Source organism: Macaca thibetana, chromosome 10 (assembly GCF_024542745.1).
Source record: "Macaca thibetana thibetana isolate TM-01 chromosome 10, ASM2454274v1, whole genome shotgun sequence".
NCBI classification, from domain to species: domain Eukaryota; kingdom Metazoa; phylum Chordata; class Mammalia; order Primates; family Cercopithecidae; genus Macaca; species Macaca thibetana.
Window position 1 is genome coordinate 52,592,928 of NC_065587.1, and position 287,710 is coordinate 52,880,637.

Below are 287,710 nucleotides of genomic sequence, written 5' to 3' on the forward strand. Positions count from 1 at the left end.
AACAAGATATTTAAAACACGTCTCTGCCTCAATCCTGTCCATTTCGTGTAACGGTCAGAGAGGCCTGCTGTAGCTGGAGGCTGATAACTGCAAGTGTGCTTATTTTCGGAGACAGCCGAACAGGCTATCTCGGGATGCAGCTTGTGGGGCCACTCCTGCCGCTGCTCGCCTGGCTGGAGGCCAGCGGAACGGGCGAGCCATTTCAGGGAGGCCAGGCCTCAGCTCATAAGGTGCTGGGGGAAGGGAGCTGGGGCCAGCCCTTCCTCTCCCTCGAGACCAGCATTGTTACCGTGACACTCTGCCTGGCTCCCTACAGCCTGATTCTGTACCCCGATCCTCTCTGTACCCTGGGAACATTAAGAGAGACATGTTTTAATCTATTTTTATTAGCTCATTGCTTATTAATATCACCAAGGAACCTGCTTGTTTAGGCCTGTGCTGGCTTTTCTAGCCAGAGGCAGAATGATTGGACTTTTGTCTTCACTTTCCTTAAAGGGCTGAAAGCCAGGGTTTCCCAACCTTGGACATTTTGGATCAGATACTTCCTTGTTGTGGGGGGCTGGTCCTGTGTACCATAGATGTTTTGCATCATCCCCGGCCTCTACCCACTAGATACCAGCAATACAACCTCCCTAGCTGTGACAACCCACATGTCTCCAGGCACTGCCAAATGTCCCCTGGAGGGCAAAACCCCCCATGGTTGAGAACCACTGGTTTCATGGAATATAAAAGCCTAATTTTAGAGATGGCAAAGTGTTCTCCCTTGACATCTTGCATCTTGCTGGAGGTTGGGAGGGCGAGGGTCGCTTCCTCTGGGCCTCAGTCTGTAATGAGGGGCATTTGAATAAGTCTAATCTAAAAGTTCCCTTCAGCGCCATCATTCAGTACTGAAAACCCACCTCAATAGGGTTGGTCTTCTTCAGGTTGCAGCACTGAGTTGTGATCACGCCACTGCACTCCAGCCTGGGCAACAGAGCGAGACACTGTATCGAAAAACAAACAAAACTGGTCTACCTCCTAAAATAAAACACAGATTATGCAGTTGCTGTTGGTAGGTTTTAGCCTCATTGTTTCTGCTGTGCTCGGTTCAGCTTTGCTTTTGCTTCTTTCTTTAGAGGCAGGTGAAAGTACAGAGTTTAGGGATGTGAAGTGCTAACGGGGATGGACGTCTGATCTCTGGCACTTCCCAGCTGTGTGACCTTGGGCAGCTCACTTCACCTCTCTGGGCTTAGTTCCAGGTTTCTAACAATGTCATCTACTTCAGGAATCAGTCTATGTAAAGCACTAATTTAGAAGTAGCTGCTGGGATACTCACTGCAGTGGGGCTTTAAGAGGAGCTGCTGAATGGATTTCTAGATTGAGACCTGCAACATTTGGTTTTATTTCCTGCTTATCAGCCACATTCCATCAAGCCCAGGACCAGCCCTTCGTAGGCCTCTGCCCCAGGCTTTCTTTTCAATCTGTGTTCCTCCCAGGATTCCATCTGCCACCATACTTTTGTGTCTGTCCCCAGTCGAATTGCTGTTTTCCAGATAACCTCAGACCTACCCGAATGCCAACAGCATTCCTCAAACAGAGCAGAGCTGCCAGAATAAGCCAGCAGCTTCCTGCTCTTTGCCCCAGAAAACATTTCAAGTGATCAAGTGATCAGAGAGAGGGAGGGAGGCGGGGAGGATGCTGTAGCTGCTTATGCAACAAGCTTTAATCCCAGGTTAAAATCCACCACGCACACCAGCGGCATATTTTATTTCCTCATTGGTTCGTGGAATTAGCCGCATGCCAGATCTGCCACCAACCCCACAGTCCTGTTTGTTCCCCTCAAAGCAGCACCCGCAGAAACAAACAGCATTCCATATGGGATGGTGGTGGAGGGCCGCTGCCCACACAGCTAGGAGGGCGAGCACCGAGCACGCACTGCTTCACTGTGGCCTCCACCTCTCGCCTCCTCCCATTTGGTCTCCCCATGCAGCTTTCTACCTCCAGGAAGAGCAGGCCCCTCCCTTCTGGTGAGGCCCAGGCCTGCTGTCCTGAGCGCTGGAGCTTTGTCAGGTTGGGTGGCCATGGAACTGTCCCTCCCTGCAGCTTGGCCTCAGCAGTCTAAAACAGTAACAACAGCAACATCCTGTCCGTTTTCATAAAGCCTGGGTCCTGCCCTGCAGCACAGCGAGTTTCAATTCCCAGCTCGTTCCTGAGCCTGTTTGATAGGAGATTCCCGGCCAGGAAGAATTTATGTACAAGCAGTGGGCATCTGTTGTCCATGTGGGGGTTGGAAGGGCAGGGAAAGCAAGCCATCAGCTCTTCGTTTTCTTTGTGGGAACCGTGTGGGACAAGAAAGCCCACAAGTCCTAATTTTAGGAGGAGAGGGGAGACTTTATTGCTCCAGAGTTATGCCTCCTGGCATATGGCTGCGTTAACTCTGGAAGCTTTCTCCAGCCTCTAAAGAATGGTGTTTATTTAGCTTCTGTGGTTCCAGCTTGCTGTTTTAAAAAATCCTGTTAATTAAGCACCTTGTCATTTAAAATGCTGAAGAAGGAAAGCAAGCAAGAAAACTTGGACATTTTAAGGTCCTTTTCGATCTGTGGGTACGGACCAACTGCAGAGGCAGCTTTAGGGAGGAGACCGGCAAAGACCTCCTAACGCAATTGAAGTGGGTAGAATGATAAGCAGCTCTGAACAACCAGTTAATATTTTACTGGGGAGTGGTGCCAGAGATGGGGGTGGGGGGGCTGCCAAATGGAGGGCTGTGTGTGAAATCGCTGCTCCATCTGCCTTGGGGGACGAAAAGAAGCCGTTCTCTGTGCAAATAAATGGAAGCAAGAATCCTTAGGAAGCCCAGGGGATTTGTCTGCCCACCGAGGAGGGCCCAACTCCCCCAGGCACACACATACAGGGATGATTGTGGCAGGAAGGGCTGACCTACGGGGGTAGGCCTGACGCATAATGGGGGCTCTTGTTTCCGGGCTGAGCGTGCCATCTTTCTGTCTCCCTCTGGATTGAAATGGCTTCTCAGCCCGAGAGGCACTGCCTGTGCCCTGGATTCACAAGGTACACGCCTCCCTGGGAAGCAAAGGCTGAGAGACAGCGGCTCTCTCTCTCTCTCTCTCTGCATCTGCCGGGAGAGCTGCAGCTGGTATTTTTCCACAGGCCTTTGCTGCGATCTCAAGGCCTAGTTTTTCCCAGCCAGGCCCGGAGTCCGAGAGAGGGTTAACAGGCAGGAAGCCGAAGGCATCGCAGGCTAATACGGAAGTCAGATTTGTGTTTAACTGACAGGTTTAGCAGGCCTCGGCCGTGGGGGAGGGGCCGGGAGGCAAGGGAAGTTTGTAGATCCAGGCATGTGGCCTGCGAGGAGGGCTTTGGGTTTTTCTTAGGGTAAGGACGGAGAGGGGTCCCCCTTGGCATCGTGGCAGGGAGGCAGGAACCCACGTTGATTTTGCACGCAGGACTGGCTAAGCAGGGCGAGAGGCCCACGGCTCTCTGGCCTGCCTTGCAAGAAGGCATGGGGACAATGACTATGCAAACTTGACCACTCTGCTCCCCTCCTCCCCTCAGCAGCTACTCCTCGCTCCTCTGAGAAGCCAGGGCTGCTCTCTGCTGATTTTTCGTGGCTCCCCCGGTCTGCCTGCTTCCCCAGCTCCTCAGAGGCCTGCCTCAAGCCCCTTTTTCTGGCCCCCTTGGCTGTTTCCGTGGGACTCCCCACTCCCCAGCTTCCCCTTCCCCTTGGAGAGCCACCCTGCTGGACTGTTCTAGAAAACGGCTGGCCTTCCTCCCTGGACAAGGGCCGTTTCTCTGGGGGCAGGTGAGGGTGAGCCGTTCCAGCCCACTCCAAGAAACTCCCTTCCCAGGGGCCTCCAGTCCTCAGGCTTCCCTGGAGCAGGTCAGGCTGGCTGCCCTGGCCGGCCCGTGCCGGGAAATCTAGCCAGGGTGCAGGAGAAGTGCGTGTGGGGGCCCCTTTCCCAAGTTTTTCTTGCTGCAAAAGGCCTAGCTTAGCCTGTCTTTTTCTATGCACAGGATGGCTCTTGCTCACCCGAGCCTCACAAAGATAATCGCTCAGGAAGTGTTTCAGCCAATCCGGGGCGGCTTTACACTCCGATTTGCCAGGGCAGCCAATCGGGGATGAGCTTTTATTAGGCGGCCAGATCATCAGCCGAAGTGCCAAACCCTTTTTCTGTGAGAACTAGGAGCCTGTCCTCCATGTTTTATAAGTATTGACATTACACAGTGTTAACAATGCATCCACAGAGGTAAGCTCGACTTTTTAACCATCTTTTTTCCCCCTCCCTCTGAGACATCCGAATTGTGGGCGAGCAGTGTGATTTCTCTGTGGCTGGCCGTGCCACACTCACCCCCAGAGCACTTATGTTAACTTGGAACTGTTTAGAGAGAATTTTTTTGCTTTCTTGGGTCACATGGCTCAGTAGCCATTAGCCATAGCTTGATTTTGCAAACTGGCAAGGGCCTGGCACACCTTTCCTTCCACCAGGGCATGGTGTTTCTGGAAGAGTTTGAAGCTAGATCCTGGTATGCCAAAAAAGAAGCTTTTTTTTTTTTTTTTTCTTCTTCTTCTTCTTCTTTTTTCTTTCCCTCTTCCCTCTCTCTTCCCCCCTCTCTCTCTCTGAGCAGTTCCCCCCCCCCCCTGCACTATTGTCTTCTCTTTTGCCACATGCCCTGCTGGGGGAAGAAAATGGAAGGTAAGCAAACAGGCTCCTCTCCAAGGAGAGCTCATGGCAGACAGCAGAGCAGGCAAGTTTGCCTCTCCAAAGAGGTTCTGGGAAGGCTGGATAAGTTTTGACAAGAGAGGAGCGTGTTTGCAAAAGAATTGAACCCTCAGCAGAGCAGTGCTAAGGAGAGTCTAGCTCCTGGGGCCTAGGTGGGTGGTGGTGTCTGTACACGGTCTTCTCTTATTCTACAGAGCTTCTGCACTTGAAACTACATTGTTCAGCCTGTTTTCCTGACTTAGGTTGCTACAGAGTGTTCTGCAAGCCAGCCTACAGCCAGCAAATGTTTCTGAAAGTGTTTTCTAGGTTTTGGAGGAAGTTTTTGGAGTAGGGATGGGGACTGGGGGGTGTGGGGAGAGAGATCTTGGACAACATCCTGCAAAAAAAAAAAAAAAAAAAAAAAAAAAATCTGCAAGGATTCTGAATCCCTTAGTTTTCTACTCTTGCATGATTTTCAAGGAACTAATGTTACCTTTTATCCTTGTTTTCATTTTCCTGTCCCTTTTATACATTGTATCCTCCTCTCTTCTCCTGTGTGATGGAGTGTAGAGGAAATAAAATCATGTCTGTGGCTCATGACAGCATTCCATATTCAGTTGTTGGGTTGTGTTGTTGTTGTTGTTGTGTGTTTTTAATAATACCATGTAACTGTTTAAAAAAATTTCCTTTTTGATCAAGTCCCAAATCTGCCAGCCTGTTCTCTCTTCCTAACTGTGGAAAAATGAGACGGTTGCTTGAACATTTGTTGGGTAAGTAAAGCAATCCATTTCCTCTGTGACCATGTTTGAAGAGTTTTGCGAACATTTGGGGTCTGTTTGTAATAGGGGGTCTTGGCTGCAGGAGTTGGGGGCTTCATTAGCAGGAACAAAATAAGGGCTTTTTAAAGAGTGTCTTGATTTTAGGTGACTGTTTGAATCCACTGTTTTTCCTGATAACCTGCAGCTAGGATTGAAGATTATACTTCCTGTTTACCCTGAGTCAGGGGAGAAGTGTTTAGTTCATTGTGACTTGACTCTAGACCTTTAATGGGGTTTGTTTGGATATTCAAACTGTGAGTAGGTGATGTGCTTGTGAAATGTAATGAAACTGCTTGTTCTTAGAGTTGCAGAGCCCTAAAAACATTGGTGGGGCAGAAGCTGGTGGTGGTGGTGGTGGTGGTGGTATGTGTGTGCTGGGGGGTGGTGGTGTCAGTGTGCTCATGCTTTAGGACTTATGTATAGTGCAAAATCTCATCTGCCACCAGACTGGGGTTTGATTCAGGACTCACTGACCAACACATTTTGGCCTTTTTTCAGGTCTCATCCACACATCTGTATGCATGCTGACCCCACATAAGATTTGTCACTTTTTACATTTCCCTTGACCTCTTAAGGCTGCAGCTAGAAGTTAAGTGGGAAAAGTAGAGTCTTGTTTAGCATTACCTTTAGAATTTCCCTAGAAGTTCAGTACGTAAATTTTCAGCTTGGAGACCAATCTGACATGACTGTAAATGCAGGAAATATATTCAATTGCTGTGTTATGTCAACTTTATGGAGTCAGTAATCTTTTTTCTTTCAAATGAGTGTCCAGTAGCCCACTTTCTGACACCAAATTGGAAAAAGGCTCATTTAATCAGGAGAAACGTTTCGTACCACATTCTAAGTTGAAAAAAGTCTGTGCAAGGCAGGCCAGCTTAGCTTCTTAAGAGTAAAACTGCAGGCAGTTAATGATGTTACATACTTAAAACTGAACAGTGCCACTGCCCCAAACAAGTAAGTTTAGACACTCAGCTATTTTCTTTGTTCTTATCTCCTTGCTGTAAATGGAAATTACATATTGAGGTTCTTGTGGCCTCCCTAGAAGCAGTGTCTAATCATAAGACTCCTGGTTTGGTGCCTTCAACGTTTGCATAATACTGTGTTTGTTGGGCTGGAAGGGAACTTAAGGGCAAGGCGTTTGTCCTCTAAAAGCTTGCATTAAAATGGCTCCCACAGGTTTGGAGAGCCAAGATCTGTTCTCAGATGTACAGCCCCCAGCAAGTTGCCAACACTGGACCAAGCTAGCCACTTTTCCTCTGGTACTGTGACCCCTACCAAGCATGAGTCTGTAAAAAGTTAATTGCTTTCAAAGTAGCATTATTTTCCAGTTTCAGGAAAGGGGAAAAAAATGTCTGCATTGCAGCAGGACTAGGTAGGGACGGCAGTACTGGCTCCCAGAGCAGCCCAATGGGGTTCTTCTCCTCTAGCTTTTAAACCAATAGACTTGGAGGAAAGGTTAAAGATTGACAATTACAGTGGCCGAACTAAGAACAGGCCCTCTGGAAATTTCTACCATCTTTGTTCCTTTTAGGAAAAGCGGATCTGCCAAACAGAAGAGTCTCCTACCTTCCATTCCTAGGTCATCTCCCTTCCCTTCTTCCCCCCCAACCCCCCTTCTTTTTCTCATCAAGGTATAATGTTCTCTCTGCCACATTTGTAAATTGCAGAGGGAGGAACAGAATGTTGGGCTGTTTTCCTTTTTCCTTCTGCCTCCTCAGTCCCCAAAGAGGATACACAGCTGCAAGGAGCAAACACAGACACACTGAAGCTTTTGATTCCTCTTTTTTTTTTTCCTTCAAGACCCTCCAGGATGGATTCACTTTCTGCTTTGGGAAATTAAGTGGCATTCACGTGGGGGAGGGGGAGTAACTGCTTTTATTAGCTCCAGAAAATGGTCAGTGTTCAGTCTGTAACTAGGAATTAATTATATATAATCACTCAGTAAACTTTCTACAGAGTTTTTCTAATTGCTGAGCCTGATCATAGTTAGCCCGTTGGCGCCAAGTCCAGTTACTTTTATAATTAACAGCTCAAAGATTTGAGTCAGAAAGAAACAATTGGGGGCCTCTTGGATTATAAATTAGGGATGAAAACAATAGCTTTTTTTCCTTTCTTTCTTGTAACCTCTTTTATTTTAAACAAAACATTCCCCCTTTTCTTTCCCTGGGAGAACCAGTGGGGAGACTGCATCAGGTCTTAAATATAAGGACGGGAGACACTTTTTAGGAAGTGGGGTGACAGTAACCTAGAAAACCCTGAGGCAAAGCTAGGTTTTTAAAAGTCCAGCCACTTCCAATGTGTGATGTCTTTGTTTCTTTTGCCCTCTTTCCCCTTCTCTCTCCTGTGGCAGAGGCAGCAGACATTTGTCAGCCTGGGAACCCTCAATCTGGCTTTGCCTCTGGTTGACTCTGGAAAGAAAGATACATTCAAAGGGGCCTTCGCTACTGAACAGCAGAGATTTAAAAAGGGAATATGTTTCGAAGCCCTTTGGTTACTCTTAAAATGCAAAATCTGAGCAAGGGTTCACCCTTGGCTCAGGTTGCTAAGATTATGGTTGCCCTCCCCCCTACTTCCCACTCTCCTTGCAGACAAACAAGCAGGCAGTGGCCATGCCAGCTCTGCAGCCAGTGTGCTGCCAGCCTGCCCCCCCCATCCAGATTACCTACCTACCGGCCGACGGGGGCCAATGGCCTGTCCTTGCCCTGGCATGGCCTTGGGCACTGTGCCCTCCTTTCTCCCCTGTAGCTAAAAAGCAGTCACCTTGAAACTCCTCACTCCCAGCACCAGAGGAGTTCTGAGGCCAATGCTCAGACCTGTAACAGTAAATGACGTTATCCACTCAGGCTGTTAGTTCGGCCTCTGAAAGCGGGTTTTGCAAAACCCATTGTTAATTCTCAGGCTCTGTTGGGGGTGGTCAGAAATCTAATTTGTGAGTATCCTGTGCATTGGATAAGGGAGTGTTTTCCTTGTGTTTCTCCTCTGCAGACTCGGATTGTCTTTCCTTGATGTTGACTGTCTTAGGACTGGCTGCTTCAGAGGGCTGGGTATTTGGTGGCTGTTTGCAAGCTTATAAACAGCCTTTTTATTTTACCTTGGCTGTAGACTGAGGTGCAGCCCTTTAGCTTGGCTTTTCAGATGCCTGCTGTCCTTGAAGCACTTTCATTTTACCTAGCACCTTTTTGGTATGGATGCAAAGCTGGTTTCTAATAGACTGAGAAGAGAAGGGGGACCGGGCTTCCTCCTCGCCTCCCCCCAGCCTGCTCCCTGGGAACATTTTTGTGTTTGCACAGACACCTGTCCGTCTGCAGTCTGTGCCACGGGGCTGCACAATTCCTAACCTTCTACCCACCTAATTCGAGGGCATGGGGGCCTCATCACAGAGCCTCATGTTGAAAGCTCAGGATCTACAAGAGAAGGCTTTTCCTTAGGAACCTGTGACTTCACAAACTCTCCCTGTCATTGCAGAGTTTTTTTTAAGCTTCTAAACGTTGGGTTGTTGGTGTCCTTTGGTTCAGCTTTTCCTAGTTCTGGTATTTAGGAAGGTGGCTTTGAAACTAGCAGGGCTGCTTAAACAAGAGCTACAGCTATTGAACAAACTGCTACCATTTTAGCTTCAACACAGGAATGAGGCAGTGTTGCCAGACGCCATTTTAAGAATCCTGCATAAATAGCTTAGCTACCGATGACTCTGCCTGTTTTAGGTGAGTGCTTATATAAAGCTGCTCTGCTAACCATTCCCCCCCACCCCAATTTCTTAAAAAATTAATTGCAGATTTAGGGAAGCATGGTTTTTAATTTTGATGTTCACTATTTTATAATCTAGAAGAGGAAGATGTTATGCCTTGGGGATTAAATATTTCTTACAGCCTGGACCATTTTGGTATTTTGAATGAAAGTAAAAACCTGGAAAAGTCCTTTCGAATGATGCATGATTCTTGAATTGCTGTGCGATGATCCTCATCTGTAGAACCAGAGTCTTGTGCATGTTGGTTATATATTCTAGATGGCTTAGATATTCTTCTTTAAAAGTCAAATAGTAGGGGCACTTGGGGAAAAGAAATATGTGGGCATTGTGTATCCAGGCATTTTTCTGTCAAAACTAGATGCTTGCTTTTTTCTCTCTCTTGGAAGTGTTGAGGAGATGAGATTCCTGGGAATTACGGACCATCCCTGAGTCCTCAGAATTAATAATCAGAAGGCTTAAAGCATCCTGGAGGTGCAGTAGTTCATCTGCAACTTTTAATTGCTCTTTTTTCAGTGCATGCAGGTTAAGAAGTAAGCATAGGTTTTCTTGCTCAGGCATTGGGAAAGAAATCTTTTATTCTTTTTGGGATGGGATGGGGTGGTCTTGGTTATCTTTGCAGGTACTGTTATTTCTTTGAATTGCCTGAAATGTATCAGTTTGTGAAATCTACAGGCAAATGACTTGGGTAAATGTGAGTGTAAGAGGTGGTAGTGTATACAATGTATCTAACTAGTTGATGGTGTGTTTTCCTATTGGAGTGAGAAATTGTTTGTTTTTCAGCTAATTTTACCCTTTTTCTTTAGCGGGCCCCCAGTTTCCTCAACAGACCTTTAAAGGGAGAAAAGTAATGTCAGTTTGAAACAAGAGCTTGTTGTCCCATTGTTTTTGATTTAAATCATCAGGGTTGCTGGAAGCTAGCAGATATGGAAGGAAATAAGCTGTCTATGTTCTAAGACTTTAATGTATTAATGACAGAAGTTCAAAGTATTTTCTCCAGATGCAGCTGCCTTTTCTTTTTAACAATTATTTGACTGTTTTTCTTCCCCCAAATGACTGAACAGTTCTTAACCGAAATTGACCAACATCAGTGGGGCAATTCAGACAGGTACAGATCTTTTCTTGCCACTACTTTTGATGTAATATTCATGTTTTTTTTTTTTTCCTAATAACATACTAGTTCTTAACACTAAACCAAAAAAAAAAAACAAAAAACAAAAAACAAAAAACAAAAAACACACACACAAAAACCGAAATCAGTGGCATAGGAAAAAGGAAGTCCCTTTAGATGTGGCTATTCAAAATGACTAATTTTGCATTCTGGTCTTTGCTTTTGTAAATGAAGTTTTTTTTTTTTTTTTTTTTTTTTTTCCTCCCTCCTTTTAATGCATAGACACTGCAGTTTCCTTTAGCCAAATACAGGTTATTGTGTGCGTGCATGTGTGTGCATGGGTTCCTTTTGAAAGGATGGTTTGCTGATCTGTGAAAAAGATGGTTTTCTTAAATTGTTGTGCTTGAAATCTTGTGCTAAAGCTGGTGGTGCTATTGCTAAAGTTGGGTGATTATGGTGCCCACTTGTAATGCTTGGAAAGATAAAACAACTTAACTTTTTTTTCCCTCTCTCTTCTGCTCCAGCATTGATTATCTTAAAACTCAGAAGCAAATACCCACCACATAACTAGTTTGCATTTTCCTCGTCTCTCAGCAGCATTCCTGCCTGAAGTATTCAGCTCCTCTAGGCTGTTACAAGCCAAATAATTGTTCCCTTGAATGCAGCCTTCCTCCATGATCAATACACCTTTGAATGTTTTCATCGCTGCAGAAATCCTTCGAGTGGGTTTTTTGGGCTCAGTTCTGCATAATTGTTTCCCTCACCACTGTAGATTTCAGTTGGATCACAGATTAGCGTTTTCTCTATTACTCAAAATATGGGATCGGTTTCAAGAAGTTTAGAATTTCACGTACTTCATGCTAGAGAGGGAAACAGAATTCTAGTTGCTAGAAAAGATCAAGGTTGCTATTTGTTCCTTTGAAGTGAACTGTCTACCCATCTCCGAGGGCTGCATGGGGCTTTTTGTTAAGATGTATTTCCAGTCACCCCAAGCCAGAACCCATCAACAGCATCCAGTTGGACAACCTGTGTATGTTTCAGGCGGAGTGTGTTTCTGAGTTGAGAATGTTTTCTCCTTAAGTTGGGATAGAAAGCATTAGTGCTGAAATCACCTTCAATAAATCACCGTTGTATTATTGCATATAAGTGATGTGTTTAAATTTAGCAGGCTGCTTTCTCCTGATGAAAACCATTTGTGGCAACATGTCGGTTGTTTCTTTGGTGATTTGTGTCGCAGGCTTTCTTTACAGATGCTGTGTAAATGAAATTGTTAACGGGGCTCAGCATCAGAGTGCTAAATGTGTGAATATTCTCATTTAAAACCAACTACCTTTCTTCATCTCCAAGCTCCTATAATTTAACTCTGAACTATAATCGTTTCCTTTCTATCTAGCTCCCATCCCAAATCCTCTCCTCCTAACATGGAACTCTCCTAAAATCTTCCCCTTATACTAGGGTTCGAGACATGAGGCTGTCTTTTTGGGCCTTTTGCGTTGTCACAGTCCCAGACCACGGAACACAAGCAGGACATTCTCTCTTCCCCAGCCTCCTTCCTGTCCTGGCTTTGAGTCTTCCAAATGGAAAATTCCAGCCATATCAATTGGTGATGCACCCATTTCTTCCTGTGGAACCACAGTCTGATGGAATTGCTTCTGGAGTAAATCCCTGGCTTCAGTGTCAGCCTGAATGTTCGGAAAGTTCTAGCACCTCAAACCATTTGCATCTATGAAAAGCATAACTCTATTTTTTTTCCTTTGGTTTAGCTTGTGAGTTCTCTGTAGGAGGAAGATCTCATATGGCCGGCTCTCTTTCAACTCCAGTTCCAGCAGAGAGAGAGAGAATGTTCTGGGTGACAGACCCTCCCAGCAAAGGGGCTTGCTTTATTTGCTTCTCTCCCCAACCCTCCACTCTTAGCCTTTGTCTTTTGAATAATCCTTCCTCATTCCACTTTTGTGGTGGGGGATAATTAGTCACAACTCAGTAGTAAGCCGTGCCTGCTGTAGAGAGGAAGCATTCAGGGTGTTGGAAGTGTGGAGACCCCGGTCTGATTCCTGGAATCAGTGCTCCTCGGTTCAGTGTTTTGAGACCAGGTCTTTAGCTTCTAGCTGGGCATATTCTTCTGCTTTGTAATTTAACCTATATTTTTTTTTTTTTTTTTTTTTCATGTTCCTGCCTCATCAGGGAATTGTAAGATTTAGGGGGAGGTGTGGGAAATCTTAATCTTTGCCCTAAAGTATTCAGAGATCAGAATTCTGGATACCCTGCAGAACACCTCCAACCTCCCTGCCTTTGAACCCTGTGTTAACAATGAGAAGCTTGTTTATTTGAAGGCTGGGTTCTCATTGGCCCACAGGGGTAGGTTGTAATTGTGTGTCTAAAAAATTGCCTTTTGCATTCCCCAATAGCATGACAACTGGAATAGTAATTTGACTTAAAAAAAAAACACAAACAACCAACCTAGTGTCTTAAAAAACTCCTTTAGGACTCTTCACACTTTGTTGAAATCAGGTGTGGGTTTCCTTCCCCGAGCCCTGGATAAGGATGAGGGAATGTCTTTAAGGTGGGTTTGTCGCTAGAACTTCCCAATAGCTGCCCCCATGGGGCCAGTTCTCAGCCTTCCTAAACATGAACATAATTTGCTCTGTTTCAGCTTGGCTGAAGAGGAAATAAAAACAGAACAGGAGGTGGTAGAGGGCATGGATATCTCTACTCGCTCCAAAGGTGAGTAAAAATCTTGGTTTATCTATTCTAGAGCTAAGGAGGAAATTGGAATTTCTTTTTGTTGTTGTAGAGCAGTGAAGTGTGGCTCTCTGAGCCGACGTTGTAACTCTTCTTGGATTTTCAGATATAAGATTTTTTGATGGATGAACCTAATTTATGGAGAACTCTCCTTCTTTTGGTTTTCTTTCCCTGGTGTCTGTGTCAGTGTCCTGACAGTGAATTTTACCTGTGTGTCATGACGGAGGGTGGCTGGCTACCTCTTCGCAGGGTGACTTTCAGAAGCCACGGTTTAAATAAAGCATGTTCTGGAAGCCACCAGAGCCTCTAGCTGCCGCTTGTTTTCTGATTTTAACAACAGGCCTCTTTGGAGTCCCAGAAGTGGGATGAAGTCAGCCTGCTTCATTGGAAAGTGGTGGTCTTGGGTTAGAGATAAAAAGCAAATGTAGAGATGCTGGGGCCAGTGTTTGCATTTAGTTCAAAATTTAGCAAATTAGGGCAAACACAATTTATGCGTTTATTCACAAGCCTAGAGTAGACTCCTGAATACCTTTTTTTTTTTTTTTTGAGACGGAGTCTTGCTCTGTAGCCCGGGCTGGAGTGCAGTGGCCAGATCTCAGCTCACTGCAAGCTCCGCCTCCCGGGTTTACGCCATTCTCCTGCCTCAGCCTCCGGAGTAGCTGGGACTACAGGCGCCCGCCACCTCGCCTGGCTAGTTTTTTGTATTTTTAGTAGAGACGGGGTTTCACCGTGTTAGCCAGGATGGTCTCGATCTCCTGACCTCGTGATCCGCCCGTCTCGGCCTCCCAAAGTGCTGGGATTACAGGCTTGAGCCACCGCGCCCGGCCTGACTCCTGAATATCTTCTAATTGAGGGATTGGTACTTTTCATTTGGTCTGTGTGAAAGAGGTTTTATGAGGCTTCCCAAAAGGAAGCAGTTATTCACTTTTACCTTCAGGGTGCTTTTACAAATGAGCTACTGGAGTGTTTTTTGTATCTTTGGTTGATGAAAAGGCTCATCTCCAAACTTAATGGTTGTACCAAGGTGTTTTCATTCCTTCAACAAGTCACTGTGTGCTTGCTTGGAACACACAGCCTTGCACTGGGGGTTATGGGGAGGGAGGAAGAGGCTGGACAGGGTTATTGCAGACTACCGGAAGGAGGTTCTCAAATGGCTGCAGAGTGTTGCACAAAGGGACTCCCTAAAGGCGTCTGAAACCAAAAGCATTTTGAGGATTGTTTTAAGACAGCGTGTCGCCGGGCATGGTGGCTCATGCCTGTAATCCCAGCACTTTGGGAGGCCAAGGCGGGCGATCACGAGGTCACGCGTTTGAGACCAGCCTGGCCAACATGGTGAAACCCCCGTCTCTACTAAAATACAAAAATTAGCCGGGCATGGTGGCACACACCTGTAATCCTAGCTACTTAGGAGGTTGAGGCAGGAGAATCACTTGAGCCCGGGAGGCAGAGGTTGCAGTGAGCTGAGATCGTGCCACTGTGCTCCAGCCTGGGCGACAGAGCAAGATGCCATCTCAAAAAAAAAAAAAAAAAAAAAAAGACAGCATGTCATTTTGGGGCAAAGTTGGGGGTCCAGTAGTCAAGGCTGGGACCCGGGAAGTGGGAGCTGGCTGCTGGTCTCTGGCAGTGGTCACAGGAGGGGAGGCACCCCAGGTGGGAAGGCCTGGCTTACTGGGTGGGTGCTTTATGCTGGGGAGCAGCAGGAGGAGGCTGGGTGGAGGCAGAGAGCTGCTGCCCCCTCATCACAGCGCGACCCAGCCTGTGTGGGGTGGCAGGAGGTTTCAGATCCATTGATGGTGAAGAGAGCTGAGCCACCAGGGACTTCAGAGCAAGGAAGGTACCTTCTCGCAGAGGTGTTTTTGATGTTGCAGGAGCACGTGCCTCTTAGCCACTTCTCAGCCCCCTTGTTGTGGTCAGAATCAAATGTGGTCCAGCAGGAGACAGGGACTGAAGAGAGGGGGCCAGGAGGTGGAGGTCTTGTCCCTGTTCTGCTGCTTACCTTCCCCAGGGGGCTTGGACACTGTCTCTGTCCCTTCATTTTTGTACTTGTGATGTGGGGTGTTGGATTAGATTCTGTCCAAGCATGACCAAGCTGAATGACCATTGTCTCTTTCTCTCTTCTCTCCTACTCCTATCCTCTCCCCTCAGCAGCCAGAACACGCTTCAAAAACGTGAATTGGGGTCAGGCACAGTGGCGCATGCCAATCATCCCAGCTACTTCAGAGACTGAGGTGGGAGGATCAGTTGAGGCCAGGAGTTCCAAACCAGCCTGGGCAACTTAATGAGACCCCTCCCCAACCCCATCTCTGTTAAAAAAAAAAAAAAAGTGGGCTGAGTGCGGTGGCTCACACCTGTAATCCTAGCACTTTGGGAGGCTGAGGCGGGTGGATTGCCGGATCTCAGGAGTTCGAGACCAGCCTGGGCAACACAGTGAAACCCTATCTCTACTAAAATACGAAAAAATTAGCTGGGCATGGTGGCATGTGCCTATAATCCCAGTTACTTGGGAGGCTGAAGCAGGAGAATTGCTTGAACCTAGGAGGCGGAGGTTGCAGTGAGCCAAGATCACGCCTTTGCATTCCAGCCTGGGGGACAGAGCGAGACTCCGGCTCAAAAAAAAAAAAGTGGATCGGGTTCTGTCTCGTTTTGCTAACTCCTTCCAATGACTTTCTAGTACCCTTCCACTCAGGTCTGAAGTCACCGTGACCTGCCTGGTCTGGGCCAGCCCTGTTTACCTTTGTTTCCTTTGTGACGTTCTGTTCTCTTTGTGCCATTTCTTCACTTGAGCTCCTTGGCCTCCTTCCTCTTGGTTCCTTCCTTGGGGCCCCTGTGTGTCTTTTGCCGGGAGCAGGCTGCCCATTTCTCATTGTGATCTCAGACTTATCTCAGATGGTGGCTCCTCAAGGAGGCTTTTGGTGGCCACCTAGTCTGAAGGAGTCATTTTGTCATTTTCTGTTTTATATATATATATATGTATATATATGTACATGTATATTTTTTTCTCTTTAAAGACAACGTCTTATTCCATTGTCCTGGCTAGAGTGCAGTGGTATGATCATAGCTTACTGTATCCTTGATCTCCTGGGCTCAAAGCTCACTGTAGCCTCAATCTCCTGGGCTCAAGCTTTCTTCCCACCTCAGCCTCCTGAGTAGCTGGGACTACAGGTGCACGCCACCTCACCTGGCTAATTAAAAGTTTTTTTTTTGTAGGGATGAGGTCGCGGTGGGTTGCCCAAGCTGGTCTGCAACTCTTGGCCTCAAGTGATCCTCTCTCTTTGACTTCCCAAAGTGCTGGGATTATAGGCATGTGCCACCATGTCTGGCCAATTTTCTATGTTTTTAAAATGAACTTTTAATGTGAGAGTAGTATTAGATTTCCAGAGAAATTTTGAGGATAGTGCCAAGAGTTCCCATGTTAGCCCCTGGCTCCACACACACAATTTCTTCTATTATTAACATCATACACTAGTGTGGTGTAATTGTCACAAATAATGTATCAATTTTGATATGTTATTACCAACTAAAGGCTATCCCTTATTCAGATTTCCTTCGGTTTTCCACGAAAGTCCGTTTTCTGTTCTAGAATCCCACTCAGGATTCCTTGTTACATTTAGTTGTCTGCCTAGGCTCCTGTTGGCTGTGACAGTTTCTTAGACTTTTCTTGTTTTTGTTGAACTTACCGGTTTTCAGGAATACTGGTCAGGCATTTTGCAGATGTCCTCTCAGTTGGGATTTTTATGATGTGCTTCTCGTGATTAGACTGGTAAACTGTGATTATGGGTTTTGGGGAGGAAGAAGACTACATAGGGTAAAATGCCATTTTCATCATATCACATCAAGGGTATGTGTTATTAATAAGAGCTATCGCTGTTGGCCCAGCGCAGTGGCTCACACCTGTAATCCCAGGACTTTGGGAGGCCAAGGCAGGAGGATCATCTGAGGTCAAGAGTTTGAGACCAGCCTGGCCAACATGGTGAAACCCCGCCTCTACTAAAAAATGTAAAAATTAGCTGGGTGTGGTGGCAGGCACCTCTCGTCCTAACTACTTGGGAGGCGGAGGCAGGATAATCACTTGAACCCAGGGTGGAGGGTGTGGAGGCGGAGGTTGAAGTGAGCCAAGACCGTGCCACTGCACTCCAGTCTGGGAAATAGGATGAGACTGTCTCAAAAAGAAAGAAAGAAAAAAAAGATTTATCACTGTTGATGTTGACCATGACCATCTGGCTGTGGTAGAGCTTTCTTCTCTTTCCGTCCTTTGCTCTTTGGAAGGAAGTCACACGGTGTCACCCACACTTAAAGAGTGAAGAGCTATGCTCCACCTCCTCGAAAGTAGAGGCTTGACATAAATTATTTCGGGGCCGGGCGTGGTGGCTCATGCCTGTAATCCCAGCACTTTGGGAGGCCGAGGTGGGCAGATCACTTGAGGCCAGGAGTTGGAGACCAGCCTGGCCAACATGGCAAAATTCCATCTCTACTAAAAATACAAACATCGTATGCCTATAATCCCAGCTACTTGGGAGACTGATGCAGAAAAATCACTTGAACCCAAGAGGCGGAGGTTGCAGTGAGCCAAGATTCCACTACTACACTCCAGCCTGGGTGACAGTGAGACTCTGTCTCAAAAAAAAAAAAATAAATAAATTAAAAAAAAAAAAAAAAAAAAAAAAGTAGAATTCTTCTGTATGGGGTATTGGTCTCTTCTCCCTTATGTATTTATTCAGTCATTTATCTCTATCAGTGTGGACTCTGGGATGGTTACTTTATACTGTGGATTGTAATCCAGTACTACTTATTTATTTTATTGCTCAAATAATTCCAGCTTTGGCAGTTGGGAGCTCTTTCTGTTGGCTCTTGTGTCCCCTTGACAGACTCCATCGTTGTGGGGTTTATTTGTTCGTTTGAGACAGCCTCGTTCTGCTGCCCAGGCTGGAGTGCAGTGGTGCAATCACAGCTTATTGTAGCCTTGACCTGCTGGGCTTAAGCAGTCATCTCGCCTCAGCCTCCCCAGTAGCTGGAACCACAGGCATGCATCACCACAGTTGGCTATTTTTTGTTCTTTTTATTTGTAGAGATGGAGTCTCTCTGTGTTGCCCAGGCTGGTTTTGAATTTCCCAGGCTCAAGTGATCCTATCACTTTGGCCTCCCATAGGGTTACAGGTGTGAACCACCATGCCAGGCCAGCCTATTTATTTATTGAGCACTTGCTTTTTTCTTTTCTTTTTTTTTTTTGAGACGGAGTCTTGCTCTGTCACCCAGGCTGGAGTGCAATGGCACAATCTCAGCTCACTGCAAGCTCCGCCTCCCAGGTTCACGCCATTCTCCTGCCTCGGCCTCTCGAGTAGCTGAGACTACAGGCGCCCGCCACCACGCCCGGCTAATTTTTTGTATTTGTAGTAGAGACGGAGTTTCACCGTGTTAGCCAGGATGGTCTTAATCGCCTGACGTTGTAATCCGCCAGCCTCGGCCCCCCAAAGTGCTGGGATTACAGGCTTGAGCCACCGAGCCCAGCCATTATTGAGCACTTTCTTGCCTTCTGGCACTGTAAGATGCTCCAGGCTGGTTTTGTATGTCTTTGCCTCAGCCCTAAAATCATCCATTTCTCTATGGATCCTGCTTTCTTTCTTTCTCTTTACTTTCTCTCTTTCTTTCTTGCTTGCTTGCTTGCTTTCTTTCCTTTTTTTTTTTTTTTTTTTGAGATGTAGTCTTGCTCTGTCGCGGAGGCTGGAGTGCAGTGGTATGATCTCAGCTCACTGGAACCTCCACATCCCAGGTTCAAGCAATTCCTCTGCCCCAGCCTCCCGAGTACCTGAGATTACAGGCGCGTGCCACCATGCCTGGCTAATTTTTTTGTATTTTTAGCACAGAAGGGGTTTCACCATGTTGGCTAGACTGGTCTCGAACTCCTGACCTCAGGCAATCCACCTGCCTCGGCTTCCCAGAGTGTTGGGATTACAGGTGTGAGCCACCGCACCCGGTGGATCCTGGTTTCTTTTATTGGAGAATAATATTAGAAGCCAAGATCTGGGCACTAAGTGTGCTCATTTTTTTTTTTTTTTTTTGTTTGTTTTTGAGATGGAGTTTCCCTCTGTTGCCCAGGCTGGAGTGCAGTGGCACACGATCTCGGCTCATTGCAACCTCTGCCTCCTGGTTTCAAATGATTCTCCTGCCTCAGCCTCCTGAGTAGCTGGGACTACAGGTGTGCACCACCACACCTGGCTAATTTTTGTATTTTTAGTAGAGATGGGGTTTCACTCTGTTGGCCAGGCTGGTCTCGAACTCCTGACCTTCTGATTCTCCTGCCTTGGCCTCCCAAAGTGCTGGGATTACAGGCATGAACCACTGCACCTGGCCAATTGTGCTCATTGCTACTGGAATGTCTTTGTTCTAGATTCTCTCTCTCTCTTTTTTTTTTTTTGAGATGGAGTCTCACTCTGTCACCCAGGCTGGAGTGCAGTGGCACACTCTCAGCTCACTGCAACCCCTGCCTCCCAGGTTCAAGCAATTCTCCTGCCCCAGCCTTCCAAGTAGCTGGGACTATAGGTGTGTACCACCATGCCTGGTTAATTTTTAAATTTTTAGTAGAGATGGGGTTTTGCCATGTTAGCCAGGCTGGTCTCGAACTCCTGACCTCAAGTGATCTGCCTGCCTCGGCCTCCTCCCAAAGTGTTGGGATTATAGGTGTGAGCCACCTTGCTTCTAGATTCTCTCAGTGGACAACAAAGAAGGATATATACACATACTGTGTAAACATTTTTACATGTGTCCATCTGTGTCTATATCAGCTAAACATGAGTTCATTCTCTAGTTCGACCTTTTCCCATTACCGCATGGATCATTCTAGCCTTCTTCCCTGGTTCTCTGTAACGTCCTAATCCAACAGTGAGAAGGCTGGCTTCTACTGTCCACCGTTCGTTTACTATTTTGTGGTACATTTTAACCTGATCTACAGTGTACAGTCTGATGAACTTTAACACACGTTCACGCTCGTGGGACCATGACCCAGATCAAGATAATTAAACATTTCCAGCATCCAGAGGGTTCCTCCGTCACTCTGATTTTGTTTATAGCCTTTGTCCTCACTTTGTATTTTCTTATTTGTTACTCTGCTAGAATGCAGGCCGCTGTATTTTTTTTTTTAAATTAAAAAAAATATTTTTTGAGACAGAGTCTTGCTCTGTTGCCCAGGCTGGGGTGCAGTGGCTCGACCTTGGCTCGCTGCAACCTTCATTTCCCGGGTTCAAGTGATTCTCCTGCCTCAGCCTCCTGAGTAACTGGGGCATGTGCTACCACGCCCGGCTAATTTTTGTATTTTTAGTAGCGATGGGGTTTCACCATGTTGGCTAGACCGGTCTCAAACTCCTGATCTCAGGTGATCCACTCGCCTCAGCCTCCCAAAGTGCTGGGATTACAGATGTGAGCCACCGTGCCCCTGGCCTTTTTTTTTTTTTTTTTTTTTTTTCCCCAAAATACGTGCAATCTCATTGAGTTGCCCCGGCTGCAGTGCAGTGCTCTTGCCATCATAGTACACTACAGCCTCTAAATCCTGGGCTTGAGCGATTCTGCTGCCTCAGCCTCCCGAGTAGCTGGGACTGTAAGTGCGCACCATGGTTTCAAGTTCCCTCTTTAAGCACACCTGGACCACCTGGACCACCATGCCTTTGATTTGAGAGGCCGGTGCCATTGACATTTAAAACACCTGTCTTCTGACTGGGTGACTTACGCCTGTAATCCCAGCACTTTGGGAGGCCAATGCGGGCGGATCATGAGGTCAGGAATTTGAGACCAGCCTGGCTGATGTGGTGAAACCCCATCTCCACAAAAAATAGAAAATTAGCCGGGCGTAGTGGTGGGCACCTGTAATCTCAGCCACTCAGGACGCTGAGGCAGGGGAATCGCTGGAAACCAGGAGGCAGAAGTTGCAGTGAGCTGAGATCATGCCACTGCACTCCAGCCTAGGTGACAGAGTGAGACTCCATCTCACAAAAAAAACAACAAAAAACATCTGGCTTCTAGAGCCAGATTTCCTGGTTCTGTCTTGCCCCCTTTCTAGCTGAGTTATTACTTGTGGCTAAGTTTCCTTTTGTAAATGGAGATGATAAAGATAGAAAGTTATGGCTAAGATGAACTTTTCTTACAGAGTACTCAGAATGGTTCCTGGGACAGGGTGGCCGTTCAAAAATGTTAGCTGGTTTGCATCAACTTAGAGACAATGAATTTTTATTGCTACGTCTGTCAGGTGGTGAGAATGACTGTGTTCTGCCGTTTCCCCCACTTGCAGCCTCTAGGAAGAAGGTCTGGAGGCAGATGAGGAAACCATGCCCGGAAGACCCCCTGCTCAGAGGGGGCACAGTGAAGAATTGTGGGCTGGGCGCGGTGGCTCACGCCTGTAATCCCAGCACTTTGGGAGGCCGAGGCGGGCGGATCATGAGGTCAGGAGATCGAGACCATCTTGGCCAACATGGTGAAACCCCGTCTCTACTAAAAATACAAAAAAATTAGCCGGGCGTGGTGATGGGCACCTGTAGTCCCAGCTACCCAGAAGGCTGAGGCAGGAGAATAACGTGAACCCGGGAGATGGAACTTGCAGTGAGCCGAGATCGCACCACTGCACTCCAGCCTGGGTGACAGAGCGAGACTCTGTCTCAGAAAAAAAAAAAAAAGGGAAAGAATTGTGTAGGGTTGCCCAGCAGGCAGGCTCGGGACCAGATAGGAATTAGCTTCTTTCCATCTAGTCTGGTGCTTTGCACTTCCCTGCAAGCTTCCTGTCCTGTTGGCCTCTGCAACATTTGAAGAAGCTGTTCTGCAGGTATTTGGAAGAATTTTCTCAGGTGCTTGGGAATTCTTGCTTTGGTAGGGAATCATTGAGGGGTCACCCTGTTTTGAGGGAGAACTTCCCCAAGGAATCCCTGGGGTGATTGTCATTATGTGAAACCGAGCTCTTGTGGCATTTGGTGGTGGTAGCTTCTGTTTCTGGCGCACCTTTGTGTGGAGCCACTTGGCTTAATATGCAAAGGCCTGGGGTTAAGATCGGGGTTGCTGAGGTTCCCAGAGCTGAAGTCTACATGGTGAAAATACGATTCTGTGAAGCTGACCGAGATGAAGCCTTATCTCTTGTTCAGTCCCAGTGATCTCAGCGTCCACAGTGGGATGATCTCCAGGCTCAGTGAACATGTTTTTTTTCCCCTCCAGCCTGCTTTTCTTGGGAAGTTGAGGGACTCTGTTCCCCCGTGACATAGCCCAGGTCAGGGTCCTTCGGTTCTGAGCAGGAAAGGGATGAACTACAGGTGGTCTGTTGGTGTGAAGCTGCTCCCACGGCATTGGTGGGAAGGCTGGAGGTCCAGGCCGCTCTTGGGAGTAGAGCCAGCCCGGAGCCTCCTCAGGGACAATAGCGCAAAGTCCACGTGCACGTCTCTGCCCTCTGGCCAGGGAAGGGCTAATATCCTGGACCCCTGGACCCACCAACGCTGTCCCCACTGGGAAAGAGTTGGTTCCTCAAAAGGAGATAAGGTGACCCCTCTACCATCTTATGAACCTGGCAACGTGTTTTTCTTTACTTGCAGTTAGAAAACAGGCGCTGAGCCGTCCTCTCCTTGGGAAACTTAGAAACTGACAATAATTGGTGCGCAATTCCTCAGTCCTATTCCTACATCTAGTCCCTGTGACCTTTCAGTTTCTCTAACTGAATTTCAATTTTTACGCCCCTCTCCCCTTGACATGTACTCACTTATTAACTGAGTAATTCCCAAGCCAGTCATTGCCATTATGCCAGCCTTGGCATTTAGTAGAGCGTTTAGCTCTCAGGAGACGAAGTTTTGAAGCTTTCAGGATGTCAGGTTGACATTTGTGTCCGAGGGTAATGATCCTGCTGAAAGATGCTCCTACATGAATGGGAAGTGCCATCTCGATGCCAGGTGTGTTTGTGTGGCTGATATTTTCTGAGTACTTCATGGCATGATTTGCTAATTACTTCATTTAATTCTCATACTAATTCCATGATGTGGGTGTGTCATTCCCATTTTACAGTTAAGGAAACTGAGGCTCAGATGAATTAAGGAAGTGTCAAAGTAGGGATGGAACTAGGGTCAGGTTTTATCTTTATTTATTAATTATATAGATGGGTTATTGCTGTGTTGCCCAGGCTGGTCTTGAACTCATGGGCTTGAGGGATCCACCTACCTCGGCCTTCCAAAATGCTAGGGTTACAAGTGTGAGCCACCACACCCTGCCCTTTGGTTTTTAAACCTTTTTTTTTTTTGATAAGAGTGTTTACGGTCCCTAGATTTTAAACCTTTTTTTTTTTTGGTAAGAGTGTTTAAGGTCCCTAGATTTCAAACCTTTGTACTTAACCATGACCTGTATTCCAAGGGTTGCAAGTCAAATGCCTGAAGGGGCCCAACAGGTAGATCAGTGATTGTGGCTGGCATCTGGGGATGCAGGGGGAAGGGGAGCTTTGGTGAATGGGAGAGTGTGCCAAAGTGGGGAGGGTGCCTCCATCTGATTGCTGACCAGCAGGAATATCACCTGCTGTGGCTAGCTGGGATTTTCTTTTCCCCTGTAAAACTGCCTGATTTAGAAATGTGGTGTATGTAGACTGGCTTCTCTAAAGATCATGCGTGAACCCAACAAAACACATTTCTGGGTCAGAAGAAGCCGAGGGCTGTCATTTTGCATTCCCTGTGCGACACTGGCCATGGCACAATTCATTGCAGAATTTGGCCTCACCATGTGTGAGTCAGAACAAGCGCCTTGAAGACCAGGGATTTGCAGCCTGAGAAATGATGTACTCTGCGGGTTGAATTCACGTCTCCATACAAAGGCTCCCCTGTTTGGGCTGCTTGCGTCTTGATCCTGCCATGTGTGCGTTTTGTGGTAATGCTTGTGGTGTGTGGATGCCAGCCTGCCAAAGCTGAAACCATTTTTAAAAATGTCTGTGTAATGTCACCGGCACAAGGGAATGAAAGACTTGGAAACACGCACAGATGCAGCGGAAGGAAGCCCAAGATATTAAAATCTTGAACAGTATCATTCTTGCTGAGATTTGCCGGGGTATGGATGTGTTTTCAGAGACAGGATGCTAGAGAATATACAATTATAGCAATTTGCTAACCAGCCCCAGACCTTAATTAGCACAGGATCCTTGTTCTCACTGTTGTATGTAAATTAAGATTTTCACAAAGGGATTGTTTATGAGGACGGCTGTGAGATAGAGACCTTCTGTCATTTTTCAAGGAAACTCTTTCAGAAAATATAACCACAAACACTTTTAAATCACAGCGCGATGCAGAAGTGCTGAGAATTTTTCTTTCAAAAAATGAGCATCAGTATTTTTAACCGTATTTTGGCTCCTCTCTATCTCCGACAGCCCAAGAAGTGCCATCCATGTACTGTGCAGTGGAAAGAATTTATTTGTGAGTTAGATGACTACCAGATTGTTCCTCTCCTAACAAGGTCTAAAATATCCCAGAACTCTGAAGATGTCTGATTATGGTTTTGCAAATGAGAAATCATCTACCTTCTCTTGGCCAGCATCGTCTCTACTGTGCATCTGTTCAAGGAATCCTGTCGGCAGTGTCTGTGCAATTTAGCTTTGTGGTTCACTCATGCAAACCTTGTGTTTGCCCCATTTTTGAAGCATGACCCACGTTATATGTTTATGTGGCTATTATTATTCTAGAAGACTGTGATCTAAAATCGACTGTTTCAAGCTTAGTTTAAAAAGAACCATCTCTTCTTTTTCCTCTCTAAATGCCTGTAGAGTAAGAGTATCAGGGCTGAGGCCTTTTAGAGATCTGGGTACTTTTTATTGCCTGAGAGTTTAAAATAGTCATTCCTTCATTGTTCTCCATTGGTAATGGATCCTTTACCAATGACTTGAGGTTATCAGTTTGGAAAGACCAGGTGTCATGGCGGTGGGGCGGGTGAGTGGAATGATAATAAGCCCCCTTCAGCTTCCTGTGACTTCCCTCACCTATCCTGGGCTTTCCTGGGAACCTAAAGATCCAGCACTTTACAGACTTAAAAAAAAAAACCAAAACCTTTATTGACATATAATTCACATACCATACAATTCTCCTTTATTTTTGTTTGTTTGTTTGAGACAGGGCCTCTCTCTGTCGCCCAAGCTGGAGTGCAGTGGGGTGATCTCGGCTCACTGCAGCTTTGATTTCCTGGGCTTAAGCGATTCTCCCACTGCAGTCTCCCGAGTAGCTGGGACTACAGGCGTGTACTACCACCCCTGGGTAATTTTTATGTTTTTTTGTAGAGATGAGGTTTCACCATGTTGCCCACGCTGGTCTTGAACTCCTGGGCTCAAGCGATCCTCCTGTCTTGGCCTCCCAAAGTGCTGGGATTGCCATTGTGAGCCACCACCCCTGGCCTAGTTATCCATTTAAAGTGAATAGTTTTATGGTTTTTAATATATTTTCACGGAGGCTGGGTGTGGTGGCTGACGCCTGTAATCCCAGCACTTTTGGAGGCCGAGGCGGGTGGATCACCTGAGGTCAGGACTTCGGATCAGCCTGGCCGACATCATGAAACCCTGTCTCTACTAAAAATACAAAAAATTAGCTGGGTGTGGTGGCGCGCCTGTAATCCCAGCTACTCAGGAGGCTGAGGCGGGAGAATTGCTTGAACGCGAACGCGGGAGGTGGAGGTTGCAGTGAGCCAAGATTGCGCCACGGCACTCCAGCCTGGATGACAGAGCAAGACTGTGTCTAAAATATATATATATATGTATTTTTTTTTTTTGGTTGTTTTTTTCACAGAGTTGTGCAGCCAACATCACAATCAGTTGTAGATTTTCATCACCCCCAGTAAGAAACTTCATACTCATTAGCAGTCACTTCCCATTTCCCGCTTACCCCAGTGCCTGGCAAGTACCAGTCTACTTTCTGTGCCTATGGATTTGCTTATGCTAGACATTTCATATAAATGGAATCATACAGTATGTGACCTTTTGGTCTGAGTTCTTTCACTTTGAATAATGTTGTCAAGGCTCATCCACATTCTTGTAGCATAGATCATCAGTACAGACTGTCCCTGACTTACAATGGTGCGGAAGTGATACTTTCAGTACAAACAGTACTTGGCATTTTGGATTTTTGATCTTTTCTCTGGCTAGCATCAGTATGAGACTCTCTTGGGGTACCAGGCACCTCCCAGTCAGCCACATGATCACAAGGATAAACAAACAATCTATACGACTATTCTGTTTTCACTTTCATTATGGTATTCCATAAATTACATGAGAGAGTCAATACTATTATAGAGTAGGCTTTGCATTAGATGATTTTGCCCAACTCTTTTTTTTTTTTTTTTTTTTTTTTTTTTGAGACAGAGTCTCGCTTAGTCGCCCAGGCTGGAGTGCAATGGCGCAATCTCGGCTCACTGCAAGCTCCGCCTCCCGGGTTCACGCCATTCTCCTGCCTCAGCCTCCCGAGTAGCTGGGACTACAGGCGCCCGCCGCCTCGCCCGGCTAATTTTTTGCATTTTTAGTAGAGACGGGGTTTCACCGTGTTAGCCAGGATGGTCTCGATCTCCTGACCTCGTGATCCGTCCGCCTCAGCCTCCCAAAGTGCTGGGATTACAGGCGTGAGCCACCGCGCCCGGCCGATTTTGCCCAACTCTTAACTGTTCTGAGCACATTTAAAGTAGGCTAGGCTAAGCTATGGTGTTCCCTAGGTTAGGTATATTAGATGCCTATTTATTTATTTATTCATTCCTCCCTCCCTCCTTCCCATCCTTAATTTCCTTTTTTTTCTCTCTTTTTTTTTTTGAGATGGGGGTCCCACTTTTACACCCACACTGGAGTGCAGTGGTGCAATCTCAGCTCACTGCACCCCTCTGCCTCCTGGTTCAAGCGATTCTCCTGCCTCAGCCTCCCGAGTAGCTGGGACTACAGGTGAGCACCATCACGCCCAGCTAATTTTTGTATTTTTCTTTTTTTTTGAAACGCAGTCTCACTCTGTCACCAGGCTGGAGTGCAGTGGCACTATCTCGGGTCACTGCGACCTTTGCCTCCCAGGTTCAAGCGATTCTCAGTCTCCCGAGGAGCTGGGACTACAGGCACGTGCCACCATGCCCAGCTAATTTTTATATTTTTTTAGTAGAGACGAGGTTTCACCATGTTGGCCAGGATGGTCTCAATCTCTTGATGTGATCCACCCGCCTCGGCCTCCCAAAGTGTTGGGGTTACTGGCACAAGCCACCGTGCCCTGCTGTGTATTTTTAATAGAGACGGAGTTTCACCATGTTGGCCAGGCTGGTCTCAAACTCCTGACCTCAAATGATCTGCCTCCCTCAGCCTCCCAAAGTGCTGCCCGCCTTACTTTCTGATGGGATCTCACAATGTTGCCCAGGCTGGAGTGCAATGGTGGGCTCAAGGGATCCTCTGGTGTAGCTGGGACTACAGGAGTGTACCACACTATGTCTGACTTAAATGCATTTGTCTTTTTTATCTCTCTCTCTCTCTCATATATATATAAAATACATGTTTTGTAGACACAGAGGTCTCACTGTGTTGCCCAGGCTGGTCTGGAACTCTTGGGCTCAAGTGATCCTCTGGCCTTAGCCTCCTGAAGTGTTTGGATTACAGGCATGAGCCACTGTGCGTGGCCTCGTTTTTGACTTCCGGTACTTTGATTTTATGGGTTTATCATCTGTAACTCCATCATGAGTTGAGGAGCGTCTGTAGTTCATTTCCTTTTATGACTGAATAATGCTGCATTGGATGGATATGCTATACTTTGTTTATCTATGTATGTGTTGATGGATGTTTGAGTTGTGTCCACTTTCTGGCTAGTAGGGATAATGCTGCAGAGAGTGTTTGTGTCTGAGTTTTTGTGCAGACACCACACATTTTCATTTCTCTTGGGTATAGATTTAGGAGTGAAATTGTGGGGTCATAGGGTAACTCTTAACCTTTTGAAGAATATACACATTTAAATTTTTTGTGTTGTCTTTATTTGTTTTTTTTTTTTTGAGATGGGAGCTTACTCTATTGCCCAGACTGGAGTGACTGGGGTGCAGTGGCATGATCCCAGCTCACTGCAGCCATGAACTCCTGGGCTCAAGTATCCTCCCATCTCAGCCTCTTGAGTAGCTGGGACCACCTGTACATGCCACCATGTCTGACTAATTCTTTAATTTTTTGTAGCGACAGAGTCTTGCTATGTCGCCCAGGCTGGTCTCCAATTCATGGGCTCAAGTGATCCTCCTGCCTTGGCCTGCCAGCGTACTGGGATTATAGGTGTGAGCCACCATCTTTGGACTCACAGACTTTTAAAGGCACTTGTCTCCCCTCTCTGCCGTCTTGACCCCCACATCTTTCCTACTATGGCAACTGCCGTATTTCTGTACTCTTTCTTCAAAACCAAACTTTTTTTTTTGAGATGGAGTCTCACTCTGTTGCCCAGGCTGGAGTGCAGTGGTGCAATCTCAGTTCACTGCAACCTCTGCCTCCCGGGTTCAAGCGATTCTCCTGCCTCAGCCTCCTGAGTAGCTGGGATTATAGGTGCGCGTCACCATGCCCGGCTAGTTTTTGTATTTTTAATAGAGACGGGGTTTCACCATGTTGATCAGGCTGGTCTTGAACTCCTGACCTCGTGATCTGCCTGCCTCAGCCTCCCAAAGTGCTGGGATTATAGGGGTGAGCCACTGTGTCCAGCAAGCCAAACTTCTTAGAAGCGTCTGTATTTATGTCTTTGTTCTGCCGGCTCCAATGTGGCTTCCACCCTGACCTTCCACATTCACATCCCCACTGTTCCTGGAGACTCTGTGTTGCCTTTTCCAGGGGAGGTTTTCCATCCTCATCTGCTGCACTGTCTCTGCAGTACTGGAGATGCTGATTATTCTTGTGGACACTCTCTTCCTTTGCCTTCTTTGCCACCACAGTTCTGATTTTCCTTCTATTTCCTTGGCACCTTCTCCTCCTCTCTCCGGCCATTAAATGCTGGAGTCGCTGAAAGCTTGGCACTGTCCTTGTCTCCCCTAGCATATTCCTTCTCTGGGTGATCTTGCCCACATCTGGAGTTTTATGACTCAGACATTTATGTTTCCAACCTAGATTGCTTCTGAGTCATGGTGCAGAGGGCCAGCTGCCTACCTGACCGCCTTGCCTGTTCATGGGCGTCTCTAACTCAAGATGTCCACGAGAGATTTCACATCTTCACCCCCAGAGATACGGACTCATTCCCCATTTTTCTGTTCTTTGCCCTTTTGTGTCATTTTCTAAGAATATCTTATACTAAATGTCACTCCACTTCAACCAACCTATCACCATTGAACTACAGGGGCCTTGTAGTTGTTCTCAGTATCTCCATCTGTCCCGCCCTCCCAGTCTTTTGAAAAGAACATCTTCCTGGCTATCCCTTCCTACTTTAAACTCTTAAGTGTTTTCTCCTTGGCTTTTAGATTCACAATCCCAAAACCCTCCTATGCTGGCCTCTGCCCATCTTGCTAGTCTGCGTTCTCTCCGTGTTCCATTCTCTCGGTGTTCCCCTTCTCTCTTCTCCAACCACACTGTGCAGATCCATCAGAGAGTCATTTATGGCCTCAGGGCCTTTGCTCATACTTTGAAGGTCCCCTCCTTGCCTTCCTCTCCTTACTCCCCATCAGTTCTAAGGCTCAAAATGAGGATGAGTTCTGCCTTTCGTTTTTGTTCATCCTGTTTTACTACCACCTTGCCTGCTGCTGGTGAGCGTATAATAAATATTTTTTTAAATGAACGAATGACTTGGCTCTGTCTATCAGATGGGTGGAACTTCTGTCCTAGAGACTGAAGTAAAAGCAGCCTTTCGGCTAGAGAGGATGGCTTTGTTTTCAGCATTAATCCAGTGCCTGGAAATAATTACCCAGCTCAAGTGTCTGTTCTCTGCAAAGCCACTGGTGGCCTTTCTATTCCCTCTAGGGATATAGTACTCTTTGAAATGGCCTCTTCCCCCGGTTTCTTTCCTTTCTGAAATATTAGTGTAACTTCTAATGGGCGCCTTCTAAAACACAAGTCAGATTGTCCCACTCTCCTTTACATTTGCAGTGGCTCCTTAAGAACACAGCCTTAGGGGCATGGTGTCTCACGCCTGTAATCCCAGCACTTTGGGAGGCCGAGGCAGGAGGATAGCTTAAGCCCAGGAGTTCGAGACCAACCTGGGCAAAGTGGCAAGACCCTGTTCCTAAAAAAAAAAAAAAAAAAAAAAAAAAAAAAAAAGCCAGGCACGGTGGCTTGTCTCTGCAGACCCAGCTCCTTGGGAGGCTGAGATGGGAGGATAGCTTGAGCCCAGAAGGTGGAGGCTGCAGTGAGCTATGATCTTGCCACTGCACTGCAGGGGCCCTGCAGCATCTGTCTCTCCTGGACAGCCTGCCCGGCCCTGTGAGAGTCCTGTGATGTGCACCTTGCTGAGACACACTTGGCACTGCCTTCCAGACTGACCTTCATGAGGACCATCCTCACTGTGTCCATGGACAGCCAGGCCCTCTCTTGGCCTGAACCCTTTATTTACAGTCTCCCACAGAGAAGTTCTTTTAGGTTACAAAGTCAAAAATCACTCTTCAAAGTACCTTGAATTGCCCGTGAAAGTATTCAGCTTTGATCAGAAATTTGTATGCATACTAAAGGGTTAACAACTGCCAAGCTAGACTAAAGGAGGAATGAAAGGCAAATCCATAGTCACATTTCTGTGCATCAGGTGCCTTGAATTCAGCTGCTCAGTCCCTAGAGGCAAATTGGGATGAGTGGATGATTCCGCAGTGTCCTGCTCGCCTGCCAGGCGTGCTTCTTTGTCTTAATATTAAGCTTCTGCAGCTGTGCCAGCCAACACAGTAGCCACTAGCTGTACGTGGCTCTTTAAATTTACGTTAACAAGCCAGGCACGGTGGCTCGTACCTGTAAACCCCAGCACTTTGGGAGGGCAAGGCGGGTGGATCACCTGAGGTCAGAGTTTGAGACCAGCCTGACCAACATGGAGAAACCCTGTCTCTACTAAAAATACAAAATTAGTTAGGCATGGTGGTGCATGCCTGTAATCCCAGCTACTACTCAGGAGGATGAGGCTGGAGAATCTCTTGAACTCGGGAGGAGGAGGTTTTGGTGAGCCGAGATCATGCCGTTGCACTCCAGCCTGGGCATAAGAGTGAAACTCCGTCTCCAAAAAAAAAAAAAAAAAAAATTACATTAACAAAATACAGTTCATTCCTCAGCTGCCCTGGCCACGTGTCAAGTGCCTGACAGCCACAGGTGGTTAGAGGCTGCTGTTATTAGACAGCACTGATAGAGAACAGATCGAGAACATTGCCATCATTTGAGCAAGCTTGATTGGATCACACTGTTCCATAGCCTTAGTAGATTAATGGATTTGTTGTGCGTGCTGTGCTGAATGCTGCAGGTGAAGCTACGTCGCCAGGGGACACAGCACTGAACATGTTCCACGCATGATTATTGAGTTTAAGTTTTGCTTGGTCATTACCTCCTGAGCTTGCGTATTCTTTGAAAAGTTTTGCAGAGAACGCAGTCCTCTTTCTATCTTTGCAAGTTAGTGTTTTTTATCCAGGCCCTGCTGAACTCCCTTTTTGCCAGGCCCCCTTGGCACCTCTACCTGACTGGGGTAAAGTTCCACAGGATGTGTCAGGGAGCTGGGCAGTCCTCCCTCCACCCTTCAACATGCTTTACCGTAATTCTTCATTTACCTGTGTGTCTCTTCTAGACTGATAGACCAAATAACTCTCACCTCTTTAGACTAACAAGGGACTGGCATTTCATGGTAGTGCCCATTAAATGCTTTGTGAATGAAGGATCTCTTCCAGTAACTGGAAACAAACTTGTCTAGGCGCGGTGGCTCACGCCTGGAATCCCAGCACTTTGGGAGGCCGAGGTGGGTGCATTACCTGAGGTCAGGAGTTCAAGACCAGCCTGGCCAACATGGTGAAAATACAAAAATTAGCTGGGTGTGGTGGCACGCGCCTGTAATCCCAGCTACTTGGGAGGCTGAGGCAGGAGAATCGCTTGCACCTGGGAGACAGAGATCCCAGAGAACCTGGGAGACATTGAGCTGAGATCATGCCACTGCACTCCAGCTTGGGCAACAGAGTGAGACTCTGTCTCAAAAAAAAGAAACGAATTAACTTTTTGCGGGGTGGCAGGGGGCGGGTGGGGGTTAAGGTTTATTGGATTTTCCTTTCAAATGATAAAAATCAGTGTATCTCCTTGACAACAAGCCAAAGTGTACAAAGAAAAAGCTAAAAGTCTTCTCCTGCCCAGGTAACCAGTGATAACAGTTTGATATGTTTTTGTCTATACTACCCTCCCCATGCTTATAAAAATGTCAAAAAACTTATGCAATACCTGTATAACAGGGTTGAACTTTCTAGAACCTGGCCATCCTAGCAAAACATCCCTTGTCTCTGACCCTTCTCTTTACCTTATTATTTTTCTCTGCTTCCCCTGTCCTGTTAGACCCTTCAAGGGCCTTTCAAGGTTAGATTTATTGATCTGGGGTAGGCATGGTAGCTCACGCCTGTAGTCGCAGCATTTTGGGAGGCCAAGGCAGGAGAATCACTTGAGCCCAGGAGTTCAAGACCAGCCTGGGCAACATAGTGAGACCCCATCTCTAAAATAAAAAAAAAAATTGCTGAGCTTGGTGGCACCCACTTGTAGCCTCAGCTACGTGGGAGGCTGAGGCTGGAGCATCACTTGAGCCCAGGAGGTCAAGGGTACAGTGAGCCGTGATTGCATCACTGCACTCCAGCCTGGGCGACAGAGCAAGACCTTGTTTCCGGAAAAACAAACAAACAAAAAATCAATAAGTTATAGATTTAATTATCTGAAAGGTAAGAATAATGGAGACCTTGGGAAACAGGGATTCTAGAGTTCTACCCAAAGTGGGCAGGCAGGAGGATTGTTCCATGTGGAAACAGGGGGTCCTATGTGGAGGGATCTTGTGATTTTTCTTTTCTTTCTTTTTTGAGTCTTACTCTGCTACCCAGGCTGGAGTGCAGTGGCACAATCTCTGCTCAATGCAACCTCTGCCTCCTGGATTCTAGCAATTCTCCTGCCTCAGCCGCCCGAGTAGCTGGGACTACAGCTGTGTGCTACCACACCTGGCTAATATTTTTGTATTTTTAGTAGAGACAGGGTTTCCCCATGCTGACCAGGCTGGTCTCAAACCCCTGACTTCAAATGATCTGCCTGCCTTGGCCTCCCAAAGTACTGGGATTACAGGTATGAGCCACCGTGCCCGGCTTATTTTTTCTGTAACCCCTTGTTTCATCTGTGAATGACCTTATTCTAAAAGAGAAGCTAGAGCTTCTCTTTAAAGGCAGTGGCTTACGTCTGTAATCCCAGCATTTTGGGAGGCTGAGGCGGGTGGTCAGGAGTTCGAGACCAGCCTGGCCAACATGGTGAAACCCCATCTGTACTAAAAATACAAAATTAGCCAGGCGTGGTGGTACACGCCTGTAATTCCAGCTACTAGGGAGACTGACTGGTTTCCTGGCCACTGATTGCTTCTTTTCCAGATCACTGGTTCATTGCATCAGCTATAAGTAGTGCTGTCTTCTAATAAGGCTGACCTGGGTTTGTGCCCTACCTCCTTAATGACCCTCCCATAACTCCCCATCCTCAGACTTCAAGTTTGGGTACGGTCATTTCAAACCAGGTTGCTGTTTCTTGACTTGGGACCAGATACAGTAGCAGTTGGTAAGAGCCGAGGGACTGTATTGTAAGACAAATATGTATCCTTGAAAATCTAGACCCATCTTATGCCTGGTGAGATGCTGACACTCCAAGAAGCCCGAGGGAACTAGATGGAGACAGGAAGGAGCAGATTGAATTTCTCTTGACTCATGTCCATGGGATGCAGGGAAGATGAACTTGAAAAATAATTTTTTGCTTTTCCCAGTCGAGGCTAAGCCTGTCTGCACATAGATTAGTACCTGTATCTGATCCTTGCTTCTCGGAGCAGGGGCAGGCTTGGAGAACCCAGAGGGAGACTGAGGATCTGTGGAGGTTTTGGAAAAAGAGATCCTCAGACTCAGACGTATAAGAAAAAAGGCCCAGAACCAAGACTGAAGATTTGGTTAAATGGCCAGCTCAGTGGTGGGTCTCCTAGAAGGGAATATGTTTTCCCTGGAGAAAGTCATGCCTCTTTTATTTTTATTTTTTGAACTGTTAAATAATTCTGAAACAATAGCCCTCCTCAAGAGTAACTGGGAGGCTGGGCATGGTGGCTCATGCCTGTAATCCCAGCTGTTTGGGAGGCCAAGGCAGGCGGATCACCTGAGGTGCGGAGTTCGAGACCAGCCTGGGCAACGTGGCGAAACCCCATCTCTACTGAAAAATAGAAAAATTAGCCAGGCATGGTAGCGGGCACCTGTAATCCCAGCTACTCAAGAGGCTGAGGCAGGAGAATCGCTTGAACTTGGGAGGCAGAGGTTTCAGTGAGCCGAGACTGCGCCATTACACTCTAGCCTGGGCCACATGCAAGACTTCGTCTCAAATAAATAAATAAATAAATAAATAAATAAATAAAATAAAATACAATTAGCTGGGTGTGGTGGCATGTGCCTGTAATCCCAGTTACTCAGGAGGCTGAGGCAGGAGAATTGCTTGAAGCAGGAGGTGGAGATTGTGCCATTGCACTCCAGCCTGAGCAACAAGAACGAAACTCCGTCTCAGAAAAAAAGCAAAACATAATGAAAAAAGAATTATTGGGAGAACGAGGAAACTGGTTGTCTTAGAAAACCTCCTGAGATATCCCCCTTTGATTTTTTCAGTAATTGCATTTAGCTGAATGGCCCCATCCCATTCAAGTTATACATATTTACTTGCTCCCCTACTTTTCGGGGAAATGGGTTCTTTAGGCAAGAGAATGACTGAGTACCTGTTGAAAGGGGAATGTCCTGTTCTGGGGTCCCTTTCAGAGGCTGACATGACCAGGCTCCCATTTGTGTAATCTTCCCTGTTGACTTTGCCACCCTGCTGCCTTCCTGATTTGCTGGAAGAAATTCTGAGACTGGGGAAGAAAAACTGGAATTTGCTGTGAGTCAGGTTGACTGGCCCACCTTAGGGCTTTGTTAACCCTGTACAGTCACTCAGTTAGTCGGTCCAGTATGTACTTTGGGGCACTTCTGAGCCAGGCCATGGGCCTGGCGCTGGGATACAGCAAAGAAGGATGGATAAGCTGAGATTGAGTTTGTCAAGCTGAGACTGGGTTCACACTCTGGAGGAGAGACACAACAGAGCAGTGAACCAGCAAAAGAGGAAAATAATTTTTGATAATTTTCAGCTATGGGCCAGGTGTGGTGGTGGCTCATGCTTTAATCCCAGTACTTTGGGAGGCCGAGGTGGGTGAATCACCTGAGGTCAGGAGTTTGAGACCAGCCTGGCAAACACGGTGAAACCCCATCTCTACCAAAAATACAAAAATTAGCTGGGTGTGGTGGCGCACGCCTGTAGTCCTAGCTACTTGAGACGCTGAGGCAGGAGAATGGCTTGAACCCGGGAGGCAGAGGTTGCAGTGAGCCAAGAACGCACCATTGTACTCCAGCCTGGGCAACAGAGCGAGACTCCTTCTCAAAAAAAAAAAAAAAAAAAAAAAGGTAATTTTCAGCTATGTATGAGTGTAATAAAGAGAAAAAAAACAACTTCAGGATTACATAATAAGGAGCCTGGAGGCTGGAGGCTGGGGTGGTCAGAGAAGGCCTCTCTAGGGCAGTGAGCCAAAAGATGAAGTGGCAACTATGGAGAAGACTGGGCACAGAACATTATAGATGAAGGGACCAGCCACATGCGAAGGAGCTTGGCTTGTCTGAGGAGCGGAAAGGAGGCCATTGGGGTTGGAGCTGAGTGAATGAAGGAGAGAAGGTGGGCAGCACCAGGTCATCAGGGGCACTGTAGGTCTTCATAAGACATTAGGTGCCTACAGTAAGCTCCTTGGAGGGTTTTAAGCAGGGAGTGCACTGTCTTACTTAGGTTTTATTTATTTTTGTATTTTTTGAGACAGAGTTTTGCTCTTGTTGCCCAGGCTGGAGTGCAGTGGCTCAATTTTGGCTCACTGCAGCCTCCGCCTTCCAGGTTCAAGCGATTCTCCTGCCTCAGCCTCCTGAGTAGCTGGGATTACAGGCACCCACCACCATGCCTGGCTAATTTTTTGTATTTTTTAGTAGAGACGGGGGTTTCACCACGTTGGCCTGTCTGGTCTCGAACTCCTGACTTCAGGTGATCCGCCTGTCTTGGCCTCCCAAAGTGCTGGGATTACAGACGTGAGACACTGCGCCTGGTCAAGGTTTGGCATTCTTTTTTTTTTTTTTTGAGATGGAGTCTTGCTCTGGCGCCCAGGTTGGAGTCCAATGGCTCCATCTCGGCTCATGTCAACCTCCGCCTCCTGGGTTCAAGTGATTCTCTTGCCTCAGCCTCCCGAGTAGCTGGGATTACAGGCGTCCACCACCACGCCCAGCTAATTTTTATATTTTTAATAGAGACGGGGTTTCACCATGTTGGCCAAGGATGGTCTCGATCTCTTGACTTCGTGATCCACCAGCCTCAGTCCCCCAAAGTGTCGGTATTACAGGTGTGAGCCACCATGCCTGGCCAGGTTTGGCATTCTTTTTTATTTTTTATTTTTTTGAGACGGAGTCTTGCCGTGCCCCAGGCTGGAGTGCAGTGGCGCGCGATCTCGGCTCACTGCAAGCTCCGCCCCGCCGGTTTCACGCCATTCTCCTGCCTCAGCCTCCCAAGTAGCTGGGACTACAGGCGCCCGCCACCTCACCCGGCTAATTTTCTTGTATTTTTTTTAGTAGAGACGGGGTTTCACCGGGTTAGCCAGGATGGTCTCGATCTCCTGACCTCGTGATCCGCCCATCTCGGCCTCCCAAAGTGCTGGGATTACAGGCTTGAGCCACTGCGCCCGAGGTTTGGCATTCTTAATAACACTTGTCAGATGACTAGGAATCTGAGGCTCAGAGAGGTGAAGTAACCTGTTGAAGGACACACAGCCATGTGAGTCCAGACCAGCTCTCTCCCTGGCTTGATGAGCCTCATTTGAGTGGAGAGGGGAGTGCAGTTGGAGGAGCCCTGGGGGAAGGTCAGTGGGGGTGGGGTGGGGCTGGGATTGTGGGCCACCTGGAGAATTCTGCTTTGATTTTTAAGGAAGTTCTAAGCCCTGGAGGGATTTTGAGCCTGGCTTCCTTGAATTCCTGACAGCCTGAGGGGGTTTATTGTAAATGTTTGTGTTTCTTATCTGCGAACCCTTTTTAAAAACAGGCTTGGAAGAGGTAGTCTGAAGGTACAGAAAGATTTGGGGGCCAGGTGCAATGGCTCATGCCTGTAATGCTAGCACTTTGAGAGGCTGAGGTGGAAGGATCACTGGAGCCCAGAAGTTTGAGACTAGGAGATCCCATCTCTACAAAAAAAAAAAAAAAAAAAAAAAAAAAAGAAAAAGAAAAACAAATAGCTGGGTGTGGTATTGCATACCTGTGGTCTTAGCTACTTGGAGGCTGAGTTGGGAGGATCACTGGAATCTGGGAGGTCGAGGCTGCAGTGAGCCATGATTGTGCCACTGTACTCCAGCCTGGCTGACAGATTGAGACCCTGCCTCCCCCCCCAAAAAAAAGAAAAATTGGGGGAAATGAGTTTGAAATTTCTTGGTTATTGCCTTTTTCTGTGCCCTAGCCTCTCCTTTCCCCCAGGAGAATAATGGTAATAAAGTATGGTGCTTTGATGTGCCAGATGCCTTTCACTTTGTATGCATTATCTCATTTAATCCTCACAATCCTTTTGGGAAGAGCCTAATAGTTCCAACTGAATGACTGAGTCACAGAGAGGCTAAGAAACTTGCCCAAAGTCACACAGCTGGCAGGTGCCAGCACTTGGATTCAGACCTAGTAGTCTGTCTCCAGAGCCCACACACTGAACGACAATGCTGTGTTGAAATTGGCCAATGCCAAGCATGCCCTTTATGATGGAGAATTACCAGGTGGCACTTACAAGCCTAGGAGAGACAGTTGACCTGTATAGTGAAAGGCTTTGGAGTGATGGCGGTGGGGTGTGCTGCATCAATCTACTTGCCTTGGAGCACATAAATGACTTTGCCTCTCTGAGCCTCACCGATAAAATGGGTATAGAAATGCCATCCTGGTTGGGTGTGGTGGCTCACGCCTGTAATCCCAGCACTTTGGAAGTCCGAGGCAGGGGAATCATGAGGTCAGGAGATAGAGACCATCCTGGCCGACATGGTGAAACAGGTATGGTGGCGTGCACCTGTAGTCCCAGCTACTTGGGAGACTGAGGCAGGGGAATCGTTTGAACCCGGGAGGTAGAGGTCACAGTGAGCCAAGATCGCTCCACTGCACTCCAGCCTGGAGACAGAGCGAGACTCTGCCAAAAAAAAGAAAAAAAAGAAAAAAAAAAAAAAGAAATGCCATCCCAACCTCTTGGGATTCTTGGGACAGTTCGTAGCTTCTCCATAAACAATAGCTGTGAACTACATGAAACCCTTCTGCAAAGGAAATAGAGGAATATTTCCCTGTCTACCCTCACACCTGCTAGGTGTATTCACAAACTCCTGATATTTTTCCTGTTCAGCGGTTTGTCCATCTGTAATCAGTTTCTCAATCATTCTGTACTTAATAGCTGCTTTACCATGAGCCTGTTTTTCTCTGGGATTTAGTTACCTTATCAATGAAATGGGGAGGCTGGGCGAGGTGGGTTGGTCACACCTGTAATCCCAGCACTTTGGGACGCTGAGGCAGAAGGATTGCTTGAGCCCTGGAGTTTGAGACCAGTCTGGGCAACATGGCGAGACCCTGTCTCTACAAAAAATACAAAAATTGGCCGGGCATGGTGACCTGTGCCTGTAGTCCTAGCTACTTGGGAGGCTGAGACAGGAGGATCTCCTGAGCCTGGGAGGCTGAGGTTGCAAATGAGCCGAGATTGTGCCGCTGCCAGCCTGGGTGACAGAGTGAGACTCTGTTTCAAAAAAAAAAAAGAAAGTGTGGCAAGTTTTAAATAAATTGATATTTGTATTTATAACAATGCCTCCCAGATAATAAGTGCTCAATAAAAGGTAGCTGTCACAACTGTATTTCTAGCTTTCCTTCCATCAGAGCAGAGGCCTTCCTGGAACAGTTTTGCTGGTAGCCCAGATGTCTAGTTGTTGCCTAGTGACTATTTGTTAACTGGCTGGTCCCATTGTTTTCTTCTCTTTGAAATCTGAAGTCAGGGCCACCAGGTTAGGAATCATTTTCCTTCTTAAAGAATACATGCGCCTCTGTGGGTGGTGTGTTTACATAAGGTGAGACCTGCCTGGTAGCTCACTGAAGTTTCTTTCTTTTTTTTTTTTTTTTTTTTTTACCAGGAGTTTCTCAGCCTTGGCATCTCAGCTCACTGCAAGCTCCGCCTCCCGGGTTCACGCCATTCTCCTGCCTCAGCCTCCCGAGTAGCTGGGACTACAGGCGCCCGCCATCGCCGGCTAGTTTCCTTTGTCTTGGAGCTGTCCTGTGCATTGTAGGATGTTCGGCAGTATCCCTCACCTCTACCCACTAGATGCACTGTCGACTTTGGGCCTGATCATCCTTTGTCTTGGAGCTGTCCTGTGCAGTAGGATGTTGACACCTCTAACCAGAAATGTCCCCAGACATTGCCAGATGTCCCCTGGGTGTGCTGATTACTGCTTCCCACTCTTCTAAACACCTGAGCCCTGTAAAAGTGTTTGTTTGATAATGGGAGCGTGTACTGAGCTCCTGCTGTATGCTGGGTACAAGGGATACAGACGTGATCCCTGGCTGGGCAGTGCCTAGAATGCAGTGAATGTTCCATAAATATTGTCATTATCACCCAGTTTCCCCAAAGCCATTAATAAATACTTTCGTTAAATACGTAAACATGATCAGAAATAATTCAGAGGAGTCCAGTGTTTACTGGGTTTCCTGGTTGTTCCTCCATCTCTCTGCAAACCCAGAAGCCTCAGAGACCAAACTTTTACCCTGGTCCTATTTCTGGTCTCCTTTCACTTGGATTTTGGACCATGCCCGTCTACGCAGACGGGATTCCGTCTTCATTCCATTTTATGGCTGCATCACGATGTTTCGCATATGGGCACCAATGTTGCTTCCTGTCTGGTTTTTCTACAAAACCCTGTTGCAGTGGCTACCCCTGTCTGTCCTTCTGTGCACCCAAGAGCCCTGCAGACAATAGGACATGTTCTTAGAATCATCCCACTACTATCTGAGTGATGTTAAGCATCTGTCTTTATTTATTTATTTATTTTTGAGATGGCATCTCGCTCTGTCGCCTAGGCTGGAGTACAGTGGCGCAATCTCAGCTCACTGCACTTCAGCCTCCTAGGGTCAAGCGATTTTCCTGCCTCAGCCTCCCCAGTAGGAGTAGCTGGTACCAAAGGTGTGCACCACCACACCCAGCTAATTTTTGTATTTTTAATAGAGACAGGATTTCGTCATGTTGGCTAGGCTAGTCTCGAACTCTTGACCTCAGGTGATCCGCCCGCCTTGGCCTCCCAACGTGTTGGGATTCCAGGTGTAAGCCACCATGCACAGCCACAGCATCTTTACGTGATGGTTGGCCAGGGTAATTTGGGTGACATATTGGGTCTGAACTCTTTGCTTCCTCAAAGGAATGTGACAAGGTGACTGTGGAGGGCCTGTTCCTTTATCCCTGGCGTTTCAGTAGAGAATTTTGCCTTCTTTTTTTTTTTTTTTTTTTTTTTTTTGAGATGGAGTTTCGCTCTGTCGCCCAGGCTGGAGTGCAGTGGTGCAATCTCGGCTCACTGCAAGCTCTGCCTCCCGGGTTCCCGCCTTTCTCCTGCCTCAGCCTCCCAAGTAGCTGGGACTACAGGCACCCGCCACCACGCCCGGCTAATTTTTGTATATGTAGTAGAGATGGGGTTTCACCGTGTTGGCCAGGATGGTCTCGATCTCTGACCTTGTGATCTGCCCACCTCGGCATCCCAAAGTGCTGGGATTACAGGCATGAGCCACCGCGCCTGGCCGAATTTTCCCCCTTCTTTAGGTGACTTTTAGAGATAGCACCCAGGGCAGGTGGGGACCTTGGTTGGTTTGCAGTGGCGTCTCTTCCTTCATCTGCCCCCTTTCTGAAGCTAATTTCCCTTTGCTTCTCCCAACCCACTTCTGTGGTTCAACTGCTGCCAGCACAGAACTGTCTTTTTGTTTCTGAATTGCCCTCTGATGCCGTGATTCCCCATTGCAGTTTGGAAGCCACCATCACTGGAGATTTCTAGAACCCAAGCCAGGCAGGGGCTGGATAAATAGTGCCAACGGGTGCCAGCCACCAGAACCAGCTCCTCAGCCAGCCACAATGTAAAGGCCAAAGGCAACCGGTTTCTCCACATTCTTTGTGGTGTTCTGGTCGAGTTTGAAGGGCCTCATGTACACATGTTGGAGGGAGCCTTTGGGGCCTGGGCCTGCTGAGGGGGTGGGTGGTGGGCAGTGCGTTCTCATAGGGAGTCGGGCCCTGCCTCAGTAAAATTGGAAAGAACTTGGCATTCTTGATCCAGGAAATTCCTGTTGCGATGTTGTCGTTTTTCCAGAGGGCCTCATCCCAGCTGGGGAGGAGAAAGGGCCGCGGTTGCAATTGCCTCTAGTTGTTGAGGGCTAAACACTGAATTCATTTGTAAATCAGCCTCTTTTCTGTAGATTGAAGCAATTTCTGTCCTGCCAGGCGAGTTTGGAAGTTCGCCTTTTACATATGAATGTGCCCTTTAATCACCACTTCTGCATTATTGAGAGAGGGTGGAGGAGGCTGTGTCTAGTGGGAAAGGATTATACCTCGAGTATAAAAGATGGGTTTTCTCATTTCTAGGAGAGGGGCATCAGAACTAAAGATAATCTGAAACAATTACTAAAAATATTAAAAACACCTTCAAAATGCAAACCACAGCTGTTTCCCTCCCCCCAGGCTCCCTTCTGATATTGTCACTTCGGCCAGCAGAACAACTCCAGTTCCTCGTATTTATTCACAATCCCAGGAAATAAATGGCTCTTCGGTGCCCTGCACCGAAGACTTTCAGCTCAGCCGAGCTGCTGTCGAGGGTGATAAATTATAGGTGAAAGCCCGGGGACATGAAGGCAAGTCGCTGGGCTTCAGACTGCCTGATTGCAAAGAGGTGACAGTGTCCTTGCCCCGCCGGGCGACCTAATGTGTACAAGACCGGGGCTGGCCTGGTAAGTGGTGACTCTTAGCCTGTTCTCTTTGCTTCTTCCTCCTCCCCCTGGGAGAGGCCGCTGAGGATCCGGAAGCAGGAATGTCTGCTGTGGGTGAGCCTCTGTTCTCTTTTGAACAAGAGAGGCTAGGCCCTCTGAGCAGCCACACTTTCTCAATGGCAGGTAAGTGCCTCCTCTCGGCGTTCCCTGCCCCTCGCATGTTCTGTCTCCGAGGTGAAATGCCATTTTCCCCAAGTTGAGAGTGACCTTTCATTCCACGGCCTCATTTCCATTCCAGCCCTCCCTGTCCCGGCTCTGGATAAGAAGTTCCTGTTGATTTGCAGAGATTCTTTAGAAGCACAGTTCAGGCCAGTGCAGTCCTCCGGAGAAGCAGGCTCAGCCCGGCAGCTCTGGCAGGGCCAAGTCAGCCAGGGTGCATACCGGTCCTCAAGTTTCTGTGGGTCTAAGAGATGGTCAGCGTTGGAGGAAATAATCATTTGCTTATGCGAGCAGTTTTCATTTACAAGTTCCTCCTGGCTTAGGCATTATCTGCTGCGAGGACAATTTTGCCTCCTCCCCACCCTCCAACCTTTGCTCCTGATTTTTTACTTCTGTTCTCTGCCAGGAGGAAATTCCAGACTTTTGTCTCTTTATGATGTAATTACTGGTTGGGGAGGGCCCCAAAGATTCCTGGGGGAAGGGAGGCCTGTTTGGGTACCTGCTCTGTGTCTTTGGGAAACGCTTTGAAGTGATTAACCGTGCTCTGCTTTGCTGCTTCTGGGAGAGCAGCAGTGTGTGGTCATGTTTGAAGTAGGCCAAGGGGAGAGGACTGGTGATTACGAAAAGTGTTGCAGAGCAGGCCTCTGCTTCTGACCCTGCCTTCACAGTTCCTGGAGGAAACCTGGAATTTTCAGTCTGATTGAAATGCAGAAATCATGTCCTGGGCTGATTCTGGTCTCCAGTCTACACAGGCCGGCATTTTCCATAGCTTTGAACTTGTGGAATTGATTTAACATGCTTCTTCCAGAAAGCAAGCTGTGTTTTTGGAGTGGGGGTGGTAGTCTGGGAGGAGGTGGAAGAGAAGCAAGAAAAGGAGGAAGAGTGATTGGTTAAAAAATAGAGTTACCTATTAGTTACCATTGAATGGGTGCTTACTATTTGCCAGGTATTATACTAAGAGCTTTACATGAATTAACTCATTGACTTATTCGATAACTTTACAAGGTACCATTATCTCCATCTCAAAGAACAGAGCACAGAGAGGTTAAGTCGCCTTTTTAAGGTCACACTGCAGGGGAGAGCACAGCCAGGTTCTGCATGCATTTTGACACCAGAGAGCTGATTCCCCACCACTGTGGCATCCTGCCTCTCTGTCGTTTGCAACCTGGCCCATCAGAGCATATGCCCTTGACCTATGGGTCCTGGTCTGCCCGGGACACAGCTAAGCACATGGTTGGTTGCCCTACTCCTGTGGCCGGTCATGCCTGTCTGGGCCTGTGGACCAAGCTTCTCTTTCTGTTCAGGCCCCAGCAGGCTTGCTGTCGACATCATTAAGGAAATTAAACACCCACAAAAACACAAGAAGCTCCCGGCCTTTCAGCTGTGGCCCTTTCCCTTGAGGGAGGAGACAATTCCTTGTAATGGTGTGTCATTTCCTAGCCCCTGGAGAACAGCATGTGCTGTGACTCAGGCGCCGGATGTGGGGGCAGGAGTGGGGTGGGGGGCGGGTACCTGACCTGGCCTGCTGGGGAGGCCTAGCCTTGATGGAGGCTGGAAAAGGGGAGGTAAGATGGCCCTGGAGCCTCCAGACTATTTCAGGGACTGATGCCACCATAGGGAGGTGAATATGCTTTCTGGGGACTGCCTTTGAGAGAACGGTGTCATCAGTGAATGACATGATTTTCCACCTTCTCCCAGTTCCTGGAACTCTTTGTTGGACCTTCCCCACCCCCATACCTCCATCTGCAGTTCAGGGGAAAAAAGGCAAAATGAGAGTGTACTCTTAAATCATAGACCCTAAATTAGGGAGTCCTCTTGCTACAGAGCTGAGGATGAGGCCCTCCTGGTGCGAGGCCTTGTGGTGCAGAGGTTAGAAGCTGGCCCTTGGAGTCCCATTGCCTGGGTTCAAATCCCAGCACTGTTCCTTGGTAGTTTTGTGATCTCAGTCTAGTGACTTAGTGGGAACTACAGGAAGTGCATTTTGAACAGTTCCTAGAATATCGCATATAATCAAAGAAACTCTTAGCCCTCTTTGTTTTTTTTTTTTTTTTTTTGAGACCGAGTCTTGCTCTGTCGCCCAGGCTGGAGTGCAGTGGTGTGATCTCGGCTCACTGCAACCTTTATCTCCCTGGTTCAAGCAATTTTCCTGCCTCAGCCTCCTGAGTAGCTGGGATTACAGGTGCATGCCACCATGCCCGGCTAATTTTTTTTGTATTTTTAGTAGAAATGGGATTTCACCACGTTGGCCAGACTGGTCTTGAACTCCTGAACTCAGGCAGTCTCCCGGCCTCCCAAAGTGTGGGATTGCAGGTGTGAGCCACCACGCCCGGCCAAAACTCTTAGCTCATTATACTCTTGGCTCAGAAAAGCTATAAGCCTGAGTTATCTTGAAGGAAGATGCCCCTTAAATCAAAGACATCCAGGAAATGCTGAGCTCCGGGATGATTTCTGGTGGATCACAAGACATAGGCCTGGGAAGGATCTCCTCACATGCTTGGTTCCTTTTTTTTTTTTTTTTTGAGACAAAGTCTCGTTCTGTTGTTCAGGGTGGAGTGCAATGGCATGATCTTGACTCACTGCAACCTCCGCCTCCTGGGTTCAAGCAATTTTCCTGCCTCAGCCTCCTGAGTAGCTGGGATTATAGGCTCCCACCATCACACTCAGTTAATTTTTGTATTTTTAGTAGAGATGGGGTTTCACCATGTTGGTCAGGCTGGTTTTGAACTCCTGACGTCGTGATCTGCCCACCTTGGCCTCCCAAAGTGCTGGAATTAGAGGCGTGAGCCACCGTGCCCGGCCTCGTGCCTGGTTCTTAATACCCAGTAGACCTTCCCATATTGTTACAATTTCAGCAAAATGTCACAAGGAGGGGAAAATTCTGCTGCTTTCTGCTCCATGCCAAGCTGTTTTCCTGAGTCACTGCTCTGTCCTCTCCACAAGGCTGCACTCCTCCCTCACCCACATTAACTCATTCAGAACCACTCATTTTTGTTAGAGGATAGGTGGGAGGCAGAGGGTTGTGAGTGAGCCAGCCCAGTGGGGTCGCAGGTCCTATTCCCTCAGAAAGCAGCAGAAAAGTCTTTCAGATCCAGGGTGAACCAGTGATTCAGTCGACAGTGGCTGTTTGTCATTGTTCCAAGTTTATAGATGAAATGCGCTGAGCAATACATCTTGTCAGAATTAAATCATTAAAGAAGAAAAAATTGACTCAGCTTTCTGGAAAGGGTCCTTATAGAGCCTGGTTACCATGGCTACAGTCGGGCGTACACCCACCAGTCCATCACCACCAGAGGCCCAGCCCCCACTGGAGTGGGGGGCAGTTAAGTCATAATGCCACCCTGCTGTCTCATCCCTCCGAAGGATACTGAATCCAGCAGTCATTTCCTAATTCTTCTCCCTATGAGCCTTCATTGAAATCCCCTGCTGTTGACTGATGTGTCTGTTGTTTGGAACCTATCAAATTTCGACCCCTTGGATACAGCCACTGAACTCTCATCAACTCCAGGGGGAATTGGTGTGTTTGTAACAGCGAATAGAATTGGGGTTTTTATGTTTTGCTGAAGCTAGAAGGTTTGGAATACTCTCAGATGTGGGCATCCTTGGGCTAGGACCCACCTCCCCCTACCTCTTGCTGAGCAGAACCTCAGTTTCCCCCTTTGTTTCCTGGTGGGCTTGGGTGATATTCCCTTGCCAACTCTAAATCGCTTACAAGTATATTAATTTCTAGTGATTTTTTTCCTCTTTCTCATTAAATTAAATAATTTTAATGTTCAAGAGGGACTTTTACATCTTATGGGGGCCCTGAAGTTTTTATTCATTGGAGCTGAGGACACCTTTGCAAAGGTGAAGTAAGCTATGGCTCCATGTACCTAGAAGCTGCACTCCTGTATACAATGATGGCCTTGTTCAAGGGTCCCTGGAGCACTGTCTGGCCGTTAAATGAGAACTTCCAGTCTAGTCCCTTTCTCCCCCTCTCTTCCCATTTTGCAGGTGAGGCCCTGAGGCCCTGAGAGGTGGAGACTTGCCTGGGGTTGTTTGCTGTTTAGCCTTATTCTCCAGCCTGGCCCCCTTGCTTGACCTCTATTCCCTGAGTCCTGGACCAACCCCTCACATAGTGTCTGGAAGGTAGAGGCCATTGGCTCTGGCTTGCCAGTGTGGAACAGGATTGTGTAGAGTTGAGAACTCAGACCCAGTCTCCTAAACACATACACATACTCTAGCATTTCTCAAACTAGTGTACCTCCCAGTCTTTGGGAGGACTTGTTAAAACACAGATTGCTGGGCCCTACCCCAGAGTTTCTGATTCTGTAGATCTGGTGTGGGGCCTGAGAATTTGCATTCTTTTTGTTTTGTTTTGTTTTTAAAGATAGTCTCTCTCTTTCGCCCAGCTGGAGTGCAGTGGTGCACTCTCGGCTCACTGCAATCTCTGCCTCTTGGCTTCAAGTGATTCTCCCACTTCAGCCTCCCCAGTAGTTGGGACTATAGGCGTGCACCACCACACCTGGCTGATTTTTGTATTTTTAGTAGAGACAGGGTTTCACCATCTTGGCCAGTCTGATCTCGAACTCCTGACCTCAAGTGATCTGCCTGCCTGAGCCTCCCAAGGTGCTGGGATTACAGGCGTGAGCCACACCGCCTGACCAATTTTCTTTATTTTCCTAACGTCATCCAGGCACATGATAAATACAGTACAAAAGGGTATAGAGTGAAAAATCATCCTTCCCTGGACTCCCTGCTGGCAGTCCTCCCAAGGCAACTAGTAGTCCCCAAGTCGAGCTTTGTTGTAGTTTTGTGTTCATCCGGGAATATTCTAGGTTTGTGCAAACATTGATGTGTATATTAAATCTTTTTTGGGGAGGAATATTGGTCCGTTAATGGTGCTAGATACAGTTTATTTATTATTTATTTTTTTGAGACGGAGTCTTGCTCTGTCACCCAGACTGGAGTGCAGTCATGCAGTCTCGGCTCACTGAAACATCTGCCTCCTGGGCTCAGTCGATTCTCCTGCCTCAGCCTCCCAAGTAACTGGGACTACAGGCAAGTGCCACCACACTCAGCTAGTTTTTTGTATTTTTAATAGAGATGGGATGTCACCATGTTGGCCAGTCTGGTTTCGAACTCCTGACCTCAGGTGATTCGCTTGCCTCAGCCTTCCAAAGTGCTGGGATTATAGGTGTGAGTCACCACCCCCAGCCTAATTTTTATATTTTTTGTAGATACAGGGTTTCACCATGTTGCCCAGGTGTTTTTTAATCTTTTTAAATAAGTTTTACATTTTTTTAATTAAAAAATTTTTTTTCAGAGACAGTGTCTCTCTTTTTCACCCAGGCTGGAGTGCTCCGACATGATCATAGTTCACAATACCCTCGAACTCCTGGGCTCAAGCAGTCCTTCCTCCTCGGCCTCCCAAAGTGCTGGGATTACAGGTGTGAGCGCCGTGTCCGACCATGTAACTGTAATCTATTCTTAGAGCAGTCCTCTGTTTGCAGACATTTGTTTCAAGCGCTTTGGGTACAGCCCGCAGTGCTGCAGTGCAGTCATCTTGCCTTTGCTCCTTTTCTACTATTTTGTAGAATGTGTTTCTAGAGGAGATTGTTGGGTCAAAGGCCAAGTGGAGAAAAAGTTTTCAGGAACAGTGGTGGAAGTCGGGTGAGGACCCATGTGGGAGGTTTCTCTGGGGGAATGTGCCCACCCCGGGCTGCACCTCTCTCTCTCTCTTTTTTTTTTTTGAGAGGGAGACTCGCTCTGTTGCCCAGACTGGAGTGCAGTGACGTGATCTTGGCTCACAGCAACCTCTGACTCCGGGTTCAAGTGATTATCCTGCCCCGGCCTCCCAAGTAGCTGGGATTATGGGCATGCGCTACCACGCCTTGCTAATTTTTGTATTTTCAGTACAAAAGTACGGGGTTTCGCCATGTTGGCTAGGCTGACCTCTGTGTCTCTTTTTGTGAGTTTTCCCACTAACTAGCTGCTGTGTGCCTTTGGTCCAGTGCTTTGGGCTCTCTGGGCCTCCCTTTTGATGTCTGTGGTTTGATCTCTGGACTCTCAGGTCTGTTCACTCTCAAGGTACCTGTTGTTAGCATTTAATTTCTACTCATGACTGGGTCTCCACACAGCACCCTGAATATTTGTTCAGGATTGTCCAGAAGCTTTCACGGTGAGGCTGGAGAGTTCCATCCCGTGGATTGGGTTTTGGGAAAGAGTTCTCTGTCTTCCTTTGTGAATCTGCTGGAAGATGCTTTGCCTTTTCACCAAAATCAACCACTAGGAGGCCTTGCGTGAAGCACATTGGGTGCTGTCAGTCTGCCGTCCGCGACTGCTGCAGGCAGGGAGACAGGTGCACCACGCAGCCTACATGCTGAGTGATAAAACTGGGGCAGGAGCATCTTTGGTAATTGACATCTTTCCGGATTTCACATCCCATCCCACCCCATCCTCCTGTGGTCTTGGCACAGCTCACCCCTCTTGTGGTATTCGTAGCTTTCGTTCCTCAGGATGTCAGTTGCACCAGGCTGTGTCATTACGTCGTCCCTAAGTTACCAAGACCACCATGTGGCATGGTGGATTCAAGTCCTTGGAGGTGAAGATTGAGTGGATGGTAGTAGAAGTGTACATGTGTTTTTTTTATTATCATTTTTGAGACAGAGTCTCACTTTTGTCGCCCAGGCTTGAGTTGCAATGGCATGATCTCAGCTCATTGCAACCTCTGCCTCCCTAGTTCAAGGGATTCTCCTGCCTCAATCTCCCAAGTAGCTGGGATTACATGCGTTTGCCACCACACCCAGCTAATTTTTTTTGTATTTTTAGTAGAGACGGGGTTTTACCATGTTGGCCAGGCTGGTCTTGATCTCGTGACCTCCCGCCATTGTTCGTGAAAACTTTTTCTCCACTTGGCCTTTGATCCAACAGTCTCCTCTAGAAACACTTTCTACAAATACAGTGGAAAAGGAGCAAAGGCAAGATGACTGCACTGTGGGCTGTACCCAAAGCACTTGAAACAAACATCTGCAAACAGAGGACTGGTTTTACTATGTTGGCCCAGCTGGTCTTGATCTTGTTACCATGGTTTTACCATGTTGGCCAGGCCGGTCTTGATCTTGTGACCTCAGATGATCCGCCTGCCTCGGCCTCAAAGGTGCTGGGGTTTACAGGTGTGAGCCAGTGTGCTTGACTGAAGTGTACATGAGTTTAAATGAAATGCTGAAAGATGAAAACAAGGGGTGCATGAACAAGAGTGGGGCTGGCATTTTCCAGGTGAGAATCCACAAGGATGTAATTTGTATTGATCTTTTTGGAGGAGGGTCTCAAACACAAGGCCCAGTGGCGGTGGGGCCACGGAAACCTCCCAGTGGGTGGGGTGTGTTCTTTTCACACAGTTACAGTACATAGCCTATTAAACACGAATAAATGATGTTGTTTTCCACAAAGGAGAATGTGTGCCTTCATTTCCTTGAAGTATGTAGCCTTCCTGATCTATCTTCTTTGGTTTCCTGTTTTTGCAATCAGGCGTGGGCATGGAGAAGTCATGTTTATCTGGGGTAAGAACAACACTGGTGCCTGTGTGACTCTTGGCAGGTTGGCGTCGGTCTCATCAGCAGGGACATAGTGGGGAAGAGTGGTGATTGCGCATGTTTCCATCTAAAAGTGGGGTACTCAGCTCTATCTGGTGCTTTGGGGCCCTGCAGGTCCTAATTTGTGTTTTTTTTTTTTTTCCGAGTCGGAGGCTTGCCCTGTTGCCCAGGCTGGAGTGCAGTGGTGTAATCTCGGCGCACTGAAACCTCAGCCTCCCGGGTTCAAGCAGTTCTCCTGCCTCAGCCTCTTCAGTAGCTGGGATTAAAGGCATGTGCCACTACACCCGGCTAATTTTTGTACTCTTGGTAGAGATGGGGTTTCACCATGTTTGGCCAGGCTGGTCTTGAACTCTTGACCTTGTGATCTGCCCACTTTGGCCTCCCAAAGTGCTGTGATTACAGGTGTGAGCCACTGTGCCCAGCCCTCCTAATCTGTTTTTTTAAGAAAAGCGAAAAATCTAGGTTATTACACGAAGTTTCCTGATTTTTGCATCTTGGCAACAAATTAAGATTTTTACAAACATGTTATATAGGTCGAAGAAATGCTTGTCTGACTGTTGAGGCAGACAGCCAAGAAGGGGGCACGTATATTCTGGGAGGAGGAACACTGAAGTGGCTTCGGGTTTGGGGGACAGAATGCACTCTGTTCCCACACTCTGTTCCTCCACACCTCCTCGCTGTGGGGCCCAGGCCTCCCTGACTGCTTTAAAACGTGTGGTCCTGTGTCTCTTTCAGATCCTGGCTCTGCAGAGAGAACAGCCCAGAAAAGAAAGTTCCCCAGCCCTCCACATTCTTCCAATGGCCACTCGCCGCAGGACACATCAACAAGCCCCATTAAAAAGAAAAAGAAACCTGGCTTACTGAACAGTAACAATAAGGAGCAGGTAAAGCAGCTGCCTGGAACAGAGTCCTCACTGCCGGGACAGAGGCCAGCCAGTAGCGCTGAACCTCTCTGGGTCCTTGTAAACGCCAGCTTTCTTGGCATTGAGCTAGCTGCCTTGCACTGGCTGTCATTTGCCTTGGAGAAAAAAAGGTGGCTCAAAATGGGCCTGTGTAGAAATTTCCAGTGGGTTTTCAGATCTGTTTTGGGGACGGAGCAGGGACCCAGATGTGATGAGGGTATATAATTCTTTAGGGTTTGGGGCATTTCCTTGTATTAGTTTTTTTTTTTTTTTTTTTTTCATGCTTTTAGGACTGTTTCTCCCATGTGGCCTGAGGAGTTTTCCCCTCCTGGGCCATGTCCATAGGACTAGTTCTCAGCTCTATCTGGAAGTGGTTGCTTGGCTGAGGCAAGTTCCCTTCTGGCCTCAGTTTTCTCATCTGTAAAATGAAGGGTTTAGAGGCCGGGCGTGGTGACTCACGCCTGTAACCCCAGCACTTTGGGAGGCTGAGGTGGGTGGATCACGAGGTCAAGAGATGGAGACCATCCTAGTCAACATGGTGAAACCCCGTCTGTACTAAAAATACAAAAAAATTAGCTGGGTGTGGTTGCACGTGCCTGTAGTCCCAGCTACTCAGGAGGCTGAGGCAGGAGAATCGCTTGAACCTGAGAGACGGAGGTTGCAGTGAGCCAAGATCGCGCTACTGCACTCCAGCCTGGTGACAGAGCGAGACTCCATCTCAGAAAAAAAAAAAAAAAAAAAAAAAAAAAAGAAGGGTTTAGGTCTCCGTTAAGAGGCATTGCCGGGGCAGACTTAGGTAATTGGTCACAGTTCCTTTTCATGGAAGCACACGGGATTCTTTCCAGAACCCACCCTCCCTTGGCAGCTAGCACCAGTCAGCTAGATAGGAAAAATCCGTTCACTGTTTGGATCTTTTCTAAGGGACCTTCCGGCTTTAGAATTCTCTGGGGCAGGCTAGATACTCTTCCGATTACAAAAATGGAGAGGCATTTTAGTGGACTTACTGGTGGATTGTATCTATCCCCCTGGACTATGAAGTCAGATCTCATAGCACTGAAGGAAACAGTGTCCCACTGGTTCTGATGCCACTTGTTCTTCAGCAGTGATTCCTAGGGATGCATTCATCCATTTTGTGCATTATTGAGTAGAGGAGTGGGCCCTGGGGATGGAAAGTTGAATTAAACAAGATTGTTGCTTCCATGGAAGGAGACGTAGCAATGGTTAAATACCCAGGCCTGTGAGAGGTGTGTGTTTCTGAGCATGAATCTATTTTCACTCTCAAAATTACATAGTGAAATGCCAGCCCTGCTTTTGCTGTGTGGCTGTGGGCAAGTTAACCTGTTTTGTGCCTAGTTTTCTCATCTACTGAAATGGGGATAATGATACTACTACCATGAATTTCACAGGGTTGTGAATATTGAGCTAAATGCCATAAATAGCAATATTAAAAATGAAACATAAAGTCAGTTTCTCTGCTAAGTAGAATAATCATACAATCTATATATGAAATAAACAATTCCTGTAAAAATGCTCATGTCCGGCCGGGCGCGGTGGCTCATGCCTGTAATCCCAGCACTTTGGGAGGCCGAGGCGAATGGATCGCCTGAGGTCAGGAGTTTGAGACGAGCCTGGCCAATGTGGCAAGAACCCCGTCCCTACTAAAAATACAAAAAATTAGCCAGGCGTGGTAGCGTGCGCCTGTAAATTGCTTGAACCTGGGAGGTGGAGCTTGCAGTGAGCTGAGATGGCGCCACTGCACTCCAGCCTGGGTGACAGCGAGACTCCATCTCAAACAAACAAACAAACAAACAAAAAAAACCTCATGTCGAAGATGGTAGCCACAGGTCACATGTGGCTCTTCAGTACTTGAAAATGGCAAGTGACTGAGAAACTGAGTTTTCCAATATTTTTTTTTGAAAATTGTTCTGTCACCCAGGCTGGAGTGCAGTGGTATGATCTTGGCTCACTGCAACCTCCACCTCCCAGGTTCAAGCAATTCTCCTCCCTCAACCTCCTGAATAGCTGGGATTATAGGCATCTGCCACTGCACCCAGTTAAATTTTTTATTTTTAGTAGAGATGGGGTTTCTCCATCTTGGCCAGGCTGCTCTCGAACTCCTGACCTTGTGATCCACCTGCCTTAGCCTCCCAAAGTGATGGAATTACAGGCGTGAGCCACCGCGCCTGGCCTTATTTTTTTTTTTGAGACGGAGTTTCACTCTTGTTGCTGAGGTTGGAGTGCAATGGCGCGATCTTGGCTTTCTGCAACCTCTGCCTCCCAGGTTCAAGCGATTCTTGTGTCTCAGCCTCTGCGTAGCTGGGATTACAGGCGCCTGCCACCATGCCCAGCTAATTTTTGTATTTTCAGTAGAGATGGGGATTCACCATGCTGGCCAGGCTGGTCTTGAATTCCTGACCTTAGGCATAAGCCACTGTGCCTGGCCTACCCTCTTTTAAGAGATGGGGTCTTGCTATATTGCTCAAGTTAGACACTCAAGTTATTCTCCTGCCTCAGCCTCCTGAGTACCTGGGCTCTCCGGAGTCCCTTTATTTATTTGTTTATTTTTTGAGACGGAGTTTCTCTCTCATTGCCCAGGCTGGAGTACAATGGTGCAATCTCAGCTCACTGCAACCTGCGCCTCCTGGGTTCAAGCGATTCTCCTGCCTCAGCCTCCTGAGTAGCTGGGATTACAGGCATGCGCCACCACACCTGGCTAATTTTTTTTTTTTTTTGTATGTTTAGTAGAGACGGGGTTTCGCCATGTTGGCCAGGCTGGTCTCGAACTCCTGACCCTAGGTAATCCACCCTCCTCGGCCTCCCAAAGTGCTAGGATTACAGGCGTGAGCTACTGCGCCTGACCAAGTTCCGGGGTCCCTTTTTATAAGGGCACTAATCCCATTCATGAGGGCAGGGCCCTGATCACCTCTCAAGGCCCCACTTCTCTAATGCCATCACCTTGGGGTTAGAATGTCAACACAGAAATTTGGGAGGCACACAAGCATTCAGACCATAGCACTCAGCAAAATCTAGCAACAGCTGGAGCTAAGTCAAGCCTGCCCTTTTAGACACAGGCCTGTGGTTGATTGTTTGCCACACTCCCCACCCTTCCCTGTCGTCTCTGAATTTCTTGCCATGTCCACGTTCTTTTGACTTTGGCATATGTGAAGATTCTCCACTGTCTTCCTCTCTTTCTTCACTTTAGTTTCTCTTCTTTGTTCCATTGTTCTAGAAAGAAAGCCATTCGCACCTTATAAAGAGCAAATAGGCTGGGCGTGGTGGCTCAGGACTATAATCCCAGCTACTTGGGAGGCTGAGGCAGGAGAATCCCTTGAACCTGGAAGGCAGAGGTTGCAGTGAGCTGAGACTGTGTCACTGCACTGCAGCCTGGGCGACAGAGTGAGACTCTGTCTCAAAAAAAAAGAAAAAAAAAAGACAAATAATTCATATTCCATTTGGATAGAGATGTTTTATTACCATGTGGAAATATGGGATGAGTTTTAAGTTTGGTCCCTATTCCACCCATTTATCATATATTAGGAATTCATTTTAGGGAAGTTTATTTTTATTTTTTGAGACAGGTTCTCACTCTGCTGCCCAGGCTGGAGTGCAGTGACATGATCATGGCTCGCTGCAACCTCAACCTCCCCGGCTCTGCAGCCTCGACCTCCCCGGCTCAAGCAGTTCTCTCTTCCCTCAGCCTCCCAAGTAGCTGGGACTTTCAGCCCCTTTTGGCACACCGGGTTGGTTTTTTGATTTTGTTATAGAGATGGGGTCTCACTTTCTTGCCCAGGCTGGTCTCGAACTCCTGGGCTGAAGTGATTCTCCTGCTTCAACTTCCCAAAGTGTTGGGATTACAGGCATGAACCACTGCACCGGGCCAGAAGTTTAAAGAAGAGCTTTAAAACACATTTTATTTTCAGGGTTTAAAAGCATCCTAAGGTTTACCATGCATTTTCTGAAGACCTTTGGTCCAGTGTTTTCACCCTTTGGAGGGTTTGAGAATGTATGGGAAGATGCTCCCGGCGTTTTGTGAAGGAGGGTCAGGTTGCTAAATGGATGTCCTGTAGTATATGGGGCAAGAAATACCTTGCCCAAAATGACGTCAGGGTCTTTACAGATAAATACCACTCTGCTCTTTAGTTCTGACACATTTGAGTTCAAACGTCCTTTTGGGAGGTGTTTTGGTTTTTTCCCCTTGCATTAAAGGATTGAGAAATAACGTGCCAGCAGATTTGTACAGAATGGCCTTAGGTGTGTCTTTGATCAAATACAGCAAAGAAATGATGGGGCCCCTCTTCACCTTCTCTGAGTATAGGGTGTCTACATATCATGAATGAGTGGCTAGTACTTATTTTCTTGGGCCCACACATTGTCCTAAAAACTAGGACATTTCACAGAAGTCTTTCTTTGTTTCTTTCTTTCTTTTTTTTTTTTTTTAAAGAGACAAGGCTTTGCAGGGCCAGGCTTGGTGGCTCATGCCTGTAATCCCAGCACTTTGGGAGGCTAAGGTAGGCGGATCACCTGAGGCCAGGAGTTCGAGACCAGCCTGAATAACATGGTGAAACCTTGTCTCTACTAAAAATACAAAAATTAGCCAAGCGTGGTGGTGCACACCTGTAATCCCGGCTGCTCGGGAGGCTGAGACACGAGAATCACTTGAACCTCGGAGGTTGTAGTGAACCAATATCACACCACTGCACTCCAGCCTGGCTGACAGAGTGAGACTCTGTATCAGGGGAAAAAAAAAAAAAAAAAGAGACAGGGCTTTGCTCTATTGCCGAGGCTGCTGGAGTACAGTGGTGTCATTGTGGCTCACTGCAGCCTTGACCTCCTGGGCTCAAGCAGTCCTGCCACCTCCGCCTCCCAAGTAGCTGGGTCTACAGGTGTGCCCCACCATGCCTGGCTAATTTTTTTTTTTTTTTTAACTTTTTGTAGATACAAGGTCTTGTTGCCCAGGCTGGTCTCAAACTCCTGGGCTCAAGCTATTCTCCCACTTCATTCTCCCAGATTGGTGGGATTCCAGGCGTGAACCACTGCACCAGGCCCACAGAAGTCTTTTGTTTGGCTGAGACAGTGTATTAACAGTTGAGACAGTTCAGGGGAGTGCAGGGATTGCCAGTTTCTCCCCAAGGTCAGGCAACACTAGGAGTGTGTGTGTTTGCCCAACTCGCTGGATCACTGGAGCTGAGTGGGTGGCCTCTGTAAGTTGGGTCTGAGCTCTGCCCAGTCCTGCTGTCTTCCCCACTTTGAGGTTGAATGCCAGTGCATCCTCACACTCCAGGGCTAGGTGGTTTTTTCTTACATACTTCACAGTATTCATGCTTTTACCAGATGTAGGAGAATGAGAGGTGAAGCTATGGTTTTTTTCACTCAGGTATGGCCTCTGTGTGGCCTCTGTAGGAACTGGAGTCTATGGTCCTCATACTCCACACATGGACCTTGTGTTCACACACAGCCAGAGAACCCATACTCTGGTTTATGTAGACCAGGTGTCTGCAACTACAGACTGTGGGCCAGATGCTGCCTGAAGCCTGTGTTTGTAAAGTTTTATTGGCACACAGCTACAGTCATTCACTTATGTACTATCTGTGCGTGCTTTTGCGCTACAGTGGCCAAATTGAGTATTCGCAATAGAGACCTAATGGCCTGCAAAGCCTCAAGTATTTACTATCCTTATAGAAGCCTTTATAGGAAAAGTTTGCCGTTTCCTGGTATCATTGAAGGTATTCCAGAAGCAAATAGACAGGGCCTTTTCTATTTTCTTGTTAGCCAGCCTGTGGAAGGAGTAGGGAAATAAGAAGATTTTCTCTTCTGCAGTATCCCATAATAACCTGCAAATATTCCATGATAACACAGGTTGCAACCTGTTTCCCTAGTTATCAGACTGGTAACACATACTATACATGTAGGGGAAAAAAATAATAACTCAGAAATGATTTGCTTTCCCTTTATAAAATGTTCCATATTTGTTATCAGATTATTTTTATGGAACAGGAAACACTTACAAGCAGCAGATAAGGAAAATATCTGATTGATAAGGAGATTAACCAGGCATCTAGCTCTCAGCAACTGCTGCTGCTTCAGGAAAGGAGAAAATCTTCTGAAAAGAGTATGGAGCAGCCAGGCTGTCCTCAGGATCCTCCTAGGGGCACCCAGCCCCAGCCAGAGGGTAGTGGGGTTGGGAGGGGAGCACCAGGAGAAACTTAATTCTGAAGGATCAGTACCTCGGCTAATATCAGACAGAGAGGACTTGAGTTGCTGGTTAGGGAGATGAGCAGTCATATTTGATTCTTCCAGCTTCTCTTTTTTTGTGACAGAGTCTCGCTCTGTTGCCCAGGCTGGAGTGCGATGGTGCGATCTTGGCTCACCACAACCTCTGCCTCCCGGGTTCAAGCACTTCTTCCTGCCTCAGCCTCCTGAGTAGCTGGGACCACAGGCACCCACCTGTAGTTTTAGTAGAGACGGGGTTTCACCATGTTGGCCAGGCTGGTCTCGAGCTCCTGACCTCAGGTGATCCACCCGCCTTGGCTTCCCAAAGTGCTGGGATTACAGGCGTAAGCCACTGCGCCTGGCCGATTCTTCTAGCTTCTTAACAACTCTTCCTATCCTATTATTAACTTACTGAAAAGAAGTCAGATACTGAAAATACAGCTTAGTGTTATTTTACAAAAACCACAGTAGCATCCTTGAAGACCCCACTGAGGTTAGAAATAGTTCTGAAAAAAAGAAAAAGAAAAAAAAAGAAAGAAAAAAGGGAAATAATTCTGCATGCTTGGTATGTATAGTTTATCTTTCAACAGGAATTCCCCGCCCTCTCTTCCCCTTCCTGCTGCTCCTCCCCCATCTCCTCTTCAGCATCCGCATACCCCTACAATAAATTCAAAGCAACCGTTTTCCTAGGCAGATAGCAGACCCTCTACATTAGTGGTTCTCAACTAGGGACAGTTTTGCCCTCCAAGGGACATTGGGCAAAGTCTGGAGACATTTTTGGTTGTCCTAATTTTATGTGTGTGACAATGTTAGAGTGTTACTGGAATCTAGCCAGGTATGCTATCTGCCCTGCAATGCATAGGACGTCTCCCACAACAAAGACTTTTCTGCCGTCCAGTGTCACCAGTACCAAGGTTGAGAGCCCGTGCTCTGGATGCTGTTCATGTCCCCTTCTGTCAGGTTTTTAGTAGTCATCTTATATTTCAGATGTTTTTTCCCTCTAGGTTTGTGCATTAAGCTGAACTTAGTTTGCATTACAGATAATGTTCTCTGAGGGGGTCTCTAAGTCAACACAGGCTCTCCTGGATTCAGCATTGTCTTGTGAGGGCTATAGGGAAGAGAGGGTGTGCTGGGAGACCCAGGTTTGAGTCTTTGCTCTGGGCTCCAAGGTCAGATAAATCTCTTTAACCAAGTAACCAAGTTTTTCTACATGTCAAGTAAGACTAGTACGGGCTGGGTATCCCTTATTCATGCTTGGGACCAGAAGTGTTTTTTAGTTTTTATTTGTTTATTTTTTAATTTGGAATATTTGCATATACATAGTGAGATATCTCAAGATGGGACCCAAGCCTAAACACGTAGATATATATTTTTTTGAGATGATGATGTCTTGCCCTGTCACCCAGGCTGGAGTGCAGTGGCCTAATCTTGACTCACTGCAACCTCTGCCTCCTGGGTTGAAGCGATTCTCCTGCCTCAGCCTCCTGAGTAGCTGGGATTACAGGCATGTGCCACCATGCCTTAATGCACAGGTTTGTGCATTAATTTTTATATTTTTTGTAGAGATAGAGTTTCACCATGTTGCCTAGGCTGTTCTGGAACTCCTGACCTCAGGTGATCCACCCGTCTCGGCCTCCCAAAGTGCTGATGTTACAGGCGTGAGCCACTGTGCCTGGTCTAAACTTAAAATTCATTTATGTTTCATACATACTATATTAGTTTGTTCTCATGCTGCTAATAAAGACATACCCGAGACTGGGTAATGTGTATAAAGGAAGGCAGTTTGACTCACAGTTCAGCATGGCTGGGGAGGCCTCAAGAAACTTAAAATCAAGGTGGGGAAGGGAAGCAAACACGTCCTTTGCTTGAAGCACATGGCTGCTTCAAGGAGAAATGCAGAGAGAAGAGGGGGAAAAGCTCCTTATAAAACCATCAGATCCTGTGAGAACCATCACCAGAACATCATGGAGGTAACCACTTCCATGATTCAATTACTTCCCACCGGCTCCCTCCCATGACATGTGGGGATTATGGGAATTACAATTCAAGATAAGATTTGGGTGGGGATGCAGCCAAACCATATCACATACCTTATACATATAGCCTGAAGGTAAATTTATACAATATTTTAAATAATATATGTGACTCATCACAAGAGGTCAGATGTGGAATTTTCCACTTGTGGCTTCATGTTAGTGCTCAAAAACTTAAGGATTTTGGAGCATTTTTGATTTCTGATTTTCTCATTAGGGAGTGCTCTTAGTACCTTTTTGGGTGATTGTCAGGATAAAATGAAGATGGTGTGCAACAGCATGCTGAAAATGTAACATGAAAAAATATTGTAGCAGTGATATTGGTATTCCCTGGAAACCAAGTAGAGCTCTATCTTAAAAGTTGATATGACACAGGGAAATAACTGGGCTAAAGAATTATGCGATCGGGAGCAGCGGCTAACGCCTATAATCCCAGCACTCTGGGAGGTAGAGGTGGGCAGATCACCTGAGGCCAGGAGTTGGAGACCATCCTGGCCAACATGGTGAAACCCTGTCTCTACTAAAAATACAAAAAATTACCTGGGCGTGGTGGTGGGTGCCTGTTATCCCAGCTACTCAGGAGGCTGAGGCGGGAGAATCACTTGAACCTGGGAGGCAGAGGTTGCAGTGAGCTGAGATTGCGCCATTGCACTCCAGCCTGGGCAACAAGAGCGAAACACCATCTCAAAAAAAAAAAAAGGGCCGGGCGCGGTGGCTCAAGCCTGTAATCCCAGCACTTTGGGAGGCCGAGACGGGCAGATCACGAGGTCAGGAGATCGAGACCATCCTGACTAACACGGTGAAACCCCGTCTCTACTAAAAAATACGAAAAACTAGCCTGGCGAGGTGGTGGGCACCTATAGTCCCAGCTACTCGGGAGGCTGAGGCAGGAGAATGGTGTGAACCCGGGAGGCAGAGCTTGCAGTGAGCCGAGATCGCACCACTGCACTCCAGCCTGGGCGACAGAGCGAGACTCTGTCTCAAAAAAAAAAAAAAAAAAAAAAAAAAAAAAAAAAAAAAAAAGTAACGTTCTAGTTTTAGACAGGAAAAGACAAAACCGGTGTTACTTAGAGTTATATGATTTTCAGTCAATAAACTATTGGAACTGTCTATATATGAGGTCGGTATTAGAAATCTGACAACATTTCTATGTATCAATGATAACCGTTTAGTAAATCCCCATTCATAGTATCATCAAAAAGTATGCAGTATCTCAACAACATAGAAGATATTTATGGAGGACACCATCATGTTTTACTGAAGGACAGAAAAGAAACGTGTTATACAGTGAGAGTTATTTGAGGGTGGGGAATATGGTTGTGGCTAAACTGTTCTCCATGGTTTTATTGCCAGGGAATTGAGGCTCAAAGTGGGTTGAGTCGCTTTCCTAAGACCACACAGCTAGTTACCATGTCGTTTTGACCCTTCCCACTGGACTTACACATATACTTCCTAAATAGGATTTCGTATTCATTTCTGATAGACATTTTCATTATGAGTTTCTCCTGAGTGACTTTTTGTGTTCAAGTGTGGCTTTGCTGGATTCCATAATATAACATAATATTCCATAATATACCATAATATACCAGGAAGAGGTCGAGCTCCCATGAGTTGGCCACCCATCTCATCTTTCTGCCATTGCTGATGTCAAATAAGAGATATGGCTCCCTGGCAAAAACAAGGACCTACCATGTTCAAGAATTATGGCTTTAGGAAGCCTCTTGTTGGCTCATAAACACTTTATGTATTGGGGGTAAACTTAAAAATTAGATAACTGGCCGGATGCAGTGACTCACGCCTGTGATCCCAGCACTTTGGGAGGCTGAGGCGGGTGGATCATGAGGTCAGGAGATGGAGACCAGCCTAGCTAACATGGTGAAACCCCATCTCTACTAAAATTACGAAAATGTAGCCGGGCGTGGTAGCATACACCTGTAGTCCCAGCTACTCGGGAGGCTGAGACAGGAGAATGGCTTGAATCCGGGAGGTGGAGGTTGCAGTGAGCTGAGATCACTCCACTGCACTCCAGCCTGGGCGACAGAGCGAGACTCCATCTCTGAAGAAAGAAAAAAAAAAAGATAACCATTTTTTGGTGACTCAAACCCTATTGATCTGTTCTCTAAATGTCTGCCATTTAAAGAATCCCGGGGCAAACTACTGCGCTTTTATTGGCTTTGTAAACTGGGACTTCCGTAAGCTGGGCTTCCAACCACATTAGCACTGTTAGTATGGTGGCATTTTGATCAGTAGGCATAGATTATATCACCCCATTTAACAGCAACACAGTACCATGAAGTAAGTGTTAGGTATTATCATCTCCATTTTACAGATGAGAAAATTGAAGCTGAGAGGTTAAGAGACTTGTCCAAGGTCATGCACCTGGTTAATGGTAGAGTTAAAATCTGAACCTAGGTAGATCTGGGTTGTAGGCAGTGTGCCGTTCTGCTAGGGCTGCCTTGTGACTCTTAGATACCAGCTTTTAATCGTGGCCTCTTAAAATAGAAAAAAGAAAAATCTTCATAATTTTAACAACTTGCTAATGCAGTATTTAGTAACGTAAGATAGTTTGGCTTTTTAATGAATTTGTGAAATACTGTAATTTTCTTTTGTTGTTATTGATGTACTTGTTCAAATTCCTTTTGAGAATGCACATTTGTTTTGAAACCAAACCTGTCTTTCTTGCCTACATTTCAGTCAGAACTAAGACATGGTCCGTTTTACTATATGAAGCAGCCACTCACCACAGACCCTGTTGATGTTGTACCGCAGGATGGACGAAATGATTTCTACTGCTGGGTTTGTCACCGGGAAGGCCAAGTCCTTTGCTGTGAGCTCTGTCCCCGGGTTTATCACGCTAAGTGTCTGAGACTGACATCGGAACCAGAGGGGGACTGGTTTTGTCCTGAATGTGAGGTTAGTTCCTGATGAATGAATGCATTACCTGCCTCGTTTCCTCTCCTTTCTCTTTCTTCCTTTTATTTTTAAATTTACAAATAATCCAGATAGATGGAAAAGAGAAATTTCTTGCTTTCCACCTGTTCTATCCGGGTCACCCGCTTCTCGACCACCACCGGCAGTGGCTGCAGTACTGCAGCTCTTGGAAAGACAATTGCACGGAATATTATTTCTGGTTTCTCATGAGTCCTTGGATTCCTTGGAGATCTGTAGTCATCATCTCTGCATCTTCTGTGAGGAACTTTTTGAACATTAACTCCTAAATCATGAATGGCTCACACATTTTGAAAAGATCTCGTGCTGTTCTTCTCTATCTTGGATTTTGTTGCCTGCCTCATCATCGAATCATCAGCAGTAACTAAGCTGAGAAGACCACGTTTGGTTGCATGTTCCCTGTGGTGGCCATCTGATGCTTTCTTTTGTGCAACAAGTATTTCTTGAGTGCCTGTTAGGTGCTGGGGATTCGACAGTGCACAAAAACAGGCATGCATCTTTTTTTTTTTTTTTTCCCCCAGCAGAAAAGGACAAAAACCAAAATAAATAATGTTTCATATAATGAGTTAAAAGAAAAGTGCTGTGAAGAAAACAAATTCAGGATGGGAATAGGAAGTCCAAAGGGGTGCGAAGTGTTTTCATTTTGAATGTGGTGGTCTGGGAAAGTCTCACTAAAGTTTGAGAAAGACTTGATGAAGGAGAGGAGTGAGCCATGCAGCCATTTGGGGGACACCTTCTAGGCAGATGGCCGGAGGCAGCAGTGCACGGGTGTAGTCGGGCACTGTGTACGCCTCCTATGTAGCAAAGCCCAGGCACCCTTTATTAAGCCAACTATTAGGGTTTCCACCGTTCTGAGGTGGCTCCTGTTCTTGGAGACCCCCAACTCTGATGTTTGTTTTGAATTGCTGAAAATAAAAATGTCGTCTCCACAATTATTTAATGTGGAATGTCTCTTGGATTCAAAGATGCATCGGAGGCTGAGTGTGGTGGCTCATGACTGTAATCCCAGCACTTTGGGAGGCCGAGGCAAGAAGATTGTTTGATCCCAGGAGTTGAAGACCTGTGTGGGCAACATAGGGAGACCCCCGTCTCTACAGAAAGTTTTAAAAAATTAGCCAGGCATGGTGGTATGTGTCTGTAGTCCTGGCTACTTGGGAGGGTGAACTTGGAGGATCACTTGAGCCCAGATGGTTGAGGCTGCAGTGAGCTGTAATCATGCCACTGCATTCTAGCCTGGGCAATAAAGCAAGACCATGTCTCAAAAAAAAAGAAAAAAAAAAAGGTCATTGGAGTTTGATCTCAAATGAGGAAGCTTTCTTTTTTTTTTTTTTGAGACGGAGTCTCGCTCTGTCGCCCAGGCTGGAGTGCAGTGGCCGGATCTCAGCTCACTGCAAGCTCCGCCTCCTGGGTTTACGCCATTCTCCTGCCTCAGCCTCCCGAGTAGCTGGGACTACAGGCGCCCGCCACCTCGCCCGGCTAGTTTTTTGTATTTTTTAGTAGAGCTGGGGTTTCACCGTGTTAGCCACTAGGATGGTCTCGATCTCCTGACCTCGTGATCCGCCCGTCTCGGCCTCCCAAAGTGCTGGGATTACAGGCTTGAGCCACTGCGCCCGGCCATGAGGAAGCTTTCTATGTGTGAAATGGAAAGATCATCCAGATGCCTTTAGTAGGGAAAAAAGCAAGCTATAGGACAGTGTCTGTCATGCTTTTGTGTAGGGAGAGGAGAAAAATAAGAAATATACAAAAAAGGCCGGGCGCGGTGGCTCACGCCTGTAATCCCAGCACTTTGGGAGGCCGAGGCAGGCGGATCACGAGGTCAGGAGATCGAGACCATCCTGGCTAACACTGTGAAACCCCGTCTCTACTAAAAATGCAAAAAATTAGCCGGGCGAGGCGGCGGGCGCCTGTAGTCCCAGCTACTCGGGAGGCTGAGGCAGGAGAATGGCGTGAACCCGGGAGGCGGAGCTTGCAGTGAGCCGAGATCGCGCCACTGCACTCCAGCCTGGGCGACTAAGCGAGACTCTGTCTCAAAAAAAAAAAAAAAAAAAAAAAAAAAAAAAGAAATATACAAAAAAAAAAGTAGACATCAAATCAATATGATGACGATGATGCTGTAATGGTGTCCTCTCTAATATGGCAAAAGGTGGCTGCTATTCTCTTTGGGTTACTCTAGATGGAGAAATATGTAGGGTTTGCATCGTACAGCGGCGTTGTCCTCTGCACTCAGAGGCTGACTCCATTCTACTACATTGTCATGGGATCTGGAACCTTCACCGATTTTCTTTGGTCTTGGCCAGCTTTTTCCAGTTGTTTAATGATATTGCAAAGATGACAGCAGCTCTGATAGGATGCTTTTGCTGCAAATAATAGTTCTTTTATTTTTATTTGAGACACGGTCTTCTTCTGTTGCCCAGGCTGGAGTGCAGTAATTAGATCATGCTCACTGCAGCCCTGACCACCTGGGCTCAAGTGATCCTCCCACCTGAGCCTCCTGAGTACCTGGGACCATAGGTACACACCACCACACCTAGCTACTTACTAAGTCTTTTGTAGAGACAGAGTCTTGCTATGTTACCTAGGCTGGTCTTGAACTCCTAGGCTTAAGCGATCCTCCCACCTCGACCTCCCAAATTGTTGGGATTACAGGTGTGAGCCACTGTGCCCCGCCAACAAAAAATAGTTATTAATGCAAGCACTAGTTCCTGATGGAAGGGGGCTGAAACAATATGGATTTATTATCATCAGAACCCAGAGGCAGGGCCAGGCCAGAGTTTATTTAGAGCCAGACGCTTTCCATCTCATTGTTGAGGTGACACGTTCTCCAAGCCATAAGTTGGCTGCTGGGGTTCAGGTATTATGTGTGGATAGACAGAAATTCTCCCAAAAGGAGGGTGTCTCTCCTTACATCTCTTTTTATCCAGCAGAAAGATTTGTCCATCATCCCCCAGCTGATTTGCCCCTGGGCTCATTGGTCAGTATTGCATCACGAGTCCTTGCACAAAAAAGCCTTGAAGATTGCTTATGTGGTGCTTTTTGTGTTGTGGGAACCAGGCACTGCCAGCCAGGAAGAAGGAGTGCGGGGTGAGAGGGAATGAATGATAGTTCGGCAGGCAGCCCAAGTGTTTGCCATGGATAGGTTACCTGGAAACAAACCAGATTCAAACAAACAGGTGCTCTGTGTTTGAGATTCAGGGCCCTGAATTTCTTCCAGGGAAGAGTTGTTATGGCAGTCAACTGGGAAGACGGAATGTTGCAGGCTCTGGTAGCTAAGCAAATAGATGCGTGCGTCATGCACTGTTTTCAGCTTCCGAGTGACTCTTGTGTTGGCCTTTTCCTCGACAACCAACGAGACACATCTGAGAGTTCCTTTTGGAGGCCCCAGAGATGTGAAAAATGGAAACTGAATCCAAATTAATTGGAGAAAACTTTTCTCAGCTCTCCCTACACAGATGGTTAAAGAGTGTTTCCTGACATGATCAGAATTTGCTATTTTTGTTGTTGCTGCTACATAAGGATTCTGAAGCCTTAAGATATAGTACCAGATTTACATAGCAGAATCTGGTTTCAGACGTTCCTCTAGGTCTCTTCTTTGATGGGAGTTTCCCTTATGAGCTGATATCTATTGCCCATGGAGATAGACGGTTAGGTTAGGTTGTGCTTCTTTTGTAGTTTGACACAGCGCCTTAGGTGGGTTCAAAGTAAGGGAGATGGACAATGAAGTCATAGGTATTATTAGTCCACTGCTTTCCCTTGTAATCTTTCCGCAGGGAAGTCTGTCCCTTTCCATCAGTGATGCCATTGAATTAATGCCTTGTCAGTTTCCTGAATGACAGCCCAGAACCTTAAGAGGATCAGGATAAATGGTTGATAAGTGTTAATCCTGTGAAGTAATCACCCTGAAATCATCCATGGCCTTTACTTTCTTTTTTTACGCATATATATTTTTGAGACAGGATCTCACTCTGTCACCCAGGCTAGAATGCAGTGGTGCAATCATGGCTCACTGCAGCCTCTGCCTCCCAGGCTCAAGCCATCCTCCCACCTCAGCATCCCAAGTAGTTGGGACTATGGACGTGTGCCACCATGCCTGGCTAATTTTTGTACTTTTTGTAGAGATGGAGTTTCACCATGTTGCCAGGCTGGTCTCCAACACCTGGGCTCCAGCAATCCACCCACCTCAGCCTCCCCAAGTGCTGGGATTACAGGTGTGAGCCACCATGCCCACCTGGCCTTTCCTTTCATATCCCATTCCTGAAACCTAAAGGTTATAATAATGATGATTTTTCAGGCCCCTGTCTACCCCACATCTTTTCTCAGATCATGTCATCTTCCTGAGCTAAAAATGCTTCCTGATAAGGAAAGAGATTGATAGGTTTTTTCATAGTTACCCACTGATACGGTACATTTTGTTCCAGTAGATCTGTTACATTTTGTTCCAGTAGATCTGTTACATTTTGTTCCAGGAGTCTTTGCTAAGTGAAACAACAAGTCTCATTTGGATGAGAATTGCTTTTTGTCCGTGAGTTGGCTGAAAAAATAGAAATCAGTACATGGATGGTAATTTCTTTTTTCTAACCGGACATTTGTGTATGACTTTGACTTGTAGAAAATTACAGTAGCAGAATGCATCGAGACCCAGAGTAAAGCCATGACAATGCTCACCATTGAACAGTTATCCTACCTGCTCAAGTTTGCCATTCAGAAAATGAAACAGCCAGGGGTAAGAAGAAAGTTCCTCTTGGTATAAGCGTAAATGAATGTAATGACATATGTTTTGTTCTGTTAATAGCTTAGCTTTTTAGGCACCTGACGTATTCTTTGGGCCTCCTTGTGTCCCCAAATTCAAGTATGTGTAAATCACACATGAGGTATGATGCCATTCAGTTAATTCTCTGTAGTAGTAAGCACTGTATGTCTCAAAGGAGTTTAATTGGTACATTAGTCTCTTTCCACACTATTGTAAAGATATTACCTGAGACTGAGTAATTTATGAAGAAAAAAGGTTTTTTGTTTTTTTGTTGTTTCTGAGACAGAGACTTGCTCTGTCACCCAGGCTGGAGTGCAGTGGTGTGATTGATCTCAGCTCACTGCAACCTCCACCTCCCAGGTTCAAGTGATTCTCATGCCTCTGCCTCCCCAGGAGCTGGGATTACAGGCTCCCGCCACCACGTGGGCTAATTTTTTTTTGTATTTTTAGTAGAAACGGGGTTTTATCATGTTGGCCAGGCTGGTCTCAAACTCCTGACCTCAAGAGATCCTCCAGCCTCGGCCTCCCAAAGTGCTGGGATTACAGGCATGAGCCCCTGCGCCTGGCCAGAAAAGAGGTTTATTTGACTCACAGTTCTGCATGGCTAGGGAGGCCTTAGCAAACTTACAGTGATGGTGGAAGGTGAAGGGGAAGCAAGGCACATCTTACATGGCAGCAAGAGAAGTGGGGTGGGAAGTGCCAGACACTTTTAAACTACAAGATGTTGTGAGAACTCACTCACTATCACGAGAACAGAATGGGAGAAACCACCCCCGTGATCCAGTCACCTCCCACCAGGTTCCTCCCTTGACATGTAGGGATTAAAATTCGAGATGAGGTTGGGTGGGGACACAGAACCAAACTGCATCATTTGGGCAATGACGTAGTAAAACATTGAGGGGGATTGAAAATTCTGATTGGTTGCAAAGTGAAACCTTGTACAGCACCCAGCAAGGGGAGCTTTGTGCTCCTTCCCATGGGAGTTAGGAAAATCCATTTCAGTGAGGAAGCTGAGCACAACACAGTTTATGTATGTCCCAGATCTGATGATGGAACTTTCAAGGAAAACTCAATCAGTGACTTTTCCATAGAGGGTGAGATTTTGGTTAGTTCCTTCAATTTTGAGATGGGATTTGATATACAGCCTTTGCCCCTTGAGGAAAATCTGCATGTGGGGCAGGGCTGGCCAGTTGTGTACCTCACATAGGTGCCCCACCTGTTTTGAATCCCAGGTTATACCATAGCCACTGTGGTTTGTATATGTATCATAATACTTTTCAGGAAAATGGCAGAAAAATAACTTGTTTTTGAAAGTAATATTATTTTGACAATATAATAAGCATATTATGACATTTTTTCTATAGATGAATATTTTCCCTCCCTCCCTCCCTCCCTTCTTCCTTCTTTTCTTTTTTTGGAGGCAGACTGTTGCTTTGTTGCCTAGGCTGGAGCTCAATCATAGCTTACTGCAGCATCAACCTCCTGGGCTCAGGCAATGCTCCCACCTCAGCCTCTCAAGTAGCTGGAACTATAGATGCACACACCGCCACACCCAGCTAACTTTTTTATTATTGGTTTTTTGTAATGACAGGGTCTCGCTATGTTGCCAGGCTAGTCTTAAACTTCTGGCCTTAAATGATCCTCCTGCCTCAGCCTCCCAAAGTGCTGGGATCACAGGCGTGAGTCACTGCGCCTGGCCCCTACAGACGAATCTAGAGAAACTTGCGGATGTGGCGCCCCGTACCTGATTTGCACAAAGGCACCATAGGGGCTAGTGGTGACCCTTTGTAGAACTCCTGAGAATTTGCTGTCTAAATCCATTACTGTACAAAAGTGTAGATTCTTGGGGCTAAATTTAGATTCTTGGGGCTAGTCACTGTGGTTTTATTTCTTTAATAAAAAAGAAGCTTTTGCTTTGAGATTATATTCTGAAATTTTGATGAGATGATAAAAAAAAATTTAGAGCATGCCAATTGGATACCCTTCAATTGAGAACCTTTAACAAATTAGGCTCTTTTAAATACAATCTCAATCAGTGGAAGCACTAGTTTGCTTAGTTTGGTTTGCACAATTTTTTTTTTTTTGCTATGGTATAATTTTTATGTTGAGTGTGGCAAGGAATTACTTTCGATTTTTCATAGGCTAAATTATATGTGCTAATGACTGTTTACAAAAAGAATGAGTCATGTAGACTTGTCAATCCATAGAATTAAAGACCAAGAAGAAAAATTGAAGAAGGCATTAATTTCTCAAATAAATTGTTGAACGTCAAATCAGTCAGGAGAAAGTTGCTGATTTCGTTAAAGCATCTTTTTAACTTACAGCGCATATTGTAATTGTCAATCTTAATGTAAGAAGACAGGATCTGTTTCTTGAGTGTGTATTGAAAACCAAGAATAAAATCGGATCACAGTTGGGCTCATTATTATCAATAACCAGGCAGAATTAGAAGGTAGACAATTTGGAGCTCCCTAAGGTCATCCTTTATGGAAACCTTCAGAACTTTATTATCTGAAAAGTTGTCTCTGTTTTTCAAGCCGTTTGTTAGCATTAATGCTTGGTTCTCCATAGTAATGATGGGTGTGCATATCTTCTCTTTTGTAGACAGATGCATTCCAGAAGCCCGTTCCATTGGAACAGCACCCTGACTATGCGGAATACATCTTCCATCCAATGGACCTTTGTACATTGGAAAAGGTTGGCCTCCATCAAAGAACCTCACCATTGTAGCCCACAGCTGAGACGCCTAAGGCTCTTCCCTCATTGCCCATGCTGTATCTCAAGTTGGACATAACAATCTTAAATTGTTTCTCTGCATTTTCATTGCTCCTTTATTTGGATAGAAGAACTCTTGATTCTCTGATGTCTTTCTTTTGTAACATTCTTCCAAGATTGCAGTGGAATGTTGAAATTCTTTGGTAATACTTTCACGAGTGATTCTAGCTTTTTACCTGCAAAAGCTATAGCTTCTAAGAGTTAGTGATTTGATTGAGTTGAACGTTACCTCCTCTTTCTTTCGGAGGTGCTAATGAGAGCAGCAGGAAGGAAGAAGAGAAAATTAAGTGTCTGGGAAGCCTCCAGATTAGCAATAAAGATGTGGCTTCTTAGAATTTGACTTATTCTACTGATTAGGATATTTCTTGAATGCCTGAAGGTTTTTTTTTTTTTTTTTTTTTTTTTTTTTGAGACGAAGTCTCTCTGTCGCCCAGGCTGGAGTGCAGTGGCCAGATCTCAGCTCACTGCAAGCTCCACCTCCTGGGTTTACGCCATTCTCCTGCCTCAGCCTCCGGAGTAGCTGGGACTACAGGCGCCTGCCACCTCGCCTGGCTAGTTTTTTGTATTTTTTTGAGTAGGGACAGGGTTTCACCGTGTTAGTCAGGATGGTCTCGATCTCCTGACCTCGTGATCCGCCCATCTCGGCCTCCCAAAATGCTGGGATTACAGGCTTGAGCCACCGCGCCCGGCCAAATGCCTGAAGGTTTTAAAAGTTGATGCTGAAATTCCACGCTGAAAATTATACTTGGAACACTTTAGATTGTCCACATCAAACTGATGCTGATTTTCAAACTGTTTGCAGCAAAATATGGGCAGTGAAATGCATCCATGAGGAAGAAACATTACTTCATACTGTCTTCCCTGATAACTCCCAAACCATAAATCTAGTCTGTTTTTAGGAAATTGCACATACCTTCATGGTGTGGTGGAAAAAGGAGGCATTCAAAAGAGATGGAGTTGGAAACCTAACTTTATAAGTTAAGAGCTGTGGAATTTTAGATAACGTTCCTTAACATTACTGTACCTCAGTTTGCCTTTCTGTAAAATGGGTATGATAATAAGTACTTCATTAAATTATTGTGAGGTTTGTGTGAGACCATAAGACTAATAATAAATAATGTAAAAATATATGAAATGTCCTGTTTGGCCGGGCGCGGTGGCTCACGCCTGTAATCCCAGCAGTTTGGGAGGCCAAGGTGGGCGGATCACCTGAGGTCAGGAGTTCAAGACCAGCCTGACCGACGTGGAGAAACCCTGTCTCTACTTAAAATTAGCTGGGCATAGTGGCACATGCCTCTAATCCCAGCTACTCGGGAGGCTGAGGCAAGGGAATCGCCTGAACCCAGAAGGCAGAGGTTGCAGTGAGCCGAGATTGCGCCACTGCACTCCAGCCTGGGCGATAAGAGCAAAACTCCACCTCCAAAAAAAAAAAAGTAAATAAATAAACTACCCTGTTTATTGGAAGATGCTACATGATAAATGACAGCTACTATAAGATGAGAAAATTCCAGTTATTGTGATAAATTCAAAGAGTGCATTTTTATAGGGTTATAGATCTAAAAATTAAAAGCATTCTTTAGTTGGTGTGTGGTAGGTTAAAAAGAAGCATCTTGGGAAATGAGTGGAAGAACACTAATTGATTTGGCAAATGACTGCTACAAAAATTATGTGGGGACACAAGAGTCACTGACTGTGGCTTGTCTAGACTCACTGATTATGCTCTATCACTTTTCTTCCCAGAATGCGAAAAAGAAAATGTATGGCTGCACAGAAGCCTTCCTGGCTGATGCAAAGTGGATTTTGCACAACTGCATCATTTATAATGGGGGTGAGTGGCTTAGATGACTCCTAAGAAAGAGAGTATGCTGTATATGTGTTGCACAAATTCCTGCCCTTCATCAAAAATCAGGCTCGTAATTCATACTGAGAATACTTGTGTATCGATTGTGCTAATATGTGTGAATAGGAGGCAGTGACCAAGTTCATTTTAAGGTATGAGCTGACATCTAAAGTGGCTCGTGGCTGCATGGTGCTGCTACCTTTTAGTGTTGTTTCTACAAACCCTGTTTTAATGGAAGTATAATTGCATAAAATAAAACACAGATTTTATGTTTACGTTCGTTGAATATGACAAATGTGTAACCACAAGATCCAGAACATTCCTATCAGCCTGTTGGATTCTCCTACATGCCCTTTTCTAGGAAACCCACTCTCAAGAGGAACCCCTCTCAACAGTTCTGCTTTGTGTTAGGGTAGATTAGCTTTGCTTCTTGTAGAATTTCATATAATTGGAGTCCAAGGTAGTGCTCTTGTGTGTCTGGCTGCTGTCGTACAGTGTAATATTTTGAGGAGTCATCTGTGTTATGTGTTATTAGTGGTTCCTTTTTTTTTTGTTGCTGACTGATTTTTCTTTTCATTCGATCAATATGCCGCCATTCATCCATTTACCTGGTTGATGCTGATGGATATTTGGGTTGTTTTCAGCTTTGGGCTGTTAGGAATAAGCTGCTGTGAATCTGCTTGTGCAAGTCTTTGCATGGACATAGGTTTTTCTTTCTCTTGGGTAAATACCTAGGAGTGGTGTTGCCATCTCAGGGAGTAGGTTTTTATTTAACTTAGTACGTTTCACCAAACTGTTTTTGCAAAGTGGTTCTATCATTTTACATTCTGCCAGCAGGGTACATTAGATTTTTCTTTAGCTCCACACAATATAAGGCGAACACTTGATATTGTCTGCCTTTTAAATTTTACCTGTTCTTGAAGGTGTAAAGTATTATGTCATGATGGTTTTAGTTTGCCTTTTCCTAATGATCAGTGTCTTTTCCTGTGCTTACTGGTAACTTGTATGTCTTTGTAAACATCTATTCAGATATTTTGTTCATTGCAAAAAGAGGATTATTTATTTATTTATTTATTTTGAGACAGAGTCTCACTTAGTCGCCCAGGCTGGAGTGCCGTGGTGTGATCTTGGCTCGCTGAAACCTCCATCTCCTGGGTTGAAGTGATTCTCGTTCCTCAGCCTCCTGAGTAGCTGGGATTACAGGCATGTGCCACCACACCCGGCTAATTTTTTGTATTTTTAGTAGAGATGGGGTTTCGCCATGTTGGCCAGGCTGGTGTCGAACTCCTGACCTCAAGTGATTTGCCTGCCTTGGCCTCCCAAAGTGTTGGGATTACAGGTGTGAGAGACCATGCCAGCCTGTTTGCTAGTGTTTAAGGAAAGATATATGTATATCTGCTTTACGCACACATACTGCATTATTAACTATAGCAGGGCTGAGAGTGAAAGGAGGGGAAAAAGGTGAGGCACTAGGCATTAAGAATGTGTGGGCCGGGGCAGTGGCTCACGCCTATAATCACAGCACTTTGGGAGTCTGAGGCGGGCGGATCACTTGAGTCGGGTTCAAGACCAGCTTGGTCAACATGGTGAAACCCTGTCTCTACTAAAAATACCAAAATTAGTTGAGTGTGGTGGTGCATGCCTATAATCCCAGCTACTTTGGAGGCTGAGGCACAAGAATCACTTCAACCCAGGAGGCAGAGGTTGCAGTGAGCTGAGATCTGCGCCCCTGCACTCCAACCTGGGTGACAGAACGAGACTCCATCTCAAGAAAAAAAAAAAAAGAATTTATGTAAAGATTATATACTCAAATATATAGAAAGGCCCAGCCTATCAGATTATATAAACAAGTGGATGAGGTCAGGTAGAAGAACAAAAACATTAGCACAAGCCAAGAAGGCTGCAGGTCAAGTGATGTGCTGTGGATCATGGAGAACAGAGAACTCCTACCTGGACTGGAAAGGTTGCTGTTGGCAGCTCCAGTGCTCCATTGATTATAGTTATCGGATCTTCTGAGTTTTCAAGGCAAACCAGAAATGTAGGTATATTGTGTGTTTGTGTGTGTGAAATCTTGATGTCAACAAATTTACAACTTCTAAAAATACCATAACGTTGAAAGAAGACATGACTTTTGGACCATCTTGTCCTCTGTTTTAGTGTAGAGTTAGACCTGGGGCTAGATGGTTACTCTTTTAGCTAAGTAATGTAAATTATGACTCCTGAACCTTGGCTTACTCATTCATTAAATGGGCACATTTTATTCCTGCTTCCTAATATGGCTTCTTGAGGAGCTGAGAAGAAAATGTGTGTGTGTGTGTGTGTGTGTGTGTGTGTGTGTGTGTGTGTGTGTGTGTGTGGCTTTTTTCTAGAGATGGGGTCTTGCTAAAAAGTTGCCCAGGCTGGTCTTCCACTCCTGGGCTCAAGTGATCTCTCTGCCTTGGCCTCCCAAGGTGTTGGGATTACAGGCATGAGCCACCACATCTGGCCCAAGAAGAAAATGTGTTTTGAAGCACTAGCCACACCAGAGCTATTCAAGAAATGTCTCTTCTTCTTTCTCTTGGATTCTTCTTGGACTGGCGTCTGGGACAATGGGTAGAATAAGGCCTTTTTTCATTAATTCGAACCTTTGGAGTGTCAAAGCATTTGAAAAGTATTAATCTATGATCTCTAGAGAAACCCACATAAATTGCTCGGTTGCAGAGAAGATGACATCGAGGCGCCAAAGAGTCATCGACATTGATGGGAAGAATCACATAATGTGAATCACTATTAGAAGCCAGGAACTTCTGGTTTTAGCCTTTAAAAGCTTAATCCTGGGGGAAAAGCAAGTAAACACGTTGTTAGTGCAAGTAAAATCCCCAGGCCTGGTGTTGCAGCATTTCCATTAGAATTAATCCTATTTTCTTATTCCCTTAGGAAATCACAAATTGACGCAAATAGCGAAAGTAGTCATCAAAATCTGTGAACATGAGGTATGTGTTTCCCACTGTCCTGTTTTAGATGCACCCAGAGGGAGGGGATGGGGCAGTGAGGTTTCCATTTGCAGAATCTCCTATTAGGTAGCCAAGGTGATTTTGGAATTTGTTGAGGCCGTACCCCTACTCTTCAAGGAAAGTAAAAAGAACAAAGAGCGGCCCCAATGTATTATAAAACACCCTTACTGTAGCAGTGATCTAAGGGAGATGGAAAGGATTTTTTGTTTTTTACCCTTGAGTCACCAGGAAGCACTGGGCCTCCTGTCTTTTCCTGATTGCCTAGATAGAACTCGTAATTTCTGACCTTGGCCTCACAGCCTGGTATTGTGTCAGGTGCCTTTTGGTCCTCTTGCAGAAGAGGATTTGATATCTGAGGGCATGGCCTTGACTGCTTCTGGGAGAGTGGCCTAGGTGTCCAGGAGAACCTGTTTTCTTACAAATGCCCATAATTGTGATAGTGTGAATGGAACAGACATCTCAGGCATGTGAGCCATGAGGCGCTCTGGTGGTTGTGGGACAGGCTCACAGCCAAAATGGTATGAGGGAGGCTTTCTTTATCAGATCTCATTGTGAGAATAAAAAACTGAGATGGGATGACCTTCAACGTGTCAGTGTGCTCTCATTCATTCATAAAGAAAAACTGTTCAGATAGCATTGGGACCCATCCATATCTTTTTATATAAGGATATATAGATCTAGATCTAGATATATCCAGATAGATAGATATATCCAGATAGATAGATACCTGGCCAGGTGCAGTGGCTCACACCTGTAATCCCAGCACTTTGGGAGGCTGAGGCAGGCAGATCACTTGAGTCCAGGAGTTCGAGACCAGCCTGGCCAACATGGCAAAACCCCGTCTCCACTAAAAATACAAAAATTGGCTGGGTGTGGTGGAACACGCCTGTAATCCTAGCTAAACCGGGAGGCTGAGGCAGAAGAATCACTTGAACCTGGGAGGCAGAGGTTGCAGTGAGCTAAGATAGCACCACTACACTCCAGACTGGGTGACAGAGTGAGACTCTGTCTTCGAGAAAAAAAGAAAACAAGTTATCTATCCATATAAATTTATATATAGATATAGTTATCTATGTATTTTTTGAGGCAGGGTCTCAAATTGTACTGGGTACACCATCACACTCAGCTAATTAAAGCCTGGGTAATTTTTTTAAATTTTTAATAATTTTTTTTTTTTTTTTTTTTTTTTTTGTAGAAATGGGGTTTTGCCATGTTGCCCAGGCTGGTCTCAAACTCCTGGGCTCAAGCAATCCTTCTGCCTCAGCTGCCGAAGACTCTGGGAATATAGGCCTCAGCCACCAAGCCCAGCTTATGTCTGTGTATTTATATAGAGAGAGTTTTATAAACTGCTTTTTCACTTAGTTTATTTTATGTATTTTCTCTGTTTCCTAGGTAATTAAACTCGTAGGAAGAACAGAATTTTTCATGGCTGTATAGTATTACGTACAACTCATGGACATTCATTTAATTACTCCTCTTGTCATTAAGTAGTACCCAGTTTTATCAGCATTTTAAGTAACAAGGTGATGAATATCATTGTGCGTTTGATGATTTCCTTAGTTTAATTTTTAGAAATAAAATTACTATGAGGCTGTGAACATGTCAGATGTTCCAATTACAGTGAGGGTATGTCCTTTCCAATATTGGGAGTTGTAATTACAAAACTGTATGTATATTTGTGCCCCCTTGCCCCAACGATGTAATTTGTAAAAACAGTAGGCATCTGGCTGGGTGTGGTGGCTCATGCCTGTAATCCCAGCACTTTGGGAGGCCGAGGTGGGCGGATCACAAGGTCAGGAGATCGAGACCATCCTGGCTAACACGGTGAAACCCTGTCTCTACTAAAAATACAAAAAATTAGCCAGGCGTGGTAGCAGGTGCCTGTAGTCCCAGCTACTCGGGAGGCTGAGGCAGGAGAATGGCATGAACCTGGGAGGTGGAGGTTGCAGTGAGCCGAGATTGTGCCACTGCACTCCAGCCTCGGCGACAGAGTGAGACTCTATCTCCAAAAAAAAAAAAAAAAACAGGAAACAAACAAACAAAAATAGTAGGCATCTTACTGTGATTTTAGTTTTCATTTCCTTGACGACAAGTCATACGGGCTATTTTGGATATGTTCCTTTGGAACAGCCCAGAAGTAAAGTAGGCTAGAAGCAGGAGGTGTACTTTGCCATCCATGCATTTGTTCACACATTCATTCACTTACTTATTCACTGACCTGTGAAGTCTGTTATTCTTATAATTATTGAGCACCTATTACATATATGGCACCTTGCATGATGATAAGAGTTAAAGAGAAGAATAAGGCTGATAATGGTAGAAAGGAATAACAAATATCAGTGCAGTGGTGACCTGCATGGATTTTGGAGCCCGACTGCCTGGGTTCAAATCTTGACCGTGCCACTTTGTTGCTGTAAGACCTTGGGCAGGTTACTTAACTTTTTGGGGTCTCATTTTTTTTTTTATCTCATGGGGTGTATGGGATAAATGAGTTAATACTTACAGAATTCTTAGAATGCTACCAGCACACTCTTAAGTCTTCAATAAATGTTAATGGGCGAAATTGATTACTCTGTCACTTGAAGCACTTTACATTTATCTCATTTAATTTCTTATAACAGCCCTTTGTGGTGGGTGCTGCTTTTTTTTTCTCTTCAATATATCAACAAGTTGGGGCTCCGAGAAGAGAAGCAGCTTGCCCTAAAGTCACAGAGCTAGTAAATGGTGGAGTCTGACTTGAGATCCAAGAAGGGAGCTTCTGGGGTCTTTGGCTCTAAGCCACAATGTTACTCTAGGGGAATGTACTTTCTTATGAGAGAAAAGGACAATAAGTTAATTGAATTTTCAGATTGTTGTCAGTGAAGATGAAATAGGGCAACGTGGTATTAATTAGCTACTGTGGACATAGAATTGAGCTTGGCAAGCAGAGCAGGCCACAGTGGCTGGAAGGGGTTGGGGAACGGAGCTGCTGCAAGGTGAGCCCAGACAGGTGGGCTAAGGCCCGATCACATGTGGCTTTGAAGGAACCTGTCAGGTCATTAGACTTCACTGTTAGTTTCTCAGCTTGGTACTGCTGACACTTAGGGCTAGAGAATTCTTAGTTGCAGGGACTATCGTGTACCTCTTAGATTCCAGTAGTCCCCCCTCCCTCCTTTGGCCCACTTGTGACAATCAAAAATGTCTCCAGACATTGCTGTGTGATCCCTGTGGGTGGGGGGAATGGTTCAAGTGCTCTGACAGAGAACTACTGGGTATAATGGGAAGTCACTGGGGGCTTTTAAGCAGGGGAAGGACAGGATCAGTTTTATTCTATAAAAGGTGGCTCTGGGTTGGGCCCGGTGGCTCACACCTGTAATCCCAGCACTTTGGGAGGCTGAGGTGGGTGGATCACTTGAGGCCAGGCGTTTGAGACTAGCCTGGCCAACATAGTGAAACCCTGTCTCTACTAAAAAATACAAAAATTAGCTGGGCGTGGTGGTGTACACCTGTAATCTCTGCTACTTGGGAGGCTGAGGCATGAGAATCACTTGGACCCGGGAGGCGAAAGTTGCAGTGTGCCCAGATTGGGCCACTGCACTCCAGCCTGGGCAACAGAGTGAAACTCAGGAGGAGAAAAAAAAAGATGGCTGTGGCTGCTCTGCAGAGAATGTCTATAATGGGGGTAAAAGTGGAAGCAGGTGACATGGGGAGTTAGCTGTTGCACTGGTCCAGAGAGAAAGGACTATGGCTTGGAGTGGGTGGAAGCACTGGGAGTGATGCATAGCGGTTGGATTCATCTCCAAGGTGTTCCCTCTGTGGAACTTTAAAACATCGTAACCTTCAAAATCATCAAGCATGGATTGAGGTCCACAAGGTATCCACCTCTGGGGTGACACATTCTAATGTATTTTTGCTTTACAGATGAATGAAATCGAAGTATGTCCAGAATGTTATCTAGCTGCTTGCCAAAAACGAGATAACTGGTTTTGTGAGCCTTGTGTAAGTTGGATTTACTTTGCTTGTTTCATTTACGGAACCCTGTGCCTTGGATGACTACCCCGAGACAGCTTTTTCCAGGTGGCTTATTAGATGAAACTTTGGATGGAGTTTTAAGATAATTTTTTGCTGATGAAGTTATGGCAGAGGGAAAGCAATCCAGGTAGGATAAACCTCTTAGGCTGAAAGTTCATGTGCCAGAGATAGCATCATGGTTTCCTGGGTTGATTAGCCTGGGCAGACTGCAAGATGCAGCATAAAAGGGAGCTCATCAGAGATGTGGGATGCAGCAAAGCTGTTCAGATAATAAGATGAGCTTAAATCAGTGTGTGATTTACAAATCATGTTGGTTCTATTTTAAGAGGTTTGAAAATACTTCCCTGGATTAACTCCATAGTTCCTCCAAAACATGGTTCCTTGGGGAAATAAAGTCACCCTAGTTTCCCCATGTATCTGCCTTTTCCAGACTGGGGTACTGCAGAGAGAAGTACGTTGTTGGGATGCACTGGTGTGTGTGTTAGTGGGGGTGGCGGGTTGGTATGGGTTCGGAGGCAAGATTAGGCAAGGAAAGTTGAGAAAATACACTTTCATCTCTTCGTGTCTTTGGAGATTAACATGGGAATAGCGAAGGCTCTGCATAGCCTTCAATAAAGAATAAAGGTAGCAAAATACTGCCCCCTTATCAGACGCTAGGTATGATGCACATTTAATCCAAATGTGACAGAAGGTACTGGCATCATTGTCTCTGTGTGTTTGTTGCACAGAAAGGTGAAATGTCTTGCTCGTGCCTGCCCAGGTAATAATGGTACAGCTAGGACCCAACCCTGGTTTAGTCATTGTTCTTTTTTTTTTTTTTTTGAAGTGGAGTCTTGATCTGTTGCCCTGGCTGGAGTGCAGTGGCGTGATCTTGGCTCACTGCAACCTCCACCTCCTGGGTTCAAGTGATTCTCTTGCCTCAGCCTTTTGAGTAACTGGAACTAACAGTGCTACCACATCCGGCTAATGTTTCTGTTTTTAGTAGAGATGGGATTTCACCATGTTGGCCAGGCTGGTCTCGAACTCCTGACCTCAGTGATCCACCGCCTTGGCCTTCCAGAGTGCTGGGATTACAGGTGTGAGCCACTGTGCCTGGACTTCATTCAGCTTTTGATTTCACCATTTAACTCCGTTTGCAGTTTTGTCCAGGTGTCTTGGCCACACACCTTTTAGGGAATACCACACGGGCCGACCCTGCTCGAAACTCTTTTTCCACTCATGGCCTATGTCCCACCATCCTGCTTCATCCTCACATACCAAACTTTGGTGGGCATCTTGCTGTCAGATATGTACAAACTCTGGATCTTGTTTTTCTTTTCCTAGAGCAATCCACATCCTTTGGTCTGGGCCAAACTGAAGGGGTTTCCATTCTGGCCTGCAAAAGCTCTGAGGGATAAAGATGGGCAGGTCGATGCCCGATTCTTTGGACAACATGACAGGTGGGAGTTAATAACAGGCTTGGAACATGTAGCTTTCACTGAACTTTGATACTGTTATTAGGTAAGAAAAGAATTGGAGGCTGTAGCTACTATTCTGATTATTGTCATGATACCAACCATTGATCTTGTTGTAGAAATAAATTTCCTGTGGTATGTTAAGCTTGGTAATGGTGTGGACTAGTTTTCTCAGGTGTGTTAGAAAGTCATCTTACTTTACTGGGTCTGTTGATGAAACCAAAATTGGAATGGGTTCTGTGGCTGTTTGAAGTGCTGCTCTTCTTTTTTGTTTTGTTTTGGTTTTTGGGAGGGGTGTCTGAAGTAAATTAAACCTCCATGGAAACTGCTTTCCAAATCATTTTTTCAAAGATTAGAAGTAGTTTCCTAGATTGCCAGTAAATGAATCTCTTATGATCATGCTGAGTAGTTCTCTCCTGTTCCCTTTTCTCTGAAGCTACAATGGGAAATTATAAGGGGTTGCTGTTTTGACAGGTGTGAGCCCTCCCTCCCAGCCTTCCTGCCCTCCCCTTCCCCTCGGCACGCCGCAGAGTGAATTATTCCAGCTAATAGCAGTTCCCTGTAGAGCAGAGCCCTCTGTGTGCTTGAGAACAATAGGTAGGCAGAGATGAGCAGTGGTTAATATCTTAGTTCTTTTTTATCAAGTTATGATTAAGTAAGGCAAAGACCCTTTTGAAGCCCTACCGATTGGTTTGAGAAAGCGTGTTAGTGTGTAGGGGAGACTACTTAAGATACATATACTACAAATTATGTACACACACAGAGTGTCCAGAAGCTGAAATTTGTTTCCCCTGCTAAATTTTGCTAGTCGTCTTGCAGACCAAAAGAGTGAATTCCCAAAGCAAACTCATGTACTAGGAATCCCAACAGTCTGCTGTCAGAAGACAAAATGGAAGTTATTGAGATAGTGCTGGATTTGGTAGGAAGTATTGCACCTTGACTTTAATTCCTTTATTCCTTCATTCAAAGAAATACATATTTGATGCCTGCTGCATGCCAGGCTGTGTAGTGGAGGCTGGTGATTCAATGTTGCTGCCCATGTGAAGGCTGACATCCTAGCGGGGAAGAAGGATGATACACAAGTGAACTAATAGGCAAGATAATCTCAGATCAGGAGGTAGTGGTGGGGGCCTGGTACGAAGATCTGGGATGAGGGACCAGGAAGAGCAGAGGCTTGGGAGGGGAAGGGCTGAGGCTGAGAGGGTTCAGGAAATGCTGGGAGGATAGTGGGATTTAAACAGGGTCAGGGGAGGAGAGGATGCTTGGAGCTGCAGTTAGAGGGCTAGGCAGGAGTTTCTTTTTTATTTGAAGAGCAGGAGGAATTGGTGACAGGCTGTACATCCCTCCTCTTCATCAGAGCATAACAAATGTGACCATCTTGATGATGTGGGATTCTTACTCTATAGGTTGATACAGTATGAGTAGATATACTTAGGACACAGGCAGGATCGGAGAAAATAATACCTACCCCCTTGTACCCAGTATTCCCAGACTCTTAGGGTTGATGGCTCTAGTCTCTCAGCTGTGACTGCTCTGCAGGGACCTCTCTCTCTCACCCGTCAGACAGCCACTGAAGGTGGCTTACAGAGCATGAAGAACGGTGTGTGAGTTGGTCAGCTCTGTGTGCAGAAGCTGTTTCCCAAAAGCTTTTGTGTGTTTAGGTCTCGGTTCTGGATGAGAGCTGTCGTGGAAGCTGACCCCCTTCTGTTTGTGAAAAAGAAAGCAGCATGGGTCTGATGGTCACCAGTTTCCTAGCCCCTCTTAGCACCTGCTTTAAGGGAGTATACCGCATTGTTCGGCTTGTTTTGGGTGAGGGGATCCCTTGTAGGGAGTTGTTCAGGACCTTCCACAGTGGTAGAGAAACAACTTTGGAGGTCTTGGGATGTTTTAGTAGGCTTTGGGCAGGGAGTCTCTGACCACCATTCTTTTTTTTTTTGGAACAGAGTCTTGGTTTGTCACCTAGGCTGGTGTGTGCAGTGGTGAGATCTCGGCTCACTGCAGTCTCCCCCTCCTGGGTTCAAGCCATTCTCCTGCCTCAGCCTCCCAAGTAGCTGGGTCTACAGGCATGTGCCACTATGCCCGGCTAATTTTTTGTGTTTTCAGTAGAGACAGGGTCGCCATGTTGCCCAGGCTGGTCTTGAACTCCTGGATTCAACCGATCCATTCTGCCTTGGCCTCCCAGAGTGCTGGGATTACAGGCGTAAGCCACTGTGCCTGGCCTAGTTTCGTATTATAGGTGCACAGTTATATAAAAATATAGGAAATATTTTATTAAATGCCTACAGAGTAAAAAAAAAAAAAAAAAAAAAAAAAAAAGTGGACACCAACCAATTGCCTACTATGTACTGGGCAGTGTTTTAAGAGCTTTTTTGTGGAAGCTGCTTTTATGTCTGTTTTATCAATAAGAAAACTTAAGGTCAGAGAGTGCCTAGGGTCACATAGCTAGGGAGAAGCCATCATGGGGTTAGAACTGAGATAATGTGAAGCTGGATATTGTCCCTTGCAGAGACTCATTTTGTCAAGCAAATCTAATTTCCCTTGAAATACTTCCTGGGCTTGTTTTTATTTATCTATTTATTTGAGAAGGGGGTCTTGCTCTGTCACCAGGCTTGTTTTATTTATTTATTTATTTATTTATTTGAGGTGGGGGCTCGCTTTGTCGCCCAGCATGGAGTGCAGTGACTTGTTCAAGCAATTCTTCCAGCTCAGCCTCCAGAGTAGTTGGGATTATAGGGGCGTGCCGACACATCCGGCTAATTTTTCCATTTTTAGTAGAGACGGGGTTTCACTGTGTTGGCCAGGCTGGTCTTGAACTCCTGACTTCCACCTCTGCTTCCCAAAGTGCTGGGATTACAGGTGTGAGCCACCATGCCCAGCCCTGGGCTTGTTTTAAAGAAAAGAGACTCTTTTTTTCTTCCCTGCCAAGCAATTTCATGGAAAATACTTGCAGGGAGGGGACAGTGAGGGCCTTGGATAGTGGGCAGAAGTGTGTGGGTGAGGTGGGTGTGGAGCAGGTGGGGGGTTCGAGGTTATGATACCAGGACCATCTGGTGATAAGCTCCTGGTGGCCCTGCCTCTTGATTCTCCAGTTAAGGACTTACTCTCCTTTTTCTCAGTGACAGAGCTGAGACTAGCTCAGGAAGGGGGAGTCATTTGCCCTGGGACAGCCCTGGAGACCCCGATGCCTTCTCAGATCTGTCCTGTCTAGTAGTCCTGATCTGTGCCCACTCACTTTGAACGCAGAATCTCACCGTGAGGCAAACTCTTACCTTGAGGGCATCTGGCTTCTGTTCTGCTCTGCCCCTCTTGCTGGAGGTATGGTTTTTCAGGTTTCAGCAGAAAGACAGCAGTCAGAATGGATGAGAAGCTGGTGATTTCCAGCACTCTGATAGAGCAGATCGATATTTTTGGGGTGTTTAGTTTTAGTTTGTGTTGTGATCTGGTATCCCCAAACCTTGCGAACAATCCGCCTGTATTCTGAATTCTGTCCCAGGGATATGCTTTATTTCTCCTGGGTTGTTTTCTCTTAGATGCCAACTGTTGAAATGGGGGTAAAATGTAACATAAGAAGTCTCTTTTTCCTTCTTCTCTTTAAAATGTTGGAGGACGTGACAGTGTTGGGTCCAGATTCCTATATGGTTGCTTTGGACAGCAGCTGAGTAGTTACCACTTTCTCCCTTTCCACCAGACGTGAGTTTTCTGCTTCTGCAAAGTCCCCTTTGTTCCCTACTGCTTTCTACCGGGCTTGAGTTCGTGGTCTGTGAAATCTAAAAGGCCACCTTGGAGGTTGGGTGCGGTGGCTCACACCTATGATCCCAGCTCTTGGGGGGGCGAAGGTGGGAGGATTGCTTGAGTTCAGGAGTTCAAGACAATCCTGGGTAATGTAGCGAGACCCCATCTCTACAAAAGTATACAAAAATTAAAAATGATCTGGGTGTGTTGTGGTGTGTGCCTGTACCCCAGGCTACTTGAGAGGCTGATCTGGGAGGATTCCTTGAGTCCAGGAGTTTGAGGCTGTAGTGAGCCTTGATCATGTTTCTGCTTTACAGCTTGGGTGACAGAGGGAAACATAGTCTCTTAAAAAAACAAGCCAAAAAGGCCAGGTGCGGTGGCTCACACCTGTAATCCCAGCACTTTGGGAGGCTGAGGTGGGTGGATCACGAGGTCAGGAGTTCAAGACCAGCCTGGCTAACATATAGTGAAACACCATCTCTACTAAAAATACAAAAATTAGCTGGGCATGGTGGCACACACCTGTAGTTCCAGCTACTTGGGAAGCTGAGGCAGGAGAATTGCTTGAACCCCAGGAGGCAGAGGTTGTGGTGAGCTGAGATAGTGCCACTGCACTCCAGCCTGGGCGACAGAGCGGGTCTCCGTCTCAAATAAATAAATAAATAAATTATAAACCAAAAAATCCCCCACGAAAGCCCTCCTTGGAAAGCTTATTCTCACCAGTTTTCCCAGCCAGGAACTGTGTTGAGGCCAGTGGGGTATGGACGTTAGGAAGATGGAACTGGCCTGGGATTGGGGGTGGAAAGTATACGCTTGGAGGCTAATGGGCTCCTTTTTCAGTGATTTTCTATGTGAATTATCTCACATTCAAAAACATGTGCCTTCTTTTAGGAACGCAGTATTCCAAAGTTTCCTTCTGGTCCTATTTAGAATGGCAGTGGGAAGAGGAAACTCTTTATGTCTGAGTGCGACCTGAGGAATAAGTCTCTTTTCAGAAGTGTTGTCGGATGCAGTGGCTGATTTATTTTTCTCTACCAAGAGAAAACCAAAGAGGATTGTTTCTTTAATGGCTCACAATGACTAAGTCTATTGCACCTTTAAATGTTTTAGCTGAAGTTTTGTTGTTCATGTTCTGTTATGGTAGAACTTGCTTGTTAAATGGATCAGTAATTAATCCTTCAAACCAAGTTTTTTTTTTTTTTTTTTTTTTTTTTTTTTTTTTTTAAATAGAGTAAGAATCTTGGCAAACATGCTTGGCTAATTTGGTTCACATCAAGAAAAAAGCAGTCTTCGAAATTACTGAAGTTGACTTAAACTCTCTCTATCTTTTGCCCTCCTAGGGCCTGGGTTCCAATAAATAATTGCTACCTCATGTCTAAAGAAATTCCTTTTTCTGTGAAAAAGACTAAGAGCATCTTCAACAGTGCCATGCAAGAGATGGAGGTTTACGTGGAGAACATCCGCAGGAAGTTTGGGGTTTTTAATTACTCTCCATTCAGGACACCCTACACACCCAACAGCCAGTACCAAATGCTGCTCGATCCCACCAACCCCAGTGCCGGCACTGCCAAGATAGACAAGCAGGAGAAGGTCAAGCTCAACTTTGACATGACGGCGTCCCCCAAGATCCTGATGAGCAAGCCCGTGCTGAGTGGGGGCACAGGCCGCCGGATTTCCTTGTCGGATATGCCGCGCTCCCCCATGAGCACAAACTCTTCCGTGCACACAGGCTCTGATGTGGAGCAGGATGCCGAGAAGAAGGCCACATCCAGCCACTTCAGCGCGAGTGAGGAGTCCATGGACTTCCTGGATAAGAGCACAGGTCAGCTCCGTGCGGGGAAGTGGGGAGGAGGCCCCTTGGACACGGGGGTTTCCCATGGGTACACACCTGGTGGGCCCAAGCAGGTAAGCATCGAGCAATCGTGGGGAACTGTAGGGGACCACAGAGCAGATTTTCAAGAAGTCACCAGATGGAATTCTTCCTGCTAGGGACCCAGAAATGAGAAAAGTGTCTCCAAAAGGCCACCTGGAGGTTATACCTAGAAGTAGATGGAGATGGCCAGAAATCTTTTGGCGTTCTGTTCAAATGTCACTGCATTTTGGATTATTGACTTTCCATAACACAAATAATTTTTAGTTGAAATTGCATTTTTCTATCAAAACCCTACAGTCACACTAAATGGCACAAATGTGAGAGAAACACATATTATAAAAAATAATACTTGACTAGGCGCTGTGACTCATGCCTTGTAGTCCCAGCACTTTGGGAGGGCAAGGCAGTCAGATTGCTTTAGCTCGGGAGTTCCAGACCATGCAACAACATGGGCAACATGGCAAAAACCTTGTCTCTACCAAAAATACAAAAATTAGCTGGTCGTGGTGGCATGTGTCTGTAGTCCTAGCTACTCTGGGACTATAGTTGAGGTGGGAGGATTGCCTGAGCCCGGGAGGTTGAGGCTGCAGTGAGCCATGATTGCGCTACTATATTCCAGCCTGAAGGTGAAGTGTGACCCCTTGTGAGACCCTGTCTCAAAAAACAAACAAACAAAAAAAGGTAAAAAATAATAGTGCTCTGTCTTCCTAGCGTGATCCCATTCCCTTAAAGGTCATATCCTTTAGTAGTTGTGTCATTGTTCTGTTGGTTTTTTTTTTTTGAGATATAGTCTCGCTCTATTACCCAGACTGGAGTGCAGTGGCACCATGTCAGGTCACTGCAACCTCCACCTCCTGAGTTCAAGTGATTATTGTTCCTCAGCCTCCCGAGTAGCTGGGATTACAGGTGCGCACCATTGAGTCCAGCTAATTTTTGTATTTTTAGTGGAGATGGGGTTTCACCATGTTGGCCTGGCTGGTCTCGAATTCTTGACTTCGAGTAATCCACCCGCCTTGGGCTTCCAAAGTGCTGGGATTACAGGTGTGAGCCACTGGGCTTGGCCCAAAGTCTGAGTTTTTAAGTAAAACCTCTAATTCTTAAATGTCAGGTTTTTAAGTAGAATCTCCAATTATTAAATGTCAGGCTAAAATGTCTTAGAAGATTTTCTAGAATGAATAAAGCAGGTTGGAGTACCAGGTTTAGGCTTCTGGCCAAAGACTTAACCTTGGACAGCCTTTCACACTCAACTTCCTTCCTTAGTCTCTCTCTCTCCCTCCCTTTCTCCCTCCCTTCCTTCACACAGGAATTCTTTAAGGAGCAAACATCAGTTCTTTAAGATACCATGAATGTCCCCAAAAGTTAAAATAATAAGAACTTAGTCAGTTGTGAACTCAAATAATTCTTCTGACTTTGCTTGTGTTGTTTCTTGGGACATTTTTTTTCTTTTTTCTTTTCCTTGGTTTATTTTCAAGAACTGCTTCTAGCTGCTCCCCAGATGGTAGTAGGAGGGGTAGAGAGAGCCTGTGGCTTTTGGTTCTGTAAAATAAAGGCTGCAGTCTGTCTTTCTGTCGTTCTGATTCATAGCCATGTGGTCCTAGATACTCATGGTTGAGTCGTAGAGTTTTGTTTTGGAATTGACATAATTTGTGTTGACACAGTTTCAGAAAAGTCTTCCTTTTTACCCCCTTGTTTCTGACCAAAGTCCTTAAAAGCTTACTTTGTTCCATGACACAGTTCCATTTAAGCCAAGTTCACAAAACATGGTAGTTAATTACACAAACCCTTGGGCACATTAGTTCCCATAAAGAGCATGCTTTTCAGGAAATGTTTTAAATTTTAACCTTGGCAGCGACTTTGTGAATTAGTGTTGCCTAAACTTTCATTGCCATGGTTTTCTGCCATATTTTATTACATACTTAAATATTAAAATTGTAATGCAGCTTTGTCCTAAGCTAAACACAATGTATAGGCTCATGTGTTTAAATTGCTTGTTGTGGTTTTTCCTAATGTATGTGAAATTAATACATAACTAGTAAAATGAAATGTGGCATATATACGACTATTGGTTCTCCTGCACCACATTTCAAAAAATTCAGTTTTATAGGAATATAAGAACAGGGATAATGTGTTTAATTTAGCTTTTCTCTTCGCTTGGGAGGTACCAAAGGAGAAAGATAATGACATCAGACTTCCTGGAAAAATACCTCATTCTTTGAGTGGCTTTTTAGGTGAGAAGTTAGTGGAATCCCCCATTTGAGTAGACTTTAAAGTCCCTTTCCTAAAATATAATCTCCTTGCTGGTATGTGCTTAGGTCATTTTAGTAATCATGAATTAGCCAATGTGTAGTGTAGGAAGAGACAGTGATACTGAAAATTATTTTACTCTTACAAATTGCCCCCTTTTCTGTCAGGGGCCAGATAGTATGTATTTTAGGCTATTTGGGTCTTTTTTCCAACTCTGCAACTATTCAGTCATTGTTGCACTAAAGTAGTCACAAGCTGCTGTAGTCCCAGCTACTGAGGAAGCTGAGCTGGGAGGATCAGTTGAGCCTAGGAGCTTGAGGCCACAATGACCTATGATTGTGCCACTGCACTCCAGCCTGGACAATAGAGTGAGACCCCAGCTCAATAAACAGATAGCTAGCTAGATAGAAGAAAATAGAGCAGCCATAGACAGTGTGTGGCTGAGTTCCATTAAAACTTTTTTAATGGATACTGGAATTTATTTATTTATTTAAATTTTTGTATTTTTTGAGATGAAGTCTTGCTCTGTTGCCCAGGCTGGAGTGCAGTACCATGATCTCGGCTCACTGCAGCCTCCACCTCCTGGGTTCAAGTAATCCTCCCACCTACCTCAGCCTCCCGAGTAGCTGGAATTACAGGCGTGTGCTACCATGCCCAGCTGTTCTTTGTATTTTTAGTAGAGACAGGGTTTCACCATGTTGGCCAGGCTGGTCTCAAATTCCTGACCTCAGGTAATCCGCCCCCCTCGGTCTCCCAAGGTGTCCAGACACTGGAATTTAAATTTCATATAAGTTGCATGTTTCATGAGCTATTAATTCTTTTCCCCCCAACCATTAAAAAAATGTTAAAATACCTTTCTTCGCTTGCAGGCCAGGCAGGAACAGGTGGTATGCCCAGTTTCACCCTTGAGCTGTAGTTTGCCAACCACTATTACAGACTAAGAGGATTGGAAGAAACTGAGTCAGTCTCCCCATTTTACAGAAGGCAAATTGAGAGCCATGCGAGTGTAAGGGAGGTGTGAAAGTCCCCACAGCCAGATTCTGTATCCAGACTGGTTTCCTTTCTCTGCACCCTACTGCCCTCTGCTGTTAGCAGTGATAATAGTATTTAGTGGAGGGAGACGGGAAATTTGTATTTAAATGCTTCCACAGTCAGGATAATATAATTGAGATAAGGCAGTAGTTCATCCAAAATCGTGTAAAAAAATTGCAGTGTCGTAGAATAGAAAATAATAGAAGTAGCCTCACTAGTGAAAGTTTTGTAACCAGCAACATAAAACTACAGATTGAAATGTTATTACGTAAAACTTTTACAACAGTGTAGAAATCTTGTTTTTGTTTAGAAGATTGGAGAACTCAGAGCTGTGTGCCTATAATCCTTAGAACTGGATATTTAGCTTTCTAAGGAGCACTTTGCTCAGCCAGAAGCCTTTAACTCACAGTGTCCTATAATCTTGCTAGCTAGATGACCTAAGTGGTTAATATTTTCAGTGATTTTTGTAGTTCCCCCTTTATGTAGACCTCCTGGCCAGAATGGTTACCTTCAGTGGTATTTGCTTGCACGATCTCAGTGTAAGTTATTAATATCTATTACAGTCAGAGTCGGGGGGCCTGACATTCACCACCCTCTGGGCTAATGGTCCTTTGGTCTTGTAGCTACACTGCGGGTTACCATTTAAGAAAGGAAAGAGGGTCTGGGTGTGGTGGCTCACACCTGTAATCCCAGCACTTTGGGAGGCCGAGGCAGGGCGGATCACTTGAGGTCAGGAGATCAAGACCATCCTGGCTAACACATCTCTGCTAAACCCCATCTCTACTAAAAATACAGAAAATTAGCTAGGCATGGTGGCATGCGCCTGTAATCCCAGCTACTCGGGAGGCTGAGGCAGGAGAATTGCTTGAATCCGGGAGGCAGAGCTTGCAGTGAGCTGAGATTGCACCACTGTACTCCAGCCTGGGCAACAGAGTAAAACTGTCTCAAAAAAAAAAAAGAAAGGAAAAGTTTCATAAACTCCCTTTTTAAAATAATTATGAAATCAATATGTTTTTCTCGTAAAATAGTTCTTAATTACAGAATTTAAAGTCACTGATGGCCGGGTGCAGTGGCTCATGCCTGTAATTCCAGCACTTTGGGAGGCCAAGGTGGGCGGATCACTTGAGGTCAGGAGTTTGAGACCAGCCTGGCCAACATGGTGAAACCCCATCTCTACTAAAAATACAAAAAATTGGCCAGGTGTGGTGGCACACACCTTTAGTCCCAACTATATACAACACTGAGGCAGGAGAATCACTTGAACCCGGGAGGCGGAGGTTGCAGTGAGCTTGACATGGCGCCACTGCACTCCAGCCTGGGTGACAGAGCAAGACTCCATCTCAATCAATCAATCAGTCAATAAAATAAAGTCACTGATAATCCCACCTCCCACAGCCAGCCCTTAGATTGTGTTTCCAGAGCTTTTTCTATGTTGGTTTATAAGTCCTACTGTTAAACTGAAAGCTCAAATACAGGGATCAGGCAGATACGGCAGTGAGTGAGGTTGGGGAGTGCTAGGTAGAGACTGGGATGAATGAAAGCAGACATACATTTCTCACCATACCTGGTACACATCCTGTGCTTGTGTGTGCACATGGGTGTATAACACTTAACTCAAGGGGTAGGGACTCTTCTGATACATAGTGCATGCTAGAGGTACTACAGCAGCTTGTGGCTACTTTAGTGGTACAATGAGCTCTTTCATAAGGAAATACAGTAGTGCAAATGCTAGCACGCACCATGCATCAGAAGAGTCATTAGCTCTTGGGTAAGTTTTACACACCCATGTTACCCGTAAGTGTTATACACGGCTAATAGGTCACGAGCTCCCAAGACGTTGAGCTAGAGAGTTGTGCCTTTCTGAAAGGGACCAGAGACCTTTTCCTCCTGCTGGTTCTTGCCACATAGGAGTATGGGCTCCGTATTGAGAGATTTCTGGTTTTTCTTTTTTCTTTTCTTTTTTTTTTTTTTTTTAGATAGAGTCTCACTCTGTTGCCCAGATCTCGACTCACTACAAGCTCCACCTCCCAGGTTCATGCCATTCTCCTACCTCAGCCTCCTGAGTAGCTGAGACTAAAGGCGCCCGCCACCATGCCCGGCTAATTTTTTGTATTTTTAATAGAGACAGGGTTTCACCATGTTAGCCTGGATGGTTTCGATCTCCTGACCTCGTGATCCTCCCACCTCCGCCTCCCAAAGTGCTGGGATTACAGGCGTGAGCCACTGTGCCCGGCCGATTTCTGGTTTTTCAAGAGAAGCTTCAAATTAAAAAAAATGGGAACTACTCCAGCTTTTTTTTTTTTTTTTTTTTTTTTTTTTTAAAAGAGACAGGGTCCTCACTATGTTGCCCAGGCTGGCCTCAGACTCTTGGGGTTTAAGCAATCCTCCTGCCTTAGCCTCCTGAGTAGCTGGGGCTACAGGCACATACCACCACACCCAGCTATCAACTTTTATGTACTGGCTCACATTTTTAAATAAATAAAAGCTACGTCACATTAAATGCACCTGTGAACTGCTTGGTTCATGGATCACCTGTTTGCAATGTCTGGTGTAGACTGTAGAATTTATTTTTTTAAAGCTTAACCTTGTATTCTTTTTTATTTTTTATTTTTATACATTAAAAAAAGCTTTTTTTTTTTTTTTTTTTTTTTTTTTGAGATCGAGTTTCACTCTTGTCTTCCAGGCTGGAGAAAATGGCACTATCTCGACTCACTGTAACCCTCCACCACCTGGATTCAAGCGATTCTCTTGCCTCAGCCTCCCAAGTAACTGGGATTTTTTTTTTTAAGAGACAGGATCACAGTCTCACTCAGGCTGGAGTTCAGTTGTGTGATCATGGCTCACTGTAGCCTTCAACTCTTGGGTTCAAGCAGTTCCCGCTGCCTCAGCCTCCTACGTAGCTAGGAGTACAAGTGTGCACCACCACACCTTGAGGTCTCCATTTCTCTTCTCACTACTATGGTTATGATAAGCAATAAACAATGACGAGGCTGGTCGCGGTGAGTCACTACTGGTCCAGCATTTTGGGAGGCGGAGGCAGACGCATCACTTGGGGTCAGGAGTTTGAGACCAGCCTGGCCAACATGGTGAAACCCCATCTCTATTAAAAGTACAAAAATTAGTCGGGCGTGGTGGTGCCCATTTATTTAAAAATCTGGCCAGCGCAGATCCTGCTTTTTCAGGGCAGGGGAAAGGCGAAAAAAAATTTTTTTTCCCCTGTAGAGATGATGTCTTGCTGTGTTACCCAGGCTAGTCTCAAACTCCTGGGCTTAAATGATGTGCCTGCCTCAGCCTCCCAAAATGTTGGGATAATAGGCATGAGGCACCATGTCTGGTCCATATCCTTGTATTCTGAATATGTTTCTGTGTTAGTGAATAACCCTTCAAAACAGCATTTTTACCAACACCTCCTGACCCATCCTAGACCATCTGGCCATGCTCTGCTCATCTGTGCATGGCACCATAGGAGTTGCGCAAGGTGCGGCACTTTGAACGTACAGGTTGTTTCTGAGGTTTTATAAGTGGGGGACGTTTAGCATGAATCATTCACTCCACCTCTCCACCCTGCCCAGAGTGCTGGGGTACATGGGAGGGAATGGACATTTTTTTCCTAATTTAATTTCAAGGCTCATGTTTCCTACTGTAGTCAGAAAAGCCCTTCACGCAGGCTAGGATTTTATAAATGTAGATAATAAATGATGTGTTTTAGCCCACACTTGTGAATTGTACATCAAAGTATGAAATCTGGTTAAATTATTTGTGACTTCAAAGGCAATTAGTTCTTCCTTTGGGCAAGATGTATGGCTTTATAAAAGGATTGGCATCTGTTTCAAAGTTTAATTGAAAGAAGCATTTCCAAGTCTTTTTGCTTTTGAAATGTCTGGAGTGATTCGAATCAGGTTTTTCTCAACCTCAGGACCATCGACATTTAGGGCCAGGTAATTCTCAATTGTGAGGCTGTTCTGTGCACCTAGGATGCTGAGCACCATCTCTGACCTCCATGCCAGTACCACCCACACCCTCATGTATATTGACTTGGATTTTTTTGTGATCTGCTTAGTCATACCTGTTTCCCCCCCCCCCCCCCCGCGAGATGGAATCTCGCTCTGTTGCCCAGGCTGGAGTGCAGTGGCGTGATCTTGGCTCACTGCAACCTCCACCTCCTAGGTTTAAGCAGTCTCTTGCCTCTGCCACCCAAGTAGCTGGGATTACAGGCATGTGCCACCACACCTGGCTGATTTTTGTATATTTAGTAGAGATGGGGTTTTGCCATGTTGGCCAGGCTGGTCTCGAACTCCTGACCTCAGGTGATCTGTCCTCCTTGGCCTCCCAAAGTGCTGGGATTACAGGTGTGAGCCACTGCACCAGCCCTTGTCATATCTCTTCTTCGGATTGTTAATCACTCTCTTAGCAAGCATTTTGTTTTTAGTTGATGTATAACATTGGGGAGCTTGTTTAATTTGATATTTTTGTATGAAAAAGGTTTTATCTGGTTGTCATTGTTTCTGGTTTTTTTTTTTTTTTTTTTTTTTTTTTTTTGAGACGGAGTCTCTGTCACTCAGGCTGGAGTGCAGTGGTGCAGTCTCGGCTCACTGCCACCTCCGCATCCCAGGTTCAGGCGATTCTCCTGTCTCAGCCTCTTGAACAGCTGGGGTTACAGCTGTGCACCACCACGCCCGACTAGTTTTTGTATTTTTAATAGAGATGGGGCTTCACCATGTTGGCCAGGCTGGTCTCAAACTCCTGACCCCAAGTGATGCGTCTGCCTCCACCTCCCAAAGTGCTGGACCAGTAGTGACTCACCGCGACCGGCCTCGTCATTGTTTATTGCTTATCATGACCATAGTAGTGAAAAGAGAAATGGACACCTCCTTTTTCAACTATTTTATGCACTGCTCATTCAATAAATATATTAGGCACCTGATAAGCATCCAGAGGTATCCTGGACGCCTGCTGGCCAGCGCAGATCCTGCTCTTTCAGGGCCATTTTATTCTGGGGAATGAGGTGCTTCTGGATGGTTTTAGGTGATGGAGCAATATGCCGTCATTTCAGGGGTTCTGCCCTGGCTGCTGTGTGGAGAGTGCCCTGGGAGAAGGGCGCCGTGCACGTGGTGGGGAGACCTGTGGGAAGTGCTTACGGGGTCTCTGTGGGAAATGATGGGCAGGGCAGTGTTGCCTAGTGTTTAAATTGCCGCGCCGGCCCCCCCTCCCCCGCCCCACACCATTTTAGACATTTTCTTCGTAATTACTCCTCTTGAGATCTTTTAAAAAATTGAGGTCAAATTCACATAACATAAAATTTACCATTTTAAACAGATCAGTGGCATTTAGTGCATTCACAGTGCTGTGCAGCCATCACCTCTATCTAGTTCTAAAACATTTCTGACACTCCAAAATAAAACCCTGTACCCACTAAACAGCCACTCCCCGTCCCCCACAAAATTCCACCGCTACCTCTCACCCCACAGCCTGCCCCTGACAACCACCAATTTTTGTTCTGTTTGAATTAACTTACCTATTCTGGGTATTTTGTTTCAGTGAAATGAAAGAACACGGGCCTTTTGTGTCTGGTTCCCTTGACTCAGCATCATGTTTTTAAGTCAGCCACACTGCAGCACATATCAGAACTTCGTTCCTTTTGTGACTCAGTAACATTCGATTGTGTGGCTACCTCAGTTTGTCCATTGATGGACAGTCGGTTGTTTCTGCCTCTTGCCTATTGTGAATAGTGCTGCTGTGCACATTCGTATCCAAGGATTTGTTTGGGTACCTATTTTCAATTTTGGGCAGATACTTACCTAAGAATGGACTCTCATGAAATTTGAAAATATTGTAGATCTGTTTATGTACTGTCTATGCACACATACACACACACACACACACACACACACACACACACACACACGTGCTTTGTACATAAACGGAATAGTAAGATTTTTTCACCGCCCCAAGAATTATTTTTGCCCCATTGGGGGCCACACAGTCCCTGTTGAGACTGCATGGACTAGGGTGATAGCAGTGGAAGTGGAGATGAGCGCAGAGATGTAGGATATGTTTAGGAAGAGGAGTGCAGAGACCTTGCTGAAGAGTTGGGTAGTTCAGGCATGAGAGCAAAGGAGGAATTAAGAATGGGCTGGATGTAGTGGCTGACACCAAGCACTTTGGGAGGCCGAAGTGGGTAGATCACCTGAGGTTACCAGTTCGAGATCAGCCTGGCCAACATGGTGAAACCCCCATCTCTACTAAAAATACAAAAATTAGCTGGGCATGGTGGCGGGCGCCTGTAATCCCAGCTACTTGTGAGGTTGAGGCAGGAGAATCGTTTGAACCCGGGAGGTGGAGGTTGCTGTGAGCTGAGATCTCAGCATTGCACTGCAGCTTGGGCAACAAGAGTGAAACTCCATCTCTCCCCCCGCCACCCTTCCCGTCCCCCAAAAAAAGAATGATCCAGGTATGCTTGGCCTTGAGCCACTGGGTGGGTGGCCATGGCATTCATGATATTGGGAGGACAAGGAAGGTGCAGGGTGTTTCACAGATGAGGGAGGTAGGATTGGTGGCACTAGGAGGTAGACATAGGAGACCTGTTTCTCAGGGAGATGCAGAGGAGGGTTTTGCGGTGTGAGGCTTGTGGGTTGCTAGTGATTGTCATCTATGTCCTTTTCCTGACTCCATGAAGCTTTGCAGTCCCAGATGCCTTAGGAGAATAGGCCCTGCTCTTTACTGGCTAGGGAGCATGAACCAGACCCATCTCCATGGGAAGCCAGTGTTTTCCCGCCACGCTTGTTCTTGCCATATCCAAGTGCTATGCTTAAAACCATTTTTTAATATTTAGAACATACCTCTTAAATCTCAACACTTGTTTATTAACAAAGGAAATATATCTCAAACTAAAGGCTTGTTCTAGTTGTTATTTTTTTAGCACACATGAATGTATATACAGAATTATAAAAATAGGCTGGGTATGGTGGCTCACACCTGTAATCCTAGCACTTTGGGAGGTCGAGGCAGGTGGATCACCTGAGGTCAGGAGTTCGAGATCAGCTTGGCCAACGTGGCAAAACCCCGTCTCTACTAAAAATACAAAAAGATTAGCTGGGCATGGTGGCGCACACACCTGTAGCCTCAGCTACTTGGGAGGCTGAGGCAGGAGAATTGCTTGAACCTGGCAGGCGGAGGTTGCAGTGAGCTGAGATCGCCCCACTGCATTCCAGCCTTGGCAACAGAGCAAGACTTGTCTCAAAACAAACAAACAAACAATCAAACTTGACCTGTCGAGCAGGAAAATGTGGGTTCACTTGGCTGTGTTCTATGCCCAACGGCATCTTTGCTTGCTTTTGTTTGTTTGTTTGTTCCTGCTACCCTTTAGGGTTTGGCGTCCTTGTCAAAGTTCTCTGCAGTCCCAAGCAGGGTACTCGATAGTATAGGAAGGCCCTTCCTGTTAGACCTTGCTAGCTTGCTTACAGGAATACAATTAGGAATACAATTAGAGAAGCCACGATCTTGAATCCTCAAGGGAAATGTATTACACAGATATTTGAGCAGCTGCAAATTGCTTTTGGAATGAGGTAGAACATAAATGAATTGATAATGTTAAAAATTCGAATGCTAAAGATTTTATTGGTAATACTTCTCTTAAAATGCCTTTATTTTCATATATTCTCTTTTTTTTTTGAGACAGGATCTCCCTCTCTGTCCCAGGCTGGAGTGCAGTGGCATGATCACGGCTCACTGCGGTCTTGACCTCCCAGGCTCAATGGATCCTCCCATCTCAGTCTCCCAAGTAGCTGGGTCTCCCAAGTAGCTGGGACTACAGGCATGTGCCACCATGCCCGGCTAAATTTTTTGTATTTTTAGTAGAGACGAGGTTTCGCCATGTTTCCCAGGCTGGTTTCGAACTTCCGAGCTCAAGTGATCCTTCCACCTCAGCCTCCCAAGGTGCTGGGATTACAGGGGTGAACCACCACAGCTGGCCTTTTCTTGTTTCTTTGTGTAACAAACACTTCAGTTCTACTTCTTACAGTACCAGTGATAGGACTAGTAATAATAGCAACCCCCCAGTGAAGGAATGTGGCATGCCATGTGCTAGGCCAATTCTATTAATTCTTGCAGTAAAACAGAAATTTATTGTTTTAAAAACTTAATTCTAGGCTGGGCACAGTGGCTCATGCCTGTAATCCCTGCACTTTGGGAGGCTGAGGTGGGCGCATGGTTTGAGGCCAGGAATTCCAGACCAGCCTGGCCAACATGGTGAAACCCTGTCACTACTAAAAATACAAAAAATAGCTGGGTGTGGTAGCAGGAGCCTGAAATTCTAGCTATTCAGGAGGCTGAGGCAGAAGAATCACTTGAATCTAGGAGGCAGAGGTTTCAGTGAGCCGAGATGGCACAACTGCACTCCAGTCTGGGTGACAGAGTGAGACTCCATCTCAAAAAAAACGAAAACAAAGAAAACTTATTTCTTAAAACAATTTCTCATATTTATTGAGCACTTGCTGGGCACCAATTGACATAGATCAAAGACATTGATCCTCACTCCCTTCTCATTTCCGGATGAGGAAGAGGATTCCCAGCTGCATGCCTACTTCATCCCTATGTGGTGTGTCAGTTTCAGCACTGTTGATGTTCGGGGCCAGATAACTCTTTCTTGTTGGGGGCCGCTGTGTGCATTGTAGAAGATTTAGCACCTTTTTAGTCTCTGGCTCCTAGATGCCAGTAGCAACCCCCCACTCTCTTAAAATGTCTGGATGCAATGCCCAGTGTGCCCTGGAGAGAAGAACTGCTCATAGCTGAGAATCAGTGGTTCAGAGGATAACCCCAAAGCCCTGGAGGTTAATGGGAAAATAGAAAATAAAACCACTTTAATAGCAAGTAACAGAGTACTTACTGGATGCCAGGCACTGTTCAGATGATTGATTTAATCCTCACAGCAGCCTGATGAGATGTAGCTACTGTTATTGTCCCTTTGTATCATATTATTAGTGTTTCTCTTTGCTGTTGCCAGGAAGAGAGAGGCAGAGGTGCCAGTAACTGGCCCAGGGTTACACAGCAGGGCAGCAGCTGAGCCAGAGCTTGAATCCACGGTGTCTGGCTTCTGATCCGTGCTTGAATCCAGGCCTCTTTACGTCTGGAGTCTTTCCCACTATATTACATTAACAGTAATGCAGGCAGGTCCTGGCATCAGAGTTGCCTAGCTCACTTGGATTCACCAGCCGAGTGATGTGTGAGTTTTAACACACTGAAGCCTTGTTCTGAGTTTTCTAATTTGTCAGGTGAGGAAACTGAGGCAAGTGCCCACACAAGTGTCCCAGCATTTTCGAAGACCCTGGGAAGTCTCAGTTCCTAGCTCCAATTTGCCATCCAGAAATTTCTTTCAAGCACCAGATCACCTCAGAATGTTTCTTGCTCTTCTTGGAAGAGTTGGCTGTCATTGTTGTCAGCGATGCCTTTAGTCCCAGCTGTTTTTAAATGGACCTAAGAGGCATTAACAGGACAGTCCCACTACCATGGAGGGGCAAGGGCAAAGGGGCAGGATTTGAAGGATCTTTGGGACGCTCGTTGGCCCCTATGAATGCTTGCTTTTTTTAAACGTAAGTGGTTTCTTGTCCTAGCCCTGTGACATAAGGCAGAGGAGAAGCAGGTTGTAGGTCATTTTAAGGTATTTTTAAAAGCCTTAGGCATAGGTACAGTTCTCTCTCCTCCCGTAAAAGTTTGAAATACGGTAAAGAAGGACATAATTTACCAACGTCTCCCTCACTGCATCTGGTACTGGGTTTGGCTTTACACAGCCTCAAGAACTTTTGAAATGGGAGCTGGAGATTTCCCAAGGGACCAAGTTGGTCCCTGGCAGGTGCAGCGGCTGCATGCGAGCTGGCCATGGTGTCTTTCCACAAATGAATGACAAGCATTTGTAAGGCTGGCTCCCGTTTTCTGCATCTGGACCATGTGGGGGTTGGTTTAATCGCTATTTATGTTGAGATTTATACCCGTGAATGGGCCAAACCAATTTCAGTGGCAGCTTAGCCGATTTGTCTTAGAGCTTTGTGCTTAATAGAGTAACTGGGGAGACCGTCTTCATTTGTGGCTTTAACGGTTTCATGTCGGGTTAAAGCCCTTTGCTGAAAATGAATGGCCAACCTGCCACGCCCCACCCCACCCCATCCGTGATGCTGTAGCGGCCTTGTTGAAATCAAACACAATTTCATAATCTCTCCATTCTCTCCCTACGCCACACCTACGCATTTTACTTATTTGTAAACCTGTCTTTTAACACTGCCATACTTTTTCAGCTTCACCAGCCTCCACCAAGACGGGACAAGCAGGGAGTTTATCCGGCAGCCCAAAGCCCTTCTCTCCTCAACTGTCAACTCCTATCATGACGAAAACGGACAAAACCTCCACCACTGGCAGCATCCTGAATCTGAACCTGGGTCAGTTGGAATTTTTGCCAGTATCTTTCTGTGGATATTTTTGCAAATGACGTATCCTCTTTTGTATGTGGTTCTTGAACCTTCAACTCTTTTCTGTATGCAAAAAATGCAAAAGTTTCAGTGGATGAAGGTGATAAAAGATCTGTGAAAAGAACAAGGACGGACTTTCCTGGGGCTTATTGACATACAAATTACTTCTGTTTTTTGAGAAGGAGTTTCGCTCTTGTTAGCCAGGCTAGAGTGCAATGGTGCTGCGATCTCTGCTCCCTGCAATGTATGCCTCCTGGGTTGAAGCAATTCTCCTGCCTCAGCCTCCTGAGTAGCTAAGATTACAGGAATGTGCCACCCCACCTGGCTAAGTTTTGTATTTTTAGCGGAGACAGAGTTTCACCATGTTGGCCAGGCTGGTCTCAAACCCCTGACCTCAGGTGATCCACCCACCTCTGCCTCCAAAAGTAATGGGATGACGGGCATAAACCACCATGCCCGGCCCAAAGTGCTTTTATCCAGGCCAGTGTTTCCACCTCATTTGCCCTTGACCACATTAACCCTGTTCTATTTGTAAATTATACCCATGGCACAGAAGCAAGTAGGAGGAATCAGTACTTACCTTTCCTACGTGCAGCATACTCTGATATTCCTTAATTCTCTTCTTCTAATTCTTACACTCTGGTCTTTATTCCCTGGATGATGATGATGATGATGATGATGATGATGATGATGGTGATAATAATAATAACTCTTTTTTTAGAGATGGAATCTCACTGTGTCACCCAGGCTGGAGTGCAGTGGTGTAATCATAGTTCAGTGCAACCTTGAACTCCTGGGCTCAAGCTATTTCCTGCCTCACCCTCCCTGAGTAGCTAGGACTACAGGCCTAGCTAGTTTTTAGCTACATACTCAGCTAATGGTTTGTAGTGGTTGGGTCTTGCTGTGTTGCCTAGGCTGGTCTTGAACTCTTGGCCTCAAGCAGCCCTCCCACCTTAGCCTCCCAAAGTGCTGAGATGACAGGCATGAGTCACGGCACCTGGCCCATTATTGATTCCTCCTTCTTCTTCTTATTTTTTTGGAGATGGAGTTTCGCTCTTGTTGCCCAGGCTGGAGTGCAATGGTGTGATCTCAGCTCACCACAGCTTCCACCTCCCAGGTTTAAGCGATTCTCCTGCCTGAGCCTTCTGAGTAGCTGGGATTACAGGCATGCGCCACCATGCCAGGCTAATTTTGTATTTTTAGTAGAGACGGGGTTTCTCCATGTTGGTCAGGCTGGCCTCGAACTCCTGACCTCAGGTGATCCACATGCCTCAGCCTCCCAAAGTGCTGGGATTACAGGCATGAGCCACTGTACCCAGCTGCTATTGATTTGTTATTGATTGATTCATTGCATCCTCAGTGCTGATTTTTCTTGAACATCTATTATGTGCTGTGCACTATTCTAGGCATGGAGATAGAGTGGAAAGCAAGTCAGCTAAGGACCTGCTCTTGTAGAGGTTGGGTTTTTAGAAAGATAGAGAAAATAATAAAGACAAATAACAAGGCAGTTCACAGCATGAGAGACAGTTCACACCAAGATAGACAGTTCACACCATGATGGATGTCTGGAAGGTAATGTGGTGAGGTGAGAGATGGGCAAGTTGCGAGGCAGATGTCACAGTTCCTTAGGTGGAGGGGTTAAACAGGGCCTCTTTGAGAGGTGATATTTGAGCTGAAGTTTACATGACAAGAAAAATCAGCCATGCCAGTATCAGTAGGAAAAAGATTGTAGAAGGCATAAGAGATTTTAAAGACTCTAGGGTAAGGATTAAGTTGGTGTGCTTATAGGAGTAACTGGGTGTGTTGTAGGATTAGCAAGGAGGCCAGGGTGGCTGCATCCCAGTGAGTGAGGGTGAGGCCAGTCCATGGAGTCAGAGACAGTACAGACCTTACAGACCTTGGTGTGGAGGGTTCAGCACAGGAGGGATGTGAATGGACTTCACATCTCAGAGGAAGCCGTCGGAGCTGTGTTTCAAATAGTCCACATCAGTCAGCCATTCTCATCTGGGGATAATTCTGTAATACTTCCCCACCCCCTGGCAATGTTTGGAGACATTTTTGGTTGTCACATCTGGGGTTGGGGTGCTCCTGGCACCTAATGGAGAGAGGCCAGGGATACCACCAAACATCCTACAACATGTAGAACAGGCCCCACAACAGAGAATTTCTAGATTGTGTCAGTAATTGTGCTGACAGATCTGTCCATGGCAGGATAAGTCAAGGATCCAGTTTAGATTCTGTAAATTTGAGATGCTGTTACACCCCTAGGTGGAGAGGTCAGTAGGGTAGCTGGAGGCAGGAATTAGGGTGCCCTGTGGCCAGGTTCAGGCAGGAGGTATAATTCTGGGAATCTCGATGTGTACGTGGGATTGGGTTAGAGTGGTAGTTCTCATGACTTTGAGGGGGTGATGGGGACGCTGCTGGCATCTAATGATTGGTGGCCAGAGTTTCTGCTAATTATCCCCCAGTGCATAGGACAGCTTCACTCAGCAAAGACTCCAGCCCCATTGGCTTACTGAGGTTGCGAGTCAGGAGTAGAGCAATGAGCAGCAGTGAGGCCCTGAATTCTGGTCGAGGAGGAGAAGCAAAGCAAGGGGTGGAGGAGCCACACCAGGGGAGTGTGTTGCCCTGAAGCTCCAGTATGGGGGTTTCAGAAAGAAAGGGCGGCCACCTGTGCCCAGTAACGCTCGTGTGAATTCCACGCCTTTGGTGGTTGGTGCCTTCCAGGTCCATCTTGTCCTACAGTGCCATTTTCAGATGGAGAAACTGAGGGAGGTCTGGAGAGGAGGCATGGGGTGCCCAGGATCCCAGAGGCAGCAGGGCCGGAACACAGCCTGGCTCCAATCCTGGCTCATCTGTGAGTACAGCCCAGGTGTAATAGAATAGTCAGGGCAGTTGCTTTCAGGGCTCCAATTCAGATCAACCGGTTGGTTCCTCACTTGAGTGAAAAGGGACCCATGTGCTTCCTTGGGAACATTCATTGTTCCCAAGTATGTGGTTTGCTTTCTTATACCCTCCTTCCACCTCCACACCCCGAAAAGAAATGCTGTTTGGAGGCGTTCTCACAGTGACATTTCCTCTCTGCCAGTCATGCTTGTCAAGAATAGCTCTTTCCTGAAACCGGGTGGTCATTGGGCTTCCTCGTGACACTGTGGGTCTTTCAGTTTGGCTTGATCTGTTGTGAGAGTGAAAGTTTTCTTCCTGTCATGTGTCTTGGTGGGCAGGCATGGTGGTGTGTGGGCACCAGGGGAACCGAGGCCCTCTTGTGTCTCCCCTGGAAGCTCTTCCGGTCCCAGGACACACTTCTTATCTTCGTCAGCAAGAACAAGAGCATTGGGAATGTGGGCGCTTTGTGGGCTGCGATTGCAATGACCTAACGGGAAGAGGATCAGCCAGGGACTGATGGAAGTGCTGTGGGTGGGGAGGAGATCAGAACAAAGAGGGCAATGTTAAGGAATTCTCAGTGACTGCCCAGCTTTATGGGAAAATGCTATGGGCAAATGACTGAGCAAATGCTTTATGGGGCTTGATTCTGTCTGTCAGCCATGGAAATACTTTCCACAGACAGGGAGAATGAAAGGGAGCACCCTGGATAATGATGAAATTATTGTAGCTAACAAAACAGGATTTAAAAAAAATATATATCAGAAAAGGCAGAATTACAGAGATAGGGAACAGATCAGTGATAGCCGGGGGTTGGGGTGGAGGAGGGTTTGCCTACACATTGGGAGGGGATTCTTTGGGAGATGGATTTGCTCTGTGTTTTGGTGTGGTGGTGGTTACAGGAATCTATGCAGGTGTTATGACTCATAGAACTTTATTCCCCCAAAAGTGAATTTTACTCTCTGTAAATTAAAACTATTTTTTTTTTAAAAAATTACAACAACCTTTTAAAGTAGGTGATATCTCTGCTTCACAGAAGTGTAAACTGGGGCACAGAGAAGCAAGTTACCTACCCAAGGATCAACCATGGTTTGTGGTAGAGTTCGGCCTTTGGGCCCAGGCCTGTCTGCTGCAAAGCTTGAGCTCTTAGCTGAGATACCTAAATGTCTCCTGTGCCTATTGGATACGTCAGCTTTTTTTGGGGCCAGGGAATAGGGTGAAGTTTTGGAATTTGTAAAGGATATGGCTTTTGCCAGCTTAACCCGCATTGCCAGACTGAATTGTCAAGAAAAACAGGACTCTAGATTATTACAGGAACTCTCCTAGTTTTTAAAAGCTGGCAGTCAATTTCATTAGAAACAAAAACTGGCTAGGCTTGGTGGCTCATGTCTGTAATTCCTGCACGTTGGGAGGCTGAGGCAGGAGGATTGCTTGAGCCCAGGAGTTCAGGGTTGCAGTGAGCTATGACTGCATCACTGCATTCCAGCCTGGGTGACAGAGTGAGACCCTGTGGTACAAAAACAAAAACAAAACCCCAAAACTCTATCTGGGCCAGACAAACACATACAACCAACAATACAAAAACAATCCATAGGTTGTTAGTTTTTTATTTATACTATACTATAATTATATTATGCTGTTATACTGTAATTAAGAATATACAGTATATAGGTATATGGTATTTTAGTATATGTATGTGTGTATATGGTATATGTATGTATATTGGCTATATGGTATGAGCATATGTATGTGTGTATATGGTATGAGAGTATATGGTATATGGGTATATTGGGTATATTTGAGTATATGTATGTATGTGTATGGTATATAATGAGTATATGGTATATGGGTGTGTGTATATACTGGGTATATGTATTATACGTATGTGTGTATGGTATATGAATATATATGTATGTGTGTATTGTATTTGCATGTGTGTATATGGTGAGCATATGGTATATGGGTATATGTATGTGTATATGGCATATGAGTATATGGTAAGTGTGTATATGGTATGTGAATATATGGTATTTGTATGTGTGTGTGTATATGGTGAGCATATGTATGTATTTGTGTATATGGCATATGAGTATATATATGTGTGGTATATAGTATATGGTATTTGTGTGTGTGTATGGTATATGACTATATGGTACAGGATGGAAAGGTTTGTACAGAGACCTGGTGCTTGCCCTGGTTGCTAATTCACTGTTTCCCCTCATTTGCTCTCTGGGGCCTCTCCTCTCCTCACTAAAAAACAAGGAGCTGAGCCCAGTGTATTATTACGAGCACCCTGTATGACTCAGCAGTGATTATAAATAAGCCATAAATAGAAATGAGTTTCTGAGACTAGAAGAGAAGAGGTGGGCCCGGTCCTTTTCTTCTTCCAGACTCCTGTTTGCTTTCTCTGCTGATCCCATCTCCTCTTAATTCACAGAGGGTGTTTACTTTGAACTGAACAAACTCAGCAGTCAGTAGTTCTGTTAGTGAGAGAAATGCACCTTGATGCTCTGTTGAAGATGCAGGCAGGGCCAGGGAACATCGTCACACCCCAAGCCTTTCTGTTTATTTCTCCACTGTTACTGACAGGAGGCCTCCTTTCTTTTTGTGCACAAAGCGGCATCTTGGAAGTCGGGCCTTCTTTGAGAGCATACATGGTGTGCCTGGGCCCAGATTTTTCAGATGTTGTCTTGATTTTCTTTAGAGTGAATGAAGTGGGGAAGATCTCTGTTTGGCTTTGCCTGAAAGATAGTGTCTGCCAGGGTCTCTCTCTCTCTCTTAAATAATATAGAGACAGGGTCTCGTTCTGTTTCCCAGGCTGGTCTCAAATTCCTGGCCTCAAGCAATCCTCCTGCCTCAGCCTCCCAAAGTGCTGGGATTACAGGCGTGAACCACCACACATGGCCAGCTAGGGTCTCTTGTCTAAATGATATTGCTCCCTTGAAGGAGCTGCCATTTTGTAGTTCCTGGAAGTCCATCCATTGTAGTTTGTGTTCAGCTTTAGAACAAAGATCTGTCTTTTTTTTTTTTTTTTTTTTTTTGAGACAGAGCTTTGCTCTTGTTGCCCAGGCTAGAGTGCAGTGGTACAATCTCAGCTCACTGCAACCTCCACCTCCTGGGTTCAGGTGATTCTCCTGCCTCAGCCTCCCAAGCAGCTGAGATTACAGGCATGCGCCAGCAGGCCCAGCTAATTTTTTGTATTTAGTACACCATGTGGGCCAGGATGGTCTTGAACTCCTGACCTCAGTATATGGTATATATATGCTGAGTAGATGTATATGGTGTATATATACTGAGTATATGGGGTGTGTGTGTGTGTGTATATATATACACATATATATATATACACACACATACATATATACACACACACACACACACACACACACACACACCCGCCTCGGCTTCCCAAAGTGTTGGGGTGTGAGCTACCACGCCCGGCCCTGTCTCTTTTTTTTTTTTAAATGGAAAAAGAAGTGCTTAAATTTTTCTTTTATAGAGTTTGTTTTTATAAGTTATGAGTACATATGGTAACAAAAATTTCAAAGCATAGAAGGACATTTCATGAAAGGCCAGTGTGTCTATAACCTCTGACCACCTGTCTCTATACCCCTCTTCCCACATGTCACCACTGTTGCAAGTTTTTAGTTTCTAGAGCCCTTCTAGATATACAGCATGAGTTCTGAGTGATTTTTATCTCCCAGGTGACATTTGGCAGTGTCTGGAGATATTTTTATTTTTCTTTTATTTATTTTTTTGAGATGGACCATCGGTCTGTTTGCCCAAGCTGCTGTGCAGTGGCACGATCTCGGCTCCCCGCAACCTTTGCCTGATTCTGCCTCCTGAGTAGCTGGGATTACAGGCGCATGCCACTACGCCCAGCTAATGTTTGTATTTTTAGTAGAGATGGGGTTTCACAATGTTGGCCAGGCTTGTCTCAAGCTCTTGACCTCAAGTGATCTGCCCACCTTGGCCTCCCAAGATGCTGGGATTACAGGCGTGAGCCACTGTACTCGGCCTGCAGATATTTTTATTGTCACAACTGGTACATAGGTGCTAGTAGCATCGGGGGTAGAGGCCAGGATGCTGCTAAACATCCTACAACACACGGGACAGCCTTTCAACCCCACCCCACCCCCACCACAAAGACTTATCCAGGACCCAAATATCAATAGTGCCACTGTTGAGAAACCCTGAGAATGTATAGTATTCCCAGCTATGTTCCATTTCCTTCTTGGCTCCCCTACAGCAGTGCTAAGGTGCTCCACCAGTTGTTGCTTTTTCATGAAACAGGTTGGCTTTTCATATCAACACACAGAAATCAGCCTTCGTTTCATTTTAGCAGCTGTATTTAATTCCATTTAAAGGTAAACTGTAACATTTATTCAGGCGCCTTACTTACTGACGCTACGCTTCTTTCCATTTTTGCTATTGAAGACAACTGCAATGAAGAACCCTTTTGCCCACGTGGGAGGGTAATCCATAGGATAAATTCCTAGAAGTGGAATTGAGCATCAGAGGCCACATGCGGCGACATTTTGAGAGGTATCGCCCAACTGCCCTCTAAAGAGGTGGTTCTGATTTATGTTCCCTCCAGAAATATAAGATCGTGCCTTTTTCTCTAGCGTGAGTATTTTTCATCCCTGGTTTCCATTTATAGCCTAAGCTGTCTTCATATCAGCTGAAAAGTTCAAAATGTTGGCAGCAAGGGTGGATTCTGAAGATATTCCCGATATAGAAGGGCAGGGGTGGAAGAAGTCCCGATAAGCTACATGAGCTAAATGAGAAAGTGAAGCTCTTCTTTTCTCTCCGCGGAGGAGAGGAGCGTCAAATGCAGCTGCAGGTTTGGAGAAAGATTATTACATTTGGTTAAACTCCTGAAGGTCAGCTTCCAGGGCCTGGGCCGCCCAGCCATTTGGTGGTTTATTCTAACAAGAATAAACATAACAGCAGCTTATTGACCAGAGAAACCTTAGTTTGTAAAATGAGGTAATTTACCTTTTTTGCATTTTTCTTGATTATGAACATTCCAGTGCTCAATCTTTTTAGGCTAAAGTTAATGGGTCGCATTTACTGTAGGCATATGTATAGACGTGCAGGTGCACACACACACAGAGCTCAGTTATTCAGGTGAAGTCTTAGGTCTCTTTATGGACCCTAAGGTTTAGAAAGGTGGTCCTGTTAACACAGACACACAGGAGTTAAGGCAAATGGTGAGTTTTCTGTACTCACATAGAAGATTGGTCTGATACAGGGGTTCTCAGCCTTAGCTGCCAATTAGGATCACCTGGCAAGTTTATTGTTGTTTTTTTTTGTTTTGTTTTGTTTTTTTTGAGATGGAGTCTCACTCTATTGCCCAGGCTGGAGTGTCATGGTATGATCTCAGCTCACTGCAGCCTCTTCCTCCTGGGTTCAAGTGATTCTCCTGCCTCAGCCTCCCAAGTAGCTGGGATTACAGGCATGTGCCATCACGCCTGGCTAATTTTTGTATATTTAGTAGAGACGGAGTTTCACCATGTTGGCCAGGTTGGTCTTGAACTCCTGACCTCAGGTGATCCACCCTCTTTGGCCTCCTAAAGTGCTGGGGTTACAGGCATGAGCCACTGCGCCTGACCTCCTGGCAAGGTTGTCAAAGGCATCATGATGCCCAGGCCTTCCCCCCAGCCTGTTGAGTCAGAGTCTCTGAGGATGGGGCTCAGGCCTCAGGAATTTCTAAAACTTCACAGGCAATTTTGGTGTGCAGCCAGGGTTGGCAGTCACTTGACTAGTATAGAAGATGGCAGATTTTACGGCTTTCAGGCCAAATCTGGCCCCCACCTGTGTTTGCAAATAAAGTTTTACTGGAACACATCCACACCCATCTGTTTATGTAGTGTTCATGGCTGCTTTTGCAACAGAGCCTGTATGGCCTGCAAAGCCTGAAATATTTACTCTCTGGGCTTTTATTTTATTTTTTTGAGATAAGGTCTGGCTCTTTTGCCCAGTCTGGAGTGCGGTGGCGTGATCTCGGCTCACTGCAACCTCTGCCTCTTGGGCTCAAGCGATCCTCCCACCTTAGCGTCCTGAGTAGCTGGAATTACAAGCATGTGCCACCATGCCTGGCTAATTTTCATATTTTTAGTAGAGACAGGGTTTCACCATGTTGCTTAGGCTGGTCTCAAATGTGAGCTCAAGGGAACTGCCCACCTCAGCCTCTCAATTGCAGGGATTACAAGTGTGAGCCACTGTTCCCGGCCCTCTCCAGGCTTTTACAGAGAAAGTTTGTTCTCTTTTGTAAATTTTTTCAGTAACTGTGTAATCTAGTAGTATATAGGAATATTGAGGACACTGATGAACGTGTCACTTGGGTAGCCATGGAAAGTATTTTTGTGAGATACATTTCCATCTTTATTCTTGAAAAGGCTGGCTTTTCCCTTTGGAATCTAGCACGCTTCTTCATTTCTGAAAGTGGAAATTCTGAGGGAGGCCTCAAATCCCTCCCGCTTTGCTGTCACATTTGCATGCAAGTCAGCTGTTAAGTCCTTGATTCCTGCCTACTGGAACTCTTTAATCTGGGCTTTTCTCTTTTTTTTTTTTTTTTTTGAGACAGAGTCTTGCTCTGTCGCCTAGGCTGGAGTGCAGTGGTGCGGTCTCGGCTCACTGCAACCTTCGCCTCCTTGGGTTCAAGTGTTCTCCTGCCTCAGCCTCCTGAGTACCTGGGATTACAGGCACCCACCACCATGCCTGACTAATTTTTAAATTTTTAGTAGAGACGGGATTTCATCATGTTAGCCAGGCTAGTCTTGAACTCCTGACCTCAAGTGATCCTCCCACCGTGGCCTCCCACAGTGCTGGATTACAGGTGCAAGCCCTCATACCTGGCATTTTTCTTTTCTTTTTTTTTTTTTTTTTTTTTAATAAACTTTTAATTTAAAAGTAAACTTTAATGTCGAAAATGCAGACTTGGAGAGGGCAGAAAGATCACACACAAGGCTGCCACTTCACACCTGGAGGGTTGCACAGCGGCCAGAGGCACTCCTCACTTCCCAGACGTTGCGGGGGCCGGGCAGAGGTGCTCCTCACTTCCCAGATGGTGCAGCGGCTGGGCAGAGACACGCTCCTCGCTTCCTAGATGGTGGGGCGACTGGGCAGAGGTGCTCCTCCTTTTTCTTTTAATGTTCCTCATTCCTTGTTCTTTTTTTAAAATTATTTTACTCCATAATTTCTCTTTGTTATGCTACTTCAGATCTCTTGCCAGACAGAGACAGGTATAAAGAGTTTTCTAGTTCTTTCTCCAGTAAATTTTTTTTTTTGGAGACAGGATCTTGCTGTTACCCAGTCTGGAGTGCAGTGATGCAGTCATGGCTCACTGCAGCCTCAAACTCCTGGGCTCAAGCAATCCTCCTACCTTGGCCTCCCAAGTAGCTAGGATTACAGGCATGCACCACCAAGCCCAGCTACTTTTTGTACTTTTTGTAGACATGGGGGTCTTGCTATGTTGCCCAGCCTGGTCTCGAACTCCTGGCCTCAAGCAGTCCTCCTGCCTCTGCCTCCCAGAGTGCTGGGAGAGGTGTGAATCACTGTGCCCGGCCCCACTGCAGTAAAGTTGCACGTTCTTCTCCCTCTCAGAGGTGGCTGTGTGAATGTCTGCAGTCCTGTCTCTAGTAGCCTCTCTTTATAGCCATGATCAGTGCACATGTACATACATATGCACACGCGTGCATACACACATGCATGCACACACAGATACTGTTTTTGGTATTTTTCTTGAATTACAGGGATAAGTGTCTCTGCTTGCTTTGAGCACTCACCTTCTGGAATCTCCCTGGGTCTGGGAGGGGCAGTCTGTAAGTGTGATTTGGGAAAAGACCAATCTTTTCCCTCCTTTAAAAAAAAATATAAGTCTTGCTCTGTCGCCCAGTCTAGAGTGCAGTGGCGTGATCATAGCTCAGTGTAGCCACTAACTCCTGACTCAAGCCATTCTCCCGCCTCAGCCTCCTGAGTAGCTGGGACTACAGGTGCATTCCACCACAACTGGCTGAGAAAAGACCCCTTTCTAATCTTACCCTGGGGGCTGATAAAATTAAGTTGGAGCAATTTATTGCTTCTGGTCACCTGTGAGTGGATTGGGTGGGGCTTTTGGGAGGCTGCTTCTGGTCACTTTGAAGGAGCTAATTTCTGGGTATGCAGTGTTTGAGAACTCCCCTTACTGCGTGAACAGGAAAGTGGTTGGGTCAGGCAAAAGGAAAAAGGTAGGAGAGAGTGATGGCTTTAAACAGCACTTCCAGCCCAGCTCTCACACTAGATTCCGGGGCCTCTTTCATAGCCTAGTGACCGGAGGTGGCCTGAGGTGTGGCGGGAGCAGGGAGATGAAGCACGAAGTCCGGGGAGCAAGCTGATGGCTGTTGGGAACAGGCTCAGAGGTGGCTTCTCCTCTTTGCGGGTTGATTGGATGCCACCTGCTTTCTGACTTATTTTCTGGGATTGGCTGGGGTAGGACAGATGCCCCACACTTTGCTTTGGTTGGGTTGGAGGGGATGCCAGAGGGTTGCAGGCACAGTGGAGGACAGTAGGCCCCACCTGCAGAGTCGCTTGTGTTTTGGGGACCTTTGCAGCCACTAAAACTCTTAATAGGGGGCGCTGGAGTAGGTGGGAAAGGAATCCAAGAAATGTAAGCTCTCTGACTCTTTGGAATCTGTCCTGCTGGTCCTACAAATAGCCCTCACAGAAGTGAGGGGACAGGACCTCCGGCCTGAGTCACCCCCCAGAGACCTCTGCCTGTGACTAGGCTGAGGACCTTAGAGCGAGACCTGTTAGAGAAAGGTTGAGTATCCAGGGCTAATCTGTTCCCCTTGCCTCACGTAGATGCTGTGAGCCACAGCACACTGGCTGGAAGGTCTGCCTATCTTATATTCCCCACTCTTTCTAGTTTCCACCCCAGACTAGGTCCACTGAGAATGAAAACTGAAGCCTCCGTGGCAAATAGGCATCTAGGGCCCCCAATTGTCAGGGTGTTTTCGAGGGGGTCGCCATCTTTCTTGGGATACAAGTCCTCTTCAATCTGGACCTGAAGTTATAAGTGCACCCTGACCAGGCTCGGTGTTGCTTTGTTCACTGAAATTGAGATTGAATATCTGCCCGTAACCTTTGTCTTTGGAGGGTCCCTACTGGTGTTGACTTCCACACACTGAGCCATCTGGCTGGGATTGTCCATTTTAAATATTGAAAGTCACCCAGACGATTGTTCAGTGGACTGTTTAAACCTGCCAAACATGTTCACGCGGGCCATTATCTTCATGTCACCCCATGTGGTTGAGCAGATGATATTGTTGGGACGAATGACAAAAAAAGTATCCCCCCTCCCCATGTTCTAAAATGTGTGTTTTGCTCTGACTTTGCAAGGACAAAGCTCCGTCATGAGCATGGTGTGTGCCTGGTCTTACGAGGGTGTGATGGTCTCTTTCAGATCGAAGCAAAGCCGAAATGGATTTGAAGGAGCTGAGCGAGTCGGTCCAGCAACAGTCCACCCCTGTTCCTCTCATCTCTCCCAAGCGCCAGATTCGTAGCAGGTTCCAGCTGAATCTTGACAAGACCATAGAGAGTTGCAAAGCACAATTAGGTATATCTTTGGTTTTGTTTTTTTTTCCCAGCAGTATCATTGTTATCATTACTGGTAGGGATACTACCCTGATGAAATCAAGGTTGAATCCTGGCTGCTTTTAGCAGCTGCTTTAACTTTGAACGATTTGCTCAGCTAAAATATATTTCCACTCATGGCAAAAGACTTCAGACTTGATAGTTAATTCGGGGCTCTTTGAACTCATCAGTTTATTCTTTGGTGAAAGCAGCCTGGAAACTCAAGATACAGGTTTGAAGCATCAAGGTTTACGAGCAGAATGAGGATCTTCTGAGTTTGCCTCTGCTCTCCTTCTCAGTACACATCAGTGTCTCCACACGAGTAGTCAGTGTGTTCTGCAGGTGTCCGACACGAAACCCTTTCCCTCCAGACTGGTCTCCTCCCTACCTGGTAAACCCTGCTTCTGTAGCTGTTGCCTTCCTTCCTCTTCCCTGTGCTGCCTGCCTTCATACTGCCTACCTGAATCCTGCCTTCTGTGAGGCTGAGCTCAGATCTCACCTCCTCCAGGAAGTCTTCCCTGACTGCCCTCCCCATCTGCCCTCCTCCTTTGGTACTTTATTGCTCAGAAGTAGCAACGTTCTCTTTGTGTGGAGGTGTCCCTCCCAATCTAGACTGGAAGCTCCTTGAGGGCAGGGAGGCTGTTTTATGAGGATTTGCCTTCTCTGTGGTACTTGGTCTGTGCACATGGTAGATGCTCTGGAATGTTTGTTGAATAAGTAAGTAAAGCTAGGAGGGCATTTGTAAAGAAGTTAGGGATGGCTGGGCCCCTAGAGAGCAAGTTTCTCTGAGCATCTTCAGGTGAGAAAGCAGCTAGAGTTAGGGACCATCTGGGGCTGTCCAGAGGACACCACTTCCCATTGGGTTGCCTGTTTGGTGAGGACATTGGGTGGCATGGGTGAAATTTGGCATGCCATTTAAATTATCCTCTTGGGTCCTTCCATGCAGCTGGTCCAGCTCTTGATTTATTTTTATTGCTAATAAGAATTGTATTATTTCTATTTACTGAGTGTTTCCTTTGACACTATGCTAAGCACTGCATATAGATCGTCTTGGGAGGTTGATACTTTATCAGTCCCATTTTGCAGATACAGAAACTGAGGCTCAGAGAGATAAATAACTTGTTCAGGGTCAACCAATAATAAAAACAGAAGAGCAGGATTTGAATTCATATCCTTTGGACTCCAGTACCCAAGCTTTTCCTATCACATATGTGGTTACACTTTTCGTTCTTGTTTCCAATCATTAGCTACCAGTAGCGCAAGCCTAGGATCCCAGACTTATACCAGATCTGGGTGTTTGTATTTTGGCTTGTGTTCTTCCCGCGTTGCCCTGGCTAGCCTTGAACTCTTGGGTTCAAGCAGTTCTTCTGCTTCAGCCTCCTGAATATCTGGGACCACAGGTGCGCACCATTGTGCCTGGCTGGACTTGTGTTTTTGATTGAACCCTGGTGGAGGCAGATATATTCCCCAGTGATCCTGCTGATCCCCCATGCCCTGGGCTGTTCATGGCTCTGATACTTTTGCAGGTTTCTTTTTGGTGTGTCTGGGTCGGACAGTGGCACCATTCACAGTGGCCATTGCTCTAGAATGAAGAGATTGCACAGACTTGATTGGGTTTTCTTTCCTCTTTCCAAAAGTTTAGGATATAGTATTATCTCCTACAGTATGATGGCATAACATATGGTTGGGAGCAGGAGCCATAAATGGGTTAAATGGAACTATTGTTAGAAATGTGCTTTTGCCCATTTTGTTTGTGAAATACCTGCTAGTTTGTGCTTCTCCCTTTTGAAAGAAACAGAAGTATGTGACTTTTCTCCTGACTCCTTTACCAGTGGAAGAGCAGTGCACACCGAGTGGCAGTTGACTTTCCACATGAGTGCAGGGAACAAGAGAGAGGGCCGGGCACCCGGGTCACTGGAGACAAGTGTGTCCCCTGCCTAGTGGAGCGATTGGCTTTCCTGTCCCAGCCAATGCCTGGCAGGCCGGTGACCCAGAGCAGCTAGATTTTCTGCTCTTTCATCAGAAGCCCCTGCTTTGATTTCTATGTGAAATTTCCTGATTTGTGAATTGGACAACACATTTATAAATTAAAAGCAGACAAGATACCCTGTGGAGCAAACCAGTGCCTCTCCCCTGAAACATGTCTGCAAGCTAGATGTGGCTTGTGGGCTGTTTGCAACCTCTGCTTTAAGGCTTTGGCTTATTTTCTTTGGCCTAGACACAAAGGATCAAGAACTTTAACGCTTTGGAAACCCAAGGGAAGAGTGTTGGTGGGGAGCCACGAACGCAGGGTACTGGCCTGGCCTCTGTCTTGTGTCCTAGGGCAGGTGATATCCCTGGGCCTCTGTTTTCTAATCTGTAAACTGGATCAGTTTGAACAGCTTATCCCTGCTGTTCCCTTCCAGCCCTCTCATTCTCAGTAATCCCAATTAGTTATTAACGTTGCGAAAATTTGGCACCACATATTTAGCGCCATATAAATTTAAAATTTCTGTTGGTAGGTCCTGTGTCTCCTTTGAATGTTAACACCCAAAACCCTCTCCAAAGGCAAGTGCAGCCATAGCCAGTTGCCACTTGGGTTTATTACTGGCCCCATTCAGGCCAATGTGATATGATTTGAAATGTGCTTTTCTTATTCCAGCATTTGCTGTGGAAAGTGTTTGCATTTTTCGTCCTGCTCTTTATTTTGTGACTACGCCACATGCTGGGTTTTCTTTTTGAATTTAGGCATAAATGAAATCTCGGAAGATGTTTATACGGCCGTAGAGCACAGCGATTCGGAGGATTCTGAGAAGTCAGATAGTAGCGATAGTGAGTATATCAGTGACGATGAGCAGAAGTCCAAGAACGAGCCAGAAGACACAGAGGACAAAGAGGGTTGCCGGATGGACAAAGAGCCATCTGCTGTTAAAAAAAAGCCCAAGCCTACAAACCCGGTGGAGATTAAAGAGGAGCTGAAAAGCACATCACCAGCCAGCGAGAAGACAGACCCTGGAGCAGTCAAGGACAAGGCCAGCCCTGAGCCTGAGAAGGACTTTTCTGAAAAGGCAAAACCTTCACCTCACCCCACAAAGGATAAACTGAAGGGAAAAGATGAGACGGATTCCCCAACAGTCCATTTGGGCCTGGACTCCGATTCAGAGAGTGAACTTGTCATAGATTTAGGAGAAGACCATTCTGGGCGGGAGGGTCGAAAAAATAAGAAGGAACCCAAAGAACCGTCTCCCAAACAGGATGGTAAGTGATTGTATCCATTTCCAGTTTTCTTAATTTGGTTTAGAATCCCACCTCGTACACTTACTATCAAAACTTATATGACCCTTAAACAAACAAACCAAAAGTTATGTGACCCGCTAACACACTGAGAGAGAGGCACAGTGAAGCTGTGTTTGGTTTAAGGTTACCTAGCTAGTCACAGAACAGGACCTGGACTCAAACACGGGCCTACCTACCTTTAAGCTGCTCGGTATCCAATATGATTGACTTTGAGTACAGAAAGAGAAGTCTCTTAGAAAATGGTGGTTACTTTTAGTGACCAAGTCTTTTTTAGTCTGAGCAGCTTCTTCTCCAATATGCTCATTTATTTCCTCAAAGTGTTTGGTAACATTTGGATCTTGTCAAATGGTCCTTCATTGCTCCATTCCACAGACATCTCGTTCTCTTTTGACAAGTCTTAAATGGTTAGAAGTGTTCATTTCAAACTGGGCATGGTGGCTCACGCCCGTAATCCCAGTACTTTGGGAGGCCAAGGTGGGTGGATCATTTGAGGCCAGGAGTTCAAAACCAGCTTGACCTACATAGTGAAACCCCGTCCCTACTAAAATATAAAAATTAGCCGGGCGTGGTGGCAGGTGCCTGTAATCCCAGCTACTAATGAGGCTGAGGCAGGAGAATCACTTGAACCCAGGAGGCGGAGGTTGCAGTGAGCCGAGATTGCGCCACTGCACTCCAGTCTGGGTGACAGAGCAAGACTCCTCTCCAAAAAAAAAAAAAAAAAAAAAAAAGAAGTGTTCATTTCAAAGGTTTTGACAATTGCAGCATATCTTTCCTCCCCTCATGCCACCTAGGCATCTCCAAGTATATTTTCTTACAATAGTAGGACACTATTTGGGTGGGGTGCCAGAATACTGAGTGCTTCTTAGGGCACTAGAAAATGAAGTATGGTAGATATGTGTATTGGCTTTTTTGGGGAGACAGACAGAGTTTGGCTCTTGTCACCTAGGCTGGAGTGCAATGGCCCAATCTCAGCTCACTGCAACCTCTGTCTCCCGGGTTCAAGTGATTCTCCTGCCTCAGCCTCCCAAGTAGCTGGGAGTAGCCTCCCACCACCACGCCTGGCTAATTTTTGTATTTTTAGTAGAAACAGGGTTTCACCATGTTGGCCAGGCTGTTCTCGAACTCCTGACCTCAGGTGAGCCACCCAGCTGGGCCTCCCAAAGTGCTGGGATTACAGGCATGAGCTACTGCGTCTGGCCATATTGGCTGTTAATCTTTTAATCTTACTGCATCTACCTTAACTGAGTCCAGAGTTTCACAACCTTGCACTCTGACAGTTTGCCCTGGATAATTCTTAGTCCTGTGTATTGGAGGATATTTTCCTGTATCCCTGGCCTCTACCAGCCAGATGGCAGCCTTACCTGCCCAGTTGTGGCAGTCACAAATGTGGCAATCAATTATTGTCAAATATTCCCTGAGTCTCAGAGGCTGCTGTTATATTCTGAACCAGCAGTGACTACCCCACAGCGTAGTGCAGCCTGGGCATGTTAACAAGCCCTCAAAAGGGGTGTGTGAATGATCGGAAGGATGTCCTTCCCACTGACAAAGTATTCAGCACATTTTTCGGTTGGCTTGGCAGGTAGGTTAGAGGATTCAACATGCTCAGTAAAGACACTGAAGAATTAACGAGGGCCTAGAAGAAACATTGCCCAAGGACAGATGACAGGTTGTAGCCATAAAACCTTATGTACGTGGCGAGTGACTTAAGGGATAGCCAGGTTTAAATCTTGACTGTGCCTAACTTCTATCAAGAGCTAACCTGTCAATCAAACCCTTGAATAAGATGTAACTCCATGTCCTTTGGGATTTCCGTAGTCTGGTGGCTTAAAGCAAGTCAGGGATGGGCCTTGAGAATCTTTCTGCTGTGGTTATGGTCAACCTGGAATTGACCATCCATGGTCAATTCTGGAACCTCAACTGTCAGAGTGAGAGAGGATTCCTGCATTTCAGCTAAAGAGAATGTCTGTGAGAGATGCAGTGGAGGAAGAGAGAGATGCAGTTACATAAGGGAGGGAGGATAGGCCATCAAACCATCCTGACCCATCTGTTAGATTTATAGATGGCCTCTGAAAAATATGAGTATGTCGTGGATTGGGGTTTGAGAGACTGTCTCTGTTGTTGCAGAGAACAATAGGAGTAGGAGTAGTATTTATTTCATGAGGATTGTAGGAATATTTGGGTGCAGATGGCAGTGCTCCTACAAATGACATATTTATACTGATCTTTCTTTTTGGAACTGATCTTTTGATTGATTGGTTTTATGCGTCCTACCTCTTCCAGAAAGAATTTGCAACAGATTGACAAGGATACATAACCATGTGAAACAAGATGAAAATAAAGACATCCATGTAAAAGGAAAGTGAAAGTAGAATAGCAAGTGGTCTGGGGAAAGGTTTTATACAGAAATCTGTACTATTTCAACCTTCAGAGTTAGGGAAGTTGGCTCTGAAAGCAGAACGGGAAACACAGTACCTTAGAAGATCTCATACTTTCCGAAAAATAAAAAACCATTCTAGTTGATTAAAAGAAGTAGAGCTCTTCCTCACACTGATGTCTGAAGGGAATTTCTCCAGGAAGCTTTAGTGGACAGTGGACAATTAAGCTGAAGATGATTCTAAAACACAGTTCAGTTAGAGCAGCTTCCTAAGGCTTGGGGCAAAACCAATTGATCTTAAATTCAGAGCTGATGGTGGTTTGGGTCTTGAAAAATTTTCATGTCGGGCTCTGCTGGAGAGCATCTTTTCAATGATGTGTTTTCACTTAAGAGTTTAGTAAGTGAAGGGCATTTTGGATTGCGCTGTTGTGACCTCCAGCTCACCTTCCACTAGGGATGCAGCTTATGGGTAGAATATGAATCTTCAGATGGCAAAATAGCTTTTATAGCTAGTAACCTCAGAACAGAAGCAAAGAGAGTACACTGAAAGACTCTGCTGTGCTTTCACTGGCACATTAGTAATTTCCATCCTTCTACAAAGGGGATGCTAATTTTTCTCTTAAAAAGTCGTTGCTTTATAAATGAAAAACAGTGACCAGTGACAGATTCAGGAATAAGTAGGTTAATTTGATAGGGCAGCTTCTCGGGTGCTGACCCTTTAAAAAAATTTGCCCTTTTTTTTTGCTACAGGTGATTGATTATGTACTCCAAATTTCTGGGACAAATGAAATTTCCTATAGCCTCATTTTGTCTCCATAAACCATCAGGATTCCTAGAAATTTAGATATTTTGGTATCTAAATAACTCCATACAATTTTGAGCCTGGAATCTTATCAGATTGTATACTCCAGTTCTTTATTTGGCAGAGAGCCAGCTGTGATCACTGCAGAGCAGTAAGCCCTCTGCCCTGCTGGCTGTTTCAGGAGAACAAATCAGGAGAGAGAAAAACGACCATTTTGAGGTTGCCCTTACAGTGGGGAGACAGGCTAGCTAATCAACAATAACAGTATATTTTTTGGTGATGTGGCAGGAAAAAAAGGCATTGAAGGCACTTATGCAGGTTAGAAGCTCTGCTAAGGCACTGCCCCCGTGCCCTCCTCTTAGAAGGGCCCAGTTCAACACCTCATCTGCACCTGGAAAAGGTGGGGACAGTGCCCCATATCTGGCAGGTGGCCCTGGAAGCACCGGAGTTCTTCACTGCAGGAAGCCCTCCTTCTGGACCCACCCTGGGCTCTTGTCGACCAGCTTGGCTGGATTCTCCTCTCTGGGGAAGTAGGAGGGCCAGCAACAAGTGATAACCATCGAGAACTCCCCCTGAAGTCAGAATAGTCAGCTTGTCTCTTCTCCTCCTTGGCTTCTTAAAACCCACAGCTTACTGAATGAAAATCCTTGGAGTAATTAAGCTCATGTCTTTTTCTGGGTAATACTGATCTTAAAAAGACAGACATAGGCCAGGCACAGTGACTCACGCCTGTAATCCCAGCACTTCGGGAGGCTGAGGCAGGCGGATCACGAGGTCAGGAGATCAAGACCATCCTGGCTAACACAGTGAAACCCCGCCTCTACTGAGAATACAAAAAATTAGCCGGGTGTGGTGGCGGGCACCTGTAGTCCCAGCTACTCTGGAGGCTGAGGCAGGAGAGTGGTGTGAACCAGGGAGGCAGAGCTTGCAGTGAGCCGAGATCGCGCCACTGCACTCCAGCCTGGGCAACAGAGTGAGACTCAAAAAAAATAAATAAATAAAAAAGACAGACATAATCCTTATTTAAAGGAGTTTGATGTCAGGGAGCATAGTCCAAGATCAGGGGTGCTAGCTTGTACCTGGGTGTGGTGTGTGTTCCCCAGATATCCTCTCTGGAGCACAGGCTCACCTAACCGGGGGCTGAGGCCTGTGCATCCATAACTGAGCCACCTTTACAAATAAGCACCCATGTGGTCATCCCCTCTACCTGCTGCTGAGTGCTTCTGGCTCTAACCTGCCTTCCAGTCCCTCCTCCTTGCCTGCCCTCACTTACCCAAATGCTTTCTGTTCCTACACATATCTTGGCTGATGCTGTTCCCTCTAGATTCTCACTTTCCGCCTGTTGAAATCCTACCCTTTATTCCTTACCAGCCCAGCTCTTCCAAGATGACATACTCCATATGGCAGTATTTTTCAAACTTGAGTCATTCACATTCATTGTCTTTCCCGTTCTCAGGTCCTGCTTGTATAATTTTTGACTTAATATTTTTATTTAAAGAATCTGTGTTTTTTTTTTTTTTGAGATGGAGTCTCGCCCTGTCACCGAGGCTGGAGTGCAATGGGGTGGTTTCGGCTCACTGCAACCTCTGCCTCCTGGGTTCAAGCGATTCTCCTGCCTCAGCCTCCCGAGTAGCTGGGATTATAGGCACACACCACCACACCCGGCTAATTTTTTGTATCTTTAATAGAGATGGGGTATCACCATGTTGGCCAGGCTGGTCTCAAACTCCTGACCTCGTGATCTGCCCGCTTCGGCCTCCCAAAGTGCTGGGATTACAGGTGTGAGCCACTGCACCAGGCCAAGAATCTCATTCTTTAAACATATAATTAAGCACATTTAAAACGGGACACGGTAGCACGTCCCATATAGTCCCAGCTACTCGGGAGGCTGAAGTGGCTCACTTGAGCCCAGCCTGGGTGATACAGCAAAACTCTCTCTCTTTAAAAAATAAAATAAAATAGGCCGGGCATGGTGGCTCACGCCTGTAATTCCAGCACTTTGGGAGGCCGAAGTGGGTGGTCATGAGGTCAGGAGTTCAAGACCAGCCTGGCCAAGATGGTGAAACCCCGTCTCTACTAAAAATAAAAAAAATTAGCTGGGCGCAGCGGCAGGCACCTGTATCCCAGGTACTCAGGAGGCTGAGGCAGGAGAATCGCTTGAACTCAGAGGGCGGAGGTTGCAGTGAGCCAAGATAGTGCCACTGCACTTCAGCCTGGGCAACAGAGTGAGATTCCATCTCAATAAATAAAATAAAATAAACTCTTTATTTATTTTTCATTTATTATTATTTTGAGACAGAGTCTCACCTTGTCACCCAGGCTGGAGTGCAATGGCATGGTCTTGGCTCCCTGCAACCTCCGCGTCCCGGGTTCAAGCAATTCTTCTGCCTCAGCCTCCCGAGTAGCTGGGATTACAGGCATGTGCCATCATACCTGGCTAATTTTTGTATTTTCAGTAGAGACGGGGTTTCACTATGTTGGCCAGGCTGGTCTCGAACTCCTGACCTTGTGATCCACCCACCTCAGCCTCCCAAAGTGTTGGTATTACAGGCATGAGCCACTGGGCCCAGCCTATTAGTGATGTTTTTTGAGAAGGAGTTTCATTCACTCTGCCTCACAGGCTGGAGTGCAGTGGCGTGATCTTGGCTCACTGCAACTTCCGCCTCCCGGGTTCAAGCAGTTCTCCTGCCTCAGTTTCCCAAGTGCACCACCACGCCTGGCTAAGTTTTTTGTATTTTTAGTAGAGACAGGATTTTGCCATGTTGGTCAGGCTAGTCTCAAAATCCTGACCTCAGGTGATCCGCCCGCCTCAGCCTCCCGAAGTGCTGGGATTACAGGCGTGAGCCACCATGCTTGGCCTCAATTTATTTTTTTATTAAAAAAATTCCCCCTGAAAAAACCATCTGCAAGTATAAAACTCATTTTAGACTTGAACACCACCCAATAAGAACAGTAGCGCACAGTATACATAAAAGCTGGTGACAGGAATAAATCCAATCAAAACCAAAGCAATGCTACTCAATCCTAGATCAGTACCATTACGTTGGGGGAAGGTTCTGGCCTTGGGGCAGAATTTATGTTCCTGGTATTGTCATGGCTATCAGTACCGCCTTCAGACTTTGTCCTGGAGGGAATCAGAAGAGATAAAAAGAATGCTTTTCTTTCTGGGTGATTGAGTGTTACTTACTTCTTTGACCATTAGGAGGCCATCTGGTTCGTTGGAGTATTGCTTTCTACCTTCTCTAGCCAAAGAATTTCTGTTCATCTCTCGATTCACTTCCGCTGGGCCTCTCTCAAGGTGCCAACTAGATTTTAACTTTGCGAAAAGGGCGTGAACATAGATTGAATCTGTTCGCCCACTGCGTTGTCCACTAGGTGTAGGGGAGCTTGAGCATAGGAGCCGGGTCTTGTTTGCCTCATTGGCCCCCAGAGGTGTTGACTTGTATCTCAGATGTGAGCCGGCGCTCAGTAAAGGAGGCCGGTGCTCGTGGAGATGGAAGACGCAGCAGAAGTGGCCTCAGCGTTAGGTGAGACTGTACTCCTCCAGCGCGGTGTGCGTGGCACGTCGAATTGGTTCGGCTTTCCTGGCTTTCGTAGGTTTTACCCAGAACTTGCTGGCGTCAAGACCCTGCAGGCGAACCTGAGTGAAATCGCGGTTTTTGTTTGTTTTTTCTTCATGCATTGGCTAGTTGTAGGTAAAGCTCCACCATCCACGACGGCGGGCAGCCAGTCTCCCCCGGAAACGCCGGTGCTCACCCGCTCTTCCGCCCAAACTCCCGCGGCTGGCGCCACAGCTACCACCAGCACGTCCTCCACGGTCACCGTCACGGCCCCGGCCCCCGCCACCACAGGAAGCCCGGTGAAAAAGCAGAGGCCGCTTTTACCGAAGGAGACTGCCCCGGCCGTGCAGCGGGTCGTGTGGAACTCATCAAGTAAGTTTCAAACGTCCTCCCAAAAGTGGCACATGCAGAAGATGCAGCGTCAGCAGCAGCAGCAGCAGCAGCAAAACCAGCAGCAGCAGCCTCAGTCTTCCCAGGGGACGAGATATCAGACCAGACAGGCTGTGAAAGGTACCGAGCCTCCCCTTCTGTTCTCTGTGGCGCCCGCTCCCATTTTGCCACATCGACAGGAGAAAGTCATTGCTCTCTTGTTTTTTTTTTTTTTTTTTTAGTTCTCGTTTGTTTCCTGGCCATTGTATCTTGAAGGCCTTGCACATTTCATTTGGCATTATTTTTAAAAAGTGTTTTGCTACTTGCTTTTTTACTTTCGAAAAGTTTTTTTGTTCATTTTATAAATTATACATGCATATATTCTCCTTAAAAGGGGGGCAGAAAGTTTTACATAAAAGTTTATTGTCCCGTTTACCTTCCATTTCATTCTCTCCCTTCCACAGTGACCAGTATCAACCGTTGTAAAGGCTTTTCTATGCATGTATGCATGTATATGTATATATACATATCTGTATGTATATATGTGCGCGTCATGTATATGATGCCATAAAATTAGTCCTTTTTCCCCCTTTTTTTTTCTTTTTTAAAACGTAAAAATGGTACCATACTTGCTTTTTTTTTTTTTCCCCACCCATTAGCATGTTTTGGAGGTCCATCCATGTCAGCACATACAGCCCTGCCTTGTTCTTTCGGACTGCTGCGTAGTATTCCATAGTTTATTTAAAGCATTCCCCTCCTGATGGGTATTTAGGTTGCTTTCAGTTTTTTTTCCACTGTGAGCAGTGCTGCAGTGAATATCTTTGTATAAATTTCCTTGTACACATGAGGGAACCTCTTGGAATTATTTTGGAAAAAGTACAGTGCGAGAAGTTGATAGCGAAGGTTACCTTAGTAACTGGAAATTCGTCACGCACAAAAGATGAGCCAGCCTCGAGAACCACTTGCTGAAGTTGCAGAATCAGAACTCCCACCAGCCCTACAGGAGGCTCCATCTGGAGCTGAAATTAGGCCAAACACAGTGCTGATCTGACTGGTTGATACCAGTTTGTCTGGCTTTTGTGAGCATTGATGTAGATCTCTTTCTATCAGGAAAACTGCATCTAGATCCTCAAAGGCTGGGTTCTTCAATGGAAGCTCATAGTGAGTGCGCCCCTGTGAGTGGGGTTCGTGAGCAGCAGGACGTGAGGTTGAAAGGTGGCCAGGTCTTGAATTGGCCCCCAGTGAAACACTTCAAAGATGGCAAGGGAGTGGGTCCTGAAAAATTGGCCAGGCAAAATTGAGAGTACAGTTGGAGTAATCTTGCTGTTTAAAAAGTTGGTGGGGCAAAGCCAAGTCTAGGATATTTGAGATTGGGATTGCTGCTTCCTGTCTTCTGTCTTCATATCTCGTAAGCAGGAGGCTTCCCCAGGGGAGTTTAATTGCTACCAAGAAGAGGGTTGGGCGCGGTGGCTCATGTCTCTAATCCCAGCACTTTGGGAGGCCAAGACAGGCAGATCACTTGAGGCCAGGAGTTCAAGACCAGCCCGGCCAACATGGTGAAACCCCATCTCTACTAAAATGGAAAAGAAAACATAAAACTAGCTGGGCACATGCCTGTAACTCCAGCTACTCAGGAGGCTGAGGTGTGAGAATCCCTTGAATCTTGGAGGTGGAGGTCGCGGTGAGCTAAGATTGCGCCATTGCATTCCAGTCTGGGCAACAGAGTGAGACTGTCTCAAAAAAAAAAAAAAAAAAAAACCAGAGAAACAAACAGACAAAAAAAACCAAAAAAGAGTGCTGCCAAAAAGAGGCTCATTGCTTCAGATAGTCTTACACCAAAGTAGGGCCTAGTTAAAAGGGTAAAGACAGATTTAAATCGGTAATACACTACTGTAATGGGGCAAGAGTCTAACATAAACTGAAATTAACTTTGATTTGTACAGAGGTGACTGGGCATTTTAAAGGGAGAATGAGGGAGTAGGGATGGGAGCAAGTCGTTGAAGTTAAACATCACAGAAGCAAGATGAGGGGTTGGTCTTTGTGAAACCCATCTCGATTTGCTAACGGGCACTTCATGAAGTTGGGCCCCTACTCTCCCATAGAGACTGGGATGCTGAAGTCCTGTCTTCAGGTGTTGGTTGGAAGAAAACTGTCAGTTCTTTTGCCAGCATTGAGTTTTCCCAGGCAGGTGCTTTAAGTGGGGGTTGGGGTCATCCTAGCATGCACTCTTGAGCTCTTAGAAACTGTCAGTGTTTGCTCAAGTCTTTCCAGGCCAAGGTTAGGGCCTAGTCGAGAAACCTGGATAGAGTTTGGTCAAGGGGATCATCTTTGTCATTTAAAAGTAGAAAAGTTCTCAGGACGTATATTAGGGGCTTTGCTTCTACACCACAGCTCTATGCTGGGACGGGTCCTTCCCACGTGGGATAATCAGGATGCTTTGCCTTCCTAGCTGTCCAGCAGAAGGAGATCACACAGAGCCCGTCCACGTCCACCATCACCCTGGTGACCAGCACACAGTCATCGCCCCTGGTCACCAGCTCGGGGTCCACGAGCACCCTTGTGTCCTCAGTGAACGCTGACCTGCCCATCGCCACCGCCTCAGCCGATGTCGCCGCTGATATTGCCAAGTACACTAGCAAAGTGAGTGGATGGGAGAGCTGCCGCAGAGACGGCAGGCATCTGGCAGGTTGCCAGAACCTTGGCCTTGCAAGGGGAAGCATGAGCGTCTTAACCTCGTAGGCTTTAGGGAGTGTTTAGGAAGGAAGACCCTTTTTATTTTTTAAACAGAATCTCCAAGACCACATTCTTTCATTTGGGTCTAACAGAGAAACATTGGAATGGACTGAATCTTAATCCAAGTGGGCTTAGATTCTAAAGTCAGTTTATGAAGTGCAAATGACATATAATCAGAATTACCTTCGAGAATTCAAGTCACTTATTAAGGCACTGGAACACATGACTGATCCTTCAGTGAACAACTGACCAGGGGTTTGGTTTGCATTTAGAGCTTTGCATGTGGAGCAGAAGTGACAGAGTCTTAAACATGACACTGGCAAGGTGAAATGCCCACACTTTAATTTTTCCAGGAATCAAGATGGATGAGGAGGGGGACCGAGGGGACCCCCTCTCCCTCTTCTCCTGCCCTCTGGGGCACAGTCCCTATTAAGTGGCCTGGTGGGCAGGATTGCCTGTTGTGGGCAAACTCATGGTCACTGTCTCAGCACAGGCCCCTTCTTTTTTTCTCTTAATTTGCCAAGTGCTTTTTTTTTTTTTTTTTTTTTTTTTTGAGATGGAGTCTCACTCTGTTGCCCAGGCTGGAGTGCAGTGTCACGATCTTGTCTCACTGCAACCTCCGCCTCCTGGGTTCAAGCAATTCTCCTGCCTCAGCCTCCCAAGTAGCTGGGACTACAGGCATGTGCCACCATGCCTGGCTAATCTTTGTATTTTTAAAGTACAGATGGGGTTTCGCCATATTGGCCAGGCTGGTCTCAAACTCCTGACCTCGGGTGATCCACCCACCTCGGCCTCTCAAAGTGCTGGGATTACAAGTGTGAGCCACCACGGCCGGCCTGCCAAGTGCTTTTATGGTCATTGTTGAATTCAGGTAGATACCATCTGCGGTTCTCAGCGTCATGTGAGAGTGCCCTGGACTGATGTACTGTGTACCTTGTCATTAGACCACATTAGTAATAATAACCATCAGAACGTCAGCTCCGCAAAGGCAGGGATTTTGGTCTGTTTTGCTTACTGCCAAGGCCTAGAACAGTGCCTGGCATGCAGTAAGTGCTTAACACATAGTTGGGCTTTCTTTTTATTGGCCTCAGTTATTATCAATAACTTAACAATAGCTATTGATTTATAATCTACTGAGATTATTTAGTAAATTACTAAGTAGGTAATAATTTACTCTTTACTGATGAGTAGATTATTAATACTGATGAGTAAACAGTTCTAGTTTTCAGAGAGAATGGATGAAAATAATTGAGGATGGTTGTTTCTAGAATTCTTTCTCTTTTAAAAATGCAAACAGGTCTCATTTTGTTGCCCAGGCTGGTCTCAAACTCCTGGCCTCAAACTCCTGATCTTCCTGCCTAGGCCTCCCAAAGCGTTGGGATTATAGGTGTGAGCCATCACACCCAGCCTATTTCTAAAATTCTTATAGTCTTACTGATAAAGAATAAGCTTTATTATATTGAGTTAAGGGAAGAGGAATCTTTTTAAATTCTCAATGGTGAGAGAAATATATACGAATTTTTTTTTTTACCCAAATGAGTTTTCATTGGTCATGTTTCTTTTTGTTGCTTCTGTGTAGGTGTAATTGTTATCTATTGCTACAGAACAAATTTCCACAAAACTTAGCAACTTTAAACAGCACACACCTTTATTATCCTACAGTGTTTGTGGGTCAGGAATCTGGGCCCGGCTCCACAGGGCTCTCCGCTTCAGGATCTCTTGCAGTTGCAGTCGTGGTGTCTGCAAGGGTTTGGGACTCACACAAAGGCTCAACTGGGATCCACTCTCCAGGTCATTTAGGTGGTGACTGGCAAGATTCACTTCCTTGAGGGCTGGTGGTCTGGGCCACCCTCAGTTCCCTGCCATGTGGGCCTCCCCAGCATGGCAACTTGCTTCATCGAAACCAGCAATGGAGACTGGGCACGGTGGCTCACACCTATAATCCCAGCACTTTGGGAGGCCGAGGTGGGTGGATTGCATGAGCTCAGGAGTACAAGACCAGCGTGGGTAACATGGTGAAACCCCGTCTCTACTAAAATACAAAAAATCAGCCTGGCATGATGGTGTGCACCTATGGTCCCAGCTACTCAGGAGGCTGGTACACAAGACTTGCTTGAACCTGGGAGGTGGAGATTGCAGTGAGCCGAGATTGTGCCACTGCACTCCTGCCTGGGCGACAAAGCGAAACTCTGTCTCAAAAGCCAGCAATGGAGAGAGCCTGCTGGCAAGACAGAAGTCACAGGCTTACTTAGGCCAATCACAGAAGTGACACCCCATTACCTTTGCTGTATTCCATTGATTAGAAGCAAGTTGCTAGGTCAGAGGGAGGGGATTACAGATGGGCACAAAATAGTACTAGGTTGGGATCATCGGCAGCCTTCCCACCACATAAGGTAGCAATATGTCTGCATAGTATTTACTCTGGGCTAGATGCTGTCCTAAGCACTTTTTTATGTTACTTACTCAGTCTTCTTGACAAATTGATGAAGTGTAGGTACTGTTATCACCCCAATTTTATAGATGAGAAAACTGAAGCCCAGTGATGCTACACAGTGTGTCTAGGGTCACAGACTAGTGAACGGCCAAGCTGGACTTTGAATGATAGCAGCCAGGCCCTAGACAGCGTGCACTTAACCTGGCTTTGAGTTGCTTTGTGCATTTCAAACAAGTCTGCTGATCACAAATGTTCATGCCACAAACTGTTGCCACACGACTTTTATAAGCAACTGCTCTTAGGATTCAGTGTGGCTGTTTGAGCCAGTGGCTGTAACCACAGCATTTTGGAAGGCTCAAGTGGGAGGATCGTTTGAGGCCAGGAGTTTAAGACCAACCTGAGCAAGACATGGAGATCATGTCATGTCTTTACAAATAAAAAAAATTAGCTGGGCATGGTGGCATGTGCCAGTAGTCTCAGCTATTCGGGAGGCTGAGATGGGAGGATTACTTGAGCCCAGAAGTTTGAAGCTGCAGTGAGCTCCGATTGCACCATTGCACTCCAGCCTGGGTGGACAGAGCAGGACTGTGTCTCAAAAAAAAAAAAAAAGAAAAATAAAAGGCCTGGTGCAGTGGCTCACGCCTGGAATCCTAGCACTTTGGAAGGCCCAAGCGGGTGGATCACCTAAGGTCAGGAGTTCAAGACTAGCCTGGCCAACATGGTGAAACCCCATCTCTACTAAAAAATACAAAAATTGGCCTGGCGTGGTGGCAGGCACCTATAAACCCAGCTACTCAGGAGGCTGAAGCAGGAGAATTGCTTGAACCCAAGGGGTGGAGGTTGCAGTGAGCCGAGATTGCGCCACTTCACTCCAGCCTGGGCAACAGAGCGAGACTCTGTCTCAAAACAAAACAAAACAAAACACGGGGGAGGTTGTCACGAAAGTGTTCAAGGCCTAACAGTACCAAACTGAGACTTCTTGCTAAAGCGATCTGTAGGATTCTGTAGGATTATTAGAGAATTGAAAGGGGGTAATTTTCTCGTTAGTGATTTAAGTAGGTGTCTGGTTTTGCCTGAATGATCTCTTGTTCTACCTTAAGTTGTCCTTACATCACCTTCCTTTGATTTGGTCCCAGCTGTTGCTCATGAATGGGAAAGCTGAGGTCTGCTGAGTGGATCTGATTAGTGGTTTGCAGGAAGGCTGTTTTCTCAGCTCCTGCAACCATTTTAATTCTGTTACCTTCTGCATCCCCTTTGTTCTTTAAAAAATTGTTTAAAAAAATTTTTTTTTAAGAGATGGCGTCTTACCCGGCTAATTTTGTATTTTTAGTAGAGATGAGGTTTCACCATGTTGGCCGGGCTGATCTTGAACTCCTGACCTCAGGTGATTCACCTGCCTTGGCCTCCCAAAAGTGTTGGGATTATAGGCATGAGCCACCGTGCCTGTCCAGGAATGATTTTTTTGATAGGTGTTTTCTTTGAAGTTAAAAAAAATGAACACAGTGACATTTTTTGGGAGCCGATAAACTTTTCCTGTCTCTGAGGTGACCTGGAGTGGAAGACGCAGTTCTGTGTGTTTTGGCAGAGTGGTGTTCTTTACTGATGTTGAAGTCTTTGCTATATTTGGAAGTTTAGAGTAAAAGGCAGTCCACGAATGCATGATATCTTTGAAATGGAATGTGACCATTGCATTAGCGATGTATTGAATTTCGCCCACTTTCTAAAGTTTTCTTGTAAAGCCATTTAGTTGTAATTTTTAAAATGGACACGGTGGGTGCAACAGAGCAAGGAGGCAAGTGCAGGAGGCTGCAAAGCTGTGGAAAGTGCACAGTGTTTTCGCTGACAGTGGCCTGGTGTGGACTCCACAGCAAGCTGAGCGTGGAAATCTCAACAGAGGTTTTACTCATTTTACTCCATTTTGCGGCGAATTTGGGCCTACTATTTTGGGGCTTGGCAGCAATTACGCAATTGCATACTTGTATGAATATCTTTTTCTTTAAAAATAAGATGAATGGGTATTTCTTTATGAACACCTGCTCCATGGCAGGTAACGAGACACAGTCCTTGCGTGGTTTTTTTCATTTAATCCTCGTGCACACCCTACCGGGGGGCATGCAGTTCTTGTTTTTTTGTGGGGAAACCGAGGCTTAGAGGCCATGGATAGTGAGGCATCAGATACGAGGCTGCTCTTTGTCCCGCCTTCTCCCTGAATTGGGGCATCTAGAAGGCGCTGGAGAGGCTTCATACCAGTCAAGCCGGGCCTGAGACAGAGCCTGATCTCTTGTCCCCTCCTCTTTCTGCTGTGATGGGGGAAGGGTCAGCTGGCAGGTGGGAGGTAGAAGAGAAATTCATCCTACGAACATAGTCAGAAAATCCCTGGGTGCCTGCTGCATGGACCTTAGCTGATGTCACCAACTGGCTGATGCCTTCAAGGGTCAGATAGTTAAAGAAAAAGAATATGGGAAATGAACTGCAAAGACAATTGTCTTGACTGAAGGCATTAAAATGACAAACCAGCCATATCTATAAAATGGACTATAAAAAGGAATGAAGTTCCGCTGCCCGCTGCAGCACGGATGCGTGAATCACAGAGGACCTTGAGTTGTGTGATTCCATTTATATGAAATGTGCAGCCTGAGCAAATGTGGAGAGGCAGAAGGCAGATCAGTGGTTGTCAGTGGCTGGGGGAGGGGGGATGGGATACCGGGAAGTGAAGACTAAGGCTGGGGGGAATGGGATTTTCTTTCTTTTTTTTGTTTTTGAGACGGAGTCTCACTCTGTCGCCCAGGCTGCAGTGCAGTGGCCGGATCTCAGCTCACTGCAAGCTCCGCCTCCCGGGTTTACGCCATTCTCCTGCCTCAGCCTCCCGAGTAGCTGGGACTGCAGGTACCCGCCACCTCGCCCGGCTAGTTTTTTGTATTTTTTAGTAGAGATGGGTTTTCACCGTGTTAGCCAGGATGGTCTCTATCTCCTGACCTGGTGATCTGCCCGTCTCGGCCTCCCAAAGTGCTGGGATTACAGGCTTGAGCCACTGCGCCCGGCCTGGAGTGGGATTTTCTTTACAGGATAATGAAAATGTTGTGAAATGATTGTGGTGATAGATACACAACTCTGAGGTACTAAAAGCCATTGAATTGTATACTTTAAATGAATGAATGGTGTAGTATATGCATATACCTCAGTAAAACGGTGCTGGTTTTTTAAGGGGAAATAATGAAAACTAAAACAGTAATCCCTCTCTTGAACCTACCGTGCTGGCCAAATAAAAGACATCTGGGGGTTGGGCACGGTGGCTTCAGCACTTTGGGAGGCCGAGTTGGGTGGATTACTTGAGGGTCAGGTGTTCAAGACCAGCCTGACCAAATGGTGAAACCCCGTCTCTACTAAAAAAAAAAAAAAAAAAATCGCTGGGCGTGGTGGTGGGCGCCTGTAATCCCAGCTACTTGGGAGGCTGAGGCGGGAGAATTGCTTGAACCAGGAGGCAGAGGTAGCAGTGAGCCAAAATCGCGCCACTGCACTCCAGCCTGGGCGACAGAGTGAGACTTCCCTTAAAAACAAAAAAACCAAAAACAAACGAAAAAAAAAACACCACACATCTGGGGGCCAAATTTGGCCTCTCCAGTTTCAGCCAAACTGTGGTATAGAAACTAGTTTTATGTGGGTATGGAAACTAGCTTTATGGTTATGAAGTGGCACCACAATGCAATACATGAAATTTCTTGGAAATTTTTACCCTGTTAATATTGGGGTTTCTTAACTTCAGTGCTGGTGATTTTGGACTCAAAGGTTTTTGTTTTTTGTGCGGGGTCCTTGTGTGCATTTAGCATGGTTTAGGTAGGAAGTTTAGCAGCGTCCCTGCCTCCACCCTCCAGATGCCAGTAGCAGCCCCTTCTCCTCGCTCCTGCACCTGTCACGACAACCAGAAATGCCCAGTGTCTGATGTGGGACAAAATTGCTCTGAGTTGAGAACCTCTGCTTTATACAGATAGATTTTAGGTATTTGTCTCCAGGAAAAGCCTCCAAGAAGTGATCAGCTGAATTGTTTCTGTTTTTATCTTTCAGATGATGGACGCAATAAAAGGAACAATGACAGAAATATACAACGATCTTTCTAAAAACACTACTGGAAGCACAATAGCTGAGGTCAGAGGTGACACATGAATTCCTTATTTGCTAAGAGTGTTTTATGGGCTGCTTTAAAGGTGATACCCTGAAGAAGCTTCTCTGGAAACCCCTCTTGGATCCTGACTTGGTCACTAAGCTGGCTCTACTGATTGTGATTGTCGATGAGGGTATTTTTTCTTTTAGCCAGTCAGCTGGGGCTGTGGAGACATGCCCTGCTTTGTGTGATCAATTCATTTCTAATAAAACAGCCAAAACCAGAGCTTCAGTTAACCTACTGGTGAAACTGGACACCAGTTCTTTTTGCTTCATGTAAAACTGGCTCCTGAATCTTCTCTGTAAGTTTGGACTTTTTAATACAAATGCTTCTTGTTGTTCAATACTTTGTGTACTGGAGTCTCCATAATTATGTAATTGCGTAGAGAAGAAAGTGGTTAAGACATTTCATTGGCTGGGTGTGGTGGCTGTAATCCCAGTGCTTTGGGAAGTTGTGGTAATCCCAGCACTTTGGGAATCCTGAGGATTGCTTGAGGCTAGGAGTTTGAGACCAGCCTGCACAACATAGTGAAACCCATTTCTACAAAAATTAAAAAAAAACAAGCAGGAGATGGTGGTGTGTTCTGTAGGAAGCTGAGGCAGGAGGATTGCCTGAGCCTAGGAGTTTGAGGCTACAGTAAGTTGTGATTGTGCCACTATACTCCAGCCGGGGAGACAGAATGAGACCCTGTCTCTTAAGGAGAAAAAAAAAAAAATTAAGCTATCCACTTATAAAGTGTCCACCTATAAAAATATACCTCCCTGAACTTCCCCTTTAGGCTAATTCCCTATCAGGGCTTGGAGAGTGGGCCACTTCCCGGTTGTCTGTGGATGGTACAGTGTGGGCCAGATACAAACAGGTTATCAGATGAAATGACAAGTGGCAGGACTTATAGAGGTCATCTAAGGTGATGTTGGAGAACTGTGGGAATCCTTTGCAGAGCTATTGACCTTTTAGGACTTGGCAGCATTAGGCTGGTGCTCAGATGAAGAGGAGAAGATCTTCAGGAAGGCAACCTTGTGGTTCCTTAAACAGAAAACATTGTGAATACAAAGATTTAAGAGAGGCCCCAAGAAAAATCAATGAATCCCCTTAATAGTTTTACAAATATGACCTTTATGATTATGCTTCAGACATCAAAGAAGAAGGGAAAAAATAATGCTTTAGAAACAACTTCATTCTTGTTTGTATACATCGTAAGAATTGGTGTGTGGTTGAAAATACGGGTTCATAATATCTCACCTGAAACCTTGGGTCTGGATGTATGCCAGAAGTTTTTTGGATTTTAGAGAGGTAATATGCAACCCCCCACAATTAGAGACACCATTTCTGCAATGAAATGTGATTGTTCACACTACGTGAATAAATCATGTTTTCTCAGCCTTAGCTATACTGACGTTTGCACCAGGTACTTTTCTGTTGTGGGGCTGTCCTGTGCACTGTAGGATGTTGAGCAGCATCCCTGGCCTCTACACACAGATGCCAGCAACACTGCTCAACTGTGACAACCACAAATGACTCCAGATGTTCTCATGACAGGGGAGAGTACTCGAAATTGCCCCGGTTGAGAACTACTGTGATAATTAAACACTGTTTATTATTATTTTTTAAATTAATTATTTTTTTTTTGAGACAGAGTCACCCAGGTTGCAGCGCAGTGGCATTATTTTGGCTCACTGCAACCTCCGCCTCCCGGGTTCAAATGATTCTCGTGCCTCAGCCTCCCAAGAGCTGGGATTACAGGCGTGCGACGCCATGCCCGGCTAATTTTTGTATTTTTAGTAGAGAGAGGGTTTCTCCATGTTGGCCAGGCTTGCCTTGAACTCCTGACCTCTGGTGATCTGCCTACCTTGGCCTCCCAAAGTACTAGCATTACAGGTGTGAGCCACCGCACCTGGCCGAAACACCGTTTAGTTAGTTTCCTATCAGATCAGGTCGAGTTTATTTTCCCTTCAAAATGAGTTTGGCCCCAAAGCCACACTACCCTGCCCAGAAATACCCTTTGGTTTTCAGAGATGTCAGGCTTTGGAATTTCAGGTGAATAAGTGTGGATCGCACCACCTAAATGTTGTTATGTAAGAGCGAAAATCCAGCTATCTTTGTATTTGTTTCATATTTATAGACCAAAATCCTAATCAAACCCTTACTATATTATTTATATGAAAGTCTGGTCCTTGTCACTTTAAGTGGCTTTCCCTCGTGCCAGTATTTCTTGGAATCAATGGCCTGTTTATACTTGGTTTTCTGAACCAGTGTTTCTGGTAAATTTGGGTTCACTCACTAGTACTCACCTCTCTGAACTATAGTTGTGGGAAGGTTAGCATGATTCCCGTACCCCTCACAGCCAGCCATGGTTGAGCTTCTGAAACCTGCTGGTGAACTGCATGAGACAGCTTTTGAAGATGCTCGCTCTCCCTCTTCCAGATTCGCAGACTGAGGATCGAGATAGAGAAGCTCCAGTGGCTGCACCAGCAAGAGCTCTCCGAAATGAAACACAACTTGGGTAAGGCCTGACACATTGGTCTGGACTGAGGAGGGTTTTGTGTGTGAACTTGTTTGTACCTCTGGAGTCAAGCCCAGATGTGAGTGCAGTTAAAACTAGGCTAGGATTGTATGACTTGTAGGAGACCACAGAATCCTGAGAGTCTGGCCTGGAGAAACCAGGTATAAGAGCGGGTGTTGGTGGGAGCCCCCCTTTCCTCTGTTCAGAACACCAGCCTCAACAATAAAATAATGAGGGTTGGTCAGCTCACACTGTAATTCCAGCCCTTTGGGAGGCCCAAATGGGAGGATCACCTGAGCCCAGAAGTTCAAGGCCAGCCTTGGTAATCTGGCGAAGCCCCATCTCTACACAAAATTTTAAGCCATTAGCTGGGCCTGGTGGTACGCTCCTGTGGTCCCAGCTGCTTGGGAGGCTGAGGAAGGAGGATCACTTGAACCTGAGAAAAGTTGAGGCTGCAGTGAACTTAACTAATTTCATCACACAAACTGTTGTGATAAAGGGATCTGTTATACCCCTGGTTTTCCTTTTCTTTTTTTCACACTCTGCATGCTGTGGATATATCCCCAGTTTTCAAGGGAGGAAACTGCCGTGTTGAGGAAGTTATTCAAAGTGACATGGCCACAGTTCAAGTCTGGGCACTCTTCACCCTGTTCATCATTGAATGCCGGGCCCTTTAACAATATCTGGATGCTTCCCGTGCACTGTTCAGTGTGGAGAAAAATACTTTATTGGTCCCTGGGTTAGATTCACAGATCTTTTGGCTCATGATTCTGTATAGATAAGCTTTTCCCCAAAGGTAGGAGTGATTGCTTCAGATCCTCACATAGCATCAGATGGGCTGCTGGCAGCAGCAGAACTCTTAGGTTGAGGACCCATGCCCAGATGCGCCTACCTGCTCACCTGTGATCTGCATCGAAGTCACGGACATGAATCCTTTCAGAGCCCCCTGGAGAGGAGCCCTTGGTTCATTCTTTCTGGACGCGTATTTGGGTGTTGTTGCTTCTTCTCGTTTTCCTTTTTTTTTTTTTTTTTAAAAGACAGAGTCTCACTCTTGTTTCCCGTACTGGAGTAGAGTGATGTAATCTCAGCTCACTGCAGCCTCTGCCTCCCAGGTTCAAGTGATTCTCCTGCCTCAGCCTCCCGAGTGTCTGGAATTACAAGTGTGCGCCACCATGTCTGGCTAAGTTTTGTACTTTTAGTAGAGACGGGGTTTCAGCATGTTGGCCAGGCTGGTCTCAAACTCCTGGCCTCAAGCAATCCACCCACCTTGGCCTCCCAAAGTGCTGGGATTATGGATGTGATCCACCGCCCCTGCCACCACTTCTTGTTTTTCTAATAAAATCAGGGAATCTTACTTTCATAAAATCCTTTTCTTTTTATATGTTGACTATACATTTGAAAAAATTACCTGTGGGCTGGCCAAAAGTTAGCTATGGTTTGCAGGCCCATAGTTAAAGGTAGTTTGATTGACTCAAAGGTTCTGTCTGGCCACAAGTAGTTAACTTCTTTATGAGGGGTTAATTTTCTTTTATAAAGTTCAGGAAGAGTATTTGAAAGAATTGAGGGACCATTTCCCTTCCCTCCTCTCCCCTCCCCTCCCCTTCTGTCCCTTTCCCTCTCTTGTCAATGGAGTTTCACTCTTGTTGCCTGGGCTGGAGTGCAGTGGCATGATCTCAGCTCACTGCAACCTCCACCTCCTGGGTTCAAGCAATTCTCCTGCCTCGGCCTCCCAAGTAGCTGGGATTATAGGCACTCACTGCTGCGCCCAGCTAATTTTTGTATTTTTAGCAGAGACAGGGTTTCACCATGTTGGCCAGGCTGGTCTCGAACTCTTGACCTCAGATGATCCATCTGCCTTGCCCTCCCAAAGTGCTGGGATTATAGGCATGAGCCACCGCACCCGGCCTATTTTTCTTTTATTACAGCCTGCAGGTCACTCCTAAATGAATTACCAGTGGACTTACTGAAGTAAAATTAGAGAAATCTTGGTAGACTGAGTAGGTTCATAGTTGTCCTGTTAGTATAATCTTCAACCACAGTCCCATCTGGATCCAGTGCCACAAGAGATGCCTACAAGAAAGCATGCCTGAGTTCTAGGCCCAGCTAGCTGTGTGCCTCAGTTTCCTCATCTGTGAAAGAGGTAGAATAGTAGTACTTACCCCGTAGGATTATTAGGATGAGGGTTACTTGAGTTAATATTTATGAAGTTCTTAGAACAGTGCCTCCATGTAGTGGGTGCTATATAGGTATAGATTGATAGGGGGGAAACGGTTTATGTTAATGAATAATAGGATGGAAAGTGAGTTTTGGTGGCAGTTGTTTCAAGGGTTACTTTGAGGAATTCCCAGAATGTAGTCTGGTGTTGAAAATCCTCTGGGGCTGCAGTTATCTCCACACTGGGCGCCTCATGTCCACTGTCAACAGGCAGCACCATCTGGTCGCTATGATGAATGCCCTATTTACAGATGAAGACTCGGGCTAGGTTATTGCCCATGGGCACACAGCCAGGGCTTCTCCCAGCCAGGTCTTGCACCCACATCTGCCTGAATCTGGGGGCAGGAATAGCCCCACAGCCCGGGCTGGGGTCAGGTGATGAGCAGTGTTCCTTCCCCTCCTCCTCCAGAGCTGACCATGGCGGAGATGCGGCAGAGCCTGGAGCAGGAGCGGGACCGGCTCATCGCCGAGGTGAAGAAGCAGCTGGAGCTGGAGAAGCAGCAGGCAGTGGATGAGACCAAGAAGAAGCAGTGGTGTGCCAACTGCAAGAAGGAGGCCATCTTTTACTGCTGTTGGAACACCAGCTACTGTGACTACCCCTGCCAGCAAGCCCACTGGCCTGAGCACATGAAGTCCTGCACCCAGTCAGGTAATGCACTGTGGGACTGCCTCCCATCCTGGGCTGCAGTGGCTGGGCATTGGTCTCCCCTGTGGACCTCAGGGTCTCAGGGCTAATTGACAAGGGAAGTTGCCTGGTTTCTGGTCACTTTCACTCAAAAACAACTGTGTCTCTTACACATAGGTGAGCAGCATGCAGGCTCATAGCTAAGACTTGAGCCAGGGACATTTTGAACCTTTGATTTTTGCAGAACCCTTGATCTCTTCTCAGGCCTAAGATGTCGGTAGTACTGAAGTTGAGACACTGTGGTTTTTTTGGCGGTAATGGACTTGTGGCTTTAGACAATATGGATTCCCAATTTCTTTGTTAAGTAAAAAGTGTTGGTATGGAACTAACCTGTCTTTGACACTGCTGTAATATTTGTAATTACCCTTTCCAACATAGAACAAGCAGTCCCTAGGCCTACAGCTTCCATGAGGAAGCACTATCTAGTTAGAATTTATCAATTCTTTTTTTTTGGAGACCGAGTTTCACTCTTGTTGCCCAGGCTGCAGTGCAGTGGTGTGATCTTGGCTCACTGCAACCTCCGCCTCCTGGGTTCAAGTGATTCTCCTGCCTCAGCCTCCCGACTAGCTGGGATTATAGGAATAAGCCACCACGCCCGGCTAATTTTTTGTATTTTTAGTAGAGACGGGGTTTCTCCATGTTGGTCAGGCTGGTCTTGAACTCCTGACCTCAGGTGATCCGCCCACCTCGGCGTCCCAAAGTGTTGGGATTACAGGCGTGAGCCACTGCGCCCGGCATCAATAATATTTTATAAATTATTATTATTTTGAGACAGAGTTTTGCTCTTGTCCCCCAAGCTGGAATGCAATGGTGTGATCTCGGCTCCCTGCAACCCCGCCTCTTGGGTTCAAGTAATTCTTCTGCCTCCGCCTCCCGAGTGGCTGGTATTACAGGCACATGTCACCATGCCCAGCTAATTTTTGTATTTTTAGTAGAGACGGAATTTCGTCATGTTGGCCGGGCTGGGTCTTGAACTCCTGACCTCAAGTGATCTGCCCGCGTTTACCTCTCAAAGTATTGGGATTATAGGCGTGAGCCACCATTCCCAGCCAGTAGGTGATTTTTTACAATTAGCTTTAATTTGTGGCAAATGGTACTAGCTTTGTATGGTTGGAATTAAACGCTTCCATTTTAAAGAATTTCAAGTGTCACATAAATAATACAATAAGGTAGTATGTCTACAGATTGGCAAAATTTGCAAGATGGTACGTAAATGACTCAAGGGTGAGCTTGACCAGGGGTTAGTAAACCTTTTCTGTGAAGGGCGAGAGTGAATATTTTAGGCTTTGTACACCATGTGGTTTCTGTTGCTACTACTTAACTCTGCTGTTGCAGTGCAGAAGCAGTCTTAGATGATATGTAAATGGATGGACGTAGATGATATGTAAATGGATGGATGTGGCTGTCTGCCAATAAAACAGGCAGCACTAGCTTGCCAGCTCTTGCTCTAGACAAATCTGTTTTTAAATTATTTTTTAAAAGGCATTATTGGAGCATACCTTGCCCTGTTCTTTAGTCTTTAGGGAGACGTCTTCTTTGTAGAGACTTTTGGTCTCTCACTGGAGTAAAGTCTCTTTGTGGTTTCCCTACGTTCTGGAATGTGTTTGATAAGCCTTTTGCTGTTTTGCCAAGATGGCCAAAATGTCCTTCGGCTTTCCTTTTTTTGTGATATAATTACATCTGTTCTTCCTAAATTCCTCCCCAATGCCCTGTTTTTCTATGTGTCCAAGTTTCTGCCATCTCCAGATGCTCTGGGCCTCTGACAGCGTGTCGCCTTTCATGTGGTTTTCCTGTCCCACCTTAGAAGGAAGCAAGCCCCTGGGGCTAAAAATACAGGTCTCCACCTAGAAATTACTAAATAGAGTAACCCTAAATTGGCAATTACAGGTTGGCTCTTGTTGATGGGCTTTGTTTGTTCCCAGAATGATTTAATAAAACTTGAATTGCTAACCATTAAAAATCAACGTGTTGGCTAGGCGCGGTGGCTCAAACCTGTAATCCCAGCACTTTGGGAGGCTGAGGTAGGTGGATCACCTGAGGTCAGGAGTTCAAGACCAACTTGACCAACATGGTGTAACCCCATCTCTACTAAAAATACAAAAATTAGCCGGACGTGGTGGTGTGCACCTGAGTCCTAGCTACTTGGGAGGCTGAGACAGGAGAATCACTTGAACCCGGGAGACAGAGATTGCTGTGAGCCGAGATCATGCCTCTGCACTCCAGCCTGGGTGACAGAGCGAGACTCCGTTTCAGCATGTTTATGTTAAAATTTGGAATTCCAGCTTCTGGAAAACTCTGGCAATCCGGCCCCCTTGAGCCTACACTTTTATGCCCTGGGTGGGGCTGAGCCTTGGGTGCCACTGGGTGCAGGGCAGGGCTCCATGCATGTTTCAAAATCATCATACTCTGTGTATATGTGGCATCTCTTTCTCCTTTGTCCCCAGCTACTGCTCCTCAGCAGGAAGCGGATGCTGAGGTGAACACAGAAACACTAAATAAGTCATCCCAGGGGAGCTCCTCGAGCACACAGTCAGCACCTTCAGAAACGGCCAGCGCCTCCAAAGAGAAGGAGACATCCACTGAGAAAAGCAAGGACAGTGGCTCGGTGAGGATCCCCCTGTGCCTTTGGCTAGTGACATCTACCCTTTGTGCCAAGTGGACTTAGGACCCCCTGTCTGCCGCCCTGAAAGTTGCATGTTTTGGGAAGCTTGTCGTAACAGTGTGCCAGAATTTCCAGTGGATGTGTGGGAACATGGAGCCTGAGCTGGTGTGTGTAGGACCTGGCAACTGCTCCCTAGTACTTTCCCCTGGGGCCCTCAAAGTGTAGAGTAGTGTCGCCCAGGAAGACTTTCTGCGATGATGGAAATGTCCTATACCTCCCACCCAGAATGGTAGCAGCTAGCCACATGCAGCTTTTGAGCATTGAAATGCAGCCAGTGTGACCCAGGACTGTATTTTACAATTTTATTTAATTTTAACTAATTGAGATTTCAGTAGCCACATGTGGCTAGTGGCCGCCACATTGGGCCACGAAGGTTTCACCTCCTTGTTTGCCAGGGTGTGATGTATATGTATGTGACATCGGTGGTATGCGAAGACTATTTTCATGAGTATATAGTTGTTTACATTTTTAGTCATTGTTCGTCTATTTCAGTGCATGTTAGGAAAAAGATAAATCGTTAGACTGTCAGTTAAAACACATTGGTTTAACTGATAGTATTAGCTAGTCAGAGGCTAGCATGAATTAAAAGCAGACTGATAGAAGTTTGAACTCTCTTCTTAGATATGGCAAAAATCTGGAGGGGAGTCTGTTAGTGAGTGGAGTTTAGGAAACAGTGGATGTTCTAGGGTAGAATGAGGGGCCACCCTGGTGCTGTGTTCCAGCCTGTTCAGTGTGGGAAATGGCACCCGGGGTTTGGCCACCTGGCCGCCCTGTGCCCATCACTCCCACCTGACCGTGCCAGGCAGAGGGCACTGAGATGCTTTGGGGGCAGCGATGAGCACCCCCATGACTCCCTGGATTTCCCTGTGGGGGCGACATTAGCCTCAGTGCCTTGAGTCCATCTTTTTCTTTTTGTATTTCTAGACCCTTGACCTTTCTGGCTCCAGAGAGACGCCCTCCTCCATTCTCTTAGGCTCCAACCAAGGCTCTGGTATGTTGCCCCCTGGTGGGCGAACGGTGCTTTCACATTTCAGATGGGCAGATGGGGAGCCATTTTGTCAGGGAGAATTTGAAGAGTTTATTCCAATGGTTTCCAAATGATCATGGATCCTTAGAGGTGCCTGGGGTGGGTCAGTGGGGGTGAGTGGGTAGCTGAGCATGTTAACTTTCAGGTACCTCTTCAAACTGATTGGTATTACCTGTTGTATTTACTGGGATCCACATAAAACTCCATTTGGACAGAGGCCTCTGTTGCTGACCTGGGGTAGGGTAGAAGAAGTGCATTTGAATTGGGGAATTTTTTTTTCTCTCAGGGAAATGAGCATGGTAAATGACACTGTGTAAGATTTTATTCTGAGGTTCTAACACTTGCATATGGTGGATGAAGGCGCTCAAACCTTTGAGAATTGAAGGCAGTACTCAGGTGGATGATCTTTCTGTAAAATCCTTTCCTTTTGGAAAATAACCTGACAGGCAGATTTGGGGAAATTTTCTGAGACTTGACATCTAGGGTTTTTCTTCTGTGGAGTTTGAGCTGTCTTCCTTCCCTAGCCCAAAGAATCTTTTTCTTGCACTTTCTTAAAGCAGTTTTGGGTCATTCCATAAGGGTTCAGAGAAGGTGCCTTCCTGGTGGAAGACAGTTTTATTTCATTCAAGGTTTTTGCCTGGCACCACAGCTCCAGTACCTTTCTGCTTGCTGATTGATTGATTGATTGATTGATTGATTGATGTTTTGAGACAGAGTCTCGCTCTGTCGCCCAGGCTGGAGCGCAGTAGCATGATCTCAGCTCAGTGCAACCTCCGCCTCCCATGCTCAAGTGATTCTCCTGCCTCAGCCTCCCATGTAGCTGGGACTATAGGCACACACCTCCACGTCAGGCTAATTTTTAAAAAAATTTTTTGTAGGCTGGGCGCAGTGGCTCATACCTGTAATCCCAGCACTTTGGGAGGCTGAGGTGGGCAGATCACAAGGTCAAGAGTTCGAGACCAGCCTGACCAACATGGTGAAACCCTGTCTGTATTAAAAATACAAAAATTAGGTGGGCATGGTGACATGCGCCTGTAATCCCAGCTACTTGGGAGACTGAAGCAGGAGAACCTGGGAGGTGGAGGTTGCAGTGAGCCGAGATCGTGCCACTGCACTCTAACCTGGGAGACAGAGTAAAAAAAAAAAACTGTATAGATGGTGTTTTGCCATGTTGGCCAGGTTGGTCTTGATCTGTTGACCTCAGGTGATCCTCCCGCCTCAGCCTCCGGAAGTGCTGGGATTACTGGCATGAGCCACTGATGATTCTCTTGAGCTGAAAAGCAAACATTTCATTTCACTTCTGCATATTGAGTGCATGGAGGAAGAAGTGATGTCCATTGTTAGGGGGTTGGGAACGCTTTCCTGAAGGGGCTAGGCCTTGAAAGTTGGGTGGGATTTGGGGGCACAGTCAGAGGGAGTAATACGAGCTTGCTTTAGGAGGGAGGATATGAACTTGGCATTAAATATGACTGAATCACCTATTGAAAAAGCAACTCCCTCTTCACTTCCCCTTGTAACAGGCTCAGTTTAGTGCTAAGATGTCTTTAGCATCTCTCATATTTCCTGATTCTCTTTTTAACAAAGACTGAGCAGACTCGAGATTTTAGCAGCATGCTCCCCACCCTAGAACTTTTAATTTAAGGTTTTCATTACATTCATTTTTGGAGTTGCCTTTGACAGCAGATTTTATTGGTTTTGTGCTTTTTGTTGGCTAACAATAAAAGTTTATTTATTGACCTAAGTTATAGAAGTTTAAAATAAAAACTTGAACTAAGCAATATGTAAGAGGACTATGGATGTGTCGGAATGGCACAGGTGGTGTGAGGAAGCTCCAAGTTAGGGAAACACTGTTTCAGACAGAGGGGCACTGTTAAGGGTTTGGAGCCTCAAAGTGGCTTGATCGATATGGCATCCGAGAAGATGAATGATGCTGTGGTGGGATGAATCTGGCAGGAGTCCATTGGCCTCAGGAGGGTGGCGGACAGGAAAGTAGTTGGGAGAGGCATTGTATTCCATTCTGGGCTGGAGGAGTATTACCTAGACCAGGGTCAAGGAATTTTTTCTGTAGAGGGCTATTTAGTAAGTATTTTAGGCTTTGCAGGCCACATGGTCCCTGTCCTAGCTGCTCACCCTGCCATTGTAGTGTGAAAGTAGACATAGATAATATGTAAACAAATGTATGCCCTGTGCCAGTGAAACCTGAATTGCAAAAACAGGCATTGAGCTGGCCATAGTTTGCTGACTCCTGACCTGAGGCACACTATCCCAGGGAGTGGAAAGGAGAGGAGGCAAGAAGCCCCAGTAAATGGTGGGAGGAAGAGAGGGGCCAGCAGGGGGTAGGAAGGGGCAGTTTTTCTGAATAAGGCAGATAAATCCCTGTCTCCGTGGAGTTTCAGAGGAAGTCAGAAGAGCAGCTGTTGGTGCTACTGAACAGCATGAAGCACTCACACACCGTATCATGTTTCTTCCCAATGTCTGTGAGAACATAGTTAGTATTTCCCTTATACAGATGAGCAAGTTGAGGTCCAGATGTGTTAACTCAGATGCCCAAGTAACTCAATGAGTAATTGTGAGAGCCAAGACTTAAGTTCAGATCTCGCCAGACTCATGCTTTGAAAGGTGAGTGGGATTTGGGGGCACAGCCAGAGGGAGTAACATGAGCTGACTTTAGGGAGATATGAACTTGGCTTTAAATATGACAGAACCACCTATTGAAAAAGCAATTCCCTCTTCACTTCCCCTTCTAACAGGCTCAGTTTGATGCTTAGATGTCTTTAGCATCTCTCATATTTCTTGATTCTCTTTTTAACAAGGACTGAGCTTTGCAACCATATGTAACTAACTGAGCTTTGCAATCCAGACTCGTGCTTGCAACCATATGTCAGGTATACTTAGGTGGACCCCTATAAAATTGCTTTTGTAACTCAAAAATGGCTGAGTAATGGCACTTGTGTCTGGCTCTACTAATAAGGCACTGATCTCTGGGAAACGTCAGGGTGCAGATGTGGCCTTTTTTTCCTCATCCAAATCTACTAACTCTCTTGTTTATATACCTCCCTCCTTCCTACCTCCTTACCCAGCTCCTACCCAGCTTAATTGCCATGCAGTACCCTTGCTAATACAACCCAATCTCCCAGGCCCGGAATGTTTTCCTAACATGTCCATCTGGCAAAACCCCACCTTAGAACAACCCCAGCTTTCCACTTTTGATTTACCTGCACCTGAGCCTCAGTGCTTAACTGGAGACTGTTATACAAGAACACAAACTCATCTCATCACACATGCAAATCTGGGTCACTGACCTCAGAAGCAAAGATTCTCTTCTGCCTGGTCATCTTTCCAATATCTGTTTTTCTTTTATCAATACTTTTTGTCCTCAGAGACCTGTGTTCTTTTTTTATTTTATTTTTTTGAGACAGAGTCTTCACTCTGTTGCCCAGGCTGGAGTGCAGTGGCATGATCTCGGCTCACTGCAGCCTCCACCTCCTGGGTTCAAATGATTCTCCTCCCTCAGCCTCCCGAGTAGCTGGGATTATAGGTGTGCACCACCGTGCCCGGCTAATTTTGTATTTTTAGTAGAGATGGGGTTTCACCATGTTGGCCAGTCTGGTCTTGAACTCCTGACCTCAGGTGATCCACGTGCCTTGGCCTCCCAAAGTGCTGGGATTACAAGCTTGAGCCATCGCGCCCGGCCCTGTGTTCCTTTTTTTTTGGAGACGGAGACTTCGCTCTGTTGCCCAGGCTGGAGTGGAGTGGCATGATCTCGGCTCACCTCAACCTCTGCCTCCTCAATTCCAGCGATCTCCTGCCTCAGCCTCCTGAGTAGCAGGGATTACAGGTGTGCATCACCATGCCCAACTAATTTTTTGTATTTTTAATAGAGACAAGGTTTCACTGTGTTGGCCAGGCTGGTCTTGAACTCCTGACCTCAAGTGATTCACCCACCTTGGCTTCCCAAAGTGCTGGGATTACAGGCGTGAGCCACCGAGCCTGGCCAGAGGCCTGTGCTGTAATCCAAGTTTTTTTTTTTTTTTTCCTTTTCAGGATTTTCCATCGTCCATACTGGCCATTTCTCAAGTTTTCTGCTCTGTTTTGGACCTCTCTGCATCTCTCCCTGCATCACCATCCCTGGGTGCTCAGGGCTGCTCCTCTGCCCTCTGCAAGGTGTGCTGTGTCCTTCTCTCCTGCCATTCAAAGGCATCTGCATCCTTGTTGTAGCCAAATTTCTCACTCTGTACTGCTTTTCTTCCTAGGCACTTAAATATCCTCATCTATCTCCAAGTGCCTTCCTTGACACCTTGCATCTCCAATAGAACGTTCTGTGACGATGGCCATATTTGCGCTGTCCACTATGGTAGCCACTAGCCACGTGTCGCTGCTGAAGCCTTGAACTGTGGCTAGTGTGACTGAGGAATGGAATTCAACGTTTTATCTTACTGTAGTGGTTACCATATTGAATGGCACAGCGTAAGACCTGTCCTGTCTCCTTCCTCAACCCAGTTAGATGTCTCTTCTAGAGTTGTTATTCTAGAGGGAGGGTGCACCTGTAGTCCCAGCTGCTTGGAGAGGCTGAGGCAGAGGGTCACTTGAGCCTAGGAGTTTTGAGGCTGCAGTGAGTGCCTGTGAATAGCCACTGCACTCCAGCTGGGCAACAGAATGATACCTCATATTTAAAAAAAAAAAAAAAAGTCATTTCATTTTGTCTCCATTTCCCTTTCTTTACACACTCTGCCGCTGATATGATACAGTTTCTGTTCTGATACTCCACCATCCCCCTAAGCCATTAACAGTCATGGACATTTTAAATTATTATTATTATTATTATTATTACTTTTCGAGACGGAGTCTTGCACTGTTGCCCAGGCTGGAGTGCAGTGGTGCAGCCTTGGCTCACTGCAACCTCCGCCTCCCAGGTTCAAGTGATTCTCCTGCCTCAGCCGCTCGAGTTGCTGGGATTACAGGTGCACACCGTCACGCCTGGCTAAGTTTTTGTATTTTAGTAGAGATGGCGTTTCACCGTGTTGCACAGGTTGGTCTCAAACTCCTGAGCTCAGGCAATCCACCCACCTCGGCCTCCCAGCGTGCTTGGATTACAGGCATGAGCCACCACGCCCAGCTGACATTTTTAATTCTAAATGTTGCTTTGAAACCTAAGAGACAGGATCTTGCCTTGTTGCCAAGGCTGGCCTTGAACTTGGCCTGAGCTCAAGCGATTCTCCCACTGCAGCCTCTTGAGTAGCTGGGGTCACAGGCCTGTGCCACCATGGTCAGCAGCAGAGACTTTCTTCTTAAAAGACAACCAGATTGGCTAGAATCATGGTATCTTCATGTCAAAAAGGGCCTCCTCTCCAGGGTTTAGATAAAGATTGAGGTACACCCAGGGATACACTAAAAGAGATTTAGCCCCACATTTAGGTCAGGTGTGGTGGCTCATGCCTATAATCCCAGCACTTTGAGAGGCCAAGGTGGGCGGATCATTGGAGGTCAGGAGTTCAAGACCAGCCTCACCAACATGGTGAAACCCTGTCTGTACTAAAAGTATAAAAAATAAGCTAGGCATGGTGATTCACCCCTGTAATCCCAGCTACTCAGGAGGCTGAAGCAGGAGAATTGCTTGAACCCAGGAGGCGGTGGTTATAGTGAGTTGAGATCACGTCACTGCATTCCACTCTGGGCGACAGAGTGAGACTGTGTCTCAAAAACAAGAGATTTAGTCCCACATTTAGGACTTGGAAAGAGGCTGGGCACTGTGAGAGCACCGTGGAGCCCATGGTCAGAAACTGGCAGGAAAAGTGCGTTTTGCAGTCAGTGCCGCAGTGATTCTGAGAGTGTGAGTGAGAAGCTGCAGGGAGGCCACAGGGGTCTGTGCGGGAAGGCAGCCTTCGGTCTTCTCAGTCTTCCTGATTTTCTCACCAAAGCAGTTTGTGTTGACAGGTCACGTCAAAGCAGAAAGACGTCCTCAATTTTGATCCCCTTCTAATTAATTCCTCATCCGTCTCACTTTACTTCTGCCAGCACTTGCTTTCTGGTGACAGCGCACGTGACATATCTAGAAGGAGCATGGGTTTTAAAAACATCAAGGCTCCTGTGCTATTTATGTGCATCAGGTACTAGGACAGTACATCTAAGTTTAGTTGGAAGGGAGAGAATTTTAGTAGGGGTATGAGCTCCCTTAGTATGTGGGCACGGGCGTCTCCTGTTCGTCTTTTCATTTTAAGCTTTTAGTTAAAGATATATATGCACAGAGTTGCAGAGAATAAAATAGTGCAGGGAAAAACTCTTCCTAGTTCCAGTTTGCACTGCTCATTCTGGTCCTCCTGTTACCCCCTTACTAATAAATAATGTACTTGCCTATACCTCTATTTCTTGACTTTATCTTTAGATATTACTTGTTGACTTCCAGCTTTAAAAGGTGAGAGTTACTCTTCCTCTTCCCACACTACTGAGGTTACTATTTTATGTGCTACCTTGCTCCAATGAAACACCTGCCTCCTTAGCCCTTTTGTTTCATCTGCTACAGATATCTCTTGACCCCTCTTTTGGCAGCCCATCTTCTCCTCACCTCTCCCACCCCTGTCGTAGCCAGCCTTCCCACCTGCCCTGTGACTTTCCCGTTGTCAAGGTTGAGAACATGTGCATTCTGTTCTATAACTGCAGTTAAGCCTCACTCTTGTCTGTTGGCTTAGTCTAGAAAGTTGCAGTGTGACAATTCTTACTTACATGATTATGACCATATCATTCATGGCAGAGTCACATAGTGTACTGTGATTATATTTCCATTCTTTTACAGCCTTACTTTTTCCTAGAGTTTCTGTTTTTTCTCTTGATCTTACTTTCAATTGTTTTCCTATGAAACTTCTCACCATATCAGTTATTTATGGAGACTCCTTTCATATCACTGTTTTTTGACTCTTTGATTTCAGAGGTGATTTGTTGGTGTGCTACCATCATAGCTGAGAATTTAGCTTACTTGCCACCTCATCTGGAGCCCCTTCCTCAGTCCTCCTCATAATGTATGCCTTCTCCATCCTCTCCTCCCTATTCTGTTATCACTGTGGGCAGTTGATGTTATTACTTGCCTTAAGTTGTCTGGATTTCTGGGATGGTGCCTTCAACCTTAGCATGTTTCTAGTGCCCACCTCCGTTTCCCATGGTTGAATTAGGCTATTGGCAGAGCTAGTGGTTCTGAGAATTTGTGGCTTACAAAATGCTGAGTTGCTTTTATGTCATTGTATACCTTATTTCCTACCTGTAATGCTGTGCTGTGTCCAGTGATCCTGTTTGTGGTTTGATATGCATTATTAAAGAGCCTTAGTCTCCTGTGCTTGCATTAAAGTTGGACAATGGTGACGTGAATGAAGGTGCCAACTGGTTCTAATAACAGTAGCCTGTTGATGAACAAAAATAGTAAGCACTCGGGGTTGTGCGGAATTCCAGCTCTCTGACAGACTCTGAGGCTACCTGTGCTATCTCTTCAGTTAGCAAAAGGTGTGACAAGCAACCTGCCTATGCCCCAACCACCACAGACCACCAGCCGCACCCCAACTACCCCGCCCAGAAGTGTAAGTATGACCCTGTCTCACGGAAGCTGCCGGGGCTTCTTCCTGGCATGCAGAAGGCTCGTTCTGTGTGTGTCTGTGTGTGTTTTTTCTTTGTGGGTGTGTCTTCTCCTGTTCTTTTGAGTGGTGGGTCTTCCTTTGCAATGTTTCTTCTTTGCTGTGCCTCTGGTCGCCATCACAAACTGCATTAGGAAATGAGAGCGAGCATGTGGCCTGGCTTCTTGATGGAGATCGTCCTCGCTCTGTTCATAAAGGGTCCTAGATGAACACTGATTCCCTCCTGTGGTGGTTGGCTATGGCAGCCAGTGTCCCGTGTCCTCTCCATATGAGGAGTGAGGGCCTGCAGATCCCTCCATTGGTCAGCCTGGTTCTGGGAGAGAGAGACTGAACTCAGCTTGGCCCTGGTCCCATTTCTTCTAGTACCCGCCGGTGGTCTCTGCCCTTACCAGAGCTGGAAGGACTTGATGTGGTTTGACCACATCACTGTAGGATATTCTCACGGATCGGGATGACCAACTGGATCACTCCCCAGAGTCCTTCCGAAGAACTAAAAGCATAAGCTTGGCGGCTAAGGGAAGAAGGCATAAGAAGGCAGATTGAGGATTGTTAAGAAGACTTTGCCTTTGCCCCCAGCTCTGCCTGCCATAGTATTGCTCCCTTTTGGTCACTGATGCAAGTGACTAAGAAGAGTTCTCTCCTGAGTAACTACATGACTTTGGAGATCTTTGTCATTCTCTTCACGGCTTATCTTCCAGAACTCATGATTACCCACACACGCCTTTTTACCAGGCAGCAAGAAATGCAGCCCCGCTAGGTAGTAGCGTGGTCCCCTCCTTGGCCCACTCCATTCATTCCCTCAACCTCTTTCAACCAAACATTATCACCCACCTTAAGAAATTGAAAAATAATTCTGTCCCAGTCTGTCTGAACTTAGTAAATGATCCAGGATGTGATGGGATCTTAGGGCTTGGCTGGAAGTTTCTCCCAGTCAGCCGTCCAGCGGAGCCTGCAGACCTGGGCTGTTGGCTAAAGTGCTCTTCACAGACACCTCATTTGGCTCTTCCTTCAGCTTCTTCATTTATTTCTTACTTAGTCACTACTCAGCTCCTTGTCCATGTGTCCTTGAAGCCATCCTAGGTCTTACTCTGGTTCTGAATCCTTCAGTCACCCATAAGGTTGTCCTTACCAGGAGTCAGTGGGTCTGTGTTCCCAGGTGGACTTACCCATTCTTCTCCTTCATGATCCTCTCCCTTGGGTGGACAAGTGTGATTTGGTTGTAAGTCCATTTTCAAGTAGCCTATACATGGATAAAAGAAATCCCACTGACGGAAGTAGACTGCATGCCAAATTTCGGTATCTTTCTCCAGGAGCCAAGGTTGGACCCAGAAGTGCATGGGGTGCTTGTGTCGTTCAGTGATGTAGTAAGGGTACACGGTTCCAGACACGGCACAAGAAATGCCTTCCTTGGCAGTTCACAAATCTTTATTCTCTGTGAGCATGACACCCTACTGTTTTTTCCAACTGACTGTTGTTAAATCCTAAAAAATAAGTTGTGCTGCCTTTCTGTTCTCCAGACCCACAGATGTAGGGCAGTCAGTGGTGGCAGTGTTTGAACCATCAGTGGGGAGGGGAAGGTGGTTTCCTATGCAGGAAGGGCAGGTCAGACTGCAGGATAGTTATGCTCAGGCACAGGTGGGCAGGCATGCTAAACACATTGGTTTTCCTCCTCAGACCATTCCCGGAGTAGTAAATCCAGTTGGAGCAGCAGCGATGAGAAGAGGGGATCGACACGTGCCGAGCACAACAGCAGTACCAGCACGAAGAGCCTCCTCCCGAAAGAGTCTCGGCTGGACACCTTCTGGGACTAGCAGCGAGTCGGGACACAAACCACCCACCCCACTGGAGAAAAACCCAGACGCCAGGAAAAGAAGAAACAACAAAGGGAGGAGAACAGCCACTTTCAGACTTGAGAATGACAAAACCCTCAGTTGAGCCTGAGCCCCCGGCGCAGGGGCTGCTACACTACAGGACACCCGGCATCGGCTTTGACTGCGAACTGTTCACCCATACGAGCCCTGTGCTTTAGGTGTAAATAATGTATAATTTGTGGATGTCATTGAAACCTAGAGGACCTTCCCCTTTTTATATTTGTATTAACTTTAACTTATAAAAAAAAAAAGAAAAAGAAAAACAATTAAAAAAAACCAACCAACCCCAACAACAAAAAGAATGTTTTGGTATTGGAGAAGGGATGGTCAGTTAGCCTGTCAGTCACACAATGGAATGGATACTGGGCCCGGGGACCACTTTCACACTCATGTCCTCATCCTTGGATACCCAGGGGAGGGCGAGCCGTTTTTCACTCGTGTGTCTACACAGCATGTTGGGATCGGGAGTTTCGGCACAGAGTCTATCCTGTCAAGCCGTTAGCCCCTTTCAGCTACTACGTTACGACGTTCCTAAAACGCAAGCTCTCCGGACCAGACGGACACAGGGAGAAGCTAGTTTCTTTCACGTGATTGAAATGATGACTCTACTCCTAAAAGGGAAAAAACCATGTCCTTGTTTACAGAAGAGAAACTGAAACAAGCCCCACTCAGCTCAGTCACAGAAGAGGAGAACATAGAAAGTGTTAGGATCATGAACTCTGAAAAAAAGAAATCTTTGCTTTGTGGTTCCTTTAAACACACTCACACACACTTGGTCAGAGATGCTGCACTTCTTGGAAGCAAGGACTCAAAGGCAAGGTGCACGCAGAGGACGTTTGAGTCTGGGATGAAGCATGTACGTATTATTTATATGATGGAATTTCACGTTTTTATGTAAGCATGAAACACAGGCAGTATGAGAGAAAGCAAGGCCCCATCATGCTGTCCGTACACTACGTATGCTGTAGAGCCATTTTGTATGTTGTGTAAAACAAAAAGCATTGATCAAAAAGCAAAAGGTGATGTATGTATATGAGAAAATTAATTGTACGATATCATTCCAGTACGTTTTGTTGTACATTTTAGTCTTGTTTACTTTCTCTTCATTGTTGATAAGAGGATGCGAACTGTACAGTTTCCAGCTAGTTACCCATATTAGAGAAGAAATAAGAAGAGAGTATTAGAAGAAAACAGGAGAGAAAGAACATTTGTGAATTGCAGTTGTCAAAAAAACAAAAAAATAGCCTAGCTGGCCTTATTTGTGAAGCATAATTGCTTTTAGCATATGGAAGTATTTTTTCACATTTTCTTTGTATAAAATTTGTATTAAACTTAAATATCTTTTTGATGGTGGTGTTTCTTTGTCACTGAGCCAGTAGACTCACACGGTATGCTTTTTTGGGTTTTCCCATTCCTTCCCCCACCCCCCGATTTTTTCAGATTTCTTTACCTTTTTTTAATTAAACTGTTTTGGAAAAACGCCGTGGTCGTCCTCGAATTTGCAGTTTTCCATTTGGTCGGGATGGCTGTGTCAGGTTTGCACGACCAAACCCAGAAGGGGCCGTGAGAGGTCACGAACACCCCCCACAGCCAGGTGGTGGGCACACTGGAGAGAATGGTCCCTAGTGGGTGCTTCCCACGCCAGTCCTCGTCAGACAGTTGGGAGAGGAGGGAGTTGTCTTCCTGAGGCCAGCAGGGAGGCTGAGCTAACAGGCCTCCCGTGGGCAGCAAGGATCCCGGCCCTGCACAGGTTCCCTGGTCCATGGCTCTGGGCCTGGCTAGAAGTGCACAGGGTATGAGTAGAATGAAGCCGGCTTGCAAGGCTGAGGTTTGGTTTCCTGGGCAGCAGTGTTCCTTCTCTGGAATCCAGTAGCTCCCCAGAAAAGATCTCCACAAACCCCTTCCTGTGCCCAGGGCCAAGATGTGACATGGCCGGCAGGGGAGGTTGACCTTCATGGGTATAAATGCATTTGTGCCCATCAGCAAACACGCATGGCGTCAGGCACTGCCCAGGCACTGAGGATCCCATGGTTCTCAAGGAGTCGGGTCCCTGCCTTCATCAAACTTGTCCCCTAATGGGGACAACGATCGCTCAGTTACTCAAGTAGTATAGGAGACCTGTCATGAGCCATGCACCATTTCAGTTACTGGGGACAGATGGTGAGCAGGGCATAGGAGCCCTGTCAGGGTGGGCCTCTCATTCTTCACAGGAAGACAAGACTGTCTACAAATTTATTTATTTTTTTTATTTTTTGAGACGGAGTCTTGCTCTGTCGCCCAGGCTGGAGTGCAGTGGTGCAATCTCAGCTCAGTGCAACCTCTGCCTCGCGGGTTCAAGCGATTCTGGTGCCTCGGCCTCCCGAGTAGCCGGGGATTCAGACGCGCACCACCATGCCCGGCTCATTTTTTTTGTATTTTTAGTAGAGACGAGGGTTTCACATATTTCCCAGGCTGGTCTTGAACTCCTGACTTGAAGTGATCTGCCTGCCTCAGACTACCAAAGTGCTGGGATTACAGGTGTAAGCCATGGCACCTGGATGTTCGTCTGTTTTTTGGAGGGAGGGTCTCCATTGCCCAGGCTGGAGTACAGTGGCGTGATAGCTCACTGCAACCTCTGCCTCCCGAGTTCAAGCGATTCTCTTGCCTCAGCCTCCCGAGTAACTGGGATTATAGGTGCCCACCACCCATGCCCAGCTAATTTCTGTATTTTTAGTAGACATGGGGTTTTCGCCATGTTGGCCAGGCTGGTCTTGAACTCCTGGTCTCAGGTGATCCACCCACTTTGGCCTCCCAAGTCTTTTTTTTTTTTTTTTTTTGAGATGGTGTTTTGCTCTTGTTGCCCAGGCTGGAGTGGCGCGATCTTGGCTCACTGCAACCTCCGCCTGCCGGGTTCAAGCGATTCTCCTGCTTCAGCCTCCTGAGTAGCTGGGATTACAGGTGTCCACCACCATGCTCGGCTAATTTTGTATTTTTAGTAGAGATAAGGTTTCTCCTTGTTGGTCAGGCTGGTCTCAAACTCCTGACCTCAGGTGATCCGCCTGCCTCAGCCTCCCAAAGTTCTGGGATTACAGGCGTGGGCCACTGCATGCAGCCTCCAAGTCATTTTTTTAAGTGAGAAGAATGTTAGCTTCGCGTTCCTGGGCATGTGTGTGCACCTTCCCTCTCTTGTCTCATTTCATCCTGAAGACCAGAGAGAGGAGGGGCCGTGGCTACGAGGGGTCATCCATTGTCTTCTTTCAGCTCCTGCCTTTCTTGTCTCAACTGCACTCTCTGCTACTTCGACCGGACACCCTCTTCTGTGGCTGGCACCTGATTCTTCAGTTGTCACCTCTGAAATAGCCACCCGCCCACTGGCCCCTCATGCCCCAATGTTTTCTTCATATCCCTGAGCAAGGGGTGTGGGGATTTATACCTTCTCCTGTGCGTCCCAATTGAATGTGAGCTGGGTGAGGAAGGGGCTGTCTCTGTTTCCTGCTGTGTCCCCAGGGCTTGGACACAATGAAGGTCCCACTGCACCTCCCATCCAGCCTCTGCGACAACCTCTCTTAGAAGCAAAGACATCCAGGGAAGAAGTGGCTTGCTTACTCGAGGATAGAGAAATGGTTGCTTTTAGTTTTACCATTCATCTGACCAGATAAAACAGCCACATGACTCAAATCTGAAGATACGAAAGGGCCCAGAGTATAAAGCCTCTCCCTCCCTGCCACCTGGTCCCCTCCAATCCCCATTCCCACAGAGTCCTCAGGGACAGTCTGCATTTACAAACAAATGCAGAGACATTTTTCTCTACTCCTTTCTTTTTTCTTTTTCTTTTTGAGACAGAGTCTAGTTCTGTCGTCCAAGCTGGAGTGCAGTAGTGCCATATCAGCTCACTGCAGCCTCTACCTCCTGGATTCAAGCGATTTTTGCATTTCAGCCTACCGAGTAGCTGGGATTAAAGGCACCTGCCACCATGCCCAACTGAGTTTTGTATTTGTAGTAGAGACAGGGTTTCACCATGTTGGCCAGGCTGGTCTGTAACTCCTGACCTCAGGTGATCTGCCCGCCTTGGCCTCCTAAAGTGCTGGGATTACAGCCCCCTTTTTCTACATAAATGGTAGCATTTTATACACACTCTTCTGCCCTGTCCCCTTGCCCCGTTTTTTTTTTTTTTTTTTTTTTTTTTTTTTTTTTTTTTAAATCTTAATCTGAAGCCTTGAGTATTGATCTATATCGGTGCAGTTCAACAGCACCTCCATCCATTTTTAGAGGGTGTGATGTCTGCTATGTGAACAGGGGATAGTGCATGTGGCCAGCCCCCAGCTGGTGGACGTTCAGATTGTCCCCAAACTCTGGCCACGGCAAATGGCCCTGCAGTGAGCACCATTACAAAATGACTCCCCAGGCTCCTCTTAGCTGCCCACTGGGGTGGTTATTCCACTCTTTGTGCAGCTTGGAAAACTGAGACTCAAGGGTTACATGAATTTGGAGGAGTCAGGTTTTTAGTTGCAAATAACAGAATCCACTCCACCTCATTAGAACACTCTCTAATCTGCTTACTTCTCAGGCCACACCAGCGGGTCAGTGAGAGGCCAGGTAGGAGGGGAAGGGCTTGAAGGTTCCACTCTGGGTTGAGTGTTTTTGGAATGAGGAGAAGAAGAGGGAGACACAATGGGGCCTGGTGAACCTGGCAGAAGCTGGCAGAAGCTGCCAGGTCCTTACTGGTTTCCTTTGGCAATGACTGAGACAGGAACTGGCTCAGACCTTTTCATGCAGTCCAGCACGCTTGCCATCTGGTGGCCATAGGCAAAACTGCAGCCTGTGGAGAGATCAGGCCCACTGGGGACAGTGAGCACGTGGGCCAAAACCCTGCATTCCGGAGACAGTTGTGCACTGAGCTCTCTGTAGGAGTCACGTCCTCAGTAGTGACACAGTGGTGGACAAAACAGGTTCGGTCTCTGTCCCTATTGATCTGACACTCTCACTGGGAAGCAGTTTGATACCTGTATGCATGTAATATAATCCCGGGGGGCAAGATGCACTGAAGGTAAATAAAGAGAGGGAGGCGGGTAGGGAGATGATGTGACTGGGAGCCCTCTCTGAGGGGCTGACCATTGAGTAGAACCTGAAGGGGGTTTCTTTCCGAGGGGACTGAACCCAATTATTTTATTTATTTATTTTTTGAGACAAGGTCTCGTTCTGTCACCCAGGCTGGAGTGCTGTGGCGACATCTCTGCTCACAGCAACCTCCGCCTCCCAGGCTCACGCCGTCCTCCCGCCTCAGCCTCCCAAGTAGCTGGGACTACAGGCACATGCCATCCTCCTGCCTCAGCCTCCCGAGTAGCTGGGACTACAGGCACACACCACCATGCCCAACTAATTTTTTAATTTTTTTGTAGAGACGGAGTTTCACCACGTTGCCCAGGCTGGTCTTGAACTTGTGAGCTCAAGTGATTCACCCACCTCGGCCTCCTAAAGTGCTGAGATTATAAGTGTGAGCCAGTGTGCCTGGCTGTCTATTTTATTATTTTGAGTCTCACTCTGTTGCCCAGGCTGGAGTACAATGGCACGATCTCGGCTAACTGCAGCCTCCGCCTCCCAGGTTCAGGCGATTTCTGGCTAATTTTTGTATTTTTTGTAGAGACGGGGGTTTCACCATGTTGGCCTGGCTGGTCTCGAACTCCTGACCTCAATGATCCACCCGCCTTGGCCTCCCAAAGTGTATTACAGGCATGAGCCACCACGCCTGGCTGACCGTCCATTTTAAACTATGTAATCCAGTGGCATTAATCAGAGTTGAGTTTTCCAAAGGTCAGCATTTAGTTGCCACGTTCATATCAGGGTACGCCAGGACCCCATCTGTACTCTTATTTTCTTTAGTCTAGAGAAGCAAAGATCACCTATATTCCTCCAAGTGTCGCTGATGTGGGCATGTGCCATGTGGGGCTCTGTGCTGAGACTTTCCATGCTGTAATCCTTTGGTTTTTGTAATAACTTCCTACATGGAGCAGGCCCTTGTAACAGGCCCATTCTCTCATTGAGGCAACTGAGGTTCAGAGAGAAAGAAGCAACTTGCTCAAGGTCACACAAAAGGTCACTGCAGAGCCGGGACTCAAACCAGTCTGCTTACTTCCCAAGCCAGTTCAGTGAGTGATCAGACAACACTGCCGTAGTCACAACTAGCCCCGTGTGTGTGACACCGTGGTGAGTTCACAGAATGACTCCCCAGGCCCCTCTTAGCTGCCCACTGGGGTGGTTATTCCACTCTTTGTGCAGCTTGGGAAACTGAGACTTGGGGGCTACATGAATTAGGAGGGGTCAGGTTTTTAGTTGCAAATAACAGAATCCACTTCAGCTAATTTGAGCAGAAAAGGCATTTGTTAAAGCATATTGAGTGGCTCACAAATCCCTGGGAGGGCCGGAGAGATGGATTAGGAGATTGCACAGCCACAAACAATGTCCAGATTACATTGCAGGACCTTTGTGTTAAGACTTCCCACATTGGCTAGGCATGGTGGCTATCACCTGTAATCCCAGCACTTTGGGAAGCTGAGGCGGGCAGATCACCTGAAGTCAGGAGTTTGAGACCAGCCTGGCCAACATGGTGAAACCCCGTTTCTATTACAAATACAAAAATTAGCGGGGGCAGGGTGGTGCGCGCCTGTAGTCGCAGCTACTCAGGAGGCTGAGGCAAGAGAATCACTTGAACCTAGGAGGTGGAGGCTTCAGTGAGCTTTGGTTGCACGACTGCATTCCAGCCTGGGCGACAGAGCGAGACTCCATCTGGAAAAAAAAAAATAAAGACTTCCCACATCACTGCCCCACTGGGCTCAAACACTGTGACTTTCTCTAGTGACACTGGGCATGACCCTTCTGCCTCCTTGCCATGTTGGATTCCATGCATCAGAATCCACTTCCATTGCTTTCACATGTGGATGTATCTGGATTGGCGGAGCCCAGGTCCCATGTAGGTGCATCTGATTGACTGAGCCTAAGCGCTTTTTAGGTGTTTTATTAGTCCATTTTCACACTGCTATAAAGACCTACCTGAGACTGGGTAATTTATGAAGAAAAGAGGTTTAATTGAGTCACACTTCTGCAGGGCTGGGGAAGCCTCAGGGAACTTACAATCATGGCAGAAGGCAAAGGGAAAGCAAGGCACATCTTACACGGCGGCAGGAGAGAGAGTTCAAAGGGGGAAGTGCCTTACTTTTAAACATCAGATCTTGTGAGAACTCACTATCACGAGAACAGCAAGGGGGAGATCCGCCCTCACAGTTCAATCACCTCCCACCAGGCACCTCCTCTGACATATGGGGCTTACAATTCGAGATGAGATTTGGGTGTGGACACAGAGCCGACCCATATCAGGGGAATTTGATTGCTGAGCCTGGGTGCCACCTGGGTGTATGTGATTGGCTGAGCCTAGGCCACATGGCTAAACTTCTAACTGCAAGGGAGGCAGGGAAAGTGAGATTCAAGCCTCTTCTGGTGCAGACTCATACAGTGGGAAAGTATTCAAACAAAAGGTCTTGTGTGGACAAAACAATGACAGTACCCACTGCAGAACTGTCCAAGGTCTCTGTCAGCCAGGTCAGTGGTAGAGAGCAGAATTCACCCAACCAGTTTAAGCACAAGGCATTAGTAAGTGCACCGGTCAGTTCCGTGCCAACCTGGCTAGGCTGGAACCACATTTCCCAGAATCCTGGCTCTCGAGTGGTTCCCAGTTAGAGCTGACCAAAAGAAGAGCTGTGTGAGATTTCCAAGGCTGTAAGGAAGCCGCAGCCTCTGCTGTTGCAAGGTCGCTGTGGTTAGATGTGGGACAGATAACTGAAGTGGCGCCAGCAGGCTCCAGCTTGTCCTTGCTCTCCGCCACTCCGCATCCAGGTCAATTTCCTGACTCCTGCATGTCAGCACCTGGCCCGTCATCAGCTGCTGGGCTGCAGAGGCCACAGATTCCCATTGAGTCCTCTGAACTTGCCCTACAGCTTCTCAGATCGCCTTCTTGGTGACTCCAGATCCCTCCTCAGACCCCCATTTCCCAGCTCCTCCCACAATTGTGTATGTCCGGTCTAATACCCATCATCTGTGCATGACTTATCCCAGACTCATGGGCTTGATCTCACTGATGCATTAACAGTATTTACAGGCCAGGCACGGTGGCTCATGCCTGTCATCCCAGCATGTTGGGAGGCCAAGGCAGGCAGATCACTTGAGGTCAGGTGTTCAAGACCAACCTGGCCAGCATGGTGAAACTCCATCTCTACTATAATACAAAAATTAGCCGGGCGTGGTGGCACGCACCTGTAATCCCAGCTACTCGGGAGGCTGAGGCAGGAGAATCACTTGAACCCGGGGGGCGGAGGTTGCAGTGAACCGAGATCGTGCCATGGCACTCCAGCCTGGGCGACAGAGCGAGAGTCTATCTCAAAACAAAACAAACAAAACAAAACAAAACAAAAAAACAATAAAAACAAAAAAAACCCCAAAACAGTATTTACGGGCTCACATGGAGAGCTGTAGAAACCCATCAGGTCTGAGCTTCCAGGAAACCACTGAAGCCACCGCACAGGACTGGGCTGCAAAGAAACAGATGCACTGAGGCCAGAACCACGCTGGCCCTGGGCTGGTCCACACCGACACGTGGGATAGTCCACGTGCAGTCACCTTTCTTCCCACTTAATCAGTACCAAATACAGCTGATGGGTGGAACCTTGAACATATCAGACCCTGGCTGAAGAGAGCCTGAGGAATAAGTTTTTAGTTTTTTCTTTTTCTTTTTTTTTTTTTTTTTGAGACAGAGTCTCATTCTGTCACCCAGGCTGGAGTGCAGTGGCGTGATCTCGGCTCACTGCAACCTCCACCTCCTGGGTTCAAGCGATTCTCGGGCCTCAGCCTCCTGAGTAGTTGGGATTATAGGCATGTGCCATCACGCTCGTCTAATTTTGGTAATTTTAGTAAAGACAGGGTTTCACCATGTAGGCCAGGCTGGTCTAGAACTCCTGGCCTAAAGTGATCCTCCCATCTCGGCCTCCTAAAGTAATGTGGTTACAGGTGTGAGCCACTGGACGCAGCCGTTTTTTAATTTAGTTCAGAAAACTACCCCAGAAGGATGGTCAGGTGGGTTCTTGTACATGTGACCGGGGATGAAACCCGTGGCTTTGCCACCTGGTCTAGGGCTCTCATCTGCCCAGGGCACTCTTTTCAGATTGTGGTGTTAATCGAAAACTCGCCTCCCTGGTCCCGCAGATAGCCTAAGCCTGGGCCAGCTGGGTCCTACAAGCTTTGTTAAGACAGCTGAGTATTGACCTGGTTCACCTTGATGAGATGAAGAAGGAAACTTCATTTACATACACAGCATCGCCTGTGCTCCAGGCAATTTATGCACATTGCATCCTAATGACCTGCATTTTGCAGCAAAGGACATCAGGTACAGAGGGATTGAGGCTACACAGCTTGTGGGTAGCGGAAGCTGGACTTGAACCCAGTCTAACGACACAAAAAATGCCTGCTCTTAACCATGACTACATCTTTGTCATCGTTGGAGAAACTTTTGTATAAAAGCCACAAGTTAATTATTAACTAGGGACTTATTCTTCACTGGGCTGTGTTTCAGGTGCTGGGGACACAGCTGTGGACAAAAGAGACAAGACGTGGACGTAGGGGAGTGAGTTCAGCTGGGGTTTTCTCCCGGGACCCAGGCAGGGATATAAGCTAGGGAAACAGGCTGGGGTAACACTCACATAGACATGCTTTCTTTGTATAGTAAACATGTTAGAGGCCAGGCGCGGTGGCTCATGCCTATAATCCTAGCACTTTAGGAGGCCGAGGCGGGTGGATCACCTGAGGTCAGAAGTTCGAGACCAGCCTGGCCAACACCGTGAAACCCCGTCTCTACTAAAAATACAAAAATTAGCCGGGCATGATGGTGAGTGCCTGTAATTCCAGCTACTTGGGAGGCTGAGGCAGGAAAATTGTTTGAGCCTGGGAGGCGGAGGTTGCGGTGAGCTGAGATCACGCCACTTCACTGCAGCCTGGGAGAAAGAGCAAAACTCTGTCTCAAAAAACCAAAAAAAACCAAACAACAACAACAACAACAACAACAACAAAACACGTGTTTGAATAATCTGTGCATTTATTTTTCTCTCTCTCTCTCTTTTTTTTGAAACAGGGTCTCCCTCTGTTGCCCAGGTGGGAGTGCAGTGACACAATCAGAGCTCACTACAACCTCGACCTCCTGGGCTCAAGCCATCCTCCTGCCTCTGCCTCCCGAGTAGCTGGGACCACAAGTGCGTGCCACTACGCCCAGTTACTTCTTGATTTTTGTAGAGATGGGGTCTTACTATATTGCCCAGCCTGGTCTCAAACTCCTGGGTTCAAACGATCCTCCCACCTCAGTCTCCCAAACCACTGTGATTGCAAGTGTGAGCCACCGTGTTCCACTATTGCTTTTCTTGAAATATGCAAGCCCCTTGATTTAGTTTTTATTTTTCCACTTTTGATGGAAAAAATATTTCTCCACTATGAGAATAACAGCGGGCAGCTGTGTGGATCAATGGCGACCGATGCTTGACTTCGGGATGTCAGGGAGGAAACACAGCATGGTGACCGGGCGCAGTGCCTCACACCTGTAATCCCGGCACTTTGGGAGACTGAGGCGTGTGGATCACCTGAGGTTAGGAGTTCGAGAGCAGCTTGACCAACATGGTGAAACTCCGTCTCTACTAAAAATACAAAAAATTAGGCGTGGTGGCCCATGTCTGTAATCCCAGCTCCTCGGGAGGCTGAGACAGGAGAATGGCTTGAACCCGGGAGTTGGAGGTTGCAGTGAGCCAAGCTTGTGCCACTGCACTCCAGCCTCGGCAACAGAGCGAGACTCTGTCTCAACAAAGGAAAAAAGAAAACACAGCATGGTGAGGACTGTGGCGAACGGGTCAACCTGGAGAGCCCCCGAGTCAGCTCGCAGGGGCAGCCGTGGGATGGCTTTAGCTGCTTATGTGCAAATGCAGGCCAGGGATCCACTTGGATTTTAGAGAAGTTGAAAATTTACATTTCGAGTGAAATCACCCAAGTTTTATAGAATCAGGTCAAAGTTTGAAAAAAAATCATGTGAAGAGTAATAAAATGTATCTGTGGACCAGAGCTTGCAACCTGAGTCAGAGAGTGCAGGATCGGAGTTTCAGCTCTGCCCTCCTCCAGCTGTGAACCACGGGCAAGCCACGACACCTCCTCAGTCTCAGTTTCACCCTCTGTTAAATGGGGCTTATGAAAACAATCACGTGGATGAGCTTATTTGCCAATCCTTGTTCTAAACCAGTGTTTTCCAATCCATGGGTTGTGAAATTGATTTTGCAGATTGGAACCTGCATCACTGAAAAACAGAGCAGGATGGAAAAATTACAGGATGTGTCATAGTCGTTTGGGAAGCATTGCTTTGTGGAACTTAGTTATGCACACATACATGATATACATACACGCCTATTTATACACACATGTATGCATGTGCTGTACCGGGTCTTGATGTAATATGTACTACGCATTTCTTATTACCCCACAAGGGGGCCAGTAGACTTCAGGGGCTGAGACCTACCACAGAGGTGGGTAGATCTCTGTGGGCCCAGATTCCCACGGAGTGGGGTAGGGGATCAAGGGCAAAGAGGCTCCCCCATCACCTAGAGCTGGAGTTTACCAAACACTAAATACTTGGCTGGGTGCTGTGACTCATGCCTGTAACCCCAGAATTTTGGGAGGCTGAGGTGGGAGGATCACTTGAGGCCAGGAGTTCAAGACCAGCCTGGCCAACATGGCGAAACCCCATCTTTACTAAAAATACTAAAAATACAAATATTAGCCAGGTGTGGTGGCACGCGCCTATAGTCCCAGCTACTCAGGAGGCTGAGGCACAAGAATCGCTTGAATCCGGGAGGCGGAGACTACAGTGAGACGAGATCATGTCACTGCGCTCCAGCCTGGGCAACAGAGCAGCGAAACAACCAAAACCAAAACCAAAACCAAAACCCCAAACAAATACCAAATACTTAATGGTTGAGTTTTTTTTCGTTTTTGAGATTTTTTTTTTTCTTTTGAGATGGAGTCTCACTCTGTCACCCAGGCTGCAGTGTAGTGGCGTGATCTCGGCTCACTGTAATCTCTGCCTCTTGGGTTCAGGTGATTCTTGTGCCTCAGCCTCCTGAGTAGCTGGGATTACAGGCGCACACCACCATGACCAGCTAATTTTTTTGTATTTTTAGTAGAGACGGGGTTTCACCATGTTGGCCAGGCTGGTCTTGAACTCATGACCTCAAGTGATCCACCCGGCTCGGCCTTTTTTTGAGATTTTTGATACATGATCTTGCTTTTCTCTGTCACCCAGGCTGGAGTGCAGTGGTGTGATCATGACTGCAGCCTCAAACTTTTGGGGCTTAAGCGATCCTCCTGCCTCGGCCTCCCAAAATGCTGGGAATTATAAGCCACTGCACACGGCCAAATGGTCGAATTTTAAAATCAGCATTTGGCCAGAGCCGGCTTATCATCATTCTCAAATGAACTTCTGGATATAAAAATAAATTCGGCTGGGCTCAGTGACTCACACCTGTAATCCCAGCACTCTGGGAGGCTGAGGTGGGTGGATTGCTTGAGCCCAGGAGTTTGAGACCAGCCTGGTCAACATGGCAAAATCTCCACAAAAAATACAAAAAATCAGCCAGGTGTGGTGGTGCACGGCTGTAGTCCCAGCTACTCAGGAGGCTGAGGTAGGAGGATCACTTGAGTCTGGGAGGTCGAGGCTGCTGTGATCGCACCACTTGATTCCAGCCTGGGCAACAAATTGGGACCCTATCTCAAACCAACCAACCAACAAACCTACCAACCTAACATTTCTCCTGGACAATTTAAACCATTATTACAATTATATTATTAAACACTGGCGCGGTCCATGTCTAAAGCTGGGCAGAGTGCAGGAATAGCGTTTCCCAGCCTTGTAGGTGGCTGGGCCACTCTCGAGGCCACTACAGTGTCCATCTACCTCCTGCATAGACTGTGGTCACTGTAGAAGGTCACCTTACCATGACCTCCTGGGTCTAACATATCGTCGACGGTGCTGCAGTATCATCAGAGCAATCCCCGTAGCCCGGCGCAGCCCAAAGCAGACGCCTTCGGAATCCTTTCTCGGAAGGCTTGCGTTATTCCTCCTTCCTGGTCCCACTTCAGGTGGCACCTGCGGGCTGCTGGGCCAGCTGTGGAGCCGCACTGCCCTCTGGTGGTTGAAGATGAGCACAGCTTCTCGGGCGCCGAGCTTGCATCATAAGGCTCAAAATATTGGGGAAAAATGGTCCAGCGTTTTTTAACGCGAATTCTCCTCTTCCCAGAATGCAACAACAGGAGTACCTCACAAAAACATTCTGAGTCAAAGAAGCCAGGCACCAAAGATTACGCTCTGAGTCCATTTATATGAAGTTCTAGATCAGGCCAAACTATATTAGCGACAGGAACCAGAACAGTCATGGAACGCGGACATAGACTGGGCAGGGGTGCGAGGGAGCCAGCCTTTCGCCTGGAAACATTTTCCATCTTGATCTGGGTGCTGTAATTATCCCAGCATAATCATATGTAAAAATACTTGAGATTTGTGCAATAAACTTTATATTAATTGTAAAATTAAAAAAAAACCCAAACCATTTAAAATGTATGAAGGAATCCCTTGCCCAGACGTTTCATCCTGCCCCTTCTAACCATTCTTTCCACAGCAGCCAGGGTGATTTTGAGACTATCAATCACATCACAGCACCCTCCTGTTTAAAACCTGATTGGTTTCAAGCACCCTGCTTAAAACCTTCAGATGTCTTTTCACTGGAGTTAGAATACAGTTTAAAATCCAAAATGAATAGGGTCCCACCAGATCTGGCTCGGCCTTGCCCCTGCGCCCTATCATGCTCCCCCCCTCTGACCTTGGCCTTGGCATCCAGCCACACCGGCTTCCTTTCCTTCCTTTGTCCTGCCTGGAACAGTGGATTTCCTGCACCTCTCCCTGGAATGCTGTCCCTGGCCTTTCTTGTCGTACTGGTCTGAGCTCAAATGTCACCTCCTTAGAGGTGACCAGCGAGTCCACAGCAACCCCCATGCTGTTCCGGGGAGTCTATGCTGCATTTGCCCAATCTTTGCTTCCGGACTCCAGCACTGTCTGGAGTGACTCTGCACTGGGGAGGAAAGCAGCCTCCGTCTTTGAGCTAACAGTATCATGCTGTGCGCCCCAAAAGTTAAAATCTCAGCTAGAAAAAAGATCCTCAATATTTTACCTCCTGGACAAGCACCGAGACCCCATATGACCCCTGAGTGTTCCCTGGAGAGATGCCGCCATCTCTGTCAAGAAGTTGTTCTTGGAACCTCTTTCAACGGGTCTTTTTGAAGTTGGCTAACTGAGGCCTCCAAGACCCACCTCCCCCTCCCTGTGGAGGCTCCCACGACCCCTCCTCTCCTGCTGACCTCAAGGCAGATCTTGGAAGCGGACACAGATGGTGGCTCAAGCCTGAACGAAGCCGTGCCTGGGGTGTGTGTGCTGGTTCCCTGTTCCTGGCTGGCGAAAACCTTTCTTCTTGTGGGACCGACTGACTCCCGGCAAAGGCTGCCTCCCAGTGTCAATGGGGCTGCTTTCTGTCCAGTTCCCTGCGCTCTGTGACGGTTTGGGCCTCATCTGCTCATTGTCACCTCTGCATCCAGAAGCTGAAACGAGCACCTGGTAAATAATAGACCTGTGCGTAACACGGATCTATTTCCAAAACACATCGCTAAGTGAAAAAAAGCCAATGGCACATGCCACCCTTTGTGTAACAATGAAGAAGACATAAGAAATACATGATCATATTTGCATAAACTTTAAAAGGATATAAAAGAAATTAAGGGGCCGGGGGCGGTGGCTCACACCTGGAATCCCAGCACTTTGGGAGGCTGAGGCGGGTGGATCACCTGAGATCAGGAGTTCGAGACTACCCTGGCCAACATGGTGAAACCCCATCTCTACTAAAAATATGAAAATTAGCCGGGTGTGGGGGCTCACACCTGTACTCCCAGTTACTTGGGAGGCTGAGGCATGAGAATCACTTGAACCTGGGAGGCAGAGGTTGTAGTGGGCTGAGATCATGCCACTGCACTCCAGACTCGGCAACAGAGTGAGACTTGGTCTCAAAAGAACTTAAGGAATACAGCGGCTTACAGGAGGCTGATGAAATCAGACAGATGAGTGACAGATGGGAGAGTGCCTTCATCACACTGAAAATTGCGAATGGGTGAGCTGTAGGAGCATGGATGAGTGGATGTATTCCAGCCACTTTGAAACTTGTTAACAGGATTTTCCCAGGGGTCCCTGGCTCTCAGACCACTGAGACCACCTTGTGCTGGGCAATGGGGGCTGAGAGGGGGGCCTTTCTTGCTACATCCCACATGGCCACAGCCTTTACCCACTGCTGTGGGGCACACAGAGAAAGGGCTAGTGATGCCATCTGGGGGCAACCAAGGCTGGAAACAAGCTCCATAGGGCCACAGGTTATTGACAGAAAAGCCTCCGAAGCTGACATCTGACCTTTAAGATGCTCCTATAGGGCCAGGCGAGATGGCACATGCCTGTAATCCCAGCACTTTGGGTGGCTGAGGCGGGAAGATCGCTTGAGGCCAGGAGTTTGAGACCAGCCTGGGCAACATAGTGAGACCCTGTTTCTACAAAAATAAAAACTTAAAAAAATTTTAAAATAAGGTGCTCTTATAGGTAATCCATTCACTGTTTTCAATACATGAGCTTCACCAGTACCGTGAGTCATGAAACTCTCAGATTTTTGTTCAACTAATGTGGACAATGAATGTATTTGCATTTCTCTTGTTATGAGGTTGAACTTTTTTCTTTTCTGAGTCAGAGTCTCTCTCTATCACCCAGGCTGGTGTGCAGTGGCATGATCACGGTTCACTGCAGCCTTGACCTCCTGGGCTCAAGCAATTCTCCCACCTCAGCCTCCCTGGTAGCTTGGGCTATAGGTGCATGCCATCACACCTGGCTAATTTTAAAAATTATTTGTGGAGACAGGGTCTCACTACGTTGCCCAGGCTGATCTTGAACTCCTGAACTCAAGTGATCCTTCTGCCTCAGGCTCCCAATGTGTTGGGATTATAGGTATAAGCCACTGCACCGGAGTTTTTTTTTTTTTTTTTTTTTTTTGAGACAGGGTCTCACTCTGTCATTCAGGCTGGAGTGCAGTGGCATAATCATAAATCACTGCAGCCTGAACTCCTGGGCTTAAGTGAGCCTCCTGCCTCAGCCTCCCGAGTAGCGTGTACTGCAGGCGTGCACCACCAGGCCTGGCTAATTTTTTTATTTTTGTTTTTTGTAGAGATGGGGGTCTCACTATGTTGCAGGCTGGTATGGAACTCCTGGCCTCAAGCCATCCTCCCGCCTTGGCCCCCCAAAGGTCTGGGATTACAGGTGTGAGCCATCATGTCTGGCCTGAGCATCTTTTTATAAGCTTTAAAACCAAATTAGCTGGGTGTGGTGGCTCATGTCTGTAATCCCAGCTACTCGGGAAGCTAAGATGGGGAGACTGCTTAAGCTGAGGAGTTTGAGGTTACGGTGAGCTGTGATTCTGTCACTGCATTCCAGCCTGGGTAACAGAGTGAGATCCTGTCTAAAAAAACAATCAAAACCAGAAAATGCACACACACAACATCCCCCACCCTCACCAAACAAAACAAAACCAAAAAACCAAACACCAAAAACCACCACCACCAAAAAACAAGAACCAGTTGCATTTTAAAAAACATAAAATGTTGGCCAGGTGCTATGGCTCATGCCTGTAATCCTAGCACTTTGAAAGGCTGAGGCGGGCAGATCACCTGAGGTTGGAAGTTCGAGACCAGCCTGGCTAACACGGTGAAACTCTGTCTCTACTAAAAATACAAAATTAGCTGGGCATGGTGGCATGTGCCTGTAATCCCAGCTACTCGGGAGGTTGAGGCAGGAGAATCACTTGAACCCGGGAGGCGAAGACTGTAGTGAGCCAAGATCATGCCATTGCACTCCAGCCTGCGTGACAGAGCAAGACTCTGTCTCAAAAAAAAAAAAAAAAAAAAGTCTGTTCATAGCCTTTGATCATTTTAAATTTGGTTGTTGACCTGCTATTGATTTCTAAGAGCTCTTTATGTATGAGGGAGATTAGGGGACTAACTCTTGCTCTTATCTGTGATCTGAATTTCAATGTTCCTTTGTCTCTGCTTATGTTTTTTTTCAGGTGGTCAAATAGATCAATTTTTTTTTGGAAAGACTCAAATCTTATTCAGATTTAGTCTGTAGTGCCTGGGACACTGCCTAATGCATTTTGGATGCTCAATAAATATCTGATGAAGAAATGCCCTGCTCCAATTGTTGGCAATATGAATGACTGATTTCCTGAGTAGAAATCGGAGCCCATGTGATATGAAAAAACGAGTAATGCTGGCCAGGCACGGTGGCTCACGCCTGTAATCCCAGCACTTTGGGAGGCCAAGGAGGGTGCATCACAAGGTCAGGAGACCATCCTGGCTAACATAGTGAAACCCCGTCTCTACTAAAAAATACAAAAAATTAGCTGGGTGTGGTGGCGTGCGCCTGTAGTTCCAGCTACTCAGGAGGCTGAGGCAGAAGAATGGCATGAACCCAGGAGGCAGAGCTTGCAGTGAGCCGAGATCGCACCACTGCACTCCAGCCTGGGCCACAGAGCAAGACTCTGTCCCCCCCCCCAAAAAAAGAAAAAAAAAACCACTAGTAATGCTATTTATTATGTGCTATATAAGTTGGAGTGCTTTTGGCTGCAAGTAACTCAGGAAGAAACAACTCAAAATATTTAAACAATAAGGACATTTATTAACTCACATAATACATTTAACCTGATTATCTGTCCTAGGCAGTTATCTTTTTTTTTTTTTGAGACGGAGTCTCGCTCTGTCGCCCAGGCTGGAGTGCAGTGGCCGGATCTCAGCTCACTGCAAGCTCCGCCTCCCGGGTTCATGCCATTCTCCTGCCTCAGCCTCCCGAGTAGCTGGGACTACAGGCACCCACCACATCGCCTGGCTAGTTTTTTGTATTTTTTAGTAGAGACGGGGTTTCACCGTGTTAGCCAGGATTGTCTTGATCTCCTGACCTCGTGATCCACCCATCTCGGCCTCCCAAAGTGTTGGGATTACAGGCTTGAGCCACCGTGCCCGGCCCTAGGCAGTTATCTTTTAAAAATTAAGCAATGCTTTCCTCATGAAAATCTTTGTTGGATTATGCCCTCCACAGCTTCCACTCTAAGAATGTGGATGTTGCCTACAAACGAAGCCAAATAACAGGAAACAGAGTCCAGGGATGCAGAGAAGTAAATTGAATTTTAAAGATGGGTCTTGAGTTCTGCATTTGAAGGGGTCTGAGGTCACACATTCTTGAATCTTTTAGTCAAGTGAGCAGATGAATTCTGTTTTGTTTAAGCCATTTTGATAATGTTTCTGTCATTTGCAATGGAAAAAATCCAAATGGTATCTCTCTGACTTCTAAATCCCTTGGATATGCAAATTCTTTCATCCTTGAGGCCAACCTGGGCACTTCTGTGGGTCTCTATCCTTCTGCTGGGCTGCTCAGGAAGTTCTGGAGTCAAGGTTGGACTTCTGAGAGGCCAAGAATTTTTGTATGTGAGTCCTGAATAGTCCAGTTACTCTAAGAATGTTCTGGAGAGCAGCAACATACTGCTGGGGAAACAGTGAAGTCAAGAAGCTTGGGACCATGAAATCCCATTCATCCATCTATCCATCTATCCACCTAACCACCCATCTGTCCACCTGTCATCCATCCATCCATCCATCCACTCATTCACCTATCCATTCATCCATCCATCCATCCATCCATCCATCCATCCACCCACCATTTATCTACTCATTCACCCATCCATTCAGCCATCCAACATTCATTAAGTGCCATATCTGTGCCAGGCTCTGTGATGGGCAATGAGCATACAGAGATGAGAAAAACACTATCCTTACTCCCCAGAAACTCTGAGTCATCCAGAAGGAATTCAAGTTAAAACTCTTACCTTAAAGACTGTGGACTGTTAGCTTTTGTCAGCACTAGTCTGACATTTACTCATCACAACAAAAAAGTAGTTGATCACTTAAGTAGTTTAATTTCAGGATCAAGGGGAAGATCTGTTTCACCCAAAACCTCCTGTGTGCATGGCTGAAATTCTACTTGTGTTTCAAATGAAATCCTACTAAAAGAAAAAAATTTTCTTAATAAGTAATTTACCCTTTGTTGGACCCTAAACAGAATTTCCCCCGACAGCAGGTTTTGATGGTAGCAGGAAGGGGGAGATGGGTAGATCATGATTATAAGTGGATTCCTGTGTGCAAGGGTGCTAAACAATGGGGAGTCAGGGGGATTCAGGAGTATTCACATCACTGACTCCCAGTGGATGGTTGGTGACTGGGTGGCTCTACTCCAGTCTCTTTATCCACTCCAGCTAGAAGTCAGCTTATCCAGTGAAGCTCCACCACTCATTCTAGAAGAAACCTAAGCTGGCAGATAATAGTGAGGTTGACTCAGGTATTTTAGGCAACATTAAAGATTCTTCACCTCCATTCTACTCTCTATCCATGTAACCATCACACTTCATTTCCATTTAACTTTCCATCCACCTGCCTATTAAACTGTCCTCTCATCCACATACCCATTGTAATATTACTATCAACCACCAACAACTATCAATCATTCCATCCATCTACCCATCCAAACAACCTACTCATTATCCACTAACACACCTAACCATCTATCCATATTTCCTCAAAACCACCCACCCATTCACTCATCCAAACCACCATCTATTCATTCATCTCACCACACAACTATTTGGTTATTGATCCGGTCATCTATCCAATAATCTATCTGTTCATCCATACATCCATGATTTATCCAACTATCCATCTAGTCATCCCAAGTAGGTATCCATTCATTCATCTATCCATCTTTCAGTCACCCAGTTACCCACCCACCTTCCAATTAATCATCTAATCAATCACATAACCAACCATTCATCTACCCACGTACTCAACTATTTAACCCTCCATTTTATCCATTTGTCCTAATGGCCATTCACCCATTTTATCATCCATCTGGCTGTGGTTCCATTTATATTTCCATCCTTCATTCTATCTCATCTATAATGGGATTCTACTTTGTGTCAGGCTCTGTGCTTGATTCTGTGGCTACAGAGATGAAACCAACAGTACTACCCCCTGAGAAGCTCAGAGTCTAGTAAGGGAGTCTATCTGACCCTTGGTAATGGATTTTTTTTTTTTTTTTGAGACGGGGTCTTGCTCTGTCACTCAGGCTGGAGTGCAGCAGTGTGATCATGGCTCACTGCAGCCTCAACCTCCTGGGCTCAAGAGCTCTTCCCACCTCTGCCTCCTGAGTAGTTGGGACTACAGGTGCATGCTATATGTATGCCTGGCTAATTTTTGTATTCTTTGTAAAGATGGGGTTTCACCATCTTGCTCAGGTTGGTCTCAAACTCCCGGGCTCAAGCGACCCACATGTCTTGGCCTCCCAAAGTGTTGGGATTACAGTCATGAGCCACCATGCCTGGCCGATGATAGTTTTCTAACCATCAGAGATTCTAGCTCTGAGACTCCGGTGGTTAAGATCTCCATCTCCAATGACATGGGTCAGCTGACTGATAAGCCAGATTTTACTAACATTAATAAGGAAGGAGCCTATACTCCTGCTTAGCATCCAATTAGATAGACCCAGGTCCTGCATGGTCTACTATGGGTAGTGGCAGTGCTCCAGATATCTTCAGAGCTTCTCCAGATGTCCCTCCTTGCCCCTTACACTGGATCCTTCACTCATATCCCATCCACTGGAAAATGAAGTCCTACCACTGGAATGGGAGTCAGTTGCATTTTCCAGTCCGACCCTCAATTCCCCCAATTCTTTTAATAACAGCTCACTGATTTTCTTTCCCTTGGAGGATCAGCTTCTTCAACTTGCTGTTTGTGACAGAATCCAACCCTAAATCCAGCTCCATGAGCTGCCTAAGCCTCAGATTTGGCCAATGAGTTACAATCCTGAGGCTTTCGCTGCACCACTGTGAAGAAGGTGGTCTCTGTCTGTCTGTGTGGTTCTGCTGAAGGACTCTTAGAGCCATCTTTGCCAGACAGGGAAGAGCCTGCCTGAGAATTAAGGTGAGATGAGAGAAATTCATCTGATCACCTGGATCCAGACAGATACCACCTAAAGTTCCTGGAGACACTTGTCCCTTTGTCCTTCTTCCCCTCCCTCCCTCCCTTCTTCCCTCCCTCCCTTTTTTTCTCCCTCTTCTCCATCCTCCCTCCCCCTACTCCACTTTTCTTGGCTTAAGCCAGTGTGAGTTGGATTTTATTCTTTGCAACTGATAAAGTCCTTAAAAAGGCCAACACATTTGGAAGCCTCGAGTGGTAATAAAGTAACCACATCCTACCCCCACTTCAAAATGTAAACGTGGTTTATTTAATGCCTTTTATCCATCACAAAGCACCCATTCCTTCCCAGCATCCCCCTCTTCCTAGAAAACAAGACGCAGCGTAAGGCACGTGCACTGTCCACATGACGTCAAGTAGGGTCTTTAAAAACAAAACTAAGCAATAGTCTTTTCAGCAGCTCAAACTGCCTCCCTCTCTAATGTTCAAAGAATGATTGTCCCCACAAAGCACAACTTGGAGAAGAGAGTGCTTACATTAGAACTGTGAACCACTCCACATGCCAGTTCAAAAAACAAAACCAAACCAATGACTAAGAAACCCAGCCACACAGGTACAAGAGCATAATTCCGGAGTAATGAGACTAGTCCATAAATTAAAAAGAAGACAAGACAAACCCGTCCCCTCCTCATCACCAGGCCTCCCCCAAGTCGTCAATTCCTTGCTTTTGTTCTGTGAGTCTTACAGAAGAGTCTAGACTCCGAGCCAGCCCTTTGCCCCAAAGTCAAATACTCCGAAGCCAAAGTTGGGTACTTTGCTTCTCGGAACCCTCATTTGGACTGATGGACGGCTTCTGAGATGGTCACTGGACACAACGTCTTGGCTGTGGGGCCCCTGCCTGGTGTCCAGCATCTGGGTCTCTGGAGTTCTCGGTGGGGAGGTGGGGAAGGCGAGGGGGTCTGAGGGTGAGATGGTAGGTGGAGATGCTGATCCTGCTATAAATACTCCAGCTCCAGGGCGTGCCTCAGTGCCTCCAGGTCCGCGTGGCAGGATATCCGCCAGAAAGGCATATTGTGCTGAAACACAGAACAGCAGCCACAAGGTTACGCCCCTGCCCCCGTCCCTGGATCCCACGCCCATGGTTAGACGGCATGTGAGAAGTCAACCCAGTTAAGTCTAGCACGTGGGGACTTCCCAAACTATGAGGCACTTGACGTTGCTGGCAGACCCACATCCAGCCAGTACCCACCAGTATGGCCAACCATTTCTATTCACTCAGAGCCTGCTCTGACGGGCTCATCCAGCACTGCCCAGCGTGTTCACTGTTGGACCCTCCTGCCTCTGTTGGTACTATCGTGGTCTTAGGCGGTACACTGACATGGTGTTAAATTGTGCAGTGGGAAAGCAATTCCTTTTTGAAAATCTGTTCTTGCCTGGGCACTGTGGCCCATGCTTGTAATCCCAGCACTTTGGGAGGCTGAGGCAGGAGGATTGCTTGAGGCCAGGAATTGGAGGCTGCAGTGCTCTGAATCCTGTTACTTCAAGAAGAAAGTCACAGCTCGGTGCTGGAACCCCTCCCCAACATTTGTCAATCTCCACTGTGAACAAACAGAGCTGGTCTTGGAGGGTCTTGAGCAGGCTCCTGTAGCTATAGCCAGGTCAGGATGACACTAATTTGTTTTCTTAACAGCTTTTGTTTTTATCTTTTCCTTTTCTTTGCAGCAGGCGGTACTTGCTTCAAGTTATTGTCAGGATAGGGAGTTTTTTTCTTTTCTTTTTTTCTTTTTGTTGAGACAGGGTATCCCTCTGTTGCCCAGGCTAGAGTGCAGTGACATGATCTCTGCTCACTGCAGCCTCAACCTCCCAGGCTCAAGTGATCCTCCTACCTCAGCCTCCCAGGTAGCTGGGACTACAGATGCATGCCACCACATCTGGCTGATTTTTGTATTTTTTGTAGAGATAGGGTTTCACCATGGTGCCCAGGCTGGTCTCAAACTACTGGGCTCAAGCGATCCACCCACCTCAGCCTCCCAAAGTGTTGGGATTACAGGCATGAGCCATCGTGCCCAGCTGAATTTCGTTTCATTAATTTTTTTTTAATTTTAGAGATGGAGTCTTGGTTTGTTGTCCATGCTGCAATGAAGATCATGGCTCACTGCAGCCTTGAGCTCTTGGGCTCAGCTGATCTTCCTGACTCAGCCTCCTGGGTAGCCAGGGACATATCTAGATAAATAGGAAAAAGGAAGGATGCAGGACAAATTGTGTGTGTGTGTGTGTATATATATATGTGCATGTATATGGAGGAAAGAATGCTGGGGTTTCTCAGTAGTTTAAAGGATAAGACTACCTTAGGAAGAATGTAAAGAAATCATTAAGGCAGGTGTAAATAAAATGTCATGGGAGCCAGCCAGAGGAAGCAGTCTCTTTTTTGGTAGAAGTGAATGGGGTGGGGATGTCTCAGGGGAGAAGAGGCGCATGAGACCCAGACCTTGAAGAATGAATGAGGAGGCCAGGCGCGCTGACTCACACCTGTAATCCCAGGACTTTGGGAGGCCAAGGTGGGCGGATCACCTGAAGTCAGGAGTTTGAGACCAGCCTGGCCAACATGGTGAAACCTGTCTCTACTAAAAATACCAAAAATTAGCTGGGTGTGGTGGTGGGCACCTGTAATCCCAGCTACTTGGGAGGCTGGGGCAGGAGATTAGCTTGAACCCAGGAGGCGGAGGTTGCAGTGAGCTGAGATCGCGCCATTGCACTCCATCCTGGGCAACAAGAGTGAAACTTCAACTCAAAAAAATAAAAAATAAAAAAAGAATGAGTGCTTCGTAGTTAGCAGGCCACTGAAGGGAAGGGCATCCCAGGTTGAGCATCCCTGGGCGAGCAAATGAAGATATATAAAGGTGCAAGGGGCAGACCCCAGTGGGGTGTTCTCACAGGTCACAAACACTTATGAGGCATTCACTGGAGACTCAGATAAACCCACAGATAAGAAACAAGATAAGTTCATCTCCTGGTAAGTGCTAGGAAGGAAACAGAACGAGAGATAGGGTAGGAAGCAGCGATGTCTGTCTACTTTTGAGAGCTGGGTCAGGAAAGGAAAGGCCTCTCCAGGCAGTGCCATTTAAGCAGGCCCTGGCAAAGATGTGGGGGAACGTGGGGGCAGGTAGAAGACACAGCAAGTGCAAAGGCCGCAGGAAGGTTGAGCTTGGAATGTAATGCTCATTGCTGCACTGCATGGCTCTTGGCACATAGTAGGTGCTCAAGAAATATTTGTAGAAGGACTGAAAAGAGGAAGAGAGGGAGGGGGAAAAAAAAAGGTAAGTTTCTCAAGCAAAGTGCTCTGAATGTATCCTTTTCTCTTTGTTCTATAGTTTCTAAATAATTCCCAACTCAAGGGAAGCAGAAAACCATCTCCTGTGGGGGCAGCTCTCATCTCTTCAGCACCTTCTCACTGCCCTAGCATTCCCACCCTGCCCTCATCCCGGCCAAGCCTTCCTTTCTTTACAAAGATAGATTCTGGTTGTCACCTGGCCAATCCTGCCCTATTTAAAGAGTGTAATTTTGGCTGGGTGTGGTGGCTCACACCTGTAATCCCAGTACTTTGGGAGGCTGAGGTGGGCGGAACACCTGAGGTCAGGAGTTCGAGACCAGCCTGGCCAACATGGCAAAACCCCATCTTCACTAAAATTACAAAAAATTAGCCAGATGTGGTGGCTCATGCCTGTAATCCCAGTTACTTAGGAGGCTGAGGCACGCGAATCGCTTGAACCCGGGAGGCAGAGGTTGCAGTGTGCCGAGATCACGCTACTGCACTCCAGCCTGGGCGACAGAGCGAGACTCTGTCTCAAAAAAAAAAAAAAAAAATAAAGTGTGATTCATTTTTCTGGGAGAGAATGAGCAAAGGTGGAAGAAAGAGAATGTTCCAGCTGCCTTTACCCCAGGCTTAAAGACTCCACATGCCAGTGGATTCATCACTCGTGGAGAGGCGGAGACAAGTGACCCACTAAAATGGAGATATTAACAACACTGTCAGCAGAAACAGGCGAAGCCTCTGGTCCTGCAGCCATATTTCACACCGCTCAGGTATCCGGTGGCCTGGGCTAATGACTTCCACGTGTCAGGCTGAGAGAATGGCTGGTGGAGAGTGTTTCTCACTAACGTTCTAGGGCTTCTGCCTCAGACACTGGGACTTTCACAAGAGCTCTGTGTGTGGCGGGTGTGTACCTAGTCTTCTTTGGCGGACTCTACTCTTGTCTGACTAGCTCAGGGGTGAAAACCAACTGTGTTTGAAACTGTAAGTCCGTCTCCTCCCTGCCAGGCGTTTGGAGCATGACACAGGCAGGTTTGCATGTGCCAGATGTGTGACTTTAGGCAAATTAATTAACCTCTCTGAGTGTCAAACTCTGTCATCTATAAAATGGGGTGTGGCCGGGCACACGCCTATAATCCTAGCTTTCTGGAAGGCCGAGGTGGACAGATTGTTTGAGTCCAGGAGTTTGAGGCCAGCCCAGGCAACATGGCAAAACCCCATCTCTACAAAAAAAAAAAAAAAAAAAAAAAAAAAAATTAGCCAGGTATGGTGGTGCCTGTCCGTAATCCCAGCTACTTAGAGGCGGAGGTGGGAGGATCGCTTGAGTCCCGTAGGTAGAGGCTGCAGTAAGCTGAGATTGTGCCACTGCACTCCAGCCTAGGTGCCAGAGTGAGACACTATCTCTAAAAAAAAAAAAAAGAAAAAAAAAAAAAAGGGATGCAACGATACCCACTTTGTAGGAGTTTTTGGAGGACTGAACACAATGGTGATGTTAGCAATAAAGTTATGGTGGTGAAGGGCATGGGGTTAGGCCAGCACCTCCAGATGCCAGCCCACAGCCTGGCCACACACCAGTCAGTGTGACTGACCCTGGCAGCTGCCCTCAAGATCCCTCTCCCCTTCTCTCTCAGAAAGAGCTCATTTCTCAGCGGGGCTCATGGCGGCTGACAATAGAGACCGTATCTTCCAGGAAAGGGGAGGAGCTTTCCAGGTAGAGGGAACAGCGCCTGCAAAGCCTTCTAAGCTCCTCTCTCCCCAGGCCCTCTCCCAGGACCCCAGGGCTTCCCTCTTCTTCTGGGTTTCATCTGCTGAGACCCTAAACATTTTTGCATTTCCTTGGGATTTGCTGCCAGGCAGAGATGGGGGAAACCAGGTCCCCCTAATTAAGCTCTCTGACATTAACAATCCACTTCCCAGGCCTCCGGGTGGGGGGTGGCAGCCTCTCTGGGGCACTGTTGACAGGTCCAGACCCAGGACTTTGGCAGCTGTTTCTTTTCCAAGAACAGAGATGTGGCCACCAGAACCCCCCGCCCTCTCCTCATGGGCCCAAGATCACAAATGCAGGATTTTCTTTTTCATTAGCTTAATGCTGTCTTTATTAACTGGGAAGGGTTCCTGGAACATATGATCAGTAAGTATTAAATAAAACACACACATGTGCACTGGCCCCCCACCAGCCTGCCCCGTCGGAACGTCTCTAGGCTCCCGAACAGTTGTCCCAGAAACAATCCAGGGCTACCAGGGGCGGCAGCCAGAGGCAGAGAGGGGGATTTGTAGAAGGAAATTACTCAGGATGCTTCTGCGATTTGCAAATGGAATGGACCGGCAAGCAAGGAGCCTGGGAAGGAGGACCCAGCCAGCCACGGGGAGTGGTGGAAATCTTGGAAGGAGCCCTTGTAAGGCCACGAGGGGTGCTCATAAGAGCAGGAAAACGCAGTTGGAGAGGCGGAAGAAGTACCTTTTTTGCTCCTTGCTCCTCTTCCACACCATCACCGATCACCACGTAGACAGCTTTTCTGCCGAATCTCTGCATTATCCTCTCGAAGCAGCTCTCCTTCCCTGCAAGCACACAGGAAGGGAAGAAAAAACGCTCTGTGAGGACCCAGATTGCAGCCAATACCCGCTCATTAAGAGCTTGGTGCCTGCAGCTGTGCTCCCAAAGGCCCGGTATTCATCATTTCGTTCTTGAGCAAACTTCTGAGGTCAGCACTGTTGTCGTCCCCCCGTGAAGGACGATGACAGCCGGAAACACAGTGAGGGTCAGTAGCTTGCCCAGGACAACACAGCAGGAGGAGGCAGTGCAGGGCTTAGAGCAGGCTCTGGAGTCTCTGCAGCTGTCCGATGTTGAAGTGGCCATGGACGCACAACCATCTGAATGCACTTGATACCGCTGCGCTGGAGACTGTTGTTTGTTTTGCTTTGTTTTGCTTTGTTTTGGTTTGAGACACTGTCTTGCTCTGTCACCCAGGCTGGAGTGCAGTGGCGCCATCTCAGCTCACTGCAACTTCCACCTCCTCGGTTCAAGCGATTCTCCTCCCTCAGCCTCCTGAGTAGCTGGGATTACAGGCACGCATCATCACACCTAGCTAATTTCTGTATTTTTTAGTAGAGATGGGGTTTCACCATGTTAGCCAGGCTGGTCTCGAACTCCTGGCCTCAAGTGATCTGCCCGCCTCGGCCTCTCGAAGTGCTGGGATTACAGGCATGAGCCGCCGCACCCAGCCAGGTTAACCTTTTTTTAATTTTTATTTTATTTTTGAGATGGAGTCTCCCTCTTGTTGCCCAGGCTGGAGTGCAATGGCCCAGTCTCGGCTCACTGCAACCTCTGCCTCCTGGGTTCAAGCGACTCTCTTGCCTCAGCCTTCCGAGTACCTGGGATTACAGGTACCCACCACCACGCCCTGCTAATTTTTTTGTTTTTAGTAGAGATGAGGTTTCACCATGTCGGTCAGGCTGGTCTTGAACTGCCTGACCTCAGGCAGTCCTCCTGCCTTGGCCTCCAAAAGTGCTGGGATTATAGGCGTGAGCCATCACGCCTGGCCATCTTAACCATTTTTTTTTTTTTTTTTGAGACAGAGCCTCTCTGTGTTACCCAGGCTGGAGTGCAGTGGCGCGATCTTGGCTCACTGCAAGCTCTGCCTCCCGGGTTCATGCCGTTCTCCTGCCTCAGCCTCCCGAGTAGCTGGGACTACAGGTGCCCGCCACTATGCCTGGCTAATTATTTTGTTTTGTATTTTTAGTAGAGACAGGGTTGCACCGTGTTAGCCAGGATGGTCTCAATCTCCTGACCTCGTGATCTGCCTGTCTTGGCCTCCCAAAGTGCTGGGATTACAGGCGTGAGCCACCGCGCCCAGCCCATCTTAACCATTTTTAAGTGTATAGTGCATGGCCAGGTGTGGTGGCTCATGCCTGTAATCCCAGCACTTTGGGAGGCCGAGGCAGATGGATCACCTGAGGTCAGGAGTTTGAGACTAGCTTGGCCAACATGGTGAAATCCCGTCTCTACTAAAAATACAAAATTAGCTGGGTGTGGTGGTGCGCACCTGTAATCCCAGCTACTCAGGAGGCTGAGGCAGGAGAACCACTTGAACCCAGGAGGCAGAGGTTGTGGTGAGCCGAGATTGCACCATTGCCCTCCAGCCTGGGCAACAAGAGAGAAACTCCATCTTAAAAAAAAGAAAAAGGGTTAAGATGGTGAAAATTTTATATTATTTAATATTAACCACAATTAAAATTTAAAAAAGAGATTCGAAATAAACCTGCAAAAGTACTTGACATATGCAGGAAAAATGGGAAAAATGAAAAGACAGTATATCTTGTTGAAAAATATTCAACAGGCCGGGCGCGGTGGCTCAAGCCTGTAATCCCAGCACTTTGGGAGGCCGAGACGGGCGGATCACGAGGTCAGGAGATCGAGACCATCCTGGCTAACACGGTGAAACACCGTCTCTACTAAAAAATACAAAAAACTAGCCGGGCGAGGTGGCGGGCGCCTGTAGTCCCAGCTACTTGGGAGGCTGAGGCAGGAGAATGGCGTGAACCCGGGAGGCGGAGCTTGCAGTGAGCTGAGATCCGGCCACTGCACTCCAGCCTGGGTGACAGAGCGAGACTCCGTCTCAAAAAAAAAAAAAAAAAAAAAAAAAAAAGAAAAATATTCAACAACCATTTTGGCCCTTATTACTATAATTTTAAAATCAAAAGGCACTTTTACATAATGTTTGGCCCTAGAACTTCAGTAAAACCAAAACTGTTTCAAGAAAATGCTGCCAAAGTACTGTAAGTCATTTTTTTTTTTTTGCTCTAGAGAAAAAACAATGGAAAAAGTTTCTAATTAAAGATATTTTGGCACGGTGGCTCATGCCTGTAGTCCCAGTACTTTGGGGGGCTGAGGTGGGAGGATTGCTTGAGGCTGGGAGTTGAAGGCTGTAGTGAGCTATGATCTCACCACTGCATTCCAGACTGAGTGACAGTCCGAGTCACTCAGCTATGGACTACATTTCCCAGCTTCCTTGGCAGCTACCTGTGGCCACATGACTAAGCTGGGGCTAACAGGAAGTGAGTAGAACGTAATGTGCATAGCCTTCTGAGCTTGGCCTTCAAATATCAGACCCACTAGAATGACGACAGGCTAGGACTCTGATTTGATCCTATACATGAGAATAAAACCGTAAGGAATGGTGGAAAAATAAAACGGGAGAGACCTGGGTTTCTGGATATCTTTGAGGACAGGGTCACCCCACCAGCCTGGATCACTCACTTCTGTCTGTTCTACTAGGGAGAAAACAGCTTTGACTCTTTTGCAAGCCCTTGCATTTGGGGTGTGTTTGTTACAGCAGCTTTGCCTGTATCTGAACTCATACAGACACTTTGGAAAACTGTGGTCCTAACCAATTTCTTTAGAAGCAGAAGTTAAGGCATGTGGTCTGTGGGGGCTGTTTTGGGGATCTGAGTCATGGCCATAGGCGAATTCCATCCATTTCCCCAGTGTCATGTTCCTTAAACATCCCATTCCCAAGATGGAAAGCTAACCCTACCCTCCATCCCTGTATTACCCCCAAGGTGTGGCTTCTCCCTACCTGTCTTGGTTGCACTGTAGATGTTCTCAATAGGAAACACAGACCCCAGGCCATATAGCAGGACTTTGGCCAGGGCAGGAATTAGTTGAGTGGTGGTGACCAGCACATTGACACAGTTGGGCCTAAGGACAAAGGAGATTGTGGATCAGAACTCAGAGGGACCACAAGGCCAGCCTCCTCCTGCTGCATGAGCCTGCAGTTGGCAGGAAATCTGATAGGTTTGGAGGCTGTGGCTGTCATCTTCAGGCATGTTAGGGCCCAAGGATTCTCAGGCTCTTCCTCTCTTATAAGCCTGAAGCTGCCTGACATGGCGAAATGTAGTATGGGGGGAATAGTAGTATGGGGTGAATACTTTTCTTATATAAAAAGCAAATGTTTATTGCAAGGGCCATACATTTAAATAGTTGCAGGTAATGTAAATGAGAGATATGGAAAAAGTGTAGGCCAAAAGGGAGAGGTGAGGACTGGAGTAAGCTGGAGCCTGAATGCCAGTTCTCATCTTTTGGGAGAATTCAGAAACCTGGAAACCTGTTGGGCCCTGAAAAGTCTCTGCAGCTATTAGCTCAGCTATGCTCTAAGGTATCCACTGAGCCTTGTGCACTTAAGCTTTATTAAATATTTGGGCTGGGCATGGTGGCTCATGCCTGCAATCCCAGCACTTTGGGAGGCCGAGGTGGGTGGATCACCTGAGCTCAGGAGTTCAAGACAAGCCTGATCAACATGGTGAAATCCCATCTCTACTAAAAATACTGAGGCTGAGGCAGAATTGCTTGAACCTGGGAGGGAGAGGTTGTGGTGAGCCGAGATCACGCCACTGCACTCCAGCCTGGGGGACAGAGTGAGACTCTGTCTCAAAAAAAAAATTGGAAAGTGTGCAAGTGAGAATTTGAGGAGTCCAATTCTCCTAAGTGTGGACATGCAGGAGCCACCACTGTCTACTGCAAGAAAGTTCAGTGTCACAGAGGAAAACAGGGGCTGCCACTTGCCGGGAGTTGATGAGGTTTAGTGCCTTCAGGGAGTGGGTCAGCCAGAGGTCTGTGAGAGCTTCCAGCTCGGCTCGGAGCTGTAGCCAGGTCTCCCTTTTGGGAGCACCTATCAACCCTGTGGACAAAGGAAATAAAGATGTAGTCATCATACTAGAAAGATCTGGGGGACACAGGTAGGGAACAGGAATCTAGCTACTGTACCCTGAAGGTTAAAATGATATCCAAAGTAAACTTCAATCCAGTGGCTTCTCTTAATATTATCCTGAGATCAATAGATTGATAGATTAATCCATCTACTGACTGATCCACACATCCACCCACCCACCCATCCATCCATCCATCCATCCATCCACCCACCCACCCACCCACCTATCCACCCATCCATTCACCCAATATCCTTCCATCCACCCATCCATCCATCCACCCAATATCCATCTATCCATCCTATCCATCCATCCATCCATCCATCCACCCACCTACCCACCCACCCACCTATCCACCCATCCATTCACCCAATATCCTTCCATCCACCCATCCATCCATCCACCCAATATCCATTCATCCACCCATCCATCCATCCATCCATCCACCCATCCATCCATCCACCCACCTATCCACCCATCCATCTACCTACCCACCTATCCACCCATCCATCCACCCAATATCCATCTATCCATCCATCCACCCACCCACCCACCCATCAATCTACCCACCCATCCACCCACCCACCTATCCATCCATCCACCCATCCACCCATCTACCCCCACATCCATCCATCCACGCATCCAACAAAAAATTCAGGAGTGCCTTCTAGGTGCTTGATATTGTAATAGGCACTGAATATACAGATATAAACAAAAATATGCAGATTATAGAGCTTATATTGTTATGGTAGAGACAGGGGATTAATAACATAAAAAAAAGATGAACATTTTTGAGTGCTTATTATGTGCCGGGCTCTGCTTTTAACACTATTTATTTCATTCTCACAATGACACTATAGGTGGACACCATTTTTATTTCTATATTTTTAGGTAAAGAAACAGGCTTTGTGATGTTGACTGACTTGCTCACCATAGGGAGAAAATAATGGACACAGGTCCGGCACCCAGGCAGCTGGCTTCCAGAGCCACCCTGTGGGTATTTCTCAACCTGCCATTCTCTCAGCCTTCAGTAGCTTTAAGATAAAGTTCAAAATCCCCAGCAACATGATCCTGTCCCTACTGAGTTTCATCTCCTGCTGCTGTCTTTCCATTCCAGCCTGGAGGCCTCCTGTTTGTTCCCTGAAACACCAAGTGGTCTCTTGCCCCAGGACCTTTGCACATCTCATTTCAGAACCTGGACCACTCTTCTGACATCTTCTGCTTTTGCTTGGCTAAATCCTTCACACTCTGCATTTGGGCCTCATCTTTTTTTTTTTTTTTTTTTTTTTGAGACAAGGTCTTGCTCTGTCACCTAGGCTGGAGTTCAGTGGTGTGATCACAGCTCACTGCAGCCTCAGTCTCCTAGGCTCAAACAATCCTGCAATCCTTCCACCTTAGCCTCCTGAGTAGCTGGAACTACAGATGCCTGTCACCATGTCTGGCTAATTTTTGTATTTTTCTTTTTCTTTTTTTTTTTTTTTTTTTTTGAGACGGAGTCTCGCTCTGTCACCCAGGCTGGAGTGCAGTGGCCGGATCTCGGCTCACTGCAAGCTCCGCCTCCCAGGTTCACGCCATTCTCCTGCCTCAGCCTCCCGAGTAGCTGGGACTATAGGCGCCCGCCACCTCGCCCGGCTAGTTTTTTGTATTTTTTAGTAGAGACGGGGTTTCACGGTGTTAGCCAGGATGGTCTCGATCTCCTGACCTCGTGATCCGCCCGTCTCGGCCTCCCAAAGTGCTGGGATTACAGGCGTGAGCCACTGCGCCCGGCCGAATTTTTGTATTTTTCATAGAGGTGGGGTCTTGCTATGTGGCCCAAACTAGTCTTGAACTCCTGGCCTCAAGCAATCCTGCCTTGGCCTCCCAAAGTGCTGGAATTACAGGTGTGAACCTCTGCATCCTGCCTTAAGGCCTCATCTTAAATGTGGTTTGCTCTGGAAGGTCTAACCTGATCTCTCCAGGCTGGGTCAGGTCCCTCTAGTTTATATTCTCCCAACACACTGTAGCTCTTCTTCACAACACTTCTCACAACTCTAATTTTAAGTGTATCTGTGTGACAATGTGTTTGGCATCTGCCTTGGCCACTAGGCTATTCACTCTAGGGCAGAGGGCAGGGACCGAGTCGGTCTTGTTTGCCACCATAGCAGCGGTTTCTGTAGCAGGGGCTGGCCCGTGCTTGGTGCTCAATCAGTATTTGCTGAAGGAAGAATTAATTAGGACAAAATGCTGCCTGTGCTATGGAGACACCGTCTTCTCTACATAGAAGACCCCAGTGTCCAAACTGGGCCCTATGTCATCTGGACACCGCCAGCTCTCTCATCCTGTCCCGGACCACATGTCCCCCACTCCAGCCATGCTGGCCTTCTTTATCTTTCTGAAAAGTGTCAAACTCCTTTGGTCTAAGAGACTTTTCATTTGCTGTTTGTGGTAGACACTGTTAGTTGCCATCCACTATCTATTTTTTCACTTGTAATTAGTAAAAATATAAATACAAAAGGATCTTCTCATTAGTAATAAGAATCCTGATTTTGGCTGGGTGAGGTGGCTCACGCCTGTAACCCCAGCACTTCGGGAGGCTGAGGTGGGGAGATCACTTGAGCCAGGTGTTTGAGACCAGCCTGGGCAAGACCGGAAGGCCCTGTCTCTACAAACAATTTAAAAATTAGCCAGGCATGGTGGCATGTGCCTGTGGTCCCAGCTATTCCGGAGGCTGAGGTGGGAGGATCACTGGAGCCTAGGAAGTCGAGGGTGCAGTGAGCCGAGATCATGCCACTGCACTCCAGCCTGAGAAACAGAGTGAGACCCAGTCTCAATAAATAAATAAATTCAAAGATAGAAGGGGCCAGGTGGGGTGGCTCACACCTGTAATCCCAGCACTTTGGGAGCCCGAGGCGGACAGATCATCTGAGATCAGGAGTTCGAGACCAGCCTGGCCAACATGGTGAAACGCCGTCTCTACTAAAAATACAAAAATTAGCCAGGTGAGGTGGTGGGCACCTGTAGTCCCAGCTACTCGGGAGGCTGAGGCAGGAGAATCGCTTGAACTCGGGAGGCGGAGGTTGCAGTGAGCTGAGATTGTGCCACTGCACTCCAGCCTAGGTGACAGAGCGAGACTCCGCCTCAAAAAATAAATAAATAAATAAATAAATAAATAAATAAATAAAAAATAAAAAGATAGAAGGATCCTGAGATCCTGGGCTCCTAACACTGTAGAGTACTCAGCCAGCTTTGGAATGCCTACAGCTCTTGTATATAAGAAAAAAAATACATTTCTATCTGGTTTAAGCCATTGTTTTTCGTGTTATTTTTTGGTTGGTTGTTCTTTTATTTACGCAGTTGAATATAGCTGAACTGATTGACTCTTTCCTTGTACTGGTCATCCCCCAGCTCTGGGCATTTGGTTATCATTATTAGACTCTCATCTAGAATATTTAGAATACTGAGTTTAAATATCCCTTCCTGAGAGATGGACTCTGGGTCCACTATTCCAAGTATCCCCTGGCCACCACTGCCCACGCTGGGCTCTCTACCATATTCCTCTGTTTCTTCTACAGCTGTGATCATTCTCTGAAATGACTGAATTAAGAATTTAAAGCCGGGTGTGGTGGCTCACACCTGTAATCCCAGTACTTTGGGAGGCTGAGGCGGGTGGATCACCTGAGCTCAGGAGTTCGAGACCAGCCTGGCCAACATGGTGAAACCCCATCTCTATTAAAAATACAAAAATTAGCCGGGCATGGTGGCATGTGCCTGTATTCTCAGCTAGTCGGGAGGCTGAGGCAGGAGAGTCACTTGAACCCGGCAGGTGAAGGTTGCAGTGAGCCGAGATTGCACCACTGTACTCCAGCCTGGGTGACAGAGTAAGACTCCATCTGAAAAAAAAAAAAAAAAAAAAAGAATTTAAGTGATTTGCTCACTTATTGATGGTCTGTTTCCTCCACCCATTGAATATAAACTCTTTGAAAACAGGGATCTTGTTTCTTTTGTTCACCGTTGAATCCACAACCTAGGCCTTTGACGATGGACACATGGGTGAATGAATGAAGAATGAATGGATCTTCTTACTGCTACATGTCCCATCTTCTCATTAGTCTATCAACTCTAGGAGAACACATGGCCTCTGGTTTTCCTCTCTCTCTGCACCTTCCCCACAGACCCTTAGCAGGAACCCTCAGTAACAATACAAACTCACAAGGCTCAGCACTTTTCAGTTGACAAAGGGCTTCCCGACATGCTGTCTTGTGTAACCAGCTGCCCAACCACCCCTACTTTGCTCCCCGCTGGGAAGTGTGCTTCAAGCTGCTTCCTCGGTGTTTTCCTCCAGGCTTGGCCTCCTTCCCACCTTCCCCAGATAACAATGGTGCCACTTAAGGAGAGCATATGTGTGTCAGAGCCGTTCTGAGCACCTTTCCTGTACGAATTCACAACATCCTGGCAAGAATCCTTGTGTACACTGTGTATATTGCAGACACTATTAGCCACCTACCACTGACGCTGGGCAGCATCACTGGCCCCAGTTTACACACGAGGAGGAAACTGAGGCACAGGGAGGTCAAATAACCTGCTCAGAGCTACACGGGAAGTGGTAGAGGGAGGAATGACATCAGGCCAAGGCCCCTGATTCCAACCCCTGCCTCCTAGATGGTGATTTACTAAGTATTTTCTCCATCCTGTATTTTGCAGGTGTCTTTCTTCCGAGCACACCTTCTAAAACACCTGGAATCGCGGGGATCTGTGGTGATCTCTGGACTGGAAGCCACGGCCATGCACCTGGCTCGTTCTGTGATGCAGGAACAGCTGGGATAGTGAGGGGGACTGGCATGCCGCTAGCTGTGGCCTCCTCACCGTCTGATGCCTCGGGTGCTCTCCTCTCAGCTATGGGTGAGTAGAGCAGCCTGACAAAGCCCTGGCATTTCCTGGGCCTTAACCTGGATGGGGAGCAGATGCTCTCTGTTGGCCAACCCCATCCCTGTCTCCCCTAAGTGAGCCCTCCTGCTCCCCTCCTCCCTCCGTGCAGGGCTGGGTACAAAGGTTGGGACTTGACCAGAGCTTGCTCCTTCACTCCTGCAATCAACACACTCACATCTGAGAGGCCACCAAGTGTGGCCCTGAAGGGCAGAGGTGGTGGAGTCGTCCAGCCTGGGACTCCACTGTGGCTCTTCTGCCTGGGCTGTGTGACGCTGGGCAGGTTACTTAACCTCTGTAATCTCAGTTTCTGCTTTTGAGCAACACCGCTGATAAAACCATTTACCTTACAGGGATGCTGTGACGAGTAAAGGAGCTATTCCATGAAAACGGTGGCAACACTGGCAGAGTGAGTGCTCCATAAACATTAGCTACTGCCAGGACTGCACTTAGCACACGGTCTGCATTAGCACCGCAGCCACGAACACGACAGGAAGTCTGTCCCAAAGAACGGATGGGAAAGCTACCAGGGATAGGGGAAGACACAGAGGAACCCGAGGCTCCCAAGCAAAACTGAGAGCAACTCATGACAAATACCACCATTTACTGAGTGCCTGCTGTGTACCAGGCATGGAGTCATGCCTTTTGTATGCATTCACAATAAATCTCTCAATAATCCAGGAAAGCAGAAGTATTTGTATTCTCCGTTTCATAGATTTATTTATTTTTTGAGATGGAGTTTTGCTCTTGTTGCCCAGGCTAGAGTGCAACCTCCGCCTTTCGGTTTCAAGCGATTCTCCTGCCTCAACCTCCCAAGTAGCTGGGATTACAGGTGCCTGCCACCACACCCAGCTAATTTTTTTGTATTTTTAGTAGAGACGGGGTTTCACCATGTTGTTCAGGCTGGTCTCGAACTGCTGACCTCGTGATCCACCTGCCCTGGCCTCCCAAAGTGCTGGGATTACAGGCGTGAGCCACCGTGCCCGGCCCTCATTTCATGGATTTAAAGACTGAGGCTCATTAAGATGACCGTATGTATGTTGCCTAAGGCCACATAGCTAGAAAGTTGTAGAGCTGGGACTGGAAGCGTGTTCTGTCCAGTTTGAGAACCGGGACTGTATTCTTTCTAGGAATGGAAGGGGGTGGCCCTAGAAGCTTTTGGGGCCAATGTGTATATTGCAGACACTATTAGCCACCTACTCAAACCCTGCCCTTATGGGCCAGTGGTTGGTTCCAGGCACTGTGGCAACCAGGAAGACTCCTAGATGTCTCCTGGAAAGGGTGCAGTATTACCCCCAGTTAAAAACCTCTGTTCTAGAGAACTCCAGAATTCTCTAGACTACGGCTGAGCCAGCCTCGCCTCCAGTGCCTTCAGACTTCTTGTTTGGGGCAATGAGCAAATGTACCTAGTACCTGAAGCCAGGGTGGTCTCTCCTTGGCTGCACTTAGAATTACTCAGGGATCTTTACGACTCCTGATGTCCAGGCTGCAGCGATACCGAGACCATCAGAAACGGAAACTCCTTGGGTGGTTCCAGTGAGAGCCAAGTGTGAGAACCCGTGACTTCCAGGGCTTCTTCAACTTTAATGCCTCCACGGTCACCTGGCGGGCTTGTTAAAAATGTAGATTCTGGGCCAGGCAGGTGCTGCATGCCTCTAATCCCAGCTACCTGGGAGGCTGAGGTGGGAGGATCACTTGAGGCCAGAAGTAATTGGAGACCAGCCTGGGCAGCATAGCAAGACCTTGTCTCAAAAATAAAAAGAAATTTTTTCAGAGCAGATTCTGAGTCAGTTGCCCAGGATGAGGCCTGACACCCTGCACTTCTCTCTCTTTTTTTTTTTTTTGAGACAGGGTCTCGCTTTGTCGCCCAGGCTGGGGTGCAGTGGTGTAATCTCGGGTCACTGCAGACTCTGCCTCCTGGTGACCCTGCACTTCTAACCAGCTCCAGGGGGATGCTGATGTGGTTGGTCTGAGGACAACAATCTGAGCTGCAAAGACTCAAGGCACAGGTCCTCCCCCATTCCAAGGGGGATTCTGGAATTCCAGAATCCAAGCGGGGATTCCAGGGCTGTGAAAACACAGATTCTGGGCCCGAGTTTCAGATTTGCTAGGCCTGAGGTAGGGCCAGAGACTCTGCATTTCCAACATATGCCCAGGTGATGCTGACGCTGCTGCTTGGAGGACCACCCGTGAGAGCCTCTGGCTGTGGGTAAGAGAATTCCGCCCCCATGCCCACCCCGCACCATTTGTGGCCTGAAGGATCTTGGACCAGATGCAGCCTCCATCCCTCAGCTTTCCCACCCCCAAAGTGAAGGTGACAAAATACCAGTGCTGTATTCCGAAGGGTGTCGTCAGGGTTGCATTAAGTGGGCTGGTACTGATTGTGAACCTCTCTGCCTGCGCCTGGCACAGCAGGGACACAGAATTGACAGCATCCATCCCGACGAGCTTCCCTTCCTCGGAGGCCCGAGGCTCACGGTACTCACCGCCGACGTTGTTCTTGTAGGTATTGTACATCTCCTTCACCCGCCGGTAGCGGAAGGCCAGCTTCCTCATCCAGTCCACGCCGCCGTGCACGCCAGAGCCCAGGCACAGGTTGGTTCCTGGGGCTGAACTGTGGAAGCCATCAGCGGAGAAGTTGTACGTGCTGCAGAGAGAGGAGGGGAGGGACGGTGTTAGTGCAGGGGGGTGCAGGGCACCTTCACTGGGAGACTGCAGGCTCTAAGGGACCCACGGGTAGGCTTTCAGGTGCCCATGAGCCCCTCGAAATGCACAGGGTGCTGCGAGTGTACATTTAGGGGGCAGCAGGACCACAGCTTTCATTAGCTTCCCCAAGAAAAGTGGTGTCTTTTTCTCTTACCCGATCCACATCCGTTTGCCTTTTTCTTGTTTATTTTTTAATTTTTATTTTTTTGAGACAGGGTCTTGCTCTGTGGCCCAGGTTGGAGTGCAGTGGTATTATCACAGCTCATTGCAGCCGCAACCTCCCAGCTCAACGGATCCTCCTACTCAGCCTTCTGAGGACCTGGGACCGCAGGCGTGCACCACCACAGTTGGCTAACTTATTTTTATTTTTTGGAGAGATGGAGTCTCTCTATGTTGCCTGGGCTGGTCTTGAACTCCTGGGCTCAAGGGATCCTCCTGCCTTGGCTTCCCAAAGTACTGGGATTATAGGCATGCACCACCATGCCTGGCCCCTTGTTTTGACTTTTAGAAATTATTATTATTTTTTTATTTTGCAATGGAGTCTTGCTCTGTTGCCCAGGTTGGAGTGCAAAGGCATGATCTTGGCTCACTGCAACCTCCACCTCCCAGGTTCAAGTGATTCTCCTGCCTCAGCCTCCCCTTCCCAAGTAGGTGGGATTACAGGTGCCCTCCACCACATCCAGGTAATTTTTTTGTATTTTTAGTAGAGACAGGATTTCACCATGTTGTCCAGGCTGATCTTGCACTCCTGACCTCAAGTGATCCACCCGCCTCGGGCTCCCAAAGTGCTGGGATTATAGGTGTGAGTCACTGTGCCCAGCCATGGATTTATTCTTGAAAAAGTGAACACTGACCATTAACTCAGATGCTACCATGGGGAGAGGTCTAGATGTTAAGAGATGGAGGCCCTTGGGGAGGGCAGGAACCAGTGACCAGGATGGACAGGGGATCTGTTAAGAGCTTGGGTTCCAGAGCCAGGCTGCCCGGATTTGAATCCTGCCCTCCCTGCTGACCAGCCATGTGAGTTTGGGCCGACTGCTTAACCTCTCTATGCCTCACATTCCCCAGCTGTGAAATGAGGATGAAGATAAAACCATCTCTCTCATCTCTCCTAGGGTTACTGTGCACATGCAATGAGTTATCCCATGTAATGCATTTGGAATAGAGCATGGCACAAAACGAGGCATCTCTGAAGGCTGGTTCTTACTGCTAACTGAAAAAGAAAAAAAAAAAAAACAAGAGGCATTTCATGCTTGGGACCTAGGATATAGTAGGCACTCCATAAATATTTCTTGAATGAATAAGTGGAGAATTTGGTGTCTAAAGAAGAAAACACCCTTGGGCTGAGAATTCTCAAAGTGAGGTACCAAACAGCTCAGCATAAGACAGGGTTCAGAGGACTATTGCTCTAAATTCCAAGCCAGCTAGCTACGCGGGAAATTTTATAGAAACACAACGATGCTGCTCATTGCCTTGAAAGGAAGACTGCTTCCCAACGATGACTTCATGGAAAGGACCAATTAACCTTGATCTGGGGTTTATTTATTCCATCAATTGAGAAGTCCTGGTGGGGCTGGAGCTTTGCTCCTTGCCAGTCCTGACTGCAGAAGGGATTTTCCAAATGGCTGATTAAAATGAAGCCGGCATCTGCCTGCCGATCACTTCCGATTGTGCCGGGCTTTGAAAGGACTTACAGGGCTCAGGAACAGAAACTTTGATTTCTGTTTTTGCAATAAGTTGGGAGAGACACCTTGGAAGCAGGTACTAAATAAAGTTACAACAACTGGTCCCATAACCAAAACATTATTTTGTCTAATAATATATCTGATGAGCCTAAAGCTCAATGTGGTAATTTTGGAGGAGCACAGATTAACTATGGTTCCGTTTTTATAAACTTTTCCCAGGGGCAGGCTTGGAACATTCCAGCCCACATTCCTCTGGAAGTTGTCTCTTTTTTTTTTTTTTTGAGATGAGTCTTGCTCTGTCCCCTAGGCTGGAGTGCAGTGGCACGATCTCAGCTCACTGCAACCTCTGACTCCTGGGTTCAAGCAATTCTCCTGCCTCAGCCTCCTAACTGGGATCACAGGTGCTCGCCACCATGCCCGGCTAACTTTTGTATTTTTAGTAGAGATGGGGTTTCACCATGTTGGCCAGGCTGGTCTCGAACTCCTGACCTCAGGTGATCCGTGTGCCTTGGCCTCCCAAAGTGCTGGGATTACAGATGTGAGCCACTGTGCCCGGCCTGAAGCTGTCTCATATTGAGCAATGGGTTACCTGATTCCTGGAAGCCATGTCCTGGAGTGTTTTCCCGAGAAACCAGACACACCACTTACTCATTTGAGAAGTGTTTTTTAAGTATTGGCTGTATCAATTGTTATATTAAAAATATATGCATGCTGGTCAGGTGTGGTGGCTCATGACTGTAACCTCAGAACTTTGGGAGGCTGAGGTGGGTAGATCACTTGAGGTTAGGGGTTCGAGACCAGCCTGGCCAACATGGTGAAACCTTGTCTCTACTAAAAATACAAAATAATTAGCTGGGTGTGGTGGTGCATGCCTGTAGTCCCAGCTACTTAGGAGGCTGAGTCAGGAGAATTGCTTGAGCCTGGGAGGTGGAGGTTGCAGTGAGCCGAGATCACGCCACTGCACTCCAGCCTGGGTGACAAGAGTGAAAGTCAGCTTCAAAAAAAAAAAAAAAAAATATATATATGTGTATGTATGCTAATGAATACAATCAAATATTCAGAGGCAGCTGCCTCCTTAGGAAGACTGCTGGAGGAGAAGTACGTGATACTCTGAGCTTGACTACTGAGAAAAAATTGGTTGTAACATCTCTGGACCCTCGATGGGAGGAGAGAAGCTGAAAGAAAGGGTATTTTCAACATTTTGGGCAGATCTTGGAAGAATATATACCAGACTCTTAATGGTGGTGATTTTGGGAGGTGAGGTCAGGTTAAGTGTGGGATTTTTTTCTGTTATGCACGCATTACTTCAGTAAGCAGGAAAAAATAGCAATAGATGAGCAGCGTTTAGTGATTTGAGGTGATGAGCAAGAGACTGCAGGGTTGAGGGGTGAGGTTGTGATTTTCTAAACAAATTTTTACTCATTTATTTATTATAGTAGAGATGGGGGTCTCATTATGTTGCTCAGGCTGGTTTTGAACTCCTGAGCTCAAGTGATCCTCCTGCTAAGGCCTCCCAGAGTCCTGGGATTACAAGTGTCAGTCACCACATCCGGCCAGTTGTGATTTTTGAGTTTGAGACGCAAAAGTCCTAGTTCTGGCTGGAGGCAGGCACACCTTGTCCTTATAAGCAGCCCTCCTCTCCCATCCCATTGCCTAGTAGAAGGAGAACTTGATAATCAATCAATCAATCAATGGGCATTTTTGACTCCCCAGATTCCCACCTTAAATCTTGGCCATTGTCATCTGATGAGACGTCGTCAACGTGGATCTGGTCACAATCCTATGGAAAATGTGACAAGAAGAGAAAGAGAGAGAGAGAGAGAACGTGCCTTGTTAATCTGATGTAGCCTTTAAGGGCTGGCTTCATAAGCTGAGGGCTGGGATAAGCACTGCATTGGGAGTCATCAGGCTCGGGTTCTAGTCTGGGTTTGGCCACTCAAGGTTAGATGTCCTTAGGTTCAATCTCATCCTCTTTTTCTGTTTGGTTTCCTTATAAATGAGCAGGTTGACTGCAAGGAAAGTGACCATACAGTTACTCATCCAAACAGAGATAGTTTTGTAGTAAAGGGGGCTGGTATTATACTAGGGGGATAGGTGCAAACCAGGACTCCCCTAGGTCCCCAGCTTCCCAGGTATGGCCAGACATACGGTCACCCTGGCCATATGGTGGACCTTCGTTGAAGGTGTTCCCGCTGCTTGAAATGCTCTCCTGCCTTCACCTACTTAGTGAATCCTGTGCTTTTCAAGTATTAGCTCCTGGAGGGACACCTGCTGTGGGCCATGATCTGTGATCATCATTTACTGAACACTTAGTATGTGCCAGGCACTATCCCCCGGGCTTGCCATTCAACAAACTCCAATGCCATGCTGTTTCCCATTCAGTTTCCTTGGGGAAACACCTCTCTCTGTGGGACAAGACCATGGGGTGGAGGCCGGGCACGGCGGCTCACGCCTGTAATCCCAGCACTTTGGGAGGCTGAGGCAGGTGGATTGTTTGAGGCCAGGAGTTCGAGATCAGCCTGGCCAACATGGAGAAACCCTGCCTCTACTAAAAATACAAAAAAATTAGCTGGGCATGGTGGCACACATCTGTGGTCCCAGCTACTTGGGCGGCTGAGGCATGAGAATTGCTTGAACCTGGGAGGCAGGAGGCTGCAGTGAGCTGAGATCACACCACTGCACTCCAGCCTGGGCGACAGAGCGAGACTCTGTCTCAAAAAGAAAAAAAAAAAAAGTAAAAAAGCCGATTCTCCTCTCAGAGCTTCCAGAAGGAATGCCAGTGACACTGATAGGGACTCCTGACCTCCAGAACTGTAAGAGGACACAGGTGTGTTGTTTGAAGCCAGTAAGGGGTGGAAATTTGTTACAGCAGCCCTGGGGAACAAATACACCAACTTTTCAGATTAAGTGAATGCAGCTGGGTTTCTGGCACTTTGCAGCCAAGAGTCATGAGGGATGCCACGTCCCAAGAGGAGCCTACACGATGCACAGCTGCCAACTCCGCCTGCATCGTGAAGTGCACTCATGATAGCCTGATGGGGCAAACATATCATGAGTGCACTTCATGATGCCAGCAGAGCGATATGATGATATGTTGATGGGGTAAAAAGTGTGCGGGGGTACCAGCCCCTGCAGTACTGATTCAGGGTGCAGGCTCTGGAATCTGACCGCCTGGGCCTGGATCCTGGATCCAACCACTTCCCAGTGTGTGACCTTGAGCGAGGGGCATGACCCTCGTGAACCCCAGAGGCCTGACTGATAAATGGACCTGATAACTGAACCCACTTCCAGATGAGGTGAGGAGAAGTGAGACGCTGCATGAGAGCACTGAGAACAGTGTCGGGTGCACAGTGGGCGCTGCACACGTTAGTTTCTACCACTGTGTTAAGATCTTACACATTTTCCCACATTTTAGTTGCAAGGTGATTTCTGGAGGCAGCTGCCTCCTTACAAAAGCTGCTGGAGGAGGAGAAGCACGTGGGACTCTTGAGCTTGACTACTGAGAAAAAATTGATTGCAACATCTCTGGACCCTTGATGGGAGTAGAGACGCTGGAAGAAAGGGTACTTTCAACGTTTTGAACAGATCTCTTTTTAGACAATTGCACAAGCAAAAAGCTTTTTTTTTTTTTTTTTTTTTTTTGAGACAGAGTCTCACTCTGTCACCCAGGTTGGAGTGCAGTGGCACAATCAGCTCACTGCTACCACCTCCCAGGTTTAGGTGATTCTCAAGCCTCAGCCTCTCGAGTAGCTGGGACTACCGGTGTGTGCCACCACGCCTAGCTAATTTAGGAGAGAGGAGGTTTTGCTATGTTGGCCAGGCTGGTCTCAAACGCCTGGCCTCAAGAGATCCTCTAGTCTCGGCCTCCCAAAGTGCTAAGATTACAGGTGCGCCTGGCCAAAAGCGTTGAATTTATCTTTGAGAATATAAGCTTTGCAGGGGGATGGTGGGAAACCCCTGCCTCATTCATTTTTTTTCTTTCTTTAAAAAATAGAGATGTTGCCCAGGCTGGTCTTGAACTTCTGGGCTCAAGTGATCCCCCTGCTGTGGCCTCCCAAAGTGCTAGGATTATAGGCCTCCTCATTAATTTTTTAAAGATACATAAGGTAGTCTTGTTGTTATGGTGATGTTTAGGGAGGCAAGGGAGGGGTCAGTGGCATCTGGGGCAGCCCTGATTGCCTCGTAGGGAGCTGGCTTGAAATCTGAGAGAGGGGTTGGCAAGAGGGTAGTGTGGCTGCTGGTCCCTCTTCGGCCCCTTGAATGGGTTTCAGATTAGAAAGGGTTGTGCTGGAAGGTGAGGCTTGTTTCCAGAGTCCTTGACACACATGGGCCCCGGCACAGCAACTTTGTGGCAGATGACAAAGTGTAACTGCCATTCTCACCTCTGCATAGGACCCTGCATCTCTGTGGCCCATGGGCAGCACCCTGGGTTTGGACAGTGGTGTGCTCTTAAGGCCTGGAGACCAATGGCAGCAGGGAAGTCCCCCCAGGTGGCTTCCTAGGGGTCAGCTCTGGGCAAATGGGAGTAAGCAGATGGCCAAGAACACGGTGGACGCTAAAGGGTGACCCTGAATGAGAAACTCTTTGGGAAGTGGGGGACTGGAAGGACACTGAGTGACCGCTCTTGGGCCAGCAGACATCTGGTTACACCTAAGCTTTTACTGCTCATTATTTTGTATTTCCTTTCTTTCCATTTACCCAGGACTCTGATCAATGCTTGGTGGTCTCAGGTATAATTTATCCACTCTCCCCAAGAAGGAGTGATCTTTTCTGCAGTGGTCAAGCATGATGATACTCTCTACATTGAAAGAATCTAGAGCCATGTTTTCTAATATAGTAGCAATTAGCTGCCTGTAGCTATTTACAGTTACATTGAAATTCAGTAAAGTTAAATAACATTAAAGATTCAGTTCTTTAGTCCTATTTCAAGTGCTCAAGACCTACATGTAGCCAGTGGTTACTGTATGAACGGTGCAGATATTTTATCATCGCAGAAATCTCTATTGGACAGCGCTGCTCTAGACGGGTGAGGGAGCCAGACTGGCAGCTTCTCTACTGTGTTGATAAGTTCAGTTAGGCAAGAGCCTGCAAACTGGCCTGGAGACATATCTACTTAGCCCATCGCATGCTTAAATTTTTTTGAAGCAAAGGGCAATATGTAAACTTGGGGGATATCCTCTCTCTTTTCTCTCTGCCTCCTCTTCCCTTTCTCTTCCTGTTCTTGCTCTCTCTCCAGATTTTCAGCTACCTCCTTCAGCCAGGGCATCCATTTACAGTTTCCCACCATCTCTACTGGGCTTGCTTCAGTTTACATTACCTGGATCCTTGGCCCCCGTAGGCATGTGAGTCTGAGACCTCTGACCCATGCACATATAAATGGATGGCCTAGGACGAGCAATCCTCACATGTGAAGGAAAATGGGATTTTAAAGGCAACCGCTGACTTTACAGACACAGGCGCAGAGGAAACAAAATGAACAGATACCCCCAGTTCACTGCTTTGCCTGAAATTGGAAAAATGCCCCGTCCGCCCCCCAGGCCTTCCCTTAAGCTCTGGAGCCACTCCTGAGGTCACCCGGGCTCCGGCCCCTGGGCAGGGTTCCATGCGCTGTCTTTGATGTCAGGGGAAAGGCATTTGGGGAGGCTCTGTTTTTCTCATTTGGAAGGGGATTGTTGGGGGCGCTAAAGTGTGACAACAGTAGCGATCACATTTCGGTCTTAATAAAATACCGTGACGCTCAGCTAGACGCTACCTCATACTCCACCAGCTGACCTGGATCGAGTTACCCCTTGAGCCAGCTCAGAGGGGAGCTGGACTGCGCAGAGGCCATGAGGATGGGGGAGCCTCCGGGGAAGAGAATCCCACGACCCTCAGTTCCACCATCCCTCTCCTAGGTATGAGGGTGGGGGGACTTAAGTCAGAGGGGAGACTTGTCCACACGAACTGCAGGGTGCTTCTGGTCTCTTCCAGCTCAAAGTGTGAGTATCTTGTAGGAGTCTGAATGGGATCTGCTGGCAGACATGGTGGAAGGGTTCCCATAGCGTTGACACAGGTGAGGTGCAGTGGGGCTGAGGACCGGGCCCTGATGCAATCCCTGTCTCGAGGGATTTTTACTTTCTGACCCAGAGTAACACCTGCAAAAAGCCTTGTATAAAAATGTCCATCATCCTGGTGAGAAACTGGAAAACACCTAAACTTCCCTTGATGAGGTCGTAGCTAAAGAAAATGTGGTATATCCATTCAGTGGAATCCTACTCAGCATCAGCAGTGCAGATGGAGGTGGGGTTTTTTTTTTTTTTTTTTTTTTTTGAGACAGAATTTCGCTCTTGTTGCCCAGGCTGGAGTGCAATGGCACAATCTCGGCTCACTGCAACCTCCACCTCCTAGGTTCAAGCAATTCTCCTGCTTCAGCCTCCCGAGTAGCTGGGATTACAGGCATGCACCACCATGTCTGGCTAATTTTGTATTTTTAGTAGAGATGGGGTTTCTCCACGTTGGTCAGGCTGGTCTTGAACTCCCGACCTCAGGTGATCCACCCGCCTTGGCCTCCCAAAGTGCAGGGATTACAGGTGTGAGCCACTGCCCCGGCCAAGGAGGTGAAGTTTTATGCTGGCACATGGAAATGGTTCCAAGACATCCTAGAGTGTGAAAAACGCAGGCTAAAGAATCATACATCCAGCCGGGCACGGTGGCTCACATCTGGAATCCCAGCACTTTGGGAGGCTGAGGTGGGCAGATAACTTGAGGTCAGGAGTTGGAGACCAGTCTGGCCAACACAGTGAAACCCTGTCTCTATTAAAAATACAAAAAGTTAGCCAGGCATGGTGGCGTACACCTGTAATCCCAGCTACTTGGGAGGCTGAGACAGGAGGATCGCTTGAGCCCAGGAGGTGGAGGTTACAGTGAGCCGAGATTGCACCACTGCACTCCAGCCTGGGTAACAGAGGAAGACTCTGTTTAAATAATAAAAAAAAAAAAGAGTGATACACCCAGTATGATGCCATGTATATATTTATAAAATCCCATTAAAACGTGAGATTTTTATACGGAGTTAGGAGAGTATATAACTAGAAAAAGAAAGATCTGGAAACCCATACATCTGGCTGGAAGCATCAGTTTCATATGGGAAGTCACTGGGATTGGGCTGGTGGTTAAAGGAGGGTTTAGCTTATTGAAATACTTTCATTAAAAAAAAATGAGGGCCAGGTGTGGTGGCTCATGCCTGTAATCCTAGCACTTTGGGAGGCCAAGGGTGGATCTCCTGAGCCCAAGAGTTTGAGACCAGCCTGGACAACATGGTGAGACTCTGTTTCTACCAAAAATACAAAAATTAGCCAGGTGTGGTGACATGTACCTGTAGTTGTAGCTACTTGGGAGGCTGAGGTGGGAGGATCACCTGAGCCTGGGGAGGTCAAGGCTGGAGTGAGTTGTGATCACACCGCTGCACTCCAGCCTGGGTGAGAGGGTGAGGCTGTGTCACAAAAAAAAAAAAAAAAAAAAAAAAAAAAAAAAAAAAGGATAATGTGTGTATGTATTGCTTTTGAAAAATAATTACAAATATCTCACTGAGATAGAGACAAAAATCTCTATCATTGGACAGAAACGAGTATTGGACTAGGGATAGAAACCAGTATTTATTTAAAGCTTTCAATGTGCCAGGAACTATGGCCAGCACTTTCTATATATGTAGTGGGTAACTAGGAGAAAATGAGGCAGAGAGGAGTGTGGGAACATGCCTGTTATGGGTTGAACTGTGTCCCCAACAAGATGTTGAATGTGACCTTATTTGGAAATAGCGTCTTTGCAGATGATCACATTAAGATGAGGACCTTCAAGTGGGCCTTCATCCAATATGTCTGTGTCCTTATAAAGGGGGTATTTGGACACAGAGACAGACAGAGGAAGAATGACAGGTGATGATGAGGACAGAGACTGGGTGACATGTTCTCTATGAGTCAGAGGATGTCCGAGACCACCAGGAGTTAGGAGAGAGGCAAGGAACAGATTCTCCCTTGCAGGCCTCAGAAGGAACCAACCTTGATCTTGGACTTCTCATCTCATGAACTGTGGGACGGTAAGTTTCTCCTGTTTAAGGCATCCAGTCTGTGGGACTTCGTAATGGCAGCCCAAGCAAACTCAGATGTGCCCAAGGCAAGGGGAAGAGGAGCCAGCACCCGGACCCATCTGCTTTCAGAGCCTGTGCTCAAGATCTGTCTATCCCAAGACTATAAAAACACCTACTATGAACCCAGCACCGCATCAGACAATGATGGGTCAAGAGAAGGGAAGCTTCTTTCTTCTCCGAGAAAACATCCAGTGTCAGGGGATGGGAGAGGAGGCCCTGGGGACCCTGGGATGGGGAACCACGGTGACTTCCGTGGAGGCTTCAGCAGTGGCATCTGGGGCCGGGGTCATAGCCATGGATAGGGCCTGGGCCAAAGCTGAGGAGCTCGCGGAGGCAAGACCAAGGACAAGGAGTGGACGTCCACCCCCAGGCTGGGCCGCCTGGTCAAGGACATGAAGATCAAGTTCCTGGAGGAGATCTATCTCTTCTTCCTGGCCATCAAAGAGTTTGAGATCATTGACTTTTTCCTGGAGGCCTTGCTCAAGGATGAGGTTTTGAAAATCATGGCAGTGCAAAAGCAGACCCACGCCGGCCAGCGCACCAGGTTCAAGGGATTTATTGCCATTGGTGACTACTACAATAGCATATTGTTCTGGATGTTAAGTGCTCCAAAGAGGTGGCCACCACCATCCATGGGCCATCATCCTGGCTTAGCTCTCCATTGTCCCCATGCGCAGAGGCTACTGGGGGAGCAAGATCAGCAAGCCCCACACCGTCCCCTGTAAGGTGACAGGCCGCCGTGGCTCTGTGCTAGTGCGCTTCATCCCTGCACCCAGGGGCACTGGCATCGTCTCGGCCCCCGTACCCAAGAAGCTGCTGCCGATGGCTGCTATCTATGACTGCTACGCCTCAGCCAGGGGCTGCATTGCCACCCTGGGAAACTTCGCCAAGGTCACCTTTGACGCTGTCTCTAAGACCTACAGCTACCTGACCCCAACCTCTGGAAGGAGGCTGTATTCACCAAGTCTCCCTAGAATTCAGGAATTCAGGTCAGGAATTCACTGACCACCTTGTCAAGATCCCACCAGAGTCCCTGCAGAGGACCCAGGCTCCAGCTGTGGCTACAACATAGGGTTTTTATACAAGAAAAATAAAGTGAATTAAGCTTAAAAAAAAAAAAAAAAGAGAGAGAGGAGGCTTCAAGGATGAAATCTGGCTCTTGCCCTCATGGTGCTATCATGCCACTGGAAAAGACAAGGCAAAGAGGCACGAAATACCAAATTGCTGATTCAAGATGCATACACACTGATCACCTTCTATGTGCCCAACACTGGCCTGGGCACTGCATGTGTCTTGGAGTTGTCCCCGTCTCCTCTCTCTGACATCCTGCACCCATCCATCACCAAATCCTGTTGGCTTTCCCTTTGACATATACCCACAATATGACCATTCTCACCTCCTCCACTGGTCCAAACCACCATCATCTCCCACCTAGATCAGAGGTTAGCAAGCTATAACCAGGGGCCAATCTGGCCTGTCGCCTGTTTGTGTAAATAAAGTTTTATTAGAACACATCTATGTTCATGCATTTACATCCTGTCTGCTACCGCTTTTGTGCTATTGCAGAAGAACTGAATAGCTGAGACAGGTCCAGTATGACGTGCAAAGCCAAAAATATTTACTATCTGGCCCTTTACAGAAGTTTGTTGACCTCTGGCGTACACCTACAGTCACCTCCTCACTCTTCCTGCTCCTATCCTTATCTACCCGCTATCCTCCCAGCCCTAGTCTCCATCCAGCAGCCAGAGGCATCCAGTTCAACCGTAAGTCAGATCATGTCCCGCTCCTGCTCAAATCCCCACAATGGATCCCACCTCCCTCCAACTAAAACCACAGTCCTCACAATGGACCCTGGCTCCATGTGGTCTGCCCACTCTCAGGTTCATCGCCTCCCTGATCTCATCTCCTACCCTCTCCTTACCACACTGCCCACACAGTGGCCTCCTGCAGCTCACTGCAGCCTCCGCCTCCCTGGTCAGTGATTCTCCTGCCTCGGCCTCCCGAGTAGCTGGGATTACAGGCATGCGCCACCACGCCTGGCTAATTTTTGTATTTTTAGTAGAGACAGGGTTTCACCATGTTGGCCAGGCTGGTCTTGAACTCCTGACCACAAGCGATCCGCCCACCTCGGCCTCCCAAAGTGCTGGGATTCCAGGCATGAGCCACCGTGGCCGGCCTGGAATAGTTTCAGATTTACAGAAAAGTTGCAAAGATAGTACAGAGAGTTCTCATACACCCCACGCCCACTTTCTCCTTTTGTTAACATCTTCCTTTAGTATGCTGCATTTGTCAAAACTAATAAGCAGATAGTGCGAACTACTGTCAATTACTTATTCAGATTTTTAAGGCCTTCCCACTACTGTTCTTTCACTGTTCCAGGATGTGGATACCACATGACACTTAGTCGTCCCGTCTTCTTAGGCTTCTCTGAGCTGTGCCAGTTTCTCAGGCTTTCCTTGCTTTTGAGGACAGCGTGAAGGAGAACTGGTCAGGTATTTTGTAAAATGTTTGTCAACTGGGATTTTTCTGATGTTTTCCTCATGATTACACTGGGTTCCTGGGTTTTGGGAAGGTCACAGACGTAGAGTGCCATTCTCTTCACATCACATCAAGGGTCAATATTATCAACATGACTAATCACTGTTGATGTTGACCTTGATCACCTGGCTCAGGTGGTCTTCATCAGGGTTCTCCACTCCGAAGTTACCATTCCCCCCGTCTATGTTGTACTCTTTGGAAAGAAGTCACTATATGTGGCTCACACTATGGGTGTGGTATCTACAAAAGTTACCTGGAATTTTTCCGCATGGGAGATTTGTCTATTCTCTCCACTTATTTATTTATGCAATCATTTATCTACATCAGTATAGACTCATACACACTTATTTTATACTTTGGGTTAGAATCTGATTATTACATTAGTTATTTTATTATTCCAGCTTTTATTTTGCTCTTCTTTTTATTTTATTGTTCCAGATTTGGCCATTGGGATCCGATAGAACATTGTTTATTTTATTACTCCAGCTTTTATTTTATTTCGTTGTTCTTTTTATTTTATTTTTCTGGATTTGGCCATTGGGAACTCTTTCAATTGGATCCTGTGTTCCTCCGGCATAACTCATCACTTTGGGTTTTTCTGAGCAATTCCTTACTTTATGGTGCTAAAAGATGCTCCAGGATAATCATATAGTTCTTGGCCCAGCCCTAGGATCAGCCATGTCTCCATGGAGCTCTGGTTCCTTTTTCTTGCAGTATGGTATTAGAAACTATTATCTGAGTATTCTCATTGCTACAAGGGTGTCATTGCTTCAGGGCTCAGGTAACACAGCAAAGTCTTCAGTTTCCTTTTTTCTTTTTTTTGAGATAGAGTTTCACTCTTGTCGCCCAGGCTGGAATGCAGTGGGGTGATCTCGGCTCACTGCAGCTTCTGTCTCCCGGGTTCAAGCGATTCTCCTCCCTCAGTCTCCCAAGTAGCGGGCATTACAGGTGCCTGCCACCACACCTGGCTAATTTTTTGTATTTTTAGTAGAGATGGGGTTTCATCATGTTAGCCAGGCTGGTCTCAAACTCCTGACCTCAGGTAATCCGCCCGCCTGGGCCTTCCAAAGTGCTGGGATTACAGGTGTGAGCCACCGCATCCAGTCAGTCTTCAGTGTGTGTGTGTTTTTTTTTTTTAAAATTATAAAATATGGCTATTCCATCTGCTTGCAGGTGCGTTATGAGGCAAGGGGCAGGTGCCAAATAAATGATACAAATTATAGTCCAGACCCCTCTTTTCACCAGTGTGGAAACTACAGCTCAGACAGGATCTGCAGAACTTCTGTAAAGAGTCACAGGGCATGGGGCCGGGCGCGGTGGCTCACGCCTGTAATCCCAGCACTTTGGGAGGCCGAGGCGGTGGATCACGAAGTCAGAAGATCGAGACCATCCTGGCTAACAAGGTGAAACCCCATCTCTATTAAAAATACAAAAAATGAGCTGGGTGTGGTGGTGGGCGCCTGTAGTCCCAGCTACTCGGGAGGCTGAGGCAGGAGAATGGCGTGAACCCAGAGGTGGAGCTTGCAGTGAGCCGAGATTGCGCCACTGCACTCCAGCCTGGGAGACAGAGCAAGACTCCGTCTCAAAAAAAAAAAAAAAAAAAAAAAAAAAGTCACGGGGCATGGATGAAGGTATCTGCTGGGATTGCAGGGGCCTTCCAACTTCAGCAGCGATGACTGCAATTTGTCCATTTGTCACATGCTCTATAACTCCAGTGTCAGCTTTAGGGTGATGTTAGTCTTATAAAATGCGTGGGAGAGCATCCCATCTTTTTCTTTGCTCTGTAGTTTGTGCTGGATGAGATTTATCCTTTCCTTGAAGGTTTGTTGGAACTCTTGTTTAAAACCAGCAGGACCTGGTGCCCTTTTTTGGGGAGCACCAAAAACGCACTTCTTCTTTAATGATTTAACAAATTTTCATGATCTTTGGTTTGTTTTATTTATTTTTTATTTCCACTTGGGCTAATTTCAGTAATTTGTGTCTTCTTGAAAAGTGTCAATCTGACCTAGATTTTCAAATTCATTGGTAAAACAGCGTACCTGGCATTCTTGTAATTAAAAGAAACGACCTCCCCTGAATTTTAGTAAGTCCACCCTTTCATTCTGGATGTTGTTTATTGATCTCTCTCTTTTCCCCTTTGATTAAGTTTGCTAAAGCCTTATTTTAATGGTCTTTCCAATTATTCTTATGAATTGTACTGTTTTTCTAACAAATGTCATTTAGGACTGTAAATGCCTATCTGGGCCACCCTTCTGCATCCCACAGGTATGATATTTAGTAGTATTTTTGTTTTTTTTTTTTTTGAGATGGAGTCTTGCTCTGTCATCCAGGCTGGAGTGCGGTTGTGCAATCTCAGCTCACTGCAACCTCCGCCTCCTGGGTTCAAGGGATTGTTCTGCCTCAGCCTCCTGAGTAGCTGGGACTACAGTGTGCACCACCATGCCTGGTTAATTTTTGTATTTTTAGTAAAGATGAGGTTTCACCATCTTGGCCAGTCTGGTCTCAAACTCCTGACCTCAAGTGATCCGCCCACCTCAGCCTCCCGAAGTGCTGGGATTACAGGCCTGAGCCACCACATCCCCAGCCGATACTTAGTATTATTGTTGCACGTTGCTGATCAGTAAACTCAGTGACAAATACTTATCAAAACCTGTTCTGATTAAGCTGGTAATGGCTGGGGTTTTTCAAACTCTCCTGCTGTGGTTTGATCCCATTACTTTTTGTCGTTGGCTGCTTGGAGACATGAATGTGAAAATCGTTGACAAATTTGTGTTAGAAAAATGACTCTTGTCAGGGCCCCGATGAACTCCCTGGCTGCTCCTTCTCCTCTGAGGCAGGTATATTTTTTAAGTGAGGCTGCTTAATGCTGCCTCCAGACTAGCCAGAGAGGCGTCTACTCCCTGGGAGGGAAACCTTGGCCACATCTCTTGTGCTATCTAAGTGTTTAACTTATCTTAAGAGCACTAAAGAGGCTATGGCCTGAATTGTATTAATGACCAGCTGGGCAGGATGCTTTGGAGAGAGTTCAGTGCTAACACAGTGACATACTATTTTCCTGATAGCTCCTAAAGACCATAAATCACATGTTTAGCAACCAGGCCCACGTGTCAGGCAAGCAGCCATGGCTGCCCTGATTTCAGCCACTCCTGAGCCTCTCCGGCATGGTCTTTCCTAAAGCCCTGGCTGCATCTTGAAACGCTCCCCTTCCAGCCTGCCCGAATGCCTGGCCATTCCTGCATCGGGCTAGGGATACCTTTTGCCAAAGATCTTTAGGGTCACCTTGTTTCTCCTGAAAGGCTCTTTCCTTATTTTTTTACTTTTTGAGATGGAGTCTTGCTCTGTTGTCCAGGCTGGAGTGCAGTGGTGCTATCTTGGCTCACTGCAACCTCTGTCTCCCAGGCTCAGGCAATTCTCCTGCCTTAGCCTCCTGAGTAGCTGGGACGACAGGCATGCACCACCATGCCCAGCTAATATTTTTTTTGTGTGTGTGTGTGTGTGTTTTTTTTTTTAGTAGAGACGGGATTTTGCCACGTTGGCTGGGCTGGTCTTGAACTTCTGACCTCAAGTGATCTGCCCACCTCAGCCTCCCAAAGTGCTGGGATTACAGGAATGAGCCACCATGCCTGGCCCCCTGAAAGACTCTTTTCTTCCATCCGTTCAGTTGATCCATGTTCTCCACTTCCTAGTTCATCTCAAATTCTATTCTCTATGAAAGATAAACATCCTAGCAGATAAGTCAGCTTAGCCTGGGATCAAATCTCCACATTCTTCTTACTAGCTGTGTGACCCTGGGAAAGGGACGTTTCTGGACCTCAGTTTCCTCATCTGTAAAATGGAGATTTAAAAAACCATCTCCTTTGCAGGGCTGCTGCGAGGATGCAGTGAGATGATGTGCAACGACTGGTGCAAAAGAAGAGCTTGCTATGTGTCAGCTGTCGGGCAAGTGAACCTGTCTGTGCCTCAGTTTCCCCATCTCTAACATGGGGATGCGTAACAGTACCTGCCTTCTGTGGTTGTAAGGGTTAATGAACGGGTATAGACAAGCCCTTCAGTCCCTGCCAGGCACACAGTCGCATGCAGGACACACTAGCTCCCGTCGGGACTGTGCTTGTTACTCCCACACGTGCCCTGACTCAGCTCCAACCAGGTCATCACCCCTTGTCCACGCAGGCCATGTCCTTTCTAGAAGTGCATTCAGATCCCTTGCACATTGCTTTGATCACCTCCAGGCGATGCATCCCCTCAGTGGGGAGCGAAGGATGCTGCCGTGTTTGTGTGGTTGCTTGTCATTGTTTGTGTGAGTTTTACTCTGCATAAGATGCTGTGCACTCTTGTAGCGGAGGAATCTAAGAATTTGATTTTTCATCTTACAAAGACACGAAAAATCTTGGCCAGGCGCGGTGGCTCACGCCTGTAATCCCAGCACTTTGGGAGGCTGAAGTGGGTGGATCACTTGAGGTCAGGAGTTTGAGACCAGCTTGGCCAGCATGGTGAAACCCTGTCTCTACTAAAAATACAAAAATTAGCCAGGTGTGGTGGCTTTAGGAGCTATCAGCTGGTGGTCCCAGCTACTCAGGGGGCTGAGGCATGAGAATCGCTTGAACCTGGGAGGTGGAGATTGCAGTGAGCTGAGATCGCAGCACTGCACTCCAGGCTGAGAGATACAGCGAGACTCCATCTCAAAACACACACACATACATACACACGCACAAAACAAAATACACAAAAGCAAAATCAGAAAAACCCAAAGAGATAAAAAATATTTGTCTTCTCCAGAAACACTGGGACTTTCTCCTCCTCTTGGTGTCAGATCTTGGCGTTCCACCACCACACTTCTCAGTGACTCCAGCCTCCTTTGCACTTTCTTTTCTTCCTTTGAGTCCACTGTCTGCGGCACTGCACGAGCTCCTAGATTCTTACTGGGAATCCTTTTTCTCAAACCAGACGTACATCCCTGTCCCTGGCAGAGGCAGCACAGCACTATGGATAAGGACAGGGTCTCTGGAGCCAGGCCACCTGTGTCTGAATATTGCCACTGCCAACCATGTGACTTGGGCTGTTCATTTAGCCACTCTCTGCCTCACTTTCCCCATTTGTAAAATGGGTGTTACGAACTGAACGTTTGTGTCTCCTCCCAAAATTCATATGTTGAAAATCTAACCTCCCTACGTGGCTGTATTTGGAGGTAGGGCCTCTAAGGAAGTAATTAAGGTTAAGTGAGGTCACAGGGTGGGGTCCTAACCCAATGGAATTGGTGTCCTTGTTAGAGGAGACACCAGACAGCTGTTTCTCTCTGGCTCTCTCTCCATGTACATGCACCGAGGAAAGGCCGGGTGAAGGCGCAGCAAGAAGGCAGCCATCTGCAAGCCAAGAAGAGGGCCCTCACTAGAAACCAACTTTGCCAGCACCTGGATCATGGACTTCCAGCCTGCAGAACTGTGAGAAAGGAAATTTCTGTCGTGTAAGCCACCCGCTCCATGGTATTTTATTATGACAGACTGAGCAGACTAGTATAATGGGGATAGTAATAGGATTAAATGAAGTAAAACATACAAGCCAACTAGAATGGTGCTTGGTATGTAGTGAGTGCTCAGTAAATGTCAGTTATTATTGAGATTTGGTTCAGAGGAAGAAGTGGAAAGTCGGCCAAGTTAAATACCTCCTTCAAGGTCTGAGAGCTCAGAAGAATCGGGGTCAGAATTGGAACTTAGGTCCTCTGACCCCAAATAGCATCCCACTCCTTCCACGGTGCCAGGCCTCTCAGTGGATGGCACTCACTCGGGTAGAGCAGCACTCCTTCACGGATTTAGCCATAGAGGAGTCCCCGCTTTCACTAACTTCTCAGTTTTGTTTTTTTTTTCTGAGATAGACTCTTGCTCTGTCACCCAGGCTGGAGTGCAATGGCGTGATCACAGCTAGCTCACTGCAGCTTCAACCTCCTAGGCTCAATCGATCCTCTACCTCAGCCTCCTGAGTAGCTGGGACTATAGGCACTCATCACCATGCCCGGCTAATTCATTTTTTTTTTGTGTGTGTGTGTATTTTTTGAAGATACAGGGTTTCGTCATGTTGCCCAGGCTGGTCTCAAACTCCTGGGCTCAAGTGATCCTCCTGCCTCAGCCTCCCAAAGTGCTGGGATTACAGGCATGAGCCACTGCGCTTGGCCTCCTCATTTATCTTCACACTGATGCTCCTGCACAAACCTATGCTTCATCCTAAGCATCATTACCTATGACATCACTGGTTTGATGCACTGGTCATTTTTCCGGGAAAACAAGAGTAAGAAAAAACAATACATTTAATAAAGTGGTTTTTTGTTTTGTTTGTTTTGTATTTTAATTAAGAGCAAACCACATGAAACCTGGAACGTGCTGTGCACAAGGCATCCATAAATACTGCTCAGCCGACTGACATCTCTCAGGGACTCAGTGTGGTGGGCATTTGGGTGGGACGATTCCACTTCATACAAGACTGTCCAGCATATTGGTTTGAGTGGTATTGCCGGCCCTGCCTCTGAGAGCAAACAGTTCTCTCCCTTCATGTGACAACCAACTACCCCAACCCCCAATTTCTTTTTTTCTTTTTTTTTTTGAGACAGAGTGTCAACTCTGTTACCCAGGCTGAAGTGAAGTGGTGCGATGTTGGCTCAATGCAACCTCTGCCTCCCGCCCACCCCCAGTTTCTTTCTTTTCTTTTCTTTCTTTTTTTTTTTTTTTTTTGAGACAGAGTCTTGCTCCATCACCCAGGCTGGAGTGCAGTGGCGCGATCTCGGCTCACTGCAAACTCTGCCTCCCAAGTTCAAGCGATTCTCCTGCCTCAGCCTCCTGAGTAGCTGGGATTACAGGCACCCGCTATCACACCTGTCTAATTTTTGTATTTTTAGTAGAGACGGGGTTTCACCATGTTGGCCAGGCTGGTCTCGAACCCCTGACCTCAAGTGATCTGCCCACCTCAGCCTCCCAAAGTGCTGGGATTACAGGCGTGAGCCACCACGCCTGGACCCACCCCTAGTTTCTAATGTGTCCCCCTATCCCTCCAGGGGATGGGGCTGCCCTTAGGTGGGAATGCTGCTCTAGTTAAACACACTGACACTAACGCGGATGAGAACATTCAGAATGCCCACTCTTTGAGAAAAAACAATGGTACACTCCCCTGTCCTCCCAACGCACAAATGACACTGTTAAGGAGCAGGGCTGCTGATTCACAATACAGGTGGTAGCAGGTATGTGTACAGTGTGGAGGAATAATCCAGGGCAAACATGTCAGACTAGAGGATCTAGCAAATGAGGAGAATGCACCAGGGTCCAGGCACCCGGCTAAGGTTGCAGAACCAGAGACCAGGATTTGAGGAGAAGAAAATGCAGTAAATGGAAATTGAGGTCTGTAAGATAGGAGTTGAGAATTAAGTGCTGTGGCAGATTGCTAGTTTTTCATCCAGTACCTGTTCTTCCTACTTCCAAAGTGATGGAATTTTTAGTAAGGCATGACTGCCTAGAATGAAGACTACAATTCCCAGCCTCCCTTGCTGGCCAGTGGGATGTAAGTGCAAGTATTGTGTGGTGCTTCTGGGAAAGTCTTTGAGAACCTCCACGTGCTGTCTGAAAGGGAAAAGGCAGTTCCTCTTTGCCCCTTCCTCCATTCTGATACCTGGAACTGAAATGTCACTATCTTGGATCATGAGGGCGAGACACTTGAGGGTTGGTGAAGGTGCAAGCTGGCAGGAATCTGAGTTCTTCATCAGAAGAGGTCCCTGGACTGCTAACCTCTAGAGTTCTACAGATAAGAGAAATACATCCTGTTTTGTGTGGACCACGTTAACCTACTTAATTTCTAATAAAGTCAAAGGCACATAAACAAAGTCAGTTTCCTGAAAGTTAGAAATTCCAGAAGGCAGTTGTTACCATGGATGGGGTCATAGGGCAAGACCATCAACAGTAAGAATCAACGATTTACTGATCACCTACTATGTGCCAGTTATAGCAGTGAACACAGTGGACATGTTCTCTGCCCTCCTGGAACACACAGCTGGTGGGGAACACAGAATTCACATCAATTACTTCAAATAATCAATGAAATGGTTACAAAGAGTGCAAAATGTGCTGTATAAGCATGAGGCATCCTGGGAGCTTATGATGGCAGAATCTAACCTTTTGAGGGGAATCAGGTAAGACTTCCCTAAGGACATGGCACTGGTTCAGAGATTTAAGAGGTGCATAGGAACTGGTGAGGCCTTGGACCTTGAGAACAAGAGGAGGGGAGAATGCTGGGGAAGTGTGTTCCAGACAGAGGGCATGGAGTGGGCAGAATCTTAAGGTAGTGGGGAGCATGGATGTTCAAGGAATTAAAAAAAGCCCATTGGATCTGGAGTGGAGTAAATGATGAAAAGAGTAGGAGAAAAAGTCTGGAGAAGCAGGTGGTGCCAGTCCATTAAACTTCCCTGAAGAGCTTTTGTTTTTTTTTGAGATGGAGTCTCGCTCTGTTGCCCAGGCTGGAGTGCAGAGGCGTAATCTTGCCTCATTGCAACCTCTGCCTCCTGGTTTCAAGAGATTCTCCTGCCTTAGCTTCCCGAGTAGCTGGGATTACAGCCGCCAGCCACCATGCCCTGCTAGTTTTTGTATTTTTAGTAGAGACAGGGTTTTGCCATGTTGGCCAGGCTGGTCTCGAACTCCTGACCTCAAGAGATATACCCGCTTCGACCTTCCAAAGTGCTGGGATTACAGGCGTGAACCACTGTGCCCAGCCTACTGAAGAGCTTTAAGCAGAGGGTGACGTGTTCAGCTTTCCTTTTCACCCTTCTGGCTACCGTGATGAGAACTGAGGAGAGGTGTCAGGCTGAGACTGCCAGCTGACCCTCAATACCCACTTCACTTCCCCTCTTTATAGTAGCAGTTTTTATTGGCACGTGACTGCCCAGAATAAAGACTACATTTCCCAGGTTCCCTTGCAGGAAGATGTGGCCAAGTGACTCCGTTAAGGCCAATGGGGTGTGAGCAGAAGACATAAGTGCAACCGCTGGGTGGTGCCCTTCTCTGTCTCTGCCTCCTTCTTTTCCCTGCTGCCTGGAATGTGCCTGGAATCGGTGGCTCATGCTTGTAATCCCAGCACTTTGGGAGCTCAAGGCAGGAGGATTCCTTGAGACTATGAGTTTGAGACCAGCCTGGGTAACATAGGAGACTCCATCTCTACAGAAAATAAAAATATTAGCAGAGCATGGTGACGCCTGCCTATAGTCCCAGCTACTTAGGAGGCTGAGGTGGGAGGATGGCTTGAGCCTGGAAGGTCGAGGCTGCAGTGAGCCATGATCATGCCATTGCACTCCAGCTTGAGTGACAGAGGTGACAGAGTAAGACCCTGTCTTTGGGGGATGTGGGGAAAGGAAGCCGCTGTGCCTGGGCTTCAGGCATGGAAGAGCTGCCTTTCTGGCCCTAGATTGTTCACATTTCAGATTTTCTCATGAGAGAGAAACAGATTTGTGTTTTATTTAAGCCTCGTTATTTTGATGAGCTTGTATCCTAATTCATAGACAGCAAGGAGACAGTGAGAAGGCTGTGACGGCGTCCAGGAGAAAGATGATGGTGACTTGGACCACAGAGGTAATGGCAAGGGGAGTGAAGAGAAGCAGACGGGGCCAGGACCAGAGAATGCAGCAGAAACTCAGGCAAGGCAGGATGACGCTAGGTGCCACCAACGTCAGCTGCTGCTGTGCGACCATTGACTCCCTGGCCAGATGCCTTAATTCTACCCTCTGGGCTTCCTCCCCCAGCCACCTCCTCCTGGGGCCAAACTGTCTGCCTCCCTCTTACTACTGCCCTCACCATGCCAGCCCCTGGACATCTTCTTCAGGGATAGCACCTCACCCAGGCACACCTCCTGGCTTCCAGAGGACACGCTGACACTGGCAGATTGCCTGCTAAGGCAAGGGAGAGCAAGGAAGGACCCCCTCCTCGGTCCCGCTGCATCTTGCCTGCACATCTTGTGTGTGTGTGTGTGTGTGTGTGTATGTATGTCTGTGTGTATGTATGTATGTATGTATTTTGAGATGGAGTCTCACTCTGTTGCCCAGTCTGGACTGCAGTGGTATGATCTTGGCTCACTGCAACCTCTGCCTCCTGGTTTCAAGCAATTCTGCTGCCGCAGCCTCCCAAGTAACTGAGATTACAGGTACACGTCACCCTGCTCAGCTGATTTTTTTTTTTTTTTGTATTTTTAGTAGAGATGGGGTTTTGTCATGTTGGCGAGGCTGGTCTTGAACTCCTGACTACAAATGATTCACCGTCTTAGCCTCCCAAAGTGCTGGGATTACAGGCATGAGCCATCGTGCCTGGCCCAAACTTGTGTTCTTTTAAAATATACCAAGAAGAATGTGATGCCCAGCAGGCAGCGGGTACCTAAGACAGTTCTTGTCAGCACACCTGCCATTTTAACCAAGAGGTTGGGGGTTGTTACAATCTTCAGGGCTACCAAACGCCATGGATGTGGATAGCAAATTGCCAGAGAGTTCCGCTGGTGTGATGAGCTGATAATGAGAATCTGTAACCGGAGCGTCAGCCTACCTTCTCTGTCTACTTTAGATCCCTTTTCTTCTGGCTTTATATCTATGTATGGTGCCTTTGTTGTTTATAGTTACCTTAGCTTGTTACCTTCTTTTTCATGCCTGAACTAAATGTCCCCTTGCTGAAATTTGGAATCATCTTTAATCACACTGCCTATGAAATTTCAGCCATTCAACATGAATCTAGGTTTTAAATGTATTTTAAATTAAAGTTGTGACATCTCAAAACATAAATAATACTTGTTTTTTTTTGTTTTTTTTGGAGATGGAGTCTCCCTCTATCGCCTGGGCTAGAGTGCAGTAGCACAGTGTCAGCTGCCAGGCCTCCCCATTCTCTTCTTCTCACAGGGCAGGGCTGAACAGTATCTCCTCCTGGCTGCATCCGAGCCCAGAAGTCAAAACCTAAGGGGTTCCCGCTTGGCTGGGACAGAGGCCACAGACCTAGGTCCAGCTCTGACTCGCCAGTGGCACATCCCTGGGAAGTGGGGCTTCGGGGCTTCCCACGAACGGCTTTCAGAGTGAGCGCAGTAGAGTGGGGCTGGAGGACAGTTTTGACAGATCTTGAGCAGGTGCTTGAATTTTAACTGAACTTCCACCCTTACCCAGGTGACATTTCAGAGGAGGGTTCACCTGCCCTGCAAAATAAAAGCTGCAAAATCGGCAGCTCTTGCACAAAAGCAAGGCGGCAGGGAGCAGGGGAGGGAACTGTCAGTATTTATGCCCAAGCTGAAGCAGTTGGCTGGGACCCAGGCCTGGTCTGCTCATGACTGTCATCATCTTTGTCATATTTCCGTGTTGCCTATACTTTTATAAAATGATTGTAAAATCAGGGGTCGGCAAGCTAGTTATAGTTTTCTAATTCAAGTAAAATAAATATGTAGCAATTCAACAATTTGCCCTGGTACCACAGAACCCCCCCTTGCATGTCCCCAGGGACACAGGTAGCCCCCTGGTGGAAAGGCCCACATATTGGGCAGGTAAGCCAGGCTCTGTGCTAGCTGCTTTCACATAGCTCCATCCTTATAACCCTATATGGTGGGGGCTTTGCTTCCACCCATTTAATAGATGAGCAAACTGAGGCTCAGGGATGGAGAGACTTGCCCAGGTTAGGAGATGGTGGAGCCAGGACTCAACGGCAGATGGAACTGATTAGAAGGCTTTTTTGTCCTCAACTTGGGACATGCACGCAGAATATCCTAAGATACAGCTACATGTGGCACCTTCTGTGTCCCGGACCATTCTTTTTTTTTTTTTTTTTGAGACAGAGTCTCGCTCTGTCACCCAGGATGGAGTGCAGTGCGGCGATCTCTGTTCACCGCAGCCTCCACTTCCTGGGTTCCAGTGATTCTCCTGACACAGCTTCTTGGGTAGCTAGGATTACAGGCGCCTACTACCACACCTGGCTAAGTTTTGTATTTTTAGTAAAGACGGGGTTTCACCATGTTGGCCAGTCTGGTCTCAAACTCCTGACCTCAAGTGATCCACCTGACCTCAAGTGATCCATCTGCCTCGAGCTCCCAAAGTGTTAGGATTACAGGTGTGAGCCACTGCACCAGGCCAATCCTGGACCATTCTTTAAACCCCACAGATTCTTTCCCCTGGGAGTCTGGAAGTTGCTGATTTAATGCAGACACCCGCTTCAATCCCTGTCCCCTGGAGTCTGTTCTCCACCAGGCAGCCAGAGGCAGCTTCTGAACCAAAGTCACATCATGTTGTTCCAAACCCTCCAATGACTTCTATCGCCCTTGGCTGTTACCCAAAGCTTTACAATGGCCCAAAGGCGTCACCCTCATTGCCCACCGCAATTCTTTCTGTTCCCTCTGCTTCTGTCTTGCTGGTTTCCTCCCAGTTTCTGGAGCTCACCGACTCTAATCACGCCTTGGCCTTTGCACAGTGCTTCCCTCTATCTGGAACACTCTTTACCCAGATGTCGGCATGGCCTCCTCCTCCACCTCCTTCAGGTCTTTGCTCAAAAGTCAGAGGAGCCTGGGTGCGGTGGCTCACACCTGAAATCCTAGCACTTTGGGAGGTTGAGGAGGGCAGATCACTTGAGGTCAGGAGTTCGAGACCACCCTGCCCAACAAGGTGAAGCCCTGTCTCTACTAAAAATACAAAAGTTAGCTGGACGTGGTGGCATGTGCCTGTAATCTCAACTACTTGGGAGGCTGAGGCAGGAGAATCGCTTGAACCCAGGAAGCAGAGGTTGCAGTAAGACAAGATTGCACCACTGCACCTCCAGCCTGGGCAACAGAGTGAGACTGTCTCAAAAAAAAAAAAAAAAAAAAAAAAAAAAGAGTCAAACACCACAAAACAAAAGCCCTGGTGACAGCCTCCTCCCTGACTCTCTTGGTGTCTCTTCAGAACACTTTGTTCTGACATTATACTTTGCATTCCATTGTTTACAGTCAGCCTCCTGAGCTGGAAGGTCCATGCCTTGTGGGCATGCATCTTGCTGTGTTTGGTTTGCTGCTGAATCCACAGCACTTCCATTAGGGCCTGGCAAATGGTAAGCTCTTCATAAAGAGCTGCTGGCCGCGGGAAGGAACTCCCTACAGGCTCAGAGAACAAAGGCTTCTGGCTTCGCGGGGCCTTGAGCATGCCTCTCCCTGGTCCACACGGCTTCCCTGGGCAGCTGCAGAAGGCGGTGCTTTAGATTTTGACAGAGACTGCCTTGCACCAACAAACAATATGTTTTCACTTGTGTGAATTTTAACTTCATCATGGTAGAACATGGTTTCAATTCTGCTGGGGGGCCCTGGGGGCTTCTGGCACTGGGGACATTTTTGAAATAAATTTAGAAAATAAACACAAACTGGCTTCCCTAAGTAGCTCCAGCTGGTAATTAAGATCCTCCCTCCAGAGGTGCAACTTCGACTTCGGGGGCCAGAGAGAAACGGCAGAGTGGGGCAAGACTCTGAAGACATCAGCCTGAAATACACACAAATCCCGCAAAATACCTGGCTCTGAGCTGCAGGTTCAACCAAGATCCACAAAGCACCTATTCCATGCCTGATGATGTTACTGCAGTGGAGGTTCAACCCCATACATCTGCCGGCCGATCTGGCATCTTCTCCAGGGTGTCTCAGACATCTCAAACCCCACGTACCCCAGACAGGGGGATGGGATCCTCCACTGCGTACTCAACACCTCCTCTGTTCTGCCCACATCTCAGTGAAGGACAACACGTCCCGGTCAGATCAAGCCTAGGAGTCATTGCCACCTCTCTCTCCCCCAACCTCTACATCCAGTCTATGAGCAAGTCCTGTTGGCTTCACCTCATCCTCAAGTCCACGTCTTCCTACCATGTGGATCCAATCCATTTTCTTCTCCTGCTTGGACTATTGCAGTAGCCTCTTGGCTGGTCTCCCTGCCTCCACATTTTTTTTCTTCTCTCTTTTTTTTTTTTTTTTTTAAGATAGAGTTTCACTCTGTCACCCAGGCTGGAGTGCAGTGGCATGATCGTGGCTCACTGCAACCTCTGCCTCCTGGGTTTTAGTGATTCTCCTGCCTCAGCCTCCTGAGTAGCTGGGATTACAGGCGCCCGCCACCACGCCTGGCTAACATTTCTGTATTTTTAGTAGAGACGAGGTTTCATCATGTTGGCCAGGCTGGTCTCAGACTCCTGACCTCAAGTGATCCGCCCTCCTTGGCCTCCCAAAATGCTGAGATTACAGGTGTGAGCCGCCATGCCCAGCCTACATTTCCCCTCTGACTGCCCACTCTCCATGCAGCAGCCAGAGAGGTCCTTTTCACATATAACACAGATCATGTGGCTTTCCTTGCTGAACACCAGCTTGCCCCAGGGATGTCCACGGCACTTAGAAAGAGCTTTGATTGCTGTGATATCTCCTGCCCCAGGCTCATCTACCCTGGCCGCCCCCATACCTTTACTCCTGCACTACGGCCCCCACGCCTTCTCTCTGATCCCGGGGGCTTCATGCTGGTTCTCACTCAGGACCTTTGCACTTGCTGTGCCCAGCCCCCTGCCGCTGATCTCCATCTGGCTGGCTGCTTGTCATCTTTTACCTCAAGTGTTACTGCCTTAAGAGGCCTTCCCTGGACTGGCCCCCTCAAGAATGCTGCCCCCCCGCATCCTCCTCCATCCCATGTCACTTGCTCTCACATCTGATTATTTTATTTTCTTCATATCCTTTTTATTATCATAAATGGTCTTGTTTATGGATTTGCTTGGTTGTTTACTGCCTGGCCCCGGGGATTTAGGGTTAATCAGACAGGGTGGTCGCTGTTCTCACAGAAGTGGGGGCGATAAGCAAGAATGAAATCACTGGACTTTTCAACTACAAGAGCCAATAATTTCCACTCTCGGTTAAAGCGAGTTGGGTTTTGATTTTTGCAATCGGCTGAGTCTTTACTGCATTAGGCTCCATAAGTACTCACTGAATTCAACGGCCATGGTTTTTTTTTTTTTTTTTTCTCTCTCTCTCTCTCTCTTTTGTGTCCTTCAAGCCATAGACGCCATCATGAAGCGAGTCTGCACTTTGCTTCTGAATAAACAGACAGTCCCAGGCCTTGAAGCCAAGGGTATTTATTCTCCATTGCTCCAAAGCTCTCTTTCTTCCTCAAGTTTCTACCTAGTTCTGCTCTTTAAAACAGATGTTGGGCAGAGAATACCAATTCCATTTTATAGATGTGAAGACTGAGGCCCAAGAGGCTTACGTAGATTGGACAAAACACAACTTTGATTATTTCAGCAAGGATTCCTCTCTCTGGAACTCTAGCCTGCAGACTAGAAAGAAAAATCTGTATGCTTTCCTAATGATAAATATTAGTGGTGCCTTGGGCTAGCCAGCATGGATTTGAAATCCGTAACCTTTATATTTCTACTTCACAGTTTAGTCCCCAGGGATATTCCAGATTCCAGGAAAAAATATCCCTACTAAGAGATACAGAATTTTTCTTTTGTATACAGTTTCATTTTAGGTTGCCTTTATTTTTCAATCTGTTGAACCAATAAGGTGAACATAATTTACAAAGCCAGAAGATTCCCATACTGATCCTTTTATCAGCCCAAACCCTTCCTTCACATTGGAGAAAGTTGCTTGCTCTTTCATTAGAGGGAAGTAACTCATTGTATTCCCCTCTTTACTCTGGCTACCAGGAAGTGATACATTCTGAACTTGATCGCAATACTTAGCCTGAGCCTGGATTTTTTTTGTACAACGTCTTACCCTTATTCATGACATAGCTTTGCTTCCCTTTGCCTTTGTATTACTAGTTCTATTTTAAATATGTTTCCCATTCGAAATCCTTTCTGACATAGGCTGGGTATAAACAAATAAATTCAATTTATTTTTGAAGCTACTCTCCTGCTTTTTTCCCTACCTCCCTTGGATCTTGCTTACGGGCTCAGGAGCAGATACTTTAAATAAGCATATTCCCTCTGCTTACTCTCATTCTTTCTCTTTGTAAAACATGCATTCAGGGGAATGTAAATTGTTTTTAAAAGCTTCCATCCTGGGCCACTGCTAATTATTACTGACCCGGGAGGATCTGTACTAATTTGCCTTAATAAACTTATTAAATAGCAAATTTCAGGAGGAAGAAACTATATAGCCTTTATTGGATTAGTAAAACTGCCAGTGGACATCATTGCTGGAACAGAGAAGAGCCCGTTAACTGCACAGGAAAGCTAGGGAGATAATTGAGCTAAGTGTGTTTCCAATAAACCATCACCGGCCACAGATTTGGGCCTTTTTGGGGGTTGTTAGCAAAAGTTTCAAGCTTCTAAATGAAAAAGGAAAAAAAAAAAAAAAAAAAAAAAAAAAAAGGAAAGGCAGCATCCTTCTTCCCATAAACTAGATGCAGGTGATTAAACATGGCAAATATTAAATGAAATCAGCAACCACAAACCTCCAGGTCATTGAAGAACAGATGTGTATCTGCAAGGTTGAAGATCATCTCTTCCATCATGAGGCCGATGCGCACAGACGTCGTGGTGTCCTGTGAGGTAGAGAAGGGGAAAATCACATGCGAGGGGAGCCTGAGGAATCTCAGCCACTCTTTTGGTCCCATCCCACTGCTGAAAAGCCGTTTTGGTTTTACCTCATCTGCTTGGCTCATGCGTGGCCTACAATGTGTCTCTGTGTGGGGCTGGTGTGATAATAATGTCATACAGCTTCCAGGATCTCACTTCTAGTTTTTCGCCATTTCTTTTTACCCTCTCCAGTATTTAAATCTCCTGGAAAATGACCCTGGGATTGCAACAGTGTTCAGTGTTGCAAGGACACTTATCACAGATATGATATGGCTGTAATAAAAAAGGGCCTCCTGGAAAATGCATGCTTTCAGGGGTTCCCTCCAATACATTTTTGTTATCAGGGAGGTCTGGAAGATTTCAGTATAAACCACTGAGAGAGTTGAGATGTTGAGTCTCTCTTTCCAACAATCTCTCTATGCACACTGCCTTACTCCTCTTGATATTTAAAAAAATCCCTGTTATCCAACAATAGAGGGTTAATGATAAAAACACACGAACACAAAGGCACTATGGTACATTCATAGGCAGGAAAACTAGGCAGCCATTATACAAATGAAGTCATTGTGGAGTAACTGATATGAAACTGTCATCAAGAGATACAGTACTAAGTAACGAAAGCAAGCTGCAACACAGTACAACATATGAATTTGCACAACTGTGCAATGAAAGTGCCTTCTTTCTGTATACATAGTGTGATAGACTGCACTGCTGTTCACCCATACTGGGGGTCCCTCCCTGAGGTGCTTCTCCCTGCAAAAGGATGATATGTAGCAGGGGTTGGCAAACTGCAGCCCCCTCGCCAAACCTGGCCTGCTGCTTGTTTTTGTATGACTAATGAGCTAAGAATGGTTTTTACATTAAAAAAAAAAAAAAATCAGTGTATTGTCTAAAGTTCCTCTTGTACTACAAAGTCAGAGGTGAGCAGACTGTGTGTCCTACAAAGCCTAAAACATTTACTATCCAGGCCCTGACACATATCCACCCTGTTCCATTCAGGTTATGATTGATTAATATTGGGAGGACATGAAGAGAATGTTTGCCTATGTGTGATGGGGTCAAGGGTGAGAAAAGAGAGCTCAATTCTTGTATTTTGGGAAGCAAGAGATCATACCTAAAACTGAAAGAACATACTTCTTTTATGGGCTACCAGAAGGAGCACATATGCATGTTACTTAGAAACTGGACCATGCAACTTGCTTTGGCCAGTGATATGTGGGCAAAAGTTATGTTTCACTTTTGGTCAGAAGTTTTTAGAAGTTTTAGGAGCCAGTACACACTTCCCCATGCACTCTCTTTTCTCACTTCACAAGGCTGTAAATACTCTGGATATTTATTCTGTTAGCCTGGAAGGCAGCTATGTTCACCAACGCCCACACATATTCTGTTGGCCTCGGTTCCAGAATAAAGATGATGTGGATCAGAGATGCAGTTGACCACAATGGACATGTATCATAAATGCGAAGTAGATGAGATTTTGGGGATGTTTGTTACTGCAGCCTACCCTTGCTTATCCTAACTGATACACATGGAAAATATGTAGCACAATGGTTTCCAACCCTGGATGCATATTGTAATGCTCTGAGAAGCCTTTAAAAATCCTGATGCCTAGGCTGCTCTCCAGACCAATAAAATCAGAATTGCTGAGAGCAGGGTCTAGGCACCAAGAAATTTAAAGCTCCCCAGGTGATTTCAATATGCAGTCAAGGTTAAGAACCACTAGTCTAGAAGGATATAAAACACACTGTTAATAATATTCCTGGCTAATATCTATGAAGTGCCTTCTCTGTGCCAATTTATAAGTATTAACTCATTTAATCCCCACAAAACTCTGTAAGGTGAACACTATTATTTTTCCATTGCTATGGTTTGGATGTGGTTTGTCCCTGCCACAACTCGTGTTGAAATTTGATCTCCAAGGTGGCAGTGTCGGGAGGTAAGGCCTAGTAGGAGGTGTTTGGGTCATGAATAGATTAATGCCTTCCCATGAGAGTCAGTGAATTCTCACTCTCTCAGGAATGGATTAGTTTCCAAGAGTGCGAGTTGTTAAAAGAGTTGACTTCCTCTCTCCCCATGTGATCTCTGCACATGTTGACTCCCCTTCCACTTTGCACCATGAGTGGAAGCAGCTTGAGACCCTCACCAGGTACAGCTGCCCAATCTTTAACTTGCCAACCCCCAGAATCGTAAGTCAAATAAACCCCTTTTCTTTATAAATTATGCAACCTCAGGTATTCTATTATAGCAACACTAAATGGACGAAAACATCCATTTTATAGATGAGAAAACGGAGGCACACAAAGGTTAGGCAACTTGTTCAAGGCCATACAAGCTAACAAATGCTGAGATTGGAACGTAGGTAATCTGGTTCTGAAACAACACTGTTTCTGAGGACTCAAAGGGGCTGAGTTGGGAGAGGGGAGACAGGGGCCTTGTCCCCTTGCTCCATACAGTCCTTTTCCTGTTTAAAATTTTCACTGGAGGCTGTATTATTTCTATTATAAAAATAAATAATTAAGGACATAAACCCTTCTTGACCCTTGAAAAAAAGAAAGAAAAAAATGCAGCTGGTGATCTCAGCTTCACACACACAACTGTGAAGAATCAGGCCCAGGAACACAGCCATTAGGCAAAACACTTCATCAAGGCCCCGAGAGCCAAAGCTTAGCACTCTTGGTCCTGGCTGGAACTCGACGGGGCAGGGTACTCAGTGAAAAATGAAGAGAAAATGAGGAAAACAAACTTTTCAGGGCCTAGGAGGGAATCAGTGTGTGACCTGGGAAAAGGTTTTGCATTACTCATATCCAAAGCATTTCACCTCTGCACAATCACACACTCCTCTTTGACAGAGCAATTCGTGCACCTAATCACTGATTACCAACCCTCCATGTACTGGACAAGAAGCAAGAAGGAGCTGCCACCCAGACTTGTTTGCTGAAAGGATTTATTCTGAAAGATGTCACCTCCCAGGCCAGCACACAGAGAAGGAAAAGTAATTATTGTATACCAAATGACTTTTCTGTGAAAAGTATTTATATAGTTGTAAGAAGGCAAATACCGCATATTAATAAAGCTCAAGGTATGACTGATTGATACTGGGAAGACATGAAGAGAAAGTTTGCATGTGTGTGATGGGGTCAAGGGTGAGAAAAGAGAGCTCAATTAGTATATTTTGGGAAGCCAGAGATCATGCCTACAATGGGGGAAAAAAAAGAATCAAGAAGTAGCACCTAAGGATGTTACTTAGAAATTTGGGGGTGAGGCTGGGTGCAGTGGCTCACACCTGTAATCCAGCACTTTGGGAGGCCAAGGCGGGTAGATCACTTGAGGTCAGGAGTTCGAGACCAGCCTGACCAACATGGAGAAACCCTGTCTCCACTAAAAGTACAAAAATCTGCCAGGTGTGGTGGTGCACGCTTGTAATCCCAGCTATTCGGGAGGCTGAGGCAGGAGAATCGCTTGAACCCAGGAGGTGGAGGTTGCGGTGAGCCGAGATTGCGCTATTGCACTCCAGCCTGGGTAACGAGAGCGAAACTCCGTATCAGAAAAAATAACAATAATAATTTGGAGGTTACATTTTTAAAGGCAGCAGCAAGAGTTGAAAGTTGTTGCCCCTGGGCAGGAAAAAAGGGTGGTGGGCAGTCACTGAGGACTGCTGTTTTCCACATATATTCCTTTGTAGAACTATGAATATTAAACTATAGGCATATATTTCTTGGATTAGGCAACATACTCAGTAAATTCACTTTTCATTATCTATCCTACAGAAAATCTCATACACATGAGCAAGGGGACATATCAAAGATGTTCATTACAGAATTGTTAGTAAATAGCAAAAGACTGGGAATAACTTAGCTATCACTTCAAAGGAGACTTGAAAAATGAAATGTGGTCTATTCATACAATGGGAAATGAAATTTCAATGGAAGGAAATGAACCAGATCTCCATGTATTAACAGGGACACATCAAAAAATATATTGGAGTGAAAAAAGTTTTCTGATTGCAGTATGTACTATGTACTGTATGTTATCACCATTTATTAGAGACACATAAAATGTTACTATATTTTCCATGTGCGCTTATATATTTATACATATCTGAAAGGCTATACACAAAAAGAAAGGCAGTTACTTCTAGAAGGCAGAGAGGAGGCAACAGGAATTAAAAGTGATGGTCAAAGTGAACTTTAGTGTTCTCTAGAATATTCTAGATTTTTGATTTTTTTTTTTTTTTTTTTTTTTTTTTTTGAGACAGGGTCTCACTTTGTCATCCAGGGTAGAGTGGCACAATCTTGGCTCACTGCAGCCTCGACCTCTCAGGTTCAAGTGATCCTCCTGCCTCAGCCCCCAAGTAATTGGGACTATAGGTGTGCGCCACCATGCCTGGCTAATTTTTTGTATGTTTTTGTAGAGACAGGGGTTTCACCATGTTGCCCAGGCTTGTCTCGAACTCCTGAGCTCAAGCAATCCACCCACCTTGGCCTCCCAAAGTGCTACAATTATAGGCATGAGCCACCATGCCCAGCCTTCTAGAATTTTTTAAAAGAGAAGGGATTCAAATATTTATTATATAATTAAACATCTTTCTAAAAATTGAAGACACCCAAATGTTTATATGACGAGCCTTTAGAATACCCACCTACTCTTGGAGCATTCTTATTATTTCAGATTTTCCTAAGATTGTTTTAAGCTATGTAGGTGGTACCTCTTTTCAAAAAACACGATAAAAACTAGTTGCACAGAGGCAAAAAAGTCTGGAATAGCCTCAGAAAAGCATGGCTAACTCAGAAGTTAAGTAACACAGTGTTGCCCTGGGTCAGAACACTTTATCCAAGTAGGAAATGTTTTTCCAGGGTTGCAGAGACCAAGAAACTAAAAGAAAAAAAAATTTGGTGCGGACTCAGTATTAATTTATGTGAAATACATCTGGAGTGAGGACAAGACAGAAGCCATCAGTTTCATCCTGGACTGTCTTGCTGAATGCAGCCCTACTATACACCGTCAGTATTCCATTCTGGGGTCTTGACTTTAGTCATAGAGGACAGATTGGAGGGAACCCTCTGTCTGACCCAGAACTTCTCGCAGTCAAATAAAGCCTAACATATGACAGCTTTCACACCATGCTCTTTCGGGCCACTGACCCCTTCAAGTCCAGCCTGATGCCGCTACCACCTAACACTGGAGTGAGGATTAAATCAGATAGCATGTGTGGAAGCACCTTGCCCAGGGCCTGGGCTGCAGCAGGCACTCCACAAGCATCGGTTGTTGTCAAAATCCCCCAGTCCCCTTCCTTGAGCCTTTAAGCAAAGAATCAGTTTCTGCAAACCCAGCAGGAACATCCCAAATCAGTTGATACAAAAGCTTTTAACATGCCACTCATGTGAAACCCATTTTCTGAAGCATGACATATTCTTTGGATTAAAAAACAAAACAAAACAGTGGTTAATTTCCTAAACAAGCAACAGCATAAGTGGATTACTTTAAAAAAAAAATCAATTTAAAACAGAATGAACGGAGAATTGGTAGTTTTTCCAAAACAGGCTTCAGTGTGTAACTCATCCCGGGAAGGACCACGCTGGGGACTAAGGATGGAATGTCATCTTTGTTTGACTAGAGAATTTGTGGGTGGTTCTCTTGCAGTGAAGGTACAGATCAGACAAAGACGCTGTAGATTTTCTTAGTGTGCCCTAATGCTCTACAGATTTCTCCGGATTCAGTTTTTATGAGGGTGTGGTGGGTTCTGCACACTTGTTTGGGAGGCTGGTGAGGAAGCTTCAAGTTGGAACTGCCCTTTAGGAGACAGGCTACGGACCTGGATGGCAGCTCAGTAACATAATTGTTATGCATTCTTGATGAAGTTCTTTTTTTTGTGACAGGGTCTCCCCTGTCACCCAGGCTGGAGTGTGATCATAGCTCACTGCAGCCTTGAACCCCGGGACTCAAACAGTCCTCCTGCCTCAGCTTCCCAAGTAGCTAGGACTAGAGACGTGTGCTAGCACACCTGGCTTCTATTTTATTTTGTGTAGAGACAGGGTCTTGCTATGTGGCCCAGGGTCATCTCAAACTCCTTGGTTCAAGTGATCCTCTTGCCTCGGCCTCCCAAAGTGCTGCAATTACAGGCAAAGTTCTCTTATTTAGAGGAGGATGGTGGGACCATGTAGGCGGCCCAAAGATCTGCCTTGTGGGTCACTATTTTGGGATGTAAAGTTGTATTTCTTGGATGAAAGGGAGAGGATAAGAATATAAAAAAATCTTTCTTAAAATAAAATTAATCTGATGTAAAGCAAACATGTATGAGGAGAATGGCATGCTAGTTCTCGGAAGTTTCAAAATGTGAATGCCGAAGTTATTCATAGTTAATTAAGACTAAACAGTTGTTTTCTATCAAGTGTCTCCACCATCCTCAAATTTATCAGCTCTCCAATTCATGCCATATCGGAAATCTACTTCCCAGTTTGCATAGATTAGGAGGCGACTGTTCTGATTTCAAAATAACAAATACAAATTTTTACCAAAAAATTGTTTTAATGAATCAGAACTCTATCCATTAAAGATTTTTTTTCCTGGATTTTCCGTTTTCTCTTTCTTTCTTTCTTTTCTTTCCTCCCTTTCTCTCTCTCTTTTTTTTTTACAGGGTCGACCTATGTCACCCAGGCTGGAGGTGCAGTGGCGTGACCACAGCTCACTGCAGCCTTGACCTTCTTGATCCTCACACCTCAGCCTCCTGAGTAGCTAGGATTGTAGGCTTGCACCGCCACACCTAGCTAATTAATTAATTATTTAATTAATTACTTATTACTGGGTCTCCTTATGTTGCCCAGGTTGGTATTGAACTCTTGGCCTCAAGTGATCCTCCTGCTTCAGCCTCCCAAAGTGCTGAGATTACAGATGTGGCAAGTTTTCTATTTTAAGCATGCAGCACTTTTGTAATAGATGACTCTAAAATGTGTTCAATTCAAAGACGTGAGATTTACACACTAATTAGCTGCACAACCCTTTGAACAAAAGGAAGGCATGCCGATTTCATCCTGAAACTGGTTTATGTGACTGTGGGATTTTGAGTTCCTTCATAATTCAAACATGAGTTCTTTCATAACCTAACTCTGGCTGAATAATAATAATAATAATGTTGATAATGATAATGGCCAATCTCTAGTGAGTGCTTTGTTGGACAGGTGAAGAAGGTGGGCTCTAAGCCAGATTACCTGTGATTAAGGCCAGTTCCACTTCTTACAAGTTACTTAACTTCAGTGTGTCTCAGTTTCTTATCTGTAAAATGGGCTTACGTACCTGATAGGATTGTTGTAAAGATTAAATACGTTTTTATAAAAGTGAGGTTATAATCCCTTTAGTGAAAGTTTAATGACCAGCACTAAAAAAAAGACTGGAAGAAATGTGATAGAATCCAGGGGTCAGCAAACTATGGCCTGTTGTCTGTTTTTGTAAATAAAGTTTTGTTGGAACCCAGCAGTGCCCATTTGTTCACTTAATGTTCATTTATGGCTGTTTTCATGGTACAGTGGCATAGTTGAGTAGTCACCACCGAACCTAGCTGAAACCCTAAAATACTTATTATCCCTTTACAGGAAAAGTGTGTTAATCCCTAGAATAGACAACAAAATATCAGAATCTATCATACACAGCAATGGTGAACACCTATTTCAGTTGGGGTATGTGTGTATGTTTGTGGCGTGTGTGTGTATGTGATGGGTCATAGTGTAAAATGTATTTCTTACTGTGACCATGTAAAAAAAGTTAAAAACACTAAGTTAATGACTGTTTAAGAGCTTAGAACCATGCCTGGAACATAGCAAGGTGTGAATAAGTGTTAGTTTAATAACAGCTACTGTTTATATTGCTATTACTGTTACTATTATTACTGTGTAGCTTGTTCAATGTCACTTAGCTTATAAGAGTCAGTGTTGGCACTGAACTCAGGTCTAATCTGACTCCAGACTCCACAATCCTCTGGTTATGCCATCATGCCTGTCACGGCTCTTTTGCTCCGAGGAAACGTCTGCCTTCCATGGATCAGCTGCATGACTGGGCAGAAGGGATGTGCTGTCCCCTCTGTGGAATCTCCAAGTGCATCAGACATCTACGTTATCTGGTGGTCTTTACTTGGGACGAGCCATTTGGTTGATTTCATTTGGGTTTCTGCTATGAAGTTTAGAGGCTGGCTGTGCAGGAAAGGGTTAACTCAGCAGGCCTGGGTTGCTCAAACCCTGCACATTCCTTAAGAAATGTCTGTCTTCAGGTCTGGCCTTTGGCCAGTTCCTGGTGCATGAGCTCCTAGCCCTTGGGCCACGCCAAGCACTTCCAGTTGATCAGATAGTTTAGGTTAAGAATGTGGTTTATGGTGAATGCCTGTGTTTGCTCTGGGGGGCTGGTGTCTGAGTGGCTGAGGTCAGTTACTCAGGTGCTGCATACCTATGTCACTGACCCCCAATCAAGGCTTAAGTGGACATCAAGGCTTAAGTGGACTTCCCCAGTTGGACATCACTTGGCATGTGTTGGCACACATGTTGCTGGGAGAATTAGGTGGAGTGTCCGTGCTCCCCTGGGAGAGGACTCCTGGGAGAGGTCTCCTGGAAGATCGTGCCTGATCTCTCCTGGATTTCACCCCATGTGCCTTTTCCCTATGCTGATTTTAATCTGTGTCCTTTTACTGTAATAAACTGTAACTGAAAGCCTAACAGCTTCTCTGAGCCTTATGAGTTCTAGTCAATCATCGAGGCCGAAGGTGGTCCTGGGGATTCGCAACATAGTGTCTTTATTAGACACCTTTAAAAAACAGCCGGTTAGCAAAGGAGGCAGCATGATATGTGGAGATAGCCAATCTCTCTGAGAATAGGCGTTCATATCTGTAAATTAGCAGTTAATAACTTTTAGTAAAAATAACACCTATCATGGGTCTTTCAGGGTGATCTCATAACCTATCCCTGGCCAGAATCATAGTGATTGATTCAAGGATGATTATGAGCCAATGGACACTGGCCTGAGGACTTTAGCTATGACTCCTGGGAGAGGCACCTTTTTTCCCCTGGGGTGGCTGAGCTGCTAGAACTAGGCTCAAGGATGCCGGCAGCCATCTCTGTCACCCTACAGGCAGAGCCTTCTTGACAATGCACACAGATCCATATGAAAATATTTAGGGACTCAGATCCCACCCTGCGTAGGTCTACTTTTGGACATCTTGGTGACATGAACAAAGAAATTTTCCTTTTTGGCCTAAGCTGATGTGCATTGAATTTCTGTTGCTTATAATCAAAAGATTCTTAACTCGGCATGCAATCTGCCAATTCCAAGCAAAAATGGGTGTTTCTAGTGTAGACAAGGCCCGCTGAACAAGCCCAAGTGTTTCTTTACATCTTAGCAACGGTCGAGCTTTGCCAGGAAGCACTTTGGAAAGACTGTCTTCTCTTCTGATGGCACCTCTTGCGACGCCCACCCCAAGGTGACTGAAGCCAAGTCCATGGAAGCGCCTGGGTTATTATCTGGTCTGAAAAGAGTAATCTCTCCCTTATACAAGCATTGCCTAATGGGACAAGGGACTCACCCAAATGGCCACCACAAATTGCCTCCATCATTCACAAGGTATCCATGAATGTGGCCATGGACAAGAATCTCCCTGAAGCAAAGTGGCTGAAAGCATCACCCATGGAGCTGGCAGGACCCAGGTTCAAATCCTGGGGCTGTCATTCCCCACGTACATCACCTTGAAGGAGATGTTCACCCTCCCTGAGCCTCAGTTTCTTCAGCTGAACATAAGCAGTGAGTCCTTTCCAGGGCTCCTGAGGATTTGTGTGTGATGTGTCTTGCAAAACACCTGGTGCCTAGGTATTACTAACAAAAAGCAGCAGCATTCAGAATCTTCCAACAGAAGACTTCTCCCACTGAGAAATTCCCATGCGATAGTTTAACCTGTTATTTTCCAAACTAGGGCCATTCTTGGAACACCTTTGCAAGTTCTGCCAAGATACAGAGTAGCTGTGTTATTATTAACTTAATATTTTCATTTAATTTGGCTACTCCCTCCTTTTAAAAAACCTCACTGGGGGTGTGGTGGCTCACGCTCATAATCCCAGTGCTTTGGGAGGCTGAGGCAGGAGGATCACTTGAGCCCAGGAACTGAAGCCCAGCCTGGACAACATAGTAAGACTTCAACTCTACAAAAAATTAAAAAATTAGCTGAGTGTGGTGGTGTGTGCCTGTAGTCCTAGCAGGAGGATTGCTCGAGCCTGTGAGATTGAGGTGACAGTGAACTATGATTGTACTACTGCACTCCAGCCTGGGCAACAGAGTGAGACCCTGTCTCAAAGACAAAAACAGAAACAAAACCTAAGTGCATTTTAGTTTAGAAAGAAACTTGTTATCATGATCATAAATAGAAAACCTGGTGTAGTCACCATAAATGGAAAGTCACCATGAATATAAACACATGTAATATAGTTTCCTGTGGCTGCCATAACACATTAGCACAAACTTAGTGGCTTTAAACAATGTACATTTATTCTCTAATAATTCTAGAGATGGGAGGTGTCTGCAGGGCTGCATTCCTTTGAGGGTTTCAGAAGAGAAGACTGCTGCCTTGCTTGTTTTAGCTGCTAGAGGCTACCTGCATTCCTGGGCTCGTGGCCCCTTCCTCACGTCACTCCAACATCTTGCTTCTGGCCTCACATCTCCTTCCGCCCACTTTGACCACCCTCCCTTTTATAAAAACCCTTGTGGATTACATCGGGGACACATAATCACAGCTGCAAAGTCCCTTTAGCCATAGAAGGTTAACAGCCACAGGTTCTGGGGACTAGGATGTGGACATCTTTGGGGTGGCATTTGCCCACCACAGTATGCAATTATAAAACTACCAAATGCAGTTATTTTGAGTATACCAACTCATGAATCGGTTTTAGGGCAGTGGTTCTCAGCAGGTGTGGCACCTCTGCCTAGACAGTGGTTTGGAAATTTGTGGGGGAAACATTTTGTTTGTTGTATTAGTTGGGAGGGATAGTGGTATTTGGGGGTGCCAAGGATATCAATGTCTTATAATGCACTGTAGGAAGTTGTACATAAAGAAAAATTGTCCCACAACCCATGTGACTTTTATATCTCCTGACGAACACTCATGTTGTGAAAAACTTGTTTCTAATTATCAGAGTCTAGAATCTAACTCCTTTATAGAAATAAACACAGAGTATTTTTGATTTTTTTTTTTTTTCTTGAGATGGAATTTCACTCTTGTAGCCCAGGTTGGAGTGCAATGGCGCAATCCTGGCTCACTGCAACCTCTGCCTCCCAGGCTCAAGTGATTCTCCTGCCTCAGCCCCCCGAGTAGCTGGGATTACAGGCATCTGACACCACATCTGGCTAATTCTTGCATTTTTAGTAGAGATGGGGTTTCACCATGTTGGCCAGGCTGGTCTTGAACTCCTGACTTCAGGTGATCTGCCTACCTTGGCCTCCCAAAGTGTTGGGATTACAGGCGTGAGTTACTACGCCTGGGCTTTGCATGGTTTTGATAAACACTGAATATACTTGTTTGTATCCCATGGTCCATCCCATGTCTGTTCTTCCATTTTCCTTTACTTCTAGTAGAGAATGGCCCTAGATCTTCCTAGTTCTCTGAAATGCAACCTTTTAAATGAGAAGTGCGTGGAAGTATCGGATTCCTTTGTCATGTCTTCTATTGTGGTCATGACTGAACATTTACATACTGAAATACATGTTTTTAGAAAATAAACCTTCTTTTCTTTCTTTTCAATTACAGTTAGGATACTATGTTCATTTTTTTAAAGTAGTGAGTGGTAAGCTATATTATTTGGGGTTTCCATTTCGGGATCATAAAAGGGGCATTTTAAGAGATTTATTTTAAGGTTGAAATCTGCTATAGGAAAAACTGGCAGCTAAGGCAGTGACTCAGACCCCTATGCTAGCCATCCTCATTTGATCTGATCCATGGTGGGGGTTGGAGGGGGACACGCATGTGACTGGGGTTGGGGGGGAGCAGTTGTGCTCCCTGTAACTTTCCCTGACCTGAGGGCTCTAGTACTTCACCTGGTCCTTATACCTCAATTGCCTGATTTCTTCCAGGTTTTTCAAGGAGAAAGCGATTAAGAGATAGTTCCCCAAAATAATAATTCTTACCAGAGCTTTGCTGGTTGGATGGCCTACTGTGCACCCGCTCCTGCGCTCGGCACTTTATTTGCATGTTGTCATTTATTTTATTTCCAAGGCACCTTTAGTCCATCACCAAGAGCGGTGGGCGGTGAAGGAGGAAGGCAAGGAGCCCATCTGTGTGCTGGGCCACTATAAAGGCAGCTAGCCTCCCTTGTCCCCCATGTCTGTTGTCCACACAGCAGCCAGAGTGCTCTTTTTAAAATAACCATCAGAGCTGTGCTTTTCGTTTAAAACCCACTGCCTTCCCCTGGCCCTCTGAGTAAAGCCACCGTCTTTCAGAGGCCTCATGTGCTCTAGTATCCACCTACTCTTCCACACTGCCTTGAACCTGCCAAACTTGCTCCTGCCTCAGGGCCTTTGCACATGCTGTTCCTCAGCCTGAAATCCCCTCTTCCCAGGCTCTTTCACGGCTGGATCCTTTGTAACTTTCAATGCCAGAAAGGTCTTCTCTGACCATTCCCTATGAAATAAACTAAGATGTTCCTCCCCACTCCCTCCACATCCCATTACTCTTGGAGTTTTAAACACCATTTATCATTGACTGAAATGCTCTTATTTATTTATTTATAATTTTTTGTGCTTCTCCTCCAAGTAGGAGACAAACTCCATGGGAGTTATTACTGTGTCCCTCATATCTAGATCACAGCTTGAATGGCAGACGCTTCGTTAATTTCTTTTTCTTTCTTTGAGACAAGAGTCTTGCTGTGTTACCCAGGCTGGAGTGCAGTGGCATGATCTTGGCTCATTGCAACCTCTGCCTCCTGGGTTCAAGTGATTCTCCTGCTTCAGCTTCCTGAGTAGCTGGTGAGAGGTGACAATGTGCTAGCAGCCCTCACTCTCAGCGCCTCCTCGGCCTCGATGTCCACTCTGGTGGCTCTCAAGGAGCCCTTCAGCCTGCCAGGGCACCATGGGAGCCCCTCTCTGGGCTGGCTGAGGCCGGAGCCTCCTCCCTCTGCTTGCGGGGAGGTGTGGAGGGAGAGACGAGGGCGGGAACCAGGGCTGCGCAGGCGCTGGCAGGCCGGTGCGAGTTCCAGCAGGCCTGGGTGTGGGCGCAGGCTCGGCAGGCCCTGCACACGGAGCGGCTGGCTGGCGCCCCCAGCCCAGGGCAGTGAGGGGCTTAGCACCCTGGCCAGCAGCTACGGAGGTTGCGCTGGGTCCCTCAGCAGTGCTGGCCCGCTGGCGCCGCACTCAAATTCCCTCTGGGCCTTAGGTGCCTCCCCACAGGGCAGGGCTCGGGACCTGCAGCCCACGATGTCTGAGCTCCTCCACCTGCAGTAGGCTCCCGCTGGGCCTGAGCCTCCCTGACAGGTGCTGCCCTCTGCTCGGTGGCTCCCGGTCCCATTGACAGCCCAAGGGCTGAGGAGTGCAGGCATGGCTCAGGACTGGCGGGCAGATCCGCCTGCAACCCTGGTGCAGGATCCACTGGGTGAAGCCAGCTGGGCTCCTGAACTGGATGGGGACTTGGAAAACTTTTATATCTAGCTAGAGGATCCTATGTGCACCAATCAGCACTGTGTATCTAGTTAACCTAGTGGAGACTTGGAGGGTAGCACTCTGTGACTCTGCCTCTAGCTCAAGGATTGTAAATGCACCAATCAGCACTCTGTGTCTAGCTCAGGTTTGTAAATACACCATTTGGTACTCTGTATCTAGCTAACTCTGTATCTAGCTAACTAGCACTCTGTGACTCTGTGTCCAGCTAAAGAATTGTAAACGCACCAATCAGCACTCTGTCAAAATAGACCAATCAGCTCTCTGTAAAGTGGACCAATCAGCTCTCTGTAAAATGGCCCAATCAGCAGGATGTGGGTGGGGCCAGATAAGGGAATAAATGCAGGCTGCCCGAGCCAGCAGTGGGAACCGCCCTTGGGTCCCCTTTCATGCTGTGGAAGCTTTGTTCTTTCGCTGTTTGCAATAAATCTTGCTAATGTTCACTTTTTGGGTCCACGCTGCCTTTATGAGCTATAACACTCACCACGAAGGTCTGCAGTTTCACTCCTGACAGCGAGACCAACGAACCCATTAGAAGGAAGAAGCTCCAGACATATCTGAATGTCTGAAGGAACAAACTCCGGACACACCATCTTTAAGAACTGTAACACACCGCGAGGTCCGTGGCTTCATTCTTGAAGTCAGTGAGACGAAGAACCCACCAATTCTGGACACACTGGGACTACGGGTACACACCACCATGTATTTTTTATGAAGACAGGGTTTCACCATGTTGGCCAGGGTTGTCTTAAACTCCTGACCTCAAGTGATTCATCCACCTCGGCCTCCCAAAATGCTGGGATTATGGGCGTGAGCCACCGTGCCTGGCCTTTTTGTTGTTGTTGTTAAGTGAATATATGAGTGTGTGTGAACTTTGTGTACATTATCCCAGTTCCTCCTCAAAATATCTTTTCCCTGTTTTACAGATAAATAAAAACTCAGAGTGATGAAGTGACCTGTCCAAGGTCACACTGCCAATAAGTAGCAGAGCTGGGATTCAAATCTAGGACTGTCTGAAACTCAAGAAACCGAAATCTTAACCATTTTACTCATAAATATATCTTCATGGGAACTAACAACATAAAGCTTAGCACAGATAACCATCATTTTTTTTTTTTTGTAAATGCCTGATTTATAGTTGTTGATGTTTACTTTAATAAAATAATGTGTTTAATGACAATTACACTTCCAAAGTGAGGAAAAATGGCAGGCAGCTGACACCTAAAAATCAGCCCTGATTCTTTTCTCAGGTCTCAGGCTGGCTTTCCTCTCTGATAACTGCAACTGGTGGTCTCCGGAGGGGACAAAAGGAGAGCCCACAGGGTGGGAAATCTTCTTCCCTTATTGCTGTGGAGTATGTGTGTCTTTAATTTCCTGGACTTGATATAAAGAAGCAAAGCTAACTGGAAAATCCCTTCCTTGTCAGCTGCCATTCCTTGCCCGCCAAAGGCCAGGAATGGTTCCGCGGGAACCAGACACCTTGGCCGCAATTGGGAATTCACTCATTTTAGCTGCCGCCGAAGGGCTCAGAACCATCTCTCTCTGCTGTCAGCCTTTCCCCTCACTCACTTGTAGCCCATGTCTTTTTAGGATGTCACCCTAGGAGTCAAAAAGAGGCGTGTTGTGAAAAGATTAACTTCAGGGCCTCTTTAGATCCATTAATCTTATCAAATGCAACATATCCAAAGATAATTTTCAGAAAACAGCAACACTCTCTGAATAATGTCTTGGTCTGTCAGCAGCGCCAGCTGTTTCGCTCTTGTCAAGGGTCTTGCAGATGGGATGCCATGGTCAGTCCTTCCAGATAGAAACATGAAGCCTATGGCCCTTGCTCCAAGATGCTTCAATTCTGACATCTTAAGCATTGGACTCAACCCAGTCCCAGGATTACGCCCTCCCGGACTGTCTGCTTATCTTTCCAGCTTCAGACATAGCTCTTAGTGCTTGGGGGGGAGAGTCTTGGGAGCCCCAAAGAGGCATCAGAGATCTCTCAGCCCAAGGGAGGCTCAGAGGATGAAATTAGCTAATCTGCTTTGTGCTCTTCACACACTTTTTCTTTTATTTTTTGTTATCTTGGCTCACTGTAACCTCTGCTTCCCAGGTTCAAGTGATTCTCCTGCCTCAGCCTCCTAAGTAGCTGGGATTACAGGTGTGCGTCACCACAGCTGGCTAATTTTGGTATTTTTAGTAGAGACAGGATTTCACCATGTTGGCCAGGCTGATCTCGAACTCCTGACCTCAGGTGATCCTCCCACCTTGGCCTCCCAAAGTGCCGGGATTACAAGCATGAGCCACCGATCTTGGCCACATAAGCATTTTCTTAAGGAAACTTGCATAACGAGTAGCAGTAGATGTTTGGGAATTTGGGAACTGTCTTCAAATATTCTTGTACTAACAATTTCGTCCACAACTAACTGTTCAGTTAAGAACAGTTAGTGGCACTTTAGATGTGTTTCTGAAGAATTTCTGGTGGCCTGGTTAACAAATTCACTAAGTTAATTAATTTTTTTTTTTTAAAATAAGAGATTCAGCCTAATTTTGAGGGGGTGGGGTGGGGACTGATGGGTGCATTAACACTGCTTTTGTGTGTTTACAAAATGCCTCTAGAGTGAGCATTTGCGCATTCTACAAGAATGACAAATCTGAGTAATTCTGTAAGAATGAAACATTTGAGGATTCTACAAATCAGGGTTTTTCAGCTTTGGCACTGTTGGCATTTTGAGCCAGATAATTCCATGTTGTAGTTCCATCCTGTGGGCTGTAGGATGGTGAGCAGCATCCGTGGCCTCTACCCACTAAATTCAGTGGCACCCCCCCACCCAGTTGTGACAATCAAAAATGTCTCCAGTTGTCACCAAATGTCTTCTGAGGGACAAGATTGCCCCTAGTTGAGAATCACTCCTCTAAATGATTTTTAAAATAATGAAAAACTTGGTCCTTAGTATTAGTAAATTAACTTTGGAATTACAGAGTGGGCAATGAAACTAGCTTTCTAACTTGGTTAATGAAACTAGTTTTCTAACTAAGAGATGAACTAAATGAAAAACCAAACCTAAGTCTCTCCCCACCACCTGAGTGGGAGGTGCCACTTTCCTGTCTCAAGGGGCAGCTTTGCCCAGTAGTTAGGACTGACTCCTGCAGCCAGACAGCTGGCTGCAATCTGTGCTCTGCCCTTATTACTAGAAGGTACGTGACTTGGGACAGGCCACTTAACCTCACGAAAACTCACTGCATCTACCTCCCTGAGATAGGTTGGGGAGGCGATCGGCGGAAAGCACTTGGGATGCATGGGTGGCTTGCAGCAAACACTACTAGCAGGCTAGTCATCCTTGTTCACAGAATTGCTTCTCCGGGGCCTGGTTGGTCACACCTAGCATTTGCACTGGGCTGTCCCTTTCTCAGGTACCACGTGGAGGGAAGGTCAGGGGAGGTGTTTGGCCTTGCACTTTGCAATCCCAGGCCCTTTCCTTTCTTAACACTCAGACTGCCTTTGGGCTGGGCTTGTGTCTCTATGGGGACCTTGTCTGGGCTTGCAGACTGTCGCTGCAAAGGGCAGACCTGCCCGCTCTGGAGATGTATCAAAAATACAGGCAGCTTGCTGCCTGCCTTTGCCTCACTTTTCTTCTGTGTCAATTACCCTGACGTCCCGGACTTCAGGACAATGTGCTTCAGCACCTATCCTGGAATGGAGATCTCCTCCCCTTTCTCTTTTAAAGAAAAAAAAAACCACACAAACACACAAAACCCATCAAAACCATCACACTATCCAAGCCAACTGGGTCTTTAAGAAATCACCGCCAAGGAGCTGTTTACAAGCTGAACAAATAATTACTCTGCCACGAGGAAGAAAAGTATTAATTAGAGCTGTTCATTAAACCAGCTCCCTATTCTGTGGGGTTTATCTCTTGGAAGTGTCAGCCAGAGGTTAGGGACGGATTAACACACAACACCCAGCTTTGCCAGTTAAATCTCCTCCTTGCGGTTAGCTTTTAATAATAAAGTTGTCATTGAAAGAAAGAATTTAATGGTTTTAATTGGGTTTAATTACTTGGAAACTTTTGGAAGGCAGATCAGCTTGTTTAAAAAAAGTTTTTTTAGAGGGAGACAAGAAAATGATGCTCAGAAAGAAAAAATAAGTTGAATCACATGTTTAAACAGTAAAGTTAAAAAAAAAAAAAAACTTGGCTTCTTTGACAATTTTGTAGGAGAACACCAAAAATAGAAAAGATAATGGGTCCATTTGTACTAACAAGAACTTAACCAAAAGACTGTAGGATAAATTCCGTCATTGCTGAATCACAAGAGTCAAACTCACGACAAATGATGAAATCATGGTCAAATTTAAGAGAACAAAGAAAGATGTTGAAACCGGTTCCTCTTTTGGGGTTTTGTGCAACTACTCAGCCTCTTAGATTTTTTTTTTTTTTTTTTTATCTTTGAAAAATGTTCTTTCAGCTGGACATGTCTAGCAGCTTTTAAAGTATTTTTCTAGGATATAAATTTAAAGGCAAAAATAACAAATAAATAGATATAATGAATTGTGGATATGGAGTAGAGTGACCAATTCTCCCGATTTGCCTGGGATTGAGGGGTTTCCTGGGTCTTGGGACTTCCAGTGCTACAAGTGGGAAAGTCGCAGCCAAACCTGGATGAGAAGATGACACTAACAGGAGTCACTGTCCAGGACCGAGGGGCATGTGGTGACATGGGAGATGGGTTTGTTTTTACAAGGTCATGTCAAGGACTTAGAACAGGGCTTGACGCCCAGCAAGTGCCTACTGCTTCCATCAGCACTGATAACACCCCTATCAACACCACGTGCTTTCTGCTTATTATTAGTAGTAGTCATACTTCAGCACACCTTCCTCAGAAAGAACACCTTACACAACCAGCAACATGCTTCTAAAGATGTAGCTCTTTAAAAGATACTATATGTATAGCACACCGTTGACATAAGTGATTCCATCTTAGAAAAAGACTCCATCTTACATTTCAAAAGTCCTCAAGTCAACAGAGTCCAGATGTCTGCCTAATCAATAGAGACAACACCCAATCAGATAAGGGTGTAACCCTTTATCACCAGTCCTCACCAGAGGACTCTAGGGTTATAAAATGAGCAGGACCTCACCACCTTGACATCGTAATGCATTCTGTCTTACTGTCACTTGTCATCAGCACCCAGAATCTGCAACTGGAGGCTCTGCCCAAATCAAGGACTCTTGGAAGATACTGGCAACTGCCCGGATCAGGACTCTCTCCTTGTACATGTCACTCTCCTTGGACTGGTTCATTAGCGCTCCCCTAACTGCCCTTTTTTTTTTTTTTTCTGAGATGGAATCTCGCTCTGTCACCCAGGCTGGGGTGTAGTGGTGCGATCTTGGCTCATTGCAACCTCTGCCTCTTGGGTTCAAGTGATTCTCCTGCCTCAGCCTCCCAAGTAGCTGGGATTACAGGCGTGTGCCACCATGCCTAATTTTTGTATTTTTAGTAGAGACGGGGTTTCACCATGTTGGCCAGGCTGGTCTTGAACTCTTGACCTCAAGTGATCTGCCTGCCTTGGCCTCCCAAAGTGCTGGGGTTACAGGCGTGAGCCACCGTGCCCAGCCCATTAGTCCCTTTTCATATCCCGCTTTCTCTTGATGCTGTTTGGCATGAAATTCTAAACTATAACATTTATATATCAATTAAGTATACTATTATGTATGGTTTGCAATACTGACTGACTTGTGGAGTGGTTTCAGCCTGTGTGCTCATGGCCCTGACTACCAAGTGAAAGGGTAATATTAAGGAGAACTGCCTCCTTGGGAACTCCAGACAGGTCATTTTCTTGTCTTCCTCTAGCTAGTGGCTTTCATAATTGAAACAGCATCAATGGAAACCTGATCTTATGGAAAGACATAAACATGTGTGGACCTGGTTATATCTGACCTTGCCTCACTCGTGACAATATTTTAGTAATAATATATAGTTTCAAATAGCTAGAAGGAGGATATTAAACATTCCCAACACAAAGAAATGATAAATATTGGCGATGGTGGATATGTTAATTACCCTGATCTGATCATTACACTTTATATGCATTGAAACATCACCACGTACCCCATGGATGTGTACAATTATTATTTGTCAATTAAAAGAATAAAAAAGACAGTGTCATTTGCTTGTCTACAAAAACTCTTTGCTGCATAGGAGGTACAGTTCCAAATACTTGACATGTATTAACTCATGTGATCCTCTCCCAGTGACCCTATAAGGTAAGTATTATTGTTATTACACCCATGCTACAGAGACGAAAACTGAGGCACAGGAGGGCAAAGTGACTTGTCTGAGGTCACGTGGCTAGGAAGTAACGCTGTCTTTGGATTTGAGCAGTCTGGCTCTTGAGACCAGGGGTGGTGAACTTTTTCTATAAAGGTTTGGAAAGCATGTATTTTAGGCTCTGTGGCCCATATGGTTTCCATCGTAACTATTCAACTCTGCTGCGGTAGCACAAAAGCAGTCATAGACAAGATGTAAATGAATGGGTGTGACTGTGTTACAATAAAACTTTATTTAAAAAAACAAGCTGGGGGAGTGGGGAGGGAGCAGATTTGGCCCATAGGATGGATGTAGTTTGCTGACCTCTGCTCTTGACCACTTTACAATGCTGTCTCCTTGGTCTCAGACATTGCAAGTCCCTTGCCTCAAAGAGCTAACATTCTAATGGCAGAGAAGGGCCATAAAAAACTAAGAAACATGCCTGTAATCCCAGCACTTTGGGAGGCCAAGGCAGGTGGATCATGAGGTCAGGAGATCGACACCATCCTGGCTAACACAGTGAAACCCCGTCTCTACTAAAAAATACCAAAAAAAAAAAAATTTGCCGGGCGTGGTGGCGGGCGCCTGTAGTTCCAGCTACTTGGGAGGCTGAGGCAGGAGAATGGCGTGAACTGGGGAGGTGGAGCTTGCAGTGAGCTGAGATCTGGCCACTGCACTCCAGCTTGGGTGACAGAGCAAGACTCCATCTCAAAAAAACAAAAACAAAAACAAAAAACAAACAAAGAAAAACAACTCCCCCCCCAAAAAAAACCCTAAGAAACATTTCATTTCAGAGGGTGACAAATGTTATGAAGAAAATACAACATGATGACATTAATGTTAGGGAGATGATAGGGAATCAGGGGACTGAGGCAAAATGAACACCTGAGCCATTTATAGGGGGTGGTTTCTGGGCAGCTACAGCCAAGTGATGCCATTTGGGATTGTGGGTGCGGCATGCCAGATCTTCTGATTTTTCAAAAGAAACCAGAAAGCTGGATTTTTATGTGAAATATCCCGATTTTAAATGCTGGCAACAAATTTTACAAAGTAATAAAAAGGATATGTTTAAGGGCCAGGTGTGGCCTGCAGATGCCCTCAGTGTGATGTCTGGAGGAAGGAGCTGGGGCTGGAGGGCAAGTTTGAGTGCTGGCCAGGGAACTTGGGGCCTTGGTCGGCTCAGCTGGGTTTAGAATGGCCTTTGGAGTTCTGGGTCTGATCCCTTCTCTGCCACTTCCCAGCGTGGCAGTCTTGGGCAGGGCTTGTGTCCTTCTGGGTTGAATGGGGATCACTATGGTTAGCTTATAGGTTCATGGTGAAGACCAAGGAGATGGCCCATATAAAGGATCTGACCCAGTGCTATGCATGGGGAGAGAGATTTATGTTATTTTTAATTGTAGAGACAGGATCTATGTTGTTCAGGGTGGTCTCAAACTCCTGGGCTCAAGTGATCCTCCTGTCTACTGTAGGTTTCTGATTATGGATTATATGTTACAAACTGAAAGTCATCATAAAAGTAGATACTTCAATTTTGTTTTTTACCTCTAAACACACAAATTTGACAATGAATGAAATGAATCAATTCCTTGAAAACCATAAACTATCCAAACTCACCCAAGATGAAATAACTACCCCTATTAAAACACTGAATTCTGGCGGGGCGCGGTGGCTCATGTGTGTAATCCCAGCACTTTGGGAGGCCAAGGTGGGTGGATCACTTGAGGTCAGGAGTTCGAGACAAGCCTGGTGAAACTCTGTCTCTACTAAAAATACAAAAATTAGCTGAGCACGGTGGCGGGTGCCTGTAGAGCCGGCTACTCGGGAGGCTGAGGCAGAAGAACAGCTGGAACCCAGTAGGCGGAGGTTGCAGTGAGCCGAAGTTGTGTCACTGCACTACAACTTGGGCGACAGAGAAAGACTCCGTCTCAAAGAAAACCCAAAAACAACAACAACAACAACAACAACAACAAAAACAAACTTGAATTCCTAATTAAAAACCTCCCAGAAAACAAAAAACAAAAAAGAACTACCGGCTAGATGGTTCCGGCTAGATGGTTCCAGTGTAGAACGCTATCAAATATTCCGGAAGAATTAGCACCAATTCTCCGCAGTCTCTTCAAGAAACTAATGAGGAGGAACACTTCCAACCCATTCGATGAGGCCAGTATTATCCAGACACCAAAACCAGATGATGACAGTATAAAATCCAGGCTCAGGAACCAAAAAAAAGTCCTATCTGAATTTTCAAGTAAAAAATATTCATCTTTAGCTATCTCCAGGCTGTGTGCCTTCCTTCTAGAGCACCCTCAGTGCCCTTTGGGAAACAGACTCATTCTCAGGCTTGTCTTATGACGTCAGTAGGGCAAGAACTGCTGTTCCAGTTTTACAGACATGTAGACCGAGACCTTAGGAAAAAAGTGACTTGCTCCAGGTCTTGGATCCGGGAAGTGGTGGGGATGGGATTTGATCTGGGACCTTTAGACTCCACAGTGTCACATCACCGGACAGGATTCCAGTCAGAAATGTCACAACAGACACCACAGCAAGAAGCGACTTCCCCACCGCACTAGGCACACCGGCTATGGCAGCACACACCAAGACCAAGCCTGGGCTCAGCGGTCTGACAAAACGCAGCTACCCAAGGAGATGCTTTCTTTTCAAAAAAATTTAGGTAAAGTCCACGAAACTGAAAATAAACCCCACTTTTTTTTTTTTGAGATGGGGTCTCACTCTGTTGCCCAGGCTGGAGTGAAGTGGTGCGATCATAGCTCACCACAGCCTTGAAGTCCTGAGCTCAAGCGATCCTCCCACCTCAGCCTCCTGAGTAGCTGGGACCACAGGTACACACCACCATGCCTGGCTATATTTATTTAATTTAATTTAATTTAATTTAATTTAATTTTATTTTATTTATTTTTCTGAGGCGGAGTCTTGCTCTGTCACCCAGGCTGGAGTGCAATGGCACAGTCTCGGCTCACTGCAACCTCTGGCTCCTGGATTCAAACAATTCTTCTGCCTCCTGAGTAGCTCGGTCTACAGGTGTGTGCCACCATGCCCAGCTAATTTTTGTATTTTTAGTAGAGACGTGGTTTCACCATGTTGGCCAGGCTGGTCTCAACTCCTGACCTCAGGTGATCCGCCCGCCTCAGCCTCCTGAAGTGCTGGGATTACAGGAATGAGCCACCGTGCCCAGCTTATTTTACTGATTTTTTTTTTTTTGTAGAGATGGGCTCTCACTATGTTGCCCAGGCTGGTCTCGAACTCCTAAGCTCAAGCTACCCCCCTGCCTCAGCCTCCTGAAATGCTGGGATTACAGATGTGAAAACAAACTACTTTAAAGTGAACGCTTCACTGGAATCTAGGGTACAACGCTGGGCACCCAGCACCTCCACCTAGGTCCAAAACATTTTCATCACCCTAAAAGGAAACTCTGTACTCAAGAAGCACTTACTCCCCATTCCCTACTCCCCCCAGCCCCTGGGAACCAACAATCTTCATTCTGACTCTAAGGATTGACCTCTTCCGGGTATTTCATGTAAACAGTCGTACAAATATGACTTTCTGTATCTGGCTTCTTTCACTTGGCCTAAGTGTGTTGGAGCATGCATCAGTACCCCATTTCTTTTCATGGCTGAATCATATTCCACGAGTATGACTATCCCATGATTTATCCATTCATCCATTGATGGTCATTTCCACTGAGACTCTGAGACTGCGTATTTCTGCTTGAATTAGGCCCCACTGGGAGACATCCATTGGAGCTTTCCCCCGTCTGCCATCAGAGGGGCCTGAAAGATCACGAATTCACCGAGGAAGTGTGGGAAATAGGCATGGTGAGGGGACACCTCCTATTTCCCTGTCAAAGTCAACCCCAAATACAATGGTGTTGACACCTTCCTGACATTCAGCAGGTGACACCTCATCACCAGCAGTCTTTGGACGCTGGAAGAGCCCTATTGTTGGGAAATAAGCAGTGTAAAAAGTACAGGTGGGTAGTTGGAGGGCAGACAGCTTCTCAACCTGCTAGTTAAGTGTAAAGGAAAATTGTTCCCATTGTGTAGGTTCCCAGGGTACCTGGGATTTTTTTTTTCACCACTTATCACTGTGAGCAGCAACCCCTATATTTACAGAAGACAAAAGAGCTTCTTACTCCAACCCAACCGACAATTTGTTGTAGGTTTTGCACAGAGGATTTAAATTCCTCTCCTTTTTTTTTTTTTCCTTTCAGATGCCCTTCAGCATTCATTGAGAGGTGGGGCAAGAAGGGGGGAAAGTTGGCGAAGGAAGTCTGGGGAAGCAGAGTCTGCGTTTGTTAAATTTGTGGGCGGAAAATTAGGCAGAGTCAGGAGTCTTAACTTGCTCAGAAACTCTCAACCCAAGTTGAGTGATTCTATAAGGAAATGGTCTCTCTCAAAGTGGCCGAGAGCACAGGGCTTCAAAGACGGTCTCTGCTAATGAGCACTTTTCTGACAACCCCAAACCATCTTTAAAATATATTTTATGTTGGAAATAATCCTTTAATGCTGTAAAATACATAAGCAGGGGCACTTGGCATGAAGGTCCCTGGCTTAGGGAAGCACCATTATAAGGGATTAAGACAACAAAAGGGTACCACCCCCCACCCAACACCCCTCACACAATGTCATTCACCTCCGCCACATCTCTCAAGGCTGTTCCAACTTCTTCCTCACCCACCCCTGCCAAAATGACAACTGCAGATGTTTGCTTCGTGCCCTCACTCCTTACAGGATGGGACAGAGGGACTAGTGAGGTCACTCTCCTTCTCCCAGCAGTGCTGCAAAGAAAATAATCACTGCTGGAGGGCCCAATCAAAATCATCCTTTCTTTATTAGCCACAAAGACTAAACACCTTTTACTCAATTGAAAAGAGAGGTGGGGGGAAGAAAGATTTCAATCCAAGGTTTAACCCCCAGTGGGGGAAAGAAATCTCCGACTTCCTCAGAAAATCCTTTTCAAATTGTATTCATCTTGACTTAATCCACATCTACCAAGTGAATTAGGCAGTATTTATTTTGAGAATCTATTTTATAGAGTTCCAAGGACTCTGTTTTCCTTGGGCAGGGCTTCCTCTCCGTTTCAGAGCTACGGGCTGCTGCAAGGGTCTGGCCAGGCCTTTAAACTTCCAAGGTGCTCGCCTCACATGACCAAGAAAATGTAAATAAACACAGCTGAGCTCAGGAGAAATTGGAAGGTTTTCTCGTTAAAGAAATAAAATAAACAGATGTCCTTAAGCACTTTGGCTTGTGTTTGTCCAAGGATGGAAAGCTCTAGCTGTATGAACGGCAGAAATGAATTACAGCTACATTTCAAGGTAGAAGGGGGAAAAGGAAGAAAAGGAAAGAATCTGTGGTCCTCTGAATTAACTAATAGTCCTCGAGGGAGGGCACTTTTGATTTGAACCTTAGCAACTTCTACAAATAGTTTTTAACTGCTGGGTCATAAAACCGGGTTTTTTTTTTTTTTTTTTTTAATTTCTTCTCAGTTTGTAAAGCAGTAACAGACAGGCCAACCCGCCTATCGCCAACTGGATCTGATTGAATCCCGACGGTGCTGTGCTGGGTACTGGATTCCGGAATCCAAGCCGGAATCACGTAATAACACCCGCTGAGGAACGGGGGAGGACTGTGGTGGAACGGAGCTGGCAGAGGAGCTGGTCGAGGAGCTGTGGAGATGAGATCATGCTCTCTCGACCTGGCCTCTGGATCTGCAAGAAATGCCAACACCAGGTGAATGTGGGGCTTCCATCTTACCTCACAGACGAATGTGTGAAAGGATGGCCTAGGGGTGGAGTTAAATGCAGATGCTTGACTGCAGATGCTTGACTGGGTGTGGTGGCTCATGCTTGTAATCCCGGCACTTTGGAAGGCCCAGGCGGATGGATCTTTTGAGGCCAGGAGTTCGAGACCAGCCTGGCCATCGTGAAACCCCGTCTTTACTAAAAATACAAAAATTAACTGGACATGGTGGGCATGTGCCTGTGGTCCCAGCTACTGGGGAGGCTGAGACAGGAGAATGGCTTGAACCCAGGAGGCAGAGGTTGCAGTGAGCTGAGATAGCACTACTGCACCACTGCACTCCAGCCTGGGTGACAAAGCAAGACTCTGCCTCAAAAAAAGGAAAAAAGATGCAGATGCTTGTTCAGTGAGTCTACAACGGGGTCTGAGACTCTGCACTTCTGCCAGCTACCTGGTGATGCTGGTCCATGGACCGCCCTTCAGTAGCCAGGAGGCTTATGTTACAGCAGGGCTCTACCAGGAGGAGTTTCCATCCCTGCAGCAGCAATCATGGAGTCCCAGCATTTATACATCCTCAATGTCTTAGTTTGGGTCTCCCTGGATGCTGACCCTGAGCCAAAGGTTCACGTGCAGCTGGTTTTTCTGGGAGGTGATCTCAGGAAGGGCTGTTGACACAGTGGGAGCGTGAGAGTGGAGGGGAAGGAAGGGTGGGTCCATGAGCAGGTCACTCCCTGGGCCACTGGGGCTCTGTCCCTCTGGGACACTGCCCAACACACTGCAGAGGGTCACGGGTGCCTGCAGAGGGATGCCGGCACACCCAAAGGAGCAGAGTGCTACGGGAATAATGGGGAAGCGGAGATTGACAGAATCTGTTATAATGAGGTTTCAATTCTAGCTTTTTAAGAAGGATGGTGGGCCTGGTGCAGTGGCTCACACCTATAATCCCAGCACTTTGGGAGGCTGAGGTGGGTGGATCACCTGAGGTCAGGAGTTTGAGAACAGCCTGGCCAACGTGGTGAAACCCAGTCTCTAGTGAAAATACAAAAATTAGCTGGGTGTATTGGCAGGTGCCTGTCATCCCAGCTACTCGGGAGGCTGAGACAGGAGAATCACTTGAACCAGGGAGGTGGAGGTTGCAGTGAGCCAAGATTGTACCACTGCACTCCAGCCTGGGCAATAAGAACAAAACTCCATCTCAAAAAAAAAAAAAAAAAAAAAAAAAAAAAAAAAAATAGAAGGACGATGATGCTATTCTATAATCAAATAATCACACCCAGAAATAAATAATTGCAACTGTGCTACTATGAGCCCTGTGGCGCTCTGAACCATCAGTTTTAACCAACTTGGAAAGATTGGGAAGCATCCCTAAGGATACCACACTGGACAGGCAGCACTGGTTAGGCTAACAGAGGGTAGGAAGAGTGTTCTGGGCAGAGCAACGGTGTGTGCAAAGGCCCTGTGGTGGAAAGTGCATGTGAGCAGGAGGCTGCAGCAGTGCTGGAGGCGAGTGAAAGGGATCAGGTTGGCAAGGTTGGCAGGGGCTGGACCTCCCGGGGCCTGGAAAGTCATGGCGAAGAGTTTACCTTAAGGGCAGTGATCACCACTGCAGGGTTTTCCACCAGGTGAGGATGGAGAAGGTGACACAATCCCATTTGCTCCTTGAAGCAGTTGTTCGGCTGCCCAATAGGCTGAGGGTGGGGGAGGCAGAGGGGAAGCAGGGAGACAGCCGTCCAGACCGGTGGAGAGGGAGGAGGAGGCTGAAATGAAGGAGGTGGTCGGGGAGCTGGAGAGAAGGGGATGCGATTCAAGAGACAGGCACAGCAATGATGATGGTTGGGGTATGGGTCAGTTAAGAGAGTTATGTGAGCATAAAATGGGTGACGTGACTTACTCTGGGGGACTCCTGAGGAAGTAACTTCTGAACTGTGTTATGAAAGAAAAGCTGAGCCTCCCAAATGAATAATGGGAGTAAAAAAGAAGGATGAAGAATATTCTAAGAATTCAGAATAGCATACACAGAGGCCCAGACAGGTGGGAATGTGATGCCCTGGGTATGTAAAGGCACCTGTATGGCCAGGGAAGATGGCTGAGGATGGCAGTGATGAGCTGGGCAGGGGCCCTTGGGAGCAGTCTGCTTCCCTGGGGGCAAGTGGGGGGTCATTGCAGGGCCTGATTTGCATTTTCAAGCAATCCCTCTGGCAGTTGGGAGGTGGGCAGGAGGCCCCACCTGCAAGCAAATTCAGCTATGAAGACTTCGGCTGCTTGCCTCGGCATGCCCAAAAGTATCTCCGAGTCCATTCTTGCATTGCTATAAAGAAATACCTTAGCCTGGGTAATCTACAAAGAAAAGAGGTTTAATTGGCTCACAGTTCTGCAGGCTGTATAAGCACAGCATAGGCGACTGCTGAGCTTCTGGGGAGGCCTCAGGGAGCTTTGATTCATGGCAGAAGGCCAAGTGGGAGCAGGCGCTTCACCTGGCAAAAGCAGGGGGAGGAGGGGGAGAGTGGTGGAGAAATGCCACACACTTTTACATGACCAGATCTCACAAAAACTCACTATTGTGTAGACAGCACCAAGCCATGAGGGATCCGTGCCCATGATCCCAACATCTCCCGCCAGGCCCCACTTCCAGTACTGGGGATTACAATCTAACATGAGACTGGGGCAGGGATCAAATAACCAAACTCTCTCAGTGTCTTTGATAGAGGCCGAAGTTTTATTATTATTACTATTATTATTATTATTATTATATTTTTGGACGGAGTCTTGCTCTTGTCACCCATGCTGGAGGGCAATGGCATGATTTCGGCTCACTGCAATATCCACCTCCTGGGTTTGAGCGATTCTCCTGCCTCAGCCTCCTGAGTAGCTGGGATTAAAGGTGCGCACCACCACTCTCAGCTAATTTTTGTATTTTTAGTAGAGACGGGGTTTCACCATGTCTGCCAGGCTGGTCTCGAACTCCTGACCTTAGGTGATCCACCCGCCTCAGCTTCCCAAAGTGCTGGGATTGCAGGCATGAACCACCGTGCCCGGCCAAGGCCGAAGCTTTTCATGCCTTCTGAAGAGGAAAGGCTAAAAACGTCAGCCTTAAAGGGGGACAGAAAACCCTGTGCGAAAGACCTTTTCCAGAGGCTTTGAGTGCAGGCACTTCAGCAAGGTGAGCCTCAGGGTTCTCACCTGTGACATGGGCATTCGCCTGCCCCTGCCCCCAGGGATGAGAGGATGGTGTGTTTCTGCAGTCATCACACCAACACGTGTCTTCCAGAGAGCCTCTGAGGCTCCCTGTGAGTTCTGCCCCTTCTCCACCCACAGAAAAGCTGACTCATGAGTCCCAAAGTCATGGAACAAACAGATATCTGTGTGGTTGGTCACTAAAAAGACAAGTCAGGGAAGTTTTGGTGACCCCAGCCACTGCTACTTTGAATGACACCCAGTTCCATTTAAATAAGAAACCCCAGAAGCACAGCGGAGATGTCCCCCTTGAAACCACAGTATATCCACACACACACACACACACACACACACACACACACACACACACACACACACACACACACACATATCTAGGAATTTGATGTGGGCTCAGCTATGTCCGAGGCAGTGATTCGCTCTGAAAAGCAGAAGCATTATGGTCTGTGTGTCTCAGGAGAGTGGATTTCCCTTAAGGAGGGGGATGCTGGTGGCAGATACGGGGCATTTCTCTCTATGGAGAAATCTCAGCCTGGGAATGACGTTTGCAGTGGGTGAATACAAAGTGTGTGATCTGGGTTCGTTTCTAAGCTCAGGCTACAGCGCTTCCCACCTTTCACAGGCTGGCTCTGCTCCTGGCGGGATCACCCGTCGTTTCCGCCTCTCATCCATTCTCATTCTTTCTGCTAACAGCTCCTTCGGTTTCTCATGGGGAACTGCCTGCCGCACTGCAGGTAGCTTGGTGGGCTGTCTATCAAGGTGTCTAACCCTGCCTAGCTGAGAGGCGGGCACAGGTCCCAGGCACAGCTGATCAGCCCATCTCTCCTGGGACTGGAGCAATTCAAGGATAAAACAGTAGCTGTAAGGCCTAAAGGTGCCACCTCATCAGCTCCTGCTCCTTGGGAGCCCCAAGGGAGCTTCCTCCCATTATTTTCCCAGATCGTGAAAACTCCTTCATACTCTCCCAATCAATCTCCTGGTGGTTAAGTTAGCCACAGCCAGCCTTTGTTGCATTTGGATATAAAATCTGGCCAGGCATGGTGGCTCACACCTATAATTCCAGCACTTTGGGAGGCTGAGGCGGGCGGATCACTTGAGGTCAGGGGTTTGAGATTAGCCTGGTCAACATGGTGACATCCCCGTCTCTACTAAAAATACAAAAATTAGTCAGGCCTGATGGTGCATGCTTGTAATCCCAGCTACTAGGGAGGCTGAGGCAGGAGAATCACTTGAACCTGGGAGGCAGAGGTTGCAGTGAGCCAAGATGGCACCACTGCACTCCAGCCTGGGCGACAGAACAACACGACGTCTCAAAAAAAAAAAAAAAAAAAAAAAAAAAAAAAGAGAGAACATAAAAAAAAAAAAGAGTGAACATAAAATCTAACTTTTGGAGCCACTCCCTGCTTCTGGAGCCTCAGGCAAGTCCCTCAACTTCCCTGGAACTGTTGTCTCATTTGCAAAATAAGAAGAGTAACAATAATTCTTGATTTATTCACCTCAAGAAGGTGGTTTTGGAATTAAGTCAAATAACGTAAGAGTGAACTGTAAACTCTCAAACGTGCCTAAGTGCTTTTTTTTGGCCTAGTTTTGAAGTCTCAGCTGATGCCTCCTCTTATGGGAAGTCTTCCTTGACTATCTCAGCCATGTGGATACCTTCTTTCTCCAATCTATGCCTAGTCTCTACTCTCAGCAACGAGCTGATCAGATGTATCTTGCATAACTCATTCTTTTATATGCATAATACAATCAAGTTAAATCATTTACTTTTTAATAGTTTTAAATTTTATCAAATTAAATACTCAAAAAGTTCCACAAGGCTTGTTATAAGACTGCAGTTTCCCTGCCATGCCCTCTATTCCCCCTTTGTCATCACCTTCACCTTCAACTCTTTCCTTCATTCATTATCTTCATACTCACTGCCCTGTCTCTAAATTGCATGGTTATAATTACACGGTTTTTGATTTTTCACTTTGAGGCATTATTTGACCCCACTATGGCCGATGTGGATTTTCTTCTTGCTACCTTTACCGCACATATGCATCCTTGTCATTCCCTTTTCCTCCTAAATAGAGTCATGGCTTTGTTTGTTTTCTTGAGACAGCGGTCTTGCTCTGTTGGCCAGACTGGAGTGCACTGGCACCACCTCGGCTCACTGCAGCCTCTAACCCCGGGGTCAAGGGATCCTTTAACCTCAGCCTCCCGAGTAGCTAGGACTACAGGTGCACACCACCACGCCTGGCTAATTTTTTGATTTTTTTTTTTTTTGTACCAATGGGATTTTGCCATTTTGCCCAGGCTAGTCTCAAACTCCTGGGCTCAAGTGATCTGCCTACCTCGGCTTCCCAAGAGTGAACGGCTTTTATTGGGTTAGTAGTCAGAGTTCATGCTGCGGTGATTACTGCATAGGCTGACTGCTTTGATGACTCAGTGTCCTGGCATCTTCACCCTTTGCAGTGTGACAGTAAAGCTCCTCCCTTCAAGAGGTGGGGTTACTGCTCCATTTAAATCTGGGCTGGCTTATGTTTACTTTTGCTGACAGAATGCAGCAGAAATGATCTGGGCGCGTTTCTAAGCCGCAGGGTACAGTGCTGCTCACCTTTCATAGCATGCCAGTTCCAAATGGAGGACTAAAGACGGGTCTCTCTCCTTGAAAGGAACACTGCTTAGGCCACGAGGAAAAGCCTGGACTTGCCTGCTGGAGGGTGAGAGACCCCATGAAGCAGAGACAAGTTGTCCCAGCTGAGGCCATTCTCTACCAGCTGATGTACTAGCTGACCCTGCAGACACATGCAAGAGTCCAGTCTAGCTCAGTAGAACCTCTCTGCCAACTCACAATCTCACGAGCTGAATAAATGCTTATTGTTTTACACCACTAAGTCTTAGGGTGATTTGTTATGTAGCTGACGGATAACACAGCTAAGCCAGGTAGTACACTACGATTCCTTTTCATGCCTTTCATTTTCCCCTGGAATTAATAATGATCTTTTTTTTTTTTTTTTTGAGACGGAGTCTTGCTCTGTCACCCAGGCTGGAGTGCAGTGGCTGGATCTCAGCTCACTGCAAGCTCCGCCTCCCGAATAATGATCTTTTAAAAATCCTCTCGGTACATTCAGAGGTACCAGGTATTTTATCAATTTCACTTCTTCAGGACGTCTCTCTCAGCACCTTCTGACCTACTTCAGTCAGGACCAGCTCTACCTGCCACTGATTCTCCGGAAGCCAGAGTCAATGGGAAAATGCCTTAAAACTACGAAGGAAAATTATTATTTCCAAACAAAAATTAGATACGCAGCCAAACTGTCATGAAGGACAGTAGAACAAAGACATTTTCAGGAAGGAGGGGATGGATGCGATGTCTGAGAACAAAACTGTAAAGCCTTCGCTGAGACCCTGCTGTAGGCCAGGCTCTGGGTGAGGCCAGGCTAGTGGGCATGAAGCATCTCAGTCTGAGACAGAGGCTGCCAGGCCCCTGCTTGTCACATACGTGGCTGTCTGCTCCCTTGTGGGTGAATGTCCTGGAATCTTATTTCTGCTGTGTTTGCCATCACACAAGTGAAAACTCCCTACCTGGCAGCCCTTTGTTTATTTGTTTATTCAACAAATATTTGTCCAGTGGAGGTGCCAGGCACTGTGCTGGGTATCAGGATAAAGCTGTGAACACAGCAGACCCAGTCCCTGTGCTCTGTGAGCTAAGAGATAGCAGAAGAATTCATTCCAGAGGCTTTTAATTTTTACCCTTGAGACAGTCACATGGATCACCAGGGACATGTTATGTGGTTAAGAGCAGTGGGGTGGCTGGACATGGTGGCTCACACCTGTAATCACAGCACTTTGGGATTTGAGCCCAGGATTCGAGACCAGCCTGGGGAAAGTGAGATCCCTGTCTCTACAAAAAACATAAAAAATTAGCTGGCCATGGTGGTACACGTCTGTGGTCCCAGCTACACAAGAGGCTGAGCTGAGAGGATCGCTCGATCCCAGGAGGTTGAGGCTGCAGTGAGCCGTGTTTGCACCACTGTGCTTCAGCGTGAGTGACAGAGTGAGACCTTGTCTCAGAAAAATAAAATAAAAAATAAATTAAAGAGCAGTGGGCCACTTCCTGGCTTTCATCCCTCCTAAGCTGGGTGACCATGACTGAGTCACATCATCTTTCTGGGCCTCAGTTTCTCTGGAAATGGGTATAAAGGGAGCAGCTGGGCCTTATAGATTCATGGTGGGGATTAAAGGAGAGAGAGGGTGTAAAGCCAGAGCAGTCCATAAAGGTCGCTCATCACAGTTCTGTCTGTGCTGATGTGGAGCTGGGGAAGCCTGAGTGTCCTCCCTGAAGACAGGGGACATAAGGAAGACCTGGAGCACCTGGGACTTTGGCAGTGGTCAGATGCAGGCCCCCAGCCGCAGCACTATGGACCTGAGGGCTCAATCATCCTTTGCTGTGGGGCTGTCCTGTGCATTGTGGGATGTGTAGCAGCATCCTTGGCCTCTATAGTACCCCATTTCCCAAAAATGTTTATAGTACCCCATTTCAGTAGTACCCCATTTCCCAAAAATGTTTATGACATTGCCAAACGTCCCCCGTGGGCCAAAACTTCCTCTGGTTGAAAACTGCTGTGTTAGAGTGACAGAGTTGTATGTATGACAATGTGGGAGGATCTAAAACCATAGTGCAGGCAGGGTGTGGTGCCTCATGCTTGTAATCCCAGCACTTTGGGAGGCTGAGGCAGGAGGATTACTTAAGCCCAGGAGTTCGAGACTAGCCTGGGCAACATGACGAGACCCCTGTCTCAGAAATAAATAAGTAAAACCATAGCGCAGAGGGAGAAAGGTAAGAAACACAGGGTATTTAAACAATGCCACCTAGACACGTAAGAAATGAATGCACACACACAGAGAATGTATATTTTACAGGAAACAAACAAAAGGCTATACACTGAGCTATATAGGGACAGGAGGGAAAGGAGCACAAATAGGTTTAAAAGGAAACACATTGGTACCTACGTGAAACAAGAAAGGGGCCTTGTGTGGACAAAGAATATGAATAACTCATGCTGTGCATTTGAGGCTTAACTTAAGAAAATAATAAAGTTGATAGTGAGTGCTTGGTGTATAGGAAATGTGCAGTAAAGCTTGAGGAATTTGTTCTGGAGGAATTGGCTGGTTGCCAATAAGGGTAGAAGCAATCAGGTCTCTTCAGGGGGAGACCCTGGATGGAAAACAGGGCATCTTTGCAGCTTAGTGGTGAGAATTAGGACTCCCTTTACCTTCTTTATCTGTGGCTGGTCTGTCTCCAAAATATACCCAGCCCACTGTGCTCCTCCTTGCCTCCATCTCCACTCCCTGGGTGGAGAGAAGAGCAAGCTGAGAAAGACCAGTTCAGTCTTTCAGATAAACTGGCGCAGTAGCCTCCTCACCCATCGCCAGGATTCCAACCTGGTCACTTTTTACTCTCCTCTCCCCGGGGAGCAGCCAGAGGGATTCCTTAAGAATGGAACTCGGGCTGGACTCGGTAGCTCACGCCTGTAATCCCAGCACTTTGGAAGGCTGAGGTGGGAGGATCGCTTGAGCCCAGGAGTTTGAGACCAGCCAGTGAGAACTCTCTTCTCTTAAAAATAAATTAGCTGGGCACAGTGGTATGCACCTGTAGTCCCAGCTACTTGGGAGGCTGAGGTGAGAGGACTGCTTGAGCACAGGAGGTTGAGGCTGCAGTGAGCTATGATCGTGCCACTGCACTCCAGCCTGGGTGACAGAGCAAGACCCTGTCTCTAAAATAAATAAATAAATAAATAATAAAGATAAATAACAATGGAACTCAGATTCCATCTTCATCCATTTGTGTTGCTATAAAGGAATATCTGAGGCTAGGGAATTGTTAAAGAGAAGAGGTTTATTTGGCTCACAGTTTGGCAGGCTGTACAGGAAGCATGGCACCAGCATCTGTATCTGGTGAGGCCTCAGGCTGCTTCCACTCATGGTGGAAAGCAAAGGCGAGCCAGCATGTGCAGATCACATGTGGAGAGAGAGGAAGAGAGAGAGGGGAGGGAGCTGCCAGGCTCTTTTCAACAACGAGTTCTCATGGGAACTAAGAGAACTCACTCACTCCTGCAAGAATGGCACCAAGCCATTAATAAGGGATCCGCCTCCAGGATCCAAACACCTCCCTTTAGGCCCTACCTTCGACAATGGGGATGAAATTTCAACATGAGACTTGGTGGGGCTCAACAAATTATATTGAAACCAGGGCAGATTCTGTCCTTTTACTCCAAATCTCCACCAGCTCCCACTTCAGAGTCAAAGTCTGCTCTGCTCCAGCCACACTGGCCTCCCTGCTGTCCCTCAAACTCCCCAGGCAAACTTCTGCTGTAGAGCCTTTGCATGTGCCATTCCCTCTGCCTTCCACTAGATTACTGTTTCTCCACTTCCTTCAGGCTTTATTCAAAATTTAGCTTCTCTGTGCAGCCTCCTTCCCTGGCCACATTTTCTCAAATTTAATTTCAACTTCTCTTTTTCTCTGGATTATTATTTCTTCTTCTTTCTTCTTCTTTCTCCTTCCCTTCCCTTCCTCCTCCTCCTCCTCTCCTACTTCTTTCTTCTCCTTCTTCCTCCTCTCTTCTTCTTTTTCCTTCCCTTCCCTTCCTCCTCCTCCTCCTCTTCCTCCTCCTACTTCTTTCTTCTCCTTCTTCCTCCTCTCTTCTTCTTTTTCTTTTCTTCTTCTTTCTTCTTCCTTCTTCTGTTTTTTCTTTCTCTTTTTCTTTTTTTAGAGACAGGGTCTCATGTTGCCCAGGCTGGTCTTGAACTCCTGGCCTCAAGCAATCCTCCTGTCTCAACCTCCCAAAGTGCTGGGATTATAGGGATGCACCACCATGCCTGGCCTTGCATTTCTTTCTTTTTTTTTTTGATACAGAGTCTCACTCTGTTGTCCAGGCTGGAGTACAGTGGCATGATCTCGGCTCACTGCAACCTCTGCCACCTGGGTTTAGGTAATTCTCGTGCCTCAGCCTTCCAGAAAGCTGGGACTACAGGTGCGTGCCACCATGCCTGGCTAATTTTTGTATTTTTAGTAGAGACAGGTTTTCACCATAATGGACAGGCTGGTCTTGAACTCCAGGCCTCAAGTCATCTGCCCGCCTCAGCCTCCCAAAGTCCTGGGATTACAAGTGTGTGCCACTGTGCTTGGCCGCTTGCATTTCTATGCATCTTGCTTATCTTCCCTCCTCTCCAAAAGGATATCAGCTCCATGAGGGCAGAGTTTTTAATGGACTTTGTTCCCTGCTGCATCCCCAGGGCCTAGAACAGTATACCTGGCATGCAGGGGGCACTTGATAAATATTTGTTGAATAAAATGAGGAAATGCATAAATTTCTATGGAGACCACTAATGGTATCCTGGTGGGTTGATTCATGGGTTTGTTGTGCCCCCAATCACTGTGACAACCGCAAATGCCTCCCTTTTCCCAACACTCCCTTCTACTCCAGTTTGCGCCCTGAAGGATCTGATGTATCCGCCAACAAGGACATGGGCGAGACGTGAGTTGTTACTCTCTTTTTGCTCCCTCACTTCCCTGTTTTCCAGCCTCCCATTCATAAGGCCGCAGATTTTCAGCTTTTCGGCCTTGGGGTGGTAAGCAAGCGGCACTGGTTTCTTGTCCTGACTTCTAACAGCTGAAGAATGGAAGGGGGTTTTCAGGGGCCTCCCTCCCCTGCCACGTGTGCCAAGAGGTAAAACCTAAGAGAGTGACAGTCTGGGCCGGGGGTCGGGCAGATATGACCACAGCTAGCCTCCCTGAGATTCCAGATCCCACCAGACCTGAAGCACCCCTAGGGACAGGACTCAGACACATGTCAGCAGTGTCGTAAGTGGACAGAGGACTCGCGGTCCATGGGCTCTCACCCAGTCCCTGGGTGCTTTGTGAGCTCCCTGGAAGTCTGATATAACCTGGGGAGGAAGGAAAAAGAACCCAGCAGAACAAGGGCTGGAACTAGGAATTCGACTGCATTACAGAAAACCAAAATTCTATTTCATGCATGCTGTGTGGGTTGAGATCCCTCCCTGCTACTAACACTTAAAATATTCCCTTGATTACAGTCATGTAACCAACAAGCATTTACTGAGCTCCTACCATGTGCCAGGCCCTGTGCTAGGTCCGGGGGCTACAGCTGGGAGGCAGACCACCCTGGTGCCTGCCATGCCAGGCCAAGCCACAGGGCCTGAGGCAAAAGGAAAAATGTGGCCCCTACATACACTTATCAAAACATTTTTCTGTATTTTGACTCAAGTGGAAAAAGTTAATAAAAGCTCTACAGTAAAAAAAAACCAAAAAACAAAAACCAAAAGATGACTATATATAAAGCCCCTTGTTGGCCAATCTGTTCCCACCATTGCCAAGGCTCATAAACCTGCCTTGTGGAGAGGTAACAGCCACTCGGGCCAGGGAGTCAGGGGCTGATTGGAAACTGTTCCCATTGCACAATAACGCAGGGCTGTAACACACACAACCACTGGTCTTTATTTACATTTTGATTTTCTTTCACGATCGATTTTTTGGCATCAATTTTGGTTTTTAAAATATTGCATTAAAATATGATTGAGCTTGATTACTCTGTTTTTCAGTACCCACTTAAATTTTGTGCCTACAAAATGCTAATCCTGGCCCTGGTGCTTGTTTTCATAGAGTTTACATTAAAATGTGTGTGTGTTGGAGAGGGCAGGTAATACATAATACATATTTAATGCATCGGGTGGTGATAAAGCTTGTTTGATGAGGGAACATTTGGGCAGGTTCCCTTTTTTTTTTTGAAACACAGTCTTGCTCTGTCACCCAGGCTGGAGTTCAGTGGCATGATCTCGGCTCACTGCAACCTCTGCCTCCCAGGTTCAAGTAATTCTCCTGTCTCAGCCTCCCGAGTAGCTGGGATTACAGGTGCCCGCCACCATGCCCAGCTAATTTTTACATTTTTAGTTGAGACAGGGTTTCATCATGTTGGACAGGCTGGTTTCGAATTCCTGGCCTCAAGTGATCTGCCTGCCTCAGCCTCCCAAAGTGCCGGGATTACAGGCGTGAACCACTGTGCCCAGCCACTGGGCAGATTCATGAATAAAGGAGCCATGTAGAAAATGGGGAGATGGGCATTCCTGGCACAGAGAACAACAGCAAGTGCAGAGGCTGCGTTGAAACCACAAAAAGTAAAACCAATGGAGATGCCAATTATAAAGGTCAAGACTGGTCATAAGAACAAAGCTGGAGGACTGTTAGTTTCCATTTTGGAAACTTACTACAAAGCTATAGTAATCAAGACACTGTGGTACTGGCATAAGGGCATATACATAGATCTATGGGATAAAATTAAGAGTCAAGAAATAAACACATTTATGGCCAATTGATTTTTTTTTTTTTTTTTTTTTTTTTTTTAATTTTTGAGATAGAGTCTGGCTCTGTCGCCCAGGCTGGAGTGCAATGGCATGATCTTGGTTCACTGCAGCCTCCACCTCCCGGGTTCAAGGAATTCTCATGCCTAAGCCTCCCAAGTAGCTGGGGTTACAGACGTGCACCATCTCATCTGGCTAATTTTTGTATTTTTAGTAGAGATGGAGTTTCGCCATGTTGGCCAGGCTGGTCTTGAACTCCTGGCCTCATGTAATCCACCTGCCTGGACCTCCCAGAGTGCTGGGATTACAGGTGTGAGCCACTGCCCCTGGCTGCCAGTTGATTTTCTGACAGGATGCTGAGACAATTCAGTGGGGGAAAGAAGAGTCTTTTCGACAAATGCTACTGGGATGACTTGATGGTCATAGGTAAAAGAATGAGGTTGCACCCCTGCCTCACATCATACACGCAAATGAACTCAAAATGGATCACAGATCTAAATGTAAGAGCTAAAATGAGAAAATTCTTAGAAAAAAGTGCAGAAGTAAATCTTTGTGACCTAGTTTAGGCAATAGGATCTCAGATATGACACCAAAAGCAAAAGTAAACAAAGAAAATATACATAAACTGCACTTCGTAAAAATAAAAAGCTCGGTATTTCAAAGGACACCACAAAGAAAATGGAAAGACAACTCACAGAATGAGAGAGAAAATATCTGCAAATCACATATCTGACAACAGACTGGTATCCAGATATATAAAAACTCTTATAACGATATAAAGACAAACCAATTAAAAATGAGCAAAAGATTTGAATAAATATTTTTCCAAAGAAGATATACAAAAGGCCAATAAGCACATAAAAACATCACTAGTCATTTGTCAACATTATTAGGGAAATGCCAGTCAAACCCACAATGAGATACCACTTCATACTTACTAGGACTATAGCCAAAAAGACAGACAACAACATATTGATGAGGATGTGGAGAAATTGGAGCCATTTTATATGGCTGATGGGAATGTAAAATGATACAGTCACTGTGGAAAATAATCTGGCTGTTCCTCGAAAGTGTTAAATCTAGAGTTACCATGTGGCCCAGCAATTCCTCTCCTAGGCATATACCTAAGAGAATTAAAAACATATGCACATGCAAATACTTGTATGCCAACGTTCATAGCAGCATTACTCATAATGGCCCAAACTTCAACTATCCAACTGATCAATGGATAGACAAAATATAGTTTATCCATGAAATGTGATACGGTCTGGTTCTGTGTCCCCACCCAAATCTCATCTTGAATCATAATCCAAATTGTAATCCCCACGTGTTGGTGGAGGAACCTCGTGGGAGGTGACTGGATCATGGGGGTGGTTCCCCCCATGCTGTTCTCGTGGTGGGTGGGTTGTCACTAGGTCTGATGGTTTTATGAGGGGGTCTTCCCCCTTCACTCTGCACTTTCTCTCTCCTACTGCCTTTTGAAGAAGGAAGTGTTTGCTTCCTCTTCCGCCATGATCACTAACTTTCCGGAGGCCTCTCCCGCCATGCAGAACTGTGAATCGATTTCACTATTTCCTTTATAAATTACCCAGTCTTGAATATTTGTTTATAGCAGTGTGAAAATGGACTAATACACAATGGAAAATTATGTGGCCATAAAAAGGAATAGAGTACTGATACATGCTACAACACAGATGATCACATGTACTGTGTGATTCCCTTTATATGAAATATCCAGAAGAGGCAAATCTATAGAGAAAGAAAGTAAATTAGTGGTTGTCAGGGGCTATGGGGAGGAGGAAATGGGGGGGGTGACTGCTAATGAGTATAGGGTTTCTTTTTGGGGTGATGAAAATATTCTAAATTAGAGTGGCTTCAGACCTACAAATCTTGTGGTCCCTTAGGCTTCTCAAACATAACTAATTTTATTTTTCCTCATTAGTTTTCTATTTAATTGTTTTTCCTTTTACCATACAGTACTTTGGGCTAGAAATTGCTAGTTGTCCTCTAATACCCATTCTTCTTTTCTCCCTCTCAGGTGATGGTTGTACAACTGTGTGAACATACTAAAAATTACTGAATTATACACATTGAAAGGGCAAATTATGATATGTGGATTGTATCTCAATAAAACTGTTATTAACAACAGCAACAGGTCCTGGAGTTGAGCTTCATATTGGTAGTGGGCTGCCTAGAAGGCAGGCCACAAAAGGAGGAATCAGGGCGACTCCCCAGGAATCCCTGGAGGAAAACTGACTAATCCCTTTTAGAATCCCTTCCTGGCCACAGGCAAAGGCTCTTGACCACCTTGCGTTTGCCTAATACCAGCTGGAAAAAAACAGAGTTCAGAGACTGCGGAGGTGGGTGGTAGGGGAAAGGAGGGGTTAGGAAAGAGGCGGCAGTCACTGGCTGCTCCAGCTCTCCAGGGAATTTCTAATGGATCCACAAGATGCTGGGAGATACAGCTACCAAAGGGATGTTCTGGCTCTGAGCACTGGGGAGGAAGAAATGGAAAGGAAGTGAAGAGATGACAGCCTCAAGCAGCACATCCCTTGATTGGGAACAGGAAGGCAGCCCAGTTTCTGTCTTAAAATTCAAACACCCTATTTTGAATCATTTCCCAATCATTTTAGCTTTGTTGGTCTCAGTTCCCCAAATAAACAGCAAGTCCCCCATCTGGCTGGTACTATTAATGATTTTGGCTTCCTGCATGGTGCGCAGCACGATGGCCACAAGCAAAGTGTTGCTGGTTCTTGTCATGGATGTTCAGGGGATCTTGGCATCCAGTGCCCATTCACTGCACATCCATGGCCTTCATGCTCTTCTGGAAGGATTACTCCAGTTTCCCTTGGGGGACCATCCCCCTCCTCACTCTATTTGGTTGTGGTGGAGCTGATCTGCCCCTCCATTCCCATGCCAGGAGTGGGCTCTTGATTTGGCTGGCCAGTCAGAGCTACAGAGGTTGGCATATGGATGGGCATGTGACCCAGTTTGGGACACTGAGATTCAAGCCTAGAAACTGTGCTGGAATGTGGGTACCAGAAGTTTCCAGTTTTTAGTTGGGATTGCTGAGAGGGAGTTACCACATGGAGAAAATTGGCTGAGAGATACAGAATGACCTAAGAACATTGCTTAACCATCTGGATCCAGCCAGACCTGAATCCCAGGTATCCCTGGGTTTTTCAATTATTGTGCTACAATAAATTTTCTTTGTAGCTTAAATATGTTGTACTTCAAACTGAGTCTCATACTTGATGACAGCTATTAATAACAAGTTTCACATGGCTGCAGTGCTGGGGAAGTACAGAGAGAAAGAACTGTGAGCCAGAAGGTGAGGCCATGAGTTTTGGTTCTGTCATGAATATCCCACCAACTACATAACTTCAGTTACTCTGTCTGCAAAATGGGGCTCACAGTTCTCCTCTAGATCCTTATTACTTCTCTGACATCCAAGCTTAGAGCCATAGTGCAGACCTCTCTCTGGAGCTTCAGACCTACAAATCTTGTGGCCCCTTAGGCCTCTCAAACATAACTAATTTTATTTTTCCTCATTAGTTTTCTATTTAATTGTTTTTCCTTTTACTATACGGTACTTTGGGCTAGAAATTGCTAGTTGTCCTCTAATACCTATTCTTCTTTTCTCCCTCTCAGAGTAATAGAATCTCTAAATTTTAACTGGCCATGACTGCCTCAAATAAAGACTACATTTCACAGACTCCCTTGCAGCTAGATGAGACCACCTGACCAAGTTCTGCCCAATAGGATAAGAGCAGAAGTGATGCCTGCAACTTCTGAGTCTGGTCTTTAAAAAAGAGGGGCTTGCTGGGTGTGGTGGCTCAGGCCTGTAATCCCAGAACTTTGGGAGGCTGAGGTGAGAGAATCACTTGAGCCCAAGAGTTCAAGACCAGCCTGGGCAACACAGTGATACTCCATCTCTACAAAAAATTTTCACACATTAGCTGGGCATGGTGGCACTTGCCTGTAGTCCCAGCTACTCAGGAAGCTGAGGTGGGAGGATTACTTGAGTGAGGAGTTTGAGGTTACAGTGAGCTATGACTGTGCTACTGCACTCTAGCCTGGGCAACAAAGCAAGACCCTGTCTCTAAAAAAATTAATAAAAATAATAAAAAAAGAGGGGCAAGAAAATAAAAATATCAAAAGAGAGGGGCAAGTCCTCCTTTTCCTATCCCTGCTTCTTACTGGCTGGAATGCAGACATGGGGGTAAGCTACAATTTATCTTGCCAATGCAGGTGACACTCCAAAAAATGGCAGGGAACAAGACTGTAGAGGCCGTGGTCTCTGGTGCTGCACAGCAGTTTCCCCAGCTTGAACTGCTTCCATCTGAACTGCTGGGGAGTGAAATAAACTTGCATCTTGTTTAAGTCACAATTATTTTGGGTCTCTCTGAAAGTTGCTAGATTTAGCAAATGAAAACACTCATTCCTCACCTTAGTGAGAGCTGGAGGAGGGAATGGAAAATTCTAGGAGAGTCATGAAGATGGCACAGGTGATCTGGGTGCTCCAAGAGCTTTTCACCTCAGTTTTCCCTGGACATCCAGAGATCACACAGGAAGGCAGGTGAGCTTGAGTCTGATTCTCATGCTTTCTTGGATAATCTTACTCCCTCTGAGCCTCAGTTTCTCCTTATGGACAATGGACACTAACTGAACATGACGGTCTCTCAAGTCCTTCTAGCTCTAATCTTCTATGATTCTGTAATTCTAGGATGGATGTTGAAACTCAGATATCAATGGGGCCAGAGAGTCCCAAGAATGGGTTAACCAGGCCAGGTGGGGGCTGTGATGGGCTGGAGAATGTCCGCCCCCTCTAAGAGGGCAGTCCTCCTCCGCTCCTGTTGATTGCTGCCCCAGGGGAATGCAGGATTGCCAGATTCCTAATTTTTCAAGAGGAGCTGGAAATCTAGATTGTTTTGGTCTGTGCAATCTCCTGATTTTTAAATGTTGGCGACACATTCGCATTTTTTCAAACACTCTGGGGGCCAAAGAGAAATATCTGCAGTATGAATTTGGTCAGTGGCCACCAGTTAAAAATTTCTGTTTTGATACTATTTTCCTTCCTTCCTTCCTTCATTTAACAAATATTTACTTGACACCTACTAAGTGGGAGACACCGTTCCATGCACTGGTGATAAAGCTATGAACACGACAAAACCAAACAAAAGGTCCCTGTCCTCATGCAGCTTAACATTCTAGGGGATTGCCCTGATTCATTCATTCGACGAACATTTATTGAGCAATTCTGCCCTGTGCACTGTGTGTGGTTGGGGAGATAAAAACCAATGTTTGTGGTCTCTGCCCTTATGGTGCTTATAGTCTAGAAGGAAGACGTACAACAAACATAATCATGACATGAATGGAAAACACGGTTATGAGGAGAGACGCAATTTAGATGGAGAGGAGTAGTGAGGAAAGGCCTTTTGGAGGAAGCTACATTTTAAATGAGAACTGAAAGATAAGTAGGATTTAATTCAATAAAAGAACATTTAATTCAATAAAAGAACATTTTAGATGATAGCAGAGGCTTCCAGTGTGCCCCTGCTCCACGTCTTCTCAACTGTCACCATTCCTGTACATATATGAAGAAGTCTTCCACAGTTAGCATTTCCAATGCTCTACCCTGGGGCTCTCTTTTTATTGATTGATTGATTGATTGAGACAGGGTCTTGCTCTGTTGCCCAGGCTGGAGTGCAGTGGTGCGGTCACAGCTCACTGCAGGCTCAAGCGATCCTCCCTTCTCAGCCTCCTGAGTAGCTGGGACTAAAGGTACACACCACCACACCAGGCTAATTTTTAAGTTTTTTAAAGAAATGGGGTCTCACCATGTTGCCCAGGCTGGCCTTAAGCAATCCTCCCACTTCGGCCTCTCAAAGTGCTAGGATTATAGGTGTGAGCCACCAAGGTTGCCCCCTGCGGCTTCTTGGTGACAGGCCAGAAGTGCAGGGAGACAATTCCCAGGAAACGCCTTCAACCCTTGATGGAAGGGAATTTGCAGGTAAATATCCCAGCTCCCTCACTCCTGGGTGGGTTAACACTGCCCCTGGTGGGCCTGAGCCCCAGCCGCCCACGGCAGTAACTATTATATTTGTGTAATCTGTATTGGCTTCCTTTCCCTCCTTGCCTGAATTCCCCACTCTGTGCCCGGTGCTTCCTGGGATTACCTCCCAGATAGACTACCCGCACTCACTCCTTGTCTCAGGATCTTCTGGGAGAAACCCAGCAGCGATGGGAGAGAATGTGGCAGGTTCAAGGACCGGAAACAACTCAGGGTAAGTAGCAGGAAAGGAGGCTGGTGAGTAGGGCAGGAGGCCACTCATGAAGAACCTCAGAGGTTGGGGGTAGGCTTGTCAATGGTGAAGCCACTGAAGATTTTTTGGCTGGAGAGTGATATGGCCAAGCTTGTATTTGAGGATGACTCCAATGTAGGGGGCTGCAGTGGGCAGGAGTGGAAGCTGGGAGACCAGATAGGAAGCCGAGCTGAAGGTGAAGATGGCTGGAATTGGGTGGTGAGGTGGGAGAGAGGTGGCTGGCAGTGAAGAATGGCCTGGGCCAGGGGACATAGGGCCCAGAAAGAACTCAGGGCTTTGTCCCTGACTTGAGGGAGCCCACAGTTTGGTTTAAGGAATGCTGGTGAGACACAGACACAAAAATCATATCCAAGATCACACATCCCTACGCAATCCATACTGAGTTGTTGCACGGAGCTATGGAACTTCACAGCAGGCTGCCTCTAAGGGCAAGACGAGTGAGTGCCTGTGTCTCAGGGGAGGTGACTTTACAGGAGTGGTTAGGAAAAGCATAAAACACCGTGACTTAGCGGGCAACTTACTACTGTGGCCCCTGTGGGATAGCCCAAATTTTTGCAATGGCTGCGGAGCCCATTCTTCAGTGTTTTCAGCAGCTCTTGACTCTGCCATCTTTTACCTAAGCTGTGCATGGTCCAAAAATGCATGCCGGATTTCCCACAGGCACTGCTAGACATATTAACGGCATTCCTACACGGCAAGAGATTTCTGCACCACCAACACCATTTTTATATTCTTTACAACATAATGGCAGACGATAAATCTATCTTGCTAATTACACATCCAGCTTGTTATAACCCCCATAAAAAACATGAGCAGCTGGAAAAGCCATGAAGTGATGTCAAATCATATTCCTGGTCTCTAAACAGAAACAGAAATATTTTCCAGGCGCTGGCAAGTCTCAAGGTTCCTACCCATGCGTGGAAGCAGCTGCCAGTGGGTCACTCACCTCTGAGGAGATGAAGACTAGGCTGTCATCTTAAGTACTGCCCGTCCACCCCATGCGTCCCCCTGAAGAGATGACAGATGTCTAGGGCATCCACTCGTGGTCTGTTCAGTAGCCCATGGGATGAACCCAAATAATTGGCAAGGTTTGGGTTTTAGCAGTTGAGTTCATTTTTGCATTATTAAAGTGGTTTCAAGGTCTCTTCCATGTACCACCAAACAGCCAATAGCATTTGCCTAGAATTCTAACTAGATGGTTCCCCAACATAATTTGTTGATACATTTGCAAAATGATTGTGAAGATCCACACTGAAGCTGACAATGCCTCCCCCTTGTCTCAAAAAAGCAGAAGGAAAATTAAATTTATTTGCCGGAGACACTAGGATAAACAACAGGGAAGAAGAAAAGTACTTTACCTTGTTTTCTAGCTAGAATGACTGGCTTTGGCTGCAGCATAGCCCACTGTTTTAGGAAGGGAGACAGCTGAAGACAATAAGTGTATTTCCTATCAAGTAAATGTTGATTGCTTCAAACGTTGGAAGAAAAGGCATGGGAGACAACAGAAGGGGAAGCTAATTAAATTTTCACATGGGAAAGGAAAATGCCATAGGAATTTTTAAACCTGGGCTGACCCCAGAGGGCAGCTTTTGTTGGAGAAGCTGCCTCATAAACTGTCCCCACAATTCCCAGGACAAACTGGCTGGACAGATAGTCATGTTGAAAACAAAAAGAGAGAGAGAGAGAGAGAGAGAGACAAAATGGATTCTTACCTTCCCGTATCTGGATGCAAAAGTCCCCGTGAGTAAGGAGTGAAAAATAATTATTGTCTCATCCAAGTCCCACACGAACACACGCTGTGATGAAAGAGAGGAAGAGAATGGAGACAAATGGACTCACTTGCATCTGACTTAATGTCTGCAGAAATTCATTCCTTTGGAGGAAAAGAAGTCTTGAAAAACATTATCTTTAGGTTACAAAACGTGTAACTCACTGATGTGTCATGAATCCCCATCCAACCTTATCTGTGTCATGTGTATTCAGATGCCTAGTTTTTGGGCTCTTATCAACTCAAAAGATGTCAGAATTAAGAAGTCTGTCCTTGCCTTCCATATAAAAGCTCAACAAGGAGAATTCAGGCCAAAATCAACAACAAAAATCATATAACTGGTTTTACAAAATGAAATACTACCATTTTAAATTCACTGTTCACCATACGCTCAACTATTTCTGTTTTTAGCAAGTCTGGTGATCACCTCTATAATTCTAAGTAACATATTTATACCCTGACTTACTGATTTTTCAACTTGAGACAATATCTTTTGACTGGGCCGTCTTAAAAGATGAGGGTTTAGCTCATGGAAATCTCTGTTCTTTCTCTGGAAACTTACATTTTTCTCATATGTGCATCCCTCTATTCCAATTCTCCTTGGACATTCTCCCTTGGTTAAAAAGGTAAACAAATATGGAGCTATAGATATAGGAGTCCCTACCTTTTCCCATACATCCTCCCCCTCTAATGTCTATCAGCTGCAGCTTTACTTTTGTATAGTCAATGAGGATAAACTGGTTTGTACATTGGTTTTATAACTAAGGCTAAATTTTCTGCACTCTGCCTATGTTAACTTTAAAAGTTGGTAACTAGTAATATACATTTACATTTTGTGATTATTGTTTACTACAGAGCCAAGTAATATGCTAAGATTGCATTGTCTTCTCTGTGTGTCCAATGTCATATCCCCAGATCAACTTTAAGAAGAGTGCCCCTACCATTGTATGCATTATCTTTACTTGTACCCCATCATAATTAAAATCATGTCATATCTCAGTTTGTTCATATATGTATCATACCTGTCTGGTGTAACTGTTTTGTTTTTGTCAGAATTTATTATTTTTTTTCTTGTTTGCAACAATGTACCTTCATTAAAATGTCAAATTCAGCCACACACTCTATATTGGAGATGTCTATCCTCAGCGATAGAAAGCTCCAATGTGGACTGGATCATTTTTAGGCTTGCTGCAGACTTCCCTTCATTGTATTTCTGGGTTGGATCCACTGTTTTCTGGATCCCAAGTTTCTTTTCCTTGGTTTTCTTCCTTGTTTTGCTTGAGTACATCCTTAAGTTGCTTTTCCTGAAATGGTACACGGAAAGTAATCTTCCTGAATTCTTGAATATCTGATGATATCTTTTTTTTTTCTCTATAGTTTCTCCGGGTACAGAATTCCAATGGGAAAACAATATCCTCTAGATCTTTGAAAGAATTCTTTCATCATTATTTTTTAAGTGTCCAGAGTCACTGATGAGAAATCTGGTATTTCACTGTTCCTCAGTCCTTGTAGGTCTTACTTTTTTTTCTTTCTAGAATTTTAAAGGATCTTTTCTTTATACTTGGTATCCTCAAATTCCATGAGGGTATATCTGGGTATGGTCTTTTTTTTTTTAATGAATTCTGTTTGGCACTTGAGCATTTTCAAACCAATGACTTGTATCTTTCTATAGATCTGAAAAGTTTTATTTTCTTATTTCTTTTAATAATTTCCTCCCATCTTTTCTACTGTTTTCTTTCTGTGAAATTCCCAATAGTCAAATCAAACCTTTTGGGTTGATATTGCCTTTCCTTGTACACAATATTTTTAAATAAATCTGTCTTTTTAATCAATGTTCTGGGAGATTTCTTAAACTTTCTCTTACAACCCTTATTTAATTTTTGATTTTCGCAGTAATTAAAAAATTTCCAATAACTTTTTTTTCCAAGTGTTCCTTTCCCAGTAGCCTCCACTTCTTATTTTACAGATGCAAGATCCTGAGTTTTTATAAGAAAACCAATTAGAATTTTCCTAAGTTAGTTTATATTTCTTAAATTACTTTGCTTCTAACTTATCCCATTTATTTATCTTAGCTTTTATTTTTTTAATTTTTTTTTTTTTTTTCTTGAGACAGGGCCTCACTGTGTACTGTGGCATAATCATCACTCACTGTAGCCTAGACCTCTCCAAGCTCAAGTGATCCTCCCACCTCAGTCTCCTGAGTAGTGGGACTACAGGCATGTGGTACCATGCCTGGCTAATTTTTGATTTTTTTTTTTGTAGAGACAGGGTCTTGCTATGTTGCCCAGGCTGTTCTTGAATTCCTGAATGTAAGAGATCCTCCCCACTTGGCCTCCCACAGTGCTGGCATGGTGAGCCACCATGCCTGGCTAATCTTGTTCTTTATTTTTCATACTGTTGATTTTCTTTATTTTTCTGGTGATCCTTATTTTCAAGGACAAAGGACTCGACTATCCTGTAGCTGGTGTTGAGAAGGGGAGGCAAATGTCTCTTCCCCAGTCTGCAATCTTGGATGGGCCACCTTTTAAAACTCTCTGGAGGTCAATGGCTGTGTTAACACAATGGCATTTGCCATGCCTTTGAAAGTTAAGAGAAATATCTAGAATGAAAAAGGTATTAGCATCCCAGATTCTCTAGTACAGGAATTTCTGAAGCAATTAGTAAGGCTAAGTATTATTTCATAAATCTTTTGGACCAGGTATATTTATGTGCATATATGTGCTGGGCCATCATAGTAAGTATATTTCTTATTATGGGTCATGGTAAAAATGTTTGAAAATCAGTGTTTGAGGAGACTTTCTGAGATTCAAATATGCCAAGTCCTAACTTATCTGAATTCACTGAGGTTGAACTTAGAAAATTAAATTTAGAAATTTCAGTAATAGAATTTTTAAAAATCAGCAAATATTTTCAAATTTAGTGCAGGCTCCCTTACTTTACCCATTAAATCCCTTCTGAAAAAATCCATCCCTTTCTCCCACTACCTCACCATCCTGGATTCTGAGTGGGTAAGTTCCTGGTGGCCATTCTGCAGGTGACCTTATTCCCTAGGCCATCATGGTGCAGACCAGGGTGCGTCCTTAACCCTGGGTGGGTCAGAGACATTTTTTTTGCAATTTAAAATTGGGGCTAGGAAGAAAGTAATTGTCTTTTGGGGAGCGCTATTGGTGGCCAAGTTTAGCCATGTGATCTGAAGGGGAGACAAGGACAGTGTAAGGTACATGGACGTGCTTTGGTCAAGGACTAGGCTGAGACGGATATCCAGGCCTGCGTGACTCAGCGAGTTTGGTGCGCAGGCACACACCTCCGCTTGTTAAATAACCTGTTTGTGTAAGTTCATACTTGGCTTGCAGTCACTATTGCCTGTAGAAGATAAAATTGCCCTGCTGACACTGTGCACAGGGCATGGCTCTTGGCTCAGCTTGGCTCAATGTGGCTCTTGTGCAGGCGCTGGTGCCCAGAGAGGGAAGGAAGCTACTGGCCCCTGTAAGGGAGAATGACTGTCTTGCAGATGGACAGAGGGGAGCCACGGCACAGCTTGCTGTGCTTAAGAGCTGCTTAAGAGCCAAAGCAGACAGCCGAGATAAATAAAGGTGGACAGTGTGAGAGAGCTAATGTGAGAAAGCTGCTGATGACAAAGCTGCTAATAAAACTACATTTCACCTGCCTATGGCCCCGAGTGTGCTTTCTGCCCATCCACCCACTCCCCTTGGACTTCAGCATGGGCTGGACCCAGACCCTGGGACCTGACAGGCAGTCTGCAGAGACAAGAACAGAGGGTGAAAGATACAAAGAAACGAACACTTTACCAGGACCTGGTTTCATTGGGAGCAGAGGGAGAGGAGCAGTGAGGAGGCCCAGAGGAGAGCTGTGTCCAGTAACTAGTGCATGATTTGGGAGTTCTGTCACCTTCACTGTGGCACGTGGGAAGAGAAGAAATACATGCAGTTTCTTGCCCCTGTCGCCCTGGCTGGTTCCAGTGCCTCGCTGATACTCTACTTTACTTCTGCCCTTAAGTTCTAAGAGAGGCCCTGCATCCTTAAAACAAATTCTGCTTTTTCACCTAAGCAGCTCAAGTTGGTCCCTGGCACGTGCAGCTGAAGGATTTTAACTAATACGTGCTCAGAATTTTCCTCCTTTCCACTTCTACATAATTTCTCTCCTGTGGGCTTCAGTCATTAGCAAAACAGCCAAAGACTTAAGAGGTGTGACCCAAGCAAACCCTCTATGATGACATTAAGCACAGAAGTGAAACACAGCTCACACCTTTTCAATAGTTCTTGCCCAGTGGTACTTATGCCGAAATCGAGAAGCAGATGTTTCCAGAATAATATCACCCTATAATCCCTGACTTCCATGCCATAACCCTCTCCACCTCTTTCTCAGTTTAATGGGAAAATCTCTCTCTGCCCCTGCCGTTCCCCCACGGAGAGCAGAAAACACATTAGGTGACTGAATGATTTTCTTGGGGGGATGAAATATTATGTATGTGTGACTGTGTTTTCGAAGCTCTGCAACTTCAAGCTGGTAGGAGATCCTAGGAATATGGGAAGGCAGACAGCAAGTACAACCTGACGCCAATACGTTTTCTTTCAGCCTTTTGCAAAGGCCTAAACCCACTGAAGGGACTGTGCAAAAATCTCTATTTGGGGGAAGGATGGAGCTTTAAGAATAAGGCAAAAGGCAAGAACAGAATTCCCTGGACTGAGAATGGCCCCAGGAACAGTGGGAACACTTGCTCTGCACCAGGTCTCTAGCATGGATCAAGGCTGCTGGTAGACCTCAGGAGGCTGACCAAGTATAGGGCACCAAGCATGATGTTCAGGATATTTAATACCTTCCAGGGTGATTAGAACCCACCCAAGCTATAAACAACTGCGACAGGTGAACTAGGGACCACTGGCTAAATATCAAATGCCCTGGACATGCTGAAGTCAGTATGTGTTGCTTGGAGGCCCCGGTCCCCACCCCTAGCTTCTATCCTCAGGGCTTCTGATAAGAGCATCCTAGTTTTCCTTCCCCATTGTGTGCTATTTTGGTGGGGCTGTCAATTAAGGGGCAAGTATAAGACCCAAGCTAGGCCACTGGGATGCTGTCTCCTTGGAATCGGACACTGAAGGACATGGCATGCACTCTAAAATAGTTTGTTTTCTGGCATTCCTAGATTTCTCAACAATGTCTTTGTTACTTTCTTTCTAAACTTGGTTTTATGGCCTCCTCTCATTGTCCTTTCCTAGTAAATTCATTTTTGCTTAAGTAACCAGAACTGGTTTTTTTTTCTTCTGTTTTTGTTTTTGTTTTTTTTTTTTGAGATAGGGTCTCAGTCTGTCACCCAGGCTGGAGTGCAGTGGTGTGGTCATGGCTCACTGCAGCCTCCACCTCCTGGGCTCAATCCATCCTCCCACCTCAACCTCCTGAGTAGCTAGGACTACAGGTGTGTGTCACCATGCCTGGCTAATTTTTTGTTTGTTTGTTTTTTGTAGAGATGGCATTTTGCCATGTTGCCCAGGCTGGTCTCAAATTCCTGGACTCAAGCAATCTGCCCACCTTGGCCTCTCAAAGTGGTAAAGGTTCCAGGTGTGAGCCACTGTGCTGGGCCCGGAACTGGTTTCTGTTGCTTGCAACCAAAGAACTGCAGCGAATATTTCAAGGTTCTCAGGCTCAACAAGGATTTCCATACCCATTGTATAGCATGGAAACACCAGAGAGTGGCTGGACTTTTAGTGACGACTACAGGCTTTGACAGTGAAGGCAGCAGTGGTCACCCAGCCACACTGGACGTCAGAGGCTGGTCTGGTTTCTGAGACCACTTGACCTCCTGGATTCTCATATAGTCCTGGGAGTGGAACGTCCCTAATAATGAAATGAAAGTTCTTATCATTGGGTGGGGTGGGAACTCAGCGTTAAAATTACATTGCTTTTTAAGGAAATGACAAAGATGATATTTCTCAGTGTGTCTGAGTTTGTAGCTGAGCATTGCAGCTGCCCCATAAAGTATACAGATTATAAATAGGGATGTGACTCTAGTGCACTTGAATTGCCTGGCACTGACAACCTACCAAGACACCCAGCACACTCAGGCCAGCAACTGACTGCCTTTCTTCTTTCTTTCTTTCTTTTTTTTTTTTTTTGAGACGGAGTCTCGCTCTGTTGCCCAGGTTGGAGTGCAGTGGGACCTCGGCTCACTGCAAGCTCTGCCTCCTGGGTTCATGTCGTTCTCCCGCCTCAGCCTCCCGAGTAGCTGGGACTACAGGCATCTGCCACCATGCCTGGCTAATTTTTTGTATCTTTAGTAGAGACGGGGTTTCACCTTGTTAGCCGGGATGGTCTCGATCTCCTGACCTCATGATCCGCCCGCCTCGGCCTCCCAAAGTGCTGGGATTACAGGCTTGAGCCACCGTGCCCGGCCCTGACTGCCTTTTTCAAAGAAGCATAAACCGGTGAGTTTGCTTATTTTCCTCCCTTGATAAGACAATAGTAGCTTACTTCTGGTTTTGGGGCATCCATTTTGCCTATTTCTACTGGTACCCTCCCCTAGGCATGCTGTTTTGTTTTTGGGAAAATGTCAGTACCCGGCCAATAATACTACACTTGCATAACAAATGAGAAGTATAGAGATCTAATGTGCAACACAAGAATTAGAGTTGATAAAGTTTTATTGTATTAGGGATTTTTGTTAAATAAGTAGATTTTAGCTGCTTTTGTCAGACAGAAAAAGTAACTTTGTGAGATGGTAGACTTGGTAATCTGTTTCATGCTGATTATCATCTTACTATCTGTATGTATCCTATAGCATTCTGTTGAAAACCTCATGTATACCTGATTTAAAAAAAAAAAAAAAAAGTCTGGGTGTGGTGGCTCACTCCTGTAATCTCAGCACTTCGGGAGGCCGAGGTGGGTAGGTCAGTTGAGGAGGGCAGGAGTTCAAGACCAGCCTGGCCAACATGGTGAAACCTCATCTCTACTAAAAATACAAAAATTAGCTGAGCATGGTGGTGTGTGCCTGTAATCTCAGCTATTCAGGAGGCTGAGGCAAGAGAATCGCTTGAACCTGGGAGGTGGAGGTTGCAGTGAGCCGAGATTGCGCCACTGCACTCGAGCCTGGGTGACAGAGCGAGACTCCGCCTCAAAAAAAAAAAAAAAAAAAAAAAAAAGACTGGAGCATCCCTGACCACTAGTTCTCAGCCTCAGCTGTACACGGGAATCACCCACGGAGTTTTAAAAACACTGATGCCTGGCCTCCACCCTCAGGGAATCGGATTTAATTGGTCTGAGGTCCAGCTTGATAATGAAGGTTTCTCAAAGCCCCCATGTGACTGTCGTGTGCAGCCCAGGTTGAGAGCCCTTTCTGAGAAGTCAGAATTCCAGAAATAGAGGCCCACTCATTTGAGCCAGCCTCCACAAAGATCAATTTCTAAAGCCTATTGAGTCCCCATGGAGAACGTTTAAAACTCCCCTCCACCCCCTGGTTCCTCCAGTGAGTCTTTTCAATTGGTCTGGGATGCTGCCAGGGTACCTGTTTTTTAAAGAGCATCCCAGATGATTCTGCTGTGTAACCAGGGTAGAGACCCACTCTAACCCAGCTGGAAGGTCGGAGGCCCATTCTCTTCTTTATCAGGGACTCTCAGAGCGTGGTCCTCAACCCAGAGCATCAAAATCACCTGGGGGCTTGTTAGAAACAAAAATTCTCATGCTCTGCCCCAGATCTACTGAACTGGAAACTCTAGGGCTGAGGCCCAGCAATCCCCGATTTCAAATGCACCACCCCCCAGGTGATTCTGATGCTGCTTCAGTTTGAGAACTGCTCTTCTGTCCTGGCCCCAGGGCTATCTGCTTGGACAACCTCATGCTTCCCTGCTCGTGCTTTGTAAACACAAAGGGCGATTCTCCCCCACGTACTTGGAGAAAACTCTGTCTCCACTCTTGTTCGGGCCTCAGATGGAGATTACATTCACCAAGTCACACACAGGCCCTTTGGATTACCTCAATCTCATTGTCCCCTGCCGGGGATGGGTCACTGCTCCTCTTAGACCGGCCTCGGAGCTTCCCGTCGGAGGCCCGGTGCGGCCTGTCTGTGTCTCCCTCTTTCGCTGGCGTGGAAGGTCCGTTGTGTGCGTTGTATTCACCTAGGGTAAGACGGGGAATCATGGACAAATCAGCAGCTTTGCTGGGTGTCTCCTCCTGGGAAATATCCCACCAGCTTCATCTAGCTCCAGAGCACTGGGTTCCAAGGCAGCACCAGAGGCAAAGACCGCGCAGGATGGAAACTTCTTGCAAGAGCCTTAAATTGCCCATTGGTGACCTTCATTATCTTTCATCCATCCAACAGACACTTGGTCGGCGGGCACAGCTCCAGGCAGTGGGATTAGGTCCTGGTTCTCACAGCGCTTCAACATTAGTTGAGAGGAGAGAGCCATCAGACACATCAACAAGCAAGCATACACCAAGCCCGGGAGGGAAATGTGCCACAGAGAATTCACAAGTCAGGGGGCCTGGTGTGGTGGCTCACGCCTGTAATCTCAGCACCTCCAAGGTGAGAGGATCGCTTGATTGCTTTGAGACCAGCCTGGGCAACATAGCAAGACCCTGTCTCTACAAAGTATAGAAAAGTTGACCTAGTGTGGTGGTGCATGCCTATAGTCCCAGCAACTCGGGAGGCAGAGTAGGAGGGTCGCTTGAGCCCAGGAGTGAGAGGTTGCAGTGAGCTATGATAGCGCCACTGCACTCCAGCCTGGACGACAGAGCGAGGCCTCGTCTCTAAAATCAACCAATCGAGTATTCAGTCAATCAGGATGGGGCAGCGGGGAGTGCTGAGAGGTGACTCATTTATACGGGGCTAGTCAGGGAAGGCCTCATTCAGGGAGTAAGGGAGGGGCCACTGGGGGCTATAATGATGGAGGAGTTACGCATTTACCACTCTCTAAATCTGAAAACCTGAGAATGCCTAGACGAACAGAAGGAGGACAACAGATATTTATCTGTAGCTGAGCATTACACTCTTCTACCTTTAGAAGACTCTTCTCTTTCTGCCCCAGAGGTAAATGGGGGCTGCATGGGAAGGATCCTCTACCTTCCTCTCCCTACTGGGCTCCCTCCATTCTCTATTCTTTTTTTTTTTTTTTTTTGAGACGGAGTCTTGCTCTGTCGCTCAGGCTGGAGTGCGATGGCGTGATCCCAGCTCACTGCAACCTCTGCCTCCTGGGTTCAGCAATTCTCCTGCCTCAGCCTCCCAAGTAGCTGGGATTATAGGCGCCCACCACCATGCCCAGCTAATTTTTGTATTTTTAGTAGAGACAGTGAGACGAGGTTTCACCATGTTGGTCATGCTGGTCTCGAACTCCTGACCTCAGGTGATCTACCTTGGTGCCTCGGCCTCCCAAAGTGCTGGGATTACAGGCGTGAGCCACCGCACCCCGCCCCTTCTCTATTAAATGCAAGCCTTTTAAGTTTTACCCGCTGAGAGATCTGTCAATCGGAGAAGTAAATGAGATTATAGGCGAGAGCATCTAGCCCAGGCCTGGCAGTTAGGAGGTGGCTTGAATGGAGTTCTGGCTGGACTCGACCCACAGATATGTGTGGATTAGTGAGAGACGCAGCACAGAATGTGGGCCCTTGCGGCTTCTCACTTCGGGGTGCTCCCGGGTGTGGCTCCACTGAGAGGCTGTCACACTTGTGCCCTCTGGCAATTGTCTAGTGGTCCCAAACAAGTGAAGCAGCACTGTCCCCGACCCAGGTCCCAAAGCCAGCATCAGAGCTGTGTTGCTGCTTAAGCTCAGATGTTTTAAATGCATGGCTTTGGATTGTACTTTACTACCCTTATTTAGTGAGTGAGAGAACTCAGGTTTAGTGAGGTGACTTACTGGCCCATGTGAGTCTGTAAATGAGTGGCAGAGCTAGAACTAAAACTTGGGCCTGTCCTTGTCACTAGAGAGTGACAGAATTGTAAAGCAGTGTGGAACCTTCCAGGACATCCCATCCCATTTTCTCACTTTACAGTTGCTTGGTTTAGCTCCCAAATGTGTCACACAGACGCCATCCTTCCTGCCCTAATTGCCAGTTCTTGGATCATCAGGGGAAAATGACTTTGTCTAAAAATACTTGGCTAGGGAGAATTTTTCTCTACCCTGAAAGAACTATTTCCCTTTAAAACCCAAGGGACTGAACTTTGTTTATTTAATATTTATAAAAGCTTCTTAGCAGACTAAGGACCTAATAGGACAAGACACGATTGCGCTGTCAGGATGGCTGGGCGTTTTCCCCTTCCCCAGAGTCTTCAGGATACAGCAGGAGAGATTCCCAAACACTGAGCGAGCAAAGACTTTCCTCTGGAAAAAGAATTTCTTCTCAATTCACAGATGCTGAAGAGCAATGTAAATAAGGTCTTTCCTGGTTCACTTGGTAGTTTAAGGCTACTGGGCTTAGAAAACATTTGTTGCCTCCCATTAAAACAGGCAAATATTAAAAAGAGGGGTAAATGCTAGTTATCTAAGAAATGTCTAAAATAAGGTCTGTGTGAAACCAATTTCGCAGGGGTTCCAAAACAAACAAACAAACAAAAAAACCAGGCCTTTACACATTCTTGAGAATGAGGAGTGATATGGTTTGGACTGTGTCCCTGCCCAAATCTCCTGTCGAATTGTAATGCTGAGTGTTGGAGGCAGGGCCTGGTAGGAGGTGACTGGATCATGGGCATGGAGTTCTCATGAATGGTTTAGCACCATCTCCCTCTCCCCTGGGTACTGCACAGTGAGTGAGTTCTCACGAGATCTGATTGCTTAAAAATGTGTGGCACCTCCCCCCGCCCTCTCCTTCTCCTGCTCTGGCTATGTAAGACGTGCCTGCTTCCCTTTTACTTTCTGCCATGATTGCAAATTTCCTGAGGCCTCCCCAGAAGCTAAGCAGATGCCAGCACCATACTTCCTGTACAGCCTGAGGAACGATGAGACAATTAAATCTCTTTTCTTTAGCTGGGATTACAGGCACATACCACCATACCCGGCTAATTTTTATATTTTTAGTAGAAATGGGGTTTCATCATGTTGGCCAGGTTGGTCTCAAACTCCTGACTTTAAGTGATCTGCCTGCCTTGGCCTCCCAAAGTGCTGGGATTATAGGAATGAGCCACTGTGCCCAGCCATTAAACCTCTTTTCTTTATAAATTACCCAGTCTCAGGTATTTCTTTATAGCAATGAGAGAACAGACTACTACAGAGTAAAAGTTCAGGGTCACAGTCAGAGATCCACAGGATAGAGCAGTTTATGTAAACCTTTCTTGGAGTCATTTCATTCTTTTTCTTTCTCTCTTTTAATGTGTTTACTTATTTAACAGTGTTACTGAGGCACAATTGACATACAATAAACTAGACATAAAGTACACAATTTCTGAAGTTTTGATGTATGTACACATCTGTGAAGCCATTGCCACAATCAACATAATAAACAAATCCAGCACCCCAAGAATTTTCTTGTTATCCCTTTGGATAATCTCTTCCTCCAGTTCCCCTCCCCAGGCAACCACTAATCTGCTTTCTTTCACTATAGACTTTAGTTTGAATTTTCTAGAGGTTTAAAAAATTGGAATCACATAGTACATATTCTTTTTTTCTGGCTTGTTTTGGTCAGCATAATTGCTTTGAGATTCAGTACATGTGGTGTTTATTGATACTTCATTTCTTTTTTTTTTTTTTTTTTTTGAGACAGTCTCCCTCTGTTGCCAGGCTAGAGTGCAGTGGTGAGATCTTGGCTCACTGCAATCTCCGCCTCCCGGATTCAAGTGATTCTCTTGCCTCAGCCTCCTGAGTAGCTGGGATTACAGGCACGTGCCACCATGCCCAGCTAATTTTTGTATTTTTAGTAGAGACAGGGTTTCACCATATTGGCCAGGATGGTCTCGATCTCTTGACCTCATGATCCGCCTACCTCGGTCTCCCAAAGTGCTGGGATTACAGGCATGAGCCACCGTGCCCAGCCCAGTATTTCATTTCTATTGCTGATTACTATTCGATTGTATGGATATATCAGAATTTGTTTATCCATTCACCTGTGGGTGGACATTTGGGTTGATCCTAGTTTTCAGTTCTAATAAGGCTGCTATGAACATTAATTCACATATTGTTCTACATGTAAGCATTTTTATCAAGCAAGCTTTCTAGGTCATATAATAAGTAGCATTTAAGTTTTTAAAAAATGGATAGGGCCAGGCGTGGTGGTTCATGCCTGTAATCCTAGCACTTTGGGAGGTCAAGGTGAGAGGATTGCTTGACCCTGGGAGTTTGAGACCAGCCTGGGCAACATAATGAGACCCCATCTCTCCAAAAAATACAAAAATTAGCTGGGTGTGGTGGCACATGCCTGTAGTCCCAGCTACTCAGGAGGCTGAGGCCAGAGGATCACTTGAGCCCAGGAGGTCGAGGCTACAGTGAGCTATGATCACACCATTGCACTCCAGCCTAGGTAACAGAGGGAGACCCTGTCTCAAAAAAAAAAAAAAAAAAAAAAAGAGAGATGATTTATTTTCCATAGTGGTTGTACCATTTTACATTCTACCAGCAGTGGATGAGAGTTCTGGTTGCTCCACATCCTTGCCAGCCCTTGGTATGGTCAGTCTTTGTGATTAAAGCCATTCCAGTGGGTACGTAGTGGTGTCTCATTGTAAACTTAATTTGCATTTCTCTAATGATTAATGATGTTTGGCATCTGAATCATGTGCTTTTGGCCATCCTTATATCTTCTTTGGTGAGGCATCTATCATCTGTTTAAATAGTTTGGCCATTTCTTTATTTTTATTTCTTTATATTTTGAGACAGGGTCTCACTGTGTTGCCCAGGCTGAAGTGTAGTGGCACAATTATAGCTCCCTTAGTGTCAATGTCCCGGACTCACATGATCCTCCTGCCTCAGCCTCCTGAGTAGCTGGGACTACAAGCCTGCACCACAACACCTGTCTAATTTTTGTATTTTTTACACAGACAGGGTTTCCCCATGTTGCCCAGGCTGGTCTTGAACTTTTGGGCTCAAGCACCTTGGCCTCCCAAAGTGCTGGCATTACAGGTGTGAGCCACCACACAGAGCCTGCCCATTTCCTTTTCTTTTCTTCTTATTTTTTTTTTTTTTTTGGAGACAGAGTCTCACTCTGTCGCCCAGGCTAGAGTGCAGTGGTGCAATTCCAGCTCACTGCAACCTCCGCCTCCTGGGTTCAAGCAATTCTCCTGACTCGGCCTCCCGAGCAGCTGGGATTACAGGCATATGCCACCACACCCAGCTAATTTTGTATTTTTTAGTAGAGACGGGGTTTCACCATGTTAGCCAGGCTGATCTGAAACTCCTGACCTCAGGTGATCTGCCTGCCTCGGCCTCCCAAAGTGCTGGGATTACAGGCATGAGCCACTGTACCCGGTGTTGCCCATTTCTTTATCAGATTGTTTGCTTTCTTATTATTGGGGTTTGAGCACTCCTTCTATATTCTGAGTACACATGCTTTATTAGAGATATGCCTTGCAATTATTTTCTCCTGGACCATGGATTTCTTTTCATTCTCTGAACAGTTTTAAATTTGTATGAAGTCCAGTTTATATTCTTTTTTTCTTTTTGGATCATATTTTTGGTGTTAGGTATGAGAAATCTTTGCCTAAATCGAAGTCACAAAACTGTCTTCTATGTTTTCTTGTAGAAGGTTACAGTTTTATATTTAACTCTATGATCTATTTTGCATTTTTTTGTGTGTGTCATGTGAGGTATGAAGTATAGATATTCAGTTGTTCCAGTATTTTTTTTTGTTTTTTTGAGACGGACTCTTGCTCTGTCATCCAGGCTGGAGTGCAGTGGCATGATCTTGGCTCACCGCAACCTCTGCCTCTCAGGTTCAAGGGATTCTCCTGCCTCAGCCTCCCAAGTAGCTGGGATTACAGGTGTGCGCCACCATGCCTGGCTATTTTTTTGTATTTTTGGTAGAGACAGGGTTTTATCATGTTGGCCAGGTTGATCTTGAACTCCTGACCTCAGGTGACCCACCTGCCATGGCCTCCCAAAATGCTGGGATTATAGGCGTGAGCCACTGTGCTCAGCCATTCCAACATCTTTTGTTGAAAAGACTGTCCTTTCTCCATTTCTCCATTGAATTGTCTTTTGTCAAAAATCAGGTGACCACATACATGTGGGTTAATTCGTTTATTTACTTTGGAGATAGAGTCTCACTCTGTCATCCAAGCTGGAGTACAGTGGTGTGATCATAGCTCACTGCACCCTCAAACCCCTGGCTGAAGCAATTCTCCCACCTCACCTTCCTGAGCACATGGGACCGCAGGCACAAGCCACTGCTTGGCTTATTTTTATTTTTTTTGCAGAGACAGGGTCTTGCTATGTTGCTCAGGCTGGTCTCAAACTTCTGGCCTCAAGTGATCCTCCCTCTTCGGCCTCCCAAAGTGCTGGGATTAAAGGCATGCACCACGGCACCCAACCTATTTCTGAACTCTCAATTCTGTTCCATTGATTTATTTGTCTATCTTTGTGCCAATGCTGCATTGTCTTAAGTACTGTGGCTTTAAAATGGATTTTAAAATCAGGTAGTCTTAGCCCTCTAACTTTGTTCTTCTCTACCAAAGTCATTGTGGCTCTTCTAGGTCCTCTGCATTTCCATTTAAAGTTCAGAAATAGCTTGACAATTTCTAAAAAAAAGCCTGAGATGTTGTTAGAGATTGTGTTAATCTTATAGATAAATTTGGGAAAAGCTGGCATTTTAACAGTATTAAGTCTTCTGATTCGTGAACCAGGTATGTATCTCCATTTATTAACGCCTTCTTTAACTTCTCTCAGCAGTTTTATAGGTTCCAGTGTAAAGTCATGCATATCTTTTGAGAAATTTAACCTTGAGTATTTCATATCTTTAAACTTTGAAATAGATCAAATGGCATTTAAAATATTATATTTCCTGTTGTTTCTTGATTTTTAGATATTCACCTAGTACCCTGCTACGCTGCTAAAGTCACTTTTTAGATCTAGTAGCTTTTTCATAGATTCCATCAGATTTTCTACATAGGTGACCTTGTCATTTTATCTCTTTACCTCATGAAGTTTTACTTCTTCTTTTCTTATTTTTAAAAAATTTTAAATTAAGTTAAATAAACATATCTTTGGATGAAATTTATCAGCTGTCTGGGTTAAAATGAGTTCTTAAATATATTTTCAGTAATCATTATTTACATTTCCATGTTACTTAATAATTGGCAGGTTGGGCCAGGCGCGGTGGCTCACGCTTGTAATCCCAGCAGTTTGGGAGGCTGAGACAGGTGGATCACCTGAGGTCAGGATTTTGAGACCAGCCTGACCAACATGGTGAAACCCCATCTCTACTAAAAATACAAAAATTAGCCAGGCATGGTGGTGGGCGCCTGTAATCCCAGCTACTCAGGAAGCTGAGGGAGGAGAATCACTTGAACCCGGGAGGCAGAGGTTGCAGTGAGCCAAGGTCACGCCATTGCACTCCAGCCTGGGCGACAGATTGAGACTCTGTCTCAAAAAAAAAAAAAAAAAAAAAAAAAAAAAATAATAATAATAATAATTGGCAAGGCACATTTTTTTCTTCCTTCTTCTTCTTTTTTTTTTTTTTTTTGAGACAAGGTCTCGCTTTTTCACCCAGGCTCGAGCACAGTGGTGAAATCTCAGCTTGCTGCAACCTCCGCCTCCCAGGTTCAAGTGATTCTCCTGCCTCAGCCTCCCGAGCAGCTGGGATCACAGGCGTGTGCCATCACGCCTGGCTAATTTTCGTATTTTTAGTAGAGATGGGGTTTCGCCATGTTGGCCAGGCTGGTCTTGAACTACTGACCTCAGGTGATCTATGAGCCACCATGCCTGGTGTTTTTATTTCAAGTTTCACAGCAACCCTGCAGATGATGATGATAATTTTTTAATTGGACAAATAAAAATTGTGTATGTTTATGATGTACAACATGTTTTGATATATGTATATATTGGGGATGGCTAAATCAAGCTAATTAATGTTCACATATTTATTTTTTAATTTTACTAAAAACACTTAAAATCTACTCTCAGCAAGTTTCAAGTATGTAACACTGATACGGTCTGGCTGTGTCCCCACCCAAATCTCATCTTGAATTGTAACTCCCATAATTCCCACATGTCATGGGAGGAACCCGGTGGGAGGTGACTGAACTATGGGGGAGGGTCTTTCCTGCGCTGTTCTCGTGATAGTGAATGAGTCTCATGAGATCTGACGGTTTTAAGAAAACGGCAGTTTGCCTGCACAAGATCTCTCTTTGCCTGCCGCCACCCACGTAAGATATGACTTGCTCCTCCTCCTCTTCGAACACGATTGTGAGGCTTCCCCAGCCACATGGAACCGAATTCTCCATTAAACCTCTTTCCTTTGTAAACTGCTCAGTCTCAGGTATGTCTTTATCAGCAGCATGATGATAGACTAATACAATTCCTTATTTATTAACTATAGTCACCATATTGTACAATAGTTCTTCTGAAATTATTCTTACTGAAATTTTGTATCCTTTGACCAATGTCCCCTCCTCTCCCTCCCTCATTTCTTTCCTTCCTTCCTTCCTTCCTTTCCTCCTTCCTTCCTTCCTTCCTCCCTCCCTCCCTCCCTCCCTTCCTTCACCTGATACCTGTGGTAAGAAAGTGTGTCTTCTTTTCTAATGCAGGCATTTCATGCTATAAATTTCCCTTTAAGTACTGCTTTAATGACATTCCATAAATTTTGATATACTTGTTTTCATTTTCATTCAATTCAAAGTGCTTTTTAATTTCCCATTGATTTCTTCTTTGACCCATGGGTCATTTAGATGTATATTATTTAGATTTTGAAGATTTAGGAACTTCCCAAAAATCTTTCTGTTATTTATTTCTAATTTAATTCCACTGCTGTCAGAGAACATGCTTCGTATGCCTTGATTCTTTTAAAGGTACTGAAACTTGTTTTATGGCCCAGAATATATTAATATTTATCTTGGTAAATGTCCCATGTGCACTTGAAAAGAATGTGTATTTGCTGCTGTTGGGTGAAGTGTTCTACAGATTGCCTGTTACATACAATCTTTTCTTTTCATTCCAGATCTTGTTTTCCTCTCCAGAGAAAATGACTATTAATAGTTCTTATTGCATCCCTCTAGAAATTCCTTATGGAATATGAGTAAATATGGGTACTAACCTACACTTAAACTTTTAAAAAAACTCAGGATCACATTACACATGTAATTCTGCCTCCTGTTTTTTTTTTTTTTTTTTAACCTATCACAATAGCTCAAAGAGAAGCCCATATTAGCATAAATATATCTACTTTATTCTTTTTAACAGCTGTATAGTATGCCACTGGTGGATGCACCATGATTAATTTAACCTGTTTCCTGTTAATGACATGGTATCCAGGTTGTTTCCAGCCTTTTGCTATGATGTTGCTGCAATAAATATTCTTTTTTTTTTTAAATAAATATTCTTGATGTGACTGACTTAAGGACTTTGAGATGGGGAGATGATCCTGGATTCTCTGGGTGGGCCCAATGGAATCACAATAGCCCTTAGAGGGGGTGAGGGGCTGGAGTTAGAGAAGGAGATGAGACAATGTAAGTAGAAATTGGAATGATGCAGGATCATGAGCCAATGAAGGCGGGTGGCCTCTGTGGGTAGAAGGGCAAGGAAGTGATTCTCCTCTGGAGCCTCCAATAATATAACCCTGCTGATCCCTTGATTTTAGTCCAGTGAGAGCCATGTTGCATTTTTTACCTCCAGAACTGTAAAATAATCACTGTGTTGTTTTAAGACACAAAGGTCATAATAATTTGTTACAGCAGCAAGAAGAAACTGATACAGTGTCCAAACATTTCTGATTGTACCATACTCATCAGCAAAAAATTTTCCACTGCACAGATTCATCATATATATTGTAGAGCAAACATAAACAGAAATTGAAAAGGATAAAGGGGATACAAGAAGTTTCAAAATGTAGTTTTGTATGTATTTATGTACTAACAGTACAAAATACAAAACCCTTGTGGTTATCACTAAAATTATTTGCATAATAGTATTAATAAATTTTTAATCAGAGTGAAAAAAATAAATATTCTTTTTACTTAAGTGTTTGTACCTAGGTCAAAGTTTATCTTTAGGATAAATTCTCAGATGTTGGATAGTTGAGTTAAAAGGGGTATGCATTTTAAATTTTGTTAGATGTTGCCAAATTGCATGGAAGAGCCTTCCCAATTTCTTCTTGAGAGATTAAAAAAATTCTTCTTCTATTGCCAGAGGAAGTTGATCTTAGAAGTTAAAAAATCCTTCAACTTCTTTTTAGATAATTTGTATCATACTTAAAAATGTAAAAAGAAAAAAATCCTTAAGGAACCAATGATTTGGCTTTTCTCTTGAGTAACATGAGATGTTCAGATTCCGCCCTCTATATCAGCAAATTGCCCTGTGATCATCTGCAAATTGTTGGCACTTCACACACACATTAATGCATGTCAATGCAGAGTGTCCTGGGGCGGGGATGGGGTGGGTGGGGAATGTGAGTGGTGGGAGCACCAAAATACTATATCCAGGCAGTGCACAGAGTGAGTGTGATCTGTCAGTAAACCTCTAGAGCCTCTGGAGTTTGGAACCAACCACTCAAGGATATCCTGGATAATTTCAAAAGTAGAGTTTTTATGGGAAATTTAAAAAGAGTGCATGAATGTGTGTGCGCGCGCGCATGCATACACACATATGCTTAAATTTCCTTCCTTTACAGTGAACACTAGGAAAAAGAGGCAGAATTCCTCAGCTACAGCTGACCATTATTTATGTCATTAGATTTTATGTCAGCTTGTTAGACACACAGTAAAAACCATCTCAACCACTTATTGTTGAACCTTAGATCAAGGGATAAAGTAAGAACAGGGGGAAACAAGACAGAAAAATTTCAGAGAGACACAAGGAGCCTTTATGTTCACTCCTGATGGGAATAAAGAGAACCTTCCCACAAAACTCAAATTCTGGGGAAGTAAGTTTTTCGTTTGCCATTCAGTTCACCATTGAATTATCGATGGATTGTGGCATCTACTTGATGATTTCCTGCTTATAGTTCCTCTCTGCCCTAATTTCTCATCAGTGTTTTGTTTTTTTTTCTCCTTTTTTGAAATGAGAGTGGAAAAACCACATTCTGAAAATCGGGATGGCCAAAGATAATTCGAGATCATGACAGAGAAAAACTTTGTTAAACTTCAAACTCTTCAAAGAAAGTTATTAAATAGGTACTATGCATCATTAAATATTCTGGGATGGGATCACAATGACCAAAATCAATGTTCAAGCTCTAAACCTTTTAAAAAGTTGACTTTATTTTTATTTATTTATTTATTTATTTTTTGAGACGGAGTCTCGCTCTGTTGCCCAGGCTGGAGTGCAGTGGCGCGATCTCGGCTCACTGCAAGCTCCGCCTCCCGGGTTCACGCCATTCTCCTGCCTCAGCCTCCCGAGTAGCTGGGACTACAGGCGCCCACAACCACGCCCGGCTAATTTTTTTTGTATTTTTAGTAGAGACGGGGTTTCACCGTGGTCTCGATCTCCTGACCTTGTGATCCGCCCGCCTCGGCCTCCCAAAGTGCTGGGATTACAGGCGTGAGCCACCGCGCCCGGCCAAAAGTTGACTTTATTTAACATGCTTTGCCATATTGTCTCCATTTGTCATCAAACCAAGGATAACCCACTCACTCCCAGTGATGGAAAATTCAAGGGCTAAAATCAGTAGCCACACCAAGAACCCCAGGAACAAAACAGGTGGGTCTTCCCTATTGTTCCTCTTCTAACAATCAACCAATTAATATTTGTTGATGACTGTCTCCACACCATCGTGCTAGCTTAGCTTCTGCAAAGCCCTACAAACATCAGCAGGTTTCAGAAAAGAAGACAAAGGAACAAAACTCAGTGATACCTACTGACATTCTAATGTATTGCCGCCATGTTATTTAATGTTGATAAGCCAAAACCATCTTGTAAAAGAGAAGATGTGCATAGCAGGTCTGGGGAATGAATGAATGAATCCATAGGCTGGTGCGTTAGTTGCATAGGGATGTTACACACCAAGTTTTGTGACCACAGAGGGGTCAGGACATGGACTCTGTCACATGTTGCTCATAGCACAGGTGGGATCGATATCAAGGTTGTGGACATTTATTGTTTTTACTCATCCAGTGCCTCTTCTGTCTTCTTGTAGTTACAGTGCTCTCGGTTTTTTGAGGTGATCACCTCTTCCTCACTCTCAGTCCCTGGTGGTTGAGGTGAGACTGACCCCAACTCTAGCTCCAGCCATAGGCATGAGCCCAAAGTCTGCTGCTTCATCCAGCATTCCATTCCACTGACCACAGAGATTGGTTTGGGGATGAGCATGTGATATAAGCTGGGCCAATGGGAGCTTTACTTGGGACTTTTGCAGGAATGGCTAAGAAGGAGGAATTATGTTTGCTGGGGTGGATTAGCAGACAGGATTGAGCTCTTGGTAATTGGTGGCCATCTTTGCCACCATACGGGAGAAGCTTGGCTGAGAATGAAATGAACCCAGGAAAATTCAGAGCCAGAAGGAAGAGAGAGACAAAGTCTCAACTTTATCATTGGAACACCTAGACCTAGCCCTAAACCCTTGAACATCTTGGTTAGAAATGCCTAAAAATTCATTTGTTTTTTCTTAAACTAGTTTGAATTGGATTTTCTATATCTTTTGAAGCCAAAAAATCTTGGCTAATCAAAAGGGTTTCCTAAAACTATTGTGCCATCAGAAACAAACATCCTTAAGGACAACTCTATTAAATGGGCAAAGGACATGAACAGACACTTCTCGAAAGAAAACATACATGCAGCCAACAAGCATATGAAAAAATAATATCACTAGTCATTAGGGAAATGCGAATCGAAACCACAATGATATACCATCTCATACCAATCAGAATGGCTATCATTAAAAAGTCACAAAATAACAGATGCTGGCAAGGTTACAGAGAAAAGAGAATGCTTATACATTGTTCATGGGAATGTAAATTAGTTCAGCCACTGTGGAAAGCAGCCTGAAGATTTCTCAAGGAACTTAAAATGAAACTACCATTTGACCCAGCAATCCCACTACTGGGTATATATCCAAAGGAATATAAATTTTTCTACCATAAAGACACATGAATGTATATGTTCATTGCAGCACTATTCACAATAGCAAAGACATGGAATCAACCTAGGTGCCCATCAATGGTGAACTGGATAAAGAAAATGTGATATATATAAACCATGGAATACTACGCAGCCATAAAAAATAAGATCATGTCCTTTGAAGCAACATGGTTAGGGCTGGAGATCATTATCCTAAGTGAATGAATACAGGAACAGAAAACCAAATACCACATGTTTTTACTTATAAGTGGGAGCTAAACATTGAGTACGCACGGATACAAAGAAGGGAACAATAGACCCAAGGACCTACTTGAGGGTGGAGGATGGAAGGAAGGTGAGGACTGGAAAACTACCGAGTGGGTACTATGCTGATTACCTGGATGACAGAATTATCTGTACACTAAACCTCCGTGACATGCAATTTGCCCATGTAACAAACCTGCATGTGTACCCCCGAACCTAAAATAAAAGTTGAAAGAAAATAAAATGAACATGCTTCAGGATGTTTTGAAGGATTCTGTAATTCTTGAGGACCCTGAGTTGCTATACTTGAACCCCTCTTAGACAAAGAATCAATATTTGAAGGCCTCTGCCCTTCTGTTCTCAAATGAGTTTTAGATAACCTATTCCTGGCTGTGTACGGCCAGTGCATAGCAGGAGTGCTGGTTATGGAGGCCAACAAACTGGGGTTTGGATCCCAGCTCCGCCAATGACTAGCAAGCTCCTTATCATTCTCATCTTCATTGTTCTTATCTAGAAAAAGGGTGGGGATAATATCAACCTGTTTTTGTGAGGATTATGCCTCTCCTTATCGCAGTTTTTAACGAGGTATTTGTATGATTATTCGATTCCTGTCTGCAAAGCTTAACTCTACATTGCACTTTATTTCCCAAACTAAAGGGAGGGCCTGAAATGCAGCAGGTGCTTAACAAATATTTGCTGAATAAATATATAAGTCAGTGATTAGAGAAGATCACACAGGTATATGCTTAGCACGAACCAGATGGGTAATATTTTATTATTTATTTAATTTTTTGAGATGGAGTTTCACTCTTGTTGCCCAAGCTGGAGTGCAATGGTGCGGTCTTGGCTCACTGCAACCTCTGCCTCCCAGGTTCAAGTGATTCTCCTACCTCAGCCTCCCTAATAGCTGGGATTATAGGTGTCTGCCACCACTCAGGCTAATTTTTGTATTTTTAGTAGAGACAGGGTTTTACCATGTTGGTCAGGCTGGTCTCGAACTCCTTACCTCAGGTGATCCACCCACCTCTGCCTCCCAAAGTGCTGGGATTACATGTGTGAGCCACTGCACCTGGCCAGTAATATTATAAATACTACCAGGCTCATCAACTCCAAGGCCTACATGGGTCAGGCAGTAATGAACATGGGGTAAGCTGGCTAGATGTGGAATTGGGTGTGTCCTTTCTAAAAAGAGCAGACACACTTAGTTTTAACCAAGTGATGTTCCTTGGGAATGTGGCTACTATGGCCAGATCTTCTTTCAAAAGCAGCCAGAAAATAGAATTTTTAGGTATTAATAAAATTTTCTGACTTTTAAACACAAATGCAATTAAACACACGCACAAACAGGCCAACAAAACATGTCTGAGAGATGGATTTAGCCCTTGGGTAGCCTGTTTGTTACAACCGGGACCCATATCCGGGTCCCTCCTTCATAGAAGCTGTCAGGCCACATCCATGAATGACCCTTGGGTAACCTGTTTGTTACAACCAGGACCCATGTCTGGGTTCCTCCTTCATAGAAGCTGTCAGGCCACAACCATGAATGACCCTTGGGTAACCTGTTTGTTACAACCAGGCCCCATGTCCAGGTCCCTCCCTCATAGAAGCTCTCAGGCCACAACCATGAATGGCCCCACCAGTGCCTGCACCTACCGGCAAGTGACTCGGAACTCTGGTTGGGGACATTGTGAGATGCCTCCTGGAGGACGTAGGTGGACGTGGACAGGGGCGAAGGGCAGATGCTGCTGGCCGGGACGTAGGGAGGGTTGTAGGATGAGCCGTAATACTGGGGGTACTGGCTCTGGGGGAAGCCAGGGTAGGAAGGATAGTCCTGGGAAGAGAAAAACAAACCAAGGACATGCGTGAGGAAGCCTTTCTGGGCTCGGGTCGTTGGTCAGCCTGGCTGCTCTGTCAGATCAAAACGGTTTCCTAAAACTTCTGTGCCATCAGAAACAAACATTAGAATCCATTCGAATAAAAGCTCTCTGTGGGCAGGAACTGTCTTCATTTTGGTTTCCCAGAAGCAGATCCTGGGGCAAGGATTCCAGTGCATGGCGACTGTTTGGAAGGTGAAGAAGGCACCAGCAGGGGAGCGGGGAAGTGAGACAGCAGATGCGGGACAGCAGCCTGCACAGGTGCTTCT

The 287,710-nt window shown here is 46.3% G+C and overlaps 2 protein-coding genes and 1 long non-coding RNA gene across 30 annotated transcripts in view; 1 reads left to right on the forward strand and 2 right to left on the reverse strand.

Moving 5' to 3' along the window:
• Positions 1-3,024: 3,024 nt before the first annotated feature.
• ZMYND8 (zinc finger MYND-type containing 8) lies at positions 3,025-151,437 on the forward strand. 27 transcript variants are annotated; one of them, XM_050745139.1, is made up of 23 exons: positions 3,025-3,045; positions 13,016-13,086; positions 50,790-50,938; positions 61,894-62,112; positions 66,755-66,868; positions 69,500-69,592; positions 71,411-71,498; positions 74,427-74,482; positions 78,404-78,481; positions 79,838-79,953; positions 85,041-85,522; positions 99,136-99,276; positions 111,635-111,787; positions 114,532-115,041; positions 121,946-122,326; positions 124,635-124,825; positions 131,415-131,495; positions 133,936-134,014; positions 136,638-136,877; positions 139,358-139,518; positions 140,500-140,566; positions 148,081-148,164; positions 149,893-151,437. In XM_050745139.1, exons 2-23 carry the CDS (start codon positions 13,062-13,064, stop codon positions 150,027-150,029), a joined length of 3,645 nt encoding a protein of 1,214 aa, XP_050601096.1. In that variant the 5' UTR covers positions 3,025-3,045; positions 13,016-13,061; the 3' UTR covers positions 150,030-151,437. The 27 variants fall into 27 exon arrangements, with proteins under 27 accessions (XP_050601096.1, XP_050601088.1, XP_050601104.1 ...); XM_050745131.1 differs by lacking the exon at positions 3,025-3,045 and adding an exon at positions 4,014-4,241; XM_050745147.1 differs by lacking the exon at positions 3,025-3,045 and adding an exon at positions 4,014-4,241 and having other exon boundaries at positions 121,946-122,188.
• Positions 7,282-8,857, reverse strand: LOC126929091 (uncharacterized). The gene is made up of 2 exons (XR_007717073.1): positions 8,179-8,857; positions 7,282-7,920 (listed from the first exon to the last, which is right to left on the reverse strand). It is a non-coding gene; the product is annotated as an uncharacterized LOC126929091 (long non-coding RNA).
• Positions 151,438-171,574: 20,137 nt separating the features above from the next.
• The window catches only part of EYA2 (EYA transcriptional coactivator and phosphatase 2), a 300,174-nt gene continuing 184,038 nt past the window's right edge, over positions 171,575-287,710 (reverse strand). For both annotated transcript variants that reach the window (XM_050745166.1, XM_050745165.1), the window contains 10 exons: positions 287,221-287,398; positions 272,156-272,298; positions 264,117-264,200; positions 217,682-217,771; positions 192,317-192,375; positions 188,691-188,851; positions 181,160-181,274; positions 180,174-180,295; positions 177,056-177,156; positions 171,575-172,363 (listed from right to left, as the gene is read on the reverse strand). In XM_050745166.1, coding sequence (XP_050601123.1) covers positions 172,283-172,363; positions 177,056-177,156; positions 180,174-180,295; positions 181,160-181,274; positions 188,691-188,851; positions 192,317-192,375; positions 217,682-217,771; positions 264,117-264,200; positions 272,156-272,298; positions 287,221-287,398 — 1,134 coding nt within the window. In that variant the 3' untranslated portion in view covers positions 171,575-172,282. The remainder of the gene's footprint in view (positions 172,364-177,055; positions 177,157-180,173; positions 180,296-181,159; positions 181,275-188,690; positions 188,852-192,316; positions 192,376-217,681; positions 217,772-264,116; positions 264,201-272,155; positions 272,299-287,220; positions 287,399-287,710) is intronic.

Bases quoted from the DNA above. Each gene is read 5' to 3' on its own strand.
- ZMYND8 (XM_050745130.1), top strand. From the start codon at position 4,484: ATGGTGTTTCTGGAAGAGTTTGAAGCTAGATCCTG. The intron at 13,087-50,789 runs GTGAGTAAAAAT...TGTCTCTTTCAG, and splicing joins TATCTCTACTCGCTCCAAAG to ATCCTGGCTCTGCAGAGAGA. The intron at 62,113-66,754 runs GTTAGTTCCTGA...TTTGACTTGTAG, and splicing joins GGTTTTGTCCTGAATGTGAG to AAAATTACAGTAGCAGAATG.